This window comes from Bos javanicus, chromosome 18 (assembly GCF_032452875.1).
Source record: "Bos javanicus breed banteng chromosome 18, ARS-OSU_banteng_1.0, whole genome shotgun sequence".
In the NCBI taxonomy this organism is placed as follows: Eukaryota; Metazoa; Chordata; class Mammalia; order Artiodactyla; family Bovidae; genus Bos; species Bos javanicus.
This window is the reverse complement of record NC_083885.1, coordinates 8483655-8760141: the sequence shown is the minus strand read 5'-3', so window position 1 is coordinate 8760141 and position 276487 is coordinate 8483655. Positions and strand designations below refer to the sequence as shown.

The window sequence follows — 276487 nt, the reverse complement described above, 5'->3', positions numbered from 1 at the left end:
GTTACAGTCCAGCAGTGACATGGTGTGTCCATGCAGGAAGGTGACTGAGAGGCCAGGTAAGTGCAGCAAAGCATTTTTATTTTATTTGTTGTCACTGAGAGGCCTCACAGACTTTCAGAACATTTTTAATGAAGTCCTTCAAAAGAATGGCAGATAGGTCTAAGTTTTCTTATACCAACTATACTGAGCACAGTGGATTTTTCTTGTTTATGTTTTCTACAATGAAGGTATCTAAATGAAATTGATAAATGGGCTTCATTGTCATCTAAATATGAGACATTTGATATTTTCACAACATTTGACATACTTGTCCAATATCTCCTTGAAACATAATCCATTTACTTTTCATGAACTCACACTCTTTTGGCCTTTCTCCTAGTTTTTATTGTTACATAACAAATTACCCCCCAAGACATATCATCCTAAAATAACAAATATTACTTCTCAGTTGCTGTGGGCCAGGTATCTGGGTGTGGCCTACCTGGGTAAGCTCTGGTTTAGGGTTTCTGCTAGCGCTGCAGTCATCAGAAAGCTTGACTGAAGCCAGAGGATCCACTTCCAGGATCATCCATGTTACTGTGGGCAGGAGAACTCAGTTCCTCAGCATGTGAGCATCTCCGTAGGACTCGCTGTGTGGCATCCTCATGACAGGGCGGCTGGCTTCCCCCTCAGAGCAGGCGATTCAAGAAAGCAAAGTGGAAGCTGCAGTGTCTTTCATGACTTGTCCTCAGACGTCACACAGCGCACTCCACACTATGTACGCTTTATACAAGTCAGTCCTTTTCCGCGTGGTATTCAGTACGAATAATGCAGGAGGAGTGTTGGGGGTCCCATCTTGGAGGCTGACCTCCACCATCTGACTCATCCTTCCTCTTCCATGAAAGGTAGCCTATATTTACAGCTACATAATTTTCTCAGCCTGCTTCCCCTTGGTAGAATTTGAGGGGGTCCAAGCGAAGAACTGGCTCCTTGAAAAAGACCCTGATGCTGGGAAAGATTGAAGGCAGGAGGAGAAGGGGACAATAGAGGATATGATTGGATGGCATCACCAACTCAATGGACCTGAGTTTGAGCAAGCTCCAGGAGTTGATGACAGACAGGAAACCTGGCGTGCTGCAGTCCATGGGGTCTCAAAGAGTCGGATACAACTGAGTGACTGAACTGAACTGAAAGGCCCCTTTCCCTTTTGTAGTGTATCCCTTTCAGTCCTGATTATTGTGAACACTTTATGTCTCCTAGGAATCTCACTGCAGTCACTCTATTAAGCAAAGGCCCCACCCACATATTTCTCTGAGATATATTCTATACTATGGGTTTCTGCTGAGACTGTTGAGGGACAAATGCCCTCTAGCTTCTTAGAAACCTTACTGTTTGAACCAGAACTCTTTCTGTTTGAACCAGAGGCACCAGTTTAGGTCTCTAAAGATTCAGGTCTCAGAAGATTGTAGCCACCAGCGTGGTCGTGCGCTGTCGTTTCCACAATCTATGGGCTGCCCTGACTAGCCGCCTCCACATGGGAGGAGCCCCTAGGATATGAAAACCAAGAGGTGGGGTCACTGGAGGCCAAGCTGGAGCCTGCTCCCACACTTCTGCGTCTCACCAGTTTTTCATGATCAGTTTCTTCTGTGCTCAGCACTAGGCCCTTGTCTAATACCACAGTTTCTCCCGAAGTGATCTCATCCAAGCTCCTGGCTTTAATTTCCATCTCTATTCCAAATACATTGATACAATACTAAATTTATAGTTCTAGCCCCACCCATCCAACCACCTCTGCACCTCCAGCTGGATATTTCACAAGCACTTTTCAGTCAACATATCTAACATGAAATTCACAATCCCTCCAAATTCTTACAGGGTTCCTCTCTTTAATAGATGTCACCAATGTTGAATTTCTTATGCCAGAAATCTGGGATAATCTTTGCTCCCAGCTGCCCTTAAGCTGACACATCTGATCCACCTTTAGCCCTTGAGTTTTACCTTCTGCCCATTCCTAGGGTACAGTTGTCACTGCTCTCCCCTTGGCTCCAATAAAAGCCTCTTTTCTCTTCCATCTGTGTCCTCTTCTGTGTCCCTTTAACCCATTCTCCACGTGCTAAGCAGAGTGGTCTTATAAAGGTGTAAATCTGTGTCACTTCCCCTACTCCAAGCTCTCTGGGTTTAGGTTGAGAATCCTTAATACAACCCAAGAGACTTTGCCTAATCTGATTCCACCTGCCTCTCCCTGGGTCATCTCACACCATACTGCCTTCTCTGCCCGGCTATACCAGCTTCTTGCAGGGTCCCGGGTTCCAAGCTTCTCACACCCCCTCCCCGACTTACTGACCTGTGTGTTTATTTCATACCTCAGCTTGATTTTCTTCCAGAGGCCTTCCATGATCCTAACAAGTTAGGGTTGGCCCTCCAGCCACAAGCCCTCATAGCACCTGCTTCTCTTGTGTAGCCTTTCTCATAGCTGTCATAGTTTGAGTCATCATGGGTCGAATGCCTGTAAGTTCCATGAGGGCAGAACTTTTCCTTGCTTACTCTTGTACCCCTAACAACTAGCACAATATGGGAATTCAATAATAAGTATTTGTTATAAAAATACTTATTGAATTAATGCCGTTTTTCCTTCCAAGGGTGAATACCCATTTCTTCGCATACATCACTTACTGTTTGTAATCTCTTGAAAACTGGGAAAATATCCAACCTACAAGAATTGTGTGTCAATTAAGTCAAGAGTAGATGAAGTCTAGTAAATCAGTAAGCTCATTCTCCATATAAATTGGTGGCGCTCTGTCCACATCAGAGCCGAAAAACCAACCACTTAAAAGAACTCAATCTATTATCTGAAAGGCAGCTCTTTTCCTTTCCAAGGTCAGGAGATACTGCAGTTAAGGAATTCCATTATTATAGGGTTCCCAACTTCCCTCCCCTTCCCTCAACAGGGTGGAGCTTCCAAACCTGCATAGACCTATGAAATGATGCTCAGCCTTGTTCATGGCTGGGGGACGGCAGAGGGGAATCTCCTAGACACCTGAGCATAGACCCAGCACTGCCACCCAAAACACTGCCTCCAAGGAATGGGTGAGCAGTTATCCATAAGCCTGCTGAAGGGTCACACCATGGGAAAAAGAGCCCTGTCATGGAACCTAAAGGACATGCTAAACCTGCCAGAGTCTGCAGGAAGGAAGAGGGGCCCAGCAGGCCTGTTCAAATCCTGGATTTGCTTAGTGCTGCTCCAGTCATAGGTGGCAGGGGATGCCACATTAAGAACTGTAGCAGTTACAGAAGGGCCAATTAACTAATTTGGGCACCAAATTACCTAGGTTATCGTATTTCTCAAACTATAGAGTCGGCATAGGGATTCTTTTCAAGAGAAGGTTTTATTGCCCTAAATCACGTAATATGCTGATTGTAAGAAGTCCAGTATCGCTGTGTCATAGATTTAATTTGTTTGCTCACAACGTTGGGGCATCTTCTACCATGTATTCTTCCAAATCCCTACCAGTTCACTGAGCCTTACAGACAGGTTAGAAGAAATAGCCTACAGAATTCTACTCCTGGCCCCCAACACAGCCATGCACCCTACAGTTAAGAACGCCCCCTGTTAGCTGGCATGGGAAGCCGACACCAGCAGTTCTTATTGAAATAGTCACTGTTGGCTACCATCATCTCTTGCTGTGGAAGGTGACACCCGCCCCCTCCCATTTCGAAACAAGAAATCCAATCCCAGGCCTTCCTTAGGACTAACCTCCACAAGCAAGACCTGGCCAATCAAAAAACTGCCCTCCTTCTGACTGCGGTCATTGGGCCAGAGCGGGCCAATCAGTGTCCTCAACTTTCCCCGCGAATGTTCAGCTTTTGCGGAGGTTGCTTCTTTGCAAGGCGGTTGAGGGATTGTTGCTGGGCTTTGGGGCTGCCATGAATTGGCATACCACAGAGGCGAGACCGAATTCTGACAATGTTTGAGCTGGTTCCAGCTGTGAGTTGAGCATGATAGGGCCATGAAATGCAGAGAGAGGATGAGGTCCTCAAAGCCGGGCCCTCGTCTTTGCCTCCCGCCCAAGGCTCACCTCTTCCTGAACCGTGCTGTCATGTGAGTCTCAGTATATTTTGTTTTCTGCTTAGTCTTTTGAGTTGGGTTTTTTCTCCGTGAATTAGAAAAGGTCTTGGTTTATAATCACTGCCCAATCCTGGGCACAGATGAACATCCTCTGTAGTTTCCAAAGGCACTCACTCTCCATTCTCCTGTGCGCCCCCTTCCTTACAAAGAGGGCCTTTTTTTTTTTTAAGCACCCCCACCCCCCACCCCCAGGGAACTGAACATTTGCTGGAGTTCTTCCATAACGGACTAATTTCCTTTTCTAGAATAGCGTGTGTTTGGACTGGGCACATATTTAAACAGTGTTGTTCAAACTCTTTCTCCAGTGGACCACCTTGAATGTTGAACGTGGTCCCCTGGAGAAGGAAATGGCAAACCGCTTCAGTATTCTTGCCTTGAGAATCCCATGAACAGTATGAAAAGGCAAAAAGTATGACACTGAAATATGAACTCCCCATGTTGGTAGGTGCCCAACATGGTACTAGAGAAGAGTGGAGAAATAACTCCAGAAAGATTGAAGAGAGAGAGTCAAAGTGAAAACAACACCCAGTTGTGGATGTGATTGGTGATGGAAGTAAAGTCTGATACTGTAAAGAGCAATATTGCATAGGAACTTGGAATGTTAGGTCCTTGAATCAAGGTAAATTAGAAGTGGTCAACAGGAGATGGCAAGAGTGAACATTGATCTTTTAGGAATCAGTGAACTAAAATGGACTGGAATGCTGCTGCTAAGTCGCTTCAGTCGAGTCTGACTCCGTGCAACCCCATAGATGGCAGCCCACCAGGCTCCTCTGTCCCTGGGATTCTCCAGGCAAGAATACTGGACTGGGTTGCCATTTCCTTCTCCAGGACTGGAAGAGTCAAATAATTCATATGACCATTATATCTACTACTGTGGGCAAGAAACCTTTAGAACAAATGAGTAGCCCTCATAGTCAACAAAAGAGTCCAAAATGCAGTACTTGGATGCAATCTCAAAAATGACAGAATGATCTCTGTTCGTTTTCAAGGCAAACGATTCAATATCATGGTAATCCAAGTCTATGCCCCAACCAGTAATGCTGAAGAAGCTAAAGTTGAATGGTTCTATGAAGACCTACAAGATCTAGAACTAACACCCAAAAAAGATGTCCTTTTCATCATAGGGGACTGGAATGCAAAAGTAGGAAGTCAAGAGATACCTGGAGTAACAGGCAAATTTGGCCTTGGAGTACAAAACAAAGCAGGTCAACAGCTTTGCCAAAAGAATGCACTGGTCATAGCAAACACCCTCTTCCAACAACACAAGAGAATACTCTATTACATGGACATCACCAGATGGTCAACATCAAAATCAGATTGATTATATTCTTTGCAGCCAAAGATGGAGAAGCTCTATACAGTCAGCAAAAACAAGACCAGGAGCTGACTGTGGCCCAGATCATGAATTCCTTATTGCAAAATTCAGCCTTAAATTGAAGAAAGCAGGGAAAACTACTAGACCATTCAGGTATGACATAAATCAAATCCCTTACAATTATACAGTGAAAGTGACAAATAGATTCAAGGGATTAGATCTGATACAGTGCCTGAAGAACTATGGACGGAGGTTCGTGACATTGTACGGGAGGCAGTGATCAAGACCATCCCCAAGAAAAAGAAATGCAAAAAGGCAAAATGGCTGTCTGAGGAGGCCTTACAAATAGCTGAGAAAAGAAGAGAAGCAACAGGCAAAGGAGAAAAGGAAAGATATACTCATTTGAATGCAGAGTTCCAAAGAATAGCAAGGAGAGATAAGAAAGCCTTCCTCAGTGATCAGTGCAAAGAAATAGAGGAAAACAGTAGGATGGGAAAGACTAGAGATCTCTTTAAGAAAATTAGAGATACCAAGGGGACATTTCATGCAAAGATGGGCACAATAAAGGACAGATAAAGATGGGCACAATAAATGGTATGGACCTAACAGAAGCAGAAGATAATAATAAGAGGTGGCAAGAATACACAGAAGAACTATACAAAAATGATCTTCATGACCCAGATAACCACAATGGTGTGATCACTCACCTGGAGTCAGACATCCTGGAATGCAAAGTCAAGTGGGCCTTAGAAAGCATCACTACCAGCAAAGCTAGTGGAGGTGATGGAACGCCAGTTGAGCTATTTCAAATCCTAAAGGACGATGCTGTTAAAGTGTTGCACTCAATATGCCAGCAAATTTGGAAAACTCAGCAGTGGCCACAGGACTGGAAAAGGTCAGATTTCATTCCAATCCTAAAGAAAGGCAATGCCAAAAAATGTTCAAACTACTGCATAATTGCAGTCCTCTGCACTCATCCCTAAAAAAGTAATGCTTAAAATTCTCCAAGTCAGGCTTCAACAGTACATGAACCATGAACTTCCAGATGTTCAAGCTGGATTTAGAAAAGGCAGAGGAACCAGAGATCAAATTGCCAACATCCGTTGGATCACAGAAAAAGCACGAGAGTTCCAGAAAACGATCTATTTCTGCTTTATTGACTACGCCAAAGCCTTTGACCGGAGGGGAAATGGGGCTCACAGAAGAACCTTAAACCAAGGTGACCTCCTGCCTCCTTTTTCAACCATAGGCCCCGTGGTCTGTTGACTCACAAGCACGCCACTTCCCAGTGCTGACTCCTCCAGGCCACCTGGAACTCGCTTCCTTTGGCCCAAGGGCTTCTTCTGCAATATGTCTCTTGGGCCTGGTTACCTGATCTTTTGGGCATAAAGTAGCTGTTTGCTGTTGAAAATCTAACCAGAAATGGAGTCAACCAGACCACAGCACCCCTAAATTCTGCAGATTCATACAATGTTACCCAACTCCACACACAGGGAAGATACTTCTGTTACTGAACTCAAGTGCAACCATGACCAAGGCAAAATCTAGCTCACCCCAAGAAATCACATAAAACAGAGTGACCTGGGCAAGTGTCTTGCAGCCAACAAGGGGTTGATTTGCAGTAATTTTCAATGTTTATTTTTAACAGATCTGGTTGAAGCATGCAAGTAATTAAAACATTCTTCATTACTAATATGTGGTATTTTAATCCTGGCAAATATTCTAGATATATTTTTCTCCAGTCCTCCAGGGGAGCCATATTATAGATCTAAAAGTAAAATACTTTCTTACCAATACATATTTTTAGTTTGTGTTATGAGAATTGAGTTGCCATGTGCTGTTCACCGTCTCTAGGATCTGGTGTCCTGAATAGCTAATAGGGCTCTGAAATGCTGCCCAGTTTTGAAGAAGAATTACTTCTGTTGCTGGGGCAATTGCAACACCCACACTTAAGTTGTCATCATGCAACTTCTTCAGGGTTTTTAGCTTCTAGGTATGTTTATCACTGGGATAATGATGGATGTAATCCATCACCCTCGTTAACTAAGTTATTCAAAGAAGGTCATTCTCACCAGTTAATTGCTACTATTTGTTGAACATTTACTGTGTGTAAGTCTCTCTATATTTTCTAAACTCATGTAATTCTCTCAGTGCTTTAAAAAGTGGGGACTTTTATATCCCCAGTGTACATGTGAGGAATTGGTGGTGTTGGGAGGTAAAGCATCTGGCCCAGGTCACCCAAGTCACTTGACCAGGAAGTGGCAAAGCTTGGATTTGAGACTCGTTCACTTGAATCCAGATACCAAACTCTTAAAAATCACAGTTGATTTACAATGTGTTAATTTCTGCTGTACAGCAAAGTGATTCAGTTATATATATATATTCATATTCTTTTCCATTGTAGTTTATCACAGGCTGTTGAATATAGTGCTGTGTCCTCTAAGAGTAAGACCTTGTTTATCCATTCTATAGATAATAGTTGACATTTGCTAATCCCAACCTCACAGGCCATCCCTTCTCCACCCCTCTTCTCCTTGTCAACCACAAGTTTGTGCTCTATGTCTGCGAGTCAGTTTCACAGATAAGTTCATTGTCATATTTTAAATTGCATAAATATTTGATATTATTTGCCTTGCTCTTTCTGACTTCACTTAGTATGGTAATCTCTAGTTGCATCCATGTTGCTGCACATGGTGTGATTTGGGGTTTTTTCATGATTGAGTGGTATTCCATTGTGTATATATGTGTACTACATCTTCTTTATCCATTCTTCTGTTGATGGACAAGTTGCTTCCATGTCTTGGCTGTTGTGACTAGTGCTGCTGTGAACATAGAGGTGCATGTGTCTTTTTTAATTATAGTTTTGTCTGGATATATGCCCAGGAGTGGGATTGCTGGGCCATATGATAATTCTATTTTTAGTTTTTTGAGGAACCTCCATACTGTTTTCCATAGTGGCTGCACCAATTTACATTCCCACCAACAGTGTAGGAGGGTTCTGTTTTCTCCACACCCTCTCCAGCATTTGTTATTTGTAAGCTTTTTAATGATGGCCATTCTGACTGGTGTGAGGTGGCACCTCACGGTAGTTTTGATTTGTGTTTCTCTAATGATTAGCAATGTTAAGCATTTTTTCATGTGCCTGTTGACCATCTGTATGTCTTCTTGGGAGAAATGTCTATTTAGTTGTTCCGCCTATGCTTCAGATGGGTTGCTTGGCTTTTTGTTGTTGTTGCTGCTGTGGAGTTATATGAGCTGTTTGTGTATTTTGGAAATTAAGTGCTTGTTGGTCCTATTGTTTGTGGATATTTTCTCCCATTCTGTAAATTCTGCTTTTATTTCTTTGCTGTGTCAAAGTTTATAAATTTCATTAGGTCCCATTTGTTTGGTTTTGCTTTTATTTCTATTGTCTTGGGAGACTGACCTAAGAAAATCTTGATACAATTTATGTAAGAGAATATTTTGCCTATATTCTCTTCTAGGATATTTTATGGTGTCATGTCTTATGTTTAAGCCTTTAAACCATTTACATTTTGTTTTTGTCAGACACCAAACTCTTGATGACCATGTCTGAGGTGGCTGTATCATTTTAACATTACACTATACAAGGCCAAACATCGCCTAAACTCCTTTTGCAATTAAAATAAATGGTTGTATTTATTTGCAGCAAAAAAAAAGTTACTGTGCATAGTGACTTTTGCTGCACAAACCCTTAATAAGTCATAAGCAAAGCATTATTTTACAGATGAATGTGCTATGTGGTGGGGCTGGGGGGTGTGTGTGTGTGTGTGTGTGTGTGTGTGTGTGTGTGTGTGTGTAGGCAGGTTAATCTATTGAATCTCATTTATTTAGTAAAGAGTATGGCATGTTAGAGCCCTAATAATCCACAAGGCATCCTCCAAGAATAAATGACTTGCTCTTGCATCTAATTACCAGCATTGGTCACATTGTACATAACCTAATCTCCTCTCCTCATTGGTATCCGAGAGCAGAGCCTATGTATTACTCGCTGTTGATTGATATCTTGGACACAGAGCACAGGCCTAATAAATATCTGTCAGAATAATGAAAACACAAAGTCCAAGTTTTAGACATGAGACAGGAGGGAAAGGGGCAGGACGCACATTCTAATCAATATTTTTTTTTACTGAAGTACAGCTGATTTACAGTGTTGTTAACTTCTATTGTACAGTAAAGTGACTCAGTTATACACATATATATGTTCCTTTTAACATTCTTTTCCAGTATGGTTTATCCCAGGATATTGAATGTACTTCCCTGTGCTGTATAATAGGACCTTGTTGTTTATCCATCCTATATGTAATAATTGGCATCTACTGACCCCAGACTCCCAGTCCATCCTTCTCGCACCCTGTCTTCCCTTTGACAGCTGCCAAGTCTGTTCTCTGTGTCCATGATTGTTCCATAGATATGTTCATTTGTGTCATAATTTAGATTCCACAAAGAAATGACACCGTATGTTGTTTGTCTTTCCGACCTCACTTAGTATGATGACCTCTTGGTCCATCCGTGTTGCTGCAAAAGGCACTCTTTCATTCATTTTTATGGCTGACTAATATTCATCCCATTGTGTACTTCCCAGCTGGCTCAGTGGTAAAGAATCTGCCTGCCGATGCAGGAGATGTGGGTCTGATCTTTGGGTTGTTAAGATTCCCTGGAGTAGGAAATGGCAACCTACTCCAGTATTCTTGCCTAGAAAACTCCATGGACAGAAAAGCCTAGTGGGCTGCAGTCCATGGGGTCACAAAAGAGTTGGGCATGACTGAGCAACTGCGCGCGCATACGCACAATATTCTATTGTCTGTATCTTCTTTATCCATTCATCTATCAGTGGACCTTTAGGTTTTTCCATGTCTTGGCTGTTGTGAATAGTGCTGCTGTGGACATAGGAGTGTGTGTATCTTTTTGAATTATAGTTTTGTCTGGATATATGCCCAGGAGTGGGATTGCTAGATGGTATGGTAATGTTATTTGTAGTTTTCTGAGGAACCTCCAGACTATTTTCCACAGTGGCTTCACCAACTTATATTTCCACCAACAGTATAGGAGGGTTCCCTTTTCTCCACACCCTCTCCAGCATTTGTTATTTGTAGATTTTTAATGATGGCCATTCTGACTGGTGTAAGGTGGTACCTCTTTGTGGTTTTGATTTGCATTTCTCTAATATCAATGTTGAGCATCTTTTCATGTGTCTCTTGGCCATCTGTATGTCTTCTTTGGAGAAATATTTCTTTAGTTCTTCTGCCCATTTTTTGATTGGGTTCTTTTTCTGTTGTTGAGTTGTATGAGCTGTTGGTATATTTTAAAATTAAGCCTTTGTCTCATTGTTTGGAAATATTTTCTCCCAGTCCATACATTATTTTGTTTATGGTTTCCTTTGCTATGCAAAAGCTTGTAAGGTTAATTAGGTCCATTTGTTTATTTTTATTGCTGTTGTTGTCTTGGGATACTGACAACCTAAGCAAACCTAAGCACAATTTATGTCAGAATATTTTGCCCATAATCTCTTCTAGAAGTTTTATGGATGGACACACATTATAGATGATGAAAAAGAGACACAGCTGTTGGCGTGCAGTGAAGATTGGCTGGAGAGGACTTCTGGCAGTTTGTGGTTAAGAATCTGCTCTTCTACTTTAGGGACACAGGTTCAATCCCTGGTCGGGGAACTGAGATCCCGCATGTCTTTCAGTTCAGTAAAACAAATAAAAAACAGACAGGCTGAAACCAGGGCAGCTTTGAGAATACTCCGGTCATTGATCTTTAGCTAATTATGTTGTTTTTGTTCAGTCGCTCAGTCGTGTTCAATTCTTTGCGACCCCTTGGACTGCAGCATCCCAGGGTTCTCTGTCTATCACTATCTCCTGGAGTTTACTCAGACTCATGTCCATTGAGTCAGTGATGCCATTCAACCATCTCATCCTCTGTCGTCCCCTTCTCCTCCTGCCTTCAGTCTTTCCCAGCATCAGGGTCTTTTCCAATGAGTCGATTCTTTGCATCAGGTGGCCAAAGTATTGGAGCCTCAGCTTCAGTACTTCCAATGAATATTCAGGACTGATTTCCTTTAGGATTGACTGGTTTGACCTCCTTGCAGTCCAATGGACTCTCAAGAGTCTTCTCCAGCACCACAGTTCAAAACCATCAATTCTTTGGCACTCAGCTTTCTTTATGGTTCAAACTCTCACATCCATACATGACTACTGGAAAAAAACATAGCTTTGACTAGATGGACCTTTGTTGGCAAAGTAATGTCTCTGCTTTTTATTTGCTGTCTAGGTTGATCATAGCTTTTCTTCCAAGGAGCAAGCATTTTTTCATTTCATGGCTGCAGTCATCATCTGCAGTGATTTTGGAGCCCAAGAAAATAAAGTCTGTCACTGTTTCCATTGCTTCCCCATCTATTTGCCATGAAGTGATGGGACCAGATGCCATGATCTTAATTTTTTTAATGTTGAGTTTTAAGCCAGCTTTTTCACTCTCCTCTTTGCCCCTTCATCAAGAGGCTCTTTAGTTCCTCTTTACTTTCTGCCATAAGGGTGGTATCATCTGCATATCTGAGCCGATTATACTTTCAGTGTAATACTAAAATCCACTCCCCCTTACTCCGTGACAGTTCCAAGGCCAACCATAAAAGGCCAAAAAGTGGGCAGTGGCCCAACACCTGGGAAATCCCCACCCTTCCCTGAAATAGCACGAATATGCCTCCCACTCCTTAGCCTATTAAATTACTTAATGCATAAAAACCTACAACATCCACGCCCCAGCCTGCTCTCACTTTGAGACGTCTGCCTTCTGCAGATGGAACGTGTATCTCTCTAAGGAAACTTGCTTTCCCTTTACTGAGGCTCACTCTTGAATTCTTTCTTGCACAAAGTCAAGAACCGTCTCTTGACAGTCTGACCTAAGGATTCCTGCAGGTCCCAGAATGTGACATTTTCCTCTGCTGCAACAGAGAACTTGAATATCTCTGCAACAGAGGTATTTAAATTCTCCCATAGAAAGGTGAACTTTCCCCAAAGCCCCTCAGGACAGAAGTTTCTCTATGCACTGGGGTGACTTTAGACCTTTGGCCCAAGTGGAAAAGAGTTCTTTGGTGACAGGTGGTCTTGGCCCCCTTCAGTGCGCAAGGGACTCACACACTTGTTAGCACTTCCTAAGGCAGGATCCATCTCTAGTTTGCAGCGTGACCTCCAGCAAATCTGTCCCTCACCTGTAAGATGGAGATAAAACGTTCCCTGCTCACCTCACAGGGCTTCCTGGGTGGTGCTAGTGGCAAAGAACCTGCTTGCCAGTGCAGGAGACATTAAGAGACACACTTTTGATCTCTCGGTTGGGAAGAGCCCCTGGAGGAGGGCGTGGCAACCCACTTCAGTTACTGTTTCCTGTAGAATCCCATGGACAGAGGAGCCTGGCGGACTATGGTCCATAGGGTCACAAAGGGTCGAACGTGGCTGAAGCGACTTAGCACGGCTATCTCACAGGGATCCTTCAGTGGATGAAATGTCATGGAGGCCCTTTTGTAACCTGTAAAGCACTATGCACATAGATCCTTAATTAATAGCGGTCCTTCTGGGAGAGGCAGAAGAGTTTGGAGAGGGAGCTGGTGGTATACAGGAGTAGATATGAGACATGACAGTTGAGTTTGTGTCATTCGAATAGAATGCTCAGTAAATGATTAGCGATGTCGGACTGGAGCTTCAGTGAGAAGAACTGTCTGATCAGGTGAGGATGGTAGTAGTGAAACTATTTCATTGATTCACTGCTACAAAATCGGTGCTCATTTGCTAACTATGGTTTTAAGTACCTCAGTTCACTGATGTTTTGCGTTCTGAACTGAAAATAAAGAGGGGATTTTTTAAAAGTTGCAGAGTAGATGGCACCATGCTAGAGAAAAAATGATAACCTAGGCCTCTCTGCTTTAAATTTCTACTTGTTTAAATGCTCACAGTGGTGTTGAAGATGCATGGCTCAGATTGGGGCTTGAACCCAGAGTATTCTAATGGCACTCCTTTCGGATGGTACTCGAACACAGCCACTCTTCAGCTGAGACTCGACCCCACAATCTCCCAACAGAAACTATATATCTGGTCACAGAATTTAATGAAGCTCAGGTTCTTTATCCCACAGCACAGAAGGAATTCACCAAGAAGGAAGAGTAGTTTTATTAACAACAACAAAAAGTATCCTAAGCAGTCCCTAGTAGTGTGTCTTGGTTTTAAAGGTGAAAAGGTCATTCTTAATTCTGTGTGCAGAATACTTCTTTTTAGTTTTAAAGGTAGCTGTCTGAATAATCCACCCATGGATTTTTCTTAGAAGTTAAAACTCTGCAGATCTGGCCAAAGAACCCTTTTACCAGTGTATCCCCAATTCTGTATATGTAAGTGTTGTATAGAAAATTGGCCAGTAGCTTCTTTTCTCTCCATAATGTTGCCTTCTACTTCACATTTGTTCTGCTAGTTGTTTCTCACTAAATTGTGCATCGTGGTGATCTACTGATATTAGAATATATTCCTTTCGATGCACGATACTGGATGCTTGGGGCTGGTGCACTGGGATGACCCAGAGGGATGGTATGGGGAGGGAGGAGGGAGGAGGGTTCAGGATGGGGAACACTTGTATACCTGTGGCAGATTCATTTTGATATATGGCAAAACCAATACAATAAAGTTTAATAAAATTAAAAAAATAAAAAGAATATATTCCTTATTGGCTGACGGAGGATGCATGCTGGTGTATGAAATGGTGACTATATGTTCCAGTTTGTCCAGGACAGTTCTGATTTTATGCTTGTTGTCCTGTCTTAACTTTTAATTGTTCTCTTTTTTTTTCACTCTCATATGTGTCCCATTTTGTATTTGAATTGTATAGTCACTCTATGTAAGATGCTTAAGTTATAATAGAAAGGATGACATATTTTCCCATAATAATTGTGTTGTAAGTTGGGAAGTGGTTTTGAGGGGAAAATATCATTTTGAATGTGTATCTAGTAAGACATCCTAAATTCTGAGTATGCAGCAATATTCTGCCAGCACTGAAATAATTTTATGAGTGCATGTTATTGGCCGTCATTTTACGTAATGAGCCCCAGAACACATTTACTGGTGGAAGAGAAGGTAATCCGACATCGGATGGTGTAAAAGCGGACGCCGGTACTCTGTTTCACTGGATGCTGCTAACTAAAAAAAGAAAAGTCACAATGTAAAATATATTTGAAGGAATTCCTCTACTGTGCATTCAAAATAAAGCAAACAAAAATTGGTCAAGCCATGTAGCAAGCCATAATACATTTGAATAAATTCCTATGCCAGTAGCCATTGTGCATATAGAAAAATTAATATCTCAGCCCAATATTGGTACAAATTATGCAGCATAATGATACACTTGAAAGAATTCCAATATCAACTTTGTCATTGTTGTAACATAAAATTTCGCACAATACTACAGTATTCAAGCAAAAGGAAAAGCATTTCAATTAACTCAAATGGAACTTGATATTTCAGTAAACATAGCAACCTGAGTCCAAAAGTATTTGTAAAATGCACTTTAAGTGTTTTACTCTTCATTTTCACAGAATGTTAAAAGCCATCTGGGCTGCCTGAGCGTAGGTAATTCTCTTTATAATTGACCATCACTGTGTTAGTAAGTTGAGTCAGTAATCGCCTCAGACAGTGCATTGTCATTCTCACTGTTACGGTAGTTAAGCCTAGTGATCCCATCGCTGCGTCAAATTTGCGAAAGCCTGGGCCAGCCTGATAGGAACGGGTGTTCAGGTGGCGCTGCCGCCCTGGGGCTCCCCAGGTGTTCTGTGTGCACACCAGAACTTTCCCAACTCTACTACAGTCCATCTGCTCTCCCACTTCCCTGCTCCTCTCCCAGGATCGTCAGCACGACTCACCCAGCCCTGAGGGTGGAGTCTGTGAGCTGGGTGGTCTAACTCCTGGAGTGCCTTTCTGCTTCCCACTCTGGGCACACGTGCTGAGCAGCAACGTGGCTTCAAAGGAGAAGACTCAGAGTGTGAGCTTGGTAGCCCTCAGCCTCGATCTCACCATGGTAATATGGGGCCACTAGATGCGTGACGCTTTGTGAGATGATGATATTATGGAACATGTCTTATTTATGACCACCGTAAGGTAGTTGCACCTAACTCTCTTTAACAGCTGCTTCGTGTTCCGCACTGTAAACCCACCCCTGTTAATTTAGCCATTTCCTTATGGATGCTTGGTCATGACTGTTTCTAATTTGCCACTTTATCAAACAGCGCAGCCATCAGTTCTCTTGTACACATCTCCTTGGATACACTGGCAAGTGGGTCTCTACAGTAGATCCCTAAAAGCAGGATTGGAACTTTAATAGTTCCAATTTTAATAGTTTCAACTTTAATAGTTCCAATGTCTGCTGTATCAGACGTGCATTTAGCTTCTCATTTGTTAAAAATGAATTCAGAGCAGCTTAAAGTTACAGGGGTTTGTTTTTCTCACGTAACAGAGAGTCACGTAACAGAGGTCTGGGATGGTGATGTCAGGGACTGGGCCCCCGGTAGAAGTTGTCCATAAAAATTATATGAAGTTGATGACACCTGGAGGGGATGCAGATCTTTGGCCACTATTTTTTCTTTGATTATAACTGGAGTGGTCCAACTTCTAGATTTTTGGACATGTAATCATTTTTATTTTAATATAATATTGCCTAGTTTGTCTAGGTTCCCAGATGTTTATATTAATAGACTTGAATGTCTTTTTTTAATCTCTACTTATGGATGCTCTTTTTTTCCTCTAGTACTGATAAAGTGCTTTCTTTCCTTTTTCCCTTTATATATTTTATTAGTCTTTTTTAGAGAACTGCTTTATCAATTTTATTTAAGTTCTCTTCATTCTGTATTTCTTCTATATTAATTTCATCTTTTACTTTTGAGGTTTTTTTCCCCTAGCTTCTAAGTTAAAAGTTTAACTCATTTATTTTCACTTTTTCTTCTTTTGAAATGAATGCACTTAAAGGTTTGATTTTTTTGAGCAGAAGTTTTTTCCTTTCCTGATAACATAAAAATATTTCAGAAATAGACTGTAAAGTTTTCATGTGTAAGGACTTCGGGGGGATATCTTTATTTTGTGACTTTGTGAAACAGTGAATCTGGACTTCCTACTTTTGCATTCCAGTCCCATATAATGAAAAGGACATCTTTTTTGGGTGTTAGTTCTAAAAGGTCTTGTAGGTCTTCATAGAACCATTCAACTTCAGCTTCTTCAGCGTTACTGGTTGGGGCATAGACTTGGATTACTGTGATATTGAATAGTTTGCCTTGGAAACAAACAGAGATCATTCTGTTGTTTTTGAGATTGCATCCAAGTACTGCATTTCGGACTCTTTTGTTGACCATGATGGCTGCTCCATTTCTTCTAAGGAATTCCTGCCCACAGTAGTAGATATAATGGTCATCTGAGTTAAATTTACCCATTCCAGTCCATTTTAGTTCACTGATTCCTAGAATGTTGACATTTACTCTTACCATCTCCTGTTTGTCCACTTCCAATTTGCCTTGATGTCATGGACCTGACATTCCAGGTTCCTATGCAATATTGCTCTTTACAGCATCGGACCTTGCTTCTATCACCAGTCACATCCACATCTGGGTATTGTTTTTGCTTTGGCTCCATCCCTTCATTCTTTCTGGAGTTATTTCTCCACTGATCTCCAGTAGCATATTGGGCCCCTACTGACCGGGGGAGTTCCTCTTTCAGTAACCTATCATTTTACCTTTTCATACTGTTCATGGGGTTCTCAAGGCAAGAATACTGAAGTGGTTTGCCATTCCCTTCTCCAGTAGACCACATTCTGTCAGATCTCTCCACCATGACCCGCCCGTCTTGGGTGGCCCCACGGGCATGGCTTAGTTTCATTGAGTTAGACAAGGCTGTGGTCCTAGTGTGATTAGATTGACTAGTTTTCTGTGATTATCGTTTCGGTATGTCTGCCCTCTGATGCCCTCTTGCAACACCTACCGTTTTACTTGGGTTTCTCTTACCTTGGACGTGGGGTATCTCTTCACGGCTGCTCCAGCAAAGTGCAGCCACTGCTCCTGCAAAGCACAGTTGCTGCTCCTTACCTTGGATGAGGGATATCTCCTCACCGCCGCCCCTCCTGACCTTGAACATGGAATAGCTCCTCTGGGCCCTCCTGCGCCCTTCTCCTTTTCATTATAGGGGACTGGAATGCAAAAGTAGGAAGTCAAGAAACACTTGGAGTAATAGGAAGATTTGGCCTTGGAATACGGAATGAAGCAGGGCAAAGGCTAATAGAGTTTTGCCAAGAAAATGCACTGGTCATAGCAAACACCCTCTTCCAACAACACAAGAGAAGACTCTACACATGGACATCACCAGAGGGTCAACACCGAAATCAGATTGATTATATTCTTTGCAGCCAAAGATGGAGAAGCTCTATACGGTCAGCAAAAACAAGACCAGGAGTTGACTGTAGCTCAGATCATGAACTCCTTATTGCCAAATTCAGACTTAAATTGAAGAAAGTAGGGAAAACCACTAGACCATTCAGGTATGACCTAAATCAAATCCCTTATGATTATACAGTGGAAATGAGAAATAGATTTAAGGGACTAGATCTGATAGATAGAGTGCCTGATGAACTATGGACTGAGGTTCATGACATTGTACAGGAGACAGGGATCAAGACCATCCCCAAGAAAAAGAAATGCAAAAAAACAAAATGGCTGTCTGAGGAGGCCTTACAGATAGCTGTGAAAAGAAGAGAAGTGAAAAGCAAAGGAGAAAAGGAAAGATATAAGCATCTGAATGCAAAGTTCCAAAGAATAGCAAGAAGAGAAAAGAAAGCCTTCCTCAGCAATCAATGCAAAGAAATAGAGGAAGACAACAGAATGGGAAAGACTAGAGATCTGTTCAAGAAAATTGGAGATACCAAGGGAACATTTCATGCAAAGATGAGCTCAATAAAGGACAGAAATGGTATGGACCTAACAGAAGCAGAAGATATTAAGAAGAGGTGGCAGGAATACACAGAAGAACTGTACAAAAAAGATCTTCATGACCAAGATAATCACGATGGTGTGATCACTCACCTAGAGCCAGACATCCTGGAATATGAAGTCAAGAGGGCCTTAGAAGGCATCACTATGAACAAAGCTAGTGGAGGTGATGGAATTCCAGTTGAGCTATTTCAAATCCTGAAAGATGATGCTGTGAAAGTGCTGTACTCAATATGCCAGCAAATTTGGAAAACTCAGCAGTGACCACAGGACTGGAAAAGATCAGTTTTCATTCCAATCCCAAAGAAAGGCAATGCCAAAGAATGCTCAAACTACCGCACAATTGCCCTCATCTCACACGCTAGCAAAGTAATGCTCAAAATTCTCCAAGCCAGGCTTCAGCAATATGTGAACCATGAACTTCCTGATGTTCAAGCTGGTTTTAGAAAAGTCAGAGGAACCAGAGATCAAATTGCCAACATCCGCTGGATCATCGAAAAAGCAAGAGAGTTCCAGAAAAACATCTATTTCTGCTTTATTGACTATGCCAAAGCCTTTGACTGTGTGGATCACAATAAACTGTGGAAAATTCTGAAAGAGATGGGAATACCAGACCACCTGATCTGCCTCTTGAGAAACCTATATGCAGGTCAGGAAGCAACAGTTAGAACTGGACATGGAACAACAGACTGGTTCCAAACCTGAAATGGAGTATGTCAAGGCTGTCTGTATATTGTCACCCTGCTTATTTAACTTATATGCAGAGTACATCATGAGAAACGCTGGACTGGAAGAAGCACAAGCTGGAATCAAGATTGCCGGGAGAAATATCAATAACCTCAGATATGCAGATGACACCACCCTTATGGCAGAAAGTGAAGAGGAACTAAAAAGCCTCTTGAGGAAAGTGAAAGAGGAGAGTGAAAAAGTTGGCTTAAAGCTCAACATTCAGAAAATGAAGATCATGGCATCTGGTCCCATCACTTCATGGGAAATAGAAAGGGAAACAGTGTCAGACTTTATTTTTGGGGGCTCCAAAATCACTGCAGATGGTGACTGCAGCCATGAAATTAAGACGCTTACTCCTTGGAAGGAAAGTTATGACCAACCTAGATAGCGTATTCAAAAGCAGAGACATTACTTTGCCAACAAAGGTCCATCTGGTCAAGGCTATGGTTTTTCCAGTAGTCATGTATGGATGTGAGAGTTGGACTGTGAAGAAAGCTGCGCGCCGAAGAATTGATGCTTTTGAACTGTGGTATTGGAGAAGACTCTTGAGAGTCCCTTGAACTGCAAGGAGTTCCAACCAGTCCATTCTGAAGGAGATCAGCCCTGGGATTTCTTTGGAAGGAATGATGTTAAAGCTGAGACTCCAGTACTCATGCAAAGAGTTGACTCATTGGCAAAGACTCTGATGCTGGGAGACATTGGGGGCAGGAGGAGAAGGGGACAACAGAGGATGAGATGGCTGGATGGCATCACTGACTCGATGGACTTGAGTCTGAGTGAACTCCAGGAGTTGGTGATGGACAGGGAGGCCTGGCGTGCTGCGATTCATGAGGTTGAAAAGAGTTAGACACGACTGAGCGACTGAACTGAACTGCATTTGGACTTGTACTGAAGCAATTAAAATAGTTCATCCTTCCCTGATCCCACCACCCACTATGGCTTGGAGTCCAGTCAAACATTTGTGAATATGCAATGCTTGGGCGAAGCAAGTATCCTCTGTGTCCAAAGTTCTAGTGTTTGTAGGAGCATGTCTGTGCACTTGATCAAACTTGTGACTTACACTATTCAGAGTCTCTGAGCTTTTTTCACTTCCTTTAATAAGAGATTTCTGAGAGAGGAGTCTGTCCCTCACTGTAATTAGAAATTTGTTTTCTTTGCCAGTCTACTTCATGTTCTTCAGAGCTATGCCATGAAAAGCACAGAAGTGTGTCTCTGTAACACTTTGGGGCAATGTTCTTGTTAGCAATATAAAATGTTGCCCTCAGTGGTGCCTACCTTGCATTGTAATTTGTCTGATTTAACAGTACTGCGCCAGCTTAATTTTTATTCATATTTGCCAGGTACATCTTTGTATATAGCTTTTATCTTCTTTCCTTCCTTTTATTTTTTTAAGTTAAATTTTAAAATAGGAAACATGAAAAAGTAATGTAATGGCATCTTCTCACTACCCAGAATTATTAACTGCTAATAATAACTATTTCTTTTAGTGTCAGTCTCCCTCTGGCACTCTCATTCACTATGATTCCCAGCCCCACCCAAACCTTTCTTTCTGCTGCCTTTATTTTCCATGGTTATATATTGTTCAGTTTAGGTGGTCTGCTATGGACCAGAAAGATTGAACATGCCTGGATTTGCTTTTGGTAGAGAAACCCTGCTTTTTTTTTTTTTTTTTAAGTAATTTATTTAGTGTACTGTTTAGGTGCCAGTTCTTTTTTTTATTTAAGTATAATTGATTTCTAATATTGTGTTAATTTCTTGTATACAGCAAAGTGACTCAGTAATATATATACACATATATATACTCTTTTCCATTATGGTTTGTCATAGAATATTGAGTGTAGTTCGCTATGCTATACAGTAAGACACTGTTGTTTATCCACTCTATATATAGTTGTTCGCCTCTGCTAATCCCAAGCTACCATTCCTTCTTTCCCTACCCCACCTCTCCCTCGGCAACCTCATATTTGTTCTTTTTATCTGTGAGTCTGTCTTTGTTTCCTAGACATGTTGATTTACATTGTATTTTAGATTCCACTTATAAGTGGTATCGTGTGGTATTTGTCTTTGTCTGACTTAGTATGATAATCTCTAGGTCCGCCCATGTTACTGCAAATGACATCATTTCATTCTTTTTGATGGCTGAGTAGTATTTCATTGTACATATGCATCACATCCTCTTTATCCATTTATCTATTGATGGACATTTTGGTCATTTCCCAGTCATAGCTATTGTAAATAGTGCAGCTCTGAACATAGAGGTGCATGTATCTTGTTGAATTGTAGCTTTGTCTGGATAGATGCACAAGAATGGGATTTCTATATCAAATAGAAACTCTGTTTTTAGTTTTGTGAGGAACCTCTGTACTGTTTTCATAGTGGCTGCACCGCTTACATTGGCACCAACAGTGTGGGAGGGTTCCCTTTTCTCCCTGCTCTCTAGCATTTGTATGTTTGTACACTTGTTCGTAATGGACATCTTGACTGCTGTGAGGTGATGCTTCATTATAGTTTTGATTGGCATTGCTCTGATAACTCGTGTTGTTGAACATCTTTCCACACGGTTTTGGCCATCTGCATCTTCTTTGGAGAAATGCTCATTTAGGTCTTCTGCTCCTTTTTTGATTTTTTGAGTTGTTTTTGTGTTGTTGAGTTGTATGAGTTGGTTCTATAATTTGAAAATTAAGCCCTTGTGGATTGCATCATTTGCAAGTCTCTTCTCCCATTCTGTAGGTTTTTTGTTTTTGTTTTTTTAATTTTTTAATGGAAAAATAGCTGATTTACAGTGCTGCGCCAGTCTTGGCTATACGGAAAAGTAACTCAGTTATATACATATAGACATTCTTTTTTAAACATCCTTTTCCATTATGGTTTACAGAGGATATCAAATAGTTTCCCATGCTATACAGTAAGACTTTGTTGTTTATCCATCCTGTGTAGAATAATTTACATCTGCAGATCCCAAACTCCCAGGCCTTCCCTCCCCCTCCCTCCTCCCTCTTGGCACCACAATCTGTTCTTTATGTCTGTGAGTCTGTTTCTGCTTTGTAGATAGATTCATCTGTGCTATTAATATATTAGACTCCACATATAAGTGACTTTCCATTTCACGTAGGGAAATGTTGAAGATTCTTGTCACACAGATTCATGGAAACAGAAGTACTTAGGATAAAGCCATCTCCTTCAGAAGTCCATGCTAAAATAAAGAGTCAGAAATCTGGAGTGTTCCTTCAATCTTGTTGAAAGCAAAGAATTGGGAACCACCAGCATTGTGGGAGGATTTGTATCCTGTTAAGAGGCTTTCACTTTCCAAACGCTGTATTTTGAAATAGTATCTTGAGTTCTGCTCTATGGTAAGACTGAACGTGGAGAAAAGACCTCTTTTCCTCAGGCTGGTGAATCTTTGGAAAGAGTGCAAATAGGAAGGTGAGGATATGAAAATTGATCCACTGAAACTATTTGAGTCTGTGACTCCTTCGAAAGCTCTGGTAGACTGCTTGGGGGTAAGGCTGGCCCAATTTAAAAACCACTGGCCTTGGTAGGATAAGTGTAGATTTTACTTGTATAATATAGCATATAAATTATTAGATTATGTTACTTTCTTAATAGAGTAGCAGGTCCTCAAATGTATTCCACAGTAACTAGTCCTGTAAGATACCTCTTGGAAAAAGGGTTCTGAGATCAAACTTGGGAAATGTGACATTCCACCCTCCTCTTCACTGTGTGCATTAGAATAGGCAGGTTTTACAGCAGAGGAATTCACATTCTACAACCTAAATTTCCGATACTCACATCTAACCAGCCTCCTCCATTTAGTTTTCCACATAATAACTAATGTTCACCATTTCCCTCATTCAGGAGAATAAAGACAGTTGTGCACACAGGCAGTCGTGGCCATCTTTCACAGCGTTCCTGTCACTCTCCTGCTTGATCTGAATCGGCTGCGCTCTTTATGTGCCTGTGAAAGCACAGTCTCAGCTACGTATTTATACTCAGCTTATGTGGTTTCCAGGCAGACTCGGGGAAGAGCAGCGATGTCCTCTGTGCCCGTCTCTTTCTCTCTGTGTGTTCTCATGGAGAGAATTCCACCACCACCCAGAACCCTAGGTAATTGTGGGGAGACTGTGGTGCCAAAACAGATACTCTCTAATGACATGTTGAAGTCATGTGTTGAAGCACCTAGAAGGAGTAGCCAGCTTTAGGGCTGAGGGTGTTTCCTAGCACCGTTTGGAGTATAGTCCCCTCATTGCCTGCTCTGTCCTGCCAGGGGGTGGCCGAGTATGGATTCTACAACACTGCAGCTGAAAAAATGCTGAGCTTCTGCCTTCTGTGCAGCAAATTCTTAAATTTTTTTGGTACAGTAACTGAAAATGCATTTCAGGCAGAAAGGGGATCTTGGTCTGAACTGTATGGCTTTAAAAGGGGGTGAGGTAGGAAGGCTTAGGTCTCTGTTCTACCCCTCACTAAAAACAGGTAATGACATCAGCACCTGAGCTCGAAGAGGTAATGATGGATCCCAAAGGGACTTGCAGGCAGGGTTGCAATAATTAGGCTCCACTGGCTTCCTGCCCAACAGGTAACGAGGCACTGACTGTTGTCATTGTTGCTCAGTTGCCAAGTCCTGTCTTGACTCTGTGACCCATGGACTGCAGCACGCCAGGCTTCCCTGGAGTTTGCCCCAGTTCATGTCCACTGAATCGGTGATGCCATCTAACCATCTCATCCTCTGTCACCCTCTTCTGCTTCTGCCTTCAGCCTTTTCCAGCATCAGTCTTTTCCAGTGAGTTGGCTCTTCACATCAGGTGGCCAAAGTGTTGAAGCTTCAGCATCAGTCCTTCCAATGAATATTCAGGGTTGATTTCCTTTAGGATTGATTGGTTTGATCACCTTACTGTCCAAGGCACTCTTAAGCACCTTCTCCAGCAGCATAGTTCAAAAACATGAATTCTTCAGCACTCTCCTTTCCTTATGGTCCAACTCTCAAATATCTATGCATGACTCCTAGAAAGACCAGAGCTTTGACTACATGGAACTTTGTCAGCTACAGTGTCAGAATTCCCTCCCTGCAGCGCTCAGCTCAGTGCCTTTTCCACTTAACCTTTCTTGAAAGGTGCTTTGAATGTTTTTACCAGCAGGAATATTCATCCCTCAGTTGCTGACTGCCAAGTAAAATAGCAACTCCAACTCAAGGAATAACTAAGTAATAAAAGCCCCATCTTGGTCAGGCTGCTATTAATGTTAGGTGTACTCCTGGCTTCATGGGAGATAAAATGCATTTTTTTTTAGAAGTACATGGAGAGGTTCCATGAGACCAGGATGACAGCTTTATTCCCCTTAATTTTATAAAGGCATGGTCCCTCCCAACTTGAGTGCTTGGTGTGTGGAAGTATTTGATAAACTTGTGTGGAATGAAGGGAAGGGTCTTTCGATCACACAGAGTGTGGCTGGCTTCAATGGACTCTTCCGCTGATACAGGCACGCTAAGCTCAGGACCATAAGGGGAGTGGGTTTCTAGGACCCAGTTCCATCCAAGTAAAGCCCCTAGGCCGACTGTTAGTTTGTTCCTCCCAGCATTTTTTTTTCCCCCATAGGTAAACCTCTTTTCTCCTAAGTCAGTTCTCAGTTCGTTCTGTGTTGCGCCTCTACTGACCACCCCCGCCCCCAGCCCACTACTGTCCTCACCTTGGAAAAGCCTTCCTAAAGCATCACATGTACAAATCAGTAAATAGCATCCCAGGATGTAGACGAGTATCACCTTGTCCTCGATGGCTCTGCCCCTTCGGGGGTGGCTGCACCTGAGATTTTCTGTTGTTCCCTAAAGCTTAGCTCACTGCTTCAGGAAACGGGGTCACCCAGGGAGCCCACCCTGTCTCACTCCGTGTGAGCAGTGAGTGAGCCCGCGGCCCGTGGCTGTGCAGACCAGGGAGTGGACAGGCTGGGGGGTGGTGTAAGAAGCTGGCCAGTCCTTCACGGGGCTCTGCTCTTTGACAGGCTTGTAAGTCAGAAAGCCCCCAGCTTGCCACCCTTGACCCCACTCACCCAGCAAGTCCCTGTCCTAATGAACGGCCCGCCCCACCCTTCATGTGCGGCTGCAGGCGGGTCCAGCTGCCGGAGGGAGTTCAAGTGTTCTGAGCTGGGGCAGGACTGGGTCTCCTCTCCAGGCCTGGTGAAGTCCGAGGCCTTCAGTGTGAGATCGTTTGCCTTTAGTTCAGATCCTTTTCAAAATCTAATGAGTTAGTTCCTTACAGACCCTGCTCATCTTCCATAGAAGTCAGTTACCTGGGTCTTTAGAGGCCAGAGAAGGAATCCTGCTCACTCTACAGCTTGTGCACAGAAGGTCACTGATCGAGTTTCACTGCCTTTGTTCATGGGGGCTTGGAACGTGAGAGGCCTTCCTGGTGGCTCAGAGGTTAAAGCGTCTGCCTGCAATGTGGGAGACCTGGGTTCGATTCCTGGGTCGGGAAGATATCCCCTGGAGAAGGAAATGGCAACCCACTCCAGTATTCTTGCCTGGAGAATCCCATGGACAGAGGAGCCTGGTGGGCTGCAGTCCACGGGGTCACAAGGAGTCGGACACGACTGAGCGACTTCACTTTCACTTTCACTTTAGAGACTGTAAGTTAAGAAAGTGTCCAAGATGAAAGTTAGCAGGAAATCATCCCAACTCATGCCACTTGGGTATCCACATATGTCATCTCGGTGATAGGCTGGAGTGACGACCTCACATGTGAGCATGTTCCCAGGGTCAGAACAGAGCACACGCTCCTCCATGCAAACACACGCACACACGACACCCTTACACATGGACCCAGCTTCTATGAGTAAACTTGCTGTTGCTGACTCTCTCACCGTCATCCATTAGCCTAGGATTCGGGTCATGTGCTGAAGTCTCCCGTTTATGTCCACATGTTTGTGGATACTCAGGGCTGGGTGTACAGGGCAGAGCTGAGGAGGTAGGTCCCTGACAGGGTGCATAACTTGCGTGATTCTGTTTCGTCGCTGGTCGTTGTGCGGCAGTCCTTGTTGATGTGCAGGTGTCGTCAAGATGACCTGAGAAGAACATGGGTAAGGAGTCTCCATGCTATGTCCTGGAGAAGTTGCTACTGGCATTTTCTTGGAGAATGTTCTTTGTGGAGCAGCCCTCTGGCATACCTGGCTATCCCTCCTTACATGTCGTCATGCTCAGTCATGCCTGACTCTTTGCAACCTCATGGACTGTTGCCCACCAAGATCCTTCTGTCTTTGGGTTTTGTCAGGCAAGAATACTGGAGTGGGTTGCCAATTCCTCCTCCAGGGGATCTTCCCAACCCAGGAATCCAACCTGTATTTCGTATGTCTCCTGCACTGCAGGTGGATGCTTTACCACTGAGCCATCATGGAAACCCCCGTACAAGTCTCTAGCACAATTCAAAGCATCCTACTCTGGAGAAGGGAGGTGGGGAGAGGGATTCCACTTCAGTTGAGGACCACTGGACGAGCCCAGGCTTGAGAGGGCGAGAAGGGCTCCTTAAACAGTAATGGTCATTGCTTATTTTCACTCTTTCCAGATGCTTGAGCTCTTAGTATAAGTAATTGATGGAGCCAAGAGAAGAGGGGTCAGGGCTCAGGCTTTCTGAAGGGGGAGCCTTGCCCTCCGCCCTGGCCCAGGCCTGACCTCACAGTGGCTGCAGGCTGTGACCCACCTGCGGTTGCACTTCTCCTGGTACAGCTGCAGCTGGTTCTCGTTGACGTTGAATTCTCTCACCAGGGCATCGCGGGTGGCGCTGCGCAGGTTCTGGTGGGTGTCGTACAGAAAGAGCTGGTTGTTCAGTTCTTCTTGCCGCCTCCGAAGCTGGCGGCAGGAGGAATACAGCTCCTCTTCACTCTCCTGGAGAACAGACAGGATGACAGCCATGGAGGGGTGTGCCGCCTGAAGGGGAGACTGCAGGGAGCACGGGGCAGACCTGATCATCTGCGGGGATCTTCCCTTAAGAGCCAGGATCTGTTTTAAGCAAAGATGAGCTCTCAATCATTTACTCCATGGGAAGCAGCAGTCTAGAAAGCTATGGCTGCCAGTTAAGGGGAGCTTTATCGTGAAACACTGAAACAGCAGCTGCATTGCCAGGTGATCCTGTTTCTTAATCCAATCTGGTTTTCCATGGGTCTATGTCGCCTTCCGGTTCTCATCCAAATACAGAGGTCCTGTGCTCACAGTAGACACAGCAGTGAGGGAGAGGGCGGCCTGGATGGAAAGCAGACTGCTGGTGGCCTGGGGTGGAATGAGTGGAGACAGATGAGGAGCAGGAGTGGCTCTTTGGGGTCATGGAAATGTTCCAGAATTGGTAATAGTGATGGTTACTCAACTCCAAAGGGGCTAAAAAACAGTGAATCATACAAGTGGGTGAAATGTATGGTATAAGAATCGTCTCAAATAAATCTGTTACCCACTTCCCCCCGCTCCTGCCAGAAGACCCAGGGAAACATGGGTTACACCCCTAGGGATGGGCATGTGACTCCAGCTGGTAATGCTGACTTCCTCCCCTGGCACCACCACCTCCAGGCACAAGACCCAGGTCAGGTTAGTGGGCGGTGTCCATGGGAGTTGTTTGGTGCTCTTGGTAAAGAGAAAGTTTCTTTTCTGGTGGATCGGTGGAGAGAGTGATGGGTGTCTTCAGTCGCTAGTGGTCCTTCTGCCATCGTGTGGAGAAAGAGGGAAACAGAGCCACTGGGAGAGCGCCTGGATCCAGCCGTGACCGAAACAAGCCCTGCCCTAAACCGGCCATTGTCTGAGCCGAAACAGCACCCCCGTTATGCTGAAAACCTTACAGGGTGAGGACTGTGGATTTTAGCACGGGAGGATGAGTGTGTGTTACCTCTGATGTTTGTAGAAGATCTCTATTGTGCAAAGGACGGCTCCTCGGGAGGTCAGTCTAGTGGCTGTTACCACTGATGCAGTGATTCCAGTGAGAGACTCCAGTGCTACAAAAACATCCATTGGTAATCACAAATGTGCTTCTTTGGTCCTTTATTTTTACAAAAACTGGGCTCAGACCATACCTTGGTCCAAATTTTTTTCCCAGCTTAATGACCTAACAAACCATTGTGGACATCCCCCATGACCACAGGTAGAACTTGACTTTGGAGCTGGGGAGAGCCATGGTGAATGTTATTCTGTTCCCTGGCCAAGGTGCAAAGGAGTAAAAATGATTGTCTTTGCACAAGGAGTGAAGGTAAATGGACAGTCCTTGCTAACTGATTCAATGTATTGAGTGAGGCATTGGGAAGAATCAGTGATAACTTTGCCTAAATGTTTATTCTTCCTCAAGACCAGTTTCCCTTCCTGTTAATGCTAAAGCAAAACAAGAGCCATGTTGAAATCTTAACTCTCAGCTACAAATGGTCTCCTTTTACCTTCTGTCCACCAGGTAGAAAACACCTTCTGTTGCTTTCATATACATAATGACTGTGATCAGCTTAAGGTAAGAAATTCATCTTCTCTGCTAATGCTTCTATAATTGCCTTTATTTCTGAAACCCACAGCATTTATAACTGTTACATAATTTAGTACTTAGCAGTCCATATTATGTATGATTTAACAAACATCCAGGAAAGTACATAAAACATATATATAGTTTAGTGATTAACTATAAAGCAAACAGCTATGGGGCCACCAGCAAGTCAAGAAACAGAGCGTCATCTGGCTTTCTTTGGAGTCTGAGTTAATTACTAACATATTAGTTTGTTTTTCTATTCCAAGTAGATGGTTATTTCTATTTCATAATATCTTACTAATTATTCCCACCCTGCTTCTGTGTTACATTTCTTCTTCCTTACTGTGGTCATTCTTTTAGCAAAAAATGGCCATAGTAAGGCAGTGGTGGTGGTGGTCTAGTTGCTAAGTTGTGTCCAACTTGCAACCCCATGGACTGTAACCCGCCAGGCTCCTCTGTCCATGGGATTCTCCAGGCAAGAATACTAGAGGGGGTTGCCATTTCCTTCTCCAGGGGATCTTCCCGACCCAGGAATTGAACCCAAGTCTTCTGCACTGCAGGCAAATTCTTTACCAACTGAGTTACAAAGGGAAGCCATATAGTAAGGAAGCTAGCACCTTAAATACCATATCTAGCTAAAGAGAAAAGAAGACGTCAGGGGAAATGCCACTCTGAGATGTTATTGGGAAGAGTACAGTAATCAAGGGTATTTTTTTTTTTAATTTAAGTATAGTTGATTAAGAGTATGGTTTTTAATGCAGTTTTAAGTCCATGCCTTCTCCACTGATAAGAGTTTCTGGAGATTTACACATCTCTCTCTTCCTGGTATAGAGATTTCCCTCACTCTTGATTGCTAACTATTAGGATGTTAATTATCTAGACCTACAGCTGTGTGTCTAAGGCATTTTGAAGGCATCCCTTATTCTCAGGTGGCGCTAGTGGTAAAGAGCTCACCTGCCAGTGCGGAAGACGCAAGAGACGAGGGTTCGATCCCTGGGCTGAGCAGATCCCCTGGAGGAGGACCTGGTAACCCACTCCATGGACAGAGCAGCCTGGTGGGTCGCAAAGGGTCAGACACAAGTGACTTATTCCTTAGGCTGCTACTGCTGTACCTGGAGGCTCTGCTGCTGTGTGTCAGGCCTCTGTAGGTAATCTGTCTTTTCTTCTTTTGTGATTTTTCTTTTTATCCTGCTATTCCTCCACTTCAGTAGAATATGCCTGTATGTGGGTCTCTATACTGCTCTGCTTAGAGCTGGGGAATGTTTGTCTCTTCAGCACTTGAAAATCATCAACCATGAATATTCAAGATATTTTACTATGGAGCTTCTCATTTTACCTTTTTTTTTTTTTTTTTACCTTTTTCATATTTTTACCATGTCTTGATGTATTGGAGCAAATTGTTCAGTACAATCTTCACAGTTATTATTAATTCTTTCCCTAACCATACCTATTCTGGAATATGTTCTTGATTAAGTTTAAGAAAGAGTTGTTCTTTTGTGTGTAACCCTTGGGTTCCCTTTGAAATTTTTTTTAAATTTCAAAGTTATTTTCAGATTCACTGGAGTGCACTTTCTTGCTTTTTTGCTTGTTAGCTGTATTAGCATTATATTCCTTGAGGTTTAAATATTCATGTGCAAGCTCATTTAGAATGGGAAGTTGCTTTCCTCCCTCTGTTTATACATTGGCATCTGGTTTTCTTTTTTTACTTTTTATTTTGTATCGTGATATATCCAATTAACAAACAATGTTGTGATAGTTTCAGCTGAACAGTAAAGGGACTCAGCCATACGTATATTTCTGTTTTGTAAGTTCCTTTGTATCATTTCTTTTTAGACCCCACATATAAGGGATGCCCTACAATATTTCTCCTTCTCTGGCTTCACTTGGAGAGAGAGAGAGAGAGCGTGGCACTCTCTACGTCTGTCCATGTTGCTGCAAATGGCATTACTTCAGTCTTTTGATGGCTGAGTAGTGTCCCACTGTGTGCATGTGCCACATCTTCTTTATCCATTCCTCTGTTGATGGACTTTTAGGTTGCTTCCACATCTTGGACATTGTAAACAGTGCTGCAGAGAACACGGGTGCGTGTATCCTTTCAGATCATGCTTTTCTCCAGATATATATGCAGGAGTGGGATTGTAGGGTCATGTGGTAGTTCTATTTTTAGTTTTTTAAGGAATCTCCATAATATTATCCATGGTAGCAGTCCCAATTTACATTCCCACCAACAGTGTAGGAGGGGTCCCTTCTCTCCACACCCTCTGCAGCATTTATTGTTTGTGGATTTTTTGATGATAGCCATTCTGGTGGGTGTGAGGTGGTACCGTATTGTAGTTTTGATTTGCATTTCTCTAATAATTAGCGATGTTGAACATCTTTTCGTGTGTCTATTGGCCATCATTATGTCTGCTTTATAGAAATGTCCATTTAGGTCTTCTGCCCATTTTTTGAGCATGTTGTTTGTTTTGATGCTGTTAAGCATCATGAGCTGTTTGTAAATTTTGGAGACTAATCCCTTATTGGTCACATCATTTGTAAATACTTTTTCCCAATCCATAAGGTTGTCTTTTTGTTTATTGTTTCCTTTGCTCTGGCATCAGGTTGTCTGAATGCTCTAAATGGGGGACTCAAGGGCGGGGCCAGCACTGGTTCCATGTTGCACTGGGGCCTAGGTTCTCTGGATGCCAGTAACCCTGTCTGAGTCTCAGCCGCAGGGCTGTGTCCACTTTTACCCCATCGCCTCAAGCAAACAGCTGACCCCTGGCCTGAGTCCTGGGCACCTGCCCGGTCTCTTTTCATAAGGGGTGTTTCAGAAGAGTGATGCCCACTAGCCCCAGGCCACCTATCTGTGTACAGGTCCATGTGCGTTAGCACACAAAAATGAAATACAGAAATCACCTACATAAACACAAGCAATTATAAAAAGAACAGGAGGCTAAGGAAAGACAGAGTTACTGGAGATAAACACAGAAATGGCTGAATTGATACACCCAAATAATCGAGTAAATGCACGAGCTAGGTTGTTTTCTGGGAAAAACAAGAGTCATGCAATAAATAATCCATTGTCTAAACTAATCGAGGAAAGTATGAAAGGCCAGTTAGCCAAGTAAAACATAGTAGGTATAGAACTACAGGTAAGAAGATGCAGAAAGAACCTATGGAATAGAAAACCAAGTGATGATGAAAAGAATAAATATGTGTATATTTGTTGTAAGGATCATATCTCCAGTATATTAAGGTAGGTATGTATGTATTTGCTATTATAGAAAAGTAGCCCATAAGAGAAAAAAATTTATCCTGGAAGAAAATGAGAAAATTCTTATATTAGGCCCAGAAAGCTTCACAAATGGTGTTTTAACATATGTTGAATGTTGGTAGAAGTTGCCTCCAGTTCTATTCAGAATGTGCCATTGTCCTGGAAGGGAAGGCTTCCGAGTAATTTTTATAAAGCCAACACAACAAAACCTGACCCAAAACATCAGTGAATACCAGTGAGAGAGTCCTAAAGAAAACATTAACACGCACAGTACAGAAACACGTTAAACAATACAAGCCGACTGTATTTCACCAAGAGATTCTATTTTCCTTCTCTTAACATGACTGTGTCACACCTCTGCTCTCCCTAACCCTCCCCAAGGTCAGCCGAGGCCTTGCTTTGTCTTTTGTGTAGAAGAAACTACACAGGAAATCTTCTCATCTCGGCCCCTTAGCAGCGCCCACGGCTCCCCTCCTGCACTCACCCTTTCTCTGCTTCCCTTCTCCACTACTTCGTCTCCATCAGCAGCACAAGCACATCTTCAGAAGCTCTCCCTTTACCCACCAGCTCCCCACCCACCCCTCTCGTCACCTTCACAGCCAGTGTCCTTGAATAAAAGTCATCTGTCCCCATCAATGTATCATCTACTCACACTTAGATTCTACATTTCCAGTTTTATTAATTACATATGCACAGGATTTAAAGAGCCAGAAGTACTGCTAGAATTGTTACCAAACATCCCCTGCTGTCTCCTGCCCCTTGATTCCCTGCCCCTTGATCCCTGCTCTCCAAGGTCAGCAGTTGTTTCTTTTGATCATTAACTCCACAGTTCTAACAAAAACAAAACCAACATGCTTATACTGAAAGTTGTTGGTTTTTCAGTTTTTAGGGATTATCTCAGAGAGAAAGCATTGGTTGTTTCCTTACATCCTCTTTTTTATCTTCCCCCATGGAGATAAATTCATTTTTGGTTATATCAAGGTATGTTTACATTATAATTATTATTCCCACTTGGAACCCTTGAAGCTTCTTTAACCTCTTGTATTAGATGGATGTGTGTGTGCACATATATAATTTTAAATCCTTGAATTCTTGGAAAACAGCTTTCATAATAAGCTTTCTCTGGCCTGTGACAGAATCTTCATGGAATTCTCTACCTGGGGGTTGTTTCTGCTTGTTTTCGCCCCTACCAGTGCTTTTACCTTTTAACTTTTTTATGTTGACATTTTAAACTTACAGAAAAGTTGCCATGACAGTTCAGCAGTTTCCGTACCCTGCACCACCCGGGTCCCCAGGGTTACCATCCTGTACAAACAACCTCAGTACAACGGTCAAAACTAAGAAATCCTCCTTGGAGCACACTAGTTACTAAAGCAGAGAGTCTCTGTGGTTTTCACCCGCTCTCCCACCCTGTCCTTTTTCTGGTCCACCATCCAGTCCAGGCCCCACAGCACACGCCGTTGCGGTGGCTCCCAGTCCTCCCGTCTCTGACTTTTCCTCAGGGCCCCATCCACCTTCCACTGTCCATGACCTTGACCCTTTGGAAGACTGCTGGTCACTCGCTTTATAGAACATCCTGCATTTCAAGGGTTTGTCTGGGTGTTTTCATGATGTGTTTGAGGTTCTGCAGCTTTGGCCCAAATGCCGCAGAAGTGAGGTGCCTTCTCAGGAGGTATGTGATGTCACACATTACTGGTGGGGACACTGATCATTTTGGGTTAAGATGGTGTCTGCTGGGTTCATCCACTGTACAGCCTCATTTTTTTTTTTCTTTCCAATTGTATTTCTTAGAGGAAGGTATTTTGAGACTATGCAAATAGCCTGCTTCTCCTCAAACTTTGACTAATTTTAGCATTTATTGGTAGATCTTGACAGTCATATTACAATAGTGATTTTCTATTTCCTTCTCTCTTGCATTTTCTTCAGTGTTTATTCTTAAATTTACTTTTGGAAGTATAGTTGATTTAAAAATGTGTTAATGTCTGCTGTACAGGAAAGTGACTCAGTTACACACATATACACATTCTTTTAAATGTCCTTTTCCAGTATGGTTTTATCCCAGGGTATTGAATATAGTTCCCTGTGCTCTGCATTAGGACCTTGCATATCCATCCTGTGAGCAATAATTTGTGTCTACTAACCCTAGACTCCTAGTCCCTCCTTCCCCCACCCCGCTTGGCAACCACAAGTCTGTTTTCTTATCTCTGAGTCTGTTCTGTTTCATAGATGTATTCATTTGTGTCATATTTTAGATTCCACATATAAGTGATTTCATATGGTATTTGTCTTTCTCTTTCTGACTTACTTTACTTACTGTGTATCCAAGTTGCTGCAAATGGCATTGTTTCATTCTTTTTTATGGCTGAGTAATATTCCATTGTATGTATATATCACATCTTATTTATCCATCATCTGTTGGTCAGTTATTTCCACAGCTTGGCTATTGTAAATAGTGCTATTATGAACATACGGGTCCTTTTATCTTCTCAAATGATATTTTTGTCTGTGTATATGCTCAAGAGTGGGGTTGCTGGGTCAAATTTCAACTCTATTAAGTTTCCTGGGGAACCTCCGTGCTGTGCAAAGTTTGTAAGTTTGATTTAGTTCATAGGTCCCATTTATTTATTTTTATTTTTGTTTTTATTTCTATTGCCTTGGAAGAATGACCTAAGGAAGCATTAGTGCAATTTATTTCAGAGAATGTTTTGCCTATGATCTCTTCCAGAAGTTTTATGGTATCATATCTTATGTTTAAATCTTTAAGCCATTTTGAGGTTATTTTTGTGCATGGTGAGAGAGTATGTTTCAACTTCATCAATTTGCATGCAACTGTCCAGCCTTCCCAGCACCACTTCCTGAAGTGACTGTCTTTTTCTCATTTCATATTTTTTCCTCCTTTGTGGAAGATTAGTTGACCATAGGTATGTGGGTTCATTTCTGGGCTCTCTGTGCTGTTCTGTTGATCTATGTGTCTGGTTTTCTTCCAGCATCACACTGTTTTGATTACGATAGCTTTGTAGTATTGTCTGAAGCCTGGGAGGTTTATACGCCCTGCTTTTTTGTTCTTCCTCAGGATTATTTGGCAATTCTGGGTCTATTATGGTTCCATATAAATACTAGGATTATATATTCTCATTCTGTGAAAAGTGTCATGGGTTATTTGGCAAAGGTCGCATTAAATCTGTAGACTGATTTGGATAGTAGTGGTATTTTGAAAATATTAGTCCTTCCAACCCAAGATCATGGAATATCTTTCCTTTTCTTTGAATTCTCTTTAATTTCCTTTACTAACGATTTCTCAGCACATAAGGTTTTCACCTCTTTGAGGTTTATTCATAGGTGGTTTTTTATGTGATTTTAAAAGGGATTGTTTATGTTTCTGTTATTTTGTTTTTAGTGTAAGGAAATTCAGCTCCTTTCTGTATCCTGCTACCTTGCTGAATTCGTGTATCAGTTCTAGTAGTTTTGTATGGAGTCTTTAGGGTTTTATAGAGAGAGTATTGTGTTCTCAGTGCATAATGCCAGTTTTAGCTCTTCCTTACCAATTTGCATTCTTTTTATTTCTTTCTCTTATGTGATTGTTGTGGATAGGGCTTCCAGTATTTGTTGAAGAGAAGTGGTAAGAGTGAGCATCATTGTCTTGGTCCAGATTTTAGCTCTTCATAAATAGCTTTTCTTATGTTGAGAGATGTTTTCTACATGCACTTTTGTAAGGGTTTTTATCATGAATGGATATTGAGTTTTATCAATGCTTTTTCTACATCTGTGGGATAATCGTGTGGCTTTTGTCCTTTTGTTGATGTGGTGTATCACATTTATTGATTTGCGTTATACTGAAACACCCTTGTGACCCTGGGATGAATCCAGCTTGGTCTCGGTGTATGACCTTTTTAATGTGTTTCTGGATTTGGTTTGCTGATGTTTGGTTGAGAGTTTGGGGGTCTCTATTCATCAAAGATATTGGCCTGTAATTTTCTTTTTTGGTAGCATTTTTGTCTTTGGTTCTGGTATCAGGGTGATGGTGGCTTCATAGACTGTCTTTGGGAGTGTTCCTTCCTCTTCAGTCTTTAGGAAGAGTCTGAGAAGGATCGATACATAGGTTCATTATAAGCAGGCCTGCTTTTACATTTGTACCGGGCAGAGCAGCACTTCCAGTGTTTAAAACAGAAAGGAAACATGCAATGGAGTTAACACTGCCTTTCCCTGTCTCAGTCACTGCCTCCCCACTGACTCAGTCTTCGTCTTGACTTTCAGATGTTCCTTTCAGTCCATTTTTATACTTCTAGCTATCTATCCATATGTCTGTTATAAGCAACATACAACATTGTTTCGTTTGCAGTTTTTAAGATGTATATGAATGGCATCTCTAACGTGCACTTTCCTGCATCTCACTTTTCTCCTACTATAGTGTTTAGATGTGTCCATGTTGTGTATATGTGCTGAGCTCCATCAGTGTTTAGATGTGTCCATGTTGTGTATATGTGCTGAGCTCCATTAGTGTTTACATGTATCCATGTTGTGTATATGTGCTGAGCCCCATTCCGTGTCATTTTTTACACTAATCCATGTCTCAAGCGGGGCTTCCCAGGTGGTGCACTCGTGGTGAAGGACCCACCTGCCAAGGCAGGACATGAGGGTTTGATCCCTGGGTCAGGAAGATCCCTGGAGGGGGACATGGCAATCCACTCCAGTATTCTTGCCTAGAGAATCCCCATGGACAGAGGAGTCTGGGCCGGCGGGGAGGGCCACAGAGTCTGTGTCTCTATAGGGTCACACAGAGTTGGACGTGACTGAAGCAACTTAGCACGCATGCACACATCTCTCAAATATCCTGCATTTTCCTTTATGTATTCCTACTAATTTGTGGTGTTCCTTTTCTTCCCCTTTGCTATATTTGTGTTTTCAGCTCCCTTCACTCAAATTATACTTTGAGTGAGACCCATCCATGTGGTTACAGCTTGGTCAGTTGTAGCTGCTGTGTGTGCTCCACTGTGTAAAGACAGACAGTTAACACTTGTGCAGCATGTAGACAGCAAGACTCTCTTTCTGGTTTTGCCTAGTGTGAAACAGTACTGCACACGGTCTTGTACATGTCCTTAGGGGACTGTCTCCAGGATCTGCCCTGGATTCAGCACTCTTAAGTCTCACAGTCCGCCCTCCACACTCATGGCTTCACCACCTGCTGATCAGCCAGTGTGGACTGCAAACGTGGTACACGATCTGAAGTTGGTTAAATCCACAAATGGGGAACTCACGGATTACGGAGGGCCAACTGTGCGCAGGAGTAGAATGCTTGCTCATAGGCTACGCACGTGGTAAACATCAGCAGAGTCAAATGTCTTTACAATGTAATTTGCTATCAAATTACACAATCACCAGTTGCTCTGTGTTCTTGCTTACAATGGATAATACTGTTAGGTTTTTCAGTTTTTGTCACTTCAGTAAAAGTTTTTGTGGTATCTTCTTGTCATCTTAATTTGCATTTTCTCTTACAAATAATGGATAGCATTTTTTCATTTGCCTACTTGTCATTTGGACGTGCTCTTGGGAGGTGCTTATTCATGGAATATGCCTCTTCCACTCATGGATTACCGTAGTGTCTAGGAGGGATGGAATCACATTTTCACCAAGATTCTTTGTCAGATAGGTTGTCACAAATATCTTCTCCCACCCTGTCCTGCCTTCCTATTCTCCTTACTGTATCTTTTGAGGAGCAGCAGTCGTGAGCTCTAGCGGAGTCTAGTTTAGCTGCCTCCCTTATCAGGTAGTGCCTTTGGTGTTCTGTTGAAACAACTTTTCCCTACTCTGAGGTTGTGAATTCCTTCTGGAACTGTTACTGTTTTATCTTTTACATTTTGATGTATAATCTAACTGGATTTAATTTTTATGTGTGGTATAAGGGTGAGGTCAGATTTCATGTCCATTGATGATGCTAAAATAAATTCACCTGACTTAAAAAATTGGTAAAATCGGTCAGTGCTCACAGCCAGTGACCAACTGAGTCGGCACTGGACACAGTTTGCATTTACAGGGACAAGAATCATCTGAATTGCACCTAGCAGAAAGTGCAGAATCAGAGGTTCTGGTACCCCAAACTTGTATTGTTGTTTAAATTCTACTTCTAACCAGTTATAACATTTTATTTGTTTCATTGTGAATTAAGGGGTTAAATAAATTTTTGGATATGTGTTCACTTTATGTCTTTATGAGAGTTATGATTTTATTCATTTAAAAGAATGGTACTTTAGCAGTTGTAATTCCTTCTTTGCTTTTTACTTCTCTGTGATTATCTGCTAATGCAGGGGTCTGTCACGGACTGCTCAGGTTTGGGACCAGCGTGACTAGTCCAGGCATCTGCGTATGAGGATGGGGGTGGGGCAGCTCCAGGACACGTGGTGTGGCTCCTGCGCAGGACTTGATGACGGAAAATACAGTGACTGGCAGCTCTAGTGCCCTGTTACTTAGTTGAGAAATACAGGTATTTTTTTAATAGCATTGCCTGTCTAGCTCAAAATATTTTTCCAGTGACTGACGCATTGCTAGTGGTCACATGTTAATTTTAGAAACTTGGGCTTCTACATAGAGTGAACTTTTGCTAAGAGTAAGACCAGTAACCCAGAGAATAGAGTAAATGATAGAAAAACACATAATTTGAAAAGAACTGTACCTGTACCTATCTTGTGACAGAAGTAGTTCTTGTTTTCATATGAGGATGAAAAATTGAATGGTATTTAAAAAGAACAACAAAACAAATTCCTGGACAAATTGCTATATCCAATGAGACCAAATTTTATTAATATTTTTTAAAAATGTGATACAGCCATTTAATTTTCACGTTAACAACTGCCAGCATTTGTATGTACACACAAGCATACACTATTTATATAAAAAAATAAGCTTTAATAATAAACAAGCCTTTACAAATGCAGCTTTCTAAAGCCTATTGAGAAATAAGTATGGACATTTCTGAGATAGGATCACTGTGGAATCCGGCTCTTCAGGAAGAAAATATTTTGAGAATAAAAAGCCTGACACAAATCACTAACTAGTTTTCAAACTCCAGTTTAGTAATTCTGTGTACTTCTTAGTCTAATTATTACCTTTCTGTTGGCTTTTAGGGTTGTCTCCAAACTGTTAGATGTCCCCTAAGGTGAATGTTTATATCTATTCCTTCTGAAAATAGAAGAACTGGAGCCCCTTTTCAGTTCAGTTCAGTCGCTCAGTCGTGTCCGACTCTTTGTGACTCCATGAACCGCAGCACGCCAGGCCTCCCTGTCCATCACCAACTCCCAGAGTTCACTCAGACTCACGTCCATCAAGGCAGTGATGCCATCCAGCCATCTCATCCTCTGTCGTCCCCTTCTCCTCCTGCCCCCAATCCCTCCCAGCATCAGAGTCTTTTCCAATGAGTCAACTCTTCGCAAGAGGTGGCCAAAGTACTGGAGTTTTAGCTTTAGCATCATTCCCTCCAAAGAAATCCCAGGGCTGATTTCCTTGAGAATGGACTGGTTGGATCTCCTTGCAGTCCAAGGGACTCTCAAGAGTCTTCTCCAACACCACAGTTCAAAAGCATCAATTCGGCGCTCAGCTTTCCTCACAGTCCAACTCTCACATCCATACATGACCACTGGAAAAACCATAGCCTTGACTAGACAGACCTTTGTTGGCAAAGTAATGTCTCTGCTTTTGAATATGCTATCTAGGTTGGTCATAACTTTCCTTCCAAGGAGTAAGCGTCTTTTAATTTCATGGCTGCAGTCACCATCTGCAGTGATTTTGCAACCCAAAAAAATAAAGTCTGACACTGTTTCCACTGTTTCCCATCTATTTCCCATGAAGTGATGGGACCAGATGCCATGATCTTCGTTTTCTGAATGTTGAGCCAACTTTTTCACTCTCCTCTTTCACTTTCCTCAAGAGGCTTTTTAGTTCCTCTTCACTTTCTGCCATAAGGGTGGTGTCATCTGCGTATCTGAGGTTATTGATATTTCTCTCAGCAATCTTGATTCCATCTTGTGCTTCTTCCAGCCCAGCATTTCTCATGATGTACTCTGCATGTAAGTTAAATAAGCAGGGTGACAATATACAGCCTTGATGTACCCCTTTTCCTATTTGGAATCAGTCTGTTGTTCCATGTCCAGTTCTAACTGTTGCTTCCTGACCTGCATATAGGTTTCTCAAGAGGCAGGTCAGGTGGTTTGGTATTACCATCTCTTTCAGAATTTTCCAGTTTATTGTGATCCACACAGTCAAAGGCTTTGGCATAGTCAATAAAGCAGAAATAGATGTTTTTCTGGAACTCTCTTGCTTTTTTGATGATCCAGTGGACGTTGGCAATTTGATCTCTGGTTCCTCTGACTTTTCTAAAACCAGCTTGAACATCTGGAAGTTCACGGTTCACATATTGCTGAAGCCTGGCTTGGAGAATTTTGAGCATTACTTTGCTAGCGTTTGAGATGAGTGCAATTGTGCGGTAGTTTGAGCATTCTTTGGCATTGTCTTTCTTTGGGATTGGAATGAAAACTGACCTTTTCCAGTCCTGTGGCCACCGCTGAGTTTTCCAAATTTGCTAAAAGGAGCCCCTTTTAGCCATCCTTATTTCCAAACACAACTATCCTTAGAGATCCTCAGTTAGCCGACTTAAAATTTTATGCCCAGAGACCTCATAAGTGAAGTCTAAAAGTTTTCATCTGAAATAGTTGCAAAGGATCTAAGTACCAGCATGCATAGATACTGCATCTTTGGGTAAAATGGCTACATCTCCCTTTAAATTTAGCCAAGAAGTTCTAAATACAGTTGGTGCTAGACACTATCATCCTTTCAAAAAGTACACAAAGAATACAAATTTTAATGGTAGGAAATGCCACACGTTTCTTTTTTACTCCCTGAATTTGTATTTGGATTCTATTTCTCCCTCAAAATTTTAGCCTAATTATTCTTGGCTTACATATTGTTTAGTTGACTGTCTGTAACAAAATTCCATACCATCCTACCATCATAAAGCTCTACATATTTTAAATTTCTTATGGACTAAGTTTGTTTAATAGATAGAGGACAATTTTAATAAACTACTAAACACATAAAATTTCATTAACAGTGTATCACTTAATGAGTTGAAGTCTTCTCCTCCCAATTATTTCATCTCTGTATGTTACTATTATTTTTGTTAGAATGGCCACAGTACAGCATCAGTTCTTTTCTCCCTTTTCAATTTTATGTATGGAAATGCTGATGACCCTACTTCAGACAGACAGATGGAAAGAGAAGGAGTTAGTGATAGCAGGGTAAAGCCATCTCCTTCGGAATTACATGCTAAAATAAATACTCAGAAATTTTGATGTTCCTTCAATTTTGTTGTAAGCAAGGAATTGGGGACCAACCAGCATTGCAGGAGGATCTGTATCCTGTTACTATGCTTTCATTTCCAAACACTATGTTTGGAAATTGTATCTTGAGTCCTGCTCTACAGTAAGATGCATATGGGAAATGATCTGCTTTCATCTGTAATGGGAAAAAAGGGCATTTTCTCTGGCTGGTGACCCTTTGAAGAGTGCAATAGAAAGGTAAGGATCTAAAAATGTATCCCCTGAAACTGTTTGAGTCTCTGACTCATTGGAAAATGCTGGTAGATGTAAGGCTGCTGTTGTTGAGTTGCTAAGTTGTGACCAATTCTTTGCGACCCCCAAGGACTGCGGCACGCCAGGCTTCCCTGTCTTTCACTGTCTCACAGAGTTTGCTTAAGTCCATTGATTCAGTGATGCCATCCAACCATCTCATCCTCTGTCACCCCTCTACTCCTGCCCTCAATCTTTCCCAGCATCAGAGTCTTTTCCAATGAGTTGGTCTTCGAATCCAGTGGCCAAAGTATAGGAACTTCAGCACCAGTCCTTCCAAAGAATATTCAGGGTTGATTTCCTTTTGGGTTGACTGGTTTAATCTTGCAGTCCAAGGGACTCTCAGGAGTTTTCTCTAGCACCACAGTTTGAAAGCATCAGTTCTTCAGCCCTCAGCCTTCTTAATGATCCAACTCTCACATCCATATATGACTACTGGAAAAACCATAGCTGTGACTATATGGACCTTTGTTGGCAAAGTGATATCTGCTTTTTAATATGCTGTCTAGGTTGTCACAACTTTGCTTCCAAGGAGCAAGCATCTTTTAATTTCATGGCTGCAGTCGCAATCTGCAGTGATTTTGGAGCCCCAGAAAATAAAATCTGTCACTGTTTCCACTTTTCCCCCATCTGTTTGCCAGAAGTGATGGGACCAAATGCCATGATCTTAGTTTTCTGAATGTTGAGTTTTAAGTTAGTTTTTTTTTTTTTTTCACTCTCTTCTTTCGCCCTCATCAAGACGCTCTTTAGTTCCTCTTCACTTTCTGCCATAAGAGTGGTATCGTCTGCATACCTGAGGTTGTTGATATTTCTCCAGGCAGTCTTGATTCCAGCTTGTGTTTCACTTAGTCTGACATTTTGCGTGAGGTACTCTGCATATAAGTTAAATAAGCAGGCTGACCATCTACAGCCTGGCTGTACTCCTTTCCTAATTTTGAACCAGTCTGTTGTTTGTGTCTGGTTCTAACTGCTGCTTTTTGACCTACATACAGGTTTCTCAGGAGACAGGTGAGGTGGTCTGGTATTCCCATCTCTTTAAGAATTTTCCAGTTGTGATCCACACAGTCAAAGACTTTAGCATAGTCAATGAAGCAGAAGTAGATGTTCTTCTGGAATTCCCTTGGTTTTTCTGTGATCTAACAGATGCTGGCAATTCGATCTCTGGTTCCTCTGCCTTTTCTAAATCCAGCTTGTACATCTAGATATCCCAGTTTAAAAACTACTGGCTTCAGTGACTTAAGTTTAGATTTAACTATGCTTTCATAAAGCATAGAAATTATTAGATTATGTCACCTTCTTAATAGAGCCTCTTGTCCTTAAATGTACTCTGTTGTAACTAGTCCTGTAAGATGTTTCTTGGCAAATGGGTTCTGAGATCTGTCTGTGTCTTTTGGTTGGTGCATTTAATCCATTTACGTTTAAGATAATTATGGATATCAATAGACTGGGCAGATGAAAACGTGTGCAAGTACGCACTTCGACTTAGCACGTCACTCTACTTAACCCCCAAATTAAATGTAATTATTTTTTAGGTTAGTCATGTTTGGATTATGGCTTGCAATTGTAATTATCTTTTTTTTTTTTTTTTTAGTCTGGCTATTGATTGTGAAAACAGACATCTTTTACGATTGTAATTATGTAACTATTATTTGGAGAAGGCAATGGCACCCCACTCCAGTACTCTTGCCTGGAGAATCCCATCGATGGAGGAGCCTGGTAGGTGGCAGTCCATGGGGTCACACAGAGTCGGACACAACTGAGCGACTTCACTTTCACTTTTCACTTTCATGCATTGGAGAAGGAAATGGCAACCCACTCCAGTGTTCTTGCCTGGAGAATCCCAGGGACGGGCAAACCTGGTGGGCTGCTGTCTATGGGGTCGCACAGAGTTGGACATGACTCAAGTGACTTAGCAGCAGCAGCAACTATTATTTAATACCACTGCATCATGATTTTGAGCAGAACCTTACTAGCATGGGAAATGAACACAATTGTCCAGTAGTTTAAACATTCTTTGGCACTTCCTTTCTTTCAGATTGGAATGAAAACTGACTTTTTCCAATCCTATAGCCACTGCTGAGTTTTCCAAATTTGTTGACATACTGAGTGCAGCACTTTAACAGCATCATCTTTTAGGATTTGAAATAGCTCAGCTGGAATTCCATCACCTCCGCTAGCTTTGTTCATAGTGATGCTTCCTAAGGCCCACTCGACTTCACACTCCAGGATGTCCAGCTCTCAGTGACCATACCATTGTGATCATTTGGGTCATTAAAACCTTTTTTGTATGATTCTGTGTATACTTGCCACCTCATTTTAATCTCTTCTGCCTCTATTAGGTCCTTACTGTTTCTGTCCTTTATTGTGCCCATTCTTGCATGAAATTTTCCCTTGATAGCTCCAATTTTCTTGAGGAGATCTCTTGTCTTTCCCATTCTATTGTTTTCCTCTGTTTCTTTGCATTGCTCATTGAATAAGGCTTTCTTATTGCTTCTTGTTATTCTCTAGAATTCTGCATTCAGTTGGGTTTATCTTTTCCTTCCTCCTCTACTTTTCACTTCTTTTCTTTCCTCAGCTTTGTAAAGCTTCCTCAGACAACCACTTTGCCTTCTTGCATTTCTTTTTCGGGGGATGGTTTTGGTCAGTGCCTCCTATACAGTGTTACAAATCTCCACCCACTCTATCACATCTAAGCCCTTGAATCTATTCATCACCTCCATTGTGTAATCATAAGGGATTTGATTTAGGTTATATCTGAATGGCCTAGTGGTTTTTCCTTGCTTTCTTCAATTTAAGCCTGAATCTTGCAGTAAGGAGCTGATGATCTGAGCCACAGTCAGCTCCAGGTCTTGTTTTTGCTGACTGTATAGAACTTCTCATACTGTTCATACTGTTCATGGGGTTTTCAAGGCAAGAATACTGAAGTGGTTTGCCATTCCCTTCTCCAGTGGGCCACATTTTGTCAGAACTCTCCACCATGACCCATCCACCTTGGGTGGCCCTACACGGCATGGCTCATAGATTCATTGCATTAGAGAAGGCTGTGGTTCATGGGATCAGTTTGGTTAGTTTTCTGTGGTTGTAGTTTTAAGTCTGTCTTCCCTCTCATGGAGAAGGATAAGAGCCTTATGGAAGCTTCCTGACGGGAGAGACTGACTGAGGGGGAAACTGGGTCTTGTTCTGATGGGACGGGGCCATGCTCAGTTCAGTGCAGTTCAGTCTCTCGGTCGTGTCCGACTCTTTGCGACCCCATGAATCGCAGCACACCAGGCCTCCCTGTCCATCACCAACTCCTGGAGTTTACTCAAACTCACGTCCATCAAGTCGGTGAGGCCATCCAGCCATCTCATCCTCTGTCATCCCTTTCTCCTCCTGCCCCCAATTCCTCCCAGCATCAGAGTCTTTTCCAATGAGTCAACTCTTCGCATGAGGTGGCCAAAGTACTAGAGTTTCAGCTTTAGCATCAGTCCTTCCAAAGAAATCCCAGGGCTGATCTCCTTCAGAATGGACTGGTTGGATCTCCTTGCAGTCCAAGGGACTCGAAAGAGTCTTCTCCAACACCACAGTTCAAAAGCATCAATTCTTCGGCGCTCAGCTTTCCTCACAGTCCAACTCTCACATCCATACATGACCACTGGAAAAACCATAGCCTTGACTAGACGGACATTTGTTGGCAAAGTAATGTCTCTGCTTTTGAATATGCTATCTAGGTTGGTCATAACTTTCCTTCCAAGGAGCAAGCGTCTTTTAATTTCATGGCTGCAGTCACCATCTGCAGTGATTCTGGAGCCCCCAAAAATAAAGTCTGACACTATTTCCACTGTTTCCCATCTATTTCCCATGAAGTGATGGGACCAGATGCCATGATCTTCGTTTTCTGAATGTTGAGCTTTAAGCCAACTTTTTCACTCTCCTCTTTCACTTTCCTCAAGAGGCTTTTTAGTTCCTCTTCATTTTCTGCCATAAGGGTGGTGTTATCTGTGTATCTGAGGTTATTGATATTTCTCCCAGCAATCTTAATTCCAGCTTGTGCTTTTTCCAGCCCAGTGTTTCTCATGATGTACTCTGCATATAAGTTAAATAAGTAGGGTGACCATATACAGCCTTGACATACTCCTTTTTCTATTTGGAACCAGTCTCAGTAAATATTTAATCCAATTTTCTGTTGATGAGTGGGGCTGTGTTCCCTCCCTGCTATTTGCCTGGGGCTACCTGGTGGCTCAGAAGGTAAAGCATCTACCTGCAATGCAGGAGATCCGGGTTCGATCCCTGGGTCGGGAAGATCCCCTGGAGAAGGAAATGGCAACCCACTTCAGTATTCTTGCCTGGAAAATCCCATGGATGGAGCCTGGTAGGCTACAGTCCATGGGGTCGCAAAGAGTCGGACACAACTGAGCCATTTCACTTCACTTCAAACTATGGTGGAGGTAATGAAGATAATGGCGACCTCCCTCAAAAGATCCCAGGCATGCACTGCTACACTCAGTGCCCCCAACCCTGCAGCAGGCCACCACCGACCCACGCCTCCACTGGAGACACCTGGACACTCACAGGCAGGTCCGGGACAGTCTCTTGTGGGATCACTGCTCCTTTCTCCCGGGTCCTGGTGCACAGGGTTCTGTTTGCACCCTCCAAGAGTCTATTTCCTAGTCCTGCGTAAATTCTGGCAGTTCTATGGTGGGTTAATGGCAACCTCCTCCAAGAGGGCTTATGCCATACCCAAGACTGCTGCACCCAGAGCCCCTGCCCCGCAGCAGTCCACTGCCGACTTATACCTCCTCAGGAGACACCCAGACACAGTCTGTCTCAGTCTCTGTGGGGTCCCTGGGTCCTGCACACAAGGTTTGTTTGAGCCCTCTGAGCACCTCTGGCAGAAATGGGGTTTGATTCTAAATGCAAATTCGCCTCTCCTACCGTCTTTCTGGGGCTTCTCCTTTGTTCTTGGACGTGGGGTATCGCCTCACGGCCTCGCCAGTGCCATGCAGCCACTGCTCGCCGCTCCAGCACGTGCAAGTTGGACCATAAAGAAAGCTGAGCACCTAAGAATTGATGCTTTTGAACTGTGGTGTTGTAAATACTCTTGAGAGCTCCTTGGACTGCAAGGAGATCAAAGCAGTCCATCCAAAAGGAAATCAGTCCTGAATATTCATTGGAAGGACTGATGCTGAAGCTGAAAGTCCAATACTTTGGCTACCTGATGCAAAGAACTGACTCATCTGAAAAGACTGTGCTGCTGGGAAAGATTGAAGGTGAGAGGAGAAGGGGACGACAGAGGATGAGATGGTTGGATGGCATCACTGACTAAATGGACATGAGTTTGAGTAAACTTCAGGAGTTGGTGATGGACAGGGAGGCCTGGCATGCTGCAGTCCATGGGGTCACAAAGAGTCGGACACAACTGAGCAACTGAACTGATAAAGCTTCTCCATCTTGAGCTACAAAGACTAATAATCAACCTGATTTTGGTATTGACCATCTGGTGATGTCCGTGTATAGAGTCATCTCTTGTGTTGTGGGAAGAGAGTATTTGCTATAACCAGTGCATTCTCTTGGCAAAACTCCGTTAGCCTTTGCCCTGATTCATTTTTTTAAATTTAAATTTATTTATTTTAATTAGAGGCTAATTACTTTACAATATTGTATTGGTTTTGCCATACATCAACATGAATCCGCCATGGGTGTACACGTGTTCCCAATCCTGAACCCCCTTCCCACCTCCCTCCCCATACCATCCCTCTGGGTCATCCCAGTGCACCAGATCCGAGCATCCTGTATCCTGCATCGAACCTGGACTGGCGATTCGTTTCATCTTAGAGGAGAACATAGGCAAGACACTCTCCGACATAAATCACAGCAGGATCCTCTATGACCCACCTCCCAGAATATTGGAAATAAAAGCAAAAATAAACAAATGGGACCTAATTAAAATTAAAAGCTTCTGCACAACAAAAGAAACTACAAGCAAGGTGAAAAGACAGCCTTCAGAATGGGAGAAAATAACAGCAAATGAAGCAACTGACAAACAACTAATCTCAAAAATATACAAGCAACTCCTGCAGCTCAATTCCAGAAAAATAAACGACCTGATTCATTTTTTAGTCCAAGGCCAAACTTGCCTGTTACTGCAGGTATCTCTTGACTTCCTACTTTTTGAATTCCAATCCACTATAATGAAAAGGACATCATTTTTGGTGTTAGTTCTAGACGATCTTGTAGGTCCTTGAAGATCTTGTGGTTCTATGAAGAACTAGTCAATTTCAACTTCTTTAGCATTACTGGTTGGGGCATAGACTTGGATTACTGTGATGTTGAATGGCTTGCCTTGGAAACGAACCAATATAATTCTGTCATTTTTGAGATTGCACTCAAGTACTGCATTTTGGACTCTTGTTGACTATTTCTTCTCAGGGATTCTTGCCCATGGTAATAGATATAATGGTTGTCTGAATTAAATTTGCCCGTTCCAGTCCATTGTAGCTCACTGATTCCTAAGTCGATTTTGACTCTTGCCATCTCCTGCTTGACCACTTCCAGTTTACATTGATTCATGGACCTGACATTCCAGGTGTCTGTGCAGTATTGTCTTATTTTTCTTAATACGTATATTTTACTGAAGGAGAGTTGACTTATAGTGCTTCAGGTGCACAGCAAGGTGACTCAGGTATCCACACACACATGCATTAGTTTCAGACTGTTTCCCACTATAGGCTATTACCAAATATTGACTGCAGTTCCTGGTGCTATACAGTAAACCTTTGTTGCTTATCTGTTTTTTTTAGTTAGAAATCTAGCATTCTATTCATGCTAAGTCAAACAAGTGTAATCAAAATGTCATAAAATTTCTAGTTAGGCAAAAATCCATAAGTTTTCTAAAATATATGTATATATTATACATATCACTTTTCACTTTCATGCATTGGAGAAGGAAATGGCAACCCACTCCAGTGTTCTTGCCTGGAGAATCCCAGGGACGGGGGAGCCTGGTGGGCTGCCGTCTATGGGGTCGCACAGAGTCGGACACGACTGAAGTGACTTAGCAGCAGCAGCAGCAGCAGATGTATACAAAAGTTTTTCTACTATGCTTGATAAAGGCTTGAGAAGGAACATCAAAAAAAAGAGATGGAGAAATTGGAGAACATAAGCTAAATGAAATGGGAGCACTGAATATGAAATAGAAAAAGTGAAAATAACCAGATAAAAGTAAAAGATGCTCATATAGTCCAGTTGTTTTTAAACATGGCTGCTCATTAGAAACACATTTGGAGCTCTGGAGAAAAAAAAGCATTTGCTATTTTTCAAAAAATTCCAAGATAATTCTGATATGATCTGGATTTTAAAGTGATGACAGGATTTTCTATTAAATGTTAGTTTTGTTGATAATTCTATTTTTTTGTTGTTGGCAATCATGATACAATGCTATTAAGTGAAAAACAGTTACATAATCACAATGGTAAAAGATGTTTATCAGTTTTCACAATTGATAGCCAGACAAAAAATAAATGATAATTACAATTGCAAGCCATCATGGGAACATGATTAACCTAACAATATAAAATGCTGCTGCTGCAGCTGCTAAGTTGCTTCAGTCGTGTCCAACTCTGCGCGACCCCATAGACGGCAGCCCACCAGGCTCCGCCATCCCTGAGATTCTCCAGGCAAGAACGCTGGAGCGGGTTGTCATTTCCTTCTCCAATGCATGAAAGTGAAAAGTGAAAGTGAAGTCGCTCGGTCGCGACCCCATGGGCTGCAGTATAAAATAATTACATACAATTTGTGGGGGAGGGAATCAAGCAGAGTAAAATGATAAGTGAAAGTACATATGTGCGTATGTTTTCATCCGCCCAGCCAGTCAAGGTCTTTTGGTTGGTGCATTTAACCTATTTACATTTAAGGTAATTATCAATACATATAATCCTATTAGGGCTTCCCTCATAGCTCAGTTGGTAGAGAATCTGCCTGCAATGCAGGAGACCTGGGTTTGATCCCTGAGTTGGGAAGATCCCCTGGAAAAGGGAAAGACTACCCACTCCAGTATTCTGGCCTAGAGAATTCCATGGACTGTATAGTCGATGGGGTTGCAAAGAGGTGGACGTGACTGAGTGACTTTCACTCTCACTTTCATGATCCTATTACCATTTACTTAGTTGTTTTGGGTTTGTTTTCTGTAGGGCTTTTGCTTCGCTTGTGTTTCCTGCCTAGAGAAGTTCCCTTAGCATTTGTTGTCAAGCTGGTTTGGTGGTGCTGAATTCTCTTAGCTTTTGCTTGTCTGAAAAGCTTTTGATTTCTCCATCAAATCTGAATGAGAGTCTTGCTGGGTAAAGAAGTCTTGGTTGTAGGTGCTTCTCTTTCATGACTTTAAATATATGGTGCCATTCCCTTCTGGTTCATAGAGTTTCTGTTAAGAAGTCAGCTGATAACCTGATGAGACTTCCCTTGTATGTTGTTTGTTGTTTTTCCCTTGTTGCTTTTAATATTTTATCTGTCTTTAATTTTTGTCAGTTTGATTACTATGTGTCTCAGTGTATTCCTCCTTGGGTTTACCCTTCCTGGGACTCCATGTGCCTCTGGGACTTGGTTGACTATAGTCCTTTCACATGTTAGGGAAGTTTTCAGCTATTATCTCTTCAAATACTTTATCAGGTCCTTTCTCTCTCTTCTACTTTGGGACCCGTATATCACGAATGCTGGTGTGTTTAATGCTGTCCTAGAGGTCTCTTAATCTGTCTTCATTTCTTTTCATTTTTTTTTTCTATATTCTGTTCTTTGGTAGGGATTTCTGCCATCCTGTCCTTCAGGTTATGTATCAGTTCTTCTGCCTCAGTTATCCTATTGATTCCTTCTAGGGTATTATTTATCTCTGTTTGTTTGTTCTTTAGTTCTTCTAAGTCTTTGGTAAACATTTCTTGCATCTTCTCCATTGTTTTCCCAAGATCCTAGGTCATATTTACTACCATTATTTTGAATTCTTTTTCTGGAAGGTTGCCTTTCTCCACTTCTTTTAGTTGATTTTCTGGGGTTTTATCTTGTCCCTTCATCTGAGACATAACTCTCTGCTTTTTCATGCTGATTCAGTCCAGTCCAGTTGCTCAGTCGTGTCCGACTCTTTGCAACCCCATGGACTGCACACGCCAGGCTTCCCTGTCCATCACCAACTCCCAGAGCTTACTTATGTCCATTGAGCCGGTGATGCCATCCAACCATCTCATCCTCTGTCATCACCTACTCCTCCTGCCTTCAATCTTTCCCAGCATCAGGGTCTTTTCAAATGAGTCAGTTCTTTGCATCAGGTGGCCAAAATATTGGAGCTTCAGCTTTAGCATCAGTCCTTCCAATGAATATTCAGGACTGATTTCCTTTAGGATTGACTGGTTGGATCTCCTTGCAGTCCAAGGGACTCTCAAGGGTCTTCTCCATCACAGTTCAAAAGCATCAATTCTTTGGCGCTCAGCTTTCTTTATAGTCCAACTCTCACATCCATACATGACCACTAGAAAAACCATAGCTTTGACTAGATGGACCTTTGTCAGCAAAGTAATGTCTCTGCTTTTTAATACACTGTCTAGGTTTGTCATAGCTTTCCTTCCATGGAGTAAGCGTGTTTTAATTTCATGGCTGCAGTCACTGTCCACAGTGACTTTGGAGCCCAAGAAAATAAAGTCTGTCACTATTTCCATTGTTTCCCAATCTATGTGCCATGAAGTGATGGCAAATACTGCCATCATGCTGATTAACTTTCTGTAATGTGATTTTTGTTCTAGCTGCTGTGGGATTGTGATTCTTCTTGCTTATTCTGTCTGCCCTCAGATGGAGGAGGCTAAGAGGCTTGTGTAAGCTTCCTAATGGGAGGGACTGGAGGTGGGAAAAACTGGGTCATGCTCTAGTGGGCAGGACCTTGCTCAGTAAAGCTTTAATCCAGTTATATACTGATAGGTGGGGTTCCCTCCCTGTTAGTTGTTTGGCCTGAGGTGACCCAGCCCTGGGGTCTGCTGGGTCTATTGCAGGGATAATGTAGGGGAACCTTCCAGGACTGCTGCTGCCAGCGCCCCTGTCCCTGTGGTGAACCCCTACTGACCCACGCCTCCACAGGAGGCCCTCCTACACTGGCATGTGGTTTGGGGTCGGTCTCCTGTGGGGTCACTGCTCCTTTCCTCTGGGTCTTGGTGCATGCAACATTTTGTTTGTGGCCTCCAAGACTGGAGTCTCTCTTTCCCCCAGTCCTGTGGAAGTCCTGCAGTCACATCCCACTGGACTTCATGGTCTGATTCCCTGGGGATTCCTAGTCCCTTTGTCGAATCCCCAGGCTGGGAAGCCTGACATGGGGCTCAGGACCTTCACAACAGTGGGAGAACTTCTTTGGTATTACTGTCCTTCAGTCTGTGGGTCACCCCCCCCCCAGCGGGATGTGATCGGGATTTGATCCTATTGTGATTGTGCCCCTGCTACTGTCTCGATGCAGCTTCTTCTTTGTCTTCGGAGGTGGGTATCTGTTTTTGGTGGGTTCCAGCATTCTCCTGTCAATGGTTGTTCAACAGCTAGTTGTGATTTTGGTGCTTTCCACAATTGTTCTTTATAGCATTGGACATTATTTTCACCACCACACGTATCCACAACTGGACATTGTTTTCGCTTTGGCCCAGTGGCTTCATTCTTTCTGGAGCTATTAGTAATTGCCCACTGCTTTCCCGGTGGCTGAGACAGTAAAAAAAAAAATGCAACTGCAATGCAGGAGACCTGGATTCCATCCCTGGGTTGGGAAGATCCCCTGGAGCAGGGAATGGCTACCCACTCCAGTATTCTTGCCTGGAGAACTCCATGGACAGAGGAGCCTGGTGGGCTATCTATGGGGTCACAAGGAGCTGGGCACGACTGAGTGATGAACACTTTGACTTTCATACTTCCCCGGTAGCACCCTGGACACCTTCCAACCTGGGGGACACATCTTTCAGAGTCGTATCTTTTTGCCTTTTTATACTGTTCATAGGGTTATTGTGTCAAGAATACTGGAGTGGTTTGCTGTTCCCTCTTCCAGTAGACCACCTTTTGTCAGAACTCTTCACTGTGACCCATCCGTCTTGGGTGACCCTGCATGGCATGGCTCATAGCTTCACTGGGGTTACACAAGCCCCTTCACCGCGACAAGACTATGATCCAGGAAGGGGCTTGGGATAGAGTTTGGTGTGTGGAAGTACTTGATAAACTTGTGTGGAATGGAAGGAGGGGGGTCTTCTGATCACACAGAGCTTGGCTGGCTTCAATGGACTCTTCTAATGATACAGGCACTTTAAGCCCAAGATAATAAGGGGAGGGCAGAATGCGTTCCTAGGACCCAGTTCCATCCAAGTAAAGCCACCAGGCTGACTGCCAGTTGGTTCCTCCCCAGGGCAGTCAATTTTTTCCCATAGTTAAACCTCTTCTCTCCTACATCAGTTCTCAATTCATTCTGACTATGTTGTGCCTCTGCTGACCACCCCCAACCTCACATTTTCGCTTTGAAAGAGCCTTACTAAAGCATCACACTGTAAATCACATCATCAGTCAGTAAATAGCATCCCAGGATGTAGACGAGTATCATCTTGTCCTCGGTGGCTCTGCCCCTTTGGGGGTGGCTGCACCTGAGATTTTCTGTCATTCCCTAAAGCTTAGCTCACTGCTCCAGGAAACTGGGACATCCAGGGAGCTCACCCTGTCTCACCCCGTGTGAGCAGTGAGTGAGCCCGCGGCCCCATGGCTGTGCAGACCAGGGAGTGGACAGGCCAGGGTGGGTAAGAAGCTAGCCAAGCCTTCACGGGGCTCTGCTCTCTGAGAGGCTTGTAAGTCAGAGAGCCCCCAGATTGCCACCCTTGACCCCACTCACCCAGCGAGTCCCTGTCCTAATGGACGGCCCCGCCCCACCCCTCATGTGCAGCTGCAGGCGGGTCCAGCTGCCGGAGGGAGTTCAGGTGCTCTGAGCTGGGGCAGGACTGGGTCTCCTCTCCAGGCCTGGTGAAGTCCGAGGCCTTCAGTGTGAGATCATTTACCTTTTAGTTCAGATCCTTTTCAGAATCTAATGAGTTAGTTCCTGACAGACCCAGCTCATCTTCTGTAGAAGTCAGTTACCTGGGTCTTTAGAGGCCAGAGAAGGAATCCTGCTCACTCTACAGCTCGTGCACAGAAGGTCACTGATCGAGTTTCACTGCATTTATTCAGGGAGGTTTGGAATGTGAGAGGCCTTGTGTGAGCACATTTTGGGATCCTCTTTAGAGACTGTAAGTTAAGAAAGTGTCCAAGATGAAAAGGTTACCCCAACTCATGGTACTTGGGTCTCCACATATGTCATCTCGGTGACAGGCTGGAGGAGTGACGACCTCACATGTGAGCACGTTCCCAGGGTCTGAACAGAGCACACGCTCCTCCATGCAAGCTCACACGCATACACGACATGCTTACACATGGACCCAGCTTCTATGAGTAAACTTGCTGTTGCTGACTCTCTTCTCTTAACCTGAAATAAGACAGATTTCACTGTCATCCATTAGCCTAGGATTTGGGCCACAAGCTGAATCCCACATTTCCCTGTGCTCACAGTTGCAGAATATTCAGGGCTGGAGGGTACAGGACAGAGTCAGAGAAGTGGGTCCCTGGCAAGATGGGTAACTTCTGCAAATCTGTCTCCTCACTGTTCATGTCCTGGGGTCACTGCTATTGTGCAGGTGTCGCCAAGATGAAACGGGAATAACGTGGGGAAGGCAGCTCCATGCCATCTCCCAGGGAGATCACTACTGACATTTTCTTGCAGATAGTTTTGGTGGAGCAGGACTCTGGCATACCTGGCCGTCTGTCCTTATGTGTCGGTAGCACAACTCAGAGCACCCCTTGTTGGAGGTGGGGAGATTCTGGTCAATAGGACCCCTGGACTAGTCCGTGCTTGGGAGGGTGAGAAGGGCTCCTTAAAGAGTAATGGTGATTGCTTATTTTCACTCTTAACATGGACGTGTCCTTCTCGTGAGGACAGTTCAGCCCAGGGAAGGTGCAGACTCCTCAGCCTGTGTGGGTGCTCAGTTGCTTCAGTGGTGTCTGACTCTTTGTGACCCTGTGGACTGTAGCCCATCAGGCTTCTCTGTCCTTGGGATTCTTGAGGCAAGAAGTGGGTTGCTGGGTCCTCCTCCAGGGGATCTTCCCAACCCAGGGATCGAACCTGCATCTCATGTGTCCAGCACTGGCAGGCAGGTTCTTTACCACTAGTACCACCTAAGCTCTTACTGTAAATAATTAATGGAGTCAAGAGAAGAGGGGTCAGGGCTCAGGCTCTCTGAAGGGGGAGGCTTGCCCTCCACCCTGGCCCAGGCCTGACCTCACAGTGGCTGCAGGCTGTGACCCACCTACGGTTGCATTTCTCCTGGTACAGCTGCAGCTGGTTCTCGTTGACGTTGAATTCTCTCACCAGGGCATCACGGTTGGCGCTGCGCAGGTTCTGGTGGGTGTCATACAGAAAGAGCTGGTTGTTCAGTTCTTCTTGCCGCCTCTGCAGCTGGTGGCAGGAGGAATACAGCTCCTCTTCACTCTCCTGGAGAACAGACAGGACAACAGCCATGGGGGATGTGCCGCCTGGAGGGGAGACTGCAGGGAGCATGGGACAGACCCGATCATCTGCAGGGATCTTCCCAGAAGAGCCAGGATCTGTTTTAAGCAAAGATGAGCTCTCAATCATTTACTCCATGGGAAGCAGCAGTCTAGAAAGCTATGGCTGCCAGTTAAGGGGAGCTTTATCGTGAAACACTGAAACAGCAGCTGCATTGCCAGGTGATCCTGTTTCTTAATCCAATCTGGTTTTCCATGGGTCTATGTCGCCTTCCGGTTCTCATCCAAATACAGAGGTCCTGTGCTCACAGTAGACACAGCAGTGAGGGAGAGGGCGGCCTGGATGGAAAGCAGACTGCTGGTGGCCTGGGGTGGAATGAGTGGAGACAGATGAGGAGCAGGAGTGGCTCTTTGGGGTCATGGAAATGTTCCAGAATTGGTAATAGTGATGGTTACTCAACTCCAAAGGGGCTAAAAAAACAGTGAATCGTACAAGTGGGTGAAATGTATGGTATAAGAATCGTCTCAAATAAATCTGTTACCCACTTCCCCCCGCTCCTGCCAGAAGACCCAGGGAAACATGGGTTACACCCCCTAGGGATGGGCATGTGACTCCAGCTGGTAATGTTGACTTCCTCCCCTGGCACCACCACCTCCAGGCACAAGACCCAGGTCAGGTTAGTGGGCGGTGTCCATGGGAGTTGTTTGGTGCTCTTGGTAAAGAGAAAGTTTCTTTTCTGGTGGATCGGTGGAGAGAGTGATGGGTGTCTTCAGTCGCTAGTGGTCCTTCTGCCATCGTGTGGAGAAAGAGGGAAACAGAGCCACTGGGAGAGCGCCTGGATCCAGCCGTGACCGAAACAAGCCCTGCCCTAAACCGGCCATTGTCTGAGCCGAAACAGCACCCCCGTTATGCTGAAAACCTTACAGGGTGAGGACTATGGATTTTAGCACGGGAGGATGAGCGTGTGTTACCTCTGATGTTTGTAGAAGATCTCTATTGTGCAAAGGACGGCTCCTCGGGCGGTCAGTCTAGTGGCTGTTATCACTGATGCAGTGATTCCAGTGAGAGACTCCAGTGCTACAAAAACATCCATTGGTAATCACAAATGTGCTTCTTTGGTTCTTTATTTTTAACAAAAACTGGGCTCAGACTACTTTGGTCTGAAATTTTTTTCCCCAGCTTAACAACCTTAACAAACAATCATGGACATGCCCTGGGATAATGGGTTGAATGAACTCTGACTTTGGAGGGGGGGAAAGCCCTGGTAAAGGTTATTCTGACCACTGGCCAAGGTGCAGAGAAGTAAAACAATGACTGTCTTTGCACAAGGAGTAGAGGTAAATGGACAGTCCTTGGTAACTGATTCCGTGTACCGAGTGAGTCACGGAGAAGAGTCAGTGGTTACCTGCCTTAAATGTTTGTTTTTCTGCAAGGAGACCAGCTTCCTTTTCTGTTAAGACTAAAGCAAACAAAACAAAAGTACGTAAAAGTCTTAACACTGTACCACGAATCACCTCTTTTCATCTTCTCTCCACCTGAAAGAAAACAACTTCTGTGGCTTTCACATGTATAATGACTGTTTGTGATCTGGTTGGGGTAAAAAATTCACTGTTTCCACTAATGCTTCGATATAATTGGAGGCCTGTCCTCCTGTCCTGAATCCCAAATCATTTATAGCTGTTATATAGTTCAGTCTGTAGTACTGCATATCTATATAGAAGAAACATTCAGATAAGTACATAAACATATATATAGTTTAGTGAATAACTATAAAGCAAGCAGCCATGGAATCATCAGCAAGTCTAGAAATAAAGCATTGTTCATGCTGCGTACCCCTCCCAATCAAGACTCCCTCTTCCCTTTTAGAATTTTGTGATAACTATTTCCTGGCTTTCTTTTGAGTCTGAATTGTTACCAAAATTTTTAGTTTTATTTTCTATTCCAAGTCCATGATTATTTCTGTTTTGTTTATATATATATATATATATAACTAATTTTTCTTACCATTGCTTTTGTATTGCATTCTTTCTTGCTTACTATGATCATTCTTTAAATCTGTCTTTGGATGTTTGAAAATACTTCCATTCTTCCCTCTGTCTTAAAAAGCAGCTATTAGGATATAAAATACCTAGGCCTACAGCTGTGTGTGCAAGGCATTTTGAAGGTATCCCTTACTCTTGAGGCTGCTCTCACTGTACATAGAAGCACTTCTGTGGAGTGTCAGTCGCCTGTAGATAATCTGTCTTCTCTTCTTTTACAGTTTTCTCTTTATCCTGATATTCTCCCACTTCAGTAGAATATGCATGTATGTGGGTCTCTACACTGCTGTGTTTATAGTTAGAGGATGCTTGTCTCTGCAGTGCTAGAAAATTCTCAGCCATGATTTCTTGTTGTTCAGTCAGCCGTATATGACTCTTTGCAACCCCATGGATGGCAGCACACCAGACTTCCCTATCCTTCACTATCTCTCTGAGTTTGCTCAAACTCATGTCCATTGAGTTGATGATGCCATCCAACCATCTCGTCCTCTTTCACCCCCTTCTCCTCCTCCCTCAATCTTTCCCAGCATCAGGGTCTTTTTCAGTGAGTTGGCTCTTTATATCAGGTGACCAAAGTATTGGAGCTCTAACTTCAGCATCAGTCCTTCCAATGAATACTGAGGGTTGATTTCCTTTAGGATTGACAGGTTTGATCTCCTTGCAGTCCAAGGGACTCTCAAGAGTCTTCTGCAACACCACAGTTCAAAAGCATTAATCCTTTGGCGTTCAGCCTTCTTTATGGTCCAACTTTCACATCTATACATGACTACTGGAAAAACTATAGCTTTGACTGTATGGACTGCTGGGGACCAGCCCCAGCTGATCCAGGGTATTCGAAGGAGAGACGGCCTAGGCGACTATTTATATGCTAATTAGAGATATAGAGAACAATAGAATGAGGATAGCTCAGTAGGAAAATTCAGTGGAGAAAAGAAGCTGAGTAGCTTGGTTTACGCGGGAGACCAATAAAACTTCAAGACAAGAAGTTTGCACCACTTACGTAGGCCGCAGGCGCCCTCTCGAATAGCGGAAGGTGTCTCACCCTAGACTCCTTCTCGAGTGGGTCTTAGAAGCCCAGGCATGGTTAGTAAGCGTGGTGGGTTCCGCGCTCCAGATGGAGACTCAGCTGGAAGTTAAAAGGAAGAATGACATGGGGAGACCAAGCGCTGGTAAACAAGGCCCATAGCTTTATTTTTAACAGGGGCTTTTATACCCTAAGTTACACATAGAGGATAATAGGGGATGCAAAGTCAGCAGTCTTTGATTCTTATCAAAAACCAAGGTTCCTTTCCTGCAAATGTATCATATACAAATGGTTTAGGTGATTTACATCATCTTCTGGCCAGAAGGCCTACTAACATTTTATGACTCTTGACAAGGACTTATCAACAAAGACTTACTTTCTCTAAGAGTAATTATTTCAAGGTTTGGCACCATCTTCCAAAGATAAAATTGCATTCCTATAGGGCGGATGTGTAATGGGTTTACAACAAAGAAAGAATTTATTACCTTAAGGGTCTAAAGTTACTAACACCAAGGCCACTACTTATTTTTTCTACATACCCACTATTAATTGATACATATTCAAGGATACAATTCAGGGGATGTGAAAACTTGGCAACAAGCATTGACTCATCAATGAAATCCTTTACTAGTTTATTCTGACAGTTTTTAACTCTCTGAGAGGCTCTAAGCTATTTGAATATCTTAAGCTTCCCATGCCTCTCGAGGCTGGGAGACTGTAAACAATCGTATGCATAGCTGCAGGAGTCCGGGTAAACTTGTCAGGCGAGTTAGAGAGCCATCAGAGGGGTTTGGATTTAAACACTCCTAATTGCCCAGGAACTTTATTAATTGGAGCTGTAAGTTAACTCTTTGACACAGAGAGAGAGAGAGAGATGGTGGTAGGGGACAGCCCCCAGTAAAGTCAGAGGTGAGAGCACAAAGCAATAAAGTAGGCAGACTCTGGTTTTTTGGGGGAAAATGCTCGAGAATATCCGGGGGGACTCCTGAGGCTCGATCCCGCCTTTGCGTATGCCGAGCCTCCTTCCTCATGACCTTTGTCACGAGTGGAATGCCTCACCGGCTCCCCGCATCGGACCTTTGTCAGCAAAGTGATGTCTGATTTTTAATACTCTGTCTATGTTTGTTGTAGCTTTTCTTCCAAGGAGCAAGCGTGTTTTAATTTCATGGCTGCAGTTACCGTCTGCAGTGATTTTGGAGCCCAAGAAAATAAAGTCTATCACTGTTTCCATTTTTTCCCCATCTGTTTGCCGTGAAGTGATGGAACCAGATGCCATGATCTTAGTTTTTTGAATGCTGAGTTTCAAGCCAGCTTTTTCACTCTCCTCTTTCACCTTCATCAAGAGGCTGTTTAATTCCTCTTTGCTTTCTGCCATTAGGGTGGTGTCATCTGCATATCTGAGGTTGCTGATATTTCTCCCACCAATCTTGATTCCAGCTTGTGCTTCTTCCAGACTGGCATTTTGCATGATGTCCTCTGCATATAAGTAAATCAGAACGGTAACAATATACAAACTTGACATATTCCTTTCCCAATTTTGAACTAGTCTGTTGTTTCATGCCCGGTTCTAACTGTTTCTTTTTGACCTGCTTCTCATAAGGCAGGTCAGGTGGTGTGGTATTCCCATTTCTTTAAGAATTTTCCAGTTGTTGTGATCCACACAGTCAAAGACTTTAGCATAGTCAATTAAGCAGAAGTAGATGTTTTTCTGGAATTCCCTTGCTTTTTCTATGAACCAGCGGATGTTGCAATTGGATCTCTGGTTCCTCTGCCTGTTCTAAATCCAGCTTGTATATCTGGAAGTTCTCAGTTCACGTACTGTTGAAGCCTAGCTTGAAGGATTTTGAGCATTACCTTGGTACCATGTGAAATACACACAATTGTGCAGTAGTTTGAACATTCTTTGGCATTGCCTTTCTTTGGGATTGGAATGAAAACTGACCTTTTTCAGTCCTGTGGCCACTGCTTTTTCCAACTTTGCTGGCATCTGAGTGCATCTGAGTGCATCACTTTAATAGCCTCATCTTTTAGGATTTGAAATAGCACAACTGGAATTCCATCACCTCCACTAGCTTTGTTCGTACTGATGCTTCCTAAGGCCCACTTACTTTGCCTTCCAGGATGTCTGGCTCTAGGTGAGTGATCACATTGTCGTTATCTGGGTCATGAAGACCTTTTCTGTGCAATTCTTCTGTGTACTCTTGCCACCTCCTCTTAGTATCTTCTGCTTCTGTAGGTCCATGCTGTTTCTGTCCTTTATTATGCCCAGCTTTGCATGGAACGTTCCCTTGGTATCTCTCATTTTCTTGAAGAGTTCTTTCCCATTCTATTGTTTTCCTCTCTTTCTTTGCATTGTTCACTTAAGGCTTCTTATCTCTCCTTACATTGGAACATTATCTCCCTTATTTCTCCTTTCTTATCTCTCTTACATTGGAACTTCTCATTTTACTTTTACTTTTTTTTTTTTTTTACCATTTTAATATTTATTTTATCTTGCTATATTAAAGCAAATTCTCCAAACACAATCTTCACATACATTAATCCTTTCCTTAACTGTACCCATTCTGGAACTTCCCACTTACTAAGGTCTAAAAAAATTGTTTCAAGACTTTTCAACTCAGAGTTCCAGAGATTTCTCTCCTGGTCCTTTTCATTCCTGCATCTTGATTGGGTTTAAGGAAGGTTGATCTTTTTAAAATGTGTGTATCCAATAGGACTCTCTTTTTTAAAACTTTTAATTTCAGTGTTATTTCATATGCACTGGAGTCAGTTCTCTTGCTCTTCTGCTTGCTAGATAGATTAGCATTATATTCCTTGAGGGTTAAAATTTCTGTGTGCAGCTCATCTGGAATGGAAGTGCCTTTCCACCTCTGTGTGTACAGCAGCATCTGGTTGTCTGGAAGCTCTCAATGGGGGACTCCCAAGGGCGAGGCCAGCAGTGTTACCGTGATGGACTGGGGCACTAAGTTCTCTGGATGCTACTAATCCTGTGTCCCGGCCGCACAGCTGTGTCCACTTTCTCCCATCCTGTCAAGAAGCAACTGACCGCTGGCCTGAATCCTAGGTACCTGCCAGGTGTCTTTTCTTGAAGGGTGTTTCAGAAGAGTGACGCCCACGAGCCCAGGCGGCCTAGCTGTGTACAGTTCCATGTGTGTTAGCACACAAAAGTGAAATAACCGAAATCACCTAACCAAACACAAGCAATTATAAAAAGAACGGGAGGCTAAGGAAAGACTGAGTCACTGGAGATAAGTGATAAACACAGAAATGGCCGAACTGGTCAACCCAAATATCAAATAAATGCAAGAGTAGGTTGTTTTGTGGGAAAAGCACAAACACAGAATCAGGGAAGTAGATAATCCATTATCTAAACTAAACCAGGAAAGTGTGGAAGGTAAACTTGACAAATAAAACCTAACAGGTATAAACTAAAGATAAGGAGATGTGGCAGGAGTGTATGAAGTAGAAGACTGAGTGATGATGGAAAGAGTAAGTACCTGCATGTAATTATTTTAAGGCTCTTATGTCATCAATATATATTTTAGATATGCACATACATAATACCTATTATAGAAAAGTAGCCCATAAGAGATAATAAATTGTTTTATCCTAGAAGAAAATGAGAAAATTCTTAGGCCCCAGAAGCTTCACAAACAGTGTCTTTGTTGTGTGTTGTAGGTAAGTAGCAGTTGCCTCCAGTTCTATTCAGAATGTGCCATCGCCCTGGGAAAGAAGGCTTCCGAGTAATTTTTATGAAACCAGCACAAAACCTGACCCCCCCAAAAAATCAAAGAATACCAGTGAGAAAGTCCTAAAAACACAATAACACATATGTTATAGAAACACGTGAAACCATGCAATCCTACTGTATTTCACTAAGAAATTCTTTTCTCCTTCTCTTAAGATGATTGTGTCACACCTCCACCCTCCCTGTGTGTGCACGCTAAGTCGCTCAGGCGTGTCCGACTCTGTGTGACCCCATGGACTGTGGTCCGCCAGGCTCCTCTGCCCACAGGAGTGTCCAGGCAGCAACACTGGAGTGGGTTGCCATGTCCTCCTCCAGGGGATCGTCCCCGCTCAGGGATCAAGCCCGCGTCTCTTATGTCTCCTGCGCTGGCAGGCGGGTTCTTCACCACTAGCACCGCCTGGGAAGCCCTAACCCTCCCCAGGGTCAGCCGATGGCCTTGCTTTGTCTCTTGTGTAGAAGAAATTACACGGGAAATCTGCCCATTTCGGCCCCTTACCAGCGCCCACGGCTTCCCTCCTGCACTCACCCTTTCTCTGCTTCCCTTCTCCACTGTATCATCTCCATCAGCAGCACAAGCACATCTTCAGAAGCGCTCCCTTCACCCACCAGCTCCCCACCCACCCCTCTCGTCACCTTCACAGCCAGTGTCCTCGAATAAGTCATATGTTCCTCATCAGTGTATCACGTACTCACGTTCTGCATTTTCAGTTTTTATCAATTATATATACACAGAGTTTAAAGAGCTACTAAATACTCCTTGGAAGAAAAGTTATGACCAACCTAGATAGCATATTCAAAAGCAGAGACATTACTTTGCCAACAAAGGTTCGTCTAGTCAGGGCTATGGTTTTTCCAGTGGTTATGTATGGATGTGAGAGTTGGACTGTGAAGAAGGCTGAGTGCCAAAGAATTGATGCTTTTGAACTGTGGTGTTGGAGAAGACTCTTGAGAGTCCCTTGGACTGCAAGGAGATCCAACCAGTCTAAAGGAGATCAGCCCTGGGATTTCTTTGGAAGGAATGATGCTAAAGCTGAAACTCCAGTACTTTGGCCACCTCATGCGAAGAGTTGACTCATTGGAAAAAACTCTGATGCTGGGAGGGGTTGGGGGCAGGAGGAGAAGGGGACGACAGAGGATGAGATGGCTGGATGGCATCACTGACTCGATGGACGTGAGTCTGAGTGAACTCCGGGAGTTGGTGATGGACAGGGAGGCCTGGCGTGCTGTGATTCATGGGGTTGCAAAGAGTTGGACACGACTGAATGACTGAACTGAACTGAACTGAAGAGCTACTAGGATTATTACCAAAAAAAACCCAGCTGTCTCCTGGGCACCATGCCCTGCCCCTTGACCCCTGCTCCCCAAGGTCAGCAGTTGTTCCTTTTGATTATTAACTCCACAGTTCTAACACAAAAGAAAAACCTGCATTTATACTATAAGTTCTTGGTTTTTTCAATGTTAGCAATTATCTTCAAAGAGAAAGATTTGACTATTTTCCCCACATACTCTCTTACCTTACTCCATGGAGGTAAATCCATTTAGGTTATATCAATTCATGTTTACATTGTGATTTTATTATTATTACCAACTTTGAACTTGTGAATCTTCTTTGACCCCTTGTTTTAGATTGAAATACAAAACAATCCTTGTGTTCTTAGAAAACACCTGTGGTGAGATGTTTGCTCTGGCCTGTGACAAAATCTTCGTGGAATTCGCCATCTTTGGTTTTTTTCTCTTTGTTCTCTAGCACCAATGCTTTTCCCTTTTCATTTTTTATGTTGACATTTTAAGCTTACAGAAAAGTTGCAGTAAGAGTTCGGCAAGTTCCATACCCTGGACCACCCAGAGTCCCCAGGGTTACCATCCTGCCCAACCACAGTCCAGCTGTCAAAGCTAAGATGGGGCATTGAAGCCATGCGAGTAACGTGCAGATTTTATTTGGTTTTCACTGGCTTGCCCACCGTGTCCTCTTTCTCATCCAAGACCCAGTCCAGGATCCCACACAACATGCAGCTGCTATGGCTTCCAGTTTCCTCCAATCCGTGGCTTTGCTTCAGTGCCACTGCCACCGCTCCCCACCCCCCACCCCCCCGCCACCCCGCCATGTATGACCTGAACACTTTTGAAGACTGCTGGTCATTTGCTTTGTAGAACATCTTGCATTTCAAGGGTTTGTCTGACGATTTGTGTGAAGTTTGTGGCTCATACAGTAAAGAATCCACCTGCAATGCAGGAGACCTGGGTTCGATCCCCTGGAGAAGGGAGTGGCTATCCACTCCTGTATTCTTGCCTGGAGAATCCCATGGACAGAGGAGCCTGGCAGGCAACAGTCCATGGGGTCACAAAGAGTCGGACGTGACTGAGCGACTAACACTTTCACAGAAACGAGGTACCTTCTCAGGTATGTGATGTCACGGTGGTGACACTGATCATTTTTGGTGTGATGACATCTGCTAGGTTCATCCACTGTAAAGCTCTTGATTTTCTTTGTACAATTATATTTCCTAGAAGAAGGTATTTTGAGACTGCAAATAGCCTGCCCTCCTCAAACTTTAACTAATTTTAGCATCATGTGTAGACCTTGACAGTGGGTGGTAATCTGTTTCCCTCACACCTGTGTTTATGCTTTCCAAGGTTTATTTTTTATTGTAGTTTATTCTTATGCAAGTGTAGTTGATTTATAATGTATCAATTTCTGCTATCCAGTAAAGTGGCTCAAATATACACACACATGTATATTCTTTTCAGCACGGTTTTATCCCACGATATTGAACATAGTCCCCTGTACTACACAGTAGGATCTGGTTGTCTGGCCATCCCATATGTAATAATGTGCATCTACTAACCCCTAATGTCAACACCATCCCTCCTCACCCTCCCTCCTGCTTGGCAACCACAAGTCTTTCTCTTTCATAGCTGTGTTCATTTGTATTGTTTTTGATTCCACATGTAAGTGATGTCATATGGTATCTGTCTTTCTCTTCAACTTATTTCACTTAGTATAATAATTTATAGTTGCATCCATGTTGCTATAAATGGCATTATTTATCATTTTAATGGATAAGTAATATTCCACTGTATACATGAACCAGTGAAGTTGCTCAGTCGTGTCCAACTTTTTGCGATCCCATGGACTGTAGCCTACCAGACTCCTCCATCCATGGAATTTTCCAGGCAAGAGTACTGGAGTGGATTGCCATTTCCTTCTCCAGGGGATCTTCCTGACCCGGGAATTGAACCCAGGTTTCCCACATTGCAGGCAGATGCTTTACTGTCTGAGCCACCAGGGAAGCCCTTGTATACATGTACCACATCTAATTTATCCATCTTCTGTTGATGGACATTTAGGTTTTTCCAAGAGTCATGTCTGACTCTTTGCAACCCCATGGACTGCAACATGCCAGGCTCCCCTGTCCTTCACTATAACCCAGAGTTGGTTCAAACTCCTTGTCTATTGAGTCAGTGATTCCATCCAACCATCTCATCCTCTTTCAACTCCTCCTCCTCCTGTCATCAGTCTTTCCCAGCATCCAGGTCTTTTCCAATGAGCCAGCGCCAAAGTATTGGCACTTCGGCATCAGTCCTTCCAATGAATATTTAGGGTTGATTTCCTTTAGGACTGACTGGTTTGATCTCCTTGCTGTCCAAGGGACTCTCAAGAGTCTTCTCCAGCACCAGAGTTTGAAAGCATCAACTTTGTGTCACTCAGCCTTTTTTATGGTCCAACTCTAACATCCACACATGACTACTGGAAAAGGCTCAGAGGTTAAAGCATCTGCCTGCAATGCAGGAGACCTGGGTTTGATCCCTGGGTCAAGAAGATCCCCTGGAGGAGGAAATGGCAGCCCACTCCAGTATTCTTGCCCGGAGAATCCCATGGACGGAGGAGCCTGGTGGGCTGCAGTCCACAGGATCGCAAACAGCTGGACACGACTTCACTTTCACTTCCACTTTTGACTGTATAGACCTTTGTCGGCAAAGTGATGTCTCTGCTTTTTAACATACTGTCTAGGTTTGTCATGACTTTTCTTCCAAGGATCAAGTGTCTTTTAGTTTCATGGCTGCATTCACTGTCCATAGTGATTTTGGAGCCCAAGAAAATAAAGTCTGTCACTATTTTCACTTTTTCTCCTTTTATTTGCCATGAAGTGATGGGACCAGATGCCATGGTCTTAGTTTTCTGAATGCTGAGTTTTAAGCTAGCTTTTTCATGCTCTTCTTTCACCTTCATCAAGATGCTCTTTAGTTCCTCTTTGCTTTCTGCCATTAGGGTGATGTTTTCTGCATATCTGAGGTTATTGATATTTGTCCTGGAAATCTTGATTCCAGCTTGTGCTTCATCCAGCTCAGTATTTCCCATGATGTACTCTGCATATAAGTTAAATAAGCAAGGTGACAATATACAGCCTTGATGTGCTCCTTTCCCAATTTGTAACCGGTCCGTTGTTCCGTGTCGGGTTCTGACCGTTGCCTCTTGTCCTGCGTGCAGGTCTCTCAGGAGGCAGGTCAGGTGGTCTGGTGTTCCCATTTCCAAGGCTGGGCTGTTGTAAATAGTGCTGCTGTGAACACAGGGCCACATGTATCTTTTCAATTTACAGTTTCGCCTGGGTATATGCCCAGGAGTAGGACTGCTGGATCAAATGGCAACTCTATTATAGTTTTTTGAGAAACGTCCATACTGCTGTCCATAATAGCAGCACCAGTTTACATTCCCAACAACGTTGGAAGAGGTTTCCCTTTACTCTACACCCTCTCCAGTGTTTTTTGTGGAATATGAAACAATGGCCTTACTGACTGCTGTGAGGTGTTGCCTCGGAGTCGCTTTGATTTGCATTTCTCTAAATAACTAGTGGTGTTGGGCATCTTTTTGTGTGCCTGTTGGCCACCTATATATCTTCTTTGGAGAAATGTCTATTTAAGTCTTCAGCCTGTTTTTCTACTGAGTTGTTTATTTTTGTGTTGTTGTGTGAGCTGTTTGTGTATTGTGGAGATTAAGCCCTTGTGGGTCGCATCATTTTCAAATATTTCCTCCTGTTCCATAGATTGTCTTCTCGTTTTGTTTGTATTTTTCTTTTGCTGTGAAAAAGCTTGCAAATTTGATTAGGTCCCATTTGTTTATTTTTATTTCTATTGCCTTGGGAGACTGACCTAAGAAAACACTGGTATGATTTATATGACATAATGTTTTGCCTGTGATCTCTTCTAGGAGTTTGATGGTGTCCTATCATAGGTTTCTAAGTCTCTAAGCCATTTTGAGTTGATTTTTGTGCAATGTGAAAGGTTGTGTTCCAACTTCACCAATTTACATGTCCAGCTTTCCCAGCACCACTTCCTGAACTGACTTTTTCTCATTTTAAACTCTGCCTCCTTTGTGGAAGATGGATTGACTGTAGGTGTGTGGGTTTTCCTGAGCTTTCTGTTCTCTTCCGTTGATTCATTTGTCTGCTTTTCTGTCGTATTGCACTGCTCTGATTACTGTAGGTTTGGAGTATCGTCTGAAGTCCGGTAGCGTTATCCCTCCCACTTTGTTGTTCTTCCTCAGGATTACTCGGGCAATTCCGGGGCTGTGATGGTCCATATAAACAGAAGGCGTATTTGTTCTAGTTCTGTGAAAAAAGTCATGGGTAATTTGACGGGGCTAGTATTAAATCTATAGATTGATGTGGGTAGTATTGTCATTTAAAAAATATTGTTACAATCCAAGAGCATGGGCTCTTTCCATTTTGGGAACCCTTTAATATCCTTCATTAATGTTTTGTGCTTCTCAGCATATTCGTCTTTCACCTCCTTGGTGAGATTTACTCCTAAGTTTGTGTTTTGTTTTGATGAGATTTTAAAAAGGATTGTTTGTTTACCTTCCCTTTATGATATTTCGTTTTTAGTATAAAGAAATGCAATTATTTTCTGTATGTTATTCTTATATTCTACTACCTTGCTGAATTCATTCATCAGTTCTAGTATTTTTTTGTATGGAATCTTCAGCATTTTCTATCTATAGTATGATGTTGTCTGCATATTATGACGATTTTACTCTTTTCCTACCAATTTGAATAACTTTTACTTCTTTTTTTTCTCTGATTACTGTGGGTAGGACTTCCAGTAGTGTGTTGACGAGAAGTGGTGAGAGTGGGCATCCATGTCTTGGTCCATATTTTAGCCAGAAGGCTTTCAGCTTCTCAAGGTTGAGTCTATTGCATATGGTTTTGTCATAAATAGCTTTTCTTGTGTCGAGATATGTTCCCTCTGTACCCACTACTGTAAGGGTTTTATTGTGAATGGATGAATTTTATCAAGTGTTTTTTCTGCATCTATGGAGAGAATCACGGGCTTTGGTTGATGTAGTTTATCACATTGGTTTACATATATTGAACCATCCTTGTGACCCTGGGATGAATCCAAGTTGGTCATAGTGTATGACTTTTTTTGGCAGGAAAGTAGGGTTTATACAGGTGGGCATGAGTAAGGAGGGGACAGGCCCAAGGCTCTCATGAGTGAGTGCAGGGCCCACCATTTGTTCTGAGGGCATGATGAGGGATGGATGTGACCTCACCGCCGTCTGGGATGAGCCGCTTTTCTGCACAATGTTTTCAAATTCATCCACATTAAACTTAGTAAATCCCCAGTTCTTGGAGATGTGGCTCTTCTGGAGACCAGGGAACTTGAACTTGGCCCCCCGTGGAGGGCCTTAATCACAGGTACCTTGTTGCAGATGGTAGCTTGGTGCAGATGGACATGATGAACTGGGCAATGTGGACCCTGGCCAGTGTGCCCTGGGGCTTTCCAAAGGCACTGTGCACACCTGTGTGGAGTCTAGCCTGGGGACAGCATGCCAGTCATGCATGTCCACTGGAAAGGGCTGTCTCCAGGCCCCTTAGGGCAACTGGAGCAGGCCATCAGGCTGCATACCCTTCTGAGGCTGCCGTGTGCAGCCATCGCACACTGGGCCCCATGGAGAAAAGAGTACAGTCGGCTACACTGGCTGCCGTGGCTTATGGCCTTTCCTGTGTATGGCTGGCTTCAGTTTGCTAATACTTGGTTGAGATTGGTTGGATCTGTAGTCAACAAAATGACTATCCTGTAGTTTTCTCTTTTGGTGGAGTCTTTGGTTTTGGTATCAGGGCCATAGTGGCTTCATAGAATGTCTTTGGGAGTGTTCCTTCCTCTTCAGTCTTTAGGAGGAGTTGGAGAAGGATCGGTATAAGTTCTCTGTAGGCAGGCCTGCTTTTACATTTGTACCGGCCAGACCAACACTTCCAGTGTTTAAAAAAGAAACACACAACAGAGTTAGCACTGCCTTTCCCTGTCTTGGTCGCTGCCTCCCCATCGACTCAGTCTTTGTCTCGACTTTCAGATGTCCCTTTCAGTCGTTTTATACTTCCGCCTCTCTGTATGTCTGTTCCACGCAACGTGTAATATTGTTTGCGTTTTTTTAAATGTGTACAAATGGTGTCACTGAGTGCACTTTTCTGCATTTCACTTTTCTCACACTTTTCTCACAGTGTGAGAAAGCATTTGAATGTATCCATGTTGTATGTATGTGCTGAGCTCCATTCTGCGTCACCTTCTTATACTAATCCATCTCTCAAATATCCTACATTTTCCTGTATATCCGCCTAGTAATTTGTGGTTTTCCTTTTTTTTTTTTCTTTGCTGTTTGTGTTGTTAGCTCCCTTCACTCAAATTATACTTGTGCGATCCATCCATGTTGCTTATAGCTCAGTCATTTGAGGTTGCTGTGTGTGCTCCATTGTGTAGACACAAGGTTAACACATACAGGAGAGGGACAGCAGGACCCTTCAGGTTTTGCCTGGTGTGAAATGGCACTACAGACAGTCTTGTACGTGTCCTTAGGGGACACAGGGATGCGCTTCTAGCAGGCACACTGGTGTCTCGCAGTATCCGTAGGGGACTGTCTCCAGGATCTGCCCTGGATTCAGCACTCTCAGGACGCTTAAGCCTCATAGTCCGCCCTCCGCACTCATGGATTCACCACCTGCTGATTCAGTGTGGACTGCAAACGTGGTACACGATCTGAGATTGGTTGAATCCACAAATGCGGAACTCACGGATTACGGAGGGCCAACTGTATGCAGGAGTAGAATGCTTGCTCATAGGCTGTGCACGCGGTAAACATCAGTAGAGAGTCAGATGTCTTTACAAGGTAATTTGCTACCAAATTACACAATTACCAGTTGCTCTGCATTCTTGCTAAGAACTGATAGTACTGTTAAGATTTTCCAATTTTTGCCACTCCAGTGTGTTAGTGGTATCTTCTTGTGGTCTTAATTTGCATTTTCTCTTACAAATAATGAGTAAGCATCTTTTCATTTGCCTATCACCCATTTGGATGTACTTTTATGAGGTGGTTATTCATGAAATACCTTTTACCCTAAAGGATGATCTTACTGACTTGGAGGGGTGGAGTCACATTTTCAATGAGACTTTTTGTCAGATAAGTTTATTAGAAATTCTTCTTCCACCCTGTGGCTTGCTTTTTTATTATCCTCACTGTATCTTTTGAGGAGCAGCAGTCATGAAGGCTAGCAGAGTCTAGTTTCGCTGCCTTCCTTGCCAGGTGAAGCAAGGTATTTTGTTGAAACTTTTCCCTACTGTAAGGCTGTGATACTGTTTGATCTTTTACCTCTTGATCTGTAATCTAACTTTGGTTGATATTTGTGTGTGGTATAAGGTCAGGGTCAGATTTCATGCCTGTTAGTGATGTTAAAATAAATTTGCTCAACAGATTTAAAAAAAAAAAAAAACTAGGAAAACTGGTCAGTACTCAGAGCCAGTGACCATCCTGTCTTCACTGGACACAATCTGGGTTTCTAGGGATAAGAATCATCTGAACTTCTCACAATGAAAGGTGTAGAATCAGATAATCAGGACCACCAGGTAGCCTAACTGCATGTTCTTCTTTGACTTGTCCTTTGAAACAGTTATGTCAGTTTAATCATTCCACGGTTAATGAAGGGGTTAAATAAAATTAGACAGGTGTTCACTTAGCATCTTTATGAGAGTTATGATGTTATCCACTTTTAAAAAGTGACCTTTCAGCAGTTTTAATTCATCCTTTGTTCTTTTCTACTCTCCGCGTCTCTTCTACTGCAGGGCTTTGTCACAGACTCAGGTTTTGGGCCAGGGTGACTAGTCCAGTCATCAGAGGCTGAGGATCGGGGTGGGGCAGAGTGGCCTCCTGTGCACAGGACTTGATGACAAGAAAACACAATGACAGTTCTGGCGCGCCCTCGTGCTTAGTGGAGAAACAACAGGTGTTTTTACTAACATCATTGCATGACTAGCACAAAAAATTCTTCCAAAGACCAACAAACTGCAGAGTTGTCATTAACTTTAGAAACTTGGGTTTCTACATGGAGTGAGGTTTTGCTTAAAGAAAGACTAGTAACCGAGGGGAAAAAGGAAAGGACAGAAAAGCATTATTTTTTTTTTTTTATGGTAACTGTGTCATCGCTGGCAGGCCTATATCCTAGTTTATAGAAGAACAAAAAATGAATAGTTTTTAACAACAAAAAATGATTCCAGACAGACTGCTAGTAATCTATTGAATGAGATAAAGTTTTATGTTTTTACTGTGATACAGCCATTTAATTCTCACATTAACAACAGCCAACATTTATGTGATACATTCACATGATTCTCTGTCTACACACAAGCACACACTATTTATATAAAAAATAAATTAAGCTTTAATAATAAACACACGTTTACAAGTGCAGCTTTTTAAAGCCTATTGAGAAATAAGTATGGACATTTCTGAGACAGGATCACCATGGAACTGGTTCTTCAGGAAGAAAATATTTTGAGAATGAAAAGCCTAACACAAAATCAGTGAGTAGTTTTCAAATGCCAGTTTTATAATTCTGCGTATTTCTTAATCTAATGATCAGCTTTCTGTTGGTAAGAATATAGCTTTGAGGGTTGTCTCCAAAAAGCTGGATATCACCTATTTGGAAAGTTCGTCTACACTTCTAGAAATTAAAAGAACTAGAGCCCCCTTTATCCACCCTTCTTAAGTCCAAATAAAACTCACCCTTGGTGGCCCTGGATCAGTCTCCTTAAAATGTTACGCTCAGAGACCTCCTGACTTTGGAAAACTCGTGGGTCCCCGTACACATTTCTACACTGATGTCTAATGATTTCACCCTGAATAGTTGCAGAGGTGTGTGCGGTGCATGGTAGATACCGCATCTTCCGGTAAAATATCTCCATTTCCCTTTAAATTTAGCCAAAGGTTCTAAATACACTTGGTGATAGACACTACCATCCTTTCAAAAAAGTCTACAAACAAGGGAATTTTGAATGGTAGGAAGTGCCACTTTTTTTTTTTTTACTCATTGAATTTGTATCTTTACTCTACTTTATAAAATTGTAGCTTAATTCTTCTTGGCTTATATATTGTTTAGTTACATATCTGTAACAAAATTACACATCCTACCTACACTAATCACTTAAAAAGGCTCCACATATTTTAAATTTCTTCTGAACTCAGCTTGTTTAATAAACAGAGCACACATTTAATAAAGAACAAAACACAGTAAAATTCCACTGGCAACGTAATGCGTCAAAGAAGGCGTCTCCTTTGGTCCTTTGCTCTCTGTAGAGTACTATTACCTTTGGCAGAACGGCAGCGATACAGTGTCGATTCTGTTCTCCATTTTCAGTTTTACAAATGGAAATGCGAATGATCCTTTTTTCACACAGACAAATGAGAACAGAAGGAGTTAGTGGTAGCAGGGTAATCTCAGGATACTCAGAAATCTGGGTATTCCTTCAGTTTTGTTGAAAGCAAGGAACTGGAAACCACCAGCATTGGAGGAGGACCCGTATCCTGTTAAGAGGCTTGCACTTTCCAGACACTATACTCAACTGTATCTTGAGTCCTGCTCTAGAGTAAGACTGAATGTGGGGAGAAGACCTACTTCCTTCTGTAAGGGGAGAAAAGGGCATTTTCTCACACTGATGAATCTTTGGATAGAGTGCAACAGGAAGTTGAGGATCTGAAAATTGATCCGCTGAAAAAATGAGTCTGTGGCTCCTTGGAAAGCTCTGGTAGACTGCTAGGGGTAAGGCTGGCCCAGTTTAAAAACCACTGGCCTTGGCTTAAGTTCAGCTCTAACTACATCGTAAAGCGTATAAATTATTAGATCATGTCACTGTCTTTAATAAAGAAGCAGATCCTCAAATGTGTTCCTATGTAACTAGTCCTGTAAGATGTTTCTTGGCAAAAGGGTTCTCAGATCAAACTTAGGAAATGTGATATTCTAACCCCTCTTCAGTGTGCACGTTAGAATAGCCAAGTTTACAGCAGAGAAATTAACTTTGTCCAACCTAAATTTCCCAAACTCAAATGATCTAACCAGCTTCATCTATTTCGTTTTCCATGTAGTAACTAATGTTCACCATTTCCCTTATTCAGTAGAATAAAGACAGTTGTGCACACAGGCAGTCGTGGCCTGACTCCATCAGTGTTGCTGCCATCTTTCACAGCGTTCCTGTCACTCTCCTGCTGGATCTGAATCAGCTGTGCTCTTTACCTGGCTGTGAGAGCACAGTCTCAGCTACGTATTTATACTCAGGTTACGTGGCTTCCAAGCAGACTCGGGGAAGAGCAGCGATGTCATCTGTGCCCCTCTTTCTCTGTGCATCCTCATGGAGAGACTCCTAACACCAACACGACCAGATTCATGTGTTACCCTATCATGGGGAGAACGGTGGTACCAAGGCAAATACCCAGTGATGCTGAATCGACATCACTGTAGCACCTGAGAGGAGGAGCCAATCTTTCGGGGCGAGGGTTCTTCTCAGCACCGTGGAGAATGTCAGCACCCCCCTCAGCTGCTCTGCTCCACTCCGCTCTGCGAGGATGTGGCTGGGTGTGGATTCTACAACACAGCAGCTGAACAGATGCTGAGCCTTCTGTCTTCTATGCTGCTACTTCATCATTCCTTTGACAAAGTAGCAGATAAATGCATTTTAAGCAGAAAGGGGACCCAGATCTTAGCTTTTGAGCTTTTAAATGGAGTAAAGTGGGAAAGTGTTATGTCCTTTACACACCCCAGGCTGCAAATAGGTAATGCCATCGACACCTGAGCTTGTAGGGAAAATGACGGAGCCAAAAGCAGCTTGAGCTGAGGCTCCACCGGCTGCCTGGCCAACAGCTAACAGGACACTGTGCACTGTGGCTGCCCTGCAGCACCCAGCTCAGTGCCTGTTTCATCTGAGCGTTCTTGAAAGGTGCTTTAAACATTTTTACCACCAGGAATACTCATCCCTCGGTTGCCAATGCCAAATAAACTAGCAGCTTCGACTCGGGAATAACTAAGAGCCCCACCTTGGTCAGTCTGCTCTTGGGTGTGTTCTCCTGGCCTTGTGGGAGGAAAATGCGTTCCTTTAGAAGCACATGGTGAGGTGCTGTGAGGCCAGGATAATGGCTGTTTTTTCCTTAACATTTTAAACACATGGTCTCCCCTGATTTTACTGCTTGCTGTGTGGAAGTCCTCAGTAAATTTGTGTGGAATGGAGGAGGGGGTCTTCTGATCGCACAGAGCAGGGCTGGCTTTAATGGACTCTTCCGCTGATACAGACACGCTAAGCTCAGGACCATAAGGGGAGTGGGTTTCTAGGACCCAGTTCCATCCAAGTAAAGCCCCTAGGCCGACTGTTAGTTTGTTCCTCCCAGCATTTTTTTTTCCCCCATAGGTAAACCTCTTTTCTCCTAAGTCAGTTCTCAGTTCGTTCTGTGTTGCGCCTCTGCTGACCACCCCCGCCCCCAGCCCACTACTGTCCTCACCTTGGAAAAGCCTTCCTAAAGCATCACATGTACAAATCAGTAAATAGCATCCCAGGATGTAGACGAGTATCGCCTTGTCCTCGGTGGCTCTGCCCCTTCGGGGGTGGCTGCACCTGAGATTTTCTGTTGTTCCCTAAAGCTTAGCTCACTGCTTCAGGAAACGGGGTCACCCAGGGAGCCCACCCTGTCTCACCCCGTGTGAGCAGTGAGTAAGCCCGCAGCCCTGTGGCTGTGCAGACCAGGGAGTGGACAGGCCGTGGGGGTAAGAAGCTGGCCAGTCCTTCACGGGGCTCTGGTCTCTGACAGGCTTGTAAGTCAGAAAGCCCCCAGCTTGCCACCCTTGACCCCACTCACCCAGCAAGTCCCTGTCCTAATGAATGGCCCACCCCACCCTTCATGTGCGGCTGCAGGCGGGTCCAGCCACCAGAAGGAGTTCAAGTGCTCTGAGCTGGGGCAGGACTGGGTCTCCTCTCCAGGCCTGGTGAAGTCCGAGGCCTTCAGTGTGAGATCATTTGCCTTTTAGTTCAGATCTTTTCAGAATCTAATGAGTTAGTTCCTTACAGACCCAGCTCATCTTCTGTAGAAGTCAGTTACCTGGGTCTTTAGAGGCCAGAGAAGGAATCCTGCTCACTCTACAGCTCGTGCACAGAAGGTCACTGATCGAGTTTCACTGCATTTATTCAGGGAGGTTTGGAACGTGAGAGGCCTCGTGTGAGCACATTTTGGGATCCTCTTTAGAGACTGTAAGTTAAGAAAGTGTCCAAGATGAAAAGGTTACCCCAACTCATGGTACTTGGGTCTCCACATATGTCATCTCGGTGACAGGCTGGAGGAGTGATGACCTCACACGTGAGCATGTTCCCAGGGTCTGAACAGAGCACACGCTCCTCCATGCAAGCTCACACGCATACACAACATGCTTACACATGGACCCAGCTTCTATGAGTAAAACTTGCTGTTGCTGACTCTCTTCTCTCTTAACCTGAAATAAAACAGATTTCACTGTCATCCATTAGTCTAGGACTCAAGGATACATGGCAGACTTGGGGAAGTGGACCCCAGGCAAGAAACCTCTACAAATCTGTATCCTCACTGGTCTTTGTCCTGGGGTCACTGCTGCTGTGCAGGTGTCGTCAAGATGAAATGAGAATAACATGGAGAAGGCATCTCCATGCTGTGTCCAGGGAGGTCACTACTGACATTTTCTTGGAGATAGTTTTGGTGGAGCAAGACTCTGGCATACCTGGCCGTCTGTCCTTAAGTGTCTGCAGCACAACTCAGAGCCCCCCTTGTTGGAAGTTGGGGGGATTCTGCTTTAATTTAGGACCCTGGACAAGCCCAGGCTTGGGAGGACAAGAAGGGCTCCTTAAATGGTAGTGGTCATTGCTTATTTTCACTCCTTCCTGGGCGTGCTCAGGAGGACAGTTCAGCTCAGGGAAGGTGCAGATGCTTGAGCTCTTAGTATAAGTAATTGATGGAGCCAAGAGAAGAGGGGTCAGGGCTCAGGCTTTCTGAAGGGGGAGCCTTGCCCTCCACCCTGGCCCAGGCCTGACCTCACAGTGGCTGCAGGCTGTGACCCACCTGCGGTTGCACTTCTCCTGGTACAGCTGCAGCTGGTTCTCGTTGACGTTGAATTCTCTCACCAGGGCATCGCGGGTGGCGCTGCGCAGGTTCTGGTGGGTGTCGTACAGAAAGAGCTGGTTGTTCAGTTCTTCTTGCCGCCTCCGCAGCTGGCGGCAGGAGGAATACAGCTCCTCTTCGCTCTCCTGGAGAACAGAGGGGACGACAGCCATGGGGAGACGTGCCGCCTGGAGGGGGAGACTGCAGGGAGCACGGGGCAGACCCGATCGTCTGCGGGGTTCCCAGAAGAGCCAGGGCCTATCTTATTCAAAGCAAAAAATGGTGCTTTTAAAAGATCTCTAAGGGATGGCTACTCAGGAGGTCAGTCGAGTGCTGTTATACCGATGCAGTGGACCGAGTGAGAGACTCCAGTGCCTCCAAAGCGTGCGTGGATATACACAGGTGGGCTTCTGCTGACGCTGATTTCTACAAGTGGACTCTGACCATACACTGGTCTGAAATATTTTTCCCAGGTTAACGACCTAACAGACTGCTGTGGGCACCCCCCCGAGCAAACAGGCAGAACTCTAACTTTGGAGGTGGGGAGAGCGAGGGTGAAAGTCATCCTGACCACTGGCAGAGGTGCCGTGGAATGAAATGGCGATTGTCTTTGCACAAGGGGTGAAGATAAAGGGACAGTCCTTACTAACGGACGCAGCCAGTGAGTGAGGCACTGAGAAGGGCCAGTGCCGACTGTGCTTAAGTGTCTACTCTTCCTCGAAGACACCCGTTTTCCTTCCTGCTAATACTAAAGCGAAACAAAGCAAGAGCCATGTTGACGTCGCAACACTCGGCTACAAATGGTCCCGTCACCTTCTCTCCACCTGACAGAAAACAACTTCTTTAGACTTCATATATGTAACGACTGTTTGTGATCTGTTTGTCTGAAATTCATCTTTTCTGCTAATGCTTATATAATTGGAGGCCTTCATCTCTGTTTCTGAATCCCAAAGGATTTATAGATGTTACATAATTTAGTCATTAGTAGTCCATATATATGTGATATAACAAACATCCAGGAAAGTAAATAAAGCATATATACAGTTTAGTGAGTAACTATAAAGCAAACAGCGGTGGAGCCACCAGCAAGTCAAAAAGTAGAGCGTTATCCACTCTGCGAACCCCTCCCAATCAGGGCTCCCTCCTTCCCTCTTAAAATTTTGTATCAATTCTTTCCTGGCTTTCTTTGGAGTCTTGAGTTATTTCCAAAAAACTTAGTTTTTATATTCTAAAGTGAAAGTGAAGTCGCTCAGTCGTGTCTGACTCTTTGCGACCCCATGGACGGTAGCCCACCAGGCTCCTCTGTCCATGGGATTTTCCAATCAAGAGTACTGGAGTGGGTTTTCTCCAGCGGATCTTCCCGACCCAGGGATGGAACCCAGGTCTCCCGCATTGCAGACACACGCTTTGCCGCCTGAGCCACCAGGCCAGTCCATTGTATACTAAGGCCATGGTTATTCTGTTTTGCCGTACGTGTATCTTTGTCACCACTGTGTTTGCACTGCATTCCTTCTTCCTTACTATGGTCATTCTTTTAGCAAAGTTTATTAGTAGTAAATCAAGTCTTTTTTATCTGAAAATACCTTCATTTTCCCCCCACTCTTGAATGGTAGCTGCTGGATGTAGAATCCCCGACCCACAGCTGTGTCTACGGCCTTGCGAAGGCGCCCCCTCAGCGCTCAGGCCGCTGCCGCTGCACACGGAGGCATGCTGCTCCGCGCCAGTCCTCTTCGGGGATCTGTCTTTCCTCCTTTCCACACTGCTGTGTTTGTATTGGAGGATGTTTTTCTCTTCAGTGCTAGAAAATTCTCCTCCCTGAATATTTCAAGTATTTTATGTTGGAGCCTCTCATTTTACCCTATTTTTTCCCCTTTTAATATATTTTTCTTGTTTTGCTGTATTAAAGCAAATTCCCCAAACACAATCTTTACATTTATTGTTTCCCTTAAAGGTACCCATTCTGGAATTTCCCACTTACTAAGCTTTAAAGATTCCCCCAACCCAGGATTTTTCAATTTGTATGTTCCAGGATTTCTTTTTTCCCCCAAACTTTAACCTTTTATTTTGTATTGGGGTATAGCTGATTAACAATGTTGTGGTCGATTCAGGTGAACAGCGAAGGGACTCGGCCGTACCTATATTAATACATGCATCCGTTCTCCCCCAAACCCCGCTCCCGTCCAGGCTGCCACACAACATTGAGCAGAGTTCCCTGTGCTGTATATATATACAACAGGCTCCAGAGATTTCTTAACTGGTCATTTCATTCCTACATGTTTTTGATTAAGTTTTTTAAATGTATGTATCCACTGGGTTCTCTTTTTAAGAAGTATTTGTTTTCAGTTATTTTCAGAGTCACTGGAGTCAGTTCCCTAGCTTTTGTGCTTGTTGGCTGTGTCAGCGTTATTTTCCTTGAGTGCTAAGACATTCCCCTGCAGGTTCACCTGGAATGGCAAGCTCCTCCCTCCCTCAGGCTGCACACTGCCCTCTGCCCTCTGCCCGGCCCGGAAAGCTTCTGTGTCTTAACGTGTGTTGTATGTAGGCAGCAGTTCCCTCCAGGTCTATTCAGAAGGTGCCATCGCCCTCAGAAAAAAGGCTTCTGAGGAATTTTTATGAAGCCAGCACAAGAAAACCTGACCCAAAACATCAGTGAGTACCAGTGAGAGAGCCCTAAAGAGAACGGTAACACGCACAGCACAGATGCTCGTTAAACAATCAAGCCTACTGTGTTTCATTATGAAATTCCTTCCTCCTTCTCTTAAGCAAGCAGACACGCCCTTTCTCTGCTTCCCTTCTCCACTGAGTCGTCTCCATCAGCAGCACAAGCACATCTTCAGAAGCTCTCGCTTCACCCACCCCAGCTCCTGACCCACCCCTCTCATCACCTTCACAGCCAGTGTCCTCGAATAAGTCATATGTTCCTCATCAGTGTATCATGTACATCATGCATATCATGTTCTGCATTTTCAGTTTTTATTAATTATATATACACAAAGTTTAAAGAGCCACTAAGAGCTACTAGGATTATTACAAAAAAAAAACAAACCCAGCTAACTCCTGGGCCCCACCGCCTGCCCCCTGATCCCTGCTCCCCAAGGTGAGCAGTTGTTTTTTGGTGATTAACCCCACAGTTCTAACAGAAACAAAAACAACACACTTACACCGCAAGTTCTTGGTTCTCCAGGTTTTAGGGATTATCTTGGGAGAGGACGATTTAGCTATTTTCTGCACACATTCTCTTATCTTCCCCCACGGAGATAAATCCATTTAGGTGATATCAATTTATGTTTACATTGCAGTTTTATTATTGTTCCCACTTTGAACCGTTCCATCTTCTTTTACCCCTTGTTTTAGATAGATTGTGTGTGTGTGTGAATTTAGAGTTTAAAAATCCTTGAAATCTTGGAGAACTCATGTTACTAATAAGCTTTCTCTGGCCTGTGACAGAATCTTCATGGAATTCTCTACCTGGGGGTTGTTTCTGCTTGTTTTCGCCCCTACCGGTGCTTTTTACCTTTTAACTTTTTTCTGTTGACATTTTAAACTTACAGAAAAGTTGCCATGACAGTTCAGCAGTTTCCGTACCCTGCACCACCCGGGTCCCCAGGGTTACCATCCTGTACAAACAACCTCAGTACAACGGTCAAAACGAAGAAACCAGCATTGGAGCACACTAGTTACTAAAGCAGAGAGTCTCTGTGGTTTTCACCCGCTCTCCCACCCTGTCCTTTTTCTGGTCCACCATCCAGTCCAGGCCCCACAGCACACGCCGTCGCGGTGGCTCCCAGTCCTCCCGTCTCTGACTTTTCCTCAGGGCCCCATCCACCTTCCACTGTCCATGACCTTGACCCTTTGGAAGACTGCTGGTCACTCGCTTTGTAGAACATGCTGCATTTCAAGGGTTTGTCTGGGTTTTTCTCGTGATTTGAGGTTCTGCAGCTTTGGCCCAAATGGCGCAGAAGTGAGGTGCCTTCTCGGGAGGTCTGTGATGTCACATATTACTGGTGGTGACACTGATCATTTTTGGTTAACATGGTACCTGCTGGGTTTATCCACTGTACAGCCTGGTTTTTTTTCCAATTAAATTTCTTAGTTCGAGGCACTTTATGTAAATAACCTGTTCCTCTCAAAGTTGAACTTTAGCATCCGTTGATAGATCTGGACAGTTGTGGTTCCATGGTGATTTTCTATTTCCCTCAACTTGCATGAATTTTTTTTCAGTGTTTATTTTTTTTATTCTTAATGGAAGTATAGTTGATTTACAATGTTCATTTCTTCTGTATAGGAAGAGACTCACTTATATATGCATTCTTTTCCGTATTCTTTTCCAGTATGGTTTATCCCAGGATATTGAATTTAGTTCCCTTTGCTGTACAGTAGGACCTTGCTGTTTATCCATCCTGCATGAAATAATTTGCATCTACTACCCCAGACTCCGTCTGTCCCTCCTTTGCACCTTGGCAACCACGAGTCTGTTCTTCTTCTGTTTCTTGGGATCACTTGTGCCGTATTTTAGGTTCCACATGTAAGTGATATCCTGTGGTGTTTGTCTCTTTCTGATTGACTTCACTCAGTATGCTAATCTCCACGTCTATCCATGTTGCTACAAATGGCATTATTTCATTTATTTTTATGGCTGAGTCACTGGAAGAACTGATGCTGAAGCTGAAACTCCAATACTTTGGCCACCTGATGCAAAAAACTGACTCGCTGGAAAAGACCCTGAGGCTGGGAAAGATTGAAGGCGGGAGGAGAAGGGGACAAGAGGATGAGATGGTTGGATGGCATCACAGACTCAATGGACCTGAGTTTGAGCAAGCACTGGGAACTGGTGATGGACAGGGAGGCCTGGCGTGCTGCAGTCCATGGGTCACAAAGAGTCAGATACGACTGAGCAACTGAAATGAACTGAATATTCTGCTGCGTGTGCATGTGTGTGTACTACATCTTCTTTATCCATCTGTCCATGGACATTTCATTCGCTTCCATGTCTTAACTATTGTAAATAGTGCTGCTATATGGTAAGGGTGAATGCATCTTTTTGAATTAGAGTTTTGTCTGGATACATGGCTAGGAGTGGGATTGCAGGATCACATGGTAACTATTTTTAAAGTTCTTGAGGAAGCTCCGTACTGTTCTCTATAGTTGCTGCACCAGTTTACACTCCCACCAGCGATATAGGAGGTTTCCTTTCCTTCACATCATCTCCAGCATTTACTATTTGTAGACTTTCTGATGGAGAAGGCAATGGCACCCCACTCCTGTACTCTTGCCTGGAAAATCCCATGGACGGAGGAGCCTGGAAGGCTGCAGTTCATGGGGTCGCTAAGAGTCGGACATGACTGAGGGACTTCACTTTCACTTTTCACTTTTATGCATTGGAGAAGGAAATGGCAACCCACTCCAGTGTTCTTGCCTGGAGAATCCCAGGGACGGGGGAACCTGGTGGGCTGCCGTCTATGGGGTCGCACAGAGTCGGACACGACTGAAGCAACTTAGCAGCAGCAGCCTTTCTGATGCTGGCCATTCTGACTGGTGTGATTTGCATCTTTGTGGTTTTGATTTGCATTTCTCTAGTGACGTTGAGCATCTTTTCATGTGTCTTGGTCATCTGTATGTCTTCCCTGGAGAAATGTCTATTTAGATCTTCTGCCCATTTTTTGGTTGGGTGCTTGCTTTTATTTTTAGCTGCATGTCTCTCATTATTAAACACTCACATGTCCATGGTTATAATCCAGTATCATTATTTTGCTACTCAAATTGTTCCAGTTTTGGCCTTTGAGAGATTTAGACATGTCACCATCCTTTCTTGATCTCTTCTTAACTCACTGAAATTTCAGTATAATCCAGGCTCATATTCTATCTGTCCCAGCTTTCAGAGTAACCATTTGTCTTCAGAGCTCTGATTTCTTTTACTGGAGAATGACATTTAGAAAGGAAGATGTGGGTGCTTGGATGTGCTCGTTGCTACTGGGGTGTCAGTTGTTCTAGAGCTGGGGTATGTATGCACATACGTATAGTTACTAATGCAAACATGTTCATTTCTCTTACCTGTGTATGTATTTTGAGTTTATACTGAAACTGGTGATTTCCATCAAACAAACATTAATTTTGGAAGGCTTGGTATATATTTCTGCTTATCAGGTTGGCTTATGTCTTCCAGTAAGATTTCATGCTTTCCCCCATAGGCCCTATACTTTTCTTATTTAAATTCCTTCTGCCATGTGACAGTCTTTGTCAGTATCATGAGTGATGTTTCCCAGCTGTCCCTACCTCCCATCCCATTTTTCCAACTGTTATTTCTAGAATACAGTGACTTAATAAATTGGGGTCCTTTTTTAAAACTATATAGCCATAGTTTGTGAGCAGAAAATTTTATCTCTTTACCACACTTTATATTGTTTCTTTTAATTGGTCACATTTGTTGTATTTAAATATTATTTTGCTCTCTGTTGCTATCTGTGCTAGTGATAAACCATCCTTGCATTATCATCTTTGCATTCTTGTAATATATTGTTCTTCCAGTAAATAGCTGGAAACTACTAATTTTTTTAGAATTTTAGTCTGTATTCATACCTGGCATTGATCTATGGGTGGAGGAGGCGGTGTACTATTTCCAGTTTTGATACGAAAGTTCTACAACTTCAAGACAAGCTAACGGCAGCACTTCTGGTTTTCTGTTGCCTTCAGCAGATTAAAATTGGAATTGTGTTATTTAAACCCAGATTGAATACAGCTCTAACACCATCCACTACCTGATAGGTGCTTTATTACCCTTCAGGCGTTTTCTATAGGACTTTGTAGCCGAGGTTTCTACTGCTTCTTGACACAATTTTAGCCCATTCTTCAAGGCAGTCACCCATTTGCCCTAGGTTTTCAAACTTATTTATCTTACTCTTTGGGGCTCAGTCTCCTTTTCGATATTTACTCTTGTATGTTTTTGCCCTTACCTTGTTCCTTTTTATTAAGCAGGCAAAGGGTTTATTTAATCAATCTTTTCAATGAATCGGCATTTGTTTCATTCAGTTGACTTATCCTTACTCTTTTTTTATTTTACATATTCAGTCTCTATGCAGTTTCAAGGCAAGGACTTTCCTAAACGTACTTACGGCATAAAATGTTTCACTACTTTTGGGTAATCTACTTGATTTACTTCATCTCAGAATTCCTTATTTTCAAATAGGGAATATTTTGACCCTCTTATTTCCATCTTATTACCTTTCCAACTTTATCAGGTTATAATTTATTCAGGTTTTGTGGCCAAGAACTCAGTCAAGTTTGAGAAACAGAAGAAAACACTGTACATTACCCACATGTAGAACCTACGTGTGTATCTCTTAAATCCAGCTTGTTAGTCATTAGTTTGATCATCTGTCCTTGGTGGTTTCTTTTATATACTAGACATCCAAATTCTGAAAGATGTTTTGAGTCAGGTGAACTTTTATTGTATGAGCTTTCGTTTTCTATGTTTAACACAGTAATGATGGTTTCTAATTAAACATCTATGACTTTTGCATCCTTTTTGTAAACATTCTGTCCTTATATATTGTCCCTCTTAATGCTCTTTAGCACTTTCTCCCTTAAATTCTACTTTGGCATTAAGTTTTTCCTCACAGTTTTTCCCAATAACTCTTCATTCCTGTTTGTTTGTTTGTTTGTTTGTTTTGGGGGGGGGACCTTTTTTCAGACTTACTTTTAAACATCACACTGCTCCATTTCTTTGCTTCTTCTCTAATAGAATCCAGGCCATTCACCTAATCAAAGATGTTATATCCATTCCATTTTAATTGTTATATTTTTCTTTAATTTCTATCATCGTTTTGCATAATTTTTACTCTCTTGGTCAAGTTTCTATTTTTTTTTTCTCTCCTCTGCTTTTCAATTCTTATAATGGTTGCTTTCAGTTTCTTAACATTTCCTTTGTACATCACAATATCAAAATTAACTGTCCCCGGCAGGATGCTTTCTCTGCCTACTGACCTCACAGGCATAAATGTTAAAACCTTTTAGGATGCCTGTATTTTAATCCCTGGGTGTTGCTGGTACATTTGATTATTCTCGGTTCTAGACCATCAGGAAATCAGGCTCTCCCCCGAGCGGGATGCACACTGTGTCTGAAACCTCGCACGTCCACAGAGCTGTCTCTATTGCCCTGATGTGTCCAGAGTGTAGCACCCACTGCTCACCCTCCAGGAGTGTGCACCCGTTAGCACTTCTCCACGTGGTACGTGTGAATCCACACATCTGCTCCAGCTGAGCCTCAGCGGGAAGCACAGATCCTGGTCTTTCCAACAAGGCCACCCCACCCCTGTATCTTTGCTCCACGCAGTCCACCCAGGGATCCGTCCTGAAAGGTCCCGGGGCGGCCAGTTTTCTCAAGCACACCCTCCAGCTACGGTCATCTTGCCCATCGATGAGGACAGGGTAACTGTTCAAGGTTCCATGCTGTCTCATGCCCGTGCTTCCGAATCTCACACGTTTAGCTCACCTGAGTGAAAGAGGCCCTTTTCAATTAACAGCAGGATTGGAGATCATACAACTGAAAAGAAACTATTCCAGAGAACAAGTTGACATGGATCCAAAAATATATGGTCTTTTCCCCGCCCCGCCTCTTTGAGCTGTTATTCCATTACAAAGAGCTACCCTCAGGAAATAATTTTTAATCAATGATATATGAAGATCTTCATTATTTATAAAGTAAAAAAGAAAAGAACAGAACAATGTACCTGTCCATCAGTGGGAGAAAGGCTAAGTGAATTAAGGACTTCTACCCAATGAAGTAGGGGTTTAATGGCTTTGACAATCATAGTAACATGGAAAATTTATTAGCATCATTTGTGAAGTGGAAGAAGGGCACATATTCATACATATTATATGAATCCAACTATGAAAATATCATGTGCAAAAAAATGGCCAGGCAAAGGAAGGACACCAGAATGCCAACAGTAGTGATGTGCAGGTGGCTTGCGGCTTTCCCAACGTCCCCCTTTCTTCCTTTCCCTACTTGTCAAATTAAACATCAGAGGTAATAAAATGGTGTCAGAAATACTTTTTGTAAACCATGCATACAGCTAACAGAGTAACAGAATTGATAAGTGATTGTGACATTTAAATGGCTTCTTCAGAAAGGGCTCAATGTGCTTACTGACAGTTTTTGGGGGCTTTAAACTCTTTACCTCAGCCAATGTTTCATGAGTAAACTCCATCTCAGCTCTGCTGGATCAGTCATTTGCTCAGACAAAGCTTTTTTATCCTTGGGCACCCAGAACGCCCAGGTCTCCCAAACACACCCCTCGTCAGTGTGGGCAGAGACACCCAGTGGTGCCCATGAGTGCCTTACAACCAAGTGACACATGGAGTTAAAAGCTCGGGAACCCGCAGCAGCGATGAAACCCGCACCTTCTCAGACAGCTTTTCCCTGGGAACCCCACACAACGCCCCTTCTCCCCCCTGCTCCCCTCTCAGGGACCTCCACAACAGAAGCTTCCCTCACCAAGGGTCAAACCTGAATACACACATTTTCTTTTAAATATACTAATTTGACCTGCTGCCAGCGATCCCTAGCCTTTAAATTCTTTACAGTGCTTCCAGATTGTTTATGACAGCTTTGCAGAGCAGGGTACACACAAATGCTCAACAAGGACCACCACGAAAGGAAGGACTTGAAAACTGTCCTGTCCAAGCATTTCTATCACTTAGAATCATGAAAGGTGATTTTTTTTTTGATCCATAGTTTAAGGCTCAAGTGAAAACTATAATTTTCATATAAACAGTACATTTACTTTGATAGAGTCTAAAACACTAACACTTAAAATTTGTTTCAAAACGGAAAACCTTCCATTATCCATCCCTTTATCCTTTTCAGACAATTTCATCATCATGAGCTTATTGTATATCAATGAACTGTCACTGAGGTTCTCTGGCCCCTCCCTACTGTGCTTTGTATTTGTCATCCTCTTCCGTCTTGATACTTCTTTTTTTTTTTTTATTTTTAAACTTTACGTAATTGCATTAGTTTTGCCAAACATCAAAATGAATCTGCCACAGGTATACATGTGTTCCCCATCCTGAACCCTCCTCCCTCCTCCCTCCCCATACCATCCCTCTGGGTCATCCCAGTGCACTAGCCCCAAGCATCCAGTATCGTGTATCGAACCTGGACTGGCAACTCGTTTCTTACATGATATTTTACATGTTTCAATGTCATTCTCCCAAATCTTCCCACCCTCTCCCTCTCCCACAGAGTCCATAAGACTGTTCTATACATCAGTGTCTCTTTTGCTGTCTCGTACACAGGGTTATTGTTACCATCTTTCTAAATTCCATATATATGTGTTAGTATACTGTATTTATGTTTTTCCTTCTGGCTTACTTCACTCTGTATAATAGGCTCCAGTTTCATCCACCTCATTAGAACTGATTCAAATGTATTCTTTTTAATAGCTGAGTAATACTCCATTGTGTATATGTACCACAGCTTTCTTATCCATTCATCTGCTGATGGACATCTAGGTTGCTTCCATGTCCTGGCTATTATAAACAGTGCTGCGATGAACATTGGGGTACACGTGTCTCTTTCCCTTCTGGTTTCCTCAGTGTATATGCCCAGCAGTGGGATTGCTGGATCATAAGGCAGTTCTATTTCCAGTTTTTTAAGGAATCTCCACACTGTTCTCCATAGTGGCTGTACTAGTTTGCATTCCCACCAACAGTGTAAGAGGGTTCCCTTTTCTCCACACCCTCTCCAGCATTTATTATTTGTAGACTTTAAACGTAAGACCAGAAACTATAAAACTCCTAGAGGAGAACATAGGCAAAACACTCTCTGACATACATCACAGCAGGATCCTCTATGACCCACCTCCCAGAATATTGGAAATAAAAGCAAAAATAAACAAATGGGACCTAATTAAGCTTAAAAGCTTCTGCACAACAAAGGAAACTATTAGCAAGGTGAAAAGACAGCCTTCAGAATGGGAGAAAATAATAGCAAATGAAGCAACTGACAAACAACTCATCTCAAAAATATACAAGCAACTCCTACAGCTCAACTCCAGAAAAATAAACGACCCAATCAAAAAATGGGCCAAAGAACTAAATAGACATTTCTCCAAAGAAGACATACAGATGGCTAACAAACACATGAAAAGATGCTCAACATCACTCATTATCAGAGAAATGCAAATCAAAACCACTATGAGGTACCATTTCACACCAGTCAGAATGGCTGCGATCCAAACGTCTTGATACTTCTAAAATGCTTTGGAGTGGAAAACTCTCAAGGTTGTAAAAATGGAACGGAAGGCAAACAGGTACGCAGACAGCCTGGCTTTCTCTCTGAGGTTTCGCCGTGTGGGCGGCGGCTCTGGCTGTTCACAGGCACCCCTCCCCTGCCGTTCCCTCCCCACTGGACGTGCTCAGCTCCACAGGCACACCTGGGAGACCGCCGCAATAAAGCGAGTCACACGCACTTTCCGGTTTCCCAGTACATACAAGAGTCACCTTCCCACCGTACTATATAGCCCATGAATTACGTCTTTAAAAAATATATACTTACCTTCATTGAAAAGACTACACTGCTAAAAAAAAAAAAATGCTAACCGTCATCTGAGCAAGGCACAGTATCAGTGGTTAACAGCCAAGGTCACTCATCACCGTAACAAGTACAACAGTAAACTGTGTACAAGTACAAGTACAAGTACAAGTAAACAAGTACAACAGAACACTGTGAAATAAGAGAATCATCGAAGCGTGACCCAGACACGGAGAGAGCAGACACCGCTGGAAAAACGGTGCCAACAGACCTGTCACAACCCTGCAATTTGTTTAAAAAAAACCAAAAGTGTGATAAAACGAGGTAGAGGCACTAACCAGGTTACCGGAGAACTGGGGTGGCCGCAGACTCACCTGGCCCATCCTGAGTTTTGTGGGAAGGGAATGGAAGGGTCCTGTGAGACTGTAGTGGCCACACGTGGGCCCTTGTGGGTTTCATTTTATAGGAGCGGCCGTCGGGAAAATTCCGAGGCTCCAGAATCACCATGCGTGTGTGTATGCGCTCAGTCACTCAGGCGTGTCCGACTCTTTGTGATCCCATGGACTGTAGCCCACCAGGCCCCTCTCACCATGAGATTCTCCAGGCCAGATTACTGGAGTGGGGTGCCATGCCCTCCTCCAGGGGATCGTCCCAACCCAAGGATCGAACCCGCATCTCCTGCACTGCAGGCGTGTTCTTTACCACTGAGCTACCAGGGAAGCCCCCAGAATGACAACACACACCATCAAACCCAAAACCTGAACTACCCACTGCTCAGTGTTGCGTTCTTAACCTTTTGTCCGACCAACCTTATCTCATCCTCTTTCATAGTTCAAATAGGCCAAGCCCTTTCCACCAAACCAACCCAAACCAGTTCATCAGCATAGAGACTGTATCTTCAAGGCCTCGACAAACCAAAAGAACCAAGAAGGCAGGCTCCACCAAGAGCAAAAAGAACCACAATGGGAGTGCCGCTCCCTATGGGAGGTTGACGCCTGTGAATTTCCTTCCGCAGGACAAGCCATAAAAAGACTCCATGGGACACTTGCAGAACTCTGGAAGGAAGTACCAGAGTACCAGGTGGAGGAAAGCACGCGGAAGGGCAAGTTTACCCAGAAGAGCATCGTCTTGCCCAGCTCTAGCTGAAAAGAAAGCATGGAACTTCCAAAGAGCTTTCCTCTTTCCAACAACACAACCCTATTCACAGACCCGTCCAGCATCCTGCAAGAAGACAGGCTACTGGAAGGAAAACCGGAGGACCTCGGAGGAAATCTGTAGCTAAAAGGATCCCTCCTTTTACTGTGTGGCGCGTTTGGCTAGATGATTCTCAAATGTGTTCCAAGTCCTTCAGCCACACTCAGTGGTCGTCTCCACCTCCCACCCCCGCCCCCCCCACCGCCGCAGACGTGGCTCTGCGAGCACCCACTGGTGTTTCTCCACTCACCAGGACTGGCCGCATCTCACAGAAAACCAGGAGGGACGCCAGCTCAATGTCTTCGCTGTAGCCGTTCTTCAGAGGAACAGATCTAAATCCTGCAGGTCGGAAAAACAAACCAGTTCACGTCAGATCTCTGCTTTTCTTGCAGTACCCAGGGATCACGTGCCCAGTGCATTGACCAGAGAGGTCAGGGCCCCGTGCTGGGGGCTGACTTCCTTTCTGGAGCCCAGAGGTTCCCCCCTCCACCCCCCACCTGATGGTTGGGGAGTGGGGCTGCGAACACAGCCCTGACTGCCAGGTCCAGCTGGAGAAATGAAGTTAAAAATGCCTGCCCTCTAGAAATGCAGGTGACTTGGAAGAATTAAAGCCCACAGAGCACTGCACACTGAATTTAGACCCTCTACAGCTGTGGTTTCAGTCCCTTAAATATTCCTGAGCCCAAAAGACACAAAGGAGTGATGAATCCCCACGTCCATCTTCTTCACTCAGCCCTGTACAAAGCTTGGGACGAGCAAGTGTTTTTAAAGATTTCCAGTGAGAAAAAATCTTTCCGTCCCTTGGCAGTTTTCCCTGTTGATCATCCTCCCCTAAAAGCCATTCCCTATTTGTAGTGAGGACCTGTGTCTGCCAGTCATTTAAATGTTTCTCTTTATTGAGGGAGAGGGTTAAGATGGGGCTGTATTCCCCCCACCCCTCCCCAGTGAGTAATGTTTAAGGCAACACATCTTAAAGGTTGGTTGTTTGGCTTGTTTTGATAGAGTAGTAGAACTGAATAGACAGCAGAAATTAACATCTCATACCACCCACTCATACCTCGTATTACAGAAGGAACCATTGTTAACGGCTTTCCAAAATCATCCATGCAGTGTGTTTCCCTTAAAATCACCGAGAACAGTACCCCAACCAGCCACTCTGAATCTTACAGGTTCCCCTGAACACTCTATCTTAGGGATTCACTACGTAGCCCTAGTTTGACTTGAAAGCTTTTTCTTAAATGGAAACGTGGTTGACGTACAATGTAATATTAGTTTCCAGCGTACTGCACAGTGATTTGACATCTGCATGTGCTATGAAATTATCCCAGTAACTCCAGTAACCATCTTCCCGAAGTAAGTACAGTATTACCACACTCCTTATGCTGTTACACAGGACATCCCTGTGGCTTATTAGTAAGTAGAGATTTGTGCCTTGAGAGCTTTATATTTGCCTTCTATCTACTGATTTTCTGGGACAAGCGACGCATAAAGTGCCTTCTGCCAGTCAGGTTTTGGCTTGTTTGATGATTATCCTTCTATCGCTTAGAGAACCTTTTAGTCTGTTAGCTGATTTATCATCTTTAAATAATATCTATTGACTCTCTCTGTGCCACTTATGTTGAGGACACTGGCATGCTATAGCATCTCTCCCTTTCCCTTCTCCAATTGGGTAAACTGTATTATTATTTCTACATTGACATAGTATGTAATATTAGCATTCCATTTTGTAACCATGATCCTCCCACAAAGAGAGGCTTAGTTTTCCTTAGTTCCCTTAGTTTTTGGCAAAAGCCAAAAAAATACAGTAAGGAACGCCTGAACACCCACGACCTGAATCTCACATTAACCTTCCACTTAGGCTTATCCACCCACTAATCTAGCGGGTGATACTCACTTCCTGTTTCAAAGAAAGATGAAGGCATCTATACACTTCTTCTCTGTCAGCATGAATCTCATGAACAAGAACTCCGTATTTGTTCAGTGTCCTTTTTGTGACGTAAAACTTACACACAATGATTTTTTTTCAATGTCCAACGCTCACCACCTCCTTACTGATCTGACCTTTTTCCATTAGGTATTCTGGCTGGCTAAAATTGTCTTTTGAGATTTTCAGTACGAGCTCATGGAGACATATAATCCCTGGACTGTGCCTGTTTGAACATATCCATCCTTTGATTTTACACTTGAGTGGGCACAAAACTCTCAGGTCACACTCTTCTCGTTGAAGGACTCTGGGGGACCCTGCTCTCCTTGAATTCTGCTATAGAGAAGTTTCCTGAGCTGTTTTCCCCTTGTTGGGAATTATGCTAAGATGTGAATCACCTCTGGATCTTGTTAAGATGCAGATGCTGACTCCAGAGGCCTGGGACGGGGCCAAGGTTCCACACCTCTATGGAGCTGGTCTCTGTGGAAGCTGTCGGTGTAGGTGTTGATCGACTGCCAGAACGCACTGCGGCGCCGAGTACCCTGCCCATGCACCCAGAGCGGCCCCACCCAGTGCCCAGCGCGGCCTCCCGTTCGGGGCAGTGAGCTCCGCCCCTCCCGAGGGACGACTCCAGCTCCACAGACGTCCTGCCACCGCCCAAGTCTCGTTGCTACCTGCAGCCCTTCACGTGGACGGGGCTGAAAGGTGCTGGCCAGGTTCACTAGAAACTGATGCCACTTTTCTTCTGATTGACACAAGCAAGACCCGAGAGGAAAGGGAAACGGAGACACCGCTTGAAGCAGCATCAGTGTTTGGCTGGTCAGGAGTCGCAGCGGCCCCGAGGGTGGCCGGCAGAGTAAGAAGAACATGGGGTTTGAAGTCAAGGGGGGTCTGAATCCCAGGCTCTGGCCAGACAGGTGTGTGACCCTGAGCTAGTTAATTAACATCTCTTGGCCCCAGAGTGCTTATATTTAAAAAGCGGAGATGATAAAACTCCGTTCACAGGACTGTTGCGAGGATTAAGAGAGAAGAGTTTTGAGGCGCCGAGCACAATAAATGCTGTTTTCCCTCTTTGCTGAGCTCCAGCTGGCTTAAAGGCTTAAGTGCATCCCTGCTAACAACAGGCAGGGTTTATTTTCGAGTTCAGAAGGCCCCGAAGCCTTATGCACAAAGGCATTGTTATTCTGTGGCATGCCCTCCATGAATATGGATGTCCCAGGCAGGACGGGGAGAGAAGGTCTTCCTGGGAGCATCTCACAGCCAGTCACATTCTGTATCATCCTTGAGATGTTATTTGTGTTCTAAATGCCCCCAAGCTCAGTCACAGCGTTTTGGAGAGGAGTCCACACAGTTAAGGCGGCGGCTCTCTCTGAGTCCTGGAGGGGCTCCAGGGCTCCGTCAGGACCCCGTCTGGAGGGGACACGGCAGAGCCCCTGCACTGTGCGGGATGCGTCCGGCGGGTGCCGTGTCCAGAAGGGGAGGGCACAGCTACCACAAAGAAATCCGACACCACCTGATGCGAAGAAGTGACTCATCTGAAAAGACCCTGATGCTGGGAAAGATTGATGGCAGGAGGAGAAGGGGACAAGAGAGGATGGGACGGTTGGATGGCATCATCGACTCAATGGACATGAGTTTGAGTGAACTCCGGGAGTTGGTGATGGACAGGGAGGCCTGGCGTGCTGCAGTCCCTGGGGTTGCAGAGTCCAACATGACCAGGCGACTGAACTGGAACTGGAATCCCCGACAATGTGGGTTTTGTGAGTGTGTGGCAGCTCTGCACTACATGTGTGATCTTAGTTCCCTGAACAGGGATCACACCCATGCCCCCCTGCAGTGGAAGCGTGGAATCCTCGCCACTGGACCACCAGGGAATGCCCCTTACAATGTTCTTGTCTATTTACCCTAATACTCTTATAATTTTTAATTTACAAACATTGTTGCCACATTATTTATTGCAAAAATATACATTATTGTTTATGGGGGAAAAAAAAAATCCGTTGTAAGCCTGACTGACTTGGCTGATGTGAAGGAGGTGAATTGCAGAGTGAAGAAGGCCTGTGGCTAACTAGCTGAGTTTAATGTCATTTGCTGGGAAGTACGGGCAAGTTAACCCAGAGGACTGGCAAACATCAGGTCTCTCAGACTTACGAACGAGTATGCACTGCTTTTCCCAGATTAGGGGAACGGTGTGGCATTTCTAGCCAGGCCAGTGTGTCTCCAGGGGGGGCGTGTCCTCAGAGGGGCAGCCGAGGCCTCGCTCGGTCTTCTCCAAGTGCCAGCTGAGCAGCTGGCTCCACGTGCAGCTTCCTGGGCCCGCCCCGGAGGGGCTGAGGGAGGACACCGTGGCACAGGCCCAGGAACCTGCATTTCCCCCCACCCCACACACTCACCTAGTTGTAGAAATGATCAAAGGCAGATACAAAGAAAGGTGCAGAAATTTAGGGAGTATCTGATATGTTTCCAAGTTGAAAAGAATTAAAAAAAAAAGACCCAAGGTTTTCAAGCAACATCAAGAGAAAAGACTATCTGTGTATACAAATTACTAAAAGGAGAGTGGTCTTTTTCTCTCGAAAAAATGATCCTTGACAAACAGGGACCAGTGACCTCATAAAGAATCCAGAAGGATCTGTGGCTGTTTTTCTCAGAAATACAGGGCCCTTTTCCAGGCACACCGGGGGTTGTGTTTTCCTCAGCATGGGAGACAATCAGAAGTGAATCAGCCCACCTCAGAGAAGAGGAAGGTGAGGCTCTGACAGCCCAGATGACTTGCCCAGGACGAGGAGGGGAGAAGGGACCTAAGACCGTGGCTCTGGGCCTCGTCCTCCCCTCCAAGCACCTAACCAGCCCCTGAGCCTGCCTGAGGAGAGGCCAACAGAGTGTAAGCTTCCAAAACGAAGTCCAATCACCGTGCCGAGTGGACCGCCAGCTAGTAATCCAACGCTGGATGCAGGAGCCCCCTGGAGCCCCCAGCCCCCATCCTGCCTCCCTCCCCTGTCTCTGTCCTGCTCACAGGACTCCCACGAGGACCCACTGCTCAGCCTACCCACGATTGAATACAAACCAAGACAAAGGCACCATTCTTTCCAAAAGCCGGCAACGCAAACCAAAATACGACGCCAAGAAAAACTGAACGCTGTAATTAAAACGGGCCTTACCTGACTTGATTCCTTTAATGGGGTACGTGGCATGGGCCAGAAAGTTGGGATCGCTGAACATATCTTCCTCATAAACCACAAAGCGCAGAAACGCAAGGTTGGGGTCATAAATCTCAAACGTCACCTTCTCCTGCGTTGGGGTCCAAACAGGGCTGAGGCCATTGTCATCTGGAAGAAGATCCAGGCTCTTTCAGGGGCCCCATTTGTCCTGCTCCCTCTCAGTTCACCATCTCTACACCCGTCAGCTTTGGATCTCCTTAGCAGCCGTGTAAATACACATCTAGGCCAGGATCTGATCCTTTTTTTTTTTTCAGTGGCATCACAGACCTGACCCTCAGTAAGCAGAGGAGATGGGACCACCTCTCCTCAGACTCTCCCATCTCAACTCCCTGGGAGTGGGAGGGATGGGAGGTGGACCACAGAAAAACAGCAGATTTGTAAGGAAGAAAAGATGCGCTGGGGGCCACATCGCTCGTCTGATAGGGGAGGTGGGCCAGGCTCTGAACAGGTGGTGGGTTCTGGAGTCACTGGGGAGAGTCACTCAGGGAGCAGAGAAAAGAGGCAACCTTCACCGGCCAGTCTGTGAGCTGTTTATCCGGCTGCATTTTGCCAGGCGCCCGTGATCCCAAGCCTAGAAAGGCCCCAGTTCAGTTCTTCCCAGGCTTCAAATGGCAGAACAAGCCATTTCTCTGGGCCTCCCCACCCGCTGTGGGGTCAGATCACCCAAGTTTGGCTGCAGCCTTGGGGGCGGGTCAGCCGCATCCTCTCTGAGCCCTGGACTTAGGTGGGGGCTGACACATAGAGGGGACACCCCGGAGTGACGGGCATAGGGTGCTGCAGCCTCACCCAGGCCTCCTGAGGTGGGTGACAGGCTGAGAAACACCACAGTGGGTCCAGCTCTCAGGTCCCATGGCCCTCTGTTGCCCCTCCGAGCTGCCCACAGAGGGCAAGGGGGACGAAGGGAAAGACCTGGCCACCAGCGCGTTAGTGAAGCCCCGCTGACCAGCACCTCCAGCGTGCGGCTCCACTCGCCTGAAGTCTCAGTGAGGAGAGGACCCAGGCAACTTACTCACAACCGTCGTCTTAAACTTGTTGCTGTCGTACTCCGCTCCGCATATCTCCACCTCCACGAAGGGGCACGCGATGCTGCGGCCGGGCTTGGGGAGGTGACGGGCCCCCAGCACCTAGGGCCCCAAGAGCCAAGTGTCAGAATTCCGCCCGCCCGCACTCCCTGGGCAGAGCTGGAGAGTGCTACATGGGTGGGCTCTCGTGTCCTCATCACTGGTGGGGTGCTACACCCTCTGGGAGCGGGCACCCCCACCGCTTCCCTGTTGTGGATGCGGGAAATAGTTTCCAAACAGGAGAAAACAGACTCTTAACAGAGACAACGCAATGTCTAAAAGTTGTGTCACTTTTAAAACGCTTCCACCCCTCAAAGTGGCCATTGCAGGGATAAGCCCTCTCCTCAGTAAAGAGCAGAGCCGTGTGACCAGATGCTGACCCTGCTGAACCCAGCAAGAGGTGGATCTGTAACTCGCCCCAGCAACAACAAGGGGAGGTGACCACGATGGACCTGGGGAGACACCCTCCTGCCTCTACGCCCCTGCAACGACCCTGGCGGGCACCACAGTAAAGACCCTCAGCTGCGTCTGGGGGCTGACGGTTTACACAAGGAGCCCAGGCAGAGGGTGGGGCCTTACCTTGACCGTCAGGGTCATCTGGATCTTCCTCTGGGACTCGGGTGGCATGGGGTCGTACTTCTCCGCCCTCATGCTCTCAGGCTGCAGGACGTAGCCCGTCCGCCCGTTGAGGGAGAACAGGGCGTGGTTCATCTGCATGTACTTATCTGGGGAAGAGAGAGCTGCTGCTGAGAGCGGGGCAAGAAGGGGGCCGAGGGGCTGGGTAGGGGAGGACTTAGACCTTCTTCCAGAAGTAACGTGAGGCGCACCAACAGATGAATGGATAAGGAAGATGTGACACACTCATACAACGGAATACCACTCAGCCATAAGTCAGGAACAAAACTGGGTCATCTGTTGCGAGGCGGATGGACCCAGAGTCTGTCATCCAGAGTGAAGTAAGTCCAAAAGAGAAAAACGGGCATCACATATATGCATATGGAATCTAGAAAAATGGCACTGAGGGCCCTAGGCCAGGAACAGAGACACAGATGCAGGGAAGGGACACATGGACACTGGGAGGCCAGGGCTGATGCCCGCTCCCTGCCATCTATCAGACAGACAGCTAGTGGGAAGCTGCCGGGTAGCCCGGGGAGCTCTGCGCGGCGCTCTGCGCTGACCGGGAGGGCTGGGATGGGACGCCCAAGAGGGAGGGAGGGGTGTACACGGAGCTAACTCACCTGACCATACAGCAGAAACTAGCACAACATTGCAAAGCAACTATACCCCAGTGGAAGATAAAAATAATGTGAGCTGGCTGTGAAAATAGGTATCTGACTTAAAACTATGGGTTTAAAAATTCATTAGAAACTCATGTTATTGGAAGAAAATTGGATTAAAAAAAAAAAAATTCACACTGGGGACAACTTTCCGAGTATGATACAAAGTCCAGAATGTACTCAAAGCTAAACATTTTTACACAGGACAAAATTTCCATAGAATCTGACATACTTTAGAAAAATCTGTTTCACTCCACTGACAGGTAACTTTAACCTGTTAAGAAATCTGATACCTGTTTGCTGAGAATACCTACACCCCCTTAGAAAAATAAGAAGCACAAATATAGCCTGCAGAAAAGAAAATGCCTATGTTTCTTACGGATATGAAAACCTGGTTCACTTCTCTGTTACTCAGAGAAGTTACCAATAAGGAAAGCTCCGACTACAGTGTGACACCAGTTTTCACTATCAAAGACTGAGGCACTTGCTGAAACTAAGTTGGTGAAGTGAAGCCAGAAAGAGTTTCACCCGTTTGCATTCCCGCCCAGTCTCCATGGAGTGCGGTCTGGCGGAGTATCTTGGCCCGGACACTCCTGGATACAGGGGTGCAGTGGTTTCGCTCGGGGCCAAGTTGGTCAAAGCTGTTGGATCCGCCCTGCACCACAGGTGCTCCCACGTGTGAAGGGAGGTTCACACAAGGTTACGGGGAGCAGCGCCGTCTGCAACAGCAATGAAGGGAGTCACCTCGGGCCGCCGCAGCAGGGCGCCAGTTGAGGACATGATGGCTCCACTCAGTGGAGAGTGACGCAGGCACAAAGACGATATAAAGGAGGCAGCACCGATGATCAGGCCTCCAAAGAGGCTGAAAGAACCACCACGGCGCCTCTGCGCCGTGCGCTGTAGTTAACGCTGCCCTTTGCACGAAGAAGGTGGGCATGCTGGCTTTTTCCAGCAGAGGATTATCTCCAGAAGAGAGCCCCAGCAGAAAGCCGCCAGAGAGGGATGGCCCCAAAGAGGAGGGGGCCGACATAGCCACTGGACACCTGGATGCAGCTGTGCCTGAAGCTCCACTCCTAGACTTTTAAATTACGGGAGCAAACGCATTTCCTTTTCTCCCTGAAACCAGACTGACCATGTCTGTCACTTACCATCGAGAAGCCTGCCAAACTCAAAGGTCTGGGTGCCCAGTGGTCCCTCCACCGCACCATTCAAGGGATGGGACCTCATACTAGCATGCTGGCTGAACTCTGATGGCTCCTAAGAAAAACTACGTGCTCCGGCCACCGCATCGCACCAGTGGCCCCAGAAGAATGTGCCTGGAATGATGCCCCAGCATAGGTTTACTGGCCACAGTCGGCCCGGCCCCCTTTACCTGGAGTCTGGAAATTGAGTGCCACCATCTGGGAGCCGCACAGCCAGAGGCGGAAGGGGTCATAGTTGGACGAGTCCACCCGCTGTCCTTTGGGGTACACACGGGTCAGGCCCTTTTGATTGTATTTCAGGAGATCGCTGGGCTTCTGTCTGACGATACTGTCAGCCTTCGTCTCCACGAAGGAGCGGATTTCTCGGAAGTCAGGGTTTTCTGCACAAAGAGAGGGAGTCAACATTTATCCTGTGTCTTGCGAGTTTTTCTTAACGCCACCGGCAGGATGTGCAGGTCGTCAAAGGCAACCCGAAACCTCTCTTGGAGAAGTTCACGTGGCTGTGACGGTCCCATCGTAACTGGTTCTGCAGCAGGCTCTGGCCCTCTGTGGAAGTCTCAGAGATGAAAAGGCAGCCCAGGGTTCCCATTGCCTCTTAGTCTAGGATTAATATAATCTGTTTTTTTTTTTGTTTAAAACTACCAGCAGCCTTGTGCAGGAAACCACCAAAGCGATACAGGATACAGTTATAGAAAGGTGTGGCGCAGGAAAGGGTCAGCAGGGAGGAGATCTGAGGAGTGGGAGATGCAGGCAGGGCCCTGGCTTCCTCAGCGAAGGTGTCGCAGGCATGAGATGAGTGAACCCAGCATCTTGATGGAAGGATAACCGCCCACCTGCAGGAAGCGGGGATAGAGAGAGGAGACGGGGTGCCTGTGGAGGGACAATGAATGGGAAGCAGCATAGAGGGAAACGCAAACAATTCTTGAACTGTTTGGATAAAGCTCTGCTCTAGGTAGGACAGCTCCTAAACTCGCCAGGCCTGGCCGACTCTGGTTAAGAGCTCCAGCCTCTTGCCCTGGACATCGAGAGGTGCCCAGGGACCAGCCTCCCGATGACCACGAACACCAGGGCTTAGGACTGCCTCTCTCTCTGCCCTGGAATTACAAGCAACCACAGGAGCCACTTGAAAGGGGAAAGAAAATGTGATTAGGACCACTATTAGCGCAAAGAACCTGCTGCTTTGGAGAATGTGGTCAAAGATCGACTTTTGAATTCTCCTGCAGCAGTCCTCCAAAGATGCCCAGGTCCTGACCTCTGGAACCTGTGACTATGTTCTTTCAAAGGGACTTGGCAGATGGCGGGCTTGAAGTGGGGAGATCACCTGGCCCTAAATGAAACCACAGTCTTTGCACTTGCGAGGTTGAGGGAGATGGGACTACAGAGAAGAGAAGGCAACGTGACCACAGCGATGGGGACTGGAGTGACATGGCCAAAAGCCAAGGAATGCCAGCGGCCACCAGAAGCTGCCAGAGGCCAGGACCAGATCCTCCTCTGGAGGGAGCGGGGGCCCTGCTGACACCTTAACTTCAGCTCAGTGATACTGACTTAGTCCATGACTATGAGAGAATAAACATATGTTGTTTCTGCCACCAAATATGTAGTAATTGGTTACGTCAGCAGAAAAAAAAAAAAAACAATCCACCCTTTAAGAGGGTTTTTCCTCCTAAAGCTACCAGGAGGGCCTGCTTCACCAGCGTCCTGGCCCCGAGGACACTCTGACGGGGAGGTTCCCACTTGGCACGCGGAGGATGAGCAGGAACCACCATCACCATGCTGCGTGACAGCGCCAGGCTCAGAAAGGAACCCGTGTTCACCGAGGCGGGGAGGCGGGGTGACGGCAGACGGTACCGAGGTTGTCCTTGGTCTTGCTGGTTGGCTTGCAGTAGACGACCAGGTCCGAGAGCTCGATGGCGATGGACTGGTTCTTCTCCCAGTACTTCATGTTGTTCTCCTGTGTGGAGCCAACCGTCTTTAGTTTCAGCTCTCAAGCTGGCCCCTGGGAAACCCCATTCTTCCAGCTCACCTGGCGGGCGCCCTCCTCCTCTTGAGTCTCCCCCCACCCCGTCTTTCTGCTTGGCCCTCGTACATGTGCAAATCGCAGTGGTGGAGAGTTTCCCTCCCCCGACCCCCGCCCCGCTCCCTTGCTTCCTCTGCCTGTGGAAATTCTCCACCACGCCATCTGGACCCAGGAGCACCGTGGAGCTCAGTCTCCGACCGCGGCTCTCGAGAATACCAGGGACAAGGGCTCTTCTTTATCACCGCCTCTCTCCTTAAGCCTCTTGCTCTCACCCGCTGCCCTATCCAGCCCACTAAAATCACTCTGTCACAGCTCATCCAAAATTCTAGTTGTCCCAGTTCGGGATCTCTGTAGACCATGGCAGCTTTGCGCTCACTCGCTGTCCCCTGAACCATGCACAGCTCTGTGCAAAGGGCTCTGGGGACCAGACCACACGCCGTGGACTTGGGAGCCATTCGCCCCTGGAGGACCCTACAGTCAAGTCCACCCCCGTGTCACAGACAGGCCACTCACTCCACTCCAAACCAGGCCTCCCTCTCAAGCCCTGCCAACCTCGAACTCATCCCCCCAGGGGCCACGGTGGGGACGGACCCCCTGGGAGGATTATCACCTACAGGTGACAACATTCAGCACAGGGGCGGGGGGCTGGGGCTGCCTGGCTCCAGGCATCACACACTGAGTGAGTGCTTGACGGATACTATCTAAGCCCACCCACCCCCGGGAGGAAGACTGTATCTCTGTTCTCCAAAGAACCCGCAGCACACAGACAGGGTGAGCGGCTGATCCAGGCCCCGCAGCAGGTCCCCGCCAAGACCAGAGGCCTGCGCGGTGGCCTCACCCCTGTCACCGCCCTCGGCGCTTCTGCGCCCTCGGCCACCGGGTGCCGGAGACCTCACTGCAGCGCCCCCAGGCTCACAGGCCAGGTCCCCCTGAACCACAGCGCTGCCCGTCCTGGCCCCTCGCCCTCCTCCCTCCTCGGCAGGCCCGTGGGTCCCTCTTCCTCTGGACCCCCCCGCCTCACTCCTCCAGGACGCCTTCCTGAAGACCTCCATCCGGGACTAGGAAAGAGACACTGCGTCCCCTACACCTTCCAGAACGCCCACGGCCTCCCCCAGCCTTGCACCGTCCCTTATCCGACTGTCCCACGCTGGTACCTTTCAGCACGAGTGTCCAGACGCGTGTCCCCCCACCCCACCTGAGACAGGTCCCTGGGAAGCAGGACCTCCCGCTGGTGGCGAGTGCTCAGGTGACAGGTGGTGACAGGGGTGTCACAGCGGTTACCCGGCGGGGACTGGACTCGGGGGCGGGTCTGAAAGCTGGCTGAGTTGCTGGCTTTGCCCAGTGGGCCAGCCATCGAGCCCCTCTGCCTCAGTCTCCTCGTCTGCACGATGGGGCTAACCTGAGTCCGTCGCTGCTGCAGCTACCGTGCTAATTCAAGGAGGCGGCCTCTCCCCTCGCTGGGCACGAGAGAAACGAGGGTGCCACGGATTGCCCCAGAGACGCCTTTCCAGGCCAAGGACAAGTGCGCCCACTTTTTAAACAAGCGGGGGAGGACACCCCGACTTCTCTGAGAATGCCTTCGCCGAGGACTGCTGACAAACGTCCCAAGGCCCCAGCGAACCCTAGCAGTGACCAGCAAACGAGCCTGTCACCTGAGCTCGGGCAGCAACCCGCTCACCGGGGCAGATCGGAACATGAAATTTGCCAGAGTTCATCTAAGCACGCCAGCTTCCTCCAGCCGTTCCCACATGCCCTGAATCCCCTAGGCACCAAACAAGCTGCAGCAGTAAGGCTCTAAGGGCTGGCACGGAGCAGGGAAGGTGTCAGTCAGTCTGCGGCCAGTGCTTCAGGGAGACTGAAGCCTTGGCTAAGCTCAAACCCCCGGTGTGCTCTCCTGATCCCTGTGTCAACGTCTTCTTGGTGCACAATCTTCACCACATGCTGTTTGGGGAGACGAAACCCTGGCAACGACACAGCTCGCTTCTAATGATGATACGACTGCTTTAAAGTCCGGGTGGGGTGAGGCAAGCCACACCTGTGTCATAGGGCGGGGACCTCTGGCCTCACAGAACACAAAGCAACCAAAGATTATAGAGCATCACTTTTTTCTCAGCTTCAGCAGAAAGCAGATCAGTTCAAGATGAAACACCAGCTGCTGCTTCAGAACTGTGCAGCAGCTCCTTTCCAGACCCACAGAGCTTTGCCCAGAGGCTGTCCCAGAGTCTGGCATCACAGCACACTTCCTTGGTCAGGCTCTGGAAACTAGACAGACCTCAGTGACTGGTCTTTTGCCATGGACCAAAGGAAGCCAGAGAGGATGTAAAATTACAGAGCCCCGGGCAGGTTCTCAGGGCCTCGGCGAGGAGCTCCCAGGAGTGCACTGAGGGCACAGTGCACGTTGGTTTCCCGGTGGCACCAGCCGCTCCCACAGCTGGTTGTGCCCAGCACAGAACCTTGGTCATTTCTGCTGCCTCCTGTGTTTTGGTTTTGTTTTTTGAACATTCATAATCATATGAGAAGGCTCCTCTGTCCATGAAATTCTGGACTTCTCCAGGCAAGAATACTGGAGTGGGATGTCATTTCCTTCTCCAGGGGCTCTTCCTGACCCAGGGATCGAACCTGGGTCTCCTGCATCCCAGGCAGACTCTTTACTGACTGAGCCACCAGTAGAGGACTTAGAGCTGTAAAAGCTAATTTAAAAGGAATGTAGATCAAAGGCGAGAACGGCAGGCTTGAAGAGCTAGGCTTAGTTTCAAAACCCTTCCTGTGGTGGGGAATGAGGGGGACAACCTTCCAGCGAAGTCACGTTTTCCTCCAGAAGAAACGGAGAGAGCCAGGGGCTTCCCAGGTGGTAAAGAACCTGCCTGCCAATTCAGGAGACCTAGGGGACACGGGTTCGAGCCCCTCGTTGGGAAGATCCTCTGGTGGAAGGCGTGGCAACCCACTCCAGAATTCTTAGGCCTGGAGAATCCCCGTGGACAGAGAAGCCTGGCGGGCTACAGTCCATGGGGTCGCAAAGAGTCGGACACGGCCGAAGCAACTTAGCACGCGGGAAGCACCCGGCCAGAGGGTGTCACGGCCACGCCCTCTGCCCTCCCAGCCCCACACTTGAGTGCCTGAGAATCAGTCTGCAGGGAACGGTGGCTAAACGCTCTCACTAGGCTGCTTCTCTATTCTCAGCTAGAGGGGCCCAGAACGTCACACACTAGAACATGCTCAGGAGGACCACGGCTGGCAAGCGGCACCATCCAGAGCACGATGACAACCACTCAACCTACACTGAAGAACACACCTGGAAGGAGACGGCGGAGACTCTCTCTCAGACGAACCCCGGACAGCGGGCCCCACCCGGAGCCTCGGAGGCGCTGCACTGGAGGTGCAAGCACACGGATGAGACGGCCACGCGGAGGCGGGGCAGCCTTGCTGGCCACAGGCTCGCGGGCCATCCCGAGTGACTGATGTGATGGCGTGACAAGCCTTGCAGAGAATAAGGACCGTACATAAGGCCTCGTGATGAGGATCTGGGATGGGAGGAAGATGGGAGGCATGCCAGGGAAGGTGCCCGTCTGAACAGCCCTCGACACAAAGTCTTGAAAAGAAGAGGACTTTACTCCGGGGTGTTGAGAAGATGAGTCCCGGGGCCTCTGGTGACCAGAGACTGGCCAACTGTGAAGTCGCCCCCAGTGCGGGGAAGAAAAGGTCAGGCCAAGTACACTGGAGGAGGGAGACTCGTCGCCTGTCAGCAGAGGTCAGAGGGGTCCAGGAGAACCTGAGGAAGTTCCCGGGTCAGTCCTTTGGGTCAGGATCTGCCTGAGAAGCAGCCGGGCACATGGGGAACCTTCCTAAAGCTTCTTCCCGGCTCTGTGGCCACAAGAAAGACCAGACAGCACCACGCTCCATCACCCAAGAGATGGCAACACCTCCAGGCCCTCCAGGCACGACAAGTGTGGTGGTGAAATGCCACCGCGACTTCAGGCCCTGCTGAGTGTCAGGCGTAGCCTGTGGTATCCACCACTGCCCCACCTCGTCCTCACCGCACCCTGGGACTTAGTTACCCGGCTCCCCGTTTTACTGACGAGGAAACCGAGGCCCAGAGGAGTGTGGTTACCTGCCCAAGGTCCAGCCGCGCCAGGAGGCACACTCCAGTCGGCCTAGTTCTAACCCTCCTGTTCTTACTAGAACCTCACCCTTCTCAGAAAACCGCCAGCGGTTAGGACTCCGCTTCCAGTGCGGGCCGTGTGGGCTCGACCCCCTGCCCAGGATCGAAGATCCTACCTGCCGCGGGGGCGGCCCCCAGAGTAAAAACTGAAACAAAATAAAGACCTTTCAGGATAAATCCCCAAAAGCTCATGCCCATCTGGAGTGGAGGTTCCCCCACAAGAACAGAAACTTCTGGAAGGAAGGGGCTGGGTCTTATGAATTCCAGTACACCCAGGGCCCTTTCCAGTCCAGGGAGATGAGCTCAGTGAATGCACGGGAAGGATCCAGGATGCTTTATCCCAAGTATTTAGATGGTATTTAGAGTATTAGAGGAGTATTTAGAGCAAGATAACATTTAAAAGAGGACGGCAAAGCTTTATTGTTAAGATACACGGGGCCAAACAGGCCTCAAACATCAAGGGTCACCACGCACACGCTGAACCTTCAAAGGTTTCACACGAGACACAGCCCCCACAGGAAGACCCAGCACCCCCTTCCTCTCGGCTCCTGCTGTCTGAGCTCCCTCCCTGCCCCAACCCCCAAATTCTCTGTGGCTGCGGCCTGGACCCACCCGCACCTCGGCAGAGGACTGGAAGCCGGAGGACACCAGACTCAGCGGAGCCCAGGTGCCCAGGCTTACCTTGGCGTCCATCTTCCAGGTGATCTCCCGGATGCTCTGGAACCACTCAAACAGCTCCTCCACGCTGTCCGTGGCAAACTCTACCGGAGGGTCGCCCTGCTTCTTGGGCTCCAAGATAAAGACGAAAGGCTTCTGGTTCTTCCCATGTGGGGCTTTTACTTTGGGAAAAGGATAACAAAAGTCCTGATCAGCCTGACAGAAGGCCAAGATGACCAGACTTCTAGGTCCCAGGCCACTTCTCTTAGGACCCCAAGCCGACCATCACTGTGGATGTCGGCGCTGACTGGAAAATCTACCTTGGATCAGGTAGCGGTCTGGGTTTTAATGTGTGTCTTAAATGTGAATGTGACCTTATCTGGAAATGGGGGTCTTGGCAGATGTACAGAAGGATCTCAGGAGATCATCCCTGCCTTCCAGGTGGACCCTGAACCTGAGAACCAGTATCCTCATCACAGGAAGGAGAGGAAAAGGGAGCCCGAGACACCAGGGAGTCAGCTGGCCATCAAAGATAGAGACAGAGACTGGAGTGATGGGCATAGGGCACGCATGGCCGGCAGCCCCAAGAAGCTAGGCATGGAATCAGTTCTCTCTGAGGAGAAAGTATGTTCTAGACAGAGAAAATGATGGCTACAAAAGGAAAAATTATCCGCCAAATAATCCCCTCAGCTAAGATCCCTGGGCTCATCTGCCAGGCGGTGCTCTAAGCAGATCACATCCCACTGTATCTTATTAATCCTCGTCGCCCTTTCTGGGGTGCTACTCCCGTTCTGCCCGTTTCACAGGAGAGAAAACAGAGACTGGTTGAGGCGGAGTAGCCCACGGAAGGTCACAGAGCTGGCAGCGGCCAAAGCTGAGGCTCAACTCAGACCTGAGTCCCCTCCCTACTCACCACCCTGAGCCACAGGCCTGTGCTCTGAAAATGCAGTGCAGGGTGATACAAAGGGCAAGGGAAGGGAGGACAGGATGCCCTAGATCCAGTGCAGATGCTCAATCCTGTCCAGCTCTTTCCAACCCCGTGGACTGTAGCCCGCCAGGCTCCTCCGTCCATGGGATTCTCCAGGCAAGAATAGTGGAGTGGGTTGCCATTTCCTTCTCCAAGGGATCTTCCCGACCCAGGGATCGAACCCAGGTCTCCTGCATTGCAGGCAGATTCTTTACCATCTGAGCCACCAGGGAAGTCCTGGATCCAGCCCATCCCATAATCGCAGTGGAACCTCGGGCAGCTCCCGTGGTCACTACAGGGCTTTGTTTTCTCATCCGTTAACTGGAATGAGAGTCGTCCTCCCACTTGCTGAGCTGATGGACTGATGGGCTGCGGTGGGGTGGGGGTCGAGGTGGGAGGGGCAGAGGACACGGAAGCCAGCTCTGGAAACCTGGGCAGCCCCCGAGAAGCGAGCTGCTCCGGCTTCCTGCCCGAGAGCCTCTCCTCACTGCCGCCAGCCCTTCCATCTTACAAGGGCCCAGGAAGCCCTGTGCAGATCACACCCCTGCCACCACGGCCTGCCCCAAGCTCCGAGGGGGAGGCCAGGCTTCCTGATGCCCAGCTGAGCTGAAGGCAGCTGCAGCCTCGGGGGAGTTATGACAGACGCAGGGTCTCGCAGGGCCTGAGAGGCAGAGCTGGGCTAAGAACCAACACCCCCAACTTCACACTCCACTGCACGGATGTCTCGGCTCCTCCCAGAAAAGCCCGGGGAACCCAGGCAGGCCCCTGAAATAAGGATGACGGTGTTGGGAGTAACAGCAGCCCATGCCCGTCCAGCACCTGTTATGTACGCAGCAGGCTGTTTTCTCACTGTAGAGATGTGAATAGCATAGCAGTTTATGAGACGTAAAATGAAGTCATTGACCAGCCTGGCCCAGTACTCAGCTTCAGTACTCAAGCTGAGGCTAGAAAGCCCCACCCCTGCCTGGGGCAGTCCAAAGGCCAGGCTCTGGGGGTCTGGGGGTCGGGGGGTGGGGAGGTGGGGGGTTGGGGGGGGTCGACTTGGGTGGGAATCCAGGCTGAGACCACGGGTGCACATACCAACATTATAGATGTTGAGATTCAGGATTCCTCTGCAAAGGGACCCTAAGGGATTGTCTTCAATAATCTGTGAAGAAACAGGACATAACTCACATTCGTCTTAACGGGAATAATAAAAAGATAACCAGTTTCCAAAGCACACCGTTTAGCAGAGACACTGCCTGTGGAGATGTTTAAAATGCATTTCCCTACATCCGTGGGGAGAGAGCCAAATAATGAAGCCTGTTGCTGACAGGGACCCAGCGGCGAGTAGGTGCCGGCAGGTTCAGCGTTTCATTTCCCACCTGTAAAAACACGCTTTGTGCTGTCTAGAGCAGGTTTCAAGGCGTTTCTGCAGATCCGGTTTCAAAAAAACACCCTAGACCCTTTCTTGTGATGTTATTATGAAATGGGACTGGCCTCCTTTTCCAGCCGCTCCAGAACCTTCTGTGGCTCCCTGTGTTCTACGGAACCCACACCTAAGCTCTGCAGTCTGGCCTCCGGGCTTTCTGCTCCACCTGCCAGCTCTTCCTTCCACTGCACATCTGAACCATCCCAGAGGCCAGAGGAGATGGGAGTATCTTGGTCTCTGAAAAGTTGGTAGAACTGTGTATCTGCCCACTGCATGGACTCATCCCCACCCTCCACCAGGCTAATGCTGACCGTGGGTAAAGGGCAACATGGGGCAGACACAGCTGGGAGGGCCACGTCCCTGCCTCAGGCCGAGCACAGTGAACTGTGTTTCCACCACCACACTTTGGCTCAGGCTGTATCTCCCACCTGGAATTCCCTCCTGCCAGTCTCTCGCTGTTGAACTCTAACTTGACTTTTAACGCTCAAAGGCCCCTTCCTCCATGCAGCCTTTCCAGACTGTCCCAACTCTCTTAGAAGAAAGTCTATGATTTCAGCCTCAGAGCAGTGCTGTCACCTTGAAAGCAGCTGCTCTTCAAGCTTTCTGAGCAAGAGGCAGTGAGCAGAAACCAGGTTTGCAATGTCACCAGAAGAGCCTCCCCTCACCCACCACGTGCGCCAGCTTGCTTACTCACACGGAGCACGTTCTGAACGTCTGGCTGGCCAAGCTAAATGTGTTTCATCTGCAAGCTGGTTTAAGCAAAGGACAAATTCCCCGTCTGGCCATTTTCACTCTGGAGGGAATCCTCCTGCATACGCAAAGCCTTCCGGCCCAGCACAACCTGATTTAAACCTGACTATCTGGTCACAGTGACTTTCACCCACAACTCGGGGACAGTCCTGATTTCCCCATCCCTCTGCTGTCCCTGGTCTGGAGCTCAGGGCAACATATGCAAAAACGTGTCCACGGAGCTGGCTCGGCAGAGCCCTCAGAACAGGATCGATGGGTCCCTCCCTGCAACGAACGATGGAGACTCACCTGCTTATCCACCTCCTCCCCTTCTGTTGGTGAAATGTCCTCGACGTAATTGGACGGGAAGTACTGCTGGATTCTGGTCCCATAGTCTCCTTTCCACCTATGGAAAGACAGAAGGCACTGTCAGGGGGCCTCGGCTGAGCACTGTTAACCCTTATCACTGCTCACTAGCTCCCTGCTGCTGGGGCGGGGGGAGGGGCCAGTGACCGGGCCAGGAATTCCTGACCCCCCCGCAGGGTCCTCTGCTGTTTCCCCCAGCAGTGACTGCTGGGGCTCGCCCTCCCCTGGCCGTGACCCTTGTGTTCAGCAGAGCCCCCGAGTCCACAGTTTCAGTGCTTTAAGTGGACATCAGATACCACACAAGACAAAAGCTTGGCTCCAGCGGAGGCCCAGGCCCTTCAGGGAGGGCTGTGAATATAGAGACGGGGGTTGGGGTAAGGGAGGGTCTGCCGTCAGACGGCCTGGACTCGAGTCCCAGCTCCTCCACCAACCGCAGGGGTGTCCTGAGCCTCAGACCCTCCATCTGGGTGTGGGGGCAGTCCCCATGTCCCCCTCTAAGGATATCACTGGGGCCATAGGAGTTAACATCGTCTTGCGTTTACACATAAAGCACTCCACAGTGTTAGTTCTTGTCATTCAGCTAAAACTGTGCCCCCACCCCTGACCTTCCCACCTTGGTAGCAACACTAATAACATGAGACACTATCAACTTTGTACATGTCTTGATTCAAACAAACTGGCTGCACCTCCAAGATACCCCCAAGTCTGATGCCTGGGCTGGATCCTTCTCTGAGCCCTCCCGTGGCCCACTTCCTGCAGCCAGGGGGCTCCTTCCAGAATGCTCTTCTGACCCCACCACACTGAGGCCTTCAAAATCAAGCCAAAACTGTGTAGCCTGGCCATCGTAATGCTATAACCCAGGGACCTCAACTCCTGCCTCTCTCTGACTTGAACCTGATATTCATTCCAGACCGTCTGTGGCCCACTCCCCACATGGCCCCGCCATGCCTGTCTACCTTCTCTGCCATACCCGATGCCCTCTATAGAGCCACCTAACGATGCAAGACTCAGCCGGGGTCTTCCTCTTCCAGGGAGCCTTCCCTGACTGCCACCAGGCTGAGAGCTCTTCCTCTCTGCTCCTCGGCATCTTTCCCCACAGCTGTCAAAGCAGTCCACACCTTACATTAACTTACAGTTACCTATCAGTTTCCCTTCTACATGTGACCTTCCTCAGTCTTAATCAAATCTACACTCGGGGTGCTTAACACATTACTGACTGGAAACATATTAACTCCACAGGCATTAGTTTCTGCAAAAAGTCCCTGGTCAATAATGTGTTAACAAATGTTTGCTGACCTGAATAAGCAGAGAGGACTGACTGTCCCACAGCCTGGTGGAAACAGAACTGCCAGCTGTGAGCCCCTGTCACATACTCTTTTCAACCTTCATTTCTCCAGCCCCATCTCCAGCAAAGTCTGGCTGTATGGGCAACTGTATGGACCATGTGCCCAGAACTGGGTAGTTGACACCTGCGGCCCAGGTGTAATTATTAACTATGCATTCCCTTCACTCTCAAATGCATCCCAGTTTAAACAAAAACGATGTGGTCCTCTAATCTGGAAGGATGCAAAAATGTGGTTCGAGGCAGGCATCCCACTAGGTGGCGACACTGAGACCAGGGGGAGAGTAAGCAAGGAGGGCGCCTCAGGAAGGCCTACGGTTTACCCCGGTCCCTCGCCAACAGCACTCACTCCAGTCTCTCAACCCATCTTGAGACAAAACCCTCTGCGGATCCAGGTAAGCAGTGGGTTTGTTAAGAGGGTGTTCTCCAAATTCAAAACAAAAGAAAACAAAACTGGTAAACCTCTGGATCTAGCACATGAGTGAGCAGAGTGTGGCCCCTTGAGTCAGAAGGCCTAGCTTCAAATCTCAGGCTGCTATGTGACCCTGGACAAGTTACTGCCTCTCTGTGCCTCACTGTCCTCACCTGTGAAGTGCAGGGGAGAAAAGAAGCAACCTTCCAGGGTCACTGTGTGGATCACACGAATGCTTTCAAATGAAGTCCTTAAGACGGAGCTCGGCACTGCTCCCTGTGAGTCACTATTCAGATCTCTAAGTCAGGTCCAGCTATCTTCCAAGAGGAAGAAGCACCAGTTTTGTGAGGTGCCTGAGTCTGCAAGGGCTCGTGGTCATCAATCCTTACTAACAATCCTTACTGCTCTAAGATAGGAACCATCCCATGAAACCACCTCCTGAGGGAACCTATGGGTGGGCAGAGAATTCTTCTCCCTGGGTGAAAAAAAAGGGGAAGAGATAACTCAACTGTCACACATCCAGGTGCCTTTGGCCTGGGTGCACCTCTTTAATTAAATGCACCTCTTTAATCCACATCGGGGCCACTGCACAGGGCATGGGGCTACGCAATAGCACAAGAATTTGAATTTAAAATGCACAGGCTTGCATAATGGGAAGAGCCTGTGGTGTTCAGTCGCTGAACTTTGGAAAGCCTCATTCACTGCATCTATTGCCCACGGGATTCTCCAGGCATGAATACTCGAGTGGGTTGCCATGCCCTCCTCCACGGTACCTTCCCGATCCAGGGATCGGACCCACCACATCTCATGACTCCTGTGTTGGAAGCGGGTTCTTTACCACTAGCACCACCTGGGAAGCCCACATAAAGCAGAGATAATCGCAGTCAAAACCCTGCAGGGCTGGGACAAGAATTTGCTTAGATAATGTATGAAAGCAATTAGCATAGTGCTTGCCACACAGTAAGACCTCAATAAATAGCAGCTGCTATTACAATTAAAATAATATTTAATATAATATATATTAATAAATGACATTATCATAATTGCTATTGCTCTTTACCCACTTTTGCAAGGAGAGCATGTATTGGTCACCTTCCCAGAGAAAGCATGACAGGTCAAAGCCAGGCCAGAACAGGAGATAAAGGGGTCAGGGTTCAGCCAGCGCTTGAGCCTCACCACTAGAAAGGGACAGGTCGAAGGGCCAAGCTCCCCTTAGCCTTACCAGCCCCCAGGCTCCTTGGAGACGTTGTGGATGAGGGCACCGCGGCAAAAGCTCAGCTCGTCACTCTGCTTGGCCCTGTAGTCATACAGAGCTTTCACGGTTCTCTGAGGCTTTCAGGGAAAACAAGAAGGTAAAGGGTCAGGCCAGGCAAAAGAAGAGGGAGGTGGCTGCACTTTCTGGCACATTTGGTTCGTCTCAAAAGAGAGGGCGGCTTTTGTCCAGGGTTATGGCGCCATCTGATGGCGAAGGGCTTGCATTGCCAGGGAGCCACAAGGGGAACTGGCCTAAATCAGAGCCTAGGTTTTTCCAGTAGTCACGTACAGATATCAGAGGTGGACCACCGAGAAGGCTGAGCACTGAAGAACTGATGCTTTCAAACTGTGGTGCTGAAGACTCTTGAGAGTCCCTTAGACAGCAAGGACATCAAATCAGTCCATCCTAAAGTAAATCAACCCTGAATATTCACTGGAAGGACTGATGCTGAAGCTGAAGCTCCAATACGTTGGCCACCTGATGCAAAGAGCAGACTCTATTGGAAAAGACCCTGATGCTGGGAAAGACTGAAGGCGGGAGGAGAAGGGGATGACAGGATGAGATGGTTGGATGGCATCACCGACTCGATGGACATGAGTTTGAGCAAACTCCGGGAAATGGTGAGGACAGGGAAGCCTGGGGTGCTGCAGTCCATGGGGTCGCAAAGAGTCGGACACGACTGAGCGACTGAACAACGAAGGGCGCCTCAGAGTGAGTCGGTATTTCCACAGGAAGGACATGCCTTTCAGCGAAACCACGCCCACCATCTCCGAAGTCCTCACAACTCGCTCAGCAGTTCAAGCTCAACACCGTTTCTGGCAGCCCCCGAGCCTCACCAGCATTTTCACTGGTGATGCCCTGACACGCCCTGGGATGCTGGCATTCTGCAAGTGCCCGAGGTGCTCTTCCATGAAATCATTAAGTGCGGCCTCTGCAGAAACAAGACAGAACTGAGGGCGGAACTCCTCCTCCGTGATTTGCTGCTGGGCGAGCACAAGTCCACGGCAAGATGCACACCCACACAGCAAGCAAACGCTGAACAGGAAAACCTCCGAGACTGCCAGCCTGCTTAGATCAGCAGCTCCCCCTCCTCCGACACAAGGAAATGGGAACGGGGCTTTTCACAAGGAATCCATAAAACTGCTCCTCAGGAGCACGGGGCTCTGGAGTCAGACACGTGGCTCAAGTCCTCAGTTCGCCCCTTCTGTACAAGAGCTATATAATCTTGAGGCTCTCTCAGCCTGTTTCCCCATCTGTGAAACAGGAATTAAAACACCACATACTTCACAGGCTCATTGAGACTATTGAGTGAGATAACACACACAAGGATAAAAACGACGACAGCGAGCATTTCTTAAGTTCTTCCTACAGTCAGAGCCCTGTTTTAGGCCTTTTACCTACAGTATCTCCTCTAATCCTCATAATCCTAACAGGCAGGGAGTAGCGATGGTACCCCATTTTACAGATGAGGAAATAGAGGTCCAGAGAGATGAAGCATCCTTGGCCAAAGTCAACCAGCTGGCAAGTGGCTGAGCAGAGGAAGACTCCATTAATATGAGTTACCACCATAGTCTGTGATGCTTCCAGTGTGGGTTCTGTGAGCTTTGCCATGGGAACTCCAACCGGAGCTTTTGACCTGGACTCCTCAACCTGCAAACACAGCCAGCTCTTCTGCACATCCTGCTTCAAGGGCAGACCGGACACAGAGACCAGAGTTGTCTCCTTCCCCATGAAACTCTACAGGTCACTGCCAGACTCCAAGGCCATGAGGAAGGTACAGCCAGTGGCAGAGAGGGTGGCACACATAGTGCCGTCTACGAAGAGGAAGTCTCCAGCCTGACGGATGGCAGGAGAGGTCCTCATGCCACGCCCCTCATGGACTAGAGAAATGAGCCACCCATCGCATGAGCACACAGGCGTGTGGCACCACAGAGTGGCCACAAGTGCGTGTCTGGGAGCAGCCAAATCCTCGCTCCACACTTACATCATCATTAAACTACTATGCACAGTTGTCTCATCTGTACAATGGGCACAAAAATGGTGCTTAATGCCTGGGGCTGTTAGAGGACTCATGAGCCGTCAGGCGCTTAGCTCAATGCTCGCTATGCGGTCATCAATATGTGTTACCTGTTATTACTGACCTCGTCACTCCAGTCCTAAGCACTCACCCAAAGGACATAAAGTGAAAGATACAAAACCTCACAGGTGAAGAAATTCATTTTAGCGTTAACGAGAAGAGCACCACCTAAAGAAAACCCAAATGGCCATTGATGGAGACACAGCTAAAGGGCCCAGTCACCTAGAATATTCTACAGCATAAAAAATATTCTCTAAGTTACAATTCCAGTCCAGGTTCAGTTCAGTTGCTCAGTCATGTCAGACTCTGCAACCCCATGGACTGCAACACGCTAGGCTTCCCTGTCCAGGTACCCAGTCCAGGTACTGCATCGAAACTGCATGGCCTACCAGGTTCAACAAAAAATGGTCATGAAGTAGATCAGCAGTGAAGAAACTCACTCATGGCCGAGTGGCAGGTGAACAAAGAATAGAAATGGCAGGTGCTGGGGTGGGGACCGTAAAACACATCTCCCTGCGGACAAGGGCCAGAGGGGATGGAACGCCACAGCTGCAGATGGCTACTGCGTCAGGATGCTGAGCCCAGGGTGGATTGTTTTCCCTGCTTTTAATGTGTTTCCCTTTTCAGTGTTACATCATTTTTCAATCACAAGAATAATAATTGCATTTTGAGGTACTCGCCATGGTCTGGCAGCTTGCACTCAAACTCCTCATACGATCGTGTTTTACTTGGCTCACTGACTATAGGGAGACTTCCTCCAGATACCTTGGCATAGTGACCAGGGTTTAACAATGGGGAGATTTCACATCAAACATCCAGATTACTGGCTTGTCTTGAGAAATGAGAAGACCCCGCCTGGGCTCTGAAATGGCAGCTGCTGACAGGGGTGGCCACTCTCGAGATGAGGCGTGTCCTCAGTTTACCATGATCTCCACCATCCCCGGACATCTGCCTGACATGAGGCTGTGTCATTCTCATAACCAAAGCATCTGTCAGCTCTAATAAATGTTTTTTTTTTCCCCTATTTGGCTAAGTCCCCTAATGCACTTCACACCCAGTTCCATGCACCCACAATTTTTCAAGACTTCAGTGCTTGCTGAAAGGGATTTGCACTGGCCAAGGATTATAAGTTTAAAAGAAAATCTCTGGATTTTTACAGAGCACACCAGCAGGGTGTCCCTTCCAAAGTGAGAACTGTACACTAATCCCAGACGAGATGGCCCAGCCAAATGGAAAACTCGCCAGCACTGCTCCTCTGCAGGCTCCAGCTAAATTTAAGATGAAACCGGGAGCTTCAGGCTCACAGTCAAATCCAGCCCTACCTGCATGAAATGACTCAGCAGCCAGGGTGGGAATACGAGATAGCGTGCGCACGGCAGAGGGGTCGCTGAACCAAATGGAATTTATAAACACCACAGGCTCAGTCAGTGAGCAAGGAACATGTGAAAGACTTTTAATTAGAAGCTGTTGGACCCAAAGGTGGTTCATCAAACTTCAGAATTTTAGCAAGGCTCAGTCACATCTGGATGGAATTCTATTAACCTCTTCCCTGAAACTAGATGTCACATTGTCAGTCGTCATTTCTTCTCCCCTCCAAGAATTCTTTGGCCGAGTTTCCAAAACATTCCCTTGCCCTCTTTTAACTGGGGGTAGACCCTATGTCGATCTGTTTGTTTTTGTTTAATCGCTAAGTCGTGTCCAGCTCTTCTGTGACCCCATGGACTGTAGCCCAACCGGTTCCTCTGTCTATGGTATTGTCCAGGCAAGAATACTGGAGTGGGTTGCCATTTCCTTCTCCAGGGGATCTTCCTGACCCAGGGATTGAACCCGCATCTCCTACATTGGCAGCCAATTTCTTTACCACTGAACTACCGGCAAGACCCATGTCAGTCTAGTGACTAAGTAACAGTGTGAATCGGAAGTGTGTGCTGTACCATTGAAGGATTGATTTCACTGGGATCCACATACATCCTGCTGACATCGTAGAGGGAGTTTATATCTCTTTCCTGTAAAAGAAGAGAGAAAAATAAATGGAGTCATTTGAGCTCCCGGGATAGCCCTAACTTAGAATGAGGATTCTAGGCATCCTCATGGTTTCCTGCCCTCTAGCAGAAGAGCTGAAGCCTCAGTTTATTCACCTTGTAGATCGAGCCAGTAAGAAGCTATTAAGAAGTTCCCCAAAACTTGGAAATCTTACCCCAGGATCAGAGAGGCCCCAGCGCGGGCCTACCCCATGCCAGGCGCCATCCTCCTTTGTCAAAACACAAGCCCTGAGAGGCACGGGTGTCCTGGAGCAAGCTCACCACCCTTCCTGACCCACGTTCAATGCCGGCAGCTTGAAACTGGCCACCGCGGGAGTACTCAGAGCACAGAGAGTGGCAAATGCCACAAAGCAGGGCGGTAGAGCTTCACCAGCACACACTGGAGACCCCTCCTGCCCTTCCCAGGCCCCCACTGGGCTGCAGCCCCAGCCCACAGTGCAGTCCTGCACCCACCTGCCCCCACTGCCCCCCGGCTGCCTTCCCACACTCTGCAGGAGGCCCGCTCCCAGCTCTCTGGCCCCCATCTAATGCAGTGCCCACCCCACAGCGCCCCATCCTGTTCTAGCCTGCCCGGGGGCATCGTATTTACGTGGCTATGTATCACCCACTCCCCCTTCTAGAACCTGAATGTGCCGAGGGCTGACGGCGCTCCACCATGCTCTCCCACACGTGGTTCCTGACAGTGCACAGTCTCCTTTCAATAACGTACTGAATCTACCTGATAGGAACTGGGACATGGTAATCAGATTGGCTCCCTTAACCGCTCAGAACCCCACATCGGGGACTTCCCTGGTGGTCCAGATACCACTTCCACCCCAGGGGCTGCAGGTCTGATCCCTGGTCAGGGAACTAAGATCCTGCGTGCTGCATGGCATGGCCCCCCCCAAAACAGAAGAACCCTCCAATGGCTCCGAATAAAAGCCGCTGTGTGTGGCCCCACGCCATGCAGTTCCATCCTTATTTAGTTCTGCCCCAACCCTGGAGCACTCAGGTCCAGCCATACCAGCGTCTCCTCTTTGCCTCCATGCACGCTCTCACCTCAGGATCTTTGCACTGACTGCTCTTCCTTCCTCCTCACAGCTGCAGGCTGTCTCCTCCACTTCCCATAGTGTCTGCCCACGTCTCCTAGTCAGTAAGCCCCTGCCGAGCACCCCTGAGAACTGCAGCCCCTTCCCCATCGTCTACCCACTTATCCGGCCGGCTCAGCGTGCTGTCCTCTGTAGCACCTATCCTCCTATCGGCTGGCACACGCTCCGATGGTTCTTCACTTCCTGAGTCGTCTGTCTCACCCACACTGGCTGTAAGAGCACCGGGGCAGAGTCTGGGTCCTCTCTGCAGTTTTGGACCCAGAGCGTGTGGGACACATGTACGTGCTCCATAAAGGTCTGCTCCATGAACCAACGGGTGAATGGTAACCTCCGACGGGCTATCCCGCCGCGCCCCGGGCGGGCCCGCCACCCACCGTGTTGTAGCGCTCCAGGAGCTCGGGGGTCACGGGGTAGCGCAGCTTCATCTTCCGGTAGAGTGCGTGCTTCTCGTAGTAGCTGACCAGCTCCACGAGGCTCTCAAAGTAGGCGGAGGTGCCCAGCACGAAGTGCCGGCCGTCTCGGTTGATGCGACAGTGCTTCACCTTGCCCCTGGCCCTGAGGGGAGAGCACGCGGGGCTGACATCCCGCAGCCGGGTGACAGCCACACAAGCCCACAAACAGCCAGTCACACATCCCAGGGCACCAGACAGACAGACGTGCTGGGACTTCCCCGGTGCCCCAGTGGACAGGCTCCACACTTCCATGCAAGGGGCACAGGTTTGATCCCTGGTCAGGCAACCAAGATCCCACATGCCATGCAGTGAGGTCAAAAGAGTATTTGAAGGGACTTCCCTGGACTTCAGTGGCTAAGACTCTGCACTCCCAATGCAGATACCCTGAGTTCAATCCCTGGTCAGGGAACTAGATCCCACATACTGCAACTAAGACTTGGCAAAGCTAAATAAATGAATAAATACTTTTTAAAGTATTTGGAAAAAAATTAATTTAAAAATAAATAAATAAAAATAAATAGGTAAGGCCCTGAAGGCAGCCCAGTGTCCGGAACATCACCTGGGAACTCAGTCTTTGGCACCCAGGACTCCACTACCATCACCAAGAACAGGCAGGGGAGCCTGCAGATGGGGAGATGGAGGGGCAGTTTGATGAATGGGGTCTGACCCTCCCTCATACTGCTTTCGGTGGAAACTGGAGGACTCAGGTGTCTTGGGGTAGACTTAACACAGAGAACCACGGCCCTGAGACGGCTGGTCCACACGGCCTGCCCACTGACAGTCAGTGGCAATGGCGGATGGGAGGAGACCGGAGCTGCATCACCACCCATCTGGGTTGCCAGCGCTGCTGGGGTGCAAACTCCAGCTCCACCGCTAACAGGCTGCATGTTTTCAGCAGGGTGTTCCATCGCCCTGTGCCTCAGTTTCCTCCTCCAGAAAGTAGGGGTATGGGTCACGCTCACCCCATAGAGTTTTGGGAAGATTAAATGAACTCATGTAAAGCACATTACTCTCGGGAATGCAGAGCAGTGCCCGGCATGCTGAAAGCACACATCAGCGTCTGCTCTTGCTCTCATTGTTACTATTACCGTCCCCATCACAGCTAACACTCTGGACAGAGGACACCAGGCTCAGCGCCCACCTGCAGTTCCCACTTTCTCCTCCCACATGCCCTGCCCAGGTGCCCCTGCAGAGTGAGAAGTGGCTGCAGCCCAGATATTTACCTGAAGGTGATGGCATAGGAGTCGGTACCTTCCCGCTTCCGGATCAGGAAGGCCCCGTCCCGGGGGATCCGCATCAGCATGTCCTCCGCTTCTCCACGGCTCAGCCCATCGTAGTACCACCTGCAGCACAGGCCGGGGGAAATGGCCAGGGGAGAGGCTGCTAAGACCAGCAGTGGAGGAGGACATGGTGGGTCCCCAGGAGGCCTGAAATACGACCCTGGAGCCCACCACGGAAATTACACAGCAGGCTTCCCTACCCGAAATCCCCTCTAGTGACGGTGACTTTGAAAACAATCACCCAGACACAGCTTGGGTGAAGCATTTGTGTAGGGAGTCTGCTTGGAGCACAAGAGAATAAATCAACTTAAATCTTTTACCCCCTCCCAGACCACTGACCCAAGCATCAGAGCATGACACAGCCACTGCAGTGCCTCAGAAAATCAGAGGCAGAAAACACACAGAGCGGGGTTTTAGAGGGGCTGGGAGTTAATTTTAAAAATGCAAAACAGCACATTTTAAGGCCATCCACTTGAATATAGACAAGAAAAGTAAAAATCCCCAAGTTGTCACAGCTATATGGCTTCCTCAGAAAAGTGCACTTGAGCAGGCTTCTACTTAAAAATTACTCTTTTCTTTTCAGAACTAGTTAACCCTTTGCAAGGCCTAACCGATATTCTCTTTACAATTTTTTTTTTGCTTTCAGACTAACAGGAATGAGCTCTGACGAGTAGAACGGTAACACCAGGTCAGAATTAGTCTCTGAAAAATCAAAGCCCAAGACCTCGGGACTCTGAAGACAAAGCAGAAGAAAGGATGGGAGGGGCGGAGGGAGAGGCGGGAGGAACGGGCAGCAGGTTTCTGGACAGCGGCCGTCCTGGGGAACTCAGAGAGACCCTGGTGGGCCCAGGTGAGGAGCCTCATGCGAACGCAGGGCCCAGCCCACCCTCAAGGCTGGCATTTCCGACTCGCGCCCCCAGAGCACGGGCACACGTACGGCTTGGACTCGTGCGGGTTGGGGTTGGGCACGGGGTCGGTCAGCCGGAGCTCGAACTCGGCGCAGCGCAGGTGTGTCTCGCGGTAGTGCTGGATGAGGGCGTAGATGCTGGTGAACATGAGGTTGTCGGTCAGGTAGTACTTCATGGTCCCGCCCTCCATGGTGGAGCGGATCCGGCAGTGCTGCACGCGGCCCGACCGCCTGTGGGGAGAGGGACCCCGTCAAAGCCAGCCCAGCGGGCTCCTCCTGCGCCCAGGGCAGCAGAGGACGCAGGGGCCAGAGCTGCCGCCGCGGCCCCCAGGGTGGACGCCCTGTGTGGCCGCACAGGCCTCCCTCTGCTCTTTGAACCCACCGGGGCTTCCACACAAGCTACTCCTTGAGCCTGGATTCCAGAACATTCCACCTACTTCCTCTGCCTGCTGTCCCCTTCACCTACATCACTGCTCCTCTGGAGCCAGAGAGCCTGGGTTCCCATCCTGACTCTGCCACTGATGAGCTAAGCGACCTTGAACAAGTGACTTGTCCCCTCTGAGCCTCCCTAGTGGTCCAACAAGCATAATGGCAGTATCTGCCTCACAGAGACGTCCTGAGGATGAAACAAGACCTCACGCACACAGAGATGGCAGTATCTGCCTCACAGAGACGTCCTGAGGATGAAACAAGAGCTCACACACACAGAGAACGTGCCTGGAGTGCTCCCGGTACATGGTAAGCATCTTGCCGGTGTTAGCTCTCACTGTTATTTGTATGCTGTTAATATTAGAACTTTTATCCTTCGGGTCTCAATTTAAATACCACTTCTTTCAGTGGTATTTAAAATCCACTGAATAAATCCCAAAATGCAGCTCTGTGGGGGGTATATCCTGGGCCACAAAGAGAGGAGAGGCTTCTGAAAACCAGGAAGTCTTCCCTGATTCTTCTCCCAACATCACACCAGATCCCGCTCTCACTGAAGTTCATAACGTCCTGCATTTTTTTCATTGCACTTGTCACAACTAGAATTATGTATTATTTGCGTGATTCCTTTTTCACTGTCCATCTCCATTCTCAGACCCTAATTTCCAAGAGGACAGGGACCGTGTCTGGCTGGTCACTGCTAAGTCACTGTGCCTAGCACTGAACAAGTACCCCCAAAATAAGTATCTTTTAATGAATTAACGTAGATGAGCTCACTACAGCCTCACCACAGTTCTGTAAGGTTACTTTACAATATTTGATATTGCACTGATGTTGATGACTACGTTTCGGGGGCCTCACTCAACCCAAGTCTTGCCCCCCAAAACTCACTAAATGAAGTCTGGGTGTCTAGCCCACGCGTGCTTGCTAAGCCACTTCAGTCGTGTCCGACTCTTTGTGACCCTAAGCAGCCCACCAGGCTCCTCTGTCCATGAAATTTCCCAGGCAAGAGTACTGGAGTGGGTAGCCATTCCCTTCTCCAGGGGATCTTCCTGACCCAGGGATCAAACCCGTGTCTTCTGTGGTTCCTGCACTGCAGGCGGATTCTTTACCATTGAGTCACCAGGGAAGCCTCGGTTTCTAGCTCAGCTCCACCCAAATCCAGCCTAAGCTGGTACCACTTGCCACATGGCCCCTCGATCCCACCAGCTGTGGGGAGAAGGTGGGCATGGCCCAGCCAGAGAGGCATTACCAGAAGGACAAGGTGTAGTCGTTGGGGAAGGTCTCACTCTCCCGCACCAAGAAGGTCCCATCCTTGCCCCCTGTCTCGGCGCAGTATTCCTGCAGCAGCTTCTCGGCACTTGTCCTCTTCTCCACCTTCTTGTGGAACCACTTCTCCCCAAAATGCAGCTCTGTTGGGGGTATATCCTGGGCCACAAAGAGAGGAGAGGCTTCTGAAAACCAGGACCAACATCACCAGACCGGTCCATCTGTGCACGCTGCTTCAGGGGACTGGGTAACACGCCAAGGATGGCCTCAGCTTGCCTTCACCCCAAGAGGTCTGGGAAGCCAGCCTCTACTGCCCTGCCCCCGCCAGCCACCTACTCCTGACAGCCCCATTTGTGGTGGCCTCCTGAGTCACGGCCCAGTACAGCCTCAACTCTATCGTACAGGAAGTCTGAAAGCTACAATACCCTGGGGGCTGCACTCAAGGAACAGCACTAAGGACGGTCAGCAGCCAGGGGCAGAGGGCAGGAAAGCCAGGAACTAAGTCAGTAAGTGGGGCTGAACAGAACATCAAATGTTCTCATCCTCCCCAGGTAGCACAGGCCAATCAAGCCTTTCAGAGAGCAGGAAAGACTCTTACGCCTCATTGGCTAAGCACATGGGCCAGCCAACCAATCAGAGAAGAGCCAGGCAAGCCTTGGTACCCAAAGAGGCAGCTCCATGGATGGGCTGAGCATATCCAGGCCTGAACCGGATGAGAGGAGCAGTATAGGAGGTCTCCACCTACCAGGGGCAGCTCCTCTTCCACAGTCTGTTCAATGTCATCGCTGAAGGACAGCTTGGCATCAGCAACGGCACAGTAGTGCCGAGTCCATTTCTACAAAGTAAGATGAGCATTAGGTCTCCCCTCAAAATCTCTGCTCCATCAACTCTGAGGCCCAAGACTCCTGCCTGGCGTCACCCCGGGGACTTGCCTTTCCCACTTTTGTAGCCATTTATGGTGGTTTCGCTGAACTCGAGCCCCTGTGAGATGTTTCCTTTAAAACACCTATTATCCTGGGGTTCTTTTAGCATTTTGAGGACTTCTTTATTCAGTATGTCTACAAGTAGACGATGCAGTATCATAGTCACTTAATTTGAAGCCTTTTATGAATGATGGGATTGTTTTCTCTGTGCGTGTCTTCATGACTGTCTTTTTCTATCTCATCTACCTTTTAAAATTTTCATGATTTCTCAGCCAGTCTGTCTAGAGACCCTTTCTTCAACATTTAAATATGACTTAATTCTTCATTTAACCATTTTTAAGGTTTATTTCTAGGCTATAAGAACAGATATGTAAAAAATACTCAAATATTTGCAGAAAAACAAATACTACATATATATATGAAATCTATAATAATCACTTTGCTATACACCTGAACCTAATACAACACTGAATATCGATTACATACTTCAATCAACCATTTGATCAATACCTACTCAAATGGACTGCCGTGTTAGGTTAAGGGATACGAGAAGTGGCATTAGCATTCAAAACGCCTCATTTTTATCAAAAAACAATGTTACTTTGGGAATTCCCAGGCAGTCCAGTGGTTAGAACTCTGTGCTTCCACGCAGGGGACCTGGGTTCAACCCCTGGTGGGGGAACTGAGATTCTGCAAGCCGTGTGGCACAGCCAGTAATAATAATAATAATGTTCCCAGTGGAACTGTCTCAGGTTGGAGGATACTAAGGAGGCAGGACAACTAACTGCAGTAGTGCATCCCTTGGACCAGAAAAAGGACATCAGTGGACAGACTGGAATAAGGCCCGTCAGTCAGTCCGTAGTAATGTAGCTAGGGTCCCACTTCCTGGTTATGACAATTACGCTCTGGTTAGACAGGATGTTGTTATTTGGGGAAACTGGGTGAAGGATGTATGAGAAGTGTGTGTGTGTGTGTGTGTGTGTATGTGTGTGTGTGTGTGTGTACTGGGTGAAGGATGTGTGAGGAGTGTGTGTGTGTGTATGTGTGTGTGTATGTGTGTGTGTGTACTGGGTGAAGGATGTGTGAGGAGTGTGTGTGTGTGTGTGTATGTGTGTGTGTATGTGTGTGTGTGTACTGGGTGAAGGATGTGTGAGGAGTGTGTGTGTGTGTGTGTACTGGGTGAAGGATGTATGAGGAGTCTGTGTGTGTGTGTGTTGGGGGAAAGGGGTGTCAGTATGTGTCTGTGTGTGTGTGTGTGTCTACATTTCTGCCTGAGAATCTATAGTATGTTACACTGAATATAAAATTATTTCAAAATAAAACATTCATAAGGCCAAAGAAAACACTGTTTCCTAAAACTGGCCAGTTCACGTAGAGCGAGCTGAGAGTGAGACAGGACTGGCCTCGCACGGCCGGCGGCGGGCGCTGCGCTCGAGGCCCTGAGCAGGGGCGCGAGAGGCCGCACCTGGTCGATGGGGTCCCACATGTGCAGTTCGCCCTGCTGCTTGTGCTCGTCCTTCTTGTCCTCCATGTTGACGTCCACGTCACCGCGGGGGCCCAGCTTCTTATGCTGAGGGAAGAACACACAGAGCCCGTCTCCCTGAGCCCCAAAGTTAGGATGGTGGGGCCGGCACACCTCCACCCCGTCAGCGCAGCACCCACTGCACCGACCCGCCTTAGGGCCTTTGCACGCCGGTTCTCTGCCCGGCTTCTCTCTCACCGCCTTCAGCTCTGCACTCGGCGTCACCGCCCCAGAGGCGCTTCCCTTGTCTACGTGACATGAAATTGCCCACACACCCCTTTCCCGCCCCTGTCACCTCAAGCCCCTGGATATAATTAACCCTCATACTCCTCAGCGAACCTTCATACCCTCCAGCCCTGTGTGCAGCCACGTATCTAACTGTCCGCTGTCCTCCCTGCTAGAATACAGGCCCCACGAGGGCAGGGACTTTGTTTTGTTCCCTGTTAAATTTCCTTAGCTAGTTTAGCAGATAGTGACGCGCCCACATTCTCCAGCACACAGAGGGAGAGGCAAGCCCACAGTGCATCCGTGGGCACAGGCTATGCAGGGCAGGGGCGGGCACACTGGGGAGGTAGGCTGAGAAGACCTGGGTGCAAACAGCCCTGCCGCTGCTTTATCAGCTGTGTGACCCAGGGCAGGTGGCCACGCTGCTCTGAAACCTTCGTGTCCATCGGCAAGACTAAGAGGGCAATCACGAAGACCTGGGTGAGTGCTGACCACCCACATCACCCGCACACGCCTTGGGAAGCGGCGGCCTGGTGGAGGGGACTCTGGATGGGGAGTCAGACCCGGGCCCATCGCCTTCCTCACTGGGTGGCCTTGGCCGCATGACAATCTGTCTCAGTAAGTTCCCCTGTAAAATGGGGGTGACAGAGCCCTGCCGGGTCCCGTAAGGCAGTGGCCAAGCGGGACACATGCCGTGGCAGGGCGTAAACGCCCCACTTTAACAGCCCTGAGTGACGTCTTTGGCAGGAACCGTGCAACCTCCGCCGAGTCAACCTCTGCACCTGAGGCCCCCCCTGCTGAGGGGGCTGGGGGCCCAGATGACCCGTCCTGTGGGGCTGTCATGAGACTGAGTACCATCTATGAGTGTGAACCAGCCCAGTGTGCAGCACTCACTGACTGGGTCACAGACGCTATTTCCACCCCCTTTCCCTGAAATTGAGAGCGGTGAGCCACAAGGTATTGCGGGTGAGCCCATGACTCCTCCTTAAAGGGCTGTGTGCTACTTCCCACTGTGAAAAGAGAGCCCAGAAACCCCTGGAGACACGCGGAGAGCTGTCCTAATGGACACAGAGGGAAGTCACAGAGAGAGGCATCGAGGGCCCCCGAAGAATCACCGACCAAACCTGAGAAGCCATGGACGCTCCCTGGCCAAGCCCCCTCTGCCTCTCGTTCTACTGGAATGTTAGAAGCTTCCCTGGACGTCTCAGGGAAATCTACCCCAAAATCTCAGCCAGTTCCTCCAAAGATGCTACTGCTCTGACCCGAGGGCACACCAGGGTCCTCCCCTCTGGATGGGCCTCAGCTGAAGCCCCCTCACTGCTCGGTTCTCCTCCGCTTAGAGGATGGTCTCCCCACCAGACTGTGACCTCCTGACATGTAGGGAATGTCCCCAGTGCATTTTCGTGGCCCAGTGACAATCCAGGGAACACACCGCGTGCACCACTCACCCCGAACCTGAAGGGCCTTCCCCCTTCTCTGCCTGGCAAACCCCTGTCCGTCCTTCCCACGGACCTGCTGGCTGTCACTGAAATCCAGGTCGCTTCTTCCACCGATGCTTTCCTGCTGGTATCAGTGCCCCTGCAGGCGGGGTGGGCACGTGACCAAGTTCTCAGGCCAGGCCAGGAGAGGCCGGGCCTGTCCCACTGACGTCCCGCCTGCCTACCAGGCATCCCTCGCCCTGGACCCCTCGCGTTCCCCTTTCTGTGAGCCGGATCTCCATGTGCCTGCGACCCAGCATCGACCACACAAGGACGGTGCCCTAAGGCAGGCTTGGCCAGTTCTGTGCTATGAACCTCACCTCTGAAGTCTGGGGAAGAGTACAGATCCTTTCCTCAGAACAACACTCATAATGCGTAAAATTATAAGAGAAAAGCGTGATACTGAAATACAACTCTTAAGACAGTAAGTAAAAATCCTTGTAACATACTAATAGACGTGCCTCTTTATTAACACCTCATATAATATCTAGAGGCAGATCTAATAACCATCATAATTTCAACGGCATGATGAGCACACATTACTTTGAGATGTTTGCAACAACTGCAAATGTGATGTGAAAATATCCATGATTTCTGCTGGTGACAAAGCCCCATGTGGCTCGTTGCCAACATTGATGATGGGAGGAAAGGCTAAGTTTTGCTTACATGTTAACAGAGAGGCAACATTTCTGCCCCAAGTTCACATGCCACCATGCCGTCCCCCCGAAATTCTACCTGTGGGCTTGGGGGCTCTGCAGGCCCTCACCTGAAAACCTCTTCCCTGGGAGAGCACAGAATAAGGGGAGAGGGTCCTGGGTCCCTGGACAACCTCATGGAGCAGAGTCCACTCTCCTGCACACAGGGCTTGAACTGCCATGCTTTAAGCCACTGTCCATCTGGTCTCTTGACCCAAATGTCACCCCCTCCATGGTGCTCATGGCTGCCACTCATCCCCCTCCCACAGCACCCAGCTTGCCAGCCCCAGTGCACACAGTCCTTTGGGGGCAGCGTCCACCTCCAGTCCGCCTCCCGAGCTACCCTGGGAGCTCTCAAGGGCAAGGATGGAGCCTGGGTCTCACGGAACAGCCCCAGCACATCGCGAGGGCCTGACAGAGAGGAACGTGGTGAGGAGCTGCCAAGAGACGAGTGGGTGACACTGAGTGAACGCGTCCGGGGCTCTGCTGTGGGGCAGGGTGGTTCCACGCACTCCACACACACTCTCGCATTTGTACTCACGGCACACTGACAGTGTGAGTTCTATCGTGAGCCCCCAGACAGCAAGGACACACAGGTGCTGGGAGGTTAAGCGACCTTGCCCGGGTCGGCTGCGGAGTCAGCGAGAATGGCGAGCCCGGGACCCCAGCCCCCTGCGCGTGTGACGCCCCGAGCCACTACCTTGATGATGATCTTCCCACGCAGCTGGCTGGGCGACGGCAGCTGGTCGGCACTGGCCTCCTTGGGTTTGGTCAGCAGCAGGTCTCCAAACACGTCCTTGAACACCCTGGCCATGTGGCGCTGCTGCTCCACACAGCAGTGCTCCTCGATGGACAGGATCACGGGGAAGCTGCGGGCGGGCAGGCGGCAGGGGTCAGCAAGGCGGCAGGGTGTCAGTGTGTGTGTGTGTGTGTGCGCGCGCTGGGGAAAGGGGTGTCAGTGTGTGTGTGTGTGTGTGTGTGTGGTGGGGGAAAGGGGCGTAAGTGTGTGTGTATGTGTGTGTGTGCTGAGGAAAGGGGTGTCAGTGTGTGTCTGTGTGCCTATGTGTGTTGGGGGAAAGGGGCATCAGTGTGTGTGTGGGCGCACCAGGGAAAGGGGTGTCAGTGTGCGCGTGTGTGTGTGTGTGTGTGTGTGTGCTGGGGAAAGGGGTGTCAGTGTGTGTGTGTGTGTGTGTGTGTGTGTGTGTGTGTGTGCTGGGGAAAGGGGTGTCAGTGTGTGTGTGTGTGTGTGTGCTGGGGAAAGGGGTGTCAGTGTGTGTGTGTGTGTGTGTGTGTGTGTGTGTGCTGGGGAAAGGGGTGTCAGTGTGTGTGTGTGTGTGTGTGTGTGTGCTGGGGAAAGGGGTGTCAGTGTGTGTGTGTGTGTGTGTGTGTTGGGGAAAGGGGTGTAAGTGTGTGTGTATGTGTGTGTGTGCTGAGGAAAGGGGTGTCAGTGTGTGTCTGTGTGCCTATGTGTGTGTTGGGGGAAAGGGGCATCAGTGTGTGTCTGTGTGTGTTTGCGTGTCTGTGTGTGTGCATGTGTGTGTGTTTTGGGGGAAAGGGGTGTCAGTGTGTGTCTCTGTGTGTGTGTGTGTATCTGTGTGTGTGTGTGTGTGTATGTGTGTGTGTGCTGGGGAAAGGGGTGTCAGTGTATGTCTTTGTGTGTGTCTGTGTGTGTGTGTGTGTGTGTGTTGGGGGAAGGGGGCATCAGTGTCTGTGTGTGTGTGTGTGTGTATGCTGGGGAAAGGGGTGTCAGTGTGTGTCTGTGTGTGTGTGTGCATTGGGGAAAGGGGTGTCAGTGTGTGTCTGTGTGTGTGTGTGTGCATTGGGGAAAGGGGTGTCAGTGTGTGTCTGTGTGTGTGTGTGTGTGTATGTGTGTTGGGGGAAGGGGGCATCAGTGTCTCTGTGTGTGTGTGTGTGTGTGTGTGTGTGTGTGTGTGCGCGCTGGGGAAAGGGGTGTCAGTGTGTGTCTGTGTGTGTGTGTGCATTGGGGAAAGGGGTGTCAGTGTGTGTCTGTGTGTGTGTGTGTGTGTATGTGTGTTGGGGGAAGGGGGCATCAGTGTGTGCGTGTGTGTGTGTGTGTGTGTGTGTGTGCTGGGGAAAGGGGTGTCTGTGTGTGTGTGTGTGTGTGTGTGTGTGTGTGTGTGCATTGGGGAAAGGGGTGTCAGTGTGTGTCTGTGTGTGTCTGTGCGTTGGGGAAAGGGGCGTCAGCGTGTATGTGTGGAGAGTATGGGGTCGGGGTGTGTCTGTGTCTGCTGGAGGGGTGTCTGTGGTGGGGTACTACTCAGGGTGTGTCTGTGTGTGTGTCTATGTGTGCTGTGGGTGTCTTATGTGGGGGGTGTATCTGTGAGAATCTATGTGTACTGTGTGTATAAGTGTGTGCACTGGGGGGAAGGGAGTGTCTGTGTGTATCTGTTGGGAGACAGTGTCTGTTCCTGTGTGTGTCTCTGTGGGGTGCATCTGGGGTGGTGGTGAATGTGTGTGTCTGTGTGTGTATGTGTGTGTATGTCTGGTGTGGTGGGGAGTATGCATGCGTGTATGTGTGTCTGTGGTGGGGTATGCCTGGTGTGGTGGCGAGTGTGTGGGTGTGTGTGTCTGGGGGGTGGGGAGTATGCATGTGTGTATGTGTGTATGTATGCAGTGGGGTGTGTCTGGGGTGGTGGGGGGAGTGTGTGTGTGTGTGTGTGTGTGTCTATATGGGGTGTGTCAGGGGGTGGGGAGTGTGTCTGTGTGTCTATGTGGGGTGTCTGGGGGTGGGGAGTATGTGTATATGTGTGTGTCTATGTGGGGCGTGTCTGGGAGGTGGGGACTGTATGTGTGTGTGTGTGTGTGTGTGTGTCTATGTGGGGTGTCTGGGGGGTGGGGAGTATGTCTGTGTGTCTGTCCACCCAACCCCAGTGGCCTCCCTTTGAAGGTGAACCACCAGGAAATCAGCTGCCGACCTGGAGGTGACAAAGGCATGGTCTTTGATGGCCTGCACAACATCGTCGAACTTGATCTTGGTGGTCCGCGTCCAGCCGTGGTAGATGATGGGCTTGCCATCGGGCCCGTCCCAGCAGTCCACTGCAGGCAGAACCGGGAGTCCTGAGCTCCCGCCCATCCCCCTCAACCCCCAGTCCACAGCCATGCCAGCCGTGCCAGCCATGCCCCGGCCCCCGCCCCAGTGCCGGCTCCATCACCTGGACACCGGGGCCAGACCCGGCCAGATCGGGGCCACCAGCCTGAGGACGCGCCTCACCTGCACACACATGTCACCTGCGTCATTACAGGAAGACTGTGTGGCCTAATTAAAGGTCCCTTTGTAATGCCACACATCCGTCCAAAAGACGTTCGTTCAAATTTTTTTAACAGATTCATCGTGCGTTTTATCTTCTGATTTGACTTGTCTAAACACTGCCTTGCTTTCTCTGCTAGAGGGAACATTACAGGGCAGTGAGAGATTTATTTTTCAAGATTCATGGTGAAATGTTCAGACAGAACTAGGTTACGTAGAAGGTGAACAGCCTCTATATTTTTAACCCGCAGAGGAGACAGGAACTGACAGTTTCAAACTAAATTTTTTTCACATTTGCTCTTTCCCTAACAGGGAAAAAGGCATAAATTAGGCAGCACTCTGTAGGAGGAACTGCCGTTAAGGTATGATACCGTGATGAATGTTTCTGATTAAAATGGAGCCGACATCGGTGCTCTGGGCCTTTCCTCAGCCTGGCACAGCCATGAGCCTCTGGCACTGAGTCAGGCTGGGGGGTCAGGAGGAAGCACCCGCTCCCAGCCACGTCCGGGGGCCTGGAGTCGCCTATGTGGGGCAGCTGCGGGCACCCAGGCACAGGCGCTCAGGGACCCCTGCTGAACCGCGCAGGGCGCCCACCTGCCTCTAACAACAGCCCCGAGGGACGGCAGGACAGGAAGGCCATCTTTGCGACGGGCCTCCCAGCCCCTCCGCTGTATCTGGACACCTTCCAGACAAGAAGACCACTGCCCAAGCTGCTGTGGCTCCGACCTGGCCAGGCCCAACATCCCTCCTTGTCGTGGGGGACCCCGTCTTCGGGGGAAAGCCCCCGGGCTGCTGGGGGCCGCCTCACTCACCCCAGATGCTGAGGGTACCTGGCTCCGCCCCCAGGCTGCCCCGCCCACCCCCACCATCGGGCCCCCACGTGAAGCGTCCGGCGGGCGGGTACTCACGCTCGATGCAGCGGCAGCCCATCCGCAGGCAGCGGATGTAGGCCTCCGTGGACGACTCGCTCCGCAGCTGGTCCCCCGTGAGGTACCTGCAGGAGAAGGAGCCCTGTAAGGGCAGGCCTGCACCTCGGGGCGCCCCTGGGGAACTTCTCAGCCTGAGCCCCCAATGCCCTGAGTTCTTCCTGTCTATAAAGATCCCCCCTCACCACATCCCCCAGTTAGGATTTGGGCCAGACACAGGCAATCCTGTGGCTGACACAGTCAGGAGCCTCAGACTCAGGCTATGGTCGTGGGAGGTGAAGGGGAACCATGCTGGAAACCCAAGGGTGGGGTGGAGAACATGTGTCCTTATGAGGAAAACGTGGTCGAAGGGAGTCAGGAGCGAGACTGACGGACAATGATAAACCCACGACCCCTGACGGCTGCCCCCAGGCTACACAAGGCAGAGGTGGGCCACCATTCACATCAGGGCCCCAGGCCGGGCTCAGGATAAATGGAACTTGCTACCCCGTGAACTGTGTCCACCAAAACCGATGCAGAAAGACCAATTTTTATCATTCTCCTCCTTACCACCCATGTCCCCCGCTTTAAGAGTCTGTGTTGCTCAGCTATCTTCTGGGTTTGGCAGGATTTGCCATTCTAAAACACATACTCAAGTCAAAGGTAGGGACAAGAACTATGAAGTCCCTTTGCCCCTGAATAGGAAGGTGTCTTCCAAAATGCCTGGAGACAAACCTAAGGGCCTTCTCTCCAACTCCTGTCTGGACCGACACTTGGGAAAGTACCAGTCAACAGCCCAGGACCGAAGGCCTCCACCCTGTCACCTTGTACAGCAGACGGAGGATGAGAGCCTGAGTGGCACATCTGTTTCTCCCTTCCTGTCTGCCCTTTTTTTTCAATCAGGGCAAGCTCCCAAAGATACACATTTGAGTGTGCTGTTCTCCAGCCTAAAAGCCATCAGAGGGGACTCCTACTGCCCTCCCTGCTGCTTCAAAGATTCCACTCAAGCTGACTCTTCCTGGCCTCGTCTCCTGCCACTCTCCCTCCAGGGTCTGTGCTCTAGTCTTACTAGACTCCGCTCAGTTCCTCCTACCCCCGGACATTTGCATGTGCTGTTCCTGTGTCTGAAGCCCTCTTCCTCCTCGCCTCGCCACCTGTTCTTCTCTCACCAACTCCCGCTCGTTGCTAAGACTCAAAGGAGGCCCTTTCCCCCTCCAAACACAGAGGACAGGGGCTGATCCTGCCCCCAGCCCAATTGTTTCCTATTTTTTGGCCCCGCTGTGCAGCATGTGGGATCTTAGTTTCTCAACCAAGGATTGAACCCGTGCCCCCTGCAGTGGACATGCAAGCCCAGGGCCTGGTGCAAGGTCAATCTCAGTAAATGTCAGTTCAGTGACTAATTCAACTGCCTTCCTAAGAGCTGGACCATAAAGAAGGCTGAGCACCAAAGAATTGATGCTTTCGAACTCTGGTGTTGCAGAAGACTCTTGAGAGTCTGATGGACAGCAAGAAGAACAAAGCAGTCCATCCTAAAGGAAATCAACCCTGAATATTCACTGGAAGGACTGATGCTGAAGGGGAAGCTCCAATACTTTGGCCACCTGACACAAAGAGCTGACTCACTGGAAAAGACCCTGAGGCTGGGAAAGATTGAAGGCAGGAGGAGAAGGGGACGAGATGGTTGGATGGCATCGCCGACTCAATGGACATGAGTCTGAGCAAAGTCAGGGAGATAGTGAAGGACAGGGGAGCCTAGCGTGCTGCAGTCCTTGGGGTCACAGAGAGTCGGACAGGACTTAGAGACCCAACAGCAACAACTACGAATGAGATGCCCAAACTGCTTTGTCGACTTGCTCCTTAGGGCCACAGGAAAAGGATTACTATGGCAATACCAACTAGGAGAGACAGAGGCATCTCCCCTCCCCTCCAGAAGCTTCCATATATCCCAGTCTGAGCAGCGAGGGCCTGCACTCTGCCCACTGCCCACACACTCTGCCAGAGCAGCGCCCCAGAGCGCCCTCCGTACCACCGTTCTCCTGCCCGACGTGCCGCAGGCTGGCAGGGAGACTCACGTGTTGTGAGACGAGGAGATCCAGTAATGAGACAAGGGGTTGTTCATGTCCTGCATGTCCACCACGTCGTACTTCTCGTCCCAGATGCTGTTCTCCCGGGAAAACAGGTACGTGAGGAACTAGGAGAGTCACAAACACAGGGAGGGATCAGCACACGGGTGGCGATTGGTTCTTACAGGCCTGTGTCAACTCGGGGAGACGGTACGTGAAGATTCAACACACGGCCCCCTGGCCTCAGTTACCCAAGTTGCTAAAGCAGAAAACTCGGATTGCAACAGGCTGTATGAACACACGCTTTGCTGACCTATACAGTTAATTTCCTTTGCAATATGTATCCTTAAGTACTGGAGGCTACAAGAGTACATGCTGCCCATATACAAGTGTTTAGGGACAATAATACCATGAGCATTTGTGAACGCACCATCCGAGGTGAGGGACAGAACACTGCCAGTGTCATGATACCTAAAAGGCAGGAAATTTCATATGCCAGTTCCCGACCCCTTAAAAAAGAAAACAGAAGCCTGAGTGACACTCTACTTCCTGGGAACAACCCTGCATGGGATGAGGGGCGCTTCCCAGCTCCCCTCAGCCCCTGCTGCCTCACGCTGGGCCAAGTGCACCCATTTCCACATCTTGCAAGAGCCACGTAGACCTCGGAATTCTAGAGCTGTGCTTGTAACGGTTTAAGGCTCACTAGCAGCACCTCCCTCTAGCGGCAAAAGAGAAGATTTCACCTACGTGATCTAACAGAGGAGGAGGAAAAAAATCAAAGGCTATGATGGTTTGGGACCGGGGGGAAAAAACAGCTCTTGACTGAGAGAGTCAGTCTAGGGACATCTAGCAGCAAAGCCCTCCAAGGGAAGAGGCCTAGAAAATACACTTCGGAGGACAGCGATATGAATCCAAAAGCCATGCGCACAGGACAGGGAGCTCACTCACCTCATCCACAAACAGGAAGGGTTCAGCAGTTTCCCTCATGGTGTCGTCAATAAACTTCGTCATCCGCTCACGGACTTTGTTCAGATCCTGAGCCCAAAGCTCCTTAGAATGATAAAAAGAACATGAAATCATCAGAAAGAGGACTTTTGCAAAATTCTTTACCTCCCAGGACCCAGTTTTAGTCAAAGACTGAAACATGGATGCATTCTGGACACACATACCATCAAGGCCTCACCCTATGCACAGCACATTTTCCCTAAAGGACCACAGAGTAAACATTGTAGGCTTTTGGCCACAACAACTCAATTCTTCTATAATAGTGCAGAAAGAACTACAGACAACAGGCACACAAATGGCCGTGGTTGTGTTTATAAATAAAACTTTATTTGTAAAAAACAAGCTGTGGGCCAGATGCGGTCTGTGGTAATAGTCTGCCAACCCTTGCTCTAAGCCAGTTCCTTACACTTGCTAGCATGAAGAGGAGGGGAGCACAGTTATGTCAGACAACTACGGTCACTCCCCCGGCTGATGGTGGGCAAGTCACAGACCCTCTCTGAGCTCCTGGTCTGTTACCTGGGAATAATGATACCTAAGCACACAGACTGTGAAGGACTGGATGAAATAAAAGTTCTGTGCTTAAAACAGCACCTGGTACACAGAAGGCACTCCAATCACAGCAACATGACTGGTCGATTGTCATCCTCCTGTGACATCTCATCCTGTCCAGACAACTCTGCAGGTCACATACTGTCACTGTCGTTTTAGAGACAAGGACACAGAAGCTCAGAACATCACACGATCCCAACTTCACACAGCTAGTAATCTGGAGAGCTAGGCTTCCAAATAACTAAACTTTGGAAAACCAACACAGAATCAGTCAAGATCAGCAAAGTATTGCTACTCAGACACCAATAAGGTCTGAAAGATACATGACCAGTTCAAAGACAGCTTCTGCACAGTCTCAGAAATTCAGAAGCCCTTTAGAAAAAAGTACATACAATGTAAAAGAACTTCACTGTTTTCTCTTCAAACCCTAAATCCCCAAATATTCCTAGACAAAAGGATAAAGCATGACCCAGATATTCAATTTGGGCTCATGTTTTCTGGATTCCTAGTACTCTAAAACCTCTATCTGTAGGAACAATAAAACCAGGTGTGCTGGCGGCGACGCATGGCTGGATGGGAAGGTCAAAGCAGGAAGTCTGAAAGAGGTAAAGCGCACGGGCAGACACAAACGAGGCAGGTGCAAGGCGACAACAAGCCTCACTGTTGATTCTTGCGAATCGCCTTGGATGAAGGACACCCAACAGCCCGGAGCGAGGGGAACAGCTGGTTCATTTGTGTACAGGGTGTTACAACCTTTGAATACCAGAACAGGAAACTCAAATTGTAGGATACTTAATGCAAACACCTTGCCAGGCCTAGATGTCCTGCAAAGGCCAGGAGCTTCCTGCTTCCTTCTCCTGTAGAGCTTTTGCATAAAAAATCATGGGTACTGAGCCGACATAACCTGGAACTGAAATAGCTGTGAATAAGAAATCATCTGCCTAAAGGAGTTTAAAACCTGAATATCCGAGGGGGTTAGTAAATGTTTCTACTTGGTGGGGCTTCCCTGGTGGTCCAGTGGTTAAAACTCTACCATTCTAATGCAGGGGGCACAGGTTTGATCCCCAGTCAGGGTACTAAGATCCCACATGCCACATGGCCAGAAAAGGGAAAAAACGTGTCTCTGTGGCATGGGGTATTGTGCTGGGCAACTGCAATAATGGCAATGATGAGACTGTGAGGAGAGAAGCAACTGCGGTGAGGTGGTCTGCGCTGGGCAGGGGCGGCGTGCCAGGCTCTGCCCTCAACCTTGAGCCTCAACCTTGTGGCTCATTTTGAACTCACATAAGCCCGGGAGATACGTATAACATTATTCTCCGGTTAAATAAATAAGAAAGCTGAGGCTTCATGTCATTAAATAAGCTGACCCAACAGTGAGTCCTAGACCAACCCACACACATCAGGTTCGGGTCAGTTCATGTCCCCTGTCCCTCCCAGGGCTGGACTGCAGCCCACCTGACCAGCCCCCAGATGGAAACTCAGATGGGTTCTCTGAAATCCTCACATCTATTAAAATGCCGCCATCACACCAACTTGTTAGAAAAGATGAAGACGGTGGATTTCCCTGTGAAAACTGTGCCAGGAACAGAAGTACCAGGCACAAAAACTGGAAGAGGCTTCCCTGTCCTTCATGTAAAGAATGAGTGTAAATGTAAAATCATAAAGTATGATCCCTCAAAATACTGCCACAACTTAAAGAAGATAGGGGAGGATTTCACAAATGCTGTCCCTGTACCCAACCTCACTTGGGAACCGGAAGGAGAGAATGATCCTATGAGTACGAAACAGTGATAACTCTCTGCCTTTCACAGCCCTGCCAAGAAGACAATACAAGTGCAGAAGAATGAGGGTTCTGCTGCGTCTCTAACCATGAGATCAGAACCAAGCAGTGTAACGGAGAGTCCGCATTTAATACAGCAATTTGCACAAAACACACCTCATACTCCCATTCCTCCTAAATCACCCTCTACAACTGATGATGATCGTCAGAAATTTTAAAATGTATTTTTTCAGACTTCTGGTTTAGAAACTACCAAAAACAGAAATAGCATATTTGATGATGATATTGATTCTGAAGATGAATTAAGACTAATGATTGCAAGACAGGAAAACAGAGAAAATGACATGGTCCTCCAATGAATTTGAAAATGATCCCTTTGAAGTTGTAAGGGATGATTTTAAATCTGATTTTCACAAATTTCACATTTCAACAGGTTTAGGCCTCAGAAACAATGTCTCTTGCCTCAACAGTGAAAATAACATTATGGAAAATGGTTGTGACTCTGATTCAGGAGATACAGATGAAATCACTGCAATGAAAAAAGTTCTGGTAAGATCAAAAACAGTGTGGATTTTTCACAGATAGAAAAGTCTATGAACAAGAACACTCATTTGAAAAACAGAAAAAAAGGAGGATCTTTCTGATGACTGTATTAAAGTACAAAAAAGAAAAAACAAAGCCGAGATAGCCCTGAGTCACAGAGTTAAGGCTCTTAGTTGTAAATCTCTGATTGAGTCCAGTAGCAGTGAAGATGCTGATTCCGTATCAGAATCAACTGAGTCTGAAGGCCGTAAGGAGTATAGCACCTTGATGGAAAACTGTCTCCGTGTGGATCTGACTTCGGCTGATTTGGAACAGTCGGCTGGTGGTAACCAGGAGGCTCCAAAAGAAAAGACTGAGAGCAGTGGCCAGGAAACCACTGCCAAGCGTGACGGAGCCTCCAAGAGCCAAAGGACTCCAGGTGACCTCCGCAGAGGCCAGCAGGGTAGTCATCCCAAGGAGACTGTGGCTTCTCTTTTAGAAGGAAAAGAGAACCCATGTGGAAAACAGAACCCAAAGGAAAATACCTTAAAGTCAAAATTTCAGGCTTTCAAAGGAGTGGGCTGTCTCTATGGAAAGGAATCAATGAAAAAAAAAATCCTTGCAAGAGAGTGTCGCCTCTAACAATATTAATAAAGATCAAATTTCCTTGAAACTTGAGGAACCCAGGAACATATCCATGGAAAAATGGTCCCTGTGTGCTAATGGCCCATCAAGTGAACAGATTCCTTTCCAACATGCAAAGGAGGCAAATGACTCAAACCAAATTCAGCCTCAAAAGAGACAGGCTTCTTTTGAGAGTCAGGGTCACAAAGCAGGTGTCCCCTAACAGTTCAGAAAAGAGAAGCAGGAATCCTATTTCTAGTCTGTTGCCACTAAAAGATAAGAAGTCTTGGTGCTAAGACTCGCAGCAGAGGCCTTGATGAAGACTCTTGCCACAGGACTGGAAAGTCAGGAGAGGGCTCTGATTGGAGGCCTGATCTATGCAGCTCCAAGGCCCCTGAGAAACCACCAGAGGTTTTCGCAAGGAGAGACTCCCAGGGGAGCAACACTGACTTCCCACTTTCTGTTAAGAGTTCATCAGGTGTCAGTGCTAAGGATAAGCATGCTGAAGATAATCAGAAAGGTCTGGCAGCCTTAGAGGCAAGGCGGAAAGCCAAAGAACTTCAAAAGAAGTCGGTTCACAATGCTGTGGCAAATTTGGACGGTCATCCAGAGGACAAGCCGACGCACATCATCTTTGGTTCCAGTAGTGAAAGTGAAAGAGGAGACAGTCACTCAGGAGCAAAGCCACCCAGGAGAGGAACTGGCAAAAGAGTCCACGGGTAGAGCCTCTGGGAAGCTCTTTGACAGCAGTGATGACGAGGAATCTTGTTCCGAAGATGACAATAACAGGTTCAGAATTAAACCTCAATTTGAGGGCACAGCTGGACAGAAGCTCATGAATTTGCAGTCTCACTTTGGCACTGACTCCCGATTTCTAGAAAGTGATAATGAAGAGGAACAGAAAGAAATAAATGAAAAGAAAACTGCTGAGAAGGAAGAACTTGCTGCAGAAAAGCTGAAAGCCCTGAATGTTGTGCAGAGCATTTTGCAGATCAGCTTAAGCAATTCTACAAAGAATCAGTAGCTGCAAAGAAATTTAAGGACATCATACATTATGATTCAGTGAGGCATGACCATGCCACTTATGAAAGAAGGCAAGATGATAAACCCAAAGAAAGTAAAGCAAAACAAAAGAAGAAAAGGGAGGAAGCTGAGAAACTACCTGAGGTGTCTAAAGAAACATATTATAACCTTCAGTTCAGTTGCTCAGTCGTGTCCGACTCTTTGCAACCCCATGGACTGCAGCACACCAGGCCTCCCTGTCCATCACCAACTCCCGGAGCTTGCTTAAACTCATGTCCATCATGTTGGTGATACAATCCAACCATCTCATCCTCTGTTGTCCCCTTCTCTTCCCGCTTTCAATCTTTCCCAGCGTCAGGGTCTTTTCAAATGAGTCAGTTCTTCGTCTCAGGTGGCCGAAGTATCGGAGTTTCAGCTTCAGCATCAGTCCTTCCAGTGAATATTCAGGACTGACTTCCTTTAGGATGGACTGATTGGATCTCTTTGCAATCCAAAGGACTCTCAAGAGTCTTCTCCAACACCACAGTTCAAAAGCATCAATTCTTTGGCGCTCAGCTTTCTTTATAGTCCAACTCTCACATCCATACATGACTAATGGAAAAACCACAGCTTTGATTAGATGGACCTTTGTTGGTAAAGTAATGTCTCCGCTTTTTAATATGTTGTCTAGGTTGGTCATAGCTTTTCTTCCAAGGAGCAAGCATCTTTTAATTTCATGGCTGCAGTCACCATCTGCAGTGATTTTGGAACCCCAAAAATAAAGTCTGTCACTGTTTCCATAGTTTCCCCATCTATTTGCCATAAGTGATAGGATTATAACATTGCTACGGATTTAAAACAAATATTCCAGACTGTAAAAGATACCAGTGTAAAGGAAGACAACACACCTTGGAATGTGGACCCTGATTGAGAGAGAGCTGAGGTGGTCCAGGACCCTACAGCTCTGATGATTTGGGGTGAACAAACCGGTGGGTTCACACTTTCCTTTTTTGAGTCTGACGCCAAAGATGAAAAGGAAGAGACCTATAGAGTTGAAGCAGTAAAGCCTGGGAAGACGGCCTGGCAGGGAGACCCTAGTTTCCAAGACAGCAGGTTCAGAAGAGGAAGATGTTACTGAAGAGACAGATGACAAAAAGCACAGCCCTGAAGAAGTATCATTACCTGAGAAAGAGACTACTAGATTTTTCTTTTTCTCTAAGAATGATGAGAGACTTCAGGGTTCTGACTAATTCTGGAGAGAAGTGGGAAGTAGTATTAGCAGGAATTCTTGGGAGATCAGAACAAACAACTTGCATAATGGACTGTCGGAAGAAATGTGAAAACGCCAAAAGGAGAGTGAAACCAAAATAATAAATGTCATCATTAGTTTCGATAACGAATGTAAACAAGTCTCACCGTGGAAACTGGAGTGATCTAGAAAATGATTTTAACTGGCAAAGAATTCAGAGCGAAGGAATATTCAAAATCTTATCTGGTGGATATCATTCTGATTGCTTTCTTTTTCTGTAGATTTCCTATCTGTTAACTAATTACTTCAAACAACCTGAACCTTTGTTTTAATGAAGCATAAGATAGTCCCTCAAAATACTTTTGTATATAATCTCTTTGCCCTCCTTCTTCAGTAACGAATGGGCATTTCCTGACATGAGGTTTACATAAAGCTTTTTAAAATATATGCATCATAGCATTTATATTTTCCAAGTTATGTTTCATGTAAATTATACTTGAAATATTTGATTGTATTAAATACACCTTACCTCCAAAAAAAAAAAATGCTGCTGTCGTTTCTTTAGGATAAGTTCCTAGGAGAGCAATTATTAAAGTACAGAAGGCTGTTTTCAAAGTTTTCATATTAACTGCATTTTGCCCAAAGTGTTTTCTAAAAAATTTGTGTTAACTCACACACCAAGTGCTGCAGCGATTATTTCACATATGAGCCTCCAGGCCCTGGGTGACCGGTTCAGCGTCCCACAGAGCGCCGGGGGCTGAGACATTCAGAGTCCACCAGACTGACGGCCCGGGCCCCACCCCTGGCCTCACCCCTCGTTCCCGCCACGCACACTCACATGGGTGCATGCAGGCTGCCTGCGTCCTAGCTCCCAGATGTGGGATCCTAACTCCCTGCACTTTGCTGCTGGCCCGTGACCCTGACCTCTGAGGGCAGCCCAGTGACAGGGCCAGTGTGGGGAAAGCATGCGACTGTCCCAGGAATGTCATTACCCTGCACGGTGAGTTATCCAGGAGTTTAACCACTTAACTCCAACATCTCCCTACAAATTCAGGGAGTAATTCAGTGCAAAGAAGAGCACGGAGAAAAGCAGGCAGCATGGGTGCCTCTCTCTCTGCTTCAATCTCTGGGCAGCTCAGCACTTTACATGTAATTGGGTCCAAGAGACTTCATCTATCCCCTCATTTCACCTGCCCTCGGTCATAGTCCCAGGTGGGTAAGACTTCTCTTGGTCACTCCCATGCACCCCAGCATCCTGATCACCATTCATCATGAACCACTGCTGCTACCTGCTCTGCCTGGACCTTCCTGCGGCCAGCCTCATCCAAGTGTCTCTGTTCATCAATCTCCCTAAAACCAATGACATCTGAACACCGGATGGTTGGGGACACTAAGAAGTTAGTGCTGGTTGCGAAAGGTGTTAACAGGAGTATTATTGTCCTGTTTTGTTTTAAAAAAAAAAAAAAAAAAACTCCATTTCACAAGAGAGACATACTGGAGTATTTACAAATGGAATGATACAGAGTCTGGGGTTTCCACTAGAATTTGCCAGCAAAGAAATAAAGGAGGAGGGAAGGGAAGGGAGACACATGGGTGTGGGGATGGAAGAGGGATGAAATCAAGGTGGCAAAACGTTCATAATCCTGTAATCTGAGTGATGGGTCCACGGGAGTTTATGATTCCAGCCTGTCTACTTTTGTGTATGTTTGAGATGCTGTACAATACAAAGTATTTTTTAAAGCAAATGAGCTGAATATCCTTATGAATCTAAGGCTGCCCTTAAGAAGTCTATTAAAAAAAAAAAAAAAAAGGGACGTCCCTGGCAGTCCAGTGGTTAGGACTTTACCTTCTGACACACAGGGTGAGGGTCCAATCCCTAGTCAGGGAGTTAAGATCCCACGTGCCTCAGGGCCAAAAAATACAAAATTCAAACCAGCTGCAGTATTGTAAAAATTCAATAAAGGCTTTTAAAATCTTTAAAAACAACTGAAGAGAATAAAAGTACGTGAAACTCCAGTGATTAGAAATGACATTTTTGAATAGGCAACGTGACTATGTATGTACACACACACCCACACATACAAAGATCAACACCATCTTCTCCGAACCCCATAATTCTGAGAGGCAGGGCTCTCATCCCATTCAAAGAGGAGGAAAGCGGGGCACGGACAGGTCGAACCACCTGCCCAAGGCCACACAGCCCGTGACAGGACAGCAGGCTTCTCTCACTCTAGCTCGGCGTCTCCGCTGAGGCACTCCTGACACACAGGGCTGGGGAACTCCTTGCTTCAGGAATGGGGCGGACATGGGGTGTGGTCGCCTCACAACAGCCCTGGGCTCCCCACACTAGATGCCAGGAGCCCTGACTTGAGTGTGCAGCGCCTGCCCAGATGGCCCCATAAGAAACCACTGCCCGACATGAAGTCCTACTCAGCCCCCAGCTCGGGGCCCACATGCAAACACCCTAACAGACGTCCACGGGTCACCTGTTTGAGGACAGCGTGCTGCCTCATCCCTCAGAGGACCCGCAGGCTCGTCCACCTGAGTCCCATCCTCCCGGAGCCAGGGATGGCTTCCTGTGGAAGGACCCCCCGAGACAAGCCGGAGTTGGGGAGCAGAAGCCAGCAGGTGAGGGCCCCGCCTGCCCCGCAGTGTCCCCATCAACCCCTCCTCCATCTGCACCCGGGGAAGGGGCTGCTGCGAGGCCAGCCTCATTCCAGAGCCTCAGCCCCCAGGCGCCGCTGGGCAGGGAGACAATTCCTGTTTCCTGATGGCAGGTGCCGACAAGGTGACAAACTGCGGGCACAGCACCCCCCGCCCACCCAGCGCCCCCGCCCTGCTATCCCCTCACCTGCTGTTCATGCAAGAGAAACCGCTGGAAGTCGTGCAGGTGGACAGCAGAGGCGTCCGGCCGGTCGGTGTTGCTGCCCTCGGGGAAAGAGATGGTGTTTAGAGGGGGCAGTCAGCAGTCAGGAGGTGGTCCCCGCCAGCAGACACCCGGGCGCCCGGGCACCCAGCTGAGCCCCCCACCACCACCCCACGGGGTCAGGTGTGGGCTGGCCGACGGGAAGACAAAGTCACCCAGATGACACCCCTGACCCAGGAGGATGCAAAGAGGGGCCCTGACACCAGAACCCAGGAGAATCAGGTGCTGGAATCCACACCCAGCTGCCCCTAGCTGGTCCCACAGGGGCAGGGAGGACGGGCAGGACAGCAGAGGCCAGGGTGGGGCTGGCCGTGGAGTGCATTTAGCGGGTGGCAACACTGGAGAAGTGACCCCAGAGCCTGCTCTGAGGCAGGAGAGGGGCCTGGATGAAGCCCCGACTCTGGGCGGGCAGGGAGAACCTGCTGGAATATGCAAGACCGGGGCCAGGGAGTGAGTGGAGGGCCTCTGCTGGGAGAATCTTCCGCCTGAGACAGGGAATCCTTTAGCCTGAGAAAAGGGAGATTCCTCCTTGGCCAGCAGCCTGCTGGCCTCCTGGAAAGGGTGCTCAACTGGACCAAGAACCTCGCTGGTCCAAGCAACCGTGAGGGCTACAAGAGGCACGTCCCGTAAAACAGGGCTCTCCAGGGAAACGCATACTTTTCCCTGAGCATCTGCAGTGTGGGCGGGAGGGTGTTTTTCTTAAATACAGGAGATAAAACATGCTTTAAGTTTTCTCCCTTTACTAAACACTCAGGGTCCAAAAGTCTGCTGTCTCTGAGTGTATTTCCAACCTTCTTTCTTAACAGCCTCATGGTCCAACACTAATCTTTTCAGTAAAACACTGCAAACAAATCAGATCCATTTAGATGGATGAATACTTTGGAGTTTTCAGGGTTTCTGGTTTAGAGGAACAATTGCCAGGGCATCTTCATCAATGAGGGCTGGTTCCGAAAAGCAGGCCCAGGTCAGCAGGCCACAAATCACATTCTAGGTGCTGTTAACACCACAGGAAACCTTTCTCCAGGGAGACAGGCTTGGGAGACACAGCTCACTACAGACCTCCTACCTGGGGAATCAGGAAGTTCAGTAAAGGGCCTCACAAGTCCTGCAGCACTTACGTTTCAGCCATCATACCATCACCACTATTTATGAGCCTTGCCACGCACCACATAAAACACTTTATGTGCTTCGACTCATTTTAATTCGGTTCAACCTGCTTAACCAGGACGTCCTGAAGCAAGCAGGCTTCTCTACAGGACCTTCTGGGCCATCCTCCCAACACTCCACAAGCCCTGCTGCTGTGCACATTTATTCGTGGCATTGGATTGATTGGAGTCCATGACTCAATGGACATGAGTTTGAACAAGCTCTGGGAGCTGGTGATGGACAGGGAAGCCTGGCGTGCTGCAGTCCACAGGGTCGCAAAGAGTCAGACTCAACTGAGCAACTGAACTGAACTGAGTGTCAGGATAGTCAGTTCCCCAACAAGGGGACCCCGTCTCTGTGGAGACCAGTGCCTGCCAGAGAGGTGACCTCCTGGAGGTCAGGTGGCCGGGCTGGGAGGACCCACAAGGGCGCCATGCCTGGCACAGCCGCCCAGAACTACAACCCAGCAAAGGTGCCTCACCCCAAGAGGAACACGGAGGAATCCTTTTTGAATTCGTCAAGGATCTGAAACAGAAAATAGAACACACACACAAAACAAGAAAATTAGACACGTCAAGACAATGAAAATAAACAGAGTTTTTGTTAAAAAATTACCATGGTCATTTACGTGCTTTGTAAATATTCAAATATTTACATCTTGACACAAAAGGTGGAAGTCTTCCTCACCTCTTTCACAGCCTGATTCCTGAGAAGCAATCACTCATAATAATTTGGCAGTTCTCCACCTTGAGTTCATTTTACGGATATTCCATTAGTTATATCTTATCAAATTATATCTTATCATCTTATGTTACATCTATGTCTTCCAACTTTTTTGCTGTTGTTTCACGCTTTAGCTATTATTTAGCAACTTCAAATCACCCTGCCTCACTACTTTGAAAACCCACAATGCATTCCATGTCTGTCCTTCAACTTTCTGCTCATCGATCCAGCATTACACAGAATGTTCCCACGTATCTGTCTTCACCCACTTGTGCCAGCATTTCCGCGGGGTGGATTCCTGGGTGGGAAAGCACCGGGACACAGGGTGTGCACATCACTGTTCACAGATTCACCAGAGTCCTCTCTAAACAGGTGTCCCAACTGGCATGCCCAGCAGAAAATACACACCCCTTTCTGCATCCTCACAGCTACATTTCCAATCCTTAATATTTCAATTGGCTCATTGCTCATCCTTGAATTCAAAAGAAAGAAAAATATCGGGAGCTCTAGTCCAAGGCTTCATGGCCTGCTTGTACTGCAGCTGTTGATGAGGGGCAGCGAGCCCCTCCACCAAGGAGGAGCGGGGACACCCCCGCCCCCAGCCGCCACTGCACCAACTCCCTGGCCAGCCATCTTACACACACATGGGCATGGATGCACAAACACCCACATGCCACATACATGCATGCACACCCACACTGCGTCCATTTCCAGTTAGGCAGCATGACTGGAACAGTCTCTAACGACACTGTGATTGGATCAGCACTGGAGTAATTCAGGACACAGATGCAGCTCCCGGCAGGTTATAAATGCTAACAATTTAAAACGACTCCTGCCCTCGATGCCCTCGTCGTCTTGCCAAACAGCCTGTGCTCCAGGATGACATGTGGAAAATCAGTGTTCTAGAAAAGGTAGCCACTGGCCCCTGGGAAGCCTCAGGAGGTCTGCAGAAGTCTGTGAGTGTACTTTTTTTTTTTTTTCCTTTTCCTGGAAAGATGGTCCGTAGCTTTAATCAGCATCTCAAAGAGGTAGGTCACCAAAAAAGGTTAGGAGTCACTCTTTCAGAAAGACTTAGAAGGACTTCCTTTCACGTACATGTCATTTACCGCAGTGGTCCCCAACCTTTTTGGCACCAGGGAGCGGTTTTGTGAAAGACGATTCTTCCGAGGACTGGGGAGGGGAGCCGGTTCCGGGATGATTCAAGCACATCACACTCATTGTGCACTCTACTTCTATTACTACTGTACCAGCTCCACCTCAGATCATCAGGCATCAGACCCCGGAGGCTGGGGAATCCCTGATTTATAGCATGGCTATTTTTTTTTCTTTAAGGAGGAAGGATTTTAGGGAGGGCATGCTGTTTACCATCTGGACTCATTCGGCCCTTACATCGCTGGGTCAACTGGGGCGTAAGGCCAGATCCTCTCAAACCCAAACCCCGAGACTGGATTCCCCACATCTGGAGGAAGGCCACCTGTGACTCCCCTCCGAGTGTTTCCACTCCACGTGGTCCTTACTTAAAGCCAGCCCCTTCCTCGCCACGCAGTGAAGTGGAGAAAAAGCTCCACTCCATTCCAGCCACACGGGGAGCCAGGATGAAGGACGGGGGCCTCTACTTCAGAGGTGACTCCAGAGCCAGGAAAGACCGGGAGACACACCCCAGCTTCCCGGTCCCTCTGCCTGCTTTCTGTCTCGTCACCCCACTTTCTGAACCCCAGAAGCCTGTGCGCAGAGGCAGAACATTTTTATAGGAACCAGCCCCTTGGGATACAGAGAAAGGACCAGACTGAAAGCAAAGGGGTTTGTTACACTATTATCTCTGCCTATCTATGTTTGAAATTTCCCTTAACACAAAAGTTTAAAAACCTAAAAAGTATCAATGGGAGGGGCTTCCCAGCGGCCCAAATGGCAAAGAATCTGGCTTCAATAACCCAAATTCCATCTCTAGGTTGAATCGGGAAGATCCCCTGGAGGAGGGAATGGCAACCCACTCCAGTATTCTTGCCTGGAGAATTCCATGGACAGAGGAGCCTGGGGTCACAAAGAGTTGGACACGACTGAACAACTAACACACACACCCCCCCAACGGGGACCACTGACGGTCCAGTGGCCAGGACTCACTGCAGGGCCCACGTTCCATCCCTGGTCAGGGAGCTAGATCCTGCACGTCGCAACTAAGACCCAGCAGAGCTACATAAACAGTAAGATTTTTTTTTCCTCTCTTTTTTTAATTTTATTTTATTTTTAAACTTTACAATATTGTATTAGTTTTGCCAAACATCAAAATGAATCTGCCACATGTATACCCGTGCTCCCCATCCTGAACCCTCCTCCCTCCTCCCTCCCCATACCCTCCCTCTGGGTCGTCCCAGTGCACCAGCCCCAAGCATCCAGTATCGTGCATCGAACCTGGACTGGCAACTCGTTTCATACATGATATTATACATGTTTCAATGCCATTATCCCAAATCTCCCCACCCTCTCCCTCTCTCACAGAGTCCATAAGACTGATCTATACATCAGTGTCTCTTTTGCTGTCTTGTACACAGGGTTATTGTTACCATCTTTCTAAATTCCATATATATGTGTTACTATACTGTATTGGTGTTTTTCTTTCTGGCTTACTTCACTCTGTATAATAGGTTCCAGTTTCATCCACCTCATTAGAACTGATTCAAATGTATTCTTTTTAATGGCTGAGTAATACTCCATTGTGTATATGTACCACAGCTTTCTTATCCATTCATCTGCTGATGGTCAACCACTTGTAAAACAATGAAACTAGAACACTTTCTAACACCATACACAAAAATAAACTCAAAATGGATTAAAGATCTCAACGTAAGACCAGAAACTATAAAATTCCTAGAGGAGAACATAGGCAAAACACTCTCTGACATACATCACAGCAGGATCCTCTATGACCCACCTCCCAGAATATTGGAAATAAAAGCAAAAATAAACAAATGGGACCTAATTAAACTTAAAAGCTTCTGCACAACAAAGGAAACTATTAGCAAGGTGAAAAGACAGCCTTCAGAATGGGAGAAAATAATAGCAAATGAAGCAACTGACAAACAACTCATCTCAAAAATATACAAGCAACTCCTACAGCTCAACTCCAGAAAAATAAATGACCCAATCAAAAAATGGGCCAAAGAACTAAATAGACATTTCTCCAAAGAAGACATACAGATGGCTAACAAACGCATGAAAAGATGCTCAACATCACTCATTATCAGAGAAATGCAAATCAAAACCACTATGAGGTACCATTTCACACCAGTCAGAATGGCTGTGATCCAAAAGTCTACAAGCCATAAATGCCGGAGAGGGTGTGGAGAAAAGGGAACCCTCTTACACTGTTGGTGGGAATGCAAACTAGTACAGCCAATATGGAGAACAGTGTGGAGATTCCTTAAAAAACTGGAAATAGAACTGCCTTGTGATCCAGCAATCCCACTGCTGGGCATACACACTGAGGAAACCAGAAGGGAAAGAGACACGTGTACCCCAATGTTCATCGCAGCACTGTTTATAATAGCCAGGACATGGAAGCAACAGTAAGTATTTTTAAAATAATAAAAAATAAAAAGAAGTATCAGTGGGTGGGCAGTGAAGCTGAGCAAAGGAGAACTGAAGCTCTAGCTCTGCAGTAGCCACCTGACCTCCAGCAAGTGACCTCGCTGAGTGTCAGCATCTTCGGTCCATAAAATGAGGATTATAAGAGTTTCTATCCTTCAGGGTCTTGAGGAGAATTAAATCCATGTAAGACATATAGCACAGTGCCCGACATAGAGTTTACACTTAGCAAATGTTAGTTGTGATCTTTATTCGTAACACCATTATTACAACCTAGTCTGAGATATATCCCTCTCCCAAGGGAGGACATACATGAAATTTTAAGTTCTTATTCTCCTGCTGCTGCCAAACTTTTGGAAGCTTCGAGGCTTGAGTGCAGCAATGTAAGGAGGTAGTTAGACAGGAGGAGGAACTGGCAACTTCAAGTTGGAAACCTATAGCTACTGATAAGCAAGACTCCACTCCCTGGACTTAAGTCTGGGAATCACCAACCATCATGAACCGCTCTGTCACCCCAAGGACCCCAAGAAAACCAGCTGAACCCCTAAGAGCACCAAGGTAACACTTTTCTCTGCCCTGAGCTTCCAGCGAGGCACTCAGGAAGTAAATGATATGCTGACAGCTGGAAAGTGAAACTGAAATTCTTTGCAACCCCTTCTACTATCCAGTCCATGGGATTCTCCAGGCCAGAATACTGGAGTGGGCAGCCTTTCCCTTCCCCGGGGGATCATCCCAACCCAGGGATGGAACCCAGGTCTCCCACATTGCAGGTGGATTCTTTACCAGCCGAGCCGCAAGGGAAGCCTGCTGACAGTTGGGGGAGAGGCATTTACATACACAAGAGCAGCGAGGCTTCTCAAGTGGACCAGTAACTATCTATAGAGCCTGGGGCTTTGTTAATCAAATTCCAAGTCACTGAATTAAAACATGCAGTGGCCAGACAGGACAGTTATAGCTGCCAATGAAAGAGAGAAGAGGCTGTTGACCCCAAAAGTCTTAGGGACCAGGGAGGTGACCCTGGCCCCTAAATTAGTAAAGAGAGCTGCTGCATGGGGGTGGGAGGCAGGGCTAGGACAAACCAGAAAGCATTCTTCCTTCCACTCACAGGTTGCCAAATATAGCCAGAATGTGATATTTTTTTCCCAAGAGAAGCAAAAAATCTGGATATTAATGAGAAATCTTCCAAGTTTTAAATACAGGCAATTCATTTAAAAAAACATTTAGTTTATGGCCATACCACCGTGAACACGCCTGATTGCATCTGATCTCAGAAGCTAAGCAGAGTCGGACCTGGTTAGTACTGGGATGGAAAAAACATTTAAACCACTAGGCTAAGTACCAACCGAATGCCAGGTGAACGTGGTATTCTGGCCACCAGGGGTAACCTCTGATAGGTACAGACATTTCCCAAAAAATACTGGCCATCTAGGACTCATGGACTATGCAGAAATTTGACTTAAATTTCTCTCTCCCTTCTCCCTCTCAAACATACAAACATTCGCTTTAAAAAGAACCACAATGAAAAGTTCTCTTACATGGAATTTGATCACGGTGGAGACTATCAGTGGGTGGCCTGTACTGGCAGGTACGACAGCTTTTATGCAAAAACGTATTCCTAAGCGTTGCCTGCCTTCCATCTGATGAGACAGCAGCTTGAAATGTCACGGCAAATGATAAGTACTGTTTTTTTGCAACTGCTTATCTTGAGTGAATCAACTTTTTCTCAGTCCTGGTCAACCGCCTAAGACAGCAATTGTCATTATTCTGGACTTCGTTTATATACTATTATCACAACATTTTCATTGCTCTCAAGAACTGATTATAAATGAAAGTTGCAGATTTAAATCTAAAAAGTGTTTTGATCAGCTTTTAGGCAGCAGAATTGTCTTAATTAAGGTTTCATATAAAAAAGAAGAGGGGGTTGGATAGTTTAAAAAGTTGTATAACTGATGACCTAATTTAATACTTTCATTTTATAGAGGAGGTTGAGTGACGGAGCAAGACGGCTTCCCCCCAAACCACCTGGGGGCTGGAATTTAACTCTTTCAACTCCCAAAGTCCACCATTTCTTTCTACTCTACTTGGCAAACCAAGCACTAACTACTACATGGGTAAAAAAGTGAACACACTGCAACTCAGTCTTTTACTCTATACAGTCATGTATTTTCCCCCAATCTGGGCAGACAAGAAATGCTTCTTCCATTTCTCTGCCTCAGATACGTCGAAGTCCCACAGCCAGTGGTCGCCTATCAAGAGGTGTGGCCCTGCAGCCAGTGTGTCGTTCCATCTTCCCCAGAGCCTGGTGGGGTGAGACTCATCACCCCCACTGCACGGATAGGAAGACTGAGGCCGGAGGGGTCAGTAGCTGGCCCGAGATCACACAGAGTCCTACCCATTCTCTGCTCCGGACCCACCTCGGCCGCCTGCAGAACCCTGTCCCAACAGCAGCGGCCACCCGCAGGCACAGCGCTCCGTGCACTGCACCAGCACCTCCCTTTTTATGCCTTATGCTTAATGGGACTTTTGTTTTTTCATTGCAAAAGTAGCGTGCTTCTTGGAACAAGCTGAAGAAAACTGAGGGATGCAAAGAAAAATTTAATTATCTTGCCGGTACATTTTCCCAAATCCCTCCAGGACATGCAAAAAATCAACATTAAGTGTGAGGTGTGTGTACTCTTCTCCTTGTTCATAAAAGCACATGCAAACGTATACAGGAGGATTACTGTTTGTTACCCAAAAGTCAGACCTGGCTCCTCATTTCTGCTGCTGGTTTTCCTCACAAAATACCATCAACAGCCCTCCAGAAGGACAGAAACCCAATGAACTCAGGCTTCTTAATCAGCTGCAGCGTCCCATCGTATGGCTGGACCATAACTGACCCGGCTGTTACTCTCCTGAGGGGCATTCGGATGGCTCCCAGGTATTTGGCCAGCATGAGTAATGCTGCAATGAGCGGCCTGGTGATACATCCCTAGGCCTCAGTGCTCTCATTTCTCTCAAACAGAGCCCCCAGATGCCACTGTCAGGTCAAAATGCAGGCACATCCTTATTTTAAAATAGCACATTATTGTAATCAAAAACATTCTCATTATGGGAACAACACTGTAAAAAGAACAACACACACACACATAATCCCTCTACCCAGAGGTAGTTAACTATTAATATTTTGGTAAATTTCCTTCTAGAACAAGTTGACACAGTAGAGTTAGCTGAACCTTTTTACTTTAATAGTCTCAGACTGAATTCCAATCAGACTGACAGGCACTCACATTCCCACCAAGAAGTTAGGAGATGGTCATTTCCCCACCCTGTCCCCTCAACTCTATCCTATTCAAGACCTTTGCCCATCTAACAGATGAAAACAGGGCGTCACTGTCATTCCCGTTGTATATTTCCTGGACTAGAAGGGAGACTGAACGCTTCTCATGGGTCTCTTAGGAACGGGACAGACTTCGAAACCCAGGGGAAACAGAAGCATCAGCTGATCGTTTGCTTAGGAATCGTCTTACCCGTAAAGATGGCCGACAGGCACAGGAAAAGATGCTCCACATCGCTAATCATCAGGGGAATGTCAATCAAAAGCACAGTGAGGTATCACCTCAGACTTGTCAGAATGGCCATCATCAAAGAGAACACGAATGACAAGTGCTGGCAAGGATGTGGGGAAAAGGAAACCCTCAGATGCTGTTGGTGGGAATATAAACCGACCCAGCCACTGTGGAAAACAGTATGGAGGTTTCTCAAAAAAACTAACCACAGAGTTACCACATGACCCAGCATATCCACTTCTGGGCATATATATCCAAAAGGAGCAACAGCACTAATTAAAAGAGATACATGAGCCCAGTGTTCACAGCAGCATTATTAATAACTGGCAAGATACAGAAGCAACCTAAATGTCCGTCAACTGATGGATGGATAAAGATGTGATACACACACACACACACGCACAATGGAATACTACTCAGCCATAAAAAGAATGAAATATTGCATTATTTCTTTGAAATACTGCCATATCCAACATGGATGAACTTAGTATCACGCTAAGTAAGATAAGTCAGAGAAAGACAAACACCGTATGATATCATTCACACGTGGAACCTAAATAACCATAAATGGAGTATAACCTTTAAAAAGTGCATACCTGTAATTTATATAACATTATACATCAACTATACTTCAATTTAAAAAAATAAGGTCAAACAAGACTATCAAAACCTTCAAAAAATGAATGGGGAAAAGGAGAATCATCTTACCGATTTTTGCTGTTCAAACATAAGTTTTTTATAGAAGAGATGGAACTGTTCAAAGCTGAGTTCATCTTTGTGTGCGCCTATTTCCTGTAAATATAAAAAAAAAAAAAGTGACCACACAATTTTTGGTGTCCACCACAAGAATGCCTCCTCCCTGTTCACAGAAATAGCCGGCTCTGCTACAACACTGGCTAAACGCAAACTTGCATTCCTCTTAACCCAACCTCTCTGCTTGGAGAACATACCCACCAGGGACCCCAGGTAAGATCCTTCAACTCCCCAAAAGGCAAGGGTCTCAGCCAGAATTCCAACAGGCATAATGCAGAACTCCTCCTTTTGGGGCAGGACACACTTTCAAATCTAGACATACTTATAGGGTATGTACACACAGGTCATTTTTAAAAGCACAGCTTCCCAGGTGGCTCAAATGGTAAAGAATCTGCCTGCAATGCAAGAGACCCAGGTTTGATCCCTAGGTAGGAAAGATCCCCTGGAGAAGGGAACAGCAACCCACTCCAGCATTCTTGCCTGGCGAATTCCACGGACAGAGGGGCCTGGCAGACTACAGTCCATGGGGTCGCAAAGAGTCAGACATGACCGAGTCACTTTCACTGTACTTTAAGAAAAAGTACCGAGCCTTTAGAGTTAATAGAGCTCAATTCCAGTCAAGGCTTGTCTCCTGAATTGCTTCATGGCTTCCCCAGTAGCTCAGTTGGTAAAGAATCCGCCTGCAATGCAGGACACCCCGGTTCAATTCCTGGGTCGGGAAGATCTGCTAGAGAAGGAATAGGCTACTTATTCTAGTATTCTTGGGCTTCCATTGTAGCTCAGCTAGTAAAGAATCCACCAGCAATGTGGGAGACCTGGGTTCGATCCTGGGTTGGGAAGATTACCCGGAGAAGGGAAAGGCTACCCACACCAGTATTCTGGCCTGGAGAATTCCATGGACTGTATAGTCCATGGGGTCACAAAGAGTTGGACACGACTGAGCGGCTTTCGCTTCACTTTGTCCCAATTCACTTAGCTCTCTCAGAACTTCAGTTTCTTCCTCTGTAAAATGGGAGAACCGCCACTACCCCACTAGGACTTCCCTGAAACCATACCAGGTAACATTCACGTAGAACCTGCTTGGTAAAGGCATGATAAGGGACAAAATCCCAATTACGGGGTGGCCAGTGGTAAATGCTTCTCCCATCTCTCCTCTCTCAATCCCCACCCTTCTCTGGTTTTGCCTTCTTGGACTAGTTGAAATGATGGGGGTGGGCCAAAAGATGGCCAGATATGCCATACAAGGGGTTAACTCTTCTGGGAATTCATGGGTACAAAATGAATGAGCTTTCCTAAGCTGAGGAATCCTGTGACATGGCCCCGAGAGCCTCCAACTGGGACTGCTGGGATGGACTCCTGTTGGGGTCCTTGACAAGAGTCCGGACCTCTGTGAAGGCCAGAAAGGATGCCCAGGGGTCATCTCCATCCTACACCCTTCAGAAGAGCCCCACCCGACCTACGCTATCTGCTCACTCATGGAACAACCTGCCCCAGATCTACCAACAGCCCTAGCTACACAGGAACAGAAATGAAATGATGGCGGAAGGAGGGATGGAAGGAAGGATGGGTGGGTGGAGGGTGGGCTGGAGGGGCGAAGGGCAGAGAAGAGCCAACTCCGACAGCTCCACTGTCAGGGCCTGCATACAAAATGCCACCTCCCTGGCAACCTACATAAGGAATCGTTCATAATATTTTCCAAATGAAACACATGTGTTCATATTATTAAAAGAAAAACAGGCTGTGGGTTGGTGAGGGAAAAGGAAAGTTAGACTGATGGAAAAATTCCGAGCCAAGCAGCTCGGTAAACATGGTCTTCCTGGATGACATCCTCTGTTGGGATGGAGAACGCGGGCCTAAGATCTTCACATGATCCCTCGGTCCGGACTAAGACGGATGAGTCTGGAGGCGGAGGGCTTTCCTGGGCACACCATGCAACAGTGCTTGAAGGCATGCGGTGGCTTCATGGGGAGGCAAGCATAACCCCAGGTTCACAAAATCGCCAGGCTGAGCCATGAAACTTACCAGGAACTTATCTTTGAGGAACTTGGCACTGCTCACTTTGAAGTTGACCAGAGGCAAGATGGTCTTCAACTCCCGGAGGCTGATGCTGCAAAAGAGAGGGACCCCAGCTCCGTCAGCCTCGAGGGGTTTCAACAGTGGAAGGTCTGGCTACTCCCACCATCTCCCACCTCTACGAGAAGACCTGCCACCAGATCTGAGCAACTGGGGACAGAGAGCCTGAGGTCAAGGTGGGGGTGACACCCCGTGTGCAAGGATGGTCCCCATCGTCAGGGGATTGGCCATGGATGTGGGTCATGCAGGAGATGCACAAAGTGGGCAGAAACATTGCAGATGACCTTGGTAGACAGGAAATGTCACTGGGGTTCAAACCAAGAGGAGGTCACTGAAGCCCAGAGATGAGGAAGGGAAAGAGGCAACCTTATCTGAACACCTACTATGTGCCAGGCTGCCCTGGGTACCTCTAAGGAATGATGTCACCTTGCCCCTCAGCACACTCAACCCTCAGGATTCAGAACAGGCAATGAGGGTGGGGGCCGGGACACTCAAGATCGGAGCTGCTCTAAAGACCTTAGAAGGCAGATATCGTTATCACCAATATCACAAGTCCATCCTAAAGGAAATCAACCCTGAATATTCACTGGAAGGACCGATGTTGAAGCTCCAATACTTTGGCCACCTGATGCAAAGAGATGACTCACTGGAAAAGACCTTCATGCTGGGAAAGATTGAAGGCAAGACAAGGAAGGGGACAACAGAGGATGAGATGGTTGGATGGCATCACTGACTCGATGGACATGAGTTTGAACAAACTCCGGAAGATAGTGAAGGACCGGGAAGCCTGGCGTGCTGCCGTCTGTGGGGTAGCAAAGAGTTGGACATGACTTAAGAGACTGAACAAGAACAACCATTATTATTCTGCATTCCAGGTGAAGAAACTGGGGATCAGAGAGGTTTGGTGCTGGCATGTGGGAGATAAGACTGCAGAGGAGCTGGCCTCTGGGTCTGCCTGTAAGTGCTGCATTTAACTGTCTCCCAGGGAATGGCAGGAACAGAGAGTGGGGAGGAGGTGGTCGAGGGCATGCGTTCCAGACTCTTGTGGCTGCAGAGCCGAGTGCCCAGCAGAGCAAGCAAGGGTGGTCCTGGGGAGCCTCTGGCTGTGGCCAAAGAAAACTGTGCAGCGTTCTCAGAGACGTCAGACCAGACAGGGGCTGTGCACGGCCAGGAAGGAAGTCTGCCCAGGCTGTGGGCAGACAGCGGCCCCGCTACCCCCACCCCGTCTACTCGCCCAGAAGGAAGCGGCACGTCCCAGCCAGCAGCCACCCCGGGAGACAGCCAAGCGGCCTCCTGGCCCCACCCCCAGCATCCTTGCCTCTCATCTAACGGCCTCCCTGACGCCAGAGACCATCATGTGCCCGGTGCCCCCTATGCCCCCTGCTCCCGGGGCTGGCACCCAGGGCTTCCCCCAAGAGATGGCGAGAGCCACACAAAGTCCCCAGTGGGCCAGGCGGGGCTAGCCGGGCAGAGAAGTGAGCAGACTAGCTGAGACCCCTTTCCCACCTTGCCCTGGGGTGTCCACGAAGAACCTGCTGGAGTGGGGTGAAGGGAGAGGAGTTGGAGGGGCTGCTGGTGCTGCAAAATGAGGCAGGGTGAGGGTTTAGCCAAGACGGTGACCCCGGGGGCTCATCCAGGACCAGGGAAGAGGACAGAGTCCCCTACAGAACCCAGAACTTCCAGGCAGAAACAGGGCCAAGAGATCCTCCCATAACAGGGAACGGAGAGACTGGGGAGCCGGGAGTCAGGGCAGCTGTTGGAGGGCCAGGGAAGCAAACACAGCCTCCAGGGGCGTGAGAATCTGAGCACTGGGACATCTGATCCCGCCTGCTCCAATGGGCCCCCTCAGAGCAGAACAGGTGAGCCTCCAGGGAAAGGTGGGGCCTGAAGAGCTCCTCGGGGCTCCCGTGCAGGGACCTCTCCCTCCCTCCCTGTCCTGGGCGTGTGGTCAAGCCCCACCTGACCCCCAGCCAGGACTGGCACTCGGATTCCCAGCCACTGGAGGGCAGGAAGCTAGCAGCTCCCAACTTCACCCCTCTCCCTGTCCAGGACTTGTCTTCAAAGAAAGGGAGGGCTTCAGCCACCGTCACGTCCTGCCCTCTGGCCTCCATCTGGGGCAGTTCTGCAGGGCCATCCTGGAGCTCCACTGGGGGCCAACTGAGGCTGTGGTTGTGATGGCATACAAGCCCAACAATTCCCTGGCCTTCACTTCCATGGGTGCGGGTCCCCTACACATTCCATAAGCTTCCTGCACACAAACCCACATCTCACGTTCTGTTTCCTGAAGGCTTAGCCTGTGAAGCGGGCTAGGAACTGGGGCGATTCCTTTGGGGAGAGATGGCAAAAAACGATTCCTTGCCCTAGAGGCAATAAACAATCAGGGCCCCTCCCACTGTCAGGCTGGCCTGATCCCAGATCCCACCACTGTACCCCGGGGGTTGATGGCCCCAGAAAACTTCCCTGCCACCCTGAGGCTGATTACCAACAGGCCCACCATCCCTGGCTTATTGTAACAATGGTGGCTCAACCAGTAAAGAACCTGCCTGCCACGCAGGAGACCCAGTCTGGATCCCTGTCAGGAAGATCCCTGGAGAAGAAAATGGCAACCCACTCCAGAATTCTTGCCTGGAGAATCCCATGGACAGAGGAGCCTGGCAGGCGACAGTCCATGGGACCGCAAGAGTGGGACACGACTGAGCGAATAAACCACCTCCACACCCACCATCGCAAGCCAGGCACTGGCCAAGCACTTTTCACGTACTAACCCACTGAATCCTCACACCAATCCTAAGAGGTAGGAACTAGGATCTCTTTCACAAATTAGGAGACTGAGGCACAGGGAAATTGAGCAATTTACCCAAACTCATCAACCAGTAAGTGTGAAGAGCTGAGATTCAAACCTTAGTGCTGCCCAACAGAATGTTCTCAGTGTTGCAAATGTTCTAGATCGGAGCTGTCCAAGGCAAGTAGGGTGACCAAGGAATTGGATTTTTTAAATTTTATTTAACTGTAATCAATTTAGATTTAAGTAGTGACATGTGGACAGTGCAGCTCTAGAAGCCTGCTCCTCTAAGTAGGGTCCCTGGACCGGTAGTATCAGCGTCAGCTGGGAATCTGCTGGAAATGAAAATCTGTGATCCCCACCCAGACAGAGAAAAGCAGAGTTTCTGTGGGGCAGGCACAGCCCCCTCCAGGCTGTCCGTAGTGCTGGAGCCAGGACTGCTGATCACAGGGAACCTATTTGCCTTCCTATTGAAGACAGAACCGGACTACACACCTGTGAGCCTGCCCCTTCCGCATCCCGAAGGCCCGGGTGAGCAAGAACAGGAAGTGCACTTATGCAAAGTCAGGGTTACAGGTCAAGGGGCAAGGGCAAGGTGGGAAAGAAACATCCACACCCTCAGGGCTGCGGGCCCCACCGCAGGACCCTCCAATGAGCCCCACCCTGAGGGATGCAATTCCAGCGGCCGTCCCAGAAGGTCCAGGGGCTCTCAAGGGGTATTTTGACAGGAGAAGTTTTCACCTAAAGCAATGACCTTAGAAACCTAATTCCCAGATAAGAGGCAACTAAAGTCCACGGATTCAAAAAGAGGGAGTTTCTAGAAATCTGGCCAGGATGAATGTTAAAACATTTCTGCCTTTGACCCAATCTCCCCAGGCCTGGAGATGTCATAAGGAAAGCTTCCAAAGGGGGAATGATCTAGTTGTCTGATGTTACACGAAGGAATGAAAAGGGAGGGCCTTTCGTTTCATCTGACCAACCAGCCAGACCCCTGACCTCAAGGAGCCCCTTCAACGTGAACAGCAGCAACGAGGACGAAATTCTCAGAAAGCAGACGGGACCGCGGAGCCTGGCACTCAGGCCAGAATCCCACAGTGACCCCAGAAGTGCTGCTCTTGAGGGGCACTTCCTACCGCCTCGTACATCCACTGTGAAACACAAGACACAAACCAAATGACAAACGAAAGCCAACTTTTCAAGCGAGATATGAAATCCCATTGGTTGAATTATAATGTAGGCATTGATACTGGTCTGAAAAGAGTTACAAGGAAATGTAAACATGTTTATGATTTAAGGGGAGGTGAAAAAACAGTTTGACCCCCCTTTCACATGGGCTGGACTTAGTGACTGATTCCCAGAAAACAGAGTGGGGGTGAGTGGGGGGCAGGAAGGGGGTGGAGGTCATTGCAAAGGAGAGGTCTGGAAGACACCACTTTGGCCAGATGGTCAAGATTTCCATCACCTTCGACAGACCACATGAGAGCAGACACCCCTTGACTGAGGTGAAGAGATAGACCTTCACCTCCAGGACGCTCACCTCCATGAGCGCTTCCCAAACACAACCTCAGGTTCCCCTGAACTCCAATCTACCCATGACGAAAATGCCAGATCGCCACAGATGGAAGGGCATGCTACAGACTGCCCGAGACCTACTCCTCCAGACTGTCAAGGTCGGGACTTCTCCAGTGGTCCTGGGGCTAAGACGCCACACTCGCAATGCAGGGGGCCTGGGCTGGATCCCGGTTGGGGAACTAGATCCCACATGCTGCAACTAAGAGATCACATGCTGCAACTAGAAGAAAAAAAAAGATTCTGCACACAGCAATGAAGACCATGTTAGGTGCAGATCGTGGAGCATCACTCAGCCTTAAAAAGGAAGGCAGTTCTGACACCCGCTATAGTTAACATACCTGATCCACGAAGACATCACACTAAGTAAAATAAGCCGGTCACAAACACAGCATCCTTCACTCAGAGGTGGTACCCGTAGGAGGCAGATTCACAGAGACAGAAGGAAGAACAGAGGTTGCCAAGCAGCTGCAGGGGGGGAATGGGGGAATGGTTTGATGGGTAGAGAGTTTCAGTTTTGCAAGATGAGAAGAGCTCTGAAGACAGACGTTTTTGGCAGCATGGCAACGTGAATGCACAGAAATGTACCCTGAAATCGTGAGTTTTATGTTACATAGTTCACCACAATGAATGAGTAATTTTCAGTCACAGGAAGTCACGGCAGGAAGAGATTTCTGCCTTTTACCAGCTTAGTGATCAATAAGCCACGGCTCACTGGCTGGGTTGCTCTGTTCAAATGACAACCTCTCGTGGCCTCAGCATCCTCATTAAATGGACCAGGGGATGCCTAGCTGCTCAGTCTGCCAGCATTCATTCCATAACCTCTCCCCAACTTACTAAGTCCAGAGGGCTCTCAGAAGAGCGGCTGCCGCAAAGCCGCTTCTCAGCAAACGCCAGCTGCTGCCATCTGGCCCCTCGAAAGGTTGAAAACACACGTTCAGGCCAAGGAAAACCTGGGAGCGGGCACTGCCGAGCCGGCCCTCCCCGCCCAGAGGACGCTTTGCCCCGCTGCTGTGCCTTTGTTTTCCTCCAGGAAACGCGATTAACGTGGGCGACAGGAAAGGAGGGGGAACTGGCAAGAGTCAAGAGCCCTTTCACGGGCACCTTGGTCAAAGCCCCTTTGGAAAAGCTCCCTCAGGGCCGCACAGAGCCACGTGAAAGGTGGGATTTTCCACGTGTCGACAGAGCAGCAGGACTCAGCCCACAGGGAGGGAGGGAGGGATGTCGGGGTGGGGCAAGGACAGGGAACAGGGAACAAGGCATCACGGCCAGAGACAGACTCGCTCCCTGCCAAAGGTTCTGAAAAGCACTTCTCAATGAACAACTTTTAAGAATCGTTCCGAGCAGAGAAAGCCGGGCTTCCGTTTCTTGACAACACAAGACGGAGAGCAGACTCTGGAACCAGACCGATGATGCCATAAACCCCACCTCGTGGAGACAGGGCCCTGGTGGGCTCCCTCCGTCCGCTCTGTGCCAACCTCAGCTCTGAATCACCGGGCAGCCAGAGAAGGGAAATGGTCATGGGAGGCTCCACCCTGAGGCTGAAGGAGCCCAGTGTGTACAAAGGCCCCCTCGTTTGATCTGCCTCTGAAACACCAGGCCCAAGCCCAGGGTGTGGGACCACAGAGGATGCTGGCAGGAGAGGAGGAGGAAGAGGAGGAGGAGGGAGGGAGGGAAAGGCAGATGGAAAGACACAGAGAGATGCTGGCTGACCTAACAGCAGCAGTTAACTCTCCACCTCTTCCTGGTTACACCATTTGCAAATCACTCCTCGGGGCATGTGCACAAGAGACCACTTGAAATTGACAAGTGATGGGTGACACTGGCCTGACACCAAAATGCCTTAAAGATGGAAAGCCTTTCGGGAACAAGCTGGGCAGGACTTCCTTGGTGGTCCAGGGGTTAACACCCTGCACTTTCCACGTTGGGGGTGTGGGTTCAATCACTGGTGGGGAATTAGCTCCCATGTGCTGTGCAATACAAGGGGAGCATTGCAAGGGTTCCTTGTTGCCTCGTGTATGAAGCTGACATCTCTTAATGGAGAATGGAAGGAAGGAAAGACATTTAAAAATGCTGAAAGAGGTCTGATGTGAGGCTAAAACGATACAGTGATTGTCAAGTGCTGAGGACGGTGCCTGCCATGCTAGGTGCTCCATAAATGGTGGGTTTTATCATTACGTTATTAACAGGAACTGGATCATAACCTAAAGAAAAAAATTGATGAGAGGATGTTCAACCTCTCCCTTAAATAAAGAAATGCAAATTTAAGCCAAAAACCCACTGCTGCTTCTCACCCATCAGGTTAATGAAGGTCGAAGTCTGGTGAGACACGGTGAAGAAGATGCTCTGAACTTCTACCACCTCTCTCAAACTGTCAGACCCAGTGACGCCTGGCTTCTAGAATTCCTCTTGTGGGAACTTATCCTGTTCGTATCTGTGTCGCACACATTTACAAAAAAGGAGGCCCAGGGACTTCTCTGGTGGTGCAGTAGCTAAGACTGCACAGTCCCAATGAAGGGGGCGCAGGTTCGATTCCTGATCAGGGAACTAGATCCCGCATGCTGCAGCTAAGAGCCTGCATGCCACAGCTAAAGACCCCGCCTGCGCCACGAAGATTGGAGATCCTGCAGACCTCACCTGAGACCCGGCCCCGCCAAAGAAACAAATAATAATAATAATTAACAATAACATTTTTTAAAAGGGAGACCTAAAGGTTTTCATAGCTTTATAATAAAGAAACAACCTGATGTTCATCGAGAAGGAACTGGTTTCCCATCAATATGGCAATTATACCACGTCTATCCAAGGGCCAATCACATTTGTTCCAAAAATGTGTGGCATAGAGCCTTGTATGTGCCGAGAGGGAACCGCTCCAAGACGTGCTATTAAGCGAACCAGTCAGGGACACTGAATTACAGGCTGTCACATCGCCTGCCTCGTGTTCACCCAGCTCTTGGAAGCATCGCCCCTGAACTGGGTTTACTTCCTGATGGTCAATCTCCACCACAAAGGATGGGCGGGCACCATGGGGATCCTGTTTCTCCCCAGGACACAGAAGAACCTCAAACGCGAAGGCCTAAGTGACATGGTCCGAGTGCTCCACATAGCAGAAAAGTCCTCCCCGCAGATGGGGTGGCACTGTCCCCTGCAATGAGACCCCACATGGGTGGAGATTTTTATCACCACAACCCACACCACTGAGCACTGCGTCCGCCGTCTTGTTAAGTCAAATCTGATTTCATGAGGACCTTTCCACAGCACAGAACTCACTCCAACCCCACTGGGATATTTCAAGAAAGAATGAGATGATCCAAAATGATCGGGAGGAAACCACAAAAATGGGAGTGAATCTTACCTGTTTCTCCTGGTTTGATCCACAGAATAAATCTGCTTTCTCAGCCAGCTGGGAAGAGAGATGAGACAGAGACAGAGAGAGAGTTAGAAAATCAGAAAGCTAGACTCACAAGTCCAAGGAATTTCTGTAGGATGGGACACAGAGCCTGGAAATGAAAAGGAAGGTCTTCCCACTTTCTAACACCAGCAACCTGGGAAGCAGCAGCTTCTCTGTGTGGGTGAAATGTCGCCCGGCCGAGCCAAGCAGCCCCGTGGACTCACAGAGGCTGGATTCTTTAAATCCCTCTGGTGCTCTCTGTTAACCTCCCAAAAAGCTGGTAAGACAAACGGTCGAGATCAGAGGGCTCCAGTTCGCTGGATGGACAGCAGTTCACACACGAGTCCCACCCCATACCCATGACACTGACAGACAGTCCTGAGAAGGCCCTCGTCAAGCGAGGAGGAAAATCCCAGACCTCAAACCCGAGGTCCTCCCATCAGTCAGCTTAATCTCCTCTTAAATCCTCTGAGAATTAAGCCTCAGGCCCTCCCCTTAGACCCGACACCAGGACGAGTTTCTGTCTCAATCCCAGTGCACTTCTCACCCAGGAAGAACAAGGCCCAAGGAGATGGGAGGCTCTTCTGGGAGATGTTGGAGTGTCCACAGCCACTACTGGACACCTACTGCATACAGGGCACTCCAGGAGCCTCCAAGATGCAATGTCTCCTTTTCCTTTCTTTCGCCGTACCGGCTAGAGGGAGCAGAACAGTCGCCCGAGTGAGCGAATACGGAGAGAAACAGGCAAAGCCATTACCTCTCGATGATGGTGGGGGTGGACGCGCTCATCACTTCCTGGTGTAAGATCTTCAGGCCAGACAGCCACTTAGCGGCATCCTCCTTCGAGTCGGCTGGAGACAGGAGGGGCCAGAAACGCTGTGTCACTCCCTGGGAAGATCTCTGCTTGGAGTCTCCCTCCCCACACAGACCACGGGGATGGGAGGAACCTGTGTTGGTTCCTGGGACCTGCTTTTTGCCCATGGTGAGCCTCCTACAGCAGGAGTGACAAGCCGGTAGAGCTTTAGCTTTCGTCCTATACTAACGAACAAGAGGCAGAACTCAAGACAACTTGGACCACAATCCTGAGAGCCCTCGGCACCTCCCTTGTTTCCCGTCAAGGCCAGAGAGAGGGCCACCAAGTAGGCGAGGCTGCTGCCTGTAAGGGAAGCAGCAATGAGTGGTGGGTAAGAGCTTGGCATCAACCCCAAGGCCCACTGTAGTGCTTCAGGGCTGTGTGATGTTCAGCTGGTTACTCAACCTCCCTGTGCCTCATTTCCTCATCATAAAATGCAGCTGGCAATGCAAACGCCTGGTCCCGCTATTAAACATCTTTTCACACCGCCAGGGGCCTTGTCAGCCTGGAGAGAGCATGCCGAGGTCTCTGCTCTCATTCTTCCCGGCAGATGAAGAGAAAGGTATGGCTAAGAAGGCTGAAGGGAAGAAGCCGGGATCCACCCATCAAGCTGGCATCCTGGGCTCCACATCTTGCTTGGGTTTTCACGGCCTCCCTACCAAGAAGAGCATCCAGGCCTCAGCCTGCAGCCGGGCGAAGTGGACAAAGCTCTGAAGGTTCAGGGTCATGGACCCCTCTCTCCTACCCTGTCTCTGCCTCCTGCCACACCCCTCCATCAGACATTCACCCATCACCTCCCACATCTGGCTTACTATTTCCCTCCTCCAAGCCTGGCACATGCAATGCTCTCTCCCTGGACCATCCTCTCTCTTTCCTCACAACTCCTACTGATGCCTCAAAACCCAGTTTAAAAAAAGTCACCTCCCCAGCAAAGCCTTCCAGGGAGTTATGCAGCATGTATTCCTCTAGCACGCTGTATTACGTTTGGACTTCGGCTCCTATCAGAGAGAACTCTAAGTTCCTGTCCACACATCTGTCTCCCCAAGTAGACCATGAGCTCCTTAAAGGTGATAACTGGGTCTTATGTCTCATTACAGCCCCACGGACATCTAGCACAACCCAGAACAGAGCATATGCTCAACAGATGCCTGATGAAAGCATGAATGAGCAATTAAACCAATGAGAGTCATCAGGCCTGAAATTAAAAGTCCCTAATGCTACTCAGCTTCCACAGTTTCCACTCACTTTGGTTTACTTTTAATGCTATTTATTTTCTCCCTTGTCCACCATGATTTTATATCAAGTTCTAAGTCAAGAAATTCTGGGGTTAGACCTGAAGGTAGCTATAAGCTTCTGCCCCTGAGCCAAACGCCTGAGCTTTTTCAGTTCTTCTCCCGGCCAAAGTCCCCTTTGACTTTCTGGCGGATTCACGAGGAGGACCAGACATTGCACCTCCAGACCGTGTCTATGTGTGTGCACTGCGTGTGTGCATGTATGAGACAGAAGACTTCAGGATCGTTCCTTCAGATCAGCTAAGCCGAGTAAATGGTGCAGGCCACGCTCGGCTGGACAAAAAAATGTAACCTGCCTTCAGTTCTCAGCACAGCATGAGCCAAAGGGGCCCTTAACGTAATCCTTTCAACCTCTCCACGAGGTCAGCACGAAGATGAACTGGGTCCTGTTTTACAGCTGAGCAAACTGTAGCTCAGAGAGGTGGAGTCGCTTACTCAAAGCCACACAGCTAGAAAGAGGCAGGGTCAGGATTCGAAACCGGGATGCCCCAAACACGCATTAGCAGGGGGGCAGGGGTGGGCATCCCGCTGGAGCGCTCTCTGGGAAGGAAGCCGAGGCGCGGGGCGGGGACGCGCGCGGCGGGCGCCCACCTGCCAGGCTGAGCGTGCTGAGGATAAACTGGGAGCCGTACAGGACGGTGAAGCAGCATTCTTCCTTCTGGCGGACCGCTTTCGCGCGCTCGAAATCCTTGGAGCTCTTCCCCGGCCGGATCTCCTTTATCTCCATGATGTCCACTGAAGGAAAAGCAACAGCAGCCGGTCAGAAGCTGGACGTCACCCCATCTGAGGCTGCCGCCACGTGCCTGCACCCCAGAGACACCCCGCCCGGCTCTTCACTGTCCAGAGTGAAGACAAGCTCGACCAGCCCCAAGGCCCTGCCCGTTCACAGCTTTATGTGCAAATAATGAAATGAGTGTGGTTCTCAGGCACTCGGTGCTGGGAGAGCTGTCGTGCAGCAATGCTGAGTCGCTCAGTCGCGTCTGACTCTTGGCAACCCTATGGACTATAGTGTAGCCCACCAGGCTCCTCTGTCCATGGGATTCTTCAGGCAGGAATACTGGAGTGGGTTGCCATTCCCTTCTCCAGAGGATCTCCCTGACCCAGGGATTGAACCCAGGTCTCCCACACTGCAGGCAGATTCTTTACTGTCTGAGTCACTGGGGAAGCCCTAGATGACAGAAAAAGAGGAAATTCATCCTCCCTAGAACCCCAGTCACAGGACTCCGACCTTCTCCTGGGCAAAGGTCAGGACGGCCCCTGACTCAAAGGTGAGCCCCTCCCCTCACAGGATGGCTGTTTGTTGCATGAGGGACCCTGCTCCTATCTCAGGAGGTCCAGTGAACTAAGGAGTGTCACAAAGAGACAAGTCCATCGATCCCTTCCTCCTTTTCTTCTGTCAGAAAAGTACCTTTTCCTGGGATGGACCCACTTCACACGCCTGAGATGAAGATGGTCCACCCCCCTCCCACCACAACAGGCCAAAGGAGGGGCCCAGGGGCCCAGAAATGACCAAGGCATCCCACCTCGTGGTCAGGATTCAGGGAGGAGCACACGGCCTAAGCTGGGCCCGTCAGCATCCTCCCAGGGCTTGCTTGGCCAAAGCCATTCATCACATTTCTCCTGCTGCTGCTGCAGGCTGAGGAAACATGAGTCGAGGGGTAGCAGGGTCCGTGCTGCTGGGCACACGGAAGGCAAAATGACTCAGCCCTGATGCACTATCAAACTCCTGGGTCCGTTTGGGCTTGAAGCCTCTTCTGCATTGGAATACGCTATCTATGTGACCTAATCAATTCTTTTTAGCTTTGGTTAGTGGGAAATTTCTGTCGCATGCAACCATAAGAATCCTGGGACATATACCTCTGTTATTGCACTGAACAGAGAAACAGCAAAGAGAGGTATTCCTAGAAATGAGAGGGTAGGAAGGAGACCTCAGCTTTGACCTGGAGTCCAAGAAGCAAACAGACCCAAGTGAACCAGGGCATTTTAGAGTCAGAGTTGAAGTAGCAGTAAAGGTTCAAAGCTGTTCACACATAACAGTGAAATGAGACATGTGTGTGCTCAGTCATGTTCAACTCTTTGCGACCCCGTGGACTACAGCCCACCAGGCTCCTCTGTCCATGGGATTCTCCACTCAAGAATACTAAAGTGGGTTGCCATTTCCTCCTCCAGGGGATCATCCCGACTCAGGGATCAAACCTGAATCTCTTGCATCTCCTGCATTGGTAGGTGGATTTTCTACAGAATCTCTGCAGTATCTCTACAGTATCTCTGCAGAAGAGGCGAGATACTTAAATTAGGGGAGGAAGGGGTGGAATGAACTAAAGGCTTTCCACTGTCTTACCATGGATCTAGCCAGACTGAAAACAGTTTGGAGGACAAGAGTCATGAAGTAAAGTGAAAAAGCTTTAAATAAACAGCATTTATTCTGCACTCTGTGTGTGGTGGTGGTGGTTACACAAGTCTATACATGTGATAAAATTCCTTAAAACTCTTCAAACAAACCAAAACTGAGTCCACATAAAAAAATGATGAAAACTCATTATGGCCTGACCACTCAGCCATAAAACAGAACAAAATTATACCATTTGCAGCAACTTGGATGCAACTAGAGATTAGCACAGTAAGTGGAATAAATCAGAAAGAGAGAGAGAAATACTACATGGCATCACTCACATGGGCTTTCTCGGTAACTCAGTGGTAGAGCGTCCACCAGCTACGCAGGAGACACTGCACAGTTTGATCCCCGGGCTGGGAAGATCCCCTGGAGGAGGAAATGGCAACCCACTCCAGGATTCTTGCCTGGGAAATCCCATGGACAGAAGAGCCTGGCGGACTACAGTCCAGGAGGGCTGCAAAGAGTCAGACACGACTGAGCGACGGAGCACGCGCACATCACATACATGTGAAATCTAAAATACGACACAAAGGAACCTCTCTATGAAACAGAATCAGAATCAGGGACACGAGAGAACAGACTGGGTTGCCAAAGGAGCAGGGTGTGAGAGAGAGCTGCACTGGGAGCCTGGGGTTAGCAGATGCAAACTGGTAACACAGAATGAATGACCACAAGGTCCTGCTGTAGAGCACAGGGAACTACATCCAGTATCCTGTGATAAGTCACAGTGAAAAAGAATGTATATACATGTATAAACGAGTCACTCTGCTGTACAGCAGTAACTGACATAACAGTGTAACTCAATTACACTTCAATAAAAGATAAAAAAGTAACTAATTATGGTTTTAATTTTATTTTATTTTTTAACTTTACAATATTGTATTGGTTTTGCCATATATCAAAATGAATCTGCCACAGGTATACATGTGTTCCCCATCCTGAACCCTCCTCCCTCCTCCCTCCCCATACCATCCCTCTGGGTCGTCCCAGTGCACCAGCCCCAAGCATCCAGTATCGTACATCGAACCTGGACTGGCGACTCGTTTCATATATGATATTATACGTATTTCAATGCCATTCTCCCAAATCATCACACCCTCTCCCTCTCCCACAGAGTCCGAAAGACTGTTCTATACATCAGTGTCTCTTTTGCTGTTTCGTATACAGGGTTATTGTTACCATCTTTCTAAATTCCATATATATGCGTTAGTATACTGTATTGGTGTTTTTCTTTCTGGCTTACTTCACTCTGTATAATAGGCTCCAGTTTCATCCACCTCATTAGAACTGATTCAAATGTATTCTTTTTAATGGCTGAGTAATACTCCATTGTTAATTATGATTTAAGAACATTTTACCAGCTCAGTTTCCTGGGTTTGATAACTATGGTTATGAAAAATGTTTTCATGGGGGGAAATTAGGTGAATAGCACACAGAAACTTTGTGTTATTTGAATCTACAATTTTTTTTAAGCCAAAAAAAAGTTTTTGAGACACTTAGCAATTATGAATGGCCCTAGTATTGGGGGGGTCTCTAAACCTTGTGGGGTAGAGAGGTGGGAGGTATAATCCCACCCTTCATCCAACCCTGAAACCAGGGAATCTTATCTTTTCTTCTTATCCTCATTCCTCAAAAGCCAACAACAAAACACAGAGACTTTGTGTGCGCTCAGACCCACCACCTTCTGAGAGGTCAGATCAGCAGGGCTGACCTACCTGCTTTAGCGGTTATCTGGGAACATCTAAGGTATTAAGGTCTGTTCTCAGAAATCAGTTACTCACCCACCCAGCCAGTCAAGAGTCTAGCGACTTTAAGCAAATACTCTTTTTTTTTCCCCCATAGTTAGTCTAGCAATTATTATCTAACCATTCTCTTTCCCCATAAAATATTGCTAAGAGGGAATTTCTGAACTGGCCTACTGTGAGCTTTTTTCTTTACAGCAAAATTATAATAAACATACGATTGTTAAAAGGGGAAGGGGACAGGGACTTCCCTGGCAGTCCAGTGGTTAAGAATCGGCCTTCCAATGCAGAGGGCACTGGTTCGATCCCAGGTCAGGGAACTAAGATCCCACATGCCACATGGTGTGCCCGAATAAATATTTTTTAAAAAAAAGAGGAAGGAGAGAGTGATGGGGACAATGGGACAGACCTCAAGATGGGACAGAGTGAGAGACCGAGGGAGACAGACACGCACAGATATGAACACACACAAACAGGGTCAACCAGGGTCAGGAACAACCACACATAGAGAGGAGACAAGCTACCCAGACGGGGAGGGCGAGACGACCGCGCAACACGCAAAGAGAGAAAGAGGGGCCTCCCCGGTGGGCCGGCGGTTAAGAATCCGCCCTCCAACGCAGCGGGCACTGGTTTAATCTGTGGTCCGGGAACCAAGATCCCACACATCACAGAGCAACTAAGCCCATGCCCTCCGGGGTCCACGCACCAAAATTACTGAGTTCACAGGGCTGCAACACAGAGCCCACGTGCCACAACTAAGACCCAGACAAATAAATTTTTTTTTAAAAGAGAAAACAGGAAATGGGAAGAGAATGAAATACAACAGCTACTCTGATGACATAAACAGCCTCAATGACCCCTGCACCACCGCCCCTCACTTCACTGCAAGGGAGCACCCTTTGGAGGCCAGCCCTGTCCCAGGAGAGGGCTGCAGGTGTCTGCCCTCATCAGCAGGACTGGACACCTCCATGACGTCATCCTGATCGCTCCCCTCTTTGCCCAGATAAGTACTGGCCTACTCATCATACTTCTGGTAAGACCACGCTTTCTCCTTTGGAGCCTCCCTTCCATTATCAAAGGTCAGCTGACTATTTGTGTGGGTCTCTTTCTGGTCTCTCTCTTCTGTTCCATGGGTCTGTTATTTCCCTGATTGCCCTGGTAACTGTGACTTTACTGTACGTCTCAGCGTGAGGCTGCAGCCCCGTCTGACTTTGCCCTACAACACTGCACTTGTTGTCAGGTGTCCTGCCTCTCCACATGAACTGTAGGGTCAGGCTGTCACTGTCTACAGAAGAGCCTGCTAGGATATTGATGGAGACTGTGTTGACGACCCTCGGTTGCAGAGAACTGACATATCGAGTCTTTCTATCCATGAACATGGAGTATTGATTCATCACACTTTGTCAGCCAGACAATCCCCTGAATGTACACAGTCCTGGCCCCCAACGGTCTTACAGACACACTGAGTTCAACTGTGAGAATACAAATCCAAGCAATGATAATCACATACAGCTCTCCCAGAGCACACACTATAACGCCAGGCACACTGCCAGTGCTTTGCACGAGTCATCGGTTGGTTCCCCGGAAAGCTCCTCACCAGCACCATCTGCAATCACAGGTTCATCTGTTTACTGCCCATCCGCTCTCCCCTCCAAGCCCCAGCAGGACAAGGGTCATGTCCGTCCTGTGCACGGCCACCCACGTCAGAGCCTGGCTTGGAGCACAGACTCAGACTGCGGCACAAGAAATGAGAAGGTCTCCCAGGTGGCTTGGCTTGGCTTCCCCCAGAAGCAGATTCTGAGACCGCGATTTGAGCATATGCAGTTGCCCCGGGAGCAGATGCTAGGGAACACTGGGAGAGGCACGGGGAAGCAAGACAGTTGCTATGTTACCAAGCTGGTACCCCAGGGGCAGTGGGAGCTGACCCCACGGGGATTAAGAGCCCCCTTAGAGGCTGCCCCATGGAGGAGGGAGGGAGCTGGGGTATCTATCCCCCAACTTCCACCTGCTATAGGTCGACGACTGCTTCTGGAGGCCTTAACGCCCCCAGGCCTTGAGCAGAGGGCTGCAGTGTTCAGAGCAAAGTGCCTTCAATGTGCATCAGTGACCACTCTAGCATAAGGGTCAGCCCACAGCATCCTCTGCTGAGTCAGCTTATCAATCCGGTGGTTTCTGCGCTGTGTGTGCTCAGCTGCTAAATTGTGTCCTCACAACCCCACGGACTGTAGCCCACCAGGCTCCCCTGTCCATGGAATTCTCCAGGCAAGAATACTGGAGCGAGTTGCCATTTCCTTCTCCAGGGGATCTTCCCGACCCAGGGGTTGACCCTGACTCTTCTAAGTCCCCTGCGCTGGCAAGCAGATTCTTTACCACTGAGCCTCCTGGGAAGCCGGTAGTTTCTGTGCTACCCTCATGGAACTCGGGGATCAGACGCATCAAAGTTGCAGTGTCTCCAGTTCAAGCAGAACAGTGGCGGATGTGGACAGGCCCCAATTATTGACAAGAACAGCGTCTCTGGGCTCCCCGAGTAGAGCTGCTGCGTGGAGACAGGATGAGATGTTACCACTTCTATACATTTTGCAGCCCTGAAGGTATCCTGAACTACAGAAATCAGTGCACTCTCTCACTCACTCTCTTAAAATAACAGCTTTTTTAAGATACAGTCCAAGACCTCCCTGGTGCTAGAGCAGTTAAGAATCCCGCCAACGCAGGGCACAGGAGTTCGATCCCTGGTCTGGGAAGAACCCCCAGGCCGCAGGGCAACTAGAACCACGCACCACAACTACTGCATCCGTGTGCTGCAGCTGCCAGACCGCACACTGGAGCCTGCGCAACCAGGGAAGCCAGCAGTGAGGAGGCCCGCACCACAGGAAGAGGCGCCACTGGAGAGAGCCCGCACGCGGCAAGGAGACCCAGCACAAAAGAGCAGTTCACATGCCATAGTTCACGTGCCATCCACTGAGAGCAAACAATTCATGGCTTCTAGTAGATTCACAGACGCGTGCAGCCACCGGAGTCAACGTTAGAATGTTTTCATCTCCACGGAAAGAAGCCCATGCCCTTCAGGCTCCACGTCCCCACCAGCCCATCCCCACCAGCCCCTGGAAACCACTCATCCACTTTTAGTCTACACACAGTTGCCGTTCTGGACGTTACATAGAAACGGAACCACAGGACACACAGTCTTCTTTCCGGGTCTGGCTTTTCCGTTCACTTCTGTCCGTGGTTCCTCCATGTTGCAGCACGTGTCATTCTTATGAATGAATAACATCCCATCATACGAATCTTTTCTAACCATTTGTCCACTGATGGGCATTTGGGTTCTTCCACCTTTGGGTTGTAAATACTACAGTTCTGAACATCCGCGTGCAGGCTTCTGTTTGAACGCCTATTTTCAGTGATCTTGGGTGTCTGGCAGCAGCGGAAACTGGTCCCCTATCGTTTACACCCTCAGGGCCGCAAGTGTAATGGTGACGTGCCCCTTCACACGACAAGGCTGGCCAGCCACCAATGCGGGGCAGCAGTGGCTCACACGTAGGTGGACAGTCCCCTGTCTGTGTGGGCCGGTGGCTGGGCCTCCGTGAGCCACCACCAAGTCCTTCAAAACAGGCACCACCACCTTCCAGGCATTCTGGGCGAGCAGGGGCCACCTCCAGAGACACAGGGGTACCCACTGTCTGGCCACCCCTTGAATACCTGGAGCCCCAGGAAGGAAATCCCTGACCAGTGCGAGTGGCTTTCTATTGGTGATCTGCAGAGTCTGATTCTTCAAGAGAAAGAAATATGAGACCACCTGACCTGCCTCCTGAGAAATCTGTATGCAGGTCAGGAAGCAACAGTTAGAACTGGACGTGAAACAACAGACTGGTTCCAAATAGGAAAAGGAATATGTCAAGGCTGTATATTGTCACCCTGCTTATTTAACTTATATGCAGAGTACATCATGAGAAACGCTGGGCTGGACGAAGCACAAGCTGAAATCAAGATTGCTGGGAGAAGTATCAATTACCTCAGATATGCAGATGACACCACCCTTATGGCAGAAAGTGAAGAAGAATTAAAGAGCCTCTTGATGAAAGTGAAAGAGGAGAGTGAAAAAGTTGGCTTAAAACTCAACATTCAGAAAACTAAAATCATGGCATCTGGTCCCATCATTTCATGGCAAATAGATGGGGAAACAGTGGGAAACAGTGTCAGACTTTATTTTTGGGGCTCCAAAATCACTGCAGATGGTGACTGCAGCCATGAAATTAAAAGACAAAAACTTATGACCAACCTAGACAGCATATTAACAAGCAAAGACATTACTTTGCAAACAAAGGTCTGTCTAGTCAAGGCTATGGTTTTTCCAGTAGTCATGTATGGATGTGAGAGTTGGACTGTGAAGAAAGCTGAAGGCTGAAGAATTGATGCTTTTGAACTGTGGTGTTGGAGAAGACTCTTGAGAGTCCCTTGGACTGCAAGGAGATGCAACCAGTCCATCTTAAAGGAACTCAGTCCTGAATATTCATTGGAAGGACTGATGTTGAAGCTGAAACTCCAATACTTTGGCCACCTGATGTGAAGAACTGACTCACTTGAAAAGAGCCTGATGCTGGGAAAGACTGAAGGCGGGAGGAGAATGGGATGACAGAGGATGAGATGGTTGGGTGGAATCACCGACTCAACAGACATGAGTTTGAGTAAACTCCGTGAGCCGGTGATAGACAGGGAGGCCTGGCGTGCTGAAGTCCACAGGGTCACAGAGTCAGACACGACTGAGAGACTGAACTGAACTGAACTGAAGAGGCTGCAGGAGCCCTTTGGGCATTTTTGTTGACATGCCCAGCACTTGATCTTACATCACACGGGGCAGCGGGGCACCTTCCTTATTGAAGGGTGGTCCCACTGACTCACGGGTGTGAGTCAGCAAGGTGGGTAACGCTGGCTGCACTCAGCCAGGTTAACCCCAAAGTGCCTTTCCGACCTGCACTGGGAATAAAACCCCAGTGCTAGGGATGCAAATCCACATGTCCCCGAGGGTCTCCCAGGTGTGGGAGACTTGTGTGTGGATCCACACGTATGTACACACATGTGCATGCACATACTGTATACAGGTTCCTATTGCTATTCAAACGCTCACATGTGAGTATCTACTGTACGACGCAGATGCTGGGAAAGACTGAGGGTGAGAGAAGAAGGGGGCGACAGACAATGAGATGGATGGATGGCATCACCGACTCAATGGGCATGACTTGGAGCAAACTGCAGGAGGTGGTGGAGGACAGGAAAGCCTGGCATGCTGCAGTCCATGGGGTCGCAAAGAGTCGGAAATGACTTAGCGACTGAACAACAACATACAGGCTTTCACCTGAAACACACCACCTGGACCACGCACGCCTGCCAGAGGGGCTCACGGGCAGGCACCTGTGAGAGTGTCCTGCGCGTCCGTCTGCCTTGCAGAGGAGCACAGCCAGCGCTCCTGGTGGCGGAAATCGTCATGCAGCAAACCAGCGCCCTGCCACCCCAGTCCACCTCAGGGTTTACTTCTGGCAAGCCAACTCCCAACCAGAGTCCAATTTAGATACTCTCTTTGGTATTTTTAACAGGCGATTTCACCATCGCTTCTATTGAGTTACAAAGTAGTTACACGACAGAAACAAAAAATCAAAATTCAGAACCAGCACTGTACAGCATCATATACAGGAGTAACAAGGTCATCAGAGCATCAAATCATTCCGTGTTCGCTGCTGTCGATGCTCTATATTCTTGCAGAAATATTTGACGGGCTGGTTTTTAGGTGCTTACGGGTGTTAAGCAATACTGCGGAAATGGTTGGGTTTTTTTCAAGCTGTTGGTGATGCGCCCCCACTCGTATTCACGTAACAGGACGTAACACCCTATCCCAAGAAAGACGCTCTCCTTTGCGTCTTCAGGGATGCGCTAGGCTCGGCGAAGGAGAGGTGCTTTTATTTGTATGTGTGCGAGTGTGTGTAAAGTGTGAGAAGAGGTTTAAAAAAAAAGAGAGAGGTTCCCACCAATTTGCTGACAGCAGGGGTGACTCACAGGAAGGGTGATGGGCAACCAGTGGCCGGGGGACCTTGACCTGCGTGGGCGGGAGTTTTGGCCAAGGGCTCAGGCAGAGCACAGACTCGACTACCGAGTGGGCTCCGGGGGCCGGGGGTGCTCATGTGGTCGGGCTCTGCAGCCGCGCTTCCTGCTTGAAGAAGCGAGATGACACAGCCACAGAGGCGAGGTCTCTGCACAGCCCCCTTCCCGGCATCACACCGGGTCTTCCCCAAGTCTGGCCACCACTACCCACCCATCACCTGCACTTGGGGTTTTTGTGCCCTGTGTCTGCTGTCCCCATGACCCTGCTTTTTGACTCCTGTTTCCTTCCTCCTCTCACTCTTGACTCTGGGCTGCTCTTAGGCTGCCTCCCGTGCCTGGAACCTCCTCCTTCCCTCACCTGGCCTTCTCCCATCTCCTCACCCGACCTCAGATGGCACCACCCGCCAACGAGGTTAACAGAACACCTTCAAGGAAGCTCCAGGTGTAACAGAGGGGAAAAGAGACAGACCAGGCTCAGGCACCTCCCTGCACATGCCCACTGTCCCCCTTTCCATCTTTCAGTCATTCAACCAACTGGGTGGGGAGTGAGCAGCCCGCTGAGTGCCAGGGAAGAAACCGACAGGCACAGTCCCTGTCCTCAGAAACTCTGAGGCTGGAAAGAGGGACAGACCCTGAGCAGATTGGCACATGAGTGCGTAAACCTCCCACTCAGCTAAACACCGCAAAGGAGCAAGATCAAGTCTACACGGGGGCTTCGGCCCAGCAAGGGGAAGAAAGGCTACTCGAGGCTGTGAGCATCCCGGCTGAGTTCTGAAGGCTGGAGTTATCCTGTGAGGGGGTTGAGGGGAAGCCCTGGAAGGAGTCTGGACTGCAGAGACCCCGGTTCCAAGCCCAGCTCTACTCCCCAGCGACACCTGCGAGCCTGGGCGAGTCACCTCCCTTCTCCCTTCAGCTGCACGCACGGTGCTAACAGCAGCACCTTCCCTGAGCTGCTCTGCAAATGAGAAGAAATGGCAGTCAGCACACATCGTGGTGGCCCCCAGAGGTCTCAGAGCCAGGGTTAGCTGAGCTGCTGGGATGAACGTTCTTTCACGGCATCTCTCACCAACACCGTTGCCACCGCTGGTGGTTTCGCTTTGTCTCAGTGTTGCTCTGTCTCAGTGAAGGACCCTGCTTTAAAAAGCCAAAGGGCACGGGATTACTTTGATAAATAACCGAGATGCACCACAGAACACGCAGTTACAGGACGTGCACGTGGGGCGCAGGAAGAGTCCAACTCCACAAAAATCGAGGCGACATGGCTTCAGCTTCCACGCTGTGACCCCCAGCTATGCGCCTGGGGAGGAGTTCCTTTATTCTGACTTGGCCTCTACCTTCTCATGGGTGCAGTGGGGAAATAACATCCATCCCATAGGTAGATATACCTGAAAGAACTTGGTAAAATGTCAAAAAGATGACAAATAATTAAAAATTATTTTGGGATCTTCCCTGGTACAGTCCAATGGCTAAGACTCTGCGCTCCCAACATCGGGGGGCCCAGGTTCAATCCCTGGCTAGGGAACTAGAGTCCGCATGCCACAACTAAGACCCACCACAGCCAAATAAATAAATATTCAAAAAATTATTTTAAAGGCTAGAGATGGGGAGTGAGGGGGGCTGCTCTCCTCTTCCTTGTTGAAGAAAGCAGCATGCAATAGATGAGATGGCGCTGACACCCAGCTGAGGACATTCGCCTCCTGCTTCCACAGAGACTTTTCCAGAAAAACAACACTCAAACATCAGGCTGTTCACGGAAGGCTCTGCATCCATGCAGGAATGTTTGAAGGGCCGATTTATGGGTGTTTAAGAGTGTGAAGTGATCCTGGAGAAACTGACCGGCCTTCTCTTACCCTCGGGGACTCCCTCTCCCCTAGAGACGAGGGAACGCTCTCTGGCAGGAGAATCTGGGAGAAGGAACCCGGCTTGCCCAACTCAGGCTGCTTATCCAGCTCTGGTCCAACCCACCCCCTAGGAACCATATGCCCGGCCCCACTCCCTGTGGCTCGGAGTGGGCATCCAACAGAGCCCAGGGTGAGCGGGTCAGGGGTCAGAGAGCAGTGCTAAACCAGGTTCTCGGGGCAGCTCAAACACAGAGCAAATCTTCCCATAGCCCGTTATGAGTGTGTCAGTTCTTAATCGTGTCCGAACTCAGGAGGAGATGACAGAAAGAGAAGCCTTATGAGCTGGCCACCAAAACATCAAACACCAAGCATCAAATACAGCTCTCTCAGTATTCACTGTTTCAGTGTCACTTGAATTTGACGTCTCCTCTCTCCTGCTGAAAACGAAACGAGAATGATCCCACATGTCTGATGTGGGGGATGACTTTAACAGTATCTACGTTCTTTTTATGTCTTAACTGTGGTGTGTATTTTTCCAATTCATATTGAAACACATCTAGCAGCCTCTAAACTGTGAGCTCAAAGTTCCTTCTACACAAATTTAAGTTTGAAAAAGTTGATTTTAAAATATGTATTAGGTATAGAAAACAGGTGGTATGAAGATACGACAAAAATCATTAAGGCATTAAAAGGAAGCTCACTCCTTTATGTGTGCGTGGCCTAATCAAATTTTAATTTTCTTTGCTTTAAACCCAGTACTGGGGCTTCCCTGGTGGTCCAGTGGTTAAATTTTTGCCTTCCAATGCAGGGAGTGGGGATTCGATCCCTGGCCAGGAAACTAAGATCCCATATGGCCAAAAAAGCCACATCAAACAACAGAAGCAATATTGTAACAAACTCAATGAGGACTTTAAAAGTGGTCCACATCAAAAAGAATCTTAAATAAACCCAGCACTGTGAATCAAAATTGCATAGAAGGCCTTGATTGTACCAAGACTATCTACAGATCTTTCCCCTCATTGCACTGACCAACTTGGGGTCTGGAGTTTTTTGGAACCATATGTGCTTCTGACACTATTTCTCAAATGCCATCTGATAAGTCTGCCGTATGGCATGGTGCTGGTACCGTTTGTCTAATATTTATCTTTAAATCAACTTGCCTTTTCATCTGAGTATTCTGAGTTTCCGGAGAAGGCGATGGCACCCCACTCCAGTACTCTTGCCTGGAAAATCCCATGGATGGAGGAGCCTGGTGGGCTGCAGTTCCACAGGGTCGTGTAGAGTCAGACACGACTGAGCAACTTCACTTTCACTTTTCACTTTCGTGCATTGGAGAAGGAAATGGCAACCCACTCCAGTGTTCTTGCCTGGAGAATCCCAGGGACGGTGGGGCCTGGTGGGCTGCCGTCTATGGGGTCGCACAGAGTCGGACACGACTGAAGCGACTTAGCAGCAGCAGCAGCATTCTGAGTTTATGTTTTAGGTAAAAAGAAAACCAGTCCCATCCAATGCATATCATGGTGGTGGTAGTCGCTAAGTCGTGTCCAACTCTTTTTCGACCCCATGGACCTCCAGGCTCCTCTGTCCATGGGATTTCCCAATCAAGAATACTGGAGTGGGCTGCCAATTCCTCCTCCACGGGATCTTCCCAACCCAGGGATTAAATCCAAGTCTCCTGTACTGACAGGCGGGTTCTTTACCACCGAGCCACCTGGGTGGTATATCATCGGAACTGTAAAATAATGCAGCCAGTAGAAACGGGACAATATTATTAACATTCTGCCTATAAATAGTTGATGCCAAAGCAAACCCTTGGGTGCTTCTGAGTTATAAGAGGAGAGAGCAGTTATTAGACAGCGTGAGGCCAAGTTCACCGTAGTCAGACTCACAGAAGGACACAGAAGCAGAGCAGTGGTTACCTCATGGGGACAGTGACCACAGAGCTAGACATGTGTAAATTTGAGCTCATGCTCACCTCACTTGCATTTTTTCCCATAGCTAAGTTATACCTTATTGAAGAAAACTTAGGCCTTTCAAAATGAAACGTGTCAAAATTTTAGAAATGGAGGTAGGTGTGGTTATTAAGAGGCATGCTGATGGCAATGAACTTCGATGTCTTGTCTGTGGTAGGGGATGCAGAAGTCTATCCATGGGATAAAACTGTACAGAATTAACACATAAATGCATACAGAGTATAAGGAAGACCGGGGACTTCTCTGGTGGTCCTGTGGCTAAGACTCTGTGCTCCCGATGCAGGGAGCCCAGCTTTGATCCCTGGTCCGAGAACTAGATCCCACATGCCGCAACTAAGACCAGCACAGCCAAATAAATAAATATTAAAAATAAAAGGGAAACTGGGGACATCGGCATGAGACGGGCCGAGAACTGATCAGGGCCAGCGTGCTGGCTGTGACATCATATTACAACTTTGCAGGGTGTTATTAGTCCTGGGGGAAACTGAGTACAGTCCACACACAGATGATCCTCTGAAGACCTCAATAAAAGCTTCAGTTAAAAATACAGAGTATTAAGAAAGAAACAAACCAACCATGCTAGTACCACACAGATGTTCTCCTTGACGTGCTCAGAAAGACCAGAAAAGAACTTTGGAGGGAAGGGTGTTTCCAGCACCGGCTCCCGCCCCCGGGGCCTGAGTCAGTCTCCCGGGGGGCGCTGCGGACAGCACCCCTCACCTCTCCCTGCAGACTGCTCCTCTCTCCACCAGGATCCATACTATTTCTAGCCAGACCACAAATAGAGGCACATGGGGCTGCCTGATAGCCAGTCACAGACCCAGAGGAAGTGGGCTGCAGGGCCCGCGACGGGGCCCAGCCTGGGGGCCTCCCGTTCTGCAAAGGCCAGGGACAGCTGCCAAGAACACAACTTCAGTGAACGTCCGCGAGGAGCCCGAGCACTCAGCACCTGCGGAAGGACAGCGTGAACTCCCGTGACAACAGCCTCTCGTCCCATCACCCCTCCCCGACCTCAGTCCAACCAGTGTGCACGCACACTCAGTTGCTCCGTCGTGTCTGACCCTTTGCGACCCCATGGGCTGTAGCCCTTCAGGCTCCTCTGTCCATGGGCTCGGGCAGGCAGCTCACCCTTTGTGTCAGACGGTTCTTTTCTTATCATTTTTTTTAATAGGAAAAGAAAGGTTCTGAGAATACACAACTATCTCAAATTTGACCACTTTGTGTAGAGAAAATTCTCGAGGTGGATTGATGTTGAATCCTCCAGTGGAAAATGCTGGCCCTCATCTTTCTACCAGGGACCTCTTGGCTTCAGTGGAAATCCAACAGGCACAAAAGGACAGGAAAGCCACATTCACAGAAACACCAAGTACGGCCGGCCAGGCACCACACCGGAGATTCTGACACATGCATGTGAGCAGAGATTGTCATCTGTGTTCCAAAGATGGGGAAACTAAGAGATTCATGACTTTCTAAGGCCACCACCAGGCTTCCCAGGTAGCCCAGTGGTAAAGAACCCACTTGCCAAGCAGGAGACACAGGTTTGATGCCTGGGTTGGGAAGATCCCCCGGAGGAGAGCATGGCAACCCACTCCAGTATTCTTGCCTAGAGAACCCCGTGGACAGAGGAGCCTGGTGGGCTACAGTCCATGGGGTCGCAAAGAGTCAGACATGGCTTAGTGACCAAACGGCAGCAAACGAGGTCACCACCACCCTGGTGCAGCCAGGACTTGAACCCTGGCAGTCTGCCTCCCAGCAGGCGGTCTTAACCACTCCTCAGGGAAGGCCAGCTCCTCTCCTGGGAAGACCCCCGGCCTGCTCAGATCTCCCCCAGCCCAGCTGTGTCCCTCGGGGTCCTTCGTCTCAGGAACACCCTTGCTCGGATCCCAGCTCCGAAACCCCTACATATAGGCAGCAGCAACCCTGACAGGCCGTCGTCCACCAGCCACGGATGACACTCGGCATCCGCCACCTCAGAGGGGCCTCCTGCAGCCCTAAGGGGTGAGTGGCCACTGTTATCAGCACCCCGTTTTGCAGAGGAGGACACAGACCGGCAGGCTGGGCGACCCGGTCCAAGCCCCGCCAGTGCAGCTCCAGCACTACCCAGGCAGGCTCCCAGTTCCACCAGCAGAAGGGAGCCCTGCCAAGGTCAAAACCCAAGGTCAAAACACCCGAGCTGGACAGTTGACAGACAGGACCCTTCTTAGGAAATCTTTATTAGGGCCAGAGCTGAGCTCACCAGCTCCCTAACCCTCCCAACCCCAGGAACAAACCCCCATCTTCCAGACTCAACTTGGGAAGGTGAGGTCATCCCCTCACGGCCACCTGGCCGGCCGGACCGTGACGTCAAAGGCAGCAGGGTATGACAGGGCGTGACCCCCCACGTGTGAAATGGGGGTGTTGCACAGAGAAAGCCCGCCGCCCAGGGGAGCCTGCCTCTCTCCTCTCCCCACTTCTGTTTCGGGGGGTGGGCTGCTCCCATGATGGTCTCTAGGAAAACCTTTAGGGTGAACAGGACAGATACTGACTCAAGGGGGCTCTTTGAAGGCAAGTCTTGGCGGGCTTTGGAGAGAGATGCCAGAAGCACTCAGGGCTCCCGATGCCAAGCTCAGCCCCTGAAGGAGATGGCAGAGACGCCTTTTCACCCTGCTGTTGATCAGGACAGGCCAGGGGTCGCCAGCAGAACACTCTCCCAGTCTCCAGCAGGGCCTGGGCCATGTTGGCGACAAAAAGGGCTCAGATGCCTAGGGACCCGACTGACAGAGCCACAGTCAAGGGGAAGGGCCCCAAGGGACGTGGGCAGCCTGCAAGGGAAAGCCCGGCTCTTCCCAGAGCCGACCCAGGGCCCCAGGGGGTGAACACAGCCGGGGAGCAGGAAACGGCATTCATCTGGCTGGGCCCCGAGTAGACGGACCCCTCCTCCGGGAGGCCTTCCCTTCCTCTTCTCAACTTCCCCTTTCCTGGTCCTCACTACACTTTTGGTAACGACTCGCTGCTCTGCTTTACTGCTATGGCCTTGACCCGGGCCCTGGCCCCGGGAGAGCGGGGCCCCCTGGGAGCCTCCAGAGAGTTACTGGCAGGGATGCCGGACCTCCAGGCGCGGGGGTGTGGGGGTGCTCGCTAGGCACCCATGGGCTCCCCTGCCAGTCCCAACACAGGAAGCCCAGTTCTGCCTCCCTGTTCAGCTTTGCAGGCATGAGGTCTGACCCTCACAACGCCCTCCACTGAATCGATGTCAGACTGCCCCGTGAAGTCTGACTAAACTGGCCAGGTCTGCTCAAAGAGGAAAAGGAAATCGTGTGTCAGGAAATATTCCTTTACCCCCTGGTTGCTCCACCTGAGGATTATTCCTAAAAAGCAGCTATCGCGTGGAACGCAGGCCGGGAGAGGGGTGCCCACTGTCTGTTAGCACCCCAGGAATGATGCTAAGAGCCCCCCAGGAGGAACAGGGTGTCAGGCACTGCGTGCATCTCCTCCTCTAAGGAGCCATCGGACCACCACCATATTATCGTGATTACTCCCGTTTACCGGAGGGGAAGACTGAGGCTGAAAGACAAGAAAGCCCGCAGTCTGTTAACTATCTCAAGGCTCCCAGGCCCCATGGTGGGACATGACCCGCCCCAGCAAGACAGCTGCCTACAGATGTGGGTCCCTTCTGCAGGGGCGGAGAAGGGGCCTGCGGCCCCTGCTTTGCCTTTGCAAATGAGTTTTCACTGTGGTTAGCGAGCCAGCCCTTCATTTCCCCACTAGGCTCAGAGTTTTGCAAACCAAGGCTGGGGGGGGAGGTGGCAGTTCCTGTTACAACGAGCTAGAAGGTGAGAGTCTTCCTTCCCCTTCGGAGAGGGCAGGATGGGGGCAAGAGGGTCCCCCCAGCACTCCAGGCCAGGCAGGTTCACCTGCGTCCTCCTGGCACAAGGATCCCATGTCCAGCCCAGGGCTATGAGCGCTTGTCTGACTTCACACCCCAGAACGGAAACCCACAGCCTGCCTCCTCTTTGCAGCATCTGCCAGGGAGTCGGCCTGGGCTCCCAGATGGAGCTTGGGTCAGCGGATGGCCAAGTCCCTGCCCCACAGTCACGCCACCCACACCCCCACCAGCTCCCAACCCCCCCCCAGAGAAGAGACACAATTAAGTTGGGTCGGGCTCATGGAGGGGATGTGGGGATTGAAGGAGAAGACAGCTCATGACACAGAGCTGCATCTGACCCAGTGTTAAATGCCTGCTGCTGTCATCTCAGGTCACCCCAGCAAGGGGAACACCCGTCAGCAGAGGTGCCGAGGGTCTAGGGCCCGGCACAGGGTGGGGGCTGGAGATCCAAACAGACCAAATCCCTGCCCTCAAGGAAGGACATTCTAAGGAGGCTGACAGATAAATCCACATACATTATATCTGCCATCCAGGATGGCATCAACAGATCAATGGACATGAGTCTGACCAAACTCCAGGAGATAATGGAGGACAGGGAAGCCTGGAGTGCTACAGTCCATGGGGTTTCAAAGAGTAGGACACGACTGAATGACTGAACAACAACATTATGCCTGCTAGTGAGAAGGGCTACAAGAATTAAACCAAAGCAGAGTGAGGCCCAGGGCTTCTCAGATGGCGCGGTGGTAAAGAACCCACCTGCCAATGCAGAAGACGCAAGAGACATGGGTTTGATCCCTGGGTCGGGAAGATCCTCTGGAGGAGGGCACGGCAACCGGCTCCACCCAGTACTCTTGCCTGGAGAATCCCATGGACAGAGGAGCCTGGTGGGCTGCAGTCCATGGGGTCGCAGTCAGTCAGACACGACTGAGCACACAAGCTCAGAGTGAGGCCTGGTGGGTGATGGGCAGCAGAGAAGCTTGAAGGAGATGCCCTCTAAGCTGTGGCCCGAAGAAAGCGAGGGCAGATCCGTGCGGACGTCCAGATTAAACAGCAGGGGGAAGGATGGGGGGATGGGATCGTTAGGGAGTTTGGGGGATGGATATATTTTAAATAGGATATTTTAAATGGGAAGCCAACAAGGTCCCACTGTAGAGCACAGGGAACTCTGCTCAGTGCTATGTGGCAGCCCGTGTGGGAGGGGAGTCTCGGGGAGAATGGATGCATGTACACGTATGGCTGAGGCCCTTTGCTGTCCACCTGAAACTATCACAACATTGCTAATTGGCTATACCCCAATATAAAACAGAAGTTTAAATTAAAAAAAAAACAAAAAGAGCAAACAGAAGCACAAAGGAGCCAAGACGGAGCTGGGTGCGTTTTGTCCTGCACGCCACCAAGCTCTTGACATGAGGAGCAGGAGGGTGCTGAGGACACACGGCCTGTGCCCCCGGAGCCTGATGGCCCCCACTGCCTGCCCACCTCACCTCCCCCGCCTGGACAGTCCGATCACACCAGCCCTGCCTCGGTACAGTCGGTCAGCCCACCTGCCCGGAGCACACACCTGCATGGTCTTCGCACCTGCCTGGAGCCCCATCCCAACACCTTTCTCAGCCCTCTCCACTGTCCATCCAGCTCTTCTAAGGTCCTCTGGGGTCAGCTGCGACCCACACTGGTGGTCTTGCCATGATTTATGGACGTCTACTAAAAAGCTGTCTCCCTCATTTCTGCATCCACAGCTTTCAGTGCCTGGCACCAAAGAGGGAACTCAACCAAGAGGCAACTCAACCAAGAGGCAGAACAAGGACCCTGGAGAGTGACCTGGCAATCAGCGACCACACTAGAAACACAGGCTCCCTCCCACCTGGAGATTCCACCTCCCTGGGTCCATCCACCCACACAAAACCCTACCTGTGCTGAGGGCAGTGTGGCTCACAACTGCAGAAGGGAAAGAGAATCAGTGTGCATGTTCAACACTGGAAATATGAGCAAACGGGCTTTCATCATCAATGGATCCCTCTCCATCAATTAAAAAACAGACCTATACACAGAAATGTGGATAAATCAAAACAACTCAATGCAACAGGCTGCTCTGGATGGATCCTGGAACAGAATAAGAACATCTGTGGAAAAGCTGGTAAGATCCAAATAAAGTCTGAAGTTAACAGTCATTCACTGATGTTAATTTCTTGGTTTGGGCAAATTCATCACACAACAGAAGGTGGGAGCCTGGGAGAAAGGCACATGTGAGCTCTGGATCTTTGCAACTCCTTTGTAAATCAAAAAATATTCCATGACTTCCCTGGTGGTCCAGTGGTCAGGGGTCCTGCCAATGCAAGGCACATGGGTTCCGTCCCTGCTCCAGGAAGATCCAACATTCCACGGGGCAACTGAGCCTGTGCGCCCAACTACAGAGCCTGAGCTCCACAACGAGAGAAGCCCCTGCAGTGAGAAGCCCGAGCCGCACCAGAGAGCAGCCCCCGCTCGCTGCAGCTGCAGAGAGCCCACAAGCAGCAACGAAGACCCACAGAGCCATAAATGAATTAAAAACACATCCTCAAAAAAGTCATTCCAAAAGCTTAGTTTCAAGAAATGCTGAGCAGGGAAAAGGCTGCAAAAGTTTGAAATTTCATACAAATGGTAATGACTCCTTTAAAAGACACAAGTCAATTGTCACGGGTGCCTGTGATTCCAGTTACCCCAGGGTATAGAAAGTTAAAGACATAAAAGGGTACACACCATCATAAATGGTTATTTCTGGGAGAACTGAACTGATTTTATAGCCCTTTAACATTTAATAAAAAAGCATCTCCATGCTCCCAAAGCAGGGGGCCAGGACTCGATCCCTGGTCAGGAACCAGATCCCACATACTGCAACTAGAGATGCTGCATGCCACCACTAAGACCCAAGGCAGTTGAATAAATAAACAAATATTAAAAAAAAAAACCTGAAACATGTATTTATTAAAATAATTAAACCAAAGCTCATGAATGAATGGGAAGCACAGAAGCAGGAAAAAGGGCAGAGCTAAGCCACGTGCCTCAGCATCACTAAAACCCAGATTCTGTGACGATCTGAGTCTAGACACCGTTAAGAGATTCAATGTTCACACCAGAGAATTCCCTCTAAAACCAGGCTACAGCTGGTGAGAAAACATGACACGATCTATGAAAATGCTCAATGTGCACGCCCAGGAATTCCACCTCCAAGAACCCATCCTGCAGAAAGAGTAGCACAGATGCATGAAGATGCTGGTACGGGGGTTTCTCTTCTGGACGGCGCCCTCCTGTCCACCAGCCGGGCACGTGAGTTAAAGAAACGACAGCGCAGCCACTGTCTGGAATACCAGGCAGCCGTGAAAGGAGAATGGAACAGACCCGCGTGGACTGACGCGAAAGCTGCCCAGAGCACGGTTAAGGGAAACAGCGAGCCGCAGAGAACAGGCATCGTGTGGTCCTACTTCTGCTTAGAAAACTGTACATAAACCTATGTCCAGTGGTTGAAAATCCAGCTTGAAATGCAGGGGACGTGGGTTCAATCCCTGGCTGGGGAATTAAGATCCCACATCCCATGGAGCTGCACTGCTGAGCCCATGTATTCCGGAGCCGCTCGCCACAACTAGAGTCCACGCCCCGCTGTGGAAGATCCTGCATGACACAGCTAAGACCTGACAAAGCCAGATAAATAATTTAAAACTCCTACATACATAAGTGTGTATATGGACACATACACACATAGGAAAGACATAAAAAATTACACTAAATGGTTAATACTGGTTATCTCCAAGATGCGGGAGAAGGACAGCACATTTTTTTCCTCACTTGCATTGTTTGAGCTTGGCTGTAAGCAGGTAAGGCTTTTGTACTAATACGGCCCCTTTATCTCAACATTTCCAGTGGCTAGCGGAAAAAACAAAAACCTAACCACATAGTAAAGGTGGAGGAATAGGTGCTTACCTGTGGTTCCGCCACACTGTGGGCTATTATGCAGCCAGTAAAAAGGGCATATTAGACTGCCTGTATCAACTGAATTGGAGATTTCCTGAGCTATTATTCAGTGACAAAAGCAAAAATAACTAAATAAATTTAAAACCCCACTGTGTACATAGATGGTCAAACTATACAGAAAAGTGAAGAGCTAGTTGGCAAGGGAGGAGGGGTGATCGGAACAATATACAGGAAACTTCTCGGAAGCACAATGTTCTTGGTCTCAATTTGACTGATGGTGACATGGTAGTTTGTCTTGTAATCATTCATTATACTAAATGATTAATCTGTGTTATTTCCAATTGGAGAAGGAAATGGCAACCCACTCCACTATTCTTGCCTGGAAAATCCCATGGACAGAGAAGCCTGGCGGGCTACAGTCCGTGGGACCGCAAAGAGTCAGACATGACTGAGAAACGAAGCAACAATAACAATTTCAAATATAAAAAATAAAAAAAGCTTACAGGACTTCCCTGGCAGTACAGTGGATAAGAATCTGTCTGCCAATGCAAGGGATACGGGTTCGACCCCTGGTCTGGGAAGATTCCACACGCTGCCCATTCCAACTAAGCCCATTCGCCACAAGTACGGAGCCTGTGCTCCTCAACAAGAGATGCCACTGCAAGGAGAAGTCTGTGCACCACGATGAAGAGTAGCTGCCACTCACTGCAACCAGTAAAGGCCACTCTCAGCAACAAAGACCCAGCACAGCCAAAAAGAAAAAAAAAATTTTTAAGCTTAAAAACACATAGACGACTCAGAAGAGTCTCTATAATGGCCACAAGCCCATAGCTCACTGACCTCACTTCCAGCCACTCCGGTCCTCATCAACACCCTGCCCTCTTTGCCCTTTTTTTATTTAAACACATCCAATTCATATTAAAAACCTGGCCATGGGACCTTGGCACCTGCCAGGATTCAGAATCCCTTCCCTTGCAGCGATGACTCTTCCCTTTAGACCACACTGCCAAGGGCATCTCCAGACCCGGAGCCAAGTCTGAACAAGAGCAACACACACGACATGAAGCCCACACAGAGGGTCTCGGGCGACTTGCAATGTCTCCCCGAAGAGGTCTCTAGTGAGGAACCAAAAGGGCTCTGGGCCACTGTGGGCTCCTTGGTTTAAAAATCTTAATCCAAAACTTGGAAAAGAAAAGGAATGCAAATGGATGGGAAAGAAATCCACTTTTATTGACACCTTCTATGTAACTCACCTTTCATGCTCTAAAAAGCATGCAAGTTGAGCTGTCACAGCAGCTCTGGAAGGCTGGTGTTGTACAGGCCAGCCGAGTCTCAGAGATCTGTAACTTGCTTAAGGTCACACCAGCATGTCTTCCCAGGCTCCTCTGTGGACCCCAAGAACACACTGATCAAAACTGTGGCTGAAATAAAGGAGGAGGCACCACCTGCCGTGCAACAGTAAAAACTGCAAAAAAGCTGGCTTAAAACTCAACATTCAAAAAACTAAGATCGTGACATCCAGTCCCATCACTTGGCAGCAAATAGATGGGGAAACAGTGGAAAGTTACAGCCTTTATTCTCTTGGGCTCCAAAATCACTGCAGATGGTGACTGCAGCCATGAAATTAAAAGACACTTGCTCCTTGGAAGAAAAGCTATGACCAACCTAGACAGCATATTAAAAAGCAGAGACATTACTTTACCAACAAAGGTCCGTCTAGTCAAAGCTACGGTTTTTCCAGTGGTCATGTATGGATGTGAGAGTTGGACAATAACGAAAGCTTAGCACCAAAGAATTGATGCTTTTGAACTGTGGTGTTGGAAAAGACTCTTGAGAGTCCCTCGGACTGCAAGGAGATCAAACCAGTCCATCCTGAAGGAAATCGGTCCTGAATATTCATTGGAAGGACTGATGCTGAAGCTGAAACTCCAATACTTTGGCCACCTGATGCGAAGAGTCGACTCATTTGAAAAGGCCCTAATGCTGGGAAAGATCGAAGACGGGAGGAGAAGGGGACAACAGAGGATGAGATGGTTGGATGGCATCACCGACTCGATGGATATGAGTCTGAGCAAGCTCTGGGAGTTGGTGATGGACAGGGAAGCCTGGCGTGCTGCAGTCCATGGGGTCGCAAAGAGTCAGACACGACTGAGCAACTGGACTGAACTGAACTGACCCTCAGCAGTCTAAAACAGAGTTTATATTCATTGGCTGGGGGCTGCATCTGGCTGCAGACATGTTTAGGTAGGTCAAGATCATGCTGCTTGTTTATTTTTTTAAATGAGTCGGCACTTTTTAAAACTGAGCTGACCTCGCAGTACCGACCAGCGTTTTCAGCCGCAGGCCTATCAACCCTGAGCCTGCAGCACTGGGTGTGACCTGCCCACCTCGCAGCCCCTGCACCACGGTTCCCACCCGCCCTCACATCTCTGCAGCCCAGGCGTCCTATCACTCACCCCCTAGACCCTGTCCCGTTCTTTCACGTAGGTCACCTGCCCGGCCTCCTACAAGCAGATGAGTTTCTGGTTCCCCCATCTGGAATGGAGGAGGTGGAATTTTAAAAGAATAAATGCAAAGTTCTATTTTGGGGTCTGAAAACTTAATTGACACAGAAGTACAGAAGTAGCCAGAGTTCCCAAACAACACAGACCCTTTCTAACTGCAGTAGACGTGAATTCACCAGGCTCCTTCCCACACTTCTCATCTATGAGGTCCCAGAAAACGTCCAATGAGTCTGATTTCAGCAAAAGGTCACAGGGAAATGCATCTGGAGACCTCACGAACACGGTGACAGAGAGTCTGTCGATTACGAGGCTATTCCTCAGGGCAGCGGTCCCCACTGCAACGGGAAGCCCACGCACCTCAACAAGAGAGCACCCCCTGCTCCCCGCAACTAGAGAAAACGTGCACAGCACGACGGGAGTGCCGTTCCTCCCCCACCAAGATAGCAACTAAATTAACAAGAGGTTGGGGACTGCTGTCTTCCGGGACTGAGGAGGTGGCATCTAGAGAGGAGTTCAGGGCCAAGTTCCCTGGTGTCAGTTAACTGATCCACAGGAAGCAGGAGCCTGGTTTTGCTCCTCTCCAGTAAGATCCAGACTTCCAAGTGGTTACTGGAAGAAACCTTCAAAAAAACCCAAGAGGTTCTGAAAGTGGTCCCAGGCCGCACTGAGACATACTGGAAGAGATCACAGCAGAGGTTCACCAGCTAAGTGGCTTCAGGAAGGTCATGCTACTCTGTGAGACTCAGTTTCCCCACCTGTGAAATGGGGAGGCTTTATAAAGGCACGATGAGGGCTGATGCAGGCACCGAGGACAGAGGTCGTAAGACCCCTCAGAGGACACTTGGAAAGTGGCTACTGCTGCGAGGATTTTCAGTGCTTCTCCACCATTTATGGAGGGGGTCATTCTGAGTGCTTTCTGTATTTAACACATTTAATTCCAAGACATCAGGACCACTTTTATTACCGTTTTAATAATCCCAGTGAGGAGACTGGGGCACTCGAAATGAAGTGATTTGACCTCAAAAGCAGACTGCGGGCTTCCCAGGTGGCGAAGTGGTAAAGAATCCACAGGAGACGTGGGTTTGATCCCTGGGTCGGGAAGATCCCCTGGAGGAGGGCATGGCAACCCACTCCAGTATTCTTGCTGGAAGAATCCCATGGACAGAGAAGCCTGGAGGGCTACAGTCCACGGAGGTCGCAAAGAGTCGGACACGACCGAGCAAGTGACTACAAGCATACTAAGTGCAGAGCTGAGGTCTCAACCCAGGAAGTCCATCTTTGGGGTCCACCCTTCTGGCCATGACCCTTGGGGCCTCCTGCTACCCGATGAGGGAGGCAGGCCGTACGGGAGGTTTTTCTCCATTGCCTCCATCTCTGAGCCTGGATCCCAGTGCTGTGCAGCTGGTGGGAGGGGAAAGGATCTCCAGATGGGGACAAACCCACAGCCCTCAGGGGCGGGTTTGGTGTTGGAAGTGAAGGTGAGAGCAGAATCAGGGGGACTCCAGTTGTCTGGTGTGGGCCACTGGGTGGGTGTGGTGAACCTCTCACCAAGGTCGGGGAACAAGGAGTAGGCTTTAAAGAAGGAGGCCTCAGGACTCCACCTTGGGATAGGCATCCACCTACCAATGCAGGGGATGTGGGTTCGATCCCTGGTCCGGGAAGATGCCACACGCCACAGAGCAGCTAAGCCCTTGTGCCACGGCTACTGAGCCTGTGCTCCAGAGCCTGAGAGTCACCATTACTGAGCCCACGTGCCGCAACCACTGAAGCCCGTGTGCCTAGAGCGGGTGCTCTGCAGCAACCAAAGTCACTGCGATGAGAAGTTCACCCACCGCGACAAAGTGTAGCCCCCACTCACCAACTGGAGAAAGCCCATGTGCAGCAACAAAGACCCAGTGTAGCCAAAAAGAAATAAATAAAAGAAGGCAGCCTCAAGTTGGTTTTTCTTTTTTTCTGGTGGCAAATTCCATCTTGAACAGTTTCAGTTTAAAAGACTTAACTAGATGTCCAAGTAGCGATAACCAAGAGATGACGGGACATTTCTAGAATTCCTACTCCGAGTTCAGGGATTCTCCCGATGACTCTCACCAGAACTCTCCCATGCCCCCGCCCCCGGGGGTGGTTCCATGTCTTCCCCGACAATTCCAGGGCACCCTGCACACAGGCGTTATCAACTGTTGCCTGTCTCCCCCGCTGACTGTGAACCCCTGAGAGACAGGATCCTGCTGTATTCAACCTGCTCACCTCGATGCCCAGCAGAGTGTCTCAAACATGATTGATAAATCTCTACCAAGTGGACCAGTCTGAAAAAGCTTGAAAGGCGATGCATATTTGGGAGTGTATTCACTTCCTGTTGGAGAAGGCAATGGCACCCCACTCTAGTTCTCTTGCCTGGAAAATCCCATTGATGGAGGACCTTGGTAGGCTGCAGTCCATGGGGTCACTAAGAGTCGGACACAACTGAGTGATTTCACTTTAACTTTTCTCTTTCGTGCATTAGAGAAGGAAATGGCAACCCACTCCAGTGTTCTTGCCTGGAGAATCCCAGGGACGGGGGATATTGGTGGGCTGCCGTCTATGGGGTCGCACAGAGTCGAACACGACTGAAGCGACTTAGCAGCAGCAGCAGCAGTCACTTCCTGTTACTGCTCTAACAAGTGACCACAAACTTAGAGGCCTAAAACAATGCACATGTATGATCTCACGCTTCTACAGACCAGAATTCCAAAGCAGGTGTGGCCAGGGCTGCCCCTCCTGGAGGCTCTGGGCAGAATGCTCACCCTTTTCAGCTTCCAGGGCTGCCTCATCCCTTGGCTCTGCACCCTTCCTCCATCTTAGAGGCCAGAATCTCTCAGCTTCTCCCTGACTCTGAACCTTCTACCTCCCTTTTCCACCTTTTACAGATCCTGGTGATGGTACGGGCCCACGGGGATTGTCCAGTATCATCTCCCATCTCAAGCGCCTTAACTTAATCACCTGCAAAGTCCCTTTTGCCACATCAGTCACGTATCCATAGGTTCCGGGGATTAGAACCTGGACATCACTGGGGACCACTGTTCTGCCCACTCAGGGGTGGGGGCGAGGGCAGGGTACCCTGGAAAGGACCAAAAGGGCAAAAGGTCACAAGATGACCATCCACATCCAGTGAGATGACCCAGCCATGGCGCGCGCCTCATTTCTCAGCCTTGGGGCTGCTCCTTCATTAGAACGGTGATAATTACACTGGAATGCCCACCACGGCCTAGCACCTCACACAAGCAGGCCATCAGGAAAAGTGCCAAGACCGCTCAAGACTGACCCGAACAGGGTCCCTGCAGAGAGCTGCGGCCAGCTCTGCAGCCCCACTCCTGCGCCTCCATAGAGGCTGGCGGTGGCCTTGACACTCACACCTCCAGGGGCCGGGTGGTGCCACATCACAATAAAACAATCATTTAAAAGACTACACACAGACCCACACTGGGCAGAGAGAGGCACTCGCGTCAGAGGATACCGGAGTGTGCCCTCCCACCCCACCTGGACCCCGGCGCGCCGGCGGGCGGAGGCAACACACAGGAAGCCTGGCCCCCGACGCCGCTTGGCTCGTTTCTCTTCCTGCTGGAGAGAGGAAGCCTGTCTGCAGCAGCTCCCCCAGCTCAGGGTGGGGGGGCTTGCGGCCACCTGACCACAGAGGCCAAGACCGGGCCCCGGAGAGGCCGGAGCATCTCAAGTCCCACAGGCCCGACCAAAGCAGTCCATCCGAGTCAGAAAGGGAGATGCTTACACATGGGCACGGGGCCACCACCTCGGAGGCCGCCTTCCTACAGAACCATCACAGCACGAACCCGGCGGGCTGTGCAAGTCTCCCACGGCTGCTGTAACAAATGGCCGCAGATGGAGCGGCTTGCAGTGACACACATTGACTCTCTTTCTGTCCCGAGGTCAGGATCAGCCTCACTGGGCTAAGGTGGGCTACCCAGGTATAGGCAGCGCTGGTCTCTTCTGGGGGCCTTCGGGGAGAATCCATCTACACACACTGTTCTCAGCATCCAGGGGCCTGGCCGTCTGCACTCCTTGGCTCGTGGCCCCTTCCTCCAGGACATCTCTGCAACCTCTGCTCCTCCCACATCTCTATGAACTCTGACCTCTCACTTAGAAGGACCCTTGTGATGACACTGGACCCCCATCCCCACCGCACCGTAGACAGATCGTCTAGAATGACATTCCCACGGCAAGATTCTTAACTCAAGCCCATCAGCAAAGTCACTGCTACCACAGAAAGGAACACGTCCACATGTTCTGGGACATCTGGGCCACTGTTCAAGCCCCGCCTTTCAACTCTCCCTATCAGTGACCTGCAGAGGAGGAAGGTATTACTTCAAAGGCACCCTTGCAAATACTTTCCTAGGAAAGCCAAAGCTTACCCCTCCCCCTCATACCTACCACATTTACAGACACCAAGGCACAGGTACTGGGACGCTTTTTTTATTGTTTATCCAAAAAAAAAGGATACTTTTTATTTGCAGCAGCCCACCACGTGTCAAATGCAGGGCAAGGTGCTCTGCTTACACACTTGAGAGTCTGGTCTCATCGTTGCCAGTGAGCACAGAGGAAAAGTGAGGCTCAGAGAGGTTAAGGAACTTGCCCAAGAACCCACAGCTTGCGAATGGTGCATCTGGGATTCCAAGTCAGGCCTCTTACTCTTGGCTTCTCAGAAAAAACTTGGCTCTTCTTGAGATTTTTTTTTTCTTTTGGTCCCAAAAAGTTGTTCACAGTAAAAACCTTTCCTTTCGGGTAGGAAATTATGCAAAGCATTCACCACTGCCTCCACTGGCTTAGAGACTGAGCAGAGAAAGATCTATTTTGGGGCTTTGCGCTCCAGTGATCTGCTTTCTTGGCCTAAAGCTCACCACCACCCGCTGCTTATACGTTTTTGTTTTTTTTTTTCTACAGAGGCCACTTCCTGAGGCCCAAATGAGGCAAGCTGGTGGGTCGGCTCAGCAAGGCCAGAGCCAGGCTCAGGGCAGGACGCAGGGCAAGAAGCACGGCCAGTGCTGAGCAGATCAGAGCCCCCAGGACCCACCTCCAAACAAAACCGGCCTGTGTTCAAAGTGGCAGCATCTGCCTGTTAACCTGTCGCCAAGATGCACGCTGATTTTATTTAATCGTTCGTATTATTCAAAAGAGCCTCAGACTGAAAACGCCCCCAGTGTCTACCACTCAGTTTTCGGGGTAGTCTGTTACAAGCAACAGGTAACTGAAACCATCAGTACTCTCAGGAACAACCCCCGTCATTTAGCGCTTGCCATGGGCCAGGCGGTCTTCTCATCACCCACAGGAATCATTAAATCCTCACAGCAGAGTGAACCTATTTCCCCCCATTTTACGGAAGGGGAAACAGAGGTGCCCAAGGTCATCCATCGAAGGGAGGGTGGAATACCATTCATCAGTAGAAAAAGACAGGCTCCTAGGACCTGCGACAACAATGCATGAACAGCATGCTGGGTGGAAGACGCCGACCACCGAAGAGCACATCCCTAGGATTCCATTTATGTGACATTCTCACACACACAAAGCACGCTATGGAAGGACAGCAGACAAGGAGCTCCCTGGGGCGGGGGTACTGGCGGCACAAAAAAGAGGGGGAGCTCTCTGGGGTGATCTGGGGTGGTGATTACACGTGGACACGTGTGTCAAAAGTGCACCAAACCATATACTTAAAATGGGAGTACTGCATTGCATGTAAATTACCCCTCAATAAAGTTCATTTTTTAAATACCAGGCACAACTATCTCCCAGGAGATCATAACCCTTAGAGATGAAACATCGTATCTTCACAGAAAAGCAACCAAATACCAGCTTGGTTCCTGAGCGGACGCCTAGATCGTAGGCAATGGGAGATATTCTTCTTTTATCTGTGTTTTTCTGTATCTGCCAAAGGTTCTACAATGAAAATTTCTTCACTTGTAATGGAAAATAAATCTACCCTCAGTGTAATTTTTTAAACTCAAGCGGGAGGTCATCCAGCCTTCCTGAGATGACTTGGATGACCACCTTCCCCAAGGAAGCGTGGAGAGGAGTCAGGAGGTGTCCCAGCTTCAGTCTGGAGCTTCCTGGACGTCTTGGGCCTGATCCTTAATTTCTGTGAGCCTGACTCTACAAGGGGACTCATGTGAGACCCTCCTGACAATTGTGCCCAACCCTCTGCTCTGAAAGGGCCACAGATCACCCTCCATGCGTCCCCAGAAGCAGCCGTGCACCCAGAGAGGCCTTTGCGCTTCACACGGAAGCCCTGCCGTCCCCCACTAAACCCCAGGGGCAGGCCAACCAGGAACTGGATCCCACCTCTGCCATCCGCTGGCTGTGTGGCCTCCAACAAGTCACTGGACCTGAGCCTCAGTATCCTCATCCGCAAATCAGAGGAGTTATTCCTGCTTATGAAAGGGCTGGAAAAATAAAATGAAACAGTGATGGTACGGGGTATACCCTAAATTCCCACTAAAAAGTTGTGCTTGTTTTCACTTTTATTTTTAATTTATTTATTTGGCTGTGCTGGGTCTTACTTGCAGCATGCAGGATCTGTAGTTGCAGCACGTGAACTCTTAACTGTAGCATGTTGGATCTAGTACCCCAGCCAGGGATCGAACCTGGGCCCCCTGCATCAGAAGCTCGGAGTCTTAGCCACTGGACCACCATCAGGCAAGTCCCTGTTTTCACTTTTGATTCAAAGATTCCCCCACCAGAAAAAATTCAATGAGTCCCCACTAGTTTATGGAAAGGGAAGCAAATCTCCCCCATTCACGCTTCAGCTAAACACCAACTCCATCCTCCTCCCTTATGCCAGGGTTGATGAGGTAGGCAGCCCTCAGTTTCCATGGAAACTCATGACAAGGGGCACCCTCATGGTGAAGCCACTTCCTTCTGCCTGTGAGTGCCAACCAGGCTGATGGAGGCTGGGTCCGGATGGGTGGCTCTGGCCTGGCTCTCATCCAGACCACACAGAGGCCTGCAGATACAGCGCCCTTGCTGGACGGATGGTTCCTGAAGCTCGGGCCTCCAGAGCTTCATTTCACTGCAGCGGAAGGGTATCCCCAGGCTGGGCAGGGAAAGGATGGCATTCACCCACTCAGACGATGTCTACGGTGCAGCTGGCGTACGTTAGTCATCATGGCGCACACCGCAGCAGTGACCAGAACAAGCACACCCCCTCCCTGCCATGGGCTAACGCAAATGGAGGGGGCAGAGAAATAAGGAGTAACTATTAACAATGTCAGAGAAGGCAATGGCACCCCACTCCAGTACTCTTGCCTGGGAAATCCCATGGACATGACTGAGCGACTTCACTTTCACTTTTCACTTTCATGCATTGGAGAAGGCAATGGCAACCCACTCTGGTGTTCTTGCCTGGAGAATCCCAGGGACGGGGGAGCCTGGTGGACTGCCGTCTATGGGGTCGCACAGAGTCAGACACGACTGAAGTGACTTAGCATAGCATCAACAATGTTGACAGAGCTCCCCAGCAGGAGGCCACGGTGCAATCAGAAAGGACAATGACGAGCTGGGCCCACAGAGGAACGAGAGACCAGACAGGGAGGCAGGAGGCGAGGAGTCAAATGAACTCAGGTCCTCTGAGTCAGAAAGGCCCTCACCAATGAGGAAACCAAGGCACTGCAGGTGGAAGTGGTCAGAACAACTCGAAGAGCTTCAGACACCAGCTCACTGAATCCTCACCACCGCCCGACCAAGGGCGGCAATCGTCACTTGACAGGTCGAGGGCTCGGGCTCGAGGAGAGGAAGTGCCTGGGCGCGGTCACGTGGCGGGAAGGGGCAGCGGGGGGGGGGGGGGGATGACCCCCAGCACTCTGCGTCTCGCCCCTCCCTCCCAGAGCCTGACTTCTCCTTTCAGGCTGGCTTTCAACCCCGAAGGCTCACTGACTCTCTTTCCTTCCCTCCCCTCAGAGTAAGGGATACCAGACTCAACACTCCCCAAGAGCAGGGAGCTTGGCCCAAGCCTGAGCTGTCAGAAGTACTCAAGAAGCGCATCATGGGAAAGAAGTACCCCCTACTCTCTGAAATGGTGCATTCATGTCTAGAGTGTCCCAGAAGAGCAGGTGCAGCTTAAAAACCTCACTGTGAGCAGCTGTATGAACCGAAGCTGTGGTCATGCGACATGCAACCGGTGATGCCCCCGGACAAGGGGGCAGACAGTGACCCTCAAGGTGGCGATCGTGGCTAGAGAGGACTCCGCGAAGCACAGCCCACCTCACAGCTCCTCCTGCCAAGGAGCGCACCCCTCTCCTTGAATCTGGGCCTCGTGACCTGATCAACAGGACAAGACAGAAGTGACACTGTGCAAGGTCCAGGGTCGAGACCTTAAGAAACCTTGCCGCTTCTGCCTCTCAAAACACTTCTCTGAGACCGCCACGTGAGGATCGGGGCTGGGCCTGCTGGAGGATGAGGCCACACGGAGAGCAGAGGCCAGGAGCCAGGACCACCTGCCAGCCACGTGAGCAAGGACCAAACAACCAGCAGAGGAGGAGCCTCAGAACCAGCAAAAGGACAAGTCGTCGCAGGTTTAAGCCACTGAGCTTTGGGGCTGTTTGTTACAGACCACAGCTAACTGAAACCATTGTGACCACTATCAACAAAAACCACGGACCATGCAGGAGTTACTACGTGCCAGGCAGTCTTCTAATCACTCGTACATTAACTCATTTAATCAGCGCAACATTCTGATAAGGTGGGTAATGTTTTCCCCTGCTACACATAAACAGGAAGCTAGGGAGTCAAGAGGTGAAGTGACTTACCCCAGGTCACCCACGGTAACCACCTGAACTCAGCTCCTCTGATTCAAGCTCAGGATCTTAGTCCCCTACAACTAGTAACAGCTTACATTTCTTCAGCCTTCTCTGGGTGCCAGCAATTCAACAAAATGCTTTGTGTGAATTAACTCACTAAAAATTCATCATGATCGGCAAGGCAGTTCTGATTATCCTCGCTTTACAGATGAGGGAAAAGCCCAGAGAGGTGAAGCTACGTGCCCCAGGTCACCCAGCTGAAGAGAGAGCACGCCAGGATCTGGACAGACTGCGTGCTTCCAGGGTCCTGGTTCTTAACCACTCCCGGCAATGGTAACTGAAAAGCCACACCACCATCTGTCTTTTGATCAACACCACCCACTTCTTTGTCAAATATGCTGAGGGCATGCTCCATGTACCACTCTGTGACACAGCTCACGCCCAAGCTTCAGAAACAGGCCGGAACACATTCTTGGTCTTTGGGCATCACACACACACACACACACACACTCACAGTCACACATTCTCTCTCAGGTTTCCCAGGAGAAACACTAAGACTCCTTTCTAGCATAACAATAAAAATATTGATACCTATAAAAGCCTTCTGTGCTTACTCAAGGGGTAGATGCTTAGGTCGTAATTCATTCTATCTTTGCAGCTGCCAAGGATATGTACGCTAATACTCCCATTTTACTTATGGGTTGGCTGAGACCTCAATGTCCTCAGAGAGGGGTCTTCATTGGCCACCCCCACCGTGGGCGGCCTCACAGCTCTAATGAATGAGCTGCCTTCATTAGAAAGGATGGGTCTTGGTCTTCAGTTCATCACCCATCTCTTCCCACCAGCCTACAAGAGTCACGAAAAGGACCTTGTCCCTGCCATTTGCCAATTCACCCAGCGTCCAGTACATCGAGTGCACCTCCCAGGCTCTAAGCGGGCAGCTGAGCAACGGATACAGAAGCGAAGAACCCGACTTGGAGGAGACGCAGAGCCCAGCTGAGAGAAGCAGCACACGGCCCAGGCGTTCGGGTCCCGCCCTACATGTCCACAACTCTCGGTTCTCCGTTCTGGAGCCCCGTCATCTTGGGAGTGAGTAGCCGTCTCTAACAGGGACAAGGTCCCCTTCTCAGACCTGTCAGGTGGCCCTTTCATAGCCCCAAACTGCGTTTTGCCCAGCAACTCGGGAGACAGGGATCCCCCCGAGGAGGCAGGATCCCCCCAAGGAGACGGGATCCTCAGGGGCTCAGACCCGGAGCTGCTGGAAGGGGACCTGTGTTGCAGGTGGCTCCGGAGCACCCTTCACCTTTGGAAGAGCCAGGAGAACCCCCGAGCAACAGGGTGAGTGGGCAGACCCCACGCAGGGGTTAGCAGAAGGCCAAGTAGCCCCCGACTGTGGCAATTCTAAAGAAACAAATAAGGCAGCCTTGGGGGGTGGCCTCACACTCCGCAGGCTTCCTCCCAGAGGGACAGGTCACCCTGGGGCTGCACCTTCTGATTCTGGGATTCCCAGGACCCAGCCAAGCACTAGCAGCTCGCTGTCCTGAGTGCCCCCCCCCCAGCTCAGGCCGAGACCCCTTGGGGAGCTCTGGGAGGCTTGCCAGCTAACCTGGGCAGCCCCCCAAGGGAGAGCCCCCTAGCTGAAGAGCCCCTCGCCTCTCCCCTCAGAAAGCTTCCCTTCACTCACTCTCAGCAACCGGCCAGTGCCCGTCCTCAGCACTCCTTTGATAACTGGGAGGGAAAAGAACTTAAAAGTTAACCTCAGCAACAAATCACCCGGAAGGCCATCAGTTGGGCTGGCACGACTTCTGAAGCAAGCAGTCCCGGCCACAGCAGAGGTAAGTGCATGCTGGCAGGACCCTCGGGACGAGCGTTCACGGAGCACCTGCTCTGGGCCTAGCCCTTCGGCTGCACACCTAGCACGCATGAGCACACGTGCCAACCCCTGTGCGGTGGGCACCACGAGGATCCCCACGGAACACAGACAAAGAGTCTGAGTTCAAAGAGGGTAAGTCTACGGCCCATGGCCACACCGCAAGGCAGCACAGGGCCCTGACAGGAGCCGGGGCCTCTGCTCTCCAGCCTCCCTGCGCCTCATCTCCCACTGGGCGTCCTTCAGCCGGACCCCTACTCTACCCCACCTCACCAACCTCCCCAGGCAGGTCCTCCACTCCCGAGTGCACTGACCTACAATATACCCTTGCCCCCTTTCCACCTCACAGGCAGATCCCTGCCTAAGACTTTATACCCGCCCAGGGGAGCAGCGCCATGAACAGTGGGCAGAAAACAAACAGCAAAGAGCCAGCCCACCCTCCCTCCCTGGGGAGGAGGCCCTCTAAGGTAAGGTAAGGTAAGTCACTTCAGTCATGTCCAACTCTGTGCGACCCCATAGACGGCAGCCCACCAGGCTCCCCCATCCCTGGGATTCTCCAGACAAGAACACTGGAGTGGGTTGCCATTTGCTTCTCCAATGCATGAAAGTGAAGTCGCTCAGTCGTGTCCAACTCTTCGCGACCCCATGGACTGCAGTCCACCAGGCTCCTCCGTCCATGGGATTTTCTAGGCAAGAGTACTGGAGTAGGGTGCCAAAATACCCCCTTATCAGAGATGCCCCCGGGACACCCGGGTGCATCCAGGGTCAAGGCCCAGAAAAGCAGAGAGATTCCCTGGCCACTATGGTGGTTCTCTCTGGAGGTTAAAGACGGCCACAAATTTACGGCCCATGAGGGGGTAGGGTCTACTTCCTTCCCCTTGACTCTGGCTGACCCTGTGACTTGCTTTGACCAGGAGAACGCAGCAGAAGTGACACTGGGCCAACCTTTGACCCTAACCCTGAAGGTGACCCCCAGTTCCCTCTCCTCCTTGCCCCTGTCCACAGGAGCCAGTCCAATGGAAGAAGTTCAACTAGTGCGAGACCACCACGCTCTTAGGAAGCCCAAGCTAGCCATGTGGAAGGAGACAGGCAGACAGACAGACGGACTGCAGGGAGGAGTGTGGAGAACACACACCAGCAGAGAGCCCCCTGGGAGCTTCCCGCATCCCGGTGAGTCCAGTCAACCCCCAGGAGCAGAACCACATCCAGCTGAGTCCTGCCCAAAGTCCTGACCCACAGAATTCAGGCCCTGAGTTCGGATAAGGCTTGTTACACAGCAATAGAGAAATGAAGCAGGATTCCCAAACCGGTCTCCAGGCTGGGGGAGTGGGGAGGAGGGGGCAGAGGCCACATCACCTTCTCAGGAGACTAACACCAAGGAAGACTGGCCCCTGTGTGAGTCCTGGACCCTGGGTAAGCCAAGCCATGCCCTACTGATGACACAAACAAAAGCACCCAATTAACCCCGAGCAAAAGGCTCCAGGAAGCGACCTCTGGTCTGCACACCAACCCACGGGGCAGGTACCACAGCTGTGCCCATTTCACAGATGCAGACCCTGAGTCGGGAACTCACACAGACAGAGCGGCAGAGCGGGGACCCAAGCCCAGGCTTGAGTACTCCAGTACTGCTCTTACATGTGATGTCATGCGACCTCCTGCAGCCCAACAACCAGCCCAGTGGCACCCCTGTGTGGTGTGTGATGTGTGTGAGTGTGATGTGCCCTCTCACAACCCTCTGGGACACAGGGCAGACTTGGGCTGGAGCCACGGGCACAGCCACTGGGACCAGACAGGCCACAGTGGGCTCAGTTCAGCTGCTGTCTCCTGGGCCCCGAACAGATATAAAACCTCCTGGGGTCCCTCCAAGACAGTGTCAGAACTTACCTCCATTTTCATTACAAACGTGTTCACGTGTATGTTCCACCAATGTTTGCCCATCCTCCAAAACAATAATGCCCATGTCATTAAAGACTGTGTCTATTTCAATCAGAAGCCAGTCTCCCCATCCTTGGTAGATGATCAATACATGTGCGCTGGGCTGAGTTACTCAGTTGTGTCCGACTCTTTGTGACCCAATGGACTGTGGCTCACCAGGCTCCTCTGTCCATGGGATTCTCCAGGCAAGAGTACTGGAGTGGGCTGCCATGCTCTTCTCCAGGGGATATTCCCCACCCAGGGATCGAACCTGCAACTCCTATGTCTCCTGCATTACAGGCAGATTCTTTACCTGCTGAGCCATTGGGGAAGCCCAACGATCAGTAAGTAGTTATTAAATGAATGCATGACAAGAGGAATGAATTCAGCAATGATGAATAAAAGAGGTGACCAGTTGGCTGGTGGCCTCTCTCCCTGACCAGCCTTCAAAAGCCATGGCCCAGATGTGTCCTTGAGACCAAAAAGCTTTCACAACCTTGCAGTAGAAAAGGCTAATTCTAAAGAAGCAGACCTTCTTCCCTCTCAGATCTGAGAGACCTCAGATCTCCTGCCGCTGAGGGAAGAGCAGGCAGAAGGTTCTAGAAAGTAGGATGGGGGACTGAGTTTCACATTGAGACTCCCAGTAGGTGGCTTTCGTGGCAGGAGACATGCTCTCAAGCCCAGGGAACTGGCCAGGCACAGACTCCCACCCGTCATCCTCTGGCCTCTGATGACCCTCTTCTAGAGTTAATGTCAGGTGGGGAGCCCAAGACAAAAGCAGAACCAGTCTTACTCCTGTGTTGACATATAGGGGCAAGTCTCGGCTTCCACAACCATCACATTCTGTAAAGTCAATGTCAACACTGAATTGGCAAATAATGAACCATCACCCCGGGGGGGAACACAAGGTAGGTTCCTGCAAGCCTCCGGTCACAACATTTTCCTCAATCAATCAACACAAAACCTTGGTCTTTGGGGGAGGGAAGTGAATTGGGAGACTGGGATTGATGTACATACACTACTGATGTGCGCGTGTGCTGAGCTGCTTCAGTCATGTCCGAGTCTTTGTGATGCTGTGAACTGTAGCCCGCCAGGCTCCTCTGTCCATGGGGAGTCTCCAGGCAAGAACACTGGAATGGGTTGCCAGGCCCTCCTCCACGGGATCTTCCCAACTCAGAGACTGAACCCATGTCTCTTAAGTCTCCTGTGTTGGCAGGCCAGTTCTTTACCACTAGCACCACCTAGGAAGCCCTATACACTGTGGATTTGTTGTTGCTGTTCAGTCACTCAGTCACGTCCAATCTTGTGTGATCCCGCGGACTACAGCACACCAGGCTTCCCTGTCCTTCACCGTCTCCCAAAGTTTGTCCAAGTTCATGTCCATTGAGTCAGTGATACCACTCAACCATCTCATCCTCTGTCATCCCCTTCTCCTCCTGCCCTCGATCTTTCCCAGCATCAGGGTCTTTTCTAACCAGTCAACTCTTCGCATCAGGTATACTGGAGTTTCACCTTCAGCATCAGTCCTTCAATGAGTATTCAGGGTTGATGTCCCTTAAGATTGACTGGTTTGATCTCCCTGCAGTCCAAGGGACTCTCAAGAGTCTTCTCCAACACCACATTTTGAAGGCGTCAATTCTTCCACACTCTGCCTTCTTTATAGTCCAGCTCTCCCAAACATACATGATCAATGGGAAGACCATAGCCTTGACTAGATGGACTTTTGTCAGCAAAGTAACATCTCTGCTTTTCAACACGCTATCTAGGTTTGTTATAGCTTTTCTTCCAAGGAGCAAGCATCCTTTAATTTCATGGCTGCAGTCACCATCCACAATGATTTTGGGGCCCAAGGAAATAAAGTCTCCCACTGTTTCCACTGTTCCCCAACTATGTGCCATGAAGTGATGGGACTAGATGCCATGATCTTTGTTTTCTGAATGCTGAGTTTTAAGCCAGCTTTTTCACTCTCCTCTTTCACCCTCATCAAAAGGCTCTTTAGTCTCTCTGCGCTTTCTGCCACAAGGGTGGTATCATCCGCATACCCCTAGGGGTAGCTGGCAGCCAAATGGCAGGCAGAGGGGCTCGAGCAGACCATTCAGAATGGAGAAGGCACCTCCAGGGTTCTGTGAAGAGATTCACTATGTATCTCTTCTCCACTAGGGAAGGGCCCCACTTGGCTCCCTGGGGCCAAGGCATTAAGTCTTGACGTGAGAGTAAATCTGTGCTGACTTTGAACATTTACTACGAAAGCTAAGATGAGCCACCCCCATGAAAAACCGGTCCTTTGTCCCCCCAAAGCAGAAGTAATGGTTAAAATGTATGGTTCGAGACTAAAGGCAGGAATAGCACCCTGATGTCCAGTGTTCATCCACACGTGCTCCACGCTAGCCTTTTCAGAGTCTTCTTGTCCACCTGCCCTGTAGTAATAAGCACCCAGATGGCAATGCCAGACCCTAGGCAAGTGAAAGTAAGACTGGATGCTGCCGTGGAAGGCAAGCATTTGATGGGAAAGCACTGCATCAGCTCAAAAGTACACCGTACAATCAGCTCCATTTAAAATAGAACAATGAGCCATCAGAGAAATGCAAATCAGAACCACAAGGACAGAGGACTTTACCTCCACCGAGAACAGAAGGCTAACATCAAGAAGACAGACAGCAGGGACTTTCCTGGCCGTCCAGTGGCTAAGAGCTCCTGACGCAGGGGACCCAAGTTCAATCTCTGGTCAGGGAACTAGATCCCACATGCCACAACTAGGTGATCGGCATGCTGCAACTTAGAGCCGGTGCAGCCAAGTACCGGAAGTGTCAGTCCCTCAGTCCCGCCTGACTCTGCGACCCCGTGGACTGCAGCCTGCCAGGCCCCTCTGCCCATGGGGTTCTCCAGGCAAGAATACTGCAGTGGGTAGCCGTTTCTTCTCCAGGGGATCTTCCCGACCTAGGGACTGAACCTGGGTATCCCACACTGCAGGCATAGTCTTTCCCGTCTGAGCCACCAGGGAAGCCCAAATAAAGAAAAATTAAAAAAAAAAAAAAAAGGAGACGGTAACAAGTGGTGGTGAGGTTGTGGAGAAATTGGAACCCTCATACACTGCTGGCAGGTATATAAAATGGTACAGCCACTTTAGAAAACAGCCTGGCAACTCCTCAAACGACTCAACAGCTACGTGTGACCTGGCAAACCACTCTTAGGGATACATCCAAGAGAATGAAAACATATTCACACAAAAACTTGTACACAAATATTCACAGCAGCACTATCCATGGTAGCCAGAAAGTGGAAAAAACTCCAATGTCCACGAAGCAATGAACAAAATACAGTCTACCCTTACAGGGGAGTATCACTCGGCCATAAAAAGGACGCGTGCCACATGTGCAGCTGGCGCGTGCCACGGCGTGGATGAACCCCGACAACGCTGCATTAAATGAAAGTAATCAGGGGCAAAAGGGTAACATGGCTCATTTCTGTGGTTGTTTTCCAGTTGCTAAGTTGTGTCGACTCTTTTGCCCCCGTGGACTGTAGCCCACCAGGGTATGGAATTACCCAGGCAAGAGTACTGTAGCTCTATTTTAAAAAATGTCCAAACTAGACAAGGCTGTAGAAGAGAAAGTAGTTCCTCCCAAAAAAAAGGACTTCCCTGATGGTCCAGTGGCTCAGACCCCACATTCCAAACGCAGGGGCTCAGGTTCAATCCCTGGTCGGGGAACTACATTCCACATGCTTCAGAGAAGAAGCTCACAGGCCACAATTCAGAACCCCCCATGCCTAAACTAAAGACTGAAGATCCTGGCGCAGCCAAATAACTAAACAAATACAAAATGTTTCAGTGGTAGCTCATAGTGGAAATATTCACTCAAGGGCACACATTTAGCGAGCGCCTCCTGACGAACTGGTGGTACAAGCTAGAGTTACAGAGACCAACAAGACACACCCCACCCCAAGGAACCAGGGTCCAGTCTTTTCATTCCAGACTCAACTCTGGTCAGCAACTCTGCACAGCCATACATTTTTGGAACCAACTTCAAAAGGGGAGGTCATCCGACGCCTTACTCTCGAGACAGGAAAATGACACCCAGCTCGCGTCCCAGAATACAGCCCACCCTGCTAGTAGAGCGAGTGAGCTGAGCAGTGAGAGTAACTGGAACTAAATCCCTGCTGTCAACCTTGGAAAGTTCCTCAGCTTCCCTCAACACCACATTCTCTCTTACTAACTTCACGGGGCTATCATGAGGGCCTGTCAGCAGCTCTGGCCCACAGGACGGGCTCCTAAGTTTTCTACCACCATCTGAAGTGGTCATGATGACGTCAGGACGAGACCCATGGCCTTCAGCCAACAGGGAATCAAGCTGCTGGTGTCAGGTCCTGGGAAAGAACAAATGCAAACCAGGAGCAGAAGGATGGGCACCCAACACTCAGGATAACACTTCATCGTCCTGTGAATTTCACAAAAGACGTGAGAGCCCACGATGTCCACCACCTGGCAAGGGAGTTGGGTGGACATACAAGTCGGTGCAGCTTTCCTGGGGACAACTGAACTCTGTGCCCAGAGACTGTGACGTGGCCTGTCCTTCCTCCCAGAAATTCTTCTAGAAATGTATCCTAGGGAAACTACCAGGGATCTGCTTAACAGTTAGGTATGAAAATGTCCCTAGGATTACTGTTTGACGTGGCAAAATAATAAAGTACGAGATGTCCAAAAGTAGAAGATTGATTTTAATTTGATTTTAAAAATTAAAAAGCATTAAGAAATCAGGTAGAAAACCATAGCTATTCAAAACAAAAGAGGGGATTCCCTGGTGGTCCAGTGGTCAGGACTCCGAGCTTCCACAGAAGGGGACACAGGTTCGATGCCTGATTGGGAAACGAAGATCCCATAAACCAACAGTGACAAAAATAAATGAAACCGGACGGAAGGCATATACTTGGGATGGAAAGACTTCTGCGATTGGAAACAACCTAAATATCCGGAAATGAAAGGACTGGGGAAGGTATCAAGATGCGCTCACAGAAGGAAACAGCCCAGGGCAGGTCAGATAAAGCTACTGACACAATGAGCTGTATCAACTGCAGACTACAATGTTTTAAATAAGGGTAAAACATATCCACAAGAACTACAATTATCAAAGCATGCTACTGGTTTCTCCAGGGAAGAAGGGGTATACTTGAGGACTTAAATGTAAAACCTTATTTCTTAAAAACAAAAGAAAAAGACCCAGACCAAATACTAAGATGTGTCTAGCTTGGTGAGAAGGGCATATTCATTTCCTACTGCTGTTGTGACAATTTACCACAAACTCAGTGCTGCCAATTATTGCCGGAGTTCTGGAGGTCAGAAGTCAAAACCTGGTCTCACTGGACGAAAATCAAGGTGTCGGCAAGGCTCCCTTCCCTCTGGGGGCTCCAGGGGAGAATTCGCCTCCCCGCCTTTTCCAGTTTCTGGGAGCCACCTGCATGCTTGGCTCGTGGACCCCTTCCACCTTGCAAGCACTGATGTCATCACTCTGACCTCCGCTTCCGTCATCCCATCTCCTCTGACTCTGCCCCTCTTCCCTCCCTTTCACTCTTAAGGACCCATGGGATGACATCAGGCCCCCCAGACAATCCAGAATAATCTCAAGATCCTCAACTTTATCACACCTGCCAAGAGCCTTTGGCCACACAGGATAACAGAGTCGCAGGTTCTGAGGCTTAGAATATCTGGGGGCGGGGAGTATTCTGCTGATCTCAAAGTACATAGAAATAACAACAGTATAGTAGCAGCAGCTAGCTGTTACTGAGTGATCTGGGCTATCTGTGAGGTCCTATCCCAAGAGTGCTACATAGCTAGTTCTCCTAACCCCCATGAGAATGTGGTGAGGGGGGCATTACTATGGCCCCATTCCATAGATGGGAAAATGAGAGGCTAAAAAATTTGTCCATGGTCACAAGACTCTACGTGGCAGAGCCAAGATCTGAACCCTGGCAGTCAGACCCTAGAGGACATGCTCTTAAGTACAAAGGCGTCTCTATGCCAATCACAACATTCTAAATAACTCAAAAAGAGAAGGTGGTCACAAAACAGCACAAAATAAAAAGGCAAGTAACTAAAGAGTATTATGAGACGGTTACATTTTGTAAAAATGTATCTTATGTCTTGCAAGAAAAAAAATCTTGATGGGTTATACCAAGTGTGAACACATATTGCTCTGGGGGCAGGTGGGTAACCCTCACTGTAGAGTTTAAAATCTTTCCACTGATGGACACATGTTGCTGCTTCAAGGAGACCCGCTTAATTAGGGGAAATAAAACCAGGTCAGACAGAAAAGCCTGGCTCAGGGCTCTCTTCAGCAGGAAACTGGTGTAGCTTTTACCATCAGCCACCCCAGCTCAGGCCTCCCCAGGGACACTGGTCCCTCCCCAGCCAGGTACCTGCTAACCACCAGCAGACGCTGGCCAGGCGTGGTGGGCAGGTGACAGCGGCTGATAAACTCTGATCAGAAAAGCTGAAGCAGGAAGATGCCAGCGGGCCCCCCAGTCCTGAGGCTGGCCTGTCCCCATGCTCTTGGCCCTGCTGTGCTGACTTCGCTAGTTTCTACTCTATGGATCAACAAGCTCCCATACTTTTCTTTCCTAGAGAACAGTCCTTCACACACAGACAATTCACCCCCCAACATTCACTCCCACCATGGCCACCAGCACACCATGCAAGATGAAGGCATCTTCCCGCTTCTTCCCACTGTGCGGGGAGCATGGCAGAGGGCCCCCTGCTCTCAGCTGGCATCCACACTGATTCTGTTTGCAAAACGACGTCACCGCTGCCCTGCAGACGCTCTTCCTCCAAGGCCAGGCCTCCCCAGGCTTGCAGAAGGACACAGGCAAGGACTGGGGCTGCCCACTGACACTCGGGCTCAAACCGAGGACCTTAACCTCGTAGGGACCCTACCCACGTGCACCAGAAGAGACCAGCCTCTGCACAGGGGGAGACGCCACAGCCTCCCCCCGCACCCCCAGTCAGACACAAATGCGCACAGATGAGCTATGTCAGGCACACGCCATGAACGTCAGATGCACTTACAAACATAATCCCCACTACCATCCTGCAAGGCAGCCCGGCCACCACCCACCTCCCCGAAGAGAAAACTGAGGCCAGCACCATCACGTGTGGTTAAAGCAGGGGTCATTACAGGAAAACACAGGCAGTACCCTCTTTGACACGCGTCACAGCAAGATCCTCTGTGACCCCTCTCCTAGAGTAATGGAAATATAAACAAAAATAAATAAAGAGGACTTCATTAAACTTAAAAGCTTTTGCACAGCAAAGGAAACAATGAACATGATTAAAAGACAGCCCTCAGACTGGGAGAAAACAATTGCAAATGAAATAGCTGACAAAGGATTGATCTCCAGAAGACATAAGCGGCTCATATAGCTCAATGTCAGGAAAACAAACAGCCCAATCAAAAAGTGGGCACAAGATCTAAACAGACATTTCCCCAAAGAAGACATACAGATGGCTAAGACGCACAAGAAAAGATGCTCAACATCGCTCATTATTAGAGAAATGCAAATCAAAACTACAATGAGGTATAACTTCACACCAGTCAGAAAGGCCATCATCAAAAAGTCTACAACAAGAAATGCTGGAAAGGGTGTGGAGAAAAGGGAGCCCTCTTGCACTGTTGGTGGGAATGTAAATTGATACAGCCACTATAAAAAACAGTAAGATTCTGTCAGAGATTCTATAGAGATGTCCTTAAGAAACTAGGAATAGAACTACCACATGATCCAACAATCCCACTACTGGGCGGTACCCTGAGGAAACCAGAACTGAAAGAGACACGTGTGCCCCAGTGCTCACTGCAGCACTGTTTACAGTAGCCAGGACATGGAAGCAACATATGTCCATCAACAGATGAATGGATAAAGAAGCTGTGGTACACACATACAACGGAATATTCCTCAGCCATAAAAAAGAACACATTTGAGTCAGTCCTAATGAGGTGGATGCACCTAGAGCCCATTATACAGAGTGAAGTGAGTCAGAAAATCAAATATCATATATTTGGAATACACATAAATGGAACCTAGAAAGACGGTACTGATGAGCCTATTTGCAGGGCAGGAATGGAGACACAATGGAAGATCCCCTGGAGGAGGGCATGGCAACCCACTCCAGTATTCTTGCCCGGAGAATTCCATGGACAGAGGAGCCTGGCAGGCTAAGGTCCATGGGGTCACCAAGAGCTGGACCCAACTGAAGTGACAGCACATGGCTCAATGGAGACGCAGACATAAAAGAACAGACTTGCAGACAGTGCGGGAAGGAGGCGGGGCGGCGAACTGAGAGAGCAGCCTGAAAACACACAAATTACCACGTGTGAAAGAGCCAGCCGGTGGGAAGACGCCGTATGATGCAGGGAGCTCCAATCAAATGCTCTGTGACACCCCAGAGGGGTGAGGAGGGGTGGGAGGTGGGAGGGAGGTTCAAAAGGGACACACGAATACCTACGGCTGATTCATGTTGATGTACGGCAGAAACCAACATAATACTGTAAAGCAATTATTCTCCAATTAAAAAGTAAAAACAAAAAGAAATATACAAGCAAGAAAGAGAAGTCACAGAGCTGCCCTCCCTTAAGCGCAGACGCTGCCGTCTCTAGGGAGAGGAGGGTACAGAGGCTGAGAGGGGGGTTCAGTTCAGTTCAGTCGCTCAGTCGTGTCTGACTCTTTGTGACCCCATGAATCACAGCACGCCAGGCCTCCCTGTCCATCACCAACTCCTGGAGCTCACTCAGACTCATGTCCATCGAGTCAGTGATGCCATCCAGCCATCTCATCCTCTGTCGTCCCCTTCTCCTCCTGCCCCCAATCCCTCCCAGCATCAGAGTCTTTTCCAATGAGTCAACTCTTCGCATGAGGTGGCCAAAGTACTGGAGTTTCAGCTTTAGCATCATTCCTTCCAAAGAAATCCCAGGGCTGATCTCCGGTAGCCAGGGCCTTTTCCTGGCTCGCCAGCTGACCAATCTCTGGGAAGCACCAATGACAGGTCAGGTGTGGCCCAGGAGTGGGACTCCTCCTCGTGGGCAGAATCAATGGGTCCCTGCCTCTGGGAGCTCACTGCCTGGGATGACAGCCACCGGGGGCCTGGCTCCAGGGCCAGGCATTGCGGGGGGGACAGGGACAGTCGATACCAAGATTTCTGGCTTCAACTTCAACGTGCACAGTGCTTAGGTCTCTCCCAAGATGAAAAAAAGACATGTTACCTCATCAGCCCAACATGCAAAAATGTTCACTTACAGCTAACCTAGACTGAGGTGTGGCAGCAGGAGGGTCTTTCCTGAAGGATTCAGCAGAGGATGGCTTCTAACAGCTCCCTCTCCTAGTCTGACATGCATAAGAGATCCAGGATCTGCCTTCCCAGGGCTTGGCCCTGCCCTCAGCCGCTCCTGGGGCGGCCTTGGGCTTCTCAGAGCAGATATGTCCACAGCCCAGCTGCCCCCTCCTCCTGTCATCTCCTCTCCAACAGCCAGATGGACTTCTGGCGGGGACACTGAGATCCCCAACAACCCAGAGGGAAAGAGAATCCCAGCCACACTCCCAGGGTGTGTGTGGGAGAACTGGATGGACCACAACTAACCAGACTTGCGCAGCGTCCTCTGGGGTGGGGCTGGGGGCTGGTGACTTGCAGGACAGACTTCAAGGGACGTGCCCCCAAGAGATGAGGAAGATGCGTGACCCACTGACAACAAGAGCAAAGCACATGGGGCACTCCCCTTTCCGACCTTTCTAAGTGCTTCACCTTCAGGAGCTCATCTGATCCTCCTGAAGACCGTCGAAGCTGGGCGCTCTTGTTCTCCCCATTTTACAGGTGAGGAAGCTGAGGCACGGAGTGGAAAGTCTCTGGCCCAAGCCACAGGGTCAGGATTCAAGCCCAAGGAGGCACTCCAGTCCCCGCAGTTAACCAGGATACAATGCTGCCTCTCACACCCTCACAGCCGGAAAATAAGATGACACTTGGAATAGAAAGTGAGGGCTCTTAAATTCCTTTACAACAAAGTCCAGCTTGTCCATGGTTTCTGCGGCCACGTGGACACATCAATTGCCAAGCTTACCACTCTTCCCGTCCCTTGGGCCCCTTAAAGGGCAGTGTGTTGGTGTGCTACAGCTGCTGCAGCAAAATGGCCCCAACCAAAAACGTACTGTCTTCCACAACAGGAACGGACTGTCTCACAGCTCAGATCAAGGAGTTAGCAGGGGTGGCTCCTTCTGTGGCTGTGACAGGGAAACAACTCCCCAGTTTCCTTCTGGCTTCTGGTGATGCCAGCAATCCTCAATGGACTCATTTCCATTGAGTCCATGATGCCATCCAACCATCTCATCCTCTCTCGTTCACTTCTGCCCTCAGTCTTTCCCAGCATCAGGGTCTTTTCCAATGAGTCAGCTCTTCACATCAGGTGGCCAAAGTATTAGAGCTTCAGCATCAGTCCTTCCAATGAACATTCAGGGTTGACTTCCTTTAGGATTTACTGGATTGATCTCCTTGCAGCAAGGGACTCTCAAGTATTCTCCAACACCACAGTTCAAAAGCACCAATTCTTCAGCTCTCAGCCTTCTTTATGGTCCAATTCTCACAATCACTGGAGAAGGAAATGGCAACCCACTCCAGTATTCTTGCCTGAAAAACCCCATGGACAGAGGAGCCTGGTAGGCTACAGTCCATGGGGTCACAAAGAGTCAGACACAACTGAGCGACTTCACTCCCTCACTCACTCTCACATTCATACATGGCCACTGGAAAAACTGTAGCTTTGACTGTACGGACCTTTGTTGGCAAAGTGATATCTCTCAGCTTTTTAATACGCTGTCTAGGTTTGTCATAGCTTTTCTTCCAAGGAGCAAGTGTCTTTTAATTTCATGGCTGCAGCCATCATCCGCAGTGATTTTAGAGCCTAAGAAAATAAAGTTTTTCACTATTTCCACTGTTTCCCCTTCTGTTTGCCATCAAGTGATGGAACTGGATGCCATGATCTTAATTTTTTTTTTTTTTAATATTGTGTGTACATCCTCTTAAATTATTTACTTATGCCTGTGCTAGGTCTTCCGGAGAAGGCAATGGCACCCCCACTCCAGTACTCTTGCCTGGAAAATCCCATGGACGGAGGAGCCTGGTGGGCTGCAGTCCATGGGGTCGCGAAGAGTCGGACACGACTGAGCGACTTCACTTTCACTTTTCACTTTCGTGCATTGGAGAAGGAAATGGCAACCCACTCCAGTGTTCTTGCCTGGAGAATCCCAGGGACGGGGAGCCTGGTGGGCTGCCGTCTGTGGGGTCGCACAGAGTCGGACGTGACTGAAGCGACTTAGCAGTAGTAGTAGTAGTAGTGCTAGGTCTTCATTGCTACATGATGTCTTTCTCTAGTTTTGGGGAGTGGGGGCTCCTCTTTGATGTGATGAGTGGGCTTCTCACTGTGGAGGCTTCTCTTGACGAGACGCACAGGCTCCAGAGCTTCAGGAGTTACGGCTCGTGGGCTCCAGAGGGCGGGCTCAGTCGTTGTGGTGCCCGGGCTCAGTAGCCCCACAGTGTGTGGCTTTTCCTAGACCAGGCATCAGACCCCTGTCCCCTGGACTGGCAGGCGGACCCTCAACCACTGGAGCAACAGGGGAGTCCTGTCCTCTTTGTACAAGGACACCAGTCGCATGGGATTAGCGGCCCACTCTGTGCCAGTAAGACCTCATCTTGGTTAATCACCTCTGCACTGACCAGATCTCCAAATAAGGCCACATTCAGAGGGCCTGGGGGTTAGGGCCTCACCACCTGAATTTGGAAGGAAGACACAGTCCATCCATAACAGGGATCCACCTCCACCCAGAAGCACTGAAGAAGCCAGACTGTGTTCTCCAGCAGGAGACCCACCTAATCCAGCCTCCACATCGAAGCTGATTGGAGAGGACACTGTTCTCAGAGGCAGCCAAGCCTCCTGCGCTGGCTCAGAAGACCCAGCCTTTGGAGGTCTCGCTCAGGCATCCATCACTGGGAGGCTGGGAAACCTAAGCCTTTGCTGATGGGGCGACAGAGTCAAGGTGGAGGGCTTTGCTGGGGACGGTCTAACTGCGGCTCCAAGGAAACCTAAGAGGGCTAACGAGGCCCGACTGTACAGGTAGACGTCATGACCACAGCGGTTTCCACCACAACGGGATGGGAGAGACCTCAATGCCACCACCTCCTGTTCCCAGGAGGCTCAGTGCAAAGGCTCTGCACTCCCCTTGAATTCCTGCAGGAGTCCCTAAATTCCTACAATCATTCTACTCTTGAGCCATCTGTGGGGCTACAGCCACATCTGCATCCTCCAAAATGAGGGGCCGTGAAGAGCCTGGGTGACGCCCACCACGCCCATGTCCATCCTGCCTGGCACACAACAGACCACATTTCCCAGCCTCCTCTGCAGCCAGTCCTGTGCCAAGTTCTGGTCAACGGAAGGCGGGAGGGAAGAGGCACACTGTTTCCAGGCCTGACCCCCTAGAATGTCCTAAGCCATCCTCCACTCTTCCTCTTACCCCACATGCTGGCCGCACAGAGAGGGTCCTGCAGTGGCCTCAGACGCCTTAGGGGATGGTGGTGTCACAAGACCCCCAATCCCACTAGATCACGACTTGAGTGAAACATTTATATCAGGAAGGCATTTGTCTATACAAGCAGCTCATGCAACTCAATACCAGAAAAACAAACAACCCAATCACAAAGTGGGCAGAAGACCTAAAGAGTCATTTCCCCAAAGAAGACACACAGACGGCTAAGACACACGTGAAAAGATGCGCAACATCACTCGTTATCAGAGAAATGCAAATCAAAGCTACAACGAGGTACCGCTTCACACCAGTCAGAATGGCCATCAGCAAAACGTCTACAAACAATAACGCTGGAGAGGGTGTGGAGAACAGGGAATGCTCTCCCACTGTTGGTGGGAATGCAAGTTGATACAGCCACTATGGATAACAGTATGGAGATTACTTTAAAAAACAAGGAATAAAGCTACCATCAGATCAGATCAGATCACATCTGTCACTCAGTCGTGCCCGACTCTGTGACCCATGAATTGCAGCACGCCAGGCCTCCCTGTCCATCACCAACTCCTGGAGTTCACCCAGACTCATGTCCATCGAGTCAGTGATGCCATCCAGCCATCTCATCCTCTGTCGTCCCCTTCTCCTCCTGCCCCCAATCCCTTCCAGCATCAGAGTCTTTTCCAATGAGTCAACTCTTCGCATGAGGTGGCCAAAGTACTGGAGTTTCAGCTTTACCTTCATTCCTTCCAAAGAAATCCCAGGGCTGATCTCCTTCAGAATGGACTGGTTGGATCTCCTTGCAGTCCAAGGGACTCTCAAGAGTCTTCTCCAACACCACAGTTCTAAAGCATCAATTCTTCAGCGCTCAGCCTTCTTCACAGTCCAACTCTCACATCCATACATGACCACAGGAAAAACCATAGCTTTGACTAGACGAACCTTTGTTGGCAAAGTAGTGTCTCTGCTTTTGAATATGCTATCTAGGTTGGTCATAACTTTCCTTCCAAGGAGCAAGCGTCTTTTAATTTCATGGCTGCAGTCACCATCTGCAGTGAGTTTGGAGCCCAGAAAAATAAAGTCTGACACTGTTTCCACTGTTTCCCCATCTATTTCCCATGAAGTGATGGGACTGGATGCCATGATCTTCGTTTTCTGAATGTTGAGCTTTAAGCCAACTTTTGCACTCTCCACTTTCACTTTCATCAAGAGGCTTTTGAGTTCCTCTTCACTTTCTGCCATAAGGGTGGTGTCATCTCCATATCTGACATTATTGATATTTCTCCCGGCAATCTTGATTCCAGCTTGTGTTTCTTCCAGCCCAGCGTTTCTCATGATGTACTCTGCATATAAGTTAAATAAACAGGGTGACAACATACAGCCTTGACGAACTCCTTTTCCTATTTGGAACCAGTCTGTTGTTCCATGTCCAGTTCTAACTGTCGCTTCCTGACCTGCATATAGGTTTCTCAAGAGGCAGATGAGGTGGTCTGGTATTCCCATCTCTTTCAGAATTTTCCACAGTTTATTGTGATCCACACAGTCAAAGCCTTTGGCATAGTCAATAAAACAGAAATAGATGCTTTTCTGGAACTCTCTTGCTTTTTTCATGATCCAGCGGATGTTGGCAATTTGATCTCTGGTTCCTCTGCCTTTTCTAAAACCAGCTTGAACATCAGGAAGTTCACGGTTCACGTATTGCTGAAGCCTGGCTTGGAGAATTTTGAGCATTACTTTACTAGCGTGTGAGATGAGTGCAATTGTGTGGTAGTTTGAGCATTCTTTGGCATTGCCTTTCTTTGGGATTGGAACGAAAACTGACCTTTTCCAGTCCTGTGGCCACTGCTGAGTTTTCCAAATTTGCTGGCATATTGAATGCAGCACTTTCACAGCATCATCTTTCAGGATTTGGAATAGCTCAACTGGAATTTCATCACCTCCACTAGCTTTGCTCGTAGTGATGCTTTCTAAGGACCACTTGACTTCACATTCCAGGATGTCTGGATCTAGGTCAGTGATCACACCATCGTGATTATCTGGGTCATGAAGATCTTTTTGTACAGTTCTGTGTATTCTTGCCATCTCTTCTTAATATCTTCTGCTTCTGTTAGGTCCATACCATTTCTGTCCTTTATCGAGCCCATCTTTGCATGAAATGTTCCTTTGGTATCTCTGATTTTCTTGAAGAGATCTCTAGTCTTTCCCATTCTGTTGTTTTCCTCTATTTCTTTGCATTGATCACTGAAGAAGGCTTTCTTATCTCTTCTTGCTATTCTTTGGAATTCTGCATTCAGATGCTTATATCTTTCCTTTTCTCCTTTGCTTTTCACTTCTCTTCTTTTCACAGCTATTTGTAAGGCCTTCCCAGACAGCCATTTTGCTTTTTTGCATTTTTTTTCCAGGGGGATGGTCTTGATCCCTGTCTCCTGAACAATATCACGAACCTCATTCCATAGTTCATCAGGCACTCTGTCCATCAGATCTAGACCCTTAAATCTATTTCTCACTTCCACTGTATAATCATGAGGGATTTGATTTAGGTCATACCTGAATGGGCAATCCCACTACTGGGCACATGCCCTGAGGAAACCATAACTGAAAAAGACACATGCACCCCAACGTCTGCTGCAGCACTATGTACAATAGCTGGGACATGGAAGCAACCCAGATGTCCATCAACAGATGAGACGATAAAGAAATTATGTACATATACACAATGGAATGTTACTCAGCTAGAAAAACGAATGCACTTGAGTCAGTCCCAACGAGGTGGACAAACCTAGAGCCTATTATACAAAGTGCAGCAAGGCAGAAAGAGAAAGAGAAATGTCATGTAGTAACACACAAACGGAGTCTAGGGAGGTGGTACTGATGCACCTGTGTGCAGCCAGTGACAGAGACACAGATGCGGTGAACTGCCCTGTGGGCCGAGGGGAAGGACAGGCTGGGATGAGCGGAGAGCACGGCAGAGGCACACATGCACACCACAGGGCGTGAGACAGACAGACGGTGGGGATTTGCTGTGTGACTCGGGGAGCTGAAACCAGGGTTGTGTGACAACCGAGAGGGCGGGATGGGGCGGGAGGTCCAAGAGGCAGGGGACACATGTGGCTGATTCACGCTGATGTATGGCAGTACCCAACACAATATTGTAAAGCAATTATCCTGCAATTAAAAATAAATTTAAAAAGTAATTTTAAAGAAGAAGACATTTGTCACTGCCATTCGTCTACCCAGACGAATATGGAAGCTTCACTGCTGTGCCCTCAGCCAAGAATGCTCCCCCCAGGCCCTGGCCAGAGCTTCCCACGGCTCCCTTATCACTTTGAAGTCTCAGCTCAAACGTCACCTCCATGGACATGCTTCCCTGAGGCCTGACTCCTAACACTGCGCTCTTTGCTGGTTACTCTGTCATGCGCTCTGCTTCTTCCTTCCCTGGCATCCCACACAGTCCTGAATGCTTAGTCTGGCCTCTTCTGTCTTTCCTGTGACACCGTAAGCTCCTCTGGGGTCCCCACCGTCCCACTCACCCGGCGTCCCCAGTGACAAGGCTCATATCCGACACACACCAATCCTCTGAGTGTTTGCTAAGTCAAAGAAGGGACCAGGGACTTCCCTGGTGGTCCAGTGGTTAGGACTCTGAGCCGCCAATGCGAGGGGCACGGGTTTGATTTCTGGTCAAGGATCTAAGATCCCATATGCCACACAGCATGGCCAAATACATTTTTAAAAAATAACAACAAAGGGATGAATTCTAAGGATGTCAAGTGATCATCACCCAGGACAGAAGACAATGCTTGAATGGTCACAGAAACCAATTCCTCAGCTGAATGGCAGACAGGTAGGTCTGTATCAGTGTCAGGGAAAAAAACACCAGTTCTGTTCCTCACACCAGCAGGCTCCACGTGGACAACTGGTACCTGGGAAGGGGAGCAGGACGACCCATGCGGATACAGGAAAACAACGATTTCATTATGTGAATGGACACTCTCACAGTCCACCTCATCCTTTCCACAACGCCATTTCCCTTTATGTCTGATGCTGGCAAGAGCAGTGACTACTTGAGCACCTGTCTCCTCTGTGTGACTGAGAGCAGATTATAGGGATTATTTTATTTAATTCTTTAATTACTTCATTTAATCCTTTAATTCCCCTACACAAACACACACACACACAAACACACATATACACTGGAATACTACTCAGCCATAAAAAAGAATGGAATAATGCCATTTGCAAATAGATGGTGAAACAATGGAAACAGTGAGAGACTTTATTTTCTTGGGCTCCAAAATCACGCAGATGGTGACTGCAGCCATGAAATTAAAAGATGCTTGCTCCTTGGAAGAAAAGTTATGAGCAACCTGCTGCTGCTAAGTTGCTGCTAAGTCGCTTTAGTCGTGTCCGACTCTGTGCAACACCATAGATGGCAACCCACCAGGCTCCCCTGTCCCTGGGATTCTCCAGGCAAGAACACTAGAGTGGGTTGCCATTTCCTTCTCCAATGCATGAAAGTGAAAAGTAAAAGTGAAGTCGCTCAGTCGTGTTCGACTCTTAGTGACCCCACGGACTGCAGCCCACCAGGCTCCTCCGTCCAAGGGATTTTCCAGGCAAGAGTACTAGAGTGGGGTGCCATTGCCTTCTCTGATGAGCAACCTAGACAGCATATTAAAAAGCAAAGACATTACTTCACCAACAAAGGTCTGTCTAGTCAAAGCTATGGTTTTTCCATTAGTCATGTATGGATGTGAGAGTTGGACTATAAAGAAAGCTTAGTGCCAGAGAATTGATGCTTTGGAACTGAGGTGTTGGAGAAGACTCTTGAGAGTTCCTTGGACTCCAAGGAGATCCAACCAGTCCATCCTAAAGGAAATCAGTCCTGAATATTCATTGGAAGGACTGATGGTGAAGCTGAACTCCAATACTTTGGCTACCTGATGCGAAGAACTGACTCAAAGAAAAGACCCTGATGCTGGGAAAGATTGTAGGCAGGAGGAGAAGGGGATGACAGAGGATGAGATGGTTGGATGGTATCACCAACTCAACGGATGTGAGTTTGAGCATGCTCTGGGAGTTGGTGATGGACAGGGAAGCCTCGTGTGCTGCAGTTCATGGGGTCCCAAAGAGCTGGACATGGCTGAGCAACTGGACTGAACTGAATGGCATTTGCAGCAACATGGATGGAGCTAGAGATGATCATACTAAGTGAAGTGAGACAGAGAAAGACAAGTATCATACGCTATCCTTTATCTGTGGAATCAAAACAATGATACAAATGAACTTATTTATAAGCAGAGTCACTGACACCGAAGACAAGCTATGGCTATCAAAGGGCAAAAAGAGGGTAGGGATAAATTAGGAGGTTGAGATTAATACGACACTACATCAACAAGGACCTATAACCACTGCTTTGTAATACACTGGGAGTACTGGCTGAACCTTATTTCTGATGGGACACTTGACTGATGGAGCTCGGGGACCACTTTCAGACAATGGATTTCGTAGATGGAAAATGCTGGTGAAACAACACCTGCTCCAGTTTCAAAAACACATTGTTAAAATAAGAACTTTGCCAAATACTCTTTTTTTAAATGGATAAGTACCTCAAAGATGGATCTCAGAGGAAGGCAAGATAGAGGACGAGCCCATTTCAGTGCCCCCGTTGGGTCCACACTCGTCCCCACTGTGGGGGCTCCAGCAGGCACGTCTGGCTTCCAGCTAGCCAGGCACCTCTCAAGTGTCCTCCCCTTGGCATCTCAGCACCGGGCAGGGCACGTCCTCTGTGAGAAGAAGGAATCAGTGCCTTCCCTCTTGCTGTAACAAAGGCTGAGCGAGGCCGTCCTCCTTCGGTCCACAGCAGGGTGCCCCACTACCCCATACAGAACTCTGACATCTCTGAGATCACACAGGAGGAGAAGGCAACGCAGAACAGAAGACACGAGACTCCAAAAGGCAGGTAGAACGAAAGCAAACTGGGGCGCTGCCCCTGCCTGGCCATGTGGCCTTGGGCATGTCACCGAGTCTCCCAGGACTCAGTTTCCTCATAAATATAGTGGGTATGGTTCCTGCTCACAGGGTCACTGTGAGGATTTAAAGAGCAGTGACACGTGATGTATCCACACAGAGACTAGGACACGGACAGCACTCAGAGGCGGCCCTCATCACCAACAACATCATCACCATCGTCATCATGCACTTATTATTAGGCAGGCAAGCCAAGAGCCTAATACTAGGGAAGCAGAACAGCCCCTGTTTGTGAGCACCCCTCACTCACAGACAGCCACCACTTGCCGAAAATAAGCAGATAGAGAAAATGTGCACACGCAGAAGTGAAAGCCTGAGAACAGCGCCCATCCAGTCAGATGGACATGGTCCATGCCTCACAGCTGGCTCATCACACAACCAGCCCCGTCCACACCCCACGGGCAGGCGGCACCACTGTGGCTCTCGGGACACGTCCCAGGCCACACTCCCAAGCGGACAAGGTGCCAGCGGACCCCAAAGCTCACCTCAGGAAGGTGCTCCAGCGGACTCCCTTCTAGTTGGAGTCTGCTCCCCTAGCGCCCAAAGGGAAAGAAAAACCAGAGGCAGGACTTCCAGCACAAGCTCCCGCCCCACACCCAGAGACTGGCAGGAGGCCCACACAGGAGGGAACCCAGTGCACCATCCTGCCCAGCGGCCTCGGAAAGTCAACAGGAGAATGATGGCCAAGACGTGAGAGTCCGGCTGAAGTTCATCTTCTTTGTCAGAAGCCAGGCCTTGGGACTCCTACTGTTTAAAATATGCACCTTTTATATACAGATAAAATATATAAATACATACAAAAACATACTTAAATAAAATCCACTTGCTTCTCACCCTTATCTCATTGACTGTCATCTCACTTGACCAACAGAGAAACTGAGGCACAGACAGGTCAAGCAAACCTGCCTCGGATCACACAGCTCCTAGGAGGTGGTGGAGCGGGGGATCTGAACTATGAGCCTGGACCCAGAGTCCAGGTGTCCTTGTGGTCGTTTGGCACCAAGGTGGCTGCTGTCAACTTTCTCCCCACCTGGGCAGGTCTCATCTTCTCCAAGAGGAGATTCCCCATTCTTTGAACCTGAGCTGGCCCCGCGGACCTGAACAAGTGACTTTCTCAGGCTAGGTCACAAGAAGCCCTGTGACTCTTGGAACACACATCCCGGGGGGATACCAGGCACCGTGTAAGGAGCCCGATGACCCTGGGACTGCCACGCAGTAGGTGCTCAGCCAACATTTTCAGCTGAGCCCGGGCTACCGGCCATCATCACCACAGCACCAGACACAGGAGCAAAGATTCTGGAAACTTCCAGACCAGGGGACATGCCAGCCAAGTACCACCTCAGTCCAGGCCACAGAGAGAAGAACCACCCAGCTGTTGTTGCTGATGTTCAGTCACTAAGTCGTGTCTGACTCTTTTGCCACCCCATGGACTAAAGCTCACCAGGCTCCTCTATCTGTGGGATTTCACCTGTTTCCTCCAGGACAGGGACCCCATCCCTTCCTCCTCTCTCTTAGCAAAACTGGGGGCCCAGTATGATGGCAAATATGGGCGTGGCACTGCACACGGAACAGCTCCGTCATGACACGGTCCAAGGGGGAATGTGTGACATTTTACGGTTCTAAGCAAAGCAAACACATGACTTCAGACCAAGGTTTCTTAATTTTTCAGGAAGAAATACACTTTTTCTTCTTCCTTTTTAACATTTTCTTTTAATTTTACATGGCTGTGCCAGGGCTTAGTCGTGGCATGCGGGATATAGTTCCCTGACCAGGAATTGTGCTTCTCAGGTGGCTTAGTGGTAAAGAATTTGCCTGCCAACGCAGGAGACTCAGGAGATGTGGGTTTGATCCCTGGGTTGGAGAGATCCCCGAAGGAGGAAATGGCGATCCACTCGAGTATTCTTGCCTGGAAAATCCCAAGGACAGAGGAGCCTGGTGGGCTACAGTCCACAAGCTTGCAAAGGAGCTGGACACAGCTTAGCAACTAAACAACAACGACAACCCCAGCATTGAAGTGCAGTCTCTTAGCCACCGGACCACCAGGCGAGTCCCCAGGCCAAGGTTTCTATACTTACAATTCTATACTGGATAATTATTTGGGGTGGGGGCTGTCCTATGCATTGTAAGATGTTTAGCAGTACCCCTGGCCTCAACCTGCTAGATGCCAGAAGCAACCCCCTCCAAATAACCAGGACTAAAAGTATCTCCAGGCATTGCCGAATGCCCCCGCGTGGGTGGGATGGGATCCCCCGGCTGAGAACCACTCCCTGCTGTGCACAGTGAGACCCGTGGGCGTCTGCCTTCACCCAGGCCCACACAGGAGGCTGTGACACCTGTCCAGAGGCCAGAGGCCACCTCCAGTGACCCCAGAGCCACACACGGGTGCTGTCTTCTGCAGACCCCACAGTAACCTGCAGACTCCTGCTGACTCAGACCCCTAAGGCAACACTATAGCTGGGGCCCCCAGGACACCACCTCTATATCAAGAGGCTGGAAATGAGGTGCTGAGTGGCCTCCAGGGCTCAAAGGCCTGTTCTCTCTAGGTGGTCAGGAGAGCACCTTTTTAAAGCAATTTACCCCCAAATCGGCTTCTGTGTCACTTTACAAACACGACACAGCCATCTCACATAGGCTCGCCCGTGCAGTTCAAAAACACAAAGGTGTTCACACCACCCCTCGGCTGAAAACCCTTCAGTGGAGCCCTACTGCTCTCCGGAGAAAGTCCAAACACCTAAACAAGACTCTGCTGCCCCGGACAGGCTGGCCGCCGCTCGTCACCCACAACAACGGCAAAAGCAAAAGCAGCCGTGCGCACCGGTCCAGGGCTGCGCGCCGTGCTCAGCCTTCTGATCCAGCGGCTCATCTGTTCATTCGCAGCAGTGACCCTGTGCGTGGACAGCAATATCGTCCCCATTCTGCAGACGGGAGAACCGGATCTCAGCAGGGGATGGAACGTGCCTACGCTCACGTGGCCTATCTCATCAAACCCTGCTGGGGTCAGGCTCCACGCTGCCTGCACCTAATCCAATAGTGCAGCTCTGTGAGGACTGGGGTCTAACTCAATGACTGCCGTTATCTCCAGCACCTAGAATAGTGCCTGGCAGAGCAGGCATTCAAATGTGGATAGATGGAAGGAGGGACGGAAGCTACCGGTGAAGGAAAGAAGGAAGGCTGGAAGGAGGGGAGGGTGGAGGGGTGGGAGGACGGGCGGGTGGGAGGACGGGGAGTGGGAGGACGGCGAGTGGGAGGACGGGCGGGTGGGAGGACGGCGAGTGAGTGGGAGGAGGGAGTTGCTAGAGCAGTACCTACCAAACTTGGCTAGCTATGAGGATCACCTGGGAAGCTCATTAAAATACTGAATCCCAACCACCCTGGTGAATGACAGTCATCCTTGGCCACCCCAAGGAGGAGGAGGAACTGCTCTTAGGGGTAACCAGGGAGAACCATAGGGTGTGGATTTCAGGAAGCAAAACCCTGTCTCACAACCATCAGGACCGTCAGGAGAAAGTTCCAGAGGCCTGCACACCTTCAAATGCCCCTCACCAGGTGCTTCTGGCGCTCGGCCAGCTGGCCGACACGGGCCGGCCATCCGCTCTCAATGCGGGGGGGCACCTGTGTTTACCGTTGGGCCTGTCCTGCCCCTGCAGGCCCCCGCCCCCGCCCCAGCTGCCACAGGTCTCTGGGCCACCTGGGAGGTCTGAGGCCAATGTAAACAAAATCAGGGGGAAAGCCGGGCACTGTCAAAGCAGGCCCTCTGGCTCAGTGCTGTTGAAGGTCATCTTGGCTCCAGAGTCAGGAGAAACCTTTTGGGAAGCTATTTAGTCTCGCTCATGATAAAAGAAACCAAAGAGCCATGTCACACTATCAGAGTCCACCTGTGAACCGCCAAGTTCAGAACCCCATGGCAGTGTGGGAGGAGATGTGGAGAACTAGAGGGGCCCCCACCACCTCAGGAGCTTCTACGGGATGTGATCCAACCGTCCTTTAAAGTTAAAAATAACTCGTGCCCTCTAACTCAGAAATTACACATGGAGGACGCTATCCTTCAGATAAACCCAACCTGCGTGCATGAAAGAATAATGCAAAGGTGACCCCCACACACAGCTGGTGGAAATGTAAAATAGTGCGGCCACTTGGGAAGCAGTCTGGGGGGTTCCTAAAATGATCAAACAAAGTTCCTGCATTGGCTGAGGAGCAGCCCTACCCCTGGGCACACACCCAGGAGAAACGAAAACACACAGCCGCACAAAAATTCATTCACGAAAGCTCACAGCGGCAGGATTCATACCCGCCAAAAAGAGCAAACAACCCAAATTTCCATCAGCAGATGAACGGGTCAACAAACTGTGGAATATTTGTAGAACGGAATATTACCCGGCCACGTAAAGGAACGAAGTCCTGAGACACACACAACACGGATGGATCGTGAAAACGTGGGAAACGCTCTGTTAAGTGAAAGAAGCCAGTCGCAGAAGGCCACGCACTGTGTGATTCCTTCCATAGGAAGTGTCCAGAACAGGGCAATGGAAAGGAGATGAGAGGCTGCTTAGGGCAGGAGAGGTGGAGGAGGACCAGATGGATGGCTGCAGGATACAGGGCTTCATTTAGGGGTGATGAAACGTTCTAAAAACTGTGGTGGCTGCACATACCTGGGAGTATACCAATCTGTGAATGGATGAATTATAAGGTATGTGAATTGTATCTCCATAAATCTGCTAGCAAAAGAAGAGAAGAATCCATGTACAGCTAATAGCAAAAGACTGGAAAAACCCAAAGCGTCCATCTCTAGGGGTTAAACTGTCACACTGTAGCCAGAATGCTATGTGGCGATGAAAGGCAAAGGCAGATCAATATGCTGATAAGAAACCACCTCAATGGTTAACTACCAGGGGGCTTCCCCTGGCAGCTCAGTGGTAAAGAATCTGCCTGCCGGTGCAGGAGAAACAGATTTAATCTCTGATCCAGGAAGATCCCACGTGCCTCAGAGCAACTAAGCCCGTGCACCATACCTATACAGCCTCTGCTCTAGAGCCGGGGGGCCACAGCTACTGAAGCCCGCGCCCAGGGGCCTGAGATCCACAGCAAGAGAAACCACTGCAAGGAGAAGCCTGCACACCACAGTAGAGAGTGGCCCCAGCTCGGCACAGCCAAAGAAAGGTCCAGGCAGCAACGAAGACCCAGCACAGCCAAAAATAAAGAAGTAAAAAATATTTTAAAGAAAACTATTAAATTTAAAAAAGAAATTGAAGTGCAGAAGTATGTGCAGTAGGTACTTATTTGTGTAAAAAAACAACACACACACATCACGCAAGCACAGAATACATCTAGAAGACCACAGAACCTGGGCAGGAGCTGGCCTCTGGAGCCTGGGGTGGGACTGGGGAAGAGAGACATTCATTTATGAATTGTCTGATTTTCCCCCAAGTGTATGCTTTAATTTCTCAATTTAAAATAAGTCAATAAAAACTCATTTAAGCAAGTCTCTGCAACTGTACATTGCTTAAGTCTCTGGACTCTGAGTGAAAAAGGGGGCTTAGGAACTTGAGGATCTGAACCCACTGCCCAACATAAGGGGGGAGGAGAAAAGAAGCCGCCTCCACTCGGAGCAGAGCTTCACTGGAGGGCTCCACACACTCAGCGATGTGCTCTGTCCACATGGAGTAAAGCACAGGCCTCTCGCTCTGCTGTCTGCACTAAAACACACATCTGGCTACCAAGCGATGACTCCACAAGCTCTGGCCAGTGAGCCCTCAAGAGGGCACACGGCTTGACCATCAACGCAGACCGAACAGTCCCCGACGCCGTGAGATGGTGCGCTCAGCCCCCAGCAGCCCAGGCGAGCTGTCTGGAGGTCATCTCCAAGCTGGCCCACGCACGCTTCCGCTCCTTCACCAGGGCTTTCCTGGCCGACATCCCCCACCTGCCCCAAACCCCATCAGAGACCCAGACAAAGCGACGCCACTTTTCCTTTTCAGAAGAAGGTGTCGAACCAACGACAGCTGCAGGGCCCACTGCCCGGGCGGGGAGGCGAGAGGTACTCACGGAAGCCCTCGATCTTGTCGGCCGTCTTGCTCCAGGCCACCTGCCGCGTCTCCATGATCACCTGGACGGTCCTCCGCTCCGGGGTGGACTTGCGGAAGCTGAACACGGTCATGACGGTGCCCAGCTCCAGGGCCCGCTTGATCTGACTCTTCTCGTACTCCGGGAGGGTGTCCACGTTGGCCATGGTGCTCGCCGTCGTCTGCTGCCCAGTGGGGGAGGCGAGGAGGAAGCAGGTGAACAAGGAGGCTGGAGGCAGGAAGCAAGGGGGAACTGGTTTCAGTTAACTGAGCGGGCTTCGGTTAACAGGAGGAAGCTTCAGAAGCCAAAACCTGTCTCATGCCCATCAGGATGAGCTTGGGGAGAAGGCGCTGGTGGCAGGGGGGCTCACCAGCCGCTCAGACGTTTAAATGGAAGCAAGGTGTGGGTGGAGCCCTTGATCTCCGTGACCCAACCGTTATCCCGGCTTTGAATAACCAAATCACCCCAACCTGGCCGCCACCTCTCCCTCCCCACGCAGCTTTATGCTGTAGAATATTTGAATAGCCAAAGAAGCCCAGGCTGGCTCCTGTCCCCAACCCCGACACCCACCCAGAGACTTCGAACCACCCCTTTACTTCCCGAGTGGAGCCGGGAATAGAGAAAAACCTTCCAAGTGGGTCCGTGGAGACCTCTGCATGGAAATGGAGCAGAAAGGGCAGAAAACAGCAGGGCCCGGCAGCCCCGCGTGTAGGCTCCCACTGACCGTGTGGCCCTGGGCAGGCCGCGTGACCCCTGGGAGCCCGACTCTGACCGGGACAGTCAGGAAGCCACCAGCGAAGCAAAGCACCTGGTGTGCGGCTCGGCTTCCGGGGGTGTCCCTGGTGACCCCTCATCCTCCTGAACAGTCAGAGCTTCCCAGAGAGGAGCCTGGGCCCCAGATCTCAGAGCCTCCCTTGTCTGGCTCCTCTTACGCCCACATCTAGCCCACCAGCAAACCCAGAAAGCAGTGGGTCTCCCTGCTTCCCTGCTCCCTCCAGGGGTCTTATACACGTGGGTCACTCTGGCCGCCTGCTCCCACCCCAGACCCTGGAGTGAACTCTGAGACCAGGAATCAAAAGGATGCTTTAAGAAGAGTGAAAGGGGACGTAGGCATACCTGCGGCTGATTCACGTTGATGTGTGGCAGAAACCAACACGGTATTATACAGCAATTATCCTCCGATTAAAAATAAATGAATTAAAAAAAAACAAAAACAAGAGTGGGACTTCCCTGGTGGTGCAGTGGATAAGATTCCACCTGCCAACGGAGAGGACACAGGTCAGGCTTAGCTCCTGTTACTGTCCACCATTTCCTGTATCTTTTCTCCCCCTTTCCCACTCAGTCTTCATATATATATATATATATGTTGGAGTATCGTTGTTTTACAATGTTGTGTAAGCTTCTGCTGTACAACAAAGTGAATCAGCTATGCGTGTACCACACACTGGAGGAGGAGGTGGCAAGCCACTCTGGTATTCTTGCCTGGGAAATCCCATGGATAGAGGAGCCTGGCAGGCTGCAGTCCATGGGGTCGCACAGTCAGACACGACTGAGAAGGCACACGTGTGCATATTCCGTGTATCCGTTCCCTTTAGGACCTCCCTCCCACCCCCTACCCCACCCCACCCCTGGAGGTCAGCATGAGCTCAGCACAAGCTCAGCTCCCTGTGCCCCGCAGCAGTGCCCCACGAGCTGTTCATTCCACGCATGGTAGGGAGCGTACGTGTCAGCGTCGCTCTCTCAGGGCGTCCCACCATGCCCTTCCTCCCCCGTGCCCAGAGCCACTCTCTACACCTGGGTCTCTATCCCTGTATCTTTCTTATCTCGTCCCCACCTCCAAACCCCTTTAGGTTCCCACAGTTCTTACTTTGCAGAGAAGCTGGGTGTTCAGCCAGGGCTGCCTGGGCCTCCCCACAGCCTCTGTGCCAAGCTGCTCCAAATCAGGGCCTCAGCTGTTCCAGCTGTATAATGGGAATAACACCACCCTCGAGGGGCTCTGGATGGACTAGACCCCACAATGTTTGTACAGCCCCCAGTCAATCCTATAGGAAATCAACCCTGAATATTCACTGGGAGGACTGATGCCGAAGCTCCCAATACTCTGACCACCTGATGCACAGAGCCAAGTCACTGGAAAAGACCCTGATGCTGGGAAAGATTGAGGACAGAAGGAGAAGGGGATGACAGAGGATAAGAACTTGGACGGCATTACCAACTCAATGGACGTGAGTTTAAGCCAACTCCGGGAGATGGTGAAGGACAGGGATGCCTGGCGTGCTGCAGTCCACAGAGTCGCAGAGAGTTGGACACGACCGAGCGACTGAACAACAACACAAACAGCATCTAGCAGGGCCTCCGATGATATTAATCGGACAGCTGATCAAAGCATTAACCAAGGGTCACCTGCACGACAGGCATGGACAGCGGACGCGCACGCAAACGAGGGGTGAGGCCCGTGCCCGGGCCCTGTCCTTTGCCCCCTTTACCCTCCACCCACAGCCGGGGCACCTCCCAGGTGTGCTGACAGCCCAGCAATAAAGTCATGAATTACACCTACTCTCCACCCATCAGGAAACGCCAGCTCCATGATTCTGCAGAAGCAGAGACGTGGGGGTCTCAAGGGAGCAGCAGGAAGGGGTCCCCAGCTGAGTCTAAGGTGAGGCTGGGAACTTAACAGTGCTCAGAGGAAGCTTCTAGGGGAAGACAGATCTGAATCCAATCTTTAAAAGAGATGAAGCGGAAGGGGACGGTGCTCTAGTCGAAGGAACTGGCTAAAACAAAAGCCCAGGGGCCAAGGGTGTGCAGGAACCCTGCCTGATCCGAGCCTCCCGCCTCACCACCCCCTATTCCAGGTCAGGGGACGAGCAAGGGGCCTGAGGCCGGTCTCCGCCCTGGAAAACCTGCTGTTCATTGGCCCTCCCGGGTGCCTGCACCTGCCGTATCAGATTCATCTCATTTATCTCAGAAATACTGGCGCTGCAAACTCAAGGCCTGAGAGGTGAAATCACGTGATCAAGGTCATGGAGACATGTGGCAACATCAGGATGGGAACCCCATGCCCCTGCTCCTTCAGCAACCCCCTTCTGGAATTCACAATCTGGTCAGATAGTAACTAACCGCGCAGAGATATCAAAGGACTCGTCCAAGGTCACACAGCTGCAAAGTGTCAGAAGCAGGACAATGCTCTCGAGTTCCCCACTCCCAGGTGCAGCAGGGAGCAAATAGGAAACATACCACCTCTCACAACACCGCCACGTAAGCCAGCCGACCTGGAAGCACGACCCTCGGTTCTTTCTGACTCTGGGAGGGCCCTGCACTAACCTTCCCAGGATTCTGGTCACTCCCCATTCAGAAGCCCAGTGGACTGGCTCAACCATAAACATCAAGTCTCTCATGTCCTTCTCTAAGAACCAGGAAAGCATCCTTACGGCCACAAGATCCCTGGAGTCAACCACTAAAGTCCACCAGCTCCCAACTCGGGCTTTCAGGGTTCAACGCTTCAGCAACTAAGACAAGGTCTCCAAGGCCTTGACCCCGGAGGAGGGCACTAGCCATCACCGGCAACTTCTATTTTGCTTCTGCTTTCAAAAAAAAAAAAAAATGAAATAGGCTTGAAGTCCCTTTCTTGTTCCTGTTTCTCATCCTCCCTGGGTAATTTTATAAAATGATTTACGGTGTTAAACACAAATGAGGCCGAGATTTAATAAGATCCTACTTTTCATGTTCTCCTGTTTGAAATAAACTTCTGGGAAAGACAAATTATCATATGACATCGTTTTTATGTGGAATAAGGGATAAATGAAGTCATCTACAAAGCAAATAAAGAGTCACAGATGTAGAAAACTTATGGTTCCTGGTCGAAAGGGGAGCATAGATTGAGACTGGTATTGACACATGCCCACTACTATACACAGAGGAGGTAACTAATAAGGACCTACCGGATAGCTCAGGGAACTCTACTCAATACTCTGTAATGACCTCTATGGGAAAGAATCTAAAAAAGAGTAAACATATGTATATATATATGGGCTTCCTCAGTGGCTCAACTGCAAAGAATCAGCCTGCAAGGCAGGAGACATGGCTTCGATCCCTGGGTCGGGGAGATCCCCTGGAGGAGGACATGGCAACCCACTCCAGTGTTCTTGCCATGGAAAATCCCGTGAACAGAGGAGACTGGCAGGCTACAGTCCATAGGATGGCAAAGAGTCGAGACAACGGAAGCAACTGAGCACACATAACACATGTGTATATATATAACTGACCCATTTTGCTGTACAGCAGAAACTAACACATTTTAAGTCAACTATATGCCAATAAAGATTAAAAAAAAAAAAATGCAAGGACCCAGAACCAGGAAACAGGAGAGTTTTCTTCTCTTTAAGGCTCTCTGCACACGTCAGAGCAGGGCAGGATTTCACACAAAATCCCACAAGTCAATTCTCTTGGACACCTGGCACAGTCGCATCCCTGAGAGAGGACAGCCCCTCTGAGGGCAGGAGGGGTGTTACCACTGCATGTCACACCCACCTGCAGAAACAGGGTTACTCATATTCTCACTGGAGGAACTCAGCAGGGTCAGCCATGGCACGTACGGGTGTGCCTTAGTTGCACTTTTTTTGGGGGGGCAACCTGCGAGCATCTATTAAAACGTAAACATGCATCTGCTTTGATCCAGCATTGTGCAGAAAAATGCACAAAATTATCTGTAAGAGGAAAGAACAGGAAACAATTCAGCTGCTCATGAATGGGTTGGGGGGGCGGTATCCCTTACATGACGGGACACACACGTTAAAGAATTGTTGTTTAGCTGCTCAGTCACATCCGACTCTTACGACCCCACAAGCTGTAGCCCACCAGGCTCCCCTGTCCATGGGATTTCACAGACAGTAATACTAGAGTGGGTTGCCATTTCCATCTCCTGAGGATCCTCTTGATCCAGGGATCAAACTCATGTCTCCTGAATTGGCAGGCAGATTCTTTACCACTGAGCCACCCGGGAAGTGAAGTGAAGTGAAGTGAAATCGCTCAGTCGTGTCCCACTCTTTGCGACCATGACTGTAGCCTATCGGGCTCCTCCGTCCATGGGATTTTCCAGGCAAGAATACTGGAGTGGGTTGCCATTTCCTTCTCCACCAGGGAAGCCCACATTAAAGAATGTTCAGTAGCTACTGAAAAGAAGGAGGAAGATTTACAAGTACTGTGATCTGGAAAGATTTGTGAGGCAGATGAAAAACAGTTATAAACTAATAAATATTATTACATGTTTAAAAAGGCTGTCTTTTGCCATATGTGAAATAGATCATCAGTCCAGGTTCAATGCATGAGACAGGGCGCTCAGGGCCAATGCACTGGGATGACCTTGAGGGATGGGATGGGGAGGGAGGTGGGAGGGGGGTTCAGGATGGGGGACACATATACAACTGTGGCGGATTCATGTCAATGTATGGCAAAAACCACTACAATATTGTAAAGTAATTAGCCTCCAATTAAAATAAATTAATTGTTTAATGATTTTTTTTAAAGGCTGTCTGCTTATAAACCTAGGAGGAATGGTTATTTTTGGAGAGTGGGAGAAGGTAAAGGGTCTGACCATCAGCTTACGACTGATTTAAGTGCTAACATAATGGATGAGCTTTTCTGCTTTGAGTTTTTAGTGTTTTCTAAGTGAAGACACAGTTTCAAAAGTTTTCTCATTTTCAATTTTCCACCAATTCCACTCAGCCCAAGGGCCATTTATGGGGGTCCTGGCTTTGCCTCCTCCAAAGGAGTTTCACAAGCTTGGGGGGAAGGGGGTGAGCATCATTAGGCAATTTGAGCATCAGGGAACCCTGCAGTGGTGCACACTCGGCATTCGTCTCTAATAAAAAGAACTGCCTGGGATGGCCAGGGACTCAAGACTGCCTGCAAGCCTGTAGCTGCGGATGTTGGCCAGGGCCCCCACGCAGGGCCCTTAACCAGAGGGTCAAGAAGTGGCAGATGAGCCCCAACTCTGCATATAGCCCCGGGATGCAGGCCTGGGTGGCCCAAGTATCCAGGGGAAGAAACTGGGGCTCAGAGAGTCTTCGACGTGCCCAAGGTTACACAGCTGGAACCGAAATTCTAATTACGTTGACTGACAAGGCCACCTGTTTCCCGTGCGAGTCACCCCCACCCGCCCAGCCCACACTTTCTTACTCTAGTTCAAGATCAGGGTGCTAGAAGAGCCATCCCAGGCCCCCTCTGGAATCCAGCTGCCAACACCCCCTCCCCATGAGTGCACACCCCGCTCGTCTTTCCCTCGAATTCTTCTGCTGTGGGGGTAACCACCTCTCCACGATTCCACAACGTAACCAGGAAAACGCACAGTCGCACAAACATACTTATGCACACCACTGTGGGGCAGGACAGGGAACCCTGGATCCCCCGAAAACTCTCCAATCTCTCAGGGCAAGGGGCTGCGCCTTCCTTGGTATCGCTCGCCACCCACCCAGCCGCAACCACCTGTGTAGTGCGAGGAAGTGCCAGGGGCCGGCCGGCGCTTGGAGTCCACAAGCCGTGGGCACAGAGGTGGCCAGGAAACACGCCCGACTCCACGCGGGACCCCCAGGGCCACCGGAGCCTAGAACTCAGGCGCTGGCGCGAACCCCCGACCGCAAGCCGCGCCGCTTCCTCCGGTTCCCATTCAAAGCCGGGCTGCCCCGGGGCATCAACCGACGGAGTGGCGCCGGTCAGGGGTGAGGAAGTGGCCGTCCCCGCCCGGACGCTGGGCACAGCGAGCGGGGGGCCGGGCGGCGTGCCCCACCCCTGCCCGCGCCAGCTGAGCCCCACGCAGGACCCCCGCCCTGGACGCGGCTTTCCGGGCGCGCGTGCCCCGGGCGCACGTCCCCCGGGCGCCCCCGCCCGACCCGGCCACTTACCTGGCCGCGCCTCCGCCGCGGGTCCGGGCTCCGGGTCCCGCGCGCAGCCGCCCGCTGTCCAGGCTCCGGGCACTCCCTGCCGCGCACGCCCTCCGACGCGGGCGCTGCTACTTCTCCTTCGGCCGCGGCCGCGCGCCACGTGACTCCTCCGGGGCCGCCCCCTGCGCCCCGGCCCGCCCCACCCCCGGCCCCGAGGCGGGCCCAGCGCCGCCCACTGCTCAGAGCACCCAGGGCGCCGCGTGCTCCCTCCCCGAGGGCGGGCCAGCCTCGGGACCGCGCCTCCGCGGGCGGAGGAAGAAACTGAGGCAGCGGGAGGGGAATCCACCTGCCTGCCCCAGGTCTCTTGCAAGGTGGAGCGAGAATGTCCAGAGGGACCAGCATTTATGGAGCGCTTACTGCACACGTGTGCTTACTGCACACATGCATTCAATACGCTCCCCTGTAATCCCCGTGAATTGGCAGTTCATGGTCCTACTGTGAGATCGTCACTGAGTCTGCGCAGGTGTCTGACCGCCTCTTACTACATGGTGCAAACCACAAATACCCTAAGCTCAGCTTCCTCATCTGTCAGACAGGATCAAAGTCCCAAAAGTTTGTTCTAGGGAACATGGAATACCAAGAGAACTGACCTCTCGTTTTCCCAATGAGAGATTATTTTATGGCGCACTCTATAAACTTCTAAGCATATAGATGACACCGTCAAGTGCCTAGTGATGGGATTTAGTTGATTCATTGAGCTACACCAAGCCTATTTCAAGTCGCATATTGTATGATGTAACATGTTCTTTGAGAAATATTGCTCTTTTCCTCTTTCCTGTTTCACGGAGCTGTTTCATTCAGACCTTTCATATGCATCTTGGACGTGTCCGTTGTGACGAGAGCCAGCCTTTCTATCACCTATAGAGCTGTCAGGACACGTCAGGTTCTACTCCTGAGCCACTTGACTTACAGCATTTTTTTAAAAATCTATGAATGTTGCTCTGGCATATTTTCAGTATGATATCTAAAGCCACAGGGCTCGTGTGCTGACTTTAGGCAAGCTGGACTCATTTGTCACTGCTCCTAGCCCAGGGGTGTACACTTGCTATTTCCTATAGATCACTTATTGCATGGCTTTTTAAAGAAATCCTTGAAACCACTTGAAACCATGGGACCACCTCCCCAGGAATGATAAATCTGGGTTAAATTTCTTTGCTTTTTTTTTTTTTTAAGAACTTCAGTTTATATTTCCATCAATCCTTTTTATCGTTTCTATTTTGGTACATGTTACCTAATGTACATGATACAGTGGTACAACCGCGTATGTGTAGAATTTATTATTACAAAGTCCATGTGTGTAGTGGATCATGTTAAATTTCTTGCTGATCAGATGAAACTAAAGGCAATTGGCTTTGGAAACCACTGTGGGAAGCCCTGGCTCCTCTTCTCGGTCCAGACAGGTGCTGATTGGAGATCTCCCTGGTCCCCGGGAATCAAGCAAGAAAGAAGAACACGGAGCACCTACTTCAGCTTACTTTTCTTGTGAGCCTACAGCATTTTTGGAGTTAAAATGTCTGTTGTGTTTGAGATAGCAGTTTGATTTTTTTCATATTTTTAATTGCTTTTCCTCTTTTTCACGGTTTTCACCTTTTCAGGTGAACAGCTAAAGGAATCCAATGCGATGAATGGGAGTGTTTGGGGCTCCACGTCGCCTCTTTTTCTGCAACTCGTTTGTTCAGAATAAAGTCACTGCGATAGTAGCCCTGGTTCTGGGAAGGCTCAAATACAAAATGACATTTCTTCTCCAAGGCATAAGGGGTGGGGGGAGAAGCCACCCTGTATATTCAGATATACATGTGGTGGAAAGTCCCCATCACAAGTTAGCTATTCTAGGGCTCAAGGGCATTAAATGGGGGCGTGGGGGGCGGTGGAAGCAGAATTTGAACCCGAGTCTGTCTGGTGCTGGAGCCCGTGGGCGCACAGGCCTGTGACCCATCCCCGGCATTACTAGGAGGAATGCAGGCGGGGAGAAGTGCGCGTGTAACCACTCCGCTTAGATTCACAAATGGGTCAGGAAGTGACCTCAAAGGGTGGAGGGAACTTTCTTTTCCTTTTCATATAAAAAGAAAGAAGAAGGCGGAGGGAGGGAATAATCTGAAAGAAAACTGTGTTTTAATCAGCATTGTCTGGACTTGCTATTCTGTCCCCCACCAGTCCTCAAGGATGATCGTGTTTTTCTTCATAACCCTTTTCCATGTGCTAGCAGCCATGGTGTATGGGACCATTAGCACCCCCAACCCTGTGCCTCAGTTTCCCTCTCTGCAAAAATGGGTATAACAACTGTACCTACCTCCCAGGGGTGATTAGAAGGATCAAATGAGACAACAAAGCGATAAAACAGGCAAAACAGTTCAGCCATCAGGATTGACTATTTTCAGTATTGTTATTGGAAGGAAGAAGAAAAAGGCCCATGCTGCAGTGAGAAAGTGTGGATTTGGAGGACATGGAGATCTGGGTTCAAATTCCAAGGCCACTTCCTTAGCTGTGTGACCTTAAGCTGGTCAGTTACCCTCTCTGAACCTTCAATTTCCCCATCATTCAACCTACTTTTGGGATACTGAGAACAGGCAACCTGTAGGGATGGAAAGTAGATTAGTAGTTGCCTGGGACTGAGGGGAACATGGGGGGTCTTGGAAGGGGTATAGGGTTTCTCTGTGGAGGGATGAAAATATTCTAAAATAGATTGTGACAATGGCTGAACAGCTCTGTGAAGATACTAAAGGCCACTGAACTGTAGGCTTTAGATGGGTGAACCGTATGTGATGTGAATTATGTCTTAATAAAGCTATTGAAAAAGAAAATAACCTACCTTAGAAGGCTGTTTAAAGAATGAATGGCTAACACAGCTTAGCACAACACAGCCTTCAATAAAGTAGCAGTTGCTCACATAATAATCATGATTAGAGAGTAGGTCTTCTGAACCTGGCCCTCCTCGCCCTGCCAGTGGCCACAGTGGCCAGGCCAAGGCCCACTGCCCTGCCCCAGAGCCTTGCCAGCCTCCTCCCTCCACCCCCACAGCCAAAAACAGCCGAAAACCCCTGAGAGGCTTTGAGTTTGGCTTCGTTTCCTGATATTGTTCAGAGAAGTGCATGTCCCCTGGGGACAAGCCGAGTCTCAGCTGCTGGGTGGCAGGACTCTGAGAGGAAGTACCACCCAGAACTGGCTTCCAGACCTGGTCAGGGTCAGGCCCGACATAGAAACTTCTGCGTGAGAGTGGTCAGACCCCCACACCCCATTTTTTCCCAGCTTTATTGAGGTATAATTAGTATACAAAAAAAAAAAAAAACCTGCACACAATCAAAGTGCACAATCTGATGAATTTGGACTTCTGCATACACCCATGAAACTGTCAGCGCATTCAAGGCAATAAATACCCATCACCTTCAAAATTTTCTTATGGATTTATTATTGCTGTCATGTTTTGGCCATTTTTAAAGCTGGTTCTTTGGGTTTTGTTTGCTTGTTTTTTGCTATTGAGTTGTAGGAGTCTCCTATTCAAATCGAGGGCTGCTTGGAAAAACCTCTGTTACTGTAGTTTTAATTTGGGCTTCTCAAAAAATAGGCAGGAGACCTAAATAGACATTTCTCCAAAGAAGACATACAGATGGCCGACAGGCACATGAAAATATGCTCAACACCTTTTTAACAGAGAAATGCAAATCAAAACTACAATGAGGTACCACCTCACACCAGTCAGAATGGCCATTATTTAAAAGTCAACAAATAACAAATGCTGGAGAGGGCATGGAGAGATGGGAACCCTCCTACGCTGTTGGTGGGAATGTAAGTTGGCGCAGCCACTGTGGAAAACAGTATGGAGGTTCCTCGAAAAACTAAAAATAGAATTATCATATGATCTAGCAATCCCACTCCTGAGCATATATCCAGACAAAACTAATCCAAAAAGATACATGCACCCCTATGTTCATAGCAGCGCTAGTCACAATAACCAAGATATGGAAACAACCGTCAAAAGACGGATGCATGGATAAAGAAGACGTGGTCCATATATATAATGGAACATTACTCAGCCATAAAAAAGAAGGAAATAATGCCATTGTCAGCAACATGGTTGGGCCTAGAGATTATCATACGAAGTGAAGGTAAGTCAGACAGACAAAGACAAATAGCATATGATATTGCTGACACTGTGCAATCTAAAATATGGTACAAACAGGGGACTTCCTCGGTGGCCCAGTGGCTAAGTCTCCACGCTCCCAACGCAGGGGGCTCAGGTCCAATCCCTGGTCAGGGAACTAGACCCCACATGCCCAACTAAGAGATACTGCATGCTGCAGTAAGCCCCATAACAGCCAAATACATAAAATACATGTCAAAAATAATAATAAAAAATAACACATGACACCAATAAACTTATTTGAGAAACAGACTCATGGACACAGAGAACAGACTTGTGGTTGCCTAGGAGGAGCCGGGGGTAGGGATGGAGCGAGAGCTGGGGTTAGGAGATGCCCACTATTATCTATAGGATGGATAAGCAACAAGGGCCCACTGTATGGCACAGGGAACTATATTCAACACCCTGCAATGGGCCAAATGGTGAAGAATGTGAAACAGAATGTGTGTGTGTGTGTGTATTTATGTATGTACATGTATATATATTTATGTGTATATGTAGGTATAACTAAGTGAATTTGCTGTGCAGCGGAAATTAATGCAACATTGTAAATCAACTATCCTTGAGTAAAATAAATTATCAAAAACTATAAATAAGATTAACGAGGCTGTTTGGGCAAAGCTGATCAATGCCCCTGGAACAGCGGTTCTTGCCGTGTTGTTCTCAATTTCAGTTTGGTGATTAACGTGAGGTGGTCACCCAGTGAAAATGTATGGGCCTTATGCTTACAACCTGTGCAATCTTATGTTAGATCTCAATTTAAAAATTAGCATTTTAAAAGGCTGTTCAATTTGTTAACAGGCTGTTTCTATGCTTCTGCCTTCTGTGTTTTCAACATAAGCTTCACTGAGCACATCTTAGCTATACCAGAAAAACAAAAGTGTTTCACAATCAAGGCCGTTACAGTCACAGGTCCAGCAGAGGTCAGTCTGGAAGGCGGTTGATGAGCGTGAACTGAGGGGAGCCCCAGGGATGTGGCCACGTCCCGTTTTGGTGGGGTGCTGGCGTCACGGATGAGTTCTATGTGTGAGAATTCACTGAACTGTACACTTGTCTTCAGTGCACTTTCTTCATTATGCTGCGCATCAATAAAAACATTAAAATATAAGGCCTTTAGCTAAAGGGAGAAGGAAGCATTTAAAATCTTTGCAGTTGACCAAAATCGGTAACATTTATTGAATACCTACCTAGAACCAGGACCCTTCACACAGTAAATGCATTAAGCCCTCACAGCAAACTAGGAAGCTCAGTGGTTTTCACATCTATTTTACTAATGAGGAAACTGAGGCTCAGAGGCGACAGATGATTCACAGAGGTGACCCAGAAGCTAGCGGCAGAGCTGGACACTGAAACCAAGTGCTTACGTCAAGATCTGGGGTTCTTTCTGCCCCCACCAAGGACTCCTGCTTCTCCTGGGGGCTCGCGGGGAGGTCTAAGACACACCCAGGGATGCCGCGAGGGTAGGGCCCGGGGAATCTGCATTTTAGCCACTCCAGTCCATGACTCCTCTGCACCCTCTAGTGTGTACATCAGTGCATTCTGCTGAAACAACAAGGAAGAAACACATCGTGGAGCCAGTGACGGGAGTGCAAAACGGTGCAGCCTCTTCAGAAGACAGCCAGGTAGTTTATTCTAACAAGTGAAATACATACTTACTATATGACACAGCAATCCCATATCTAGGTATTTACCCAAGAGAAATGAAAACATACAATCATGCAAAGATCTGTACCCTAATGTTTATAGCAGCTTGGACCATGCTGGTGACTCAGACGGTAAAAAATCTGCCTGTAATGCAGGGGACCCAGGTGCGACCCTTGGGTTGGGACGATCCTGTGGAGAAGGAAATGGCAACCCACTCCGCTATTCTTCCCTGGAGAATCCCATGGACAGAGAAGCCTGGTGGGGTCCACAGGATCACAAAGAGTCAGACATCACTGAGTGACTAACACTGTATAACCAATAACTGGAAACAGCACTAAGGTCTTTCAGCTGGTGAAGGGATAAACAAACATTCATGCGTGGAAATAGCACCCATGGATAGAAGAAAACACTGCTAGATGTGAGACCAAGGGTGAATCTCCAATGCATTCTACTCAGTGAAAGACCACTCTGTCACTCAACAGGTATTGGCCAAGCACTCGCCACTTGCCGGCACTGTTAACAGAAGCTGGGGAGACAAGAACGGGCTGAAACTGCCCTGTGTCTCTTGCGTTCTGCTGGTGAAGTGGCACGTGCTTGGCTAACGTCTGGGAGCGACAAAATGACAAAGTGCCTCAGCCAAGGATGTATGATGGTAGGCCAAGAACGTCTGGATAGGCCCTCCCGCTCTTAGGCCAGCCCCCTCATCCCACCCTACTGCTCCAAACCAGTTTTCCAAACCAGAAGCCAACAAGGTCATTCGAAAGTCCAAATGCCTGAGCAAGACTGAGCGGGCCCTGCAGGAATGGAGCCAGGCCTGCCTTCCCCTCCGGGCACATCCAGCCTTCAACTTCTGCAGAACTGAGTGGGTTCCTGTGCCTGAAATCCCACCCTCTCTCCTTTCCTCCCGGTTCAAGTTCAGCAAACATTCATCCTTTCTCTAGGCTCAGTGTGAGGACCACCGCCTCCAGGAAGACTTTCGGATCCTCGCTTCCCGTTTCTTCCCCAAACCTGCATTAATTATTCTTGGTCTCACCCTAGGCCTTATCACTTGTAAACATCTTTTTTTTTTTTTTTTTGAGTAAAATACTATTTACACTCAGTAAAACTCATCCTTTTGGGTACACAGTTCTGTGAGTTTGGGCAACTTCATTAAGTCCTGTAACTCCACCACAACCAACAATAAAACGACCCCACCCCACTCCCAACCCTGCAAATTCCGTTGTGCTGTTTGTAGTCAATCCGTCCCCCACAGAGCCAGGGTCCCACCGATAAGAGATTCTCGAAGAGGCATGAGGACCGCTTCCAACACAGGACCACAGGTTCAAGTCCCAGTCATGGAACTGAGATTCCCAAATGCCCCAGGGGGCAGCCAAAAAATACAAAGAAAAAAATAAAAACAAGGAAACACAGTAATAAGGTCACTGCAGATGACCTTGGGGTGAAAGGAGACAAATAAAATGGGGGAGGTGAGGGCGTTGTTAGATGAGGCACACAGAGGCCTCTGAGGGGAGGCAATGTCTGAGCCGACCTGCAAAGGAGGAGTGGCTCCAAGAGGAAGACGCCCCACTGCTTCTGAGGGTCACACTGGGGGCTCAGGACGTGGGAGCCCTCCCTCAAGCCCTGGGGTGGGTCTCCATTCCTCAGTATTTTGGAGAATAACGAGGCCCCGAGTGTGAGCGTGGAAGCACAGCCTGAGTCCACCAGGACAGCCGTCCTCCCGGCCCTGAAGGTCACAGCCGTGGCCACTGTAAACAGCGCCTGTGTTGACAGAAGCCGGGCCGCTCCAGAGGCGGGAGACGCGGGACGCACCTGGGGAGGCCGAGCTGGATTTTCATGGTTAGAACATAAGAGACCAGAGCAAGCAAACACACACCAGTGACTCGTGCGTCACCCGAGTCCCTTCCATCCACAGAGCCAGCACCGCCCCCGTGTCTCCTGGCCCGTGACCTCCTTCGGCCACACGGCACAGTGTCCCCAGGCCTCATTCCTGCGCGTTCTGAGCCTCTGCATCAGGTCGGAATTCAGCCGCCAACCAGCCGGCCAGACCCTCAATTTGTCAGGGGACCAAATGTCAACGTCAAGTGCATGGGTCTCCTGGGTTTGCCGTAACAAACCTCCAACCGGGGAGCTTAAAACAACAGGAATGCGTTCTCCCATCGTTCAGGAGCCAGGAGTCCGGACTTAAGGGGTCCGCGGGTGGTTCCTCCTGCAGGCACTGGGGGCGGATCTGGGCTGAGCCTCTCCCAGTCCCTGCGGCTGCCGACTGCCTTCGGAGTCCTGGGCAGCTGGACGCATCCCTGCAGCCTGAGCCTCCGTTGTCACGTGGCTTCGCCCTGTGAGTCTGGGTCTGTACACTATCTTTCCTCTGTGTCCTCTCTCTCTTTTTATTTTTTTCAATATTTGTTTATTTTGGCTGCGCAGGGCCTTAGTTGCAACATGAAGGATCTTTAGTGACGGCATACGGGATCTAGTTCTGACCAGGTTTTGAACACGGGCATCCTGCACCGGGAGTGTGGAGTCTTAACCACTGGACCACCAGGGAGGTCCCTCCTTTTCTTTCCGTAAGGACACCAGCCACCCGATTTAGGGCTCACCCCAACCCAATATGATCTCATCTGAACTTGATTACACAGGCAAAGACCCTGTTTCCTAATGCAGTGACCTTCTGAGGTTCCCAGCACACGTGGATTTGGGATGGACCCTACTCAACCTAGCACACGAGGTCACAAGCCAGATGGAGAGAACAGGGCTCGCCACCAGCTTCCCAGGGAGCTGGAATGACCAGAGAGCTCAGCTCATGGCTGAGAAGACAATCACAGGGGGTGAGGGTGAGACCCCCACCGCAGGGTACGCCCTGGTGGCTACACTGCCTTCCCGGGAGATGGAGGTTACCCAGAAGCCACCTGGGGCGACTGTGTTTTCCATCCCACCTGCTCTTCCACAAGCTGACACTGACTTTTCTCCTCTGGGAGGTGGCGTCCAGCTCCCCTTCCCTGGAACCTGGCCAATCTTTGTAACTGCACCCCAATAGAAGGGCGCAGAAGGGACAATGTGTGAAGCTTCTGCCCAGCTCAGGACACACACCTTAGGAGCCCCAGGCTGACTTAAGAAGACCAGCACCCCTGAACTCACCGTGCTGGAGAGTCTGCAGAGACTGCACCGAGATGCAAGGGAGCCCCAGCTGCCCCAGCCCCAGTCTCCCCAGCCCAGCACCAGATATGAGAGTGAAGCAGCCTTTGAGATGGTCCCCAAACAAATCAGCACCCAGTTGCTGTTGCACGAGAGACTCCCCACCCTAGCCAGAAGTGCCCTGCCTCTCCCAAATCTCTGATCCACAGTGACTGTGACAGATGATCAATGAGCACTGTGATTCCAAGCCATGGGGACTTTGTTATGCAGCAACATATAACTGGTACAAGGGGTCTGCTTCGCTGAATGGGGCTCAGAGGTCTGGGACAGAGCAGAATTGTCCAAGACCATGGAAGCAAGGCAGGGCTTTGGAACACCGGGCTTGTGTTCAGAAGTAGGGGTGGGAGAAGCAGGTGTCAGAGGGCACGTACCTGACAAAGGCAGCAGCAGAGACACCCAGCGCTCAACAGCAGCAGGTCCAGAGGCCAGAGCCTCCGAGCCCAGAGCATCAGCTGTGCAGTCTGTGCCTGACCCTGGTGGGGGCAGCCCATCCTAGTTTTGCTTTGCTTCCTGTCATGTCGATTCTAGACCTAGATCTCTGCCCTTCCAGCGAGTCTGCAAGTCGCCTATTATCCTTCCATAAATGCCTTGGTGTTGCTAATATTGAACTGGGTTTGTCCTCCACCTCCTATAACTAATGGATACACTGTATCATCAGGATAACTCCTAACTATATAAGGAAAACTATGTAGAGCTGGAAGATAGGAAAGGAGAAAAAAGACTGGACAAGTGCCGGGTGCGAAGGCCAATACGTTATGCAGTTTAAGGGGAAATCGACATGTATACGTCTATATGTATAGACCAGTTCCAAAAAAATCACCAAGAACATGGTAACAGTGAATGTTCCTAGAAGGAGTTTGAGTGCCTGGGGCTCAGGGCAGGAGACTTGTTTTAAACCTTTAGAAATTACTTGTGCAAATATTACCTGTCAGAAAATAAATACATAATTGATTAAAAGGATAAAGAAAAAAGGAAGCATTGGAATGGTTATTTCTTCACCTCTTTATACATTTCTCCATCTTTTGAATATGTTAGCATGAGAACGTATACTTCAATAGTCAGAAAATAAGATATAATGAAAAAGAACTGAAGCCCACAGAATGGAAGAAGATCTCTGAAAATCATATATCTGTATCTTGTATCAATAATAATAAGACCAATAACCCAATGCAATCTCAAGAGCGACAGAATAATCTGTTTCTTTCCAAGGCAAACTATTCAATATCACAGTAATCCAAGTCTATACCCTGACCAGTAATGCTGAAGAAGCTGAAGTTAAACAGTTCTATGAAGACCTACAAGACCTTTTAGAACTAACACCCAAAAAAGATGTCCTTTTCATTATAGGGGACTGGAATGCAAAAGTAAGAAGTCAAGAAACACCTGGAGTAACAGGCAAATTTGGCCTGGGAGTACAGAATGAAGCAGGGCAAAAGCTAATTGAGTTTTGCCAAGAGAACACACTGGTCATAGCAAACACCCTCTTCCAACAACACAAGAGAAGACTCTACACATGGACATCACCAGATGGCCAACACCGAAATCAGATTGATTATATTCTTTGCAGCCAAAGACAGAGAAGCTCTATACAGTCAGCAAAAGCAAGACTGGGAGCTGACTGTGGCTCAGATCATGAACTCCTTATTGCCAAATTCAGACTTAAATTGAAGAAAGTAGGGAAAACCACTAGACCATTCAGGTATGACCTAAATCAACTCCCTTATGATTATACAGTAGAAGTGAGAAATAGATTGAAGGGACTAGATCTGATAGACAGAGTGCCTGATGAACTATGGACAGAGCTTCGTGACTTTGTACAGCAGATAGGGATCAAGACTATCCCCAAGAAAAAGAAATGCAAAAAAGCAAAATGGCTGTCTGAGGAGGCCTTACAAATAGCTGAGAAAAGAAGAGAAGCAAAAAGCAAAGGAGAAAAGGAAAGATATACCCATTTGAATGCAGAGTTCCAAAGAATAGCAAGGAGAGAGGAAAAAAGCCTTCCTTAGTGATCAGTGAAAGAAATAGAGGAAAACAACAGAATGGGAAAGACTAGAGATCTCGTTAAGAAAATTAGAGATACCAAGGGAACATTTCATGCAAAGGTGGGCTCAATAAAAGATAGAAATGGTATGAACCTAACAGAAGCAGAAGATATTAAGAAGAGGTGGCAAGAATACACAGAAGAACTGTACAAAAAAGATCTTCACGACCCAGATAATCACAATGGTGTGATCACTCACCCAGACATCCTGGAATGTGAAGTCAAGTGGGCCTTAGAAAGCATCACTGCGAACAAAGCTAGTGGAGGTGATGGAATTCCAGTTGATCTATTTCATATCCTAAAAGATGATGTTATGAAAGTGCTGCACTCAATATGCTAGCAAATTTGGAAAACTCAGCAGTGGCCACAGGACTGGAAAAGGTCCGTTTTCATTCCAATCCCTAAGAAAGGCAATGCCAAAGAATGCTCAAACTACCGCACAAATACATTCATCTCACACACTAATAAAGTAACGCTCAAAATTCTCCAAGCCAGGCTTCAGCAAAACATGAACCATGAACTTCCAGATATTCAAGCTGGTTTTAGAAAAGGCAGGAGGAACCAGAGATCAAATTGCCAACATCCATTGGATCATCAAAAAAACAAGAGAGTTGGCAACCCACTCCCATAATCTTGCCTGGGAAATGCCAAGGACAGAGGAGCCTTGTGGGCTACAGCCCATGAGGCGGCAAAGAGCTGGACACGACTGAGTGACTGAACAACAACAAGAAGCACCAAGTGTACAACCCTAACTAGCTCGCTGATCATTTAGAAGTTGAGTGTGTCAAAGCCACAGAGCACCTGCTGTTAGAGCTCGTTCAGTTAGTAACCTTTATCGAGTCCCATGTATGTTTGTTAAAAATAAAATAAAATTGAAAGCCTTTGTATAAAAAAAAAAAAGCAAGAGAGTTCCAGAAAAACATCTACTTCTGCTTTATTGACTATGCCAAAGCCTTTGACTGTGTGGATCACAATAAACTGTGGAAAATTCTTCAGGAGATGGGAATACTGGACCACCTGACCTGCCTCCTGAGAAATCTGTATGCAGGTCAGAAAGCAACAGGTAGATCTGGACATGGAACAACAGACTGGTTCCAAATCGGGAAAGGAGTACATCAAGGCTGTATATTGTCACCCTGCTTATTTAACTTATATGTAGAGTACATCATGAGAAACGATGGGCTGGATGAAGCACAAGCTGGAATCAAGATTGCTGGGAGAAATATCAACAACCTCAGATATGCATATGACAACACTCTTATGGCAGAAAGTGAAGAAGAACTAAAGAGCCTTTTGATGAAAGTGAAAGGGGAGAGTGAAAAAGTTGGCTTAAAGCTCAACATTCAGAAAATGAAGATCATGGCATCCAGTCCCATCACTTCATGGCAAATAGATGGGGAAACAATGGAAACAGTGAGCGACTGTATTTGTCTGGGCTCCAAACTCACTGCAGATGGTGACTGCAGCCATGAAATTAAAAGACGCTTACTCCTCTAAAGGAAAGTTATGACCAACCTAGACAGCATATTAAAAAGCAGAGACATTACTTTGCCAACAAAGGTCCGTCTAGTCAAGGCTATGGTTTTTCCAGTGGTCATGTATGGATGTGAGAGTTGGACTATAAAGAAAGCTCAGCACCAAAGAATTGGTGCTTTTGAACTGTGGTGTTGGAGAAGACTCCTTAGAGTCCCTTGGACTGCAAGGAGATCCAACCAGTCCATCCTAAAGGAGATCAGTCCTGAGTGTTCATTGAAAGGACTGATGCTGAAGCTGAAACTCCAATACTTTGGCCACCTGATGCGAAGAGCTGACTCATTGGAAAAGACCCTGATGCTGGAAAAGATTGAAGGTGGGAGGAGAAGGGGATGACAGAGGATGCGATGGTCGGATGGCAACACCAACTCGATGGTGATGAGTTTAAGTAAACTCCAGGAGTTGGTGATGGACATGGAGGCCTGGTGTGCTGCAGTCCATAGCGTCAAGAAGAGTCGGATGCCACTGAGCGACTGAACTGAACCCAATTTAAAAATGAGCAAAAAAAATTCAAATACACATTTTTCCCAAGAAGATATACAAATGGCTGATAAGAGCATGAAAAGATGCTCTTCATCATTGGCCATTCGGGAAATACAAAGTGAAATCACATGAGATACCACTTCACACCCACTAGGACTGCAGATGTAAAAAAGACAATAACAAGTGTTGGCAAGGAAGAGGGAGCAATTAGAACCCTCATACACAGCTGGTGTGAATGTAAAATAGTGTAGCTGCTTTGGAAAACAGTCTGGCAGTTCCTCAAAAGGTTAAAAATAGAGTTACTATATGACTCAGCAATTCCACGCCCAGGTGGATACCCAAGAGAACTGAAAACGTATGTTCACACAAAAACTTGTACATGACGTTAATATAAGCATTATTCATAATAGACAAAAGGTGGAAATGACTCAGATATCCATCAGCGAATGAATGGATCAACAAATTGTGGAATATCCACATGATGGAGTATTTTCAGCAATAAAAATAAATTAAGCACTGATACATACTACAACATGAATGAACCTTGAAAACGTCATGCGAAGTGAAAGTCAGTCATAAAAGAGCACCCAGTGTGTGATTCCTTTTACATGAAACGGCTAGAATAAGCAAATCTACAGACACAGACGGTGAATTTGTGATTGAAGGTGGTTGGGGAAAGGGGAAATGAGGAGTGGCTGCAATGGGTGTGGGGTTTCTGTTTGGGGTGATTAAAAACGTTCTAAAATCGATCGTGGTGATGGTTTACAACCCCGTGAATACACTAAAAGCCACTGAATATACACTTCAAATGGGTGAATGGTATGGTATGTGAATTATACCTCAATAAAACTTGATGGATGGATGGATGGATGGATGGATGGATGGATGTGGTGGCCAACCTCCTAGATGGCTCCTCTGATCTCCGTCTCCTGGATTTATGACCGACCTTATGATGCCTCCCCCAACACTGAACAAGGGCTGCCTCTGCCTTAGCAGAATCCCGTGGGAGGGACAGTGTGTGACGTGTGAAGCTAGGTTATGAAGGCATGGTGGCTTTTGTGGTGCTCCCTTGGGCCACTCTCTCAGGCCCAGCCACTATGTTGTAAAGACACTCAAGGAGCCCCTGGAGAGGTTCCTGTGGAGAGGGACTGAGGCTTCTCACCAACAGCAAGCACTGACAGCCGCTCCTGAATTCCTGACTCTTGGAAACCACGAGACAATAAATTACTGTTGTTGTTTACACCACAAAGTTTTGGAGTCAAGAAGAAATGGATTGCTGCTGCTAAGTCAGTTCAGTCGTGTTCGACTCAGTGTGACCCCACAGACGGAAGCCCACCAGGCTCCCCAATCCCTGGGATTCTCCAGGCAAGAACACTGGAGTGGGTTGCCATGTCCTTCTCCTACTAATAAAGATTTGTAAAGGGATGGATAGATGGATGATGGGTGGGGGACAGATGGAAGGATGGATGAGTGGGTGGATGGGTGGGTACATGGATGCATGGATGGCAGGATAGGTGACTGGTTGGATGAATGTATGGGTGGGAAGGAAGAGGGATGAGTTGGTGGAGCGGTGGGTGGATGTGTGGATGGGAGAAAGGATGGATGGGTGAGTGGTGGATGGATGGGAGGGGGACAGACAGAAGGCTGGGTGCATGGGTGGGTGCATGGATGCATGGATGGAAGGATGGGTGACTGGTTGGATGAATGTATGGATGGGAGGAAGGAAGGATGGAGGGTGGGTGGATGGATGGATGGATAGATAGCAGGATGGGTGAGTGGGTAAATGAGTCAGTGGATGGGTGGGTGAATGGATGGCTAGATGGAAGAAAGGACAGGTGGGTGGCTGGGAGGATAGATGGAAGGATGGGTGAGTGGGTGGATGGGTGATGGATGGTTGGAGACCGGAAGGAAGGACGGATGGGTGGGTAGACAGAATTTTCAATTCAGGTCCCTCCTAGAGATTTCCTTTTTCTTTGACTCCCACACAAGTAAAGATGCAATACTCCACCATGATTCTCATTTCAAAACTCTCCATTTCAGCAGAGTTCAGGCTCAGGGAAACATCCAGGCACCAAAGATACGAGGTCACTACACTTCCTACCACGCTTCCTCTTCCTCGCCCAAAGAGGCAGCGAGTGGAAACGCCTGGGATCTTGTACATGATCTCAGAAAACACGTGTAGATTCCTGGTGTGTCTGCTCCAGGTCCAGGCTTTCCAAGAAGGATCAGATTTGGTACAGATGGCCAAAGAAGCAAGACTAAGTGGCGGGATAGGGGGCAGGGGGTCATTGAACAAGCCACACATCTGGTTCAGATTGCAGCTCCCTTGCTTGGGCGACTCACTGAGCCTCCCTGTGCTCCCAGTGCCTCATCTATGAGAGCCATGACACCCCTTCATGAAGTCGGTGACTCTTCAACACCAATATTAACAGAGATTTGGGTGAGACCTGGGTGCTAGGACTTACCTTTCTTCTTTCCCTGCCTTAGCTCTCTGCTTGTCCCTCCTCTGGCCCGTGACAGTTATGGCATGGTCACCAGCTCTGGCTTCAGATGACCTGGGCTGGACTCCAGGCTCTGCTCCTCCCCTGTATAAACTTGGGTGCAATACCAAACCCCTCTGGGCCTCAGTTTCATCATCTGTAAAATGGGGATGGCAATAGCAATTGCCTCACAATTTTGCTGTGAGCATTAAAAGCGATAATCTTATAATCACTAAGGTGGATGACTTACACATAGCATGCTGAACGCTGGCTGTAATAACACAGACGACAAGAACATGGCACATCACGCCCACCCCACCGAGCTCTGTCTGAAAGGCAGGACAGGCGGTAATGAGTTATCTGCTGGGCACTCCAGGGACAAAGCTGCCATCCACCCGGCCTCCCTGTCTGTCCTGGACTTGGCCACCCGACACTTCACCCTGATGGAACAACGGGGGCTCCACCACTCAGCTGAGCACCACCCTTCTCAACCTCTGAAACCTTAAACAAAAAGCTCACCTTTCCTCCCAGAATTGCTGTCTCCTTCCCTGGTCTCCATGGAGACAAACTCCATGGACCACTCTGGAGTCAGGGTAGCACTGGGATGACTAGGGGCATCACCACGCCCTCACCCAGGGGACCAGGGGAATGACTGTCTTTCCATGGACTCGGAGGAACATTCTTTTCCAGACAGGCTGGAGCTCCGGAGGAGAGCCCCATCTTAGTGTCCTTGAGAGGTGTGCTCTGAGCTTGCAGACGTGGCTTCAGGAGCTTGAGGGCAGGTGCTCCAGTTACAGGCTCAGGCTGGGCTGGTCTCCCCTGGATGCCCATCTCCCTGCTTGGCGGGACAGTACCTTCCAACTTTTGCCAAGACTGACCCACAACCCACGAGAAGCAGGAGAGGGCTTTTCCGGCCTCGCGTTTACAGATCAGGAAACGGGGGCTCAGAGAGGCCAGGCACTGTGCCTGAGGACGCACAGCTGACTCTTTCCTCCTCCTCCACGTCCTCTCTTTGTGCTGTTGCAAAAGCACAAAAAAGAGATGGATGACCTTGACGAGGCGTCACCACTGCTGAGCCAGGCTGGAAAGTCAGCTCGACTCTCAGGGCAGAGTGCACATGCTGCAGTATACCTGGGATAGAGTAGGTGTTCAGTAAACATTTTTTTAAAAACACCCCCCTTTTTCACATAATTATTTTTAAAAATAACTGATTTAAAAAAAAAAAAAACTACAATGCAGTAACTAGGCAGCTTCTACGTGTTATTCTGCTTAATCTTCATTGCCTATTCTATTTACTACCCCAGAGCAGGTATTAGTAATACCTGCTTTGTATTAGTAATCCCCTTTGGGGATTTCTGCAAGTATTTAAGACAGGCCTGGTTTTGACAAAGCTAGCGAAAAGTGTGAGGGGGAGGGGTCCCCATTAGAAAGATCTGCCAGAGGGCTGTGCAAAGAGTCACTCACTGAAGCAGGTCCTGAGTGCTGACTTCTTACAAGGGCCTAGATGCAGATAAACTGTGGATGCACTGCTCTGGGAATTTCCAAAGTACCTCCCACCCGGGAGGAGGTGACAGGCAAAGACAAACGGAGAGGAGAGAGGATACCAAGGAAGGCAGTGGGGGGAAGGGGCGGGCAGGGGGTTCCAGAGGCTTCTCTGGTCCCCCCTATTACAGGTGAATGCGGCAAACCTACAGGGGGACCTGGCTTCCCTGAGTCAACTCCCAGGCAAGGTCTCCAAGGACCAAAGTCCCCGGCCTGCCAGGTCTGGCCATTCCTTCCTCCTGTAATCACGCAGGTCAGCAGGGCCGTGAGGGGGACCCAGTGCAGGCCTGCTGGCCACGCAGCGCCCTCACGCCAGCTTAGCCTCCAGCACAGGTGGGACTGTCCCGGCCTCGACCACCTCCTCTCCCTGCCCAGCCGCTGCCCACCACCCGAGCCCCCCAGCTAACGCTCCTCAGGATGAGGCTCCAAACCAGCGCTCCTTTCATGTCCCGAGCGCCTCTTCCCGTCCCTGCCACCCTGGCTGTGGCCTGTCTTCATTCATCCTCCCAGGTCCCTTGTCCCCTCCCAGACTCAGGGCTCCGACTGGACCCGGGCATGGGGAAGGATACGGTCCAGGTTAAAGGGAAGAGAAGAGGGCTCCTCCTCACCTGCGCCAGGGCCCGCGTTGGTCAGCGCAGTGTCCCCTCCAGGTCCCCTCCAGTCCTGGCTCAGGCTCTCCCACACGTGGTCCAAGGCACTGTTTTCTGGCTTTTGTCTTAAAAGGGTTAAGCCACGGCCAGGGAGACAGGGACTCCCTCCAAATGAAGAGAGATCCCAGGAACCTGGAAATGGGGAATAAGAAACCTGAGTCCTAGGGAAAGACAGAGCATCCCCCCAGGGATGCTCCACGGAGGAACCAGGCTGGTGCAGTGCTGCGGAAGCAGTGAGCCTGCAGGACTGGATCTCAGCAAGCACACACATGCACCAGTAACCAGAGCGGACAGTTACTAGCACTTTCTGGGTGCCAGGCACCGTTCCAAGTGAATCCTCTAGCCATCATCACAGCCCACGAGGCAGCGCCGCACATCCCAGCTACAGCGGAGGAAACGGAAGCACACGGAGTGCAAGGGACCTGCCCAAGGCCACAGCCCTGGTGAGCGGCAGAGGCAGGGCTGGCATCCACCTCGTCAGACTCCTCCTGAGTCCACCCTCTGTCCTCAGTACAGCTAGAGGGGCCTGCCCAGTGACTGGGTCTGAATGAACACCTCAAGACTTTGGGCAACTCCTCAAAAAAGAAAAAATCAATACCATATGTCCTGGCCATTCCACTTCTAACTATACACCCCAAAAAATCAAAACGGGCTTAAGAACAGATACTTGCACAGCAGCATTAGCAGTATTATTCACAGTTAGCCAAGATGCAGAAGCAACCCAAGTGGCCGCTGATGAATGAGGAGATAAGCAAAACGTGGTCTAGACATAACATGAACATCATCCAGGGCTCCCCTGGGGGTCCAGTGGTTAGGAATCCACCTTGCAATGCAAGGGACACGGGTTCGATCCCTGGCCTGGGAGGACCCCACGTGCTGCAGAGTAACTAAGCCCTTGCACCACAACCACTGAGCCCACGCACTGCAGCTGCTGAAGCCCACGTGCTTCACAATAAGAGACGCACTGCGCTGAGACATTCACACACCCAACGAAGAGGAGCCCCGCTCGCCACAGCTGGAGAAAGCCCACACGTAACGACCAAGACCCGAGCACAGCCAAAAACAAAGCAATAAATCTTTTAAAAAATGTATTTTAGAAATGTTATCCAACCACAAAAAGGAGAGAAATTCTGACACCTGCCACACCAGGGATGAACCTTGAGGACATTATGGCAGTTGAAATAAGCCAGTTGCAAAAGACAAAATACTGTGTGATTCCACCTATACGCGGCACATAGAGCAATTAGATTCGTAGAGACAGAACACGGAAGGGTGGGTGCCAGGAGCTGGGAGAGGGGGCTGGGGGGTTAGCGCTTCCTGGGGATGGAGTCTAAATCAGGGAAGATTTTAAAAAAATAAAAAGTTCCAGAGACGGGCACTAGTAATGCCCGTAGAGCCATGTGAATGCACGCGATGCCACAGAGCTGTACTTAACAATGGTTAAGATGTTGATTTTATGTTTTGTAAATCTGACCACAAGAATTAACACAGGTCTTCCCTGGTGGTCCAGGGGCTAAGAATCTGCCTGCTAATGCAGAGGATACAGGTTGGTTCCTGATCCGGGAACAGCCCACATGCCACGAGCAACTAAGCCCGTGCGTCAGAGCTACCGAGCTCGATCCCTAGAGCCCGTGCTCTGCAACAAGAGAAGCCCACGCGCTGCAATGGAGAGCAGCTCCTACTCTCCACAACTCGAGAAAGCCCGCACGCAACAACACAGACTCAGCGAAGCCGTAAATAAACAAACTTAAAACAAAAAAAGAATTAAGATAGACCCCAGGCTTTGGCACAATACTGGGCTGGACACCCCAACAATAACTGACATTGATCTTTTTCCAGACTGGCTAGGTGGGGCTGAGATGCTGCCAACCAGAGAAAGGTGTCCTTCTTGTGGACCTGAGCTTGAGGCTGTACTGGCTCTGGGAAGCAAGCCAGGGCAGCTTCACGGGTGGGAGTGGAGACAGGGAGGCCACGAACCGGGCCGATGGCTGTGACTAGTGGGGCGGGGGGCATCCTGAGAGGATCAGGCCAGCTGCAGGCTCTGCCTAATAATGGGGCTTCCCTGGTGGCTCAGATGCTAAAGAATCTGCCTGCAGTGCAGGAGACCTGGGTTCGACTCCTGGGTCAGGAAGACCCCCTGGAGTAGGAAATGGCAACCCACTCCGGTATTCTTGCCTGGAACTTTCCATGCACATAGGAGGCTGGTGGGCTACAGTCGAGGAGGTCGACCTTTCTCTGACTGTTAATAGCTGATACCACTATTAAGAGCCTGCTGTGTACCGGGCTCTGTACTTAGCACACTGTACATGTAGTGCCTCATTTACTTCCTACTACAACCCTTGAAGGTGTTATTTCTGTCCATTGCACAGATGTGGAAACTGAGGCTCCAAGAAGAAAAGCAGCCTGCCCTAGGCCCCCAGCTAACAAGTGGCCAAGCCAGGCCTATGTCTCTGGGTGCCCACTGTCTTCCCAGGCTGCATCTCTCTGCCTCAGGGGGCAGCCTTCACTGCCGGAGAGCCTGGTGCTGCACCTTCACTTCTGTGGGTATCCCTCGGGTGGCGGTGATGTCTGGCCTCCGGGCAGGGGTCCTGGACTTGGGCCACATCCTCCACAGAAGCTGCCTGGAGCGGCTTCAGCCCAGGCAGAGCCTGAAGGGAGGGTGGGCAGCCCTGGGTCGGGGTTTTTGGTCCGTGAGGGAGCACTTGGGGAGCCCACCCACCCTCCACTGCTCTGGAGCTCAGGGCAGGACCCCAGAAGTGAAGGCAGAGAAGACCCCTAGCCAGCAGGAGGGCCCTTCCAGGAGAGCCTCCGAGGCCACTCTCTGGATAGCTGCCATGAGTGTGGTCACAGCTGCCTCCGCCCCAGGGCAAAGAGGAAGTGGTCAGAAGCAGCGAGAGAGGAAAGAGAGAGAGAGAGCCCTAAAAGAGGACGTGTCCCAACCCGCCCCGCCCCATCCCCTCGGAGGAAAAGGGGCCAGGCTGGCCCAGCGCTTCTTGGAACCTCTGGCCGGCCAAGAGGAAACCTGCTTTAACCCCACTCCGATGTCCTGAAGACACTCTAGAACCCTCCGGCCCTGGGGCTCCCGAGGTCCAGGGACAGAGGACCATGAGAGTCCCAGGGCCAGTGCCCAGCACCCAGGAGGCTCACGGCCACGAGAAGGGAGGATGGGCATCGTGGGGTTCTGGGTTCAAATCCTGCTCCCCCTTGTCGGCTCTGTGGTCAGACAGGCTGTTTCCTCATCAGCAACCTAGAAACAACAAGAGCCCCCAGCTTGTGGTGAGAATTCAGTGAAGCTTGAGATACCAAGTGCTAAATGCCATGCGTGGTAGGCGGTGAAAGTCTGACCAGTGTCAGCTCTTGTTTGGGGTTTTTTTGGCTGCACCAGATCTTCGTTGCAGCACATGGGATCTTTAGTTGTGGCACGTGGAATCTAGTTCTCTGACCGGGGATCGAATCCGGGCATGGAGGAGTCTTAGCTGCTGAGCCGCCAGAGAAGTCCTGTGTTAACCACTGCCATGTCAGGGGGATCTCTGAGGCCGGCAGGTTGCCTCTCCTCTCTGGGAGGCAGGGCTGAGGGCTGGCAGCAGGCAGAGACTGTACGTGGGGTGGGTCCAGAGAGAGGTAGCCATGCTGCTACCATGAATGGAGAGAGAATCAGAAAAATCTGAGGGACAAAAACAGATGGTTTCCATCTCTCCAGAGACCTATTCTGAATCCCCTCCAAAACACAATCTAACCCTGCACACCTCCAGACAACATGCTGGTATCACTCAGCACGCCGAACGGCATAGCACAAGGGGTCTGCGGCCCCATCTTGGGAGCTGAGCCCAAATTCTGTAGCCTTGACCTGCAGGCAGAATTAGCTGTGTCTGCCCCCCCACCACAGTGAATCCAGTTGAGCAGAAATGCTCAGCACCACCGCAGCCCTGAGTGAGGTAGCTGACGACAGATGGTTCGTGAAGTGCCCAGGACGGGCCCCCAGGAGTGAGCCCCTCCTTACCCTTTGTGTCCTGAAATTCTCCAACTCCTGAAATGTTCACTCTCAGGGTGGACCCGAGGCCACTTTACTCACCCACCCTCGTCTTGACCTTGGTCATCAATCTCTAGTTCCCCTCACGCCTCCCTCTTTCAAACAATCCAACCACCCCCACGGTCAAACGCTGCACCAAGAACGCCCTAAAATTAAAAGGAAGAAATAGGATCAATGCTTTGGGCAGAAAGCTTCCTTATCTTCCAGAGCCCTTCATTTCACAGGCTAATTCATCACATTAAGACGGAGAGTGCCCTCTACTTCACGTTCAGAAACCTCTTTTCCAAAATACCCTGGTGAAGGAAGCACTGGCCATCTAAATAGAAACTCTTATGAGACATGGTACAGAATTTCACACTATTTGTATGTGACTGAGCAGCAAGGGACAGTAACATTTCAGCAGTTCACACAAGAGGAAAAAAATTGGCCAACTCAAAAAAAAAAAAAGATTAGTGAGGTCAACCTCACTAATCAATGAAAATAAAATGCCATTTTTACATTCCTGTCAAATAATTTGCTTTCTAATCTTATAAATTGTTTTTTATGTTTATTCAGTCACATACAGCTCTGTGTATATATGCTTTTAGCTGGCTTTCCCACCCCCCCAAAATGAGGTCATTTTTTAACTCACTATATTGAGGACCTCTTTTTGGGCCAGGAAACACAGCCAACTTCATGATGCTTTGCTTTGTTTAGTTTTGTGTTGAATCACCATGCCACTTGTCATTCCCTTGTGTGGATGGAGACCCACTGTGTTTAGCGGGTTGCCTTCTGATGGGCTGTTTACAGTTTTGGGTCTTTCTTTTATAAGCAATGCATCTTTGCACGTGTATGTTTGAACACCTGAGTGAGGATAATCATAGAAAAAACCAACATCCATAAGTTCTGGCTCATATAGCAAAACATATATTTTATATATATAATATATAACACACATATATGACACATATATAATACATAACATATAATCTATAATATATATATGTGTATGTGTGTGTGCGAGCATTTGAAATTTTGACAGAACCAAATTGTCCTCTAAATACATTACTGCTGAATTGGTAACAACATCCATCTAATACTTTAATTTTTTTTTTAATAAAAAGACCACTTTAAGATTTAAGATTACAGAGATGGTAAAAACCAGCCCAGATGGGATCAGGTTTTAGGTTCTTTGGCTGAGTTAGCAGAGGTCCCCCAAATAAACCCCCAAACCAGTAATGCATGAACATGTAAATGCTTTGGACGCCCAGCATCAACTTCTGTTTCCTGCCTGGAGAGCCCCGCGTAAAAGCAGCAATGGGAAGGCAGCTGGGCTGGCATGCAGGCTCCACCCTGGGCCCTCTCCTGCCACCCCCAGCCCTCAGGGCTCAAACAGGTACCCTGGGGGAGGAAGGAGCCAGGCTGGGTCACTAGAGAAGACTCTGTTTCAATCCCAGCTCTGGCAGTGGCCTACCAGATGACTTTGCACCAGTTGCTAAGACTCTCCGAGCCTCCGTTTTCCAGTTTGTAAAAAGGGCCCAAGAAAACCTGCCTGGCTCACTTGTGATGAGGGTCAGATGTGGGAAAGGATGTGAAAGTAACTGGTTTTCCTTCCTTCTGTTTCGGGTTTGCTGTTGGGTCTACAGCTGGGGAATCGGGGAGCCCAGTCTGGGGTTTTCTGACCACAAGTGCTTTCCCAGAAACAATCTTCTCTGAAGTTGTTAGGTTTTTTTTTTTTTTTTTTTAATCTGAATAGATTATACATGCAATACAAAATTCAAAAGATATAGAAGGCTAAATGTGAGAAACATCCCTTCCCCCCTCCTGCCCCCTCACCCCCACTTCCCCTTCCCAGAGGCAGCCTTTGTCACCTCTTTCTTCTGTTTTCCTCTGGGGTCAGTCTTTGTGCTCTTTCACAAAAATGCAGCATTCTACACCTATTACTCTGCATCTTGCTTTTTAAAAAGTTCACCAACATTTGTTGAAGCTTTTCCCCTATCAGTACATATGGCGCTTCCTCTTTCTTTTTCCTCCCTACTTTCTACTTTGAAATATTTTAATGCTATAAAAAAAAAGTTGCAAGAATAGGAAAATAAACAATCATATTTTTAACTTCATGAGAGAGTCCCTTGGACAGCAAGATCAAACCAGTCAATCCTGAAGGAAACCAACCCTGAATATTAACTGGAAGGACTGATGCTGATGCTCCAATACTTTGACCACCTGATGCGAAGATCCGACTCACTGGAAAAAATCCTGATGCTCAGAAAGACTGAAGGCAGGAGGAAAAGGGAGTAACAGAGGACGAGATGGTTGGATGGTATCACTGACTCAACGGACATGAGTTTGAGCAAACTCCAGGAGACAGTGAAAGACAGAAGCCTGGTGTGCTGCAGTTCCTGGAATTGCAGAGGATTGGATGCAACTTAGTGACTGAACAACAGCAACAATTATTAATACAGGCCATGTTTGTTCTATCTTTCTTTTTTTTTCTAAGCTATCCAAGAGTTAGTATTTCAATCCTAAATATGTTATCAGGTATCTCCTGAGAAGAAAGATATTCTCCTCCATAACCACATTATGATGATCACATTCAGGAAACACAGTATCAATACAATGCTGTCATGTACTATACTACCTATAATCACACTGCCCCAGGTATCTAATTTAAAAAACCTTTAAAAATACTCAGGTTTCAATGAAGGATTTCCCATTGCATTTATAGTCATGTCACTAAATCTAGAACAGTCCCAGCTTCTCCAGTCTTTTAGAACATTGACATTTTTAAGTATCCAGGCCAGTTTTGCAAACTATCCCTCAATTTGGATTTCCCCAAATCCTTCAGGACATTTTTTTTTTTTTTTTTTTGCAGAAATAGTACATAGCTGACATTACACCTCATTATTTTTTATGACAACCGAGTACCCAGTGTATACAAATTGTATAGCTAGTCCTCTATCCAAAGATGTCTAGATGATTTCCAATAATTTGTTTTATACAAAATGACACAATGGACATTTTTAAAACTGTCATTTTGGACGTTTCTGAGTATAGAGTAGGTCTATAGGATATATACCTAGAAGATAAATCACTGTACTTACATATATATGCATTTGTAATCCTGAACATTATTGCTGAATAGCCCTTTACAGAGCATATATTTATTAATACTTCCACTTACACTGTGAGGATGCTTGTCCCTGAAGCTTGTCGTACTTTCAAACTTTCTCCCTGTGTCCTGGCTAGTAGGCCACGCAGCCTTGCTGGGCCACTGTCTGACAAGATTTCCTTACATTTTCCCCTGTGAGTTTGGGCTACAATCCAAAGAAAATCCCATCTTCCAAAGACAAAGCCCAAAGACTTCTCCTGGAGCAGAATTCCTGATCTTTGTTTGTTAAGTAAGCTGCTAAGATTCAAAAAGAGGGGTTTATTAAGCAACACCTGATGTATGTCTGTGAAGTGTGCATTCTTAACACGCTCATTTTACAGAGATGCAAACAGCCTCAGGAGGTCATGCAGCCTGGTCACTACAGTTTGTGTGCTCAGTTGCTTAGCTGTGTCTGACTCTTTGTGATGCTATGAACTGTGGCCTGCCAGGCCCCTCTGTCCATGGGATTCTCCAGGCAAGAATACTGGAGTGGACTGCCACCCCCTCCGCCAGGGGATCTTCCTGACCCAGGGAGAAAGCCTGCATCTATTTAGACTACAGTTTGAGCGAGGAATAACCAACCCAGACCTGTCTGACATCCCAGAAGTGAGAATAGCCTCCTTGGATGTTGGGAGAGGTGGACAGATACAAAAAAAACAAAACCCAACAATGTAACTCCAAATCGCAAATTTGCCGATCTCTGGCTGAAGCTTTCTGCTCAGACGATGTCGTCTTGGTTTTCACCTTCCCGTTCTCAAGCTACCTGAAAACTACCTTCCCCAGAACGCATCACTCTCAGGGCTCTTTCGACCTCTGTAGACTACACTTCCCAGAATACAGAGCTGCCACATCCGCCGGCACGCTTCCGCTTCCGGCCTAGGTGTTTTCTGGGAGTTGTGGTCTCAAACGGTACTGGGGTTGAAGAGGTTGGAAAGAGTCCTGGTGGTGAGCCCACGTGGCACAAAGACTTGGGGTGGGAATAGATACTGTCTTTATAAACCGGAGGCACCAAGCAGGCCTAAAATCACTTTCCATTTCCCTTTATTCAGCAGACTGGCTCTGTGACCACACCACCCTGGGAATCTATCGGTTGCGACTACCTCTGACGGACTTCAGGGTCAGCAGAGGTTCGTTTAGGAGGATCATGGTATTCATTTCACTGCTGAGTCTTCTAAAGGCCCTGAGGTTCGGTCCTTTGGTTCCTATGGCATATTTCCTCAGAAGCACACCCTGTTTCTTCCTCCCTGAGACACCCGCACCTTCTAAGCAGTGAAGAAAAAAAGAAAAAAAGCACCTTTTAAAAGTTATCTGGTTCCTTCAGATAGTCAAATAGTTGTATTACAGGCAGGAAGTTCAAGAATAAAGTCTGGCGACCGAAGTCTGCTTCTGAATCAATAGCTGAAAGCAGAGTTCTCAACCTCCTCTTTGTTAAAACCCACATGCCCATGCCAACGGAGATCCGCTGAATCAGTCTGGACTAAGCTGAATCCGTTTGGAGAAAGCTCCTCACATGAGCTGCAGCCAAGGTCAAAGCCTCAGGTTTACAGGGGAAATACTAGATGCTTATATTCTAGATTTACCTGCATTTTCTTAAAGAAGCTACCAGACTGCCTGATTCGAGAGCAATAAATGTACGTGATTTATCACTGCATCCCCAGGACCCAGCCCATGCTGTCCTTGGGGTAGATATGCAGTTGGCATTTACCAGATGGCCAGTTGTCTGTGGAGAAGGCACTGGCGACCCACTCCAGTACTCTTGCCTGGAAACTCCCATGGATGGAGGAGCCTGGTGGGCTGCAGTCCATGGGTTCGCGAAGAGTTGGATGCGACTGAGCGACTTCACTTTCACTTTTCACTTTCATGCATTGGAGAAGGAAATGGCAACCCACTCCAGTGTTCTTGCCTAGAGAATCCCAGGGACGGGGGAGCCTGGTGGGCTGCCGTCTATGCGGTCGCACAGAGTCAGAAACGACTGACGTGACTTAGCAGCAGCAGCAGTTGTCTGTGGCCAGTGGCCATTCATACTTCAGTGCTCGAGTCTTCCTGGACGTTGAATATTTTGCATACAGTTCCTAAAATTATATTCATTGTTTTGAAAGGGTGTGTGTGTGTATGTGTGTGTGCACAAGCACACTTCAGGGGGTGTAGGTGGAATTCAAGAAAATTCAAGCTGGGAGAGTCAGAGAATAGTCAGAGGCAGAAATATTTGATGGCAACACTCAGAGAATACTGGAACTCAGAGAAAACAAAGATCTATGTGGCCACAGGTCATCATGGAAGGCTTCTGGAAACCCTACCTACTTCTTGTAGGTCAGGACCAAGGAGGTGATCGGCTCATGTAATTAAGAGCACATGTCCAATCAGTGGGAAGAGGATGAGGAATGTCATTTTGGCTTAGACCAGCCAAGATTCAATCTCTGCAGCTGGACACCCTGGCATGAGGTCACAACAGAAGCAAGGGAACCTCTGACACCAAGTGTAACTGAATACAGCCCCTTCTCTGGGGTTCATTTACAACAAGCATTTAACGATTCCTATATTCTTCACCGAATGTTTATGGAAGGATGGAAAGTTCCACTGCACAATTCTTTTTAAAATCCACAACAGTGTTGGGGTTAAGATTAGACCTTTTTGTTCTAGAAAAAAGCAGCACTTTTTTGTATCTCCCCTTCCTTCCCTTTCCAGCTCTCCACATTTCTCTCAAAATTTAAAATTCCTTTTCCCGTCACCATTCAGAGCAATTAAAGTCTTTCCCAGCTCCTTTTCCACACCTGCCTCATCACCCCCACCACTACTACAGGTGACCCTTTAACAATGAGAGGCTTCTGGTGCCGACCCCCTTTAAGTCAAAAATCCGCCTATAACCTCACAGTCAGTTGCACCCCACCCCACAATCCCAGGTTCTGCATCCAGGCTTCCAACCAACTGTGAGTTGCGCGGTAAGTACATATTGACCAAAGTCAAACCCATGTTGTTCGAGGGTCAACTGCAGCGCTTACAGAGACTACTGCTGTGCAACTGGAATCTTCTGCTTGCAAGTGAGAGAAAATTCAACTAAACTGGCTTGAACAAGAAGGGAGGTGATCAGCTCTTGTAACTAAGAGCCCAGGCCTGTGGTCACAGCTGGACCCAGGAGGTCAGATGACGTCATAATACGCAGCCTCTCTCCATCTCACCCTGTCATTTCCCTTGATGGGGACTTTGCCCTCAGGCAGGTTGTCTCCCACAGTAGCCTCGGGAGCTCCAAGTTCCCTTCTCCCAGCTTTTCATCCACAAGGAGAGCTCCTGACCCACCAGATCAAGTGAAAGCCCTAAGCCCAAGTTCTCATCAGCTCCCAACGTGGACGAAGTGCCCCTGCCTGAGCCCGCTTCTGAATGGAGATGGAACAAAGGGACTAGCTTAGGTGGGATCAGATGATCACACCTGTGATCATCAGGTCAGGGACAGTCCGCACCATCAACCCACGGACCTGCAGTGTGTGCGAACTTGTTCCCTCAAGGCAGGTGGGAGACGGACCGCAGACAGGAAGGTGGATGTTGGGTTAGACCGTGCCTGTCTGCTAGCATGCACACTGGGTGACACTTCACACAGATGAACCAGTTAATCACCCAAGAACACAACCTCCACGGTGGTCCAGTGGCTAAAAGTTTGTGCTCCCAATGCAGGGGGCTGGGGTTCAATCCCCAATCAGGGGATTAGATTCCACATACCACATCTAAAAGACACCATATGCTGCAATGATGATTGAAGATTCCATGTACCTCAACACACAGCTGGCACAACCAACCAACCAAACAAAAATACTCACCAGAGGGATTATTACCCCATTGAATTGATGAGTAAACTGAGGCTAGTAGGGAGACAATGAGGTTTACACCCAGGCAGCCCTAGCTCCAGAGCCAGGTGCATTTGGGTGCTCAACGAAGGGAAGGGTCTTCCAGTCAACAGGACACCATCCCCCAACAGGCAGTTTAGTGGTCGCTGCCACTTGAACATAACTTCAGGGGTCCACCTTCCACCCTAAGCAGCTCAAGAAAGTATTTCTAATAAACATACAGGCCCTTTCCACTAGAACAGTTTATTTTGAAGATTGTGGTTAAAGGGGTCCATGAATTTGGATGCTATTTCTGATGAAAGTCTGTGTGCCCCTGATATCCTCCACATGATGATACTTAAGTGGGGCGGGGGGGGAGGTGCTTTGGGAGATGATTATAGTTAAAGGTCAAGAGGGTAGGACCCTCTATCATGGGATTAGTGCCATGTTGGGACACAGTGATAAAGCAACCGTTTGACAGCCAGGAAGTGGGTTCTTACCAGGAACTACATTGACCAGCATCTTGATCTCAGGCTTCCAGCCTCCAGCACTATGAGAAATAAATATCTGGCATTGAAGCCATTCAGTTCAATTAGATCAGTCACTCATCCTGTCTGACTCTTTGCCACCCCATGAAGTGCAGCACGCCAGGCTTCTCTGTCCATCACTAACTCCCAGAGCTTGCTCAAACTCATATCCATCAAGTCAGTGATGCCATCCAACCATCTCGTCCTCTGTGGTCCCCTTCTCCTCCTGCCTTCAATCTTTCTCAGCATCAGGGTCTTTTCTGATGAGTCAGTTCTTAGCATCAGGTGGCCAAAGTACTGGAGCTTCAGCTTCAGCATCAGTCCTTCCAATGAATATTCAGGATTGATTTCCTTTAGGATTGACTGGTTTGATCTCCTTGCAGTCCAAAGGACTCTTAAGAATCTTCTCCAAAACCGCAGTTCAAAAGCATCAATTCTTCGGCGCTCAGCTTTCTTTATGGTCCAACTCTCACATCCATACATGACTACCAGAAAAACCATAGCCTTGACTAGACGGATCTTTGTTGGCAAAGTAATGTCTCTGCTTTTTAATACGCTGTCTAGCTTGTTGGTCATAGCTTTTCTTCCAAGGAGCAAGTGTCTTTTAAATTCATAGCTGCAGTCACTATTTGCAGTGATTTTGGAGCCCAAGAAAATAAAGTCTGTCACTGTTTCCATTGTTTCCCCATGTATTTGCCTTGAAGTGATGGGACCGGATGCCATGATCTTTGTTTTTTGAATGCTGAGTTTTAAGCCAGTTTTTCACTCTCCTCTTTCACTTTCATCAAGGGGCTCTTTAGTTCCTCTTTGCTTGCTGACACAGGGTGGTGTCATCTGCGAATCTGAGGTTATTGATATTGACTGAAGCCACTCAGTCTATGGTATTTTATTATGGTAGCCAGGGCTGACTAATACAGATGTGGGGAAAAATGACACCTTCATTACGCTGACCTTTAACTGAATTTCACATTTCCTTCCATGACGACTGTAGGCACAGGACACAGGAGCATCAGCAAGGCCTGTGACTTCCTCACTCTCAGAGACTGCAGATGTCTTCACACCACACATAGTTGTTGCCGACATCTGAAGATATCATCGATGCTCATCGCTTCTTGGAAAGTCTAACATTATTAGACTGCTTGCTAGAGCTGGTTATTAAATATGTTACTAACAAGCATAGAATTATTATATCACAAATTTGGATGCTTTTTATCTTAACTGTATTCAATATAACCAGCGTCCTCAAGACTCCTTGAACTCTATTTTATACACTTAAAAATACTATTTGAAGAGCTTCCCTGATGGTACAGTCATTAAGACTCTGCCTGCCAACGCAGGGGACATGGGTTCAATCCCTGGTCCAGGAAGATCCAACATGCTGCAGGGCAACTAAGCCCATGCGCCGTAACTACTGAGCCCTCATGCCTAAAGCCTGTGCACCACTAACAGAGAAGTCACTACAACGAAGAGAAGCCCATGCAACTGGAGAGTAGCCCCCACTTGCCACAACCAACAGCAATGAAGACCCAGTGCAGCCAAAAATAAATACACAAGTAAGTTAAAAAAAATGTTTTTAATTATTTGAAGGACATTATTATTCTAGGTGTGGGCCTAGAAGAAGCCTGGGGAGTAACTGTTCTCTTCCTTGTTACGACATCTCATGGAAAGAACCACTGATGGACTCACAAGGTTCTGCCCAAAGCAGATAAGCCCTGGGGACATCTGGGCCGCCAACAAATCCCCAGGGATAGTTGCAGTTAGGAGCGAGGGCCCAAGGTGGGGGTTACAGGAAACAAGCCTGGGGTTCCCACAGGCAGACTGCTCCTCACCATCGGAGAGACCCCACCCTGGAATGGACCTACTCCCACTCCTGCCCCCTCCAGTGAGGTAGGCTCCTGTAATAAGGGAGGCTCACTGTTCCAAGGCAATCTTTTGGAAAATAAATCAGATCATGTCAGTCAGTCACTTGACACTTCCATGGCTCTGCAGTGCCCTCGGGATCTCATTGAGGCTCTGTTCCACAGCCCACAAGGGCCAACCCGTGCAGCCTCACCTTGCTCTGTCACCCCATCACTCCTCCAGTGCCCTTGGCTTTGGGACGTGCTTTGCTCCCTCCAGCCTCATGGCTCCCGGCCCCGCAGGTGCCTCTGCCTGCACCATCTTCAGCTCCTTACCAGCTGACGCGCTTTCCTCTGGCGTAACCGAGACTCCCTCCAGGACACCAAAAGCACCCTGCTTCTTTGCTCAGAGACACTGTGATGGGACTGCCAGCCAGGGATTGCGAACCCAAAACACAACACAGGGACGATGAGGTACTGTGGGCTAACATGACCCAGGGAGGCCACCACCCCCGGGGCAGGAGGAACACGGGAAGCAGGTGATGATGACAACATGGAAGCTTAGAGGGGGTCTTGGAGCTGGGCCCAGGGCTCTGAGGGGCCGGCCAGCTTGGGAGCCGCAGTTGGAACATCAGCACCCTGGAGAGGGGCCCTGACGGTGGCGGCATCCCTGCCCTTGAGGATGCTGTCACAGGTGGTAACCTGGAGTGCCCGCGAGCAGGGGTGTACCTGCCCTGTCTCCCCTCCAGACCCCCAGTGATTCGGCCGTGCTGTGCCAAGTGGCCCCCACCCTAGAAACCTTGCCAACAATCATTCCTCAGGGACGGTGTGTCGGAAGCTCCTTTCCTGGCTGGACTGGGTGTCTGCCAGGTTATCTAAACTCTCCTTGATCTTTTTTGGGGGTGGGGTGGGGTGCTTGTGGGACTTTAGTTCCCTGACCAGGTATCGAATACCCACGGCCCCTGCAGCAGAAGTGCAAAGTCTGATCTCGAACCTGGGCTGGGACTAGAGTGTCCAAGCTAGGCTGCTGGCGCAGGATTTGGGGTGGGGTCACCTCGGGGCGGGGGGGCTGTGAAGGTGCAGGGTCAACCCTGAGAAGGAGCGTCACCTTAAACTCTTCACCTGAGTCCTCTCACAGCCTCATCTTGAACGCTGAGCCCTGCCTTGGACCCCGCCAGACACCTAGTAGGGGCCCCGCAACGTGTGTTGCATGAATGAATGAGCCCAGGCCTCCATTCTCCAGGGGCACCAGCCCACCAGGAGTAGTGAATTCTCTACCTCATCTTTTGGTATATCTGCCTTTCAAAATCCCCTCTCTTAGATGGTGAATTTTATATTATACATTTTTTAATGGGAAAAAAAATGCCCCCACCAATAGTAAGCCGCTGGGTGCTGTGAGAAGTACCCCTGCTTTGGAGCCAGACTGCCTGGGTTCAAATGGAAGGGATTCTACTTCCTTACTGTATGACCATGGGCAAGTCACTGCACCTCTCTGAGTCACAGCCGCCTCAGCTGTAAATACAGCAAAAGCCCCAGCACGATACCTGGGGCACGGCAGGTACTCTACACAAGTCTGTTTCCTTCTGTTGTGAGCCCTGATTGCAGCTCAGGCACAGAAGACCTGCCTCTTTGAGTGAGCAAGAGTGACCCAGTGTGGGGCTGGATCAAAACCAAGACTGGGGACCCTAGCCCATGGGAGAAGGGGACTATCCTGCAGAAACCCTTCATGTCCTATGGAGCAAAGAAGGGATATGGATCAGAACTCTATTCAAACTTGTTTAAACAAAACAAGAGCATTAGTCTTACATGTTGGGAATCCCAGGGAGTACACGGGCTTCATGTTAGGCTAGACCCAGGGACTGAACTAGACCTTCATCAGGCTGGTCTTACTCACTAACCCAGCGACTTCCTGGGGCAATAGGGTACAGTGATTGGCCTTGCCTGAGTCAACATACCCCTTAGAGGAGGGTTGTGACTGACAGCCCCACTGAATCAGCTCCCTGAGGGATGGAGGCTTGACATCACAGGAAGGGGTGAAAGTTAGATAAATAGTAAACCTTCCTACCTGCCACATACTGTCTTAAGCACTCATAATCGTTAAGCCATTGAATCCTTAAAACAGCCCTACAAAGTGGGCACCATTTTCATCACTTCCATATTACAGAGGAAGAAACTGAGGCCCTGGGTGCCTCAGGTCACAGTCAGGGAGAGACAGAGTCAGTCTCCAGCCCCAGACCATCTGGCTCCGGACCCATGTGCGTCTACACTTCCCCAAGTCACTTCTCCCCATCAGACAGAAACAAGAGCTGGTCATCACAGGGACAGCCCCAGAAGGAGGCCCAGGGCTCCCCTGGAGTAGAATGAGGGGGCAGCTGAGGACCGCAGGGGGCCCAGCCTCGGCATGAAGCCTGTGTTGAGTGCCTCTCGATGTGTCTGAAAATGCCTGGAGCTCCTAGAGAACTTACCAGAAACCGAGGACACTCCCAGGCTCCACCCAGGGGCAGAAGGCCTAGACCCTAGCTTTGCACCACCACGAGCTGGCTGTGTGCCTTGGGGCCAGTCACACAGCCTCTCTTTGGCCCGGTTCCTTCCTCTTGCAAGTGAGTAAGCTGGGCCTGAACCTCCGTCTCTGAGGACCTGGCTCCCCCTGGGGAAGAGCTGGGGGGTGCACTGCTCTGATCTGTGGTCGGCCACAAGCTGCCCTGCCCCCAACAGCCCCCAGTGTGGGAAGCAGGGTGGCCCCGCCCAGCCCGGCCCTTAGTGTGTCACTGAGAAGGCCCAACCATGAACCCAGCTTCCGCCTCGACGGGGGCCCCTAGTCCTGGGCTGACCATTGCTGGGCGCAGCCCCAGACGCACCCATGGTGGTCTCAACCCAGTTCCACCGAGATGCAACCTCCCCATCTGGTATCTGAGCCTCCGAAACAGTTATCAACAGCTCACCAGGATGGGGGCTCTCGAATGGGTGATTCTGTCCCCAGGTAGGGTTTCCTGACTTAACAAATAAAAACGCAATCTTTGCAAAATGATTCCACTAAAAATTTATAAGCTTTTTATCTGCGATGCAAATGTAACTGGGAAACTTGTATTTTATCTGGCAACCTTGTACTCGGGGGACATCTGTCCACATTTGGAGACATTTTTGAGGATCACAATGGAGAGCTTCTATTGGCAGCTAGTGGGCGGAAGCCCAGCAGCTGCTCAACTACCCACCACACCCAGGACGGCTCCGGTACAGGGAACGACCCAGCCCCAAACGCCCGAGGTGGACGCACCGGCCCTGGGTCCTTCCAGAGGCTGATACACATGCCCACCAGCGATCTCAGGGACTCGTCAGAGGAGTGGTGGTGGTTTTCCTCACGTGAAAGCCTGGGAAACCGAGGCACAGTTTAAATGGCTTGTTCAAGTTCACCCAAAGTGGAGTCTTCTGCCTGTGTGTGTCCTCTCCTCTCTAACAACCTCCTCTGTCCCTCTAGACATGGAGCCACGCAAGGCCAGCGAGGAAGCACAGTAGGGGCGGGGGGACAAGTCGAGTTCTGCAGGGTCCCCAGGCCCCCGGGCAGGGCTGGCACTGTGGGCTCCCAGTGGGTGGGCAAGCCTGTCCTGGAGAGCGAGGCGCCCAGGAATGCTGTCAGTTGTGCCACCAGGGGGCAGCAGAGACTTGGAAATGAGTCGACGCGCCTGCGCCTTCTATCACTGGAAGGAAGCGGGTGTTCATCTGGACTCCTGGGGTTCACTTTCAGAGGCGCTGCCGCTGAGGCAGGTCTGTCTGAACGGGCACCAGCATCGGGTTTGTGGGAGTTTTTCTGTCTGTGTTTTACAGCTCCCAGGTAATTCTAATGGGCAGCTGGGATTGAGAACGAAGGCCTTTGTTTTCGTGCCTACTTTCACATCGGAATCAATTTGGAGCTTTTAAAAAATATCAATACCGATATGGAAACGACCCAGATGTACATCGACAGAGGAAGGGATAAACGAAATGTGGCATATACAGTGGATATTACTCTTTCATGAGAGGAGTGAAAGCTGACACCTGCTACCTGCATGGAGCTGGAACACACTGTGCTTCCTGTATTAATAGCCGGACACAAAAGGACAGATACTGTATGACTCCATTTATATAAGTTTCCCAGAGCAGCCAAATTCACAGAGACAGAAAGTAGAACAGAGATTTTCAGGGACTGGTTAAAATGCACCCCGCAATGTTCACTGCGGCACTGCTTACAACAGGCAAGACATGGAAGCAACCTAAATGTCCATCAGCGGAGGAATGGATAGAGAAGATGTGGGTGTGTGTCAGAGCGAGTGGTGGTGGCTACCCTCCACCTGTGTGTGTGTGTTTGTGTGTGTGTGTGTGTATGAGCCGAGTCATTGGAAAAGACTGATACTGGAAAAGACTGAAGGCAAAAGAAGGGGATGACAAAGGATGGGATGAGTAGGTAGCATCACTGACTCAGTGGACATGAAACCGAGCAAACTCTGGGAGACAGTGAAGGACAGGAAAGCCTGGCGTGCTCCAGTCCATGGGCTCTCAGAAGTTGGACACGACTGAGCAACTGAACAGTAACAACAACATAACATATGTAATATGTAAGATACATAATACGTAGTATATATAATGGAATATTACTCAGCTACAAAAAAGAAGTAATGCATTTGCAGCTACGTGGATCAACCTGAAGATTATCACACTAAGTGAAGTCAGTTAAGTTCAGTTCAATTGTGTCCAACTCTTTGCAACCCCATGACTGCAGCACGCCAGGCCTCCCTGTTCATCACCAGCTCTCAGAGTTTACTCAGACTTAGGCCCATTGAGTTGGTGATGCCATCTAACCATCTCATCCTCTGTTGTCCCCTTCTCCTCCCACCTTCAATCTTTCCCAACATCAGGGTCTTTTCAAATGAGTCAGCTCTTAGCATCAGTAGTCAAAATATTGGAGTTTCAGCTTCAACATCAGTCCTTCCAATGAATAGTCAGGACTGATTTCCTTTAGGATTGACTGGTTGGATCTCCTTGCTGTCCAAGGGACTCTCAAGAGTCTTCTCCAATATTGTAGTTCAAAAGCATCAATTATCCAGCACTCATCTTTCTTTATAGTCCAACTTTCACATCCATACATGACTACTGGAAAAACCCATAGTTTTGACTAGATGGGCTTCTGCTGGCAAAGTAATGTCTCTGCTTTTTAGTATGCTGTCTAGGTTGGGCATAGCTTTTCTTCCAAGGAGCAAATGTCTTTTAATTTCATGGTGAAGTCACCATCTACAGTGATTTTGGAGCCCCCAAAAATAAAGTGTCTCACTGTTTTCATTGTTTCCCCATCTATTTGCCATGAAGTGATGGGACCGGATGCCATGATCTGAGTTTTCTGAATGTTGAGTTTTAAGCCAAGATTTTCACTCTCTTCTTTCACTTTCATCAGGAGGCTCTTGGTGGTTCTTCACTTTCTGCCATAAAGGTGGTACCATCTGCATATCTGAGGTTATTGATATTTCTCTCAGCAATCTTGATTCCAGCTTGTGCTTCCTCCAGCCCAGCGTTTCTCATGATGTACTCTGCATATAAGTTAAATAAGCAGGGTGACAATATACAGCCTTGATGTACTCCTTTCCCAATTTGGAACCAGTCTGCTGTTCCATGTTGTTCTAACTGTTGCTTCCTGACCTGCATACAGATTTCTCAGGAGGCAGGTCAGGTGGTCTGGTGTTCCCATCTCTTGAGGAATTTTCCATAGTTTATTCTGATCCACACAGTCAAAGGCTTTGGCATAGTCAATAAAGCAGAAGTAGATGTTTTTCTGGAACTCTCTTGCTTTTTCGATGATCCAACAGATCTTGGCAATTTGATCTCTGGTTCCTCTGCCTTTTCTAAAACCAGCTTGAACATCTGGAAGTTCACAGTTCACGTACTGTTGAAGCCTGGCTTGGTGAATTTTGAGCCTTACTTTGCTAGCACGTGAGATGAGTGAAATTGTGCGGTTTTTTAAGCATTCTTTGGCATTGCCTTTCTTTGGGATTGGAATGAAAATTGACCTTTTCCAGTCCTGTGGCCACTGCTGAGTTTTCCAAATTTGCTGGCGTATTGAGTGCAGCACTTTCACAGCATCATCTTTTAAAATTTGAAATAGCTCAACTGGAATTCCATCACCTCCACTAGCTTTGTTTGTAGTGATGCTTCCTAAGGCCCACTTGACTTTACATTCCATGACCCCATGGACTGTAGCCACCAAGCTCCTCTGTCCATAGGATTCTCCAGGCAAGAATACTGGAATGCGTTGCCATACCCTTCTCCAGGGGGTCTTCCTGACCCAGGGATCGAACCTGTGTCTCCTGCATTGCAGGCTGATTCTTTATACCTGTGAGCCACAGGGGAAGCCTTGAAGTCAGACTGAGAAAGACAAAATACTATATGATATCACTTAGGTGTGAAACCTAAAAAAAGTGATACAAACGAACTCATTTACAAGACAGAAACAGACTCACAGACTTTGAAAACAAATTTCTGGCTACCAAAGGGGAAAGGTCAGGGGAGGGAAAAATTAGGAGTCGGTGTTTAACATACACACACTACTACATACAAAATAGATAATCAACAAGGACCTACTGCACAGCACAAGGAACCCTACTCAGTCCTCGGTAATAACATGTATGGAAAGAACCTGAAAGAGAGCTAGTATATGTGATTGTGTAAGTGAATCACTTTGCTGTACACTGGAAACTAACACAGCATTGTAAATCAACTACAATATAAAATAAAAATTAAATTAAAAATGGTTTAAATGGCAACTTTTGCGTTGTGTATATTTTACCACAATAAAAAAACCCTACCACATACACACAAAAAAACCCATGTAGTGGGAACATAAATGCTGGGTTTCCTGATTAAAGTTTGTTGTTTTTGCTCAGTCGCTCAGTCGTGTCCAACTCCTTGCGACCCCGTGGACTGCAGCGCACCATGCCTTCCTGCCTCTCACTACCTCTGTGAGTCTGCTCAAACGCATGTCTATCGAGTCCGCGATGCCATCCAACCATCTCATGCTCTGTCACCCCATTTTCCTCCTGCACTCAATCTTTCCCAGCATCAGGTCACAAAACAAAACACAAACGTCCACAGGTTTCATCAGACTGATGAGATGGTCTGGGGGTTGAGCCCTGAACACTGATATGTTCTAAGTGTCCCAGATGAATTTAACATACCGTCATGATGCAGGGGGGGGGGGCAGGGGGGTCCCTGGTCTAAGATTATTCGAAGACTCCAGCTTCCAGGAGGACGAGTGGGCATGCCAATCCCTCTATGTGTTGTGATGGTTTTACAATCTGTCCCCAAATTCTCTGATGCCCTTCCTTCAAAAGATGGAGCCTAATTCCCCTCCCCCTGAGTGACTTGCTTCTAACAAAGAGGAAAAATAAATAAGAGGAGGAGTGATGGTGATGGAGAAATAGGCTGTCCACCAACAGCCCCAGGAGGGAGTCATCATGGAAGCGGAAACTGGGACTTCCCTGGCGGTCCAATGGTTAAGAATCCACCTACCAACGCAGGGCAAGCGGGTCTGATCCCCGGTCAGGGAACTAAGATCTCACATGCTGTGGGGGAACTCAGCCCTGTGCTGCAGCCAGAGTCTACGTGCCACAAGTCCTGAGCCTGGGTGCTCCAGAGCTGTTCACCACAACGAGAGAGACCCACGCTCCGCAACGAAGACCCAGCATGGCCTAGAAAGACAAAAGAAAATAAATAAGCGGAGGCTGCAGTCCCAGTCAAATCCCATCTGACACTCTGGTTGCAACCACAGGAGCAATCCTGAGTCAGAACTACCCAGTTAAGTTATTTCCGAATTCCAATCCCACAAAAGTGGTAAGACAGTGTCTATTTGAAGCCAATAAACTTTGGGATAATTTGTTGCACAACAGATAGTAAACACATGCATTCAGGAGTCACTAAACCAACCCCTTATGGACAGCTTCCATTTACCGACCCATCCACTCCCCCACCTGTCCATTCATTTTTCCATCTGTCTATCCGTTGATCTACCTAGCTATTCATTCATTTATTCACACACACACCTACCCATCCATCCACCATCCTAGAACACAGGGCCTAGCACCTAGAAGACTCATGTCAAGTGAATGAATAAACGATTTCTAAATGCATCCTGTGTGTTAAGGCCTGAGATGGGCCAGAGGACTTACCGAGAAACACGACTCTCATATCATACGTGACTAGTACCTGGTCCTGCTAGACAAGCCTGCACCACCCGGGAATATACGCTGGCAACCACAGATGGCTGCCCCCCTCGTGAGGAGGGTCCTGCCCAGCTGAGCCCGCCAGCGTCATTTCCTCCTCTGAGAGCCACCCCCTCCCTCCCCACAGGAGAAGAGAGCTGGCGAGAGGTGCCAGGATGTAGGAGGTCACCACAACAGGTCAGGGACGTGTGAGCTTCTGGGAGTCCCTCGGGCACCGGGAAGCCAACAGGGCCCGAGACACCTTCCCAGCATCATTCCACAAGGAGACCTCTGTCCCCAGCCCCAGGAGGGAGACAGGCCGCAGGGAGAGGGGGCCGTAGGGGGCCCTGTGGGCTCCCTCACCTCTGCCCACACCCACAGGCGTCCCCCAAAAGCACACATTTGGGCTGCCCCGGTGACAAAGACAGGGACCTGCCATTTCAGTAAACAGAGAATGTGCCTGCCATTCTGAGACAGGGAATGTTGCCAGTCATCAAGCCATGAGCCACTGCAGCTGACCAATGGTACACCCTGAGGGGATTCAAGATGGGAAAACACAGGACACTGGCCCTAGCTAGCTAAGCGTGTGCGAAGTCAAGGTGTTTGACGCTGCGACACTATGGACTATAGCCCGCCAGGCTCCTCTGTCCATGGGGAGTCTCTAGGCAAGAACACTGGAGTGGGTTGCCACACCCTCCTTCAGCGGATCTTCCCGAGCCAGGGATCGAGCCCATGTCTCTCACATCTCCTGCACTGGCAGGTGGGCTCTTTACTACTAATGCCATCTGGGAGGCCCCAAGACAGCTAAGATGCCTATCAAAGGAATTATTCCAATGAGCCTAGACACTCGCACTTCCCCATACATAGACAGACGCTAAAATCATTAACTTGAGATGTCTGCTTTTGTGGTTAGCAATAACCCTCTGTAGTCTTTCTACTTTTCCCAGCTAAAATGCCTATAAGTCCTGGCTCCTCCCTCTTTTCTCTGGAACAGTCCCTCAGAGCAATCTGAGAGGCTGCCTGTGTGGGCTCTAGTTCTCATTAATGTCCTCAAATCAAACTAATTCTCAGCTTTTAGGTGGTGTTTTGTTGTTTTTTTTCACTCGACAGCCCTGTGGCCACCCAGAGAAACAGCAATGACCAGACAAGGACAATGGTCCCTCGCCACGTTCACCCCACCCTGGGGAGGAGGCAGGGACTCAGAAACCAGAAGAGGTGTGAAGTGAACACGGAGCTGAATGAGAGGCTGAAGTTCTCAGCTAGCCTGGGCATTTTGCCACTGAAGGTGTCTTTTAGAAACTGCAAAGAAAGATTTCAGAGAACAAGGTTTAAAGACGAAACACCATTTCATAGGTGCGCTTGCCCGTGAGCAGGCCAGTGTCCCTCGCTGGGATCAGAGGAGCTCACAGAGCATCTGACACGTGGAGGGCTCAGGAAATGGTTGAATGAGGAGGCATCTGAAACACAACAAGGGAGCTGGGAGTGTGGCGTTGGGAGGGGTCAGTAGAGGGAGCACACTTCACTCCCCCTCTTCTTCGGCTGCTAGGGGGAAAGGGCACAGCCTGAGCCGTTTCATACCAAGGCATGTCTCAGACTGCAGCAAAGGAGCATGTCGGGGGACCTGGCCGCAGGCCGGATGGAGAGCTGGAGGGTCCCCTCCAAGACTGGCACCCCTGCCCTCTCGGGGACCCCGCTCAGGGGCAGGGCCGCAGGCCGGCGTGGTCCTGCTCTTTTCTGCTTCCCTCCACCCCGCAGAGCCTTCCCTGCCCGGGGGTCTCCTGCAGCTGCAACACGTGCTGATGGAAGCAGGGGTCTCCATGGCAACACTGACGTCACGGGCCTGGAGTCCTGGAACGCTGCCTCCCGCCCCCAGCGCCTGGTTCTGGTTCTGCAGCAGCCCGGGGCCCAGGGGCGTTGGAGCGGCCACCCTGCCCTCGCTCGTCCTGGCCACCAGAGGCACGCGGGTGTGAACTGGGCCGGCCAGGCCTCACCTGCGGCTGCCTGCCCGATCCTCGCTTCCTCAGGCCCCTCTATCCTCAGTCTGCTCCCAGCCGGCTGCTAGCTAAACAGGCCTTACTTCCTGTTTCACGAACAGGAAGCCCCCCTCCCTGGGAGAAAGCACATCTTAATACAATGTGGGAGGTGAGGTGCTGGCCCCTCCCGCCTCCACTGCATCTGGGGCCCTCGGTCCATTGCACAATAAAACCCAGGGATTCTGTCCTCCAAAAGGATCACGTACCCCCCTTCCCCCCACTGCCCAGCGCTTCCCACGCAGGAGGACAAAGACCTAAGGGACCTGGCCTGTCTCTCCTGGCCCCATACTTCCTCCTCCTCGGCCATTCCTTCAAAGTGCCAGGCCTCCGGGGCCTCCGCCCTCGCCCTTCCCTCTGTCTGGAAGGCTGTTCCCACCTCCCTGTCTCCCCGTAGGGCTGGTCATTTCCAGCTTCTCCGGCTCAGCTCTGTGCTGCCCGGTCCTGGAAGGTGCTCCCTCCTGCCTGCACGTCCGTTTAGCTCTATACACTGCCCTTGTGAAAAAGATGTGTGGGATGATTTGTGTAGTGGCTGGCTTCTCCGTCAGACTGTATGTAGTGGAGGACTGTGTTCACTTTTATCCACTTGTGAGCCCCTAGTTTACCTGGCACACAGTAGGTACTCAATAAATATATATATATATACACACACACATATTTAAGTAGGCTATTGAGATAGAATTCACATACAATACAATCCATCCAAGTAATTTGTATAATTTCATGGTTTTTAGCATATTTACACAGCTGTGCAGACTTTACCAGAGTCAATTTTAGAACATGTTCCTCACCAAAAAAAAACCCTCTCAGGACTTCCCTGGTGGTCCAGTGGCTCAGACTCCACGCTTCCAATGCAGGGGGCCCGAGTCCACACAATCCCTGGTCAGAGAATACAATCCCACACGCACAGACCTGGTACAGCCAAATAATTTTTTTTAAAGAAACCTCTTCCCTTCAGCTCTCACCTTCCTGTCCCCCATCCCGTCCTCCCTACCCCCACCCCTCAGCCCTAAGCAGCCATCAGTCAACTTTCTGCCTCCCTAGATTCCCCTGCACTGGACGCTCAGACGGCTGGACTTTGGCTTATTTCACTGGGCAGTGCTTCCAGGGTTCAGTGTATATAAATTTTTGCTCAAGGAATGAGTGAATGAACGGGTGACTGAAGGAATGAAAGGCCATGGATAGCAAAGGTGAGGCGCTCCTCTGGGTGGACTGATGAGCAGTGGGAGGAAGAACCTGGGACTGTCATGGGATCCACAGCTAAGAAGGCACAGACTCTGAATGCGTCTGCAGCCTGCTTGCCCACACACACACTTCCTCGTCTCAGCGTGGAGATTCCAGTCTCGCTGCCCAGCTCCTGACGTAAGATGTAGGTCTGATGCCCACTGCCCCTCATCGGCACAGGCGCTTTCTGGTCTTCATATTGAAGTTTTTCACTCATTCATTCATTCATGCCACAAAAATGCATAGCCATGTTAAGGGAACTGCTGACCAAAACTGCCCGCCCTGGCCAGACAGGATAGTCACCACCTGTATGAGTTATCTTACAACAGGAGGTCCTGGTAAGGAATGCAGAACTAACAAGCTACCAGCATCTGGAGGAATTCAGGAAAGGTCAAAAGGGTCTCACCGACCTCCCAGAATCCTTGTTGGGATCCATCTTGTCTGCGCACACCACCAGGAAGGACCCTGAGTCAGAATGACCGGCCAGAGACAACCCGGAACTGACCCCATTACCATAAACCCCGAGAATACGAGCCACAAGGCCGGGCAGTTCTCCTGGGCCCTCTTACCCTGCTACTCTCTCCATGGGCACTTCTTCCCAGCAAAGGCTCTTGCTTTGTCACAATCCATTTCTGTGAGTTAGACAAGAGCCCACTCTCGGGCCCTGGAATGGGGTCCCCCTTCCTGTAGGTTATCATATATAAGTTTTTTTCTTGTAAATGAATATGTTTCTTTCTTAAAAAATCAATTGAAATAGATGCTTGTTTTCCAGGGGGACTTAAGATCAGACCCACGAACCTAGCAGCTCTGGACATCAGTTCTGTAGGAGGATTCCCACAGGGGGTCCAACCCGGCACCTTTCCTGAGGGGCCTTGGAACTGAGTGGGCCCCTGTGGGGTCCTCCCCCCTCCTTCCTTGGGTGTAGGAAATAGGCTTCATTCAGCCTCCTTGACCTTCCCTGAGTTCGAGGGCAGATCCAAACAGTGGCGGGGAAGGGAGGGGATATAGAAACAAGGGAGGAGCCGTCAAGAAACAATAGTCCAGCCTTGGGGCAGGGTCCTGGTTCTTCCTCAAGAAAGGTATATAACAATCCCTCTCAGATCTTCTGCGGAAACTAAGGCCCCCACCCAGGTGGAGGAAGGTAACTTCAGCTGGGGGCAAGATTCCTGGAGCAAGCCAATCAAATGAAAGTCACAGACCCTACAGCTCTCCTGTCACATTTTGCCTATAAACATTTCTCCCCCCACCTGAGCCCAAAACCATTGGGGAATATGGGGTTTCTGAGTGCAAGCCGCCCATTCTCCTTACTGGGCCCGCAACAAACATTTCTCTGCTAGTCTCTCCTCACTGTGCACTGGGCACACAGACCTGTGTTCCGTAACAGCTTCTCAATTCACACCACCTCAGTAAAACCACGTATGGGTGTGTGAGTGCTGGCTCAAGTCCTGTCTTCCCGCTGCTCTCCCCACTTCCCACCAAGGTGCCACTGCCCCACTCCTGGTTTATGGAAACTCTGGAAACATGCTGCCCACACAGGAGCCACTGGCTGCTTATGGCTGCTGCAGAGCACTTGAACATGACTGGTCCTGACTGAGATGCCCTAGAAGGGCGAATTACACACCAGGTTTTGAAGACTTTGCATATTGGGGAAAAAAAAAAAAAGAATGTAAAATATCTCATTAATAATTTTTATATTGATTGCATGTTGAAATGATAATGTTGGAGATCCCCCGGAGAAGGAAATGGCAGCTCACTGCAGTATTCTTGCCTGGAAAATTCCATGGACAGAGGAGCCTGGTGGTACTGTCCATGGGGGTCGCAAAGAGTTGGACATGATTGAGTGACTGAGCATTGATTGATTTCATTGAGTATATTAGGGTAAAAAAATATATGCTATTAAAATGAATGTGGCCTGTTTTCCTTTAACTTTTTAAAATGTGGCTATGAGACCACTCCACATGTGTGGTTTGCAGTCTATTTCTCTAGGACAGCCGTAGTCTTGAAGAGACACCCACCAGGGAAGACAGCCCCTCATCTCATAGTTGTGGTGGGCACCAAGAGAACTTTGGGGCAGTGAAGGGCTTAAGATGCATTGCTGCTGTCCACAAAAAACTCACCTCCCACCCCAGCAAATCCCCTGCAGCCAGTGGGGGTGTCAAGGGAGAGCCCCAGACAAGAGCTGTTAGGACCCAGCGGGACGGATGGATCTTGTGGGACTCCTGGGCAAAGAAGTCTTTCTGTGGGGTGGGTGTGTGTGTGTGTGCGTGTGTATGTGTGTGTGTGTGCTCAATCACTCAGTCGTGTCCAACTCTTTGTGACCCCATGAACTGTAGCCCACCAGGCTCTTCTGTCCATGGGATTCTCCAGGCAACAATACCGGAGTGGGTTGCCACGCCCTTCTCTAGGGGATCTTTCCCACCCAGTGGTCAGACCTGCATCTCTTGCATTGGCAGGTGGGTTCTTTACCACTGATCCACTTAGGAAGCCCCAG

The 276487-nt window shown here is 48.5% G+C and overlaps 1 protein-coding gene, 1 long non-coding RNA gene, 1 other non-coding gene and 1 pseudogene across 3 annotated transcripts; 1 reads left to right on the top strand and 3 right to left on the bottom strand.

Moving 5' to 3' along the window:
• Positions 1-68724: 68724 nt before the first annotated feature.
• LOC133231248 (small nucleolar RNA SNORA70) lies at positions 68725-68855 on the bottom strand. Its single transcript, XR_009731117.1, has one exon. It is a non-coding gene; the product is annotated as a small nucleolar RNA SNORA70 (small nucleolar RNA).
• A 6486-nt stretch (positions 68856-75341) lies between these two features.
• Positions 75342-231914, bottom strand: PLCG2 (phospholipase C gamma 2). Its single transcript, XM_061386667.1, has 34 exons — positions 231861-231914; positions 231448-231661; positions 224534-224779; positions 163606-163749; positions 161627-161720; positions 160834-160881; positions 153077-153161; positions 151010-151093; positions 142930-142973; positions 141228-141300; positions 132594-132695; positions 131655-131773; positions 129586-129671; positions 128346-128466; positions 126110-126278; positions 122955-123059; positions 121312-121401; positions 120550-120725; positions 118902-119102; positions 117908-118027; positions 116607-116787; positions 115037-115108; positions 110993-111102; positions 107960-108056; positions 106591-106657; positions 104568-104725; positions 99559-99661; positions 97881-98090; positions 95811-95956; positions 95180-95294; positions 94111-94278; positions 89279-89367; positions 76263-76447; positions 75342-75663 (listed from the first exon to the last, which is right to left on the bottom strand). Exons 1-34 carry the CDS (start codon positions 231912-231914, stop codon positions 75621-75623), a joined length of 4119 nt encoding a protein of 1372 aa, XP_061242651.1. The 3' UTR covers positions 75342-75620.
• LOC133230013 (nucleolar protein 8-like) lies at positions 134648-138828 on the top strand (annotated as a pseudogene).
• Positions 231915-242040: 10126 nt separating the features above from the next.
• Positions 242041-252117, bottom strand: LOC133230012 (uncharacterized). Its single transcript, XR_009730709.1, has 4 exons — positions 249145-252117; positions 247514-248125; positions 247245-247323; positions 242041-247151 (listed from the first exon to the last, which is right to left on the bottom strand). It is a non-coding gene; the product is annotated as an uncharacterized LOC133230012 (long non-coding RNA).
• Positions 252118-276487: the final 24370 nt, after the last annotated feature.

Excerpts from the sequence above, each read along its gene's own strand:
- PLCG2 (XM_061386667.1), bottom strand. The coding sequence starts at position 231,914 with ATGAACTGCCAATTCACGGGGATTACAGGGGAGCGTATTGAATGCATG. Across the intron at positions 231,662-231,860 it reads GTATTGAATGCATGTGTGCA|TGGGCGGCGCTGGGCCCGCC; the intron begins GTAAGCACACGT and ends TGCTCTGAGCAG. Across the intron at positions 129,672-131,654 it reads ATCTCCTCGTCTCACAACAC|GTACCTCACGGGGGACCAGC; the intron begins GTGAGTCTCCCT and ends CTTCTCCTGCAG.